The sequence below is a fragment of the Podarcis raffonei genome, chromosome 1, assembly GCF_027172205.1.
Source record: "Podarcis raffonei isolate rPodRaf1 chromosome 1, rPodRaf1.pri, whole genome shotgun sequence".
NCBI classification, from domain to species: domain Eukaryota; kingdom Metazoa; phylum Chordata; class Lepidosauria; order Squamata; family Lacertidae; genus Podarcis; species Podarcis raffonei.
In genome coordinates, this window is record NC_070602.1 from 8,320,510 (window position 1) to 8,548,569 (window position 228,060).

The 228,060-nt window shown below is 46.0% G+C and overlaps 6 protein-coding genes across 20 annotated transcripts in view; 2 read left to right on the forward strand and 4 right to left on the reverse strand.

Annotated features, from left to right (window-relative positions):
* DAAM1 (dishevelled associated activator of morphogenesis 1) overlaps positions 1–3,627 on the forward strand; it is a 174,980-nt gene extending 171,353 nt beyond the window's left edge. For both annotated transcript variants that reach the window (XM_053397548.1, XM_053397589.1), the window contains 2 exons: positions 2,103–2,273; positions 3,085–3,627. In XM_053397548.1, coding sequence (XP_053253523.1) covers positions 2,103–2,273; positions 3,085–3,294 — 381 coding nt within the window. In that variant the 3' untranslated portion in view covers positions 3,295–3,627. The remainder of the gene's footprint in view (positions 1–2,102; positions 2,274–3,084) is intronic.
* An 11,658-nt stretch (positions 3,628–15,285) lies between these two features.
* Positions 15,286–17,859, reverse strand: GPR135 (G protein-coupled receptor 135). The gene has a single exon (XM_053366258.1). The coding sequence runs from the start codon at positions 17,857–17,859 to the stop codon at positions 15,994–15,996; it is 1,866 nt and encodes a 621-aa protein (XP_053222233.1). The 3' UTR covers positions 15,286–15,993.
* Positions 17,860–20,540: 2,681 nt separating this feature from the next.
* Positions 20,541–27,208, reverse strand: L3HYPDH (trans-L-3-hydroxyproline dehydratase). Of its 2 annotated transcripts, none has more exons than XM_053398725.1 (5): positions 26,653–27,208; positions 23,742–23,911; positions 22,428–22,550; positions 21,159–21,296; positions 20,541–20,707 (listed from the first exon to the last, which is right to left on the reverse strand). In XM_053398725.1, exons 1-5 carry the CDS (start codon positions 27,191–27,193, stop codon positions 20,582–20,584), a joined length of 1,098 nt encoding a protein of 365 aa, XP_053254700.1. In that variant the 5' UTR covers positions 27,194–27,208; the 3' UTR covers positions 20,541–20,581. The 2 variants fall into 2 exon arrangements, with proteins under 2 accessions (XP_053254700.1, XP_053254623.1); XM_053398648.1 differs by having other exon boundaries at positions 20,541–20,702; positions 21,154–21,296.
* A 686-nt stretch (positions 27,209–27,894) lies between these two features.
* JKAMP (JNK1/MAPK8 associated membrane protein) lies at positions 27,895–34,357 on the forward strand. 5 transcript variants are annotated; one of them, XM_053398851.1, is made up of 8 exons: positions 28,150–28,172; positions 28,880–28,979; positions 29,193–29,281; positions 29,546–29,700; positions 30,166–30,372; positions 31,421–31,602; positions 32,110–32,186; positions 33,930–34,357. In XM_053398851.1, exons 2-8 carry the CDS (start codon positions 28,970–28,972, stop codon positions 34,146–34,148), a joined length of 939 nt encoding a protein of 312 aa, XP_053254826.1. In that variant the 5' UTR covers positions 28,150–28,172; positions 28,880–28,969; the 3' UTR covers positions 34,149–34,357. The 5 variants fall into 5 exon arrangements, with proteins under 5 accessions (XP_053254909.1, XP_053255080.1, XP_053254826.1 ...); XM_053399014.1 differs by having other exon boundaries at positions 28,152–28,172; positions 29,199–29,281; XM_053398934.1 differs by lacking the exon at positions 28,880–28,979 and having other exon boundaries at positions 27,895–28,172.
* A 100-nt stretch (positions 34,358–34,457) lies between these two features.
* On the reverse strand, positions 34,458–70,460 carry LOC128418451 (coiled-coil domain-containing protein 175-like). Of its 5 annotated transcripts, XM_053398337.1 has the most exons (22): positions 70,321–70,338; positions 65,863–66,034; positions 64,072–64,157; positions 63,388–63,499; positions 62,093–62,228; positions 60,786–61,014; positions 58,053–58,175; positions 55,771–55,880; positions 54,648–54,729; positions 54,050–54,186; positions 51,749–51,859; positions 50,688–50,759; positions 48,996–49,131; positions 46,702–46,833; positions 45,088–45,226; positions 43,060–43,139; positions 41,301–41,453; positions 39,564–39,666; positions 37,869–37,912; positions 36,550–36,711; positions 35,520–35,640; positions 34,458–34,581 (listed from the first exon to the last, which is right to left on the reverse strand). In XM_053398337.1, the coding sequence occupies exons 4-21, from the start codon at positions 63,401–63,403 to the stop codon at positions 35,620–35,622; spliced, it is 1,986 nt and encodes a 661-aa protein (XP_053254312.1). In that variant the 5' UTR covers positions 63,404–63,499; positions 64,072–64,157; positions 65,863–66,034; positions 70,321–70,338; the 3' UTR covers positions 34,458–34,581; positions 35,520–35,619. The 5 variants fall into 5 exon arrangements, with proteins under 5 accessions (XP_053254312.1, XP_053254152.1, XP_053254221.1 ...); XM_053398177.1 differs by lacking the exon at positions 65,863–66,034 and having other exon boundaries at positions 70,321–70,454; XM_053398246.1 differs by lacking the exons at positions 50,688–50,759; positions 65,863–66,034 and having other exon boundaries at positions 70,321–70,460.
* Positions 70,461–74,385: 3,925 nt separating this feature from the next.
* On the reverse strand, positions 74,386–218,208 carry RTN1 (reticulon 1). 5 transcript variants are annotated; one of them, XM_053397871.1, is made up of 10 exons: positions 217,785–218,208; positions 152,510–153,244; positions 147,860–148,660; positions 91,875–92,082; positions 89,513–89,651; positions 86,359–86,428; positions 84,879–84,925; positions 83,728–83,800; positions 77,534–77,592; positions 75,438–75,496 (listed from the first exon to the last, which is right to left on the reverse strand). In XM_053397871.1, the coding sequence occupies exons 1-9, from the start codon at positions 217,963–217,965 to the stop codon at positions 77,582–77,584; spliced, it is 2,265 nt and encodes a 754-aa protein (XP_053253846.1). In that variant the 5' UTR covers positions 217,966–218,208; the 3' UTR covers positions 75,438–75,496; positions 77,534–77,581. The 5 variants fall into 5 exon arrangements, with proteins under 5 accessions (XP_053253771.1, XP_053253690.1, XP_053254025.1 ...); XM_053397796.1 differs by lacking the exon at positions 83,728–83,800 and having other exon boundaries at positions 74,386–75,496; positions 89,513–89,648; XM_053397715.1 differs by lacking the exon at positions 83,728–83,800 and having other exon boundaries at positions 74,386–75,496; positions 217,785–218,207.
* Positions 218,209–228,060: the final 9,852 nt, after the last annotated feature.

Sequence of the window (228,060 nt, forward strand, 5' to 3'; positions counted from 1 at the left end):
ATTTTTTTAGAAAGAGCCATGCCACTACTCTGCGTCCATAGATTCATGTTATGTTGCTACATGTCAGCCTGAGCCTTTAGGTGCTGGCATTCTTGAGGACGCTTTTCATCTCCTCCTCTGACTGTTCCAAGGCTTCTTAAGCAGGACTTGGGGATCCTCAGCGCTGGTTCCAGGAGACCCTGCCTGCTCATTTGCCCCAAGGTCCTCGGCTTGTGGAGTGTCCTCCGAGGACACAGTGCCTGTCACCAACTCAGGCCTAGGCATGGCAGTCTGTGGTTTGGGTCATGGTTGCATATTCCCATTTTACAGCTGGATAACTGAGACTGAGGGAATGTGGCTTGCCTGAGGCAACCCATTGAATGGGTGACTAAACCGGAACCTTGAACTCCCAAGTTCCATCGCAGACCTACAATTCCCAGAGTGGTTTAACAACCAATCCCTCTTCTCAGGGAACTCTGTGAACTGTAGCTGTGTGACAGGGAAAGGGGTCTCCTAGCAACTCTCGGCACCCTTAACAAACTACAGTTCCCAGAATTCGTTTTTTGGATGTCCACAACTAATTCTCTAATTCTTTTTTTAAAACCATCTAAAGCCAGTGACCCTAAAGGACCACCAAGAAGCCCCTTGGGATCTGTTTGTGTTTCTTTATTTCACAAACCCTTGACATTGCTACACACGTCTTGCATGAGCGTTGCTTTGGCTTGCAAATTTTATCTGCTTTGCGCAGTTCTGTAGATAGCACAAATTTCGTGCTTTTGGATGGGCAAAGTTTTGTTTTTGAAAAAAAGGGAGGGGAGGAACACCTCCTTTCCAAAAGATTCAATAACACATTTGGTTCTAATGCTGAAGCATGTGGCAACGATAAATAAAATACAAGCGCAAACCTTCAAAGAGAAGTTGAAAATGCAAGTTTGCCCCTCTCCCTGTTGTGCTTTCGAGTTTTATTATCACCTCTGTTGCAGTGTTGTTCGCCGTTGGTTTTATTGCTCCTGAGTTAATAATACTAATAATGAAAAAAAGAGGAGGTAGAAGATAAAGGGCATTAATTGAAAGCAGAGGTGTGACTTCCTTGATGTCTTCAGAATGGCAGAAGCTGTTCCGACGGGAGGCAGAACAGACCTTTGGAAAGGGAGGTTTGGTGAGGCCTGGGGTCTACCTCTAGCCACCAGAATTCGGATTTGGGGGCAAGGAATGGTGTAATGCGGCAAAGCAGAGCAAGGCCTTGGCTTGTACTCTCCAGATATGTAAGGGATTAAGGACTTGCATCATGAGCTGAACTGGCCAAAGTCTGACCTAACACTGGTTGTTTGGGACCTGGTGAAATTAGGAAACAAATGTGTTTCGATTTTGGAATTATTTGTATTGCATTGCATTGCACCCTGCCCATCTGATTGGGTTACCCCAGCCACTCTGGGCAGCTTCCAGCATATACATTCTTGACATCTGATGGGAGGGCATTTCATAGGGCGGGTGCCACCACTGAGAAGGCCCTCTGCCTGATTCCCTGTAACCTCACTTCTCACAGGGAGGGAACTGACAGAAGGCCCTCAGAGCTGGACCTCAGTGTCAGGGCTGAACAATGGGGGTGGAGACGCTATACTGAAGTTATACTGGGCCAAGGCCATTTAGGGCTTTAAAGGTCAACATCAGCACTTTGAATTGTGCTTGAATGTACTGAGAGCCAATGTAGGTCTTTCAGGACTGGTGTTACGTGCTTCCAGCAGCCTCTCCCAGTCACCTGCCTAGATTAGTTGTAGTTGCCAAATAGTTTTGGCTTCCTTCTTTAGTTATTATATTTTTACACACACCCCAAATTTCCCTCCAAGGAGCTAAAGTCAGCTTGTGTGATTCTTCACAACCTCACCCCCCCACCCAACACAACAACCCTGTGATCCAGGTTAGGCTGAGGGAAGATGATGGGGTTGAGGTCACTCAGTGATCTTCATGGCCAGTTGGAGATCTTCATGGCCAAGAAGAATACAAAACAGGTTGATGCATGCAGAGAAAATCTCCTTCCTGAATCAGCGACTGATTTAGACCAAAGAGGCTCTCTTTGAGTGAGTCCCCACAAAGAAAACAACATGCGTATTTTCTTTCCCTAGTTTGCCAAGGCAGTGAAGCATTTTGGGGAAGACGCTGGCAAAACGCAACCGGACGAGTTCTTCGGGATCTTTGACCAGTTCCTGCAGGCTGTGACCGAAGCCAAACAGGAGAATGAGAACATGAGGAAAAGGAAGGAGGAAGAGGAGCGACGGGCGCGCATGGAAGCCCAGGTGGGGATAATCGTGTAGGGTGGGATTCCATCGCATGTCCTTGACAGCCCATAGCTGAAGGGGGGGCCCAGGTGGCTCAATGCACCTGTGGTTTTGACTCCATTTCAGACAGCTGCTTTGCAAACGACGCAAGCTATGCAAGTCAAGCTGTCGGTGCATCTAGTTGTTGGGGTGTTAAGTTGCCATGTGTCTGTCTTGGGATATAAGGGGTAGAGAAATTGCAAGAAAAATTGTGTGCAAAAATGAAGACCAATAAAAATTATTGGGGGAATGCATAGGTAAAGGTAAAGGGACCCCTGACCGTTAGGTCCAGTTGTGACTCTGGGGTTGTGGCGCTCATCTCGCTTTATTGGCTGAGGGAGCTGGCGTACATGTGGCGAACCAGAGCAGCGCACAGAAACGCCGTTTACCTTCCCGCCGGAGCGGTATCTATTTATCTACTTGTACTTTGACGTGCTTTCAAACTGCTAGGTGGGCAGGAGCTGGGACAGAGCAATGGGAGCTCACCCCGTTGCGGGGATTTGAACCGCTGACCTTCTGATCGGCAAGTCCTAGGTTCTGTGGTTTAACCCACAGCGCCACCCGCCTCCCGTGGGGAATGCATACATTAACACAAATGCACATGGACAAATTTCATGTGGGCTTAAAAATATATCAGAAGGTGATGCAGAAACAGGGCACACTCAGCTCAAGGATGGAGAATCTGTCGGTTTCGGTTTATCGCGTTTGCAGTGTTTTAAGTTATAGCGTGCTGCTCGTAGGGTGTGCCAATTCCCTGCCCATTAACCCTTCCTTTTTCCTTTCCCGTTAGCTCAAAGAGCAGCGAGAGAGGGAGCGCAAGGCGAGGAAGGCGAAAGAAAACAGCGAGGAGGGCGGGGAATTTGACGACCTCGTCTCGGCTTTGCGGTCCGGCGAAGTCTTTGACAAAGACCTGTCCAAACTCAAGCGCAACCGCAAGCGCATCACCAACCAGCTGGCGGATGGCAGCCGCGAGAGGCCGGTCACGAAACTCAACTTCTGAGCGCGCGTGTATATATATACATATATATCTATATATGTGTATATATATTTCAGAAGAAGACTCTAAACCAATCAACAATCGTCTTGGAGGACCCCAGGTCTTTTTACCTTCTGCCTTGCCAGCTCATCAGTGGCCCTCCCTCCCTCATCTCGTCCTGCCTGTGCATGAATGTTTTCAGTGGGAGCATGAGCGCAGGTGTGCTGCGCCCAAAGAGTCTGGTGGTGCGGCTGGGATTCGGAACTGTGTGCATGCGCGAGCGCGGGCGTCAACATGCACAGGCACCGCTGCCTGGATGAGTTCTCCCTTTTCTATCAGAGGCGGGAGGTGGCGTGGTCGCAAAAAGTAGCTTTCATGCTGTCTAAGCACAAGTGTCTGTGATCGAGAGAGTGGGGGGAGGCGAAAACACCCCCCCCCCAACCACGGAAATGAGAGAGCCTGGTGGGCGATACCACTTGGGTCTGTTCTGGGGGGTCCTTTTATTTTAGGGTGGGGGGAAACAGCTTGGAGTTAAGAGGGGGATAGAAGTGCTGCTATTGTGCTACGTTAGCACAAGGGCGTTTTGACATGGACAGGCCAGCCTGGGAAACCTGTTGCCATTGAGGCGGAAGGTGGCGGAAGACGTCCGTTAGAAACAGCTCTTGTTCAGTCTGAACGTAGCATTGTTGGGGGAAAGCCGAGATTATTATTTTTTGTTTCCTGTTTTCACTCAGAACTTGAACATCCCTTGTGGCCGTTGTGCCAGCTCCTTTGTGTTCCGTAACCCCCATTTTTGGGGGGGGGGGAGTCGTGCTTCTGTTTCTTTCGAACGGAATGCACCTCTCTCTTTGGGAGCCTTCAGGGAACCAGCTGAAGGCGACCCAAAGGATTTTCTCATTGCTGTAACGACACCGATGTAGAATTCACTCGTGTGTGGGTTTTTTTTTTTGCCTGAGACCAGTTGGTGGGGTGGGGGTGAGGATTTGGGGGAGGGGACTGGGCCTCTTCTTAACTTTTCGTTTTAACAGAAGAAAGCGTCTGTGTATTCATTATCGTCCGTTTCCCATTCCCCGTCCCGACAGGACAAACTGTATTCTCTGTAAACGTCGCTCAGAATTGGCTCCGTTCAGGCCAGTTTCGCTGTAAGGCACCCGGCCGATGCAGGATAACTCCAGGAGCGCCTTGGGCGTAATGTGCAAACTTTGGCCCCTATCCAGAAAAGCCTTTCCTGTGCATGGCAAAGGTTGGCTAATGAACTCTCAAGTATTCAAAGCTGGGCTTTCCATTATGCAGCCTGCCCCCCTTCTCCTTTCCCCATCAGACAGACTGCCCTCTGTTTACAGAGGCTGCCTCTGTTTACAGATCTGTGCCAGAATGATGAGCATGGATCTTGGAAGGGCAACCATGCTTGCCGGGGGCGTTGCTCCAGGGTTCCCTCGAAAGAGGTTAGTAGGGAGTTTCTGCAAAGAAGGGGTCTGGGAGATGTTAGGGACCTAATGTATAGCGCAAGGGTAGCCGGGAAAAGGCCACGAAAATTCTTGTTTCTTGCAAACGGGCTTTGCTGTTCATAGTGTTTTTCTCCTTGCAGATTTGTAAGAAATTTGTCAAGTTGTCAATCCGAAATCTCCTTAAACCCAGATTGCTCAGGGAGTAATTAATAATTTAAAAAACGAAACAGTAATACAAAATATTTAAAAAATTGGAAAAGTTTAAAAAAAAGGCCAATCTTATAGCGTGGCTTAATATCCTTAAATTATAGAGAATATAGAGGACTGTTACTTTCTTTCTTTTTTGCTTTTATTTATTTGCGGGTTTTTCTCTTAAGTGATTTTTATACCATCCACATCGTGATCCAAAACCGAACGGGGATTTTTGTGTGTTGTTGATGTTGCCGTTGTTGTTGTTGTTTTCACTTCTTTCCTGTGGAGGTTTTGAGTTGTGTTTTTTTCTGTTGCACTAGATAGCTGATGCTGTTTGAAATAGGTTTTTAATTGATTTGTTTTGCTTTGCTATTGTAAAGGATGTTAACTGAAGGGGGGACGGGGGGCCGTTCTCTGCCCCGCCCCTTCCCCCAGTTGTGTACTGTACAGCAAATGTGCGGATTTATATAGAAACGAGTTTGTACAAAATGCAGTTCCTGTTGCCCGGGATCTCCAAATCCCGAAGCAACACGAAAGCTGTGAAGATCACACCAGCGAGAGCTGCGAAAGAGCTCTTTGTGTGTGCGTGAGTATAAGGGTGATCCCTTGCCTCTTTCCCCCTTGTTCTTACGATTTAGTTTTTCTTCATCGCAACTTTTTCGAAGGACACACGTGTACTGATGGCTCTTCAAGTAGCTTGTCAACGGTAAGAATGCAAACGCCGGATACTCTGGAGTTCTGCAGAGTGCGAGGCGTGCAAAGGCAGCACTTTGCTCGAAAAGTAAAATAAAAACCAAGTTGTTCATTACTGTTACTTAAACTAAAGTGCCTCTATTTTATATATATTTTTATTTGTAGCTGGGAGAAAATTTGGTCGGATATGGTATTGTTAGGGAGTTGACTTTCAAAATGGAGGGTGGGAGAGAGTTCAGACTGGTCAAAAGGTTGCGTTAAAATGATTTGAGATTGGGGGGGGGGGAGAAGAGAAAAACAATGCAGCGTGCTTTGGAATAGGAAAGCGCAGAAAGGGTGCCGTCGCTCACGAGGTTCAGTCTGGTCGAGGGATCTGCCCTGCAGCCTAACAGATTTAGAGGGGCATCTAAAAATTCATCAGGTTCTTGATCTGCAGGATAAGTCCTGGGGAAAGGAAGGTGCCTTTTTTGCAGTGGCGTAGCGTGGGTTGCCAGGGCCCGGGGCCACACGGAGGGGTGGGAGGGCAGGAAAAGGATGGAGTGCGCTTGCACATTCAACTGCCCAATGGCATCCGTGTCACCCAGCCACAGAGATAAGAAAAAAAGAGTGGTTCCATTATCTGGAGAGGTCACTTCCTGGTTTGCATGAAGAAGCCGAGCCCTGTGACAAAAGCACACAGTTGTATTGAGGCAGCACCGGGTGTTGAAATTTTGCGCCTGGAGCAACCGCCCACGCTATGCCACTGCTTTTTTTTTAACCTCTAGGACAAAATGATATTTCATTGGAGGAAGCAGGTTGTGTGGAACACCTTTGAGCAACAGCCGTGTGTCCCAGCACAGACCACCATGATGGACTTGAGACATCCTGCAGTTGTTTGTTGCATTATGAGAATCAAGACCCCCAATCTACTATTTCTGATTCTCCCAGTGGGCTCATCCATAAGTGCATCAAATGCTGGAAAACCCAGCATACCCCACTTCTGCCACAGGGGAGGGGGCGCTTTGTGCAGTCTGCACATACATACTGCAAAACGGCTTCCTGTAGCTGAACCTCAAACTTCTGGTTGGAATAAGAATTGCCTCGTGCAAGCTTTCTTTGGGAGGGAGTTCATTTGGGTCCGGCTCAATCGAAAGGAAAGTGCAAGGAAGCAATTTTGCCAAGTGCCTCCACCATTACACAAGCCGTTTCGCCATCCCACTGGAAGCGAGGTCAATGGGGATTTCGCCGCAGGAAAGGGACATGCAAAGTGATTGTTGCGTCCTGAGCCTGTTCAGTCCAGTTGAGAACAAAGTCAGTGCCCTAAAGGAAGCTGTGTCAATCTTGACATTGGTTTTGAAAGCTCGCCCATAGTGGTTGCAGCAGCTAGCACCACGTTCCCATTTAGGCTCAGAGTAGACCTGGGCTCAGTAGTCGAATCCATCACGATGACCTGTTGCAAAGTTGGGACTGTGAAGTCCTCTGGCGTTTATTGCATTAAAAGCCACCCTTTCAGCTGGATCTTGACGGACTCTTGTCTGCGCTGTACAAAACATTGAAAGGTGAGTTTGTGTCTGTTACGCAGCCTGGGTTGCTGGATCTTCCGGGATTTCCAGAGATCCACGCTGCGCTGATTGCAGATCAGGGGAAGCAAGGGCACCGGTGGGAAATCTTTCCTTGTGCTTCCAAAACCATTCTTGCTTTGCAACAAGCCTTGCTTGTTGGGCTACACTTGCCATTTCTTCTCGAGTTCTCATTTCCTAAACCATCTGCGTGCAGATGAAAATTCCATGTGCCATTTGTTGCAAACTTACATGTAGACTGGTGCTGGTGGACATAGCCACTCTTGTGCTCTTGTTTTTCGTTTTATTTCCTCTCTGCGTCTCTCTCCTGGGTGTGTCATTCTAATTTTTTTTTTTTCCAATTCATGCCAAAAAAAGAAAAGAGACAAAAAAGTGATAGTTTGTAAACTGAAGTATACTAATGTAGCTTAGTGGTAGCAAACCGTTTAGTGATTCCTAGGTGCAAGGATGTTTTTTAGCTAGCAGGAAATGCTGTGTATGTTATGAGACTGTACATTTTTCTTAAAAAGAAGAAGAAGACGGCAATATGCAATAAAGAGTGTACATAACAATATGTGCGTGGAGGCTTATTTCTGGAGTGTATGGTTAAAATTTATAATTGTTGTTGTTTAGTCGTGTCCGACTCTTCGTGACCCCCTGGACCAGAGCACGCCAGCACTCCTGTCTTCCACTGCCTCCCGCAGCTTGGTTAAACTTGGGGAATAGATGTTGTTGAACTACAACTCCCAACAGCCCCAGGCGGCCTGGCCAATGGACAGGGGTCATGCGAACATCTGGAGGGCCACAGGCTCTGCCCCTGCCAATCTAGAGAAGAGCGTGTCTGAGAAAATTCCCAGTGGTCAGTGAGAAGTAAGGAGATAAAGCACAATCCCATGATTGATCTGGTGTGGAAAGAAGCATTTGGGACCATTTAGTCCAAGTGTCATGGAATGGACACAGAGGAATGGTGGGAGGAACCAGCTGGGGAACCCCCTAGGGAAGAAGGTTCAGAGCCAGGGAAGTAGTGATGGGACAATGATGAGTGGTCAGAGGGAGAAGAGAGAGAAGACTAGGAAGAGGAGGTGTCAGAAGCTGAAGAGGTAACCGGTCTTAGTGAGCTGGGAGAGTCTGTGGCAGAGAGCAGTCCAGAAGCAGAGGCTAGAAAGGAGAGTGGCAGAGATGAGATAGGCTGGTGAAGAGGCACGAGTGTCTCCACCTCCTGCTGCAACAAGCTCCCTTCCTCTGACTCCCAGTTCCAGAAGAGGCGTGAAAAGAGCGGAGGATAAGTTAACTTCATGCAGGTGCAGTCTCAGATTACGTGGGGAAAGCCTTGAGGAGGAGAGGACTTAGACAGCTGGGGGAAGGCAGGGACCGTCAGTCTCCACAGCTGCTTCATAGGGGCAAGACCTACTGAAGAAGAATGGTGGTTCTCGTGAGGACTGCCACTCCTATGCAGACCCTGCTTCTTCTAATAGAGAGTTAACTCCACTTCATTTGATTTACTGCTGGCTCATTCCCAGCACGTCTTCAGTGCACGTGTGTGACCATCCTTCCCTTACAAAGGTAAAATGCTTGTGGATGGTCATCTGTCATGGATGCTTTGGTTGAGATTCCTGCATTTCAGGGCCTTGGACTCGATCACCTTCAGAGCCCCTTCCAACTCTATGATTGCCAGTCCCACGATGGGTCTCTCTCTCTCTCTCTCTCTCTCTCACACACACACACACACACGCACACACACTCACAAACACATACACACACACACAAATATAAACAGGAGCAGATGATACATCAGTATACCACAGGTGAACTAACAATCATAACTGCCCTCCAACCCAATCTGAATCCATCTGCCCAGCATTTAAACTGAGTCGTCCAACGTTATGCTGAGTAAACTAGCAGCCCACAAATGGCTGGGCAAATTAGTACACAGCGAGTCAGCACTGAAAAGATAATGCATTGCCTCTCGGCCATACCTTGAGGGCGTTCCACAAATGATGCCACCCACCACCAAGTATTTTACACAACGTTGTGTGGAAAAAATAAGTGAGGATGTAAAGTGTGAGTTGCCAACCTTTGAAGAACCAATGGGCAAAGTTGGAGGATTGTGAAAGTACTATGTCTGCCAGTCATGAAAGGGCTACCATGATGGTGTGGCAGGAGGGCCTCCATGTTGGAGAGGCTGTGTCAGTGAAAACAGAAACTAAGCTGGAACAGCAAACAGTCTCTCACGCACTGTGAAATTATGAGGGGATTGTTACCTGATGTCAGGGACCGTGCTGAGGAGGGCTGCACTGAGGAATGGTGGGAGCCTCCCCCGATCCTGATTCTTCCCAGGAGCAGGAGGACAGCATAGATTTTGAACAGTGGTTTGCAGAGGGGCATAGCTCAGAAGGCAGAAGCTGGGAAATACTGGATAGGGAACAGCTAGCAGAAGAAACACTGGAAGAGAGAGAGAGTTAAAAGATTCACAATCTCTGGATAGCATTCACCCCCCTTCTCCGAAGTCACAGAGAGCTCAGAAAGTCTCAGAACAGAAAGCGCAGAAGCTCAGATTACAAGACGTAGGAGTGACGTAGATTAATAGGGACAGGGTGTGTGTGAGCCTTAATTGGGAGCACCGCCATTCTGGGTTGACGCTTTATTTTGCCCTTCACTGTGTTTATTAAAGAAACCAACTGGTAAGAATTCCTTTCATTTGATCTGCTCATTTACGGCCACGGGGGAGGAAACCGATTCCCCGAAGCCTGACACCTGAGACCTTTTCACAGATGCCACAGGAGGTATTGGCGGAGCCACTGGTGCCCACAGATGCCATGTTGGCAACCCATGAAAAATCTGAATGTGCGGCTTGCATCCTTAACCACCTATGCTTGTGTGTGGCCACGTCACGAGGGCTCAACAAAATGATGCATCCAGACCCAGAGGTTCAGCTGCTGCTGAAGATGAATTGCCCATGAAAGAGAACTTGTGTGAAACTGCCCTGCACGTTTTAGGACAGCCACAGATGGTTTCAGGCAGGCGAAACCTGCCTATGATGGGAGCTTTCTAAAGTACTCCTGGAAAGCTTGCAGCAGGCTTAGGTGACGTCTTCTCCCAGCTGCAGCCTGATCAGATTTTATGTCTTCCGCCAGAAGCTGTTTAGTCCTTGCATTGTAAAGCTAACCAGTTTAAGATGTCTTCTTTATTTTCCCTTCCGCCCCTCTGTGACCCTGCACACAGTCACACTGCGAGGGCTGCTAATTTGATTCAGCCCCTGGATCGTCTCACGGGAACCTATATTTGCTGGGGGGGGCAGTGATGTTGCTGGTTTGCAGGACGCGTGATCCCTGCACAAACTGCTGTTGCAAGAGCCAGCTGGGCTGGCTTATTTCATAGGTCAGTTGGCAACCTTCTCCCATGCTTTGGGGCTGCATTTCACTCTGGAGTCCATGTCAATGAGCCAGGAACAATTTCCTCCTTCTTTTGAGTGGGCACACGTGGGCAGATCAAACGACTCGATCCCTGGGAACACAGGAAACTTCCATGCCCTGCCATTGGTCCAGATAACTCACTCTTGTTTGCTGCAGGGCAACTGGATCTGCTTGGAGAGAAAGATCTTCCTCTCACTTGCCCTATGGGCCAAATTTGACAGGTGGGCAAAGCAATCCATCTATCAGCTACGGTGGCATTAGAAGCCGTTGGGCTTGGGAACGGGTTTTATTTTCTCTTTGGCTTTGCAAGCAGCCACGATCTAATCTGTATGGCCATAAATCCATCAAACGTAGCCCCTGCCAAATCTGCATCGCCAAGGCCCTTCCAGGAGAATTATTGTGTTTCTCCCAAGCACAGACTCAGAAGAAGGTGTACATTAAAATAGGAGAGGATTTCTTCCACAACTTCCTTTAATTTCTCGGGAGAATCCTCCGTGTTGGTTGCAGAGCTTGGGAAGATTCCTTGACCACCCGCTTTCTTTTCTTCCTTTCTTTTTAAAAGAGACTAATTTAATCAAGATTGCGCAGAGATTCCTCCTCCTGCATGGAGTGAAAAGCAGCAGCTCCATCTACTGGTTCAAAGTCTCCTTCCTTCGGCACCTTCACCTGTGCTGCTTGCATCTTTCTGGCGGTCGCTACATCAGAGTCCTTTTAATAGTACCGAACAAATAGCTAACAAATCAGTGTGGGTCTCACTTTACAGATTAACATATGCAAAACAACAATACAACACACTGCCTCAAAGTAAATTTAGACAGTGGAGTAAGTGGCAAAGTGGCTGTGGGTGGAAGTAGCATTTTTTGGTTTTCTATGAGTAATGTTGTGGCTCAAATGCTTAGGGCGTCTGCTTTAGGTTTTGCATGCAGACAGCTGCAGGTTCAAACCTTGGCATCTCCAGGTAGAGCTCCTTCCGGAAACCTTGGGCGGTTGCTGCCAGTCAGTGCAGACAAGATTGAGCTAAAAGGCAACTTCTTATGATTCTTGGAAGCAGAGCAAGTTACTCAAAACAGGTTGACTTATCCTAAGGCAGCACTTCTGTAATAGTATGAGAATTACTGTATGGGACAAAAATGGCAAACAGAGGAAAGACCAACAAATTTTAGGCAGCAGGTTATTTTTAAAAAAGTCACTTTAATAGATCCTTGCTGGTCAGGCACCCAAAAACATTTGGGAAACTCCTGCAAAAAATAAAGGAGTAAAAGCTTTGTGTTGTATCCAACACTGTAGGAGCAGTGGCCCAGCTCCGAGGGCCTTCTGGCGGTTCCCTCATTGCAAGAAGTGAAGTTACACAGGCAGAGGGCCTTCTCGGTAGTGGCGCCCTCCCTGTGGAATGCCCTCCCATCACATGTCAAGGAGATAAATAACTATACAACATTCTGAAGCTATCTTAAGGCAGCCCTGTATAGTGGTACCTCTGGTTATGTACTTAATTCGTTCTGGAGGTCCGTTCTTAACCTGAAACTGTTCTTAACCTGAGGTATCACTTTAGCTAATGGGGCCTCCTGCTGCCGCCACGCCGCCGCTGCACAATTTCTGTTCTCATCCTGAAGCAAAGTTCTTAACCCGAGGTACTATTTCTGGGTTAGCGGAGTCTGTAACCTGAAGCGTATGTTAACCCGAGGTACCACTGTATCGGAAAGTTTTTAACGCTTGGTGTTCAGTTGTGTTTTTATATTATATTGGAAGTTGCCCAGAGTGGCTGGGGCAACCCAGTCAGATGGGCAGGGTATAAATAATAAAGTAGCATCATCATCGTAAATGTTTCCTTAATAATGAGCTTCAGGCAGGCATCAGGCATTTAGGTAGGTGCCTGCTTCAAACTCACGTGGGCTTTAATCTGATCTTCCAATTTGTGGTGCATTTTGCATTTGTGTTATGAATACAAATTTGCTGCTTTAATGCTGCTTGCCCATGGTAGCAATGGTGGTACAGATATGTCAACAGTGTGTCGTAGCAGCAAAAAAGAAAAAGAAAAGCTAATGCTATTTTAGGCTGCATCAACTGAAGTCTAGTACCCTGATCAGGGGAAGTAATAGTACCACTATATTCTTGCCTTGGTCAGACCACAAATGGAATACTGTGTCCAGTTCTGGCACCACAGCTTAAGGAAGATATTGACAAGCTAGAACATGTGCAGAGAAGAGCAACCAAGATGATCAAGGGTCTGGAAACCAAGCCTTAGGAGTTAGTTATGTTTAGCATGGAGAAGACGATATCTCTGAGAGGTACCATAGAATTGGACGGGATGCCAAGGGTCATCTAGTCCAGCCCCTGCAATGCAGGAATCTCAGCTAAAGCATCCATGACAGGTGGCCATTCAACCTCTGCTTAAAAACCTCCAAGGAAGGAGAGTCCATCACCTTCCAAGGGAGACCGTTCCACCATCAAAGTTCTTACTGTCAGAAAGTTTTTTTGATATTTAATTGGTATCTCCTTTCTAGTAACTTGAAGGCACTGGTTTGAGTCCTAGCCTCCAGAGCAGGAGGAAAACAAGCATGCTCCCTCCTCCAAGTGACAGCCTTTGAGATATTTGAAGATGGCTCTCATATCTCATCTCAGTCTCCTCTTTTCCTGGCTAAACATACCCAACTCCTTCAAGCGCTCCTCATAAGGCTTAGTTTCCAGGCACTTAATCATCTTGGTTGCCCTCCTCTGCACATGTTCCAGCTTGTCAACATATGAGAGCCATCTTCAAATATCTGAAGAGTTGTCATATGGAGGATGGAGCAAGCTTGTTTTCTGCTGCTCCAGAGGGTAGGACCTGAACCAAAGGCTTCAGATAACAAGGAGATTCCAACTAAATATTAGGAAGAACATTCTGATAGTAAAAGTTTAAAGGTAAAGGTAAAGGACCGCTGGACGGTTAAGTCCAGTCAAAGGCGACTATGGGGTTGCGGTGCTCATCTCACTTCAGACTAAGGGAGCCGGCGTTTGTCCACAGACAGCTTTCCAGGTCATGTGGCCAGCATGACTAAACTGCTTCTGGAACAACGGGACACCGTGACGGAAACCAGAGCGCATGGAAACGCCATTTACCTTCCCGCCACAACAGTACCTAATTATCTACTCACGCTGGAATGCTTTTGAACTGCTAGGTTGGCAGGAGCTGGGACAGAGCAACAGAATCTCACCCCGTCACGGAGATTTGAACCACTGACCAGCAATCCCAAGAGGCTCAGTGGTTTAGACCATGATGCCACCCGCTAGTGTATACTAGCTAGTGTATACTAGCTTATTGCACAAACAAATAATCACATTATGTCACCTACTTTTGCTTCTGATTCCATCGACCACTGGTATATGTGGCCTCCAAAATCTTTTCCAGGGTGGAAAGTGGCCCCCAGGATGGAAAATGTTCCCTATTCCCTGTTGGAAGGAAATACTTTGTGCTCCTTTGCCGGGGGGGGGCGGCAGGACCCCCAAGCACCTGCTTTATTTCTTCTCTCGTGAAATAAGGTAACATCACACTTACAAAAGATGATATATACATAGAGGGTCTTTGTATTTGTAACAATTTCACACAGAGTAGGGCAAACAGTTCAGTTAAGGCCTCTGGGGAACACATGGAAATAACTTCTCCGCCAGCTGTGTCCTTGGCGCCACGGCACTGGCAGAATGGATCATGGGCTTTGGAGTCCCAGCTTTCACCTGAACCACAGCCCCACGCACCTAGGCTCACATGGCCGAAATACAGATCCGCCACCTTCTTTTTAAATCCAACCCCCAAATGTTCAGGGGGTGCAGCTGGGGCTTCTGCTTTTCTCCTAAGTGTGCTGAATATTGTGAGAGCCCTGCTGTTTGAGGCCAAGAGGCCAGCACTTGATTCTTACGGCTGCCAGACGGATGGCCACAGGAAGCTTGCAAGCAAGACCTGATTGCAACAGCACACTGCCCAGCTGCAATTCCCAGCAGCTGGCCTTTAGAGTCATACTGCCTCCAGCGGTGGCATGGGGACATAGAGCCATTGTAGCTAGCAGCCATGGATAGCCCCATCATCCATGGAAGGGGGATGCAAAAGGTTCATGTTTTTTGTAGGGCAGTGGGGGTGATAAGCACTGAAACAGGTCAGCTGTGACGAGAATGGGACATCCTGCAAGTCACAAGTGACAACCTCACCTGCTAATGCAACAAGGACACTAGCAGAAGTGCCTGTCTCCACACCTAGTGCCTCTTGTGATTGCAAAAAAATGAGGGGGGGGTGCAGAGACTGGCACAACAGATCCCTAAGGAGCACCAGAGCAGCCCAAGAGGGAACCAGCCCCTTTGCAATGCTCTTCTTTCTGGTCTTTTTAATGTAAGATGTTTTAATGTGCCAAGTTGGGGGAGGCTGTGCTCAAACCTTCCACGCTTGCTATTCAAACAGCTTGGTGCTCTCGCTCATTGCTGCCGGGGTGGTGGTGTCTAGCCAGGTTTTTTGTCCCTGGTGATACCTCCTGGGGGTCACCCTTGAAGGTCCCCAGCCTATGTGTTTGTGTACACAAATGTGCATGGCGGGGGGGAGTCAAACGGGATCTTTGAACTGGGTGAAATAAAGCCTCGTTTTGCCCCTGCACACAAACACACACCCCCTTTCTCTCTTACCTCTCTTACCTCCATAATTTATTATTTATACCCCACCCAACTGGCTGGGTTTCCCCTGCCACTCTGGGGGGCTTGCAACAGAATAAACATCAAACATTAAAAAATTCCCTAAACACCTTAACAATCATCAAGGACCTGCCTCACCCAGGGAGAAGGACTTCATGAGGTGTCACAGCAAGGTCAGCGAGGGGCATAATTTCCTGAGCTGAGGGCCAGGAGAGTCGCATGTGGCCCTCGGTTCCCTCAAGCAAACTCTGCTCACTTTCTGTTCCTTCAGCTCAGTGCTGGGCTCCTGATGAGGCTCAGCCAGTTTCGTATACACCTTTTAATTCCCATGTCCCAAGGACATGGAAAGAAGCAGCACCCACACCCCCTTTCTTGCAACAGCTGCAGCGATTTTACAGATCTGCCATGGGAATATATGAGCTTGTCCAGACTCCCTCTTCCTGCTGCTTCTCCCACCTGCTTCCAGGGGGGGAAATGCTCTTTAGAGCGAAGTCGGAGCAAATGGCAATTTGGGCTTTCTCCAGATTGATGTTTGCCCAGGCCCATGCCTCGAAATCTGCTCGGACCCATGTTTTCTAGGCACAGGGCAAGATAAAGAGTGGATGAGCCCAGAGACTGATTGGGAAAGTCCTGGGTTTCAAAAAAAGACACAGGATTCACAGTGGCGCCTTTGATTCACAGCACATGCTTCCAGTCTCTGTAACAATGTTCCAGTTGTGATGATGAGGCTTCTGAGCGCTTGGCTTTCCTGGCCTAGCCATTAGGCCAACTCTGGTCCACCCCGACAATGTTTCACAGGCTGGTATCGGCAGCACCCGTTTTTCCTTGCTGCAAGCCACCTTCGGAAGCAGTGTCCGGCCACCCATCCCGGCAGAAGAGCAGCGCCGGGTTCCTGCAGGCCCACACCCCCAATTCCCCTCCGCTGGCCGGGCTGGAGGAGGTGAGGGTGCTCCCCACAGTGCCTCCACTCCCATGGCTGGCGTACCGCTCCGCCCGGCTCTTGCCCTCCAGGCGGCGGCCTTGGGTGGCAGCCAGCGCCACCGCAGCCACGTTGCCCCTCGTCCTGTACCCCCCTTCCCGGTTGCGCCCGAGCAGCATGGCGATGTTGGGGTTCCGGGCGGCGTAGATGAGGGGGTTGATGGCTCCGTTGGCCCAGGCCATCCAGCAGGCCACAGTGTCCACGGCGGGCGAGAAGGAGACATGCCCCGTGGCAGCGGCCAGGCCCAGGACGCAGTAGGGCCCCCAGCAGCAGATGATGGAGACGATCATGATGAGGACCGTGGTGGCTGTCCGCATCTCGCCGTAGTAGCGCAGCAGGTGCCCGTAGGTGGTGAGGGGGCGCACCCTGCTCTCCGAGCGCCGTACTGCGCGGCAGATGTTGTAGTGGCAGAAGCACATGAGGGCGAAGGGCAGCAGGTAGCACAGGACGATCAGTGCGGCGCCGTAGGGGGGCCCCAGGCTCGAGGACCCCCAGGGCAGGGCATACATGCAGTGGTAGGCCTCGGGCCCCGCTTCCTCCTCCTCTTCCTCGTCTTCCCTCCGGCCCAGCAGGTACCAGGGCCCCGAGAAGCCCAGCGCGGCCAGCCAGACGGCGGCCAGGAGCTGCGCGGCCCTCCGACGGCCCATTTTGCGCCTGGGCTGGCGCACGATGGCGCAGTAGCGGTCGAAGGAGAGCAGCGCCATGGTGAGCGTGGCGGCGATGCCCAGGCCGGCGTGCGCTGCGGCGCTGGCCAGGCAGAGGCGCGGCCCGAAGAGCCAAGCCCCGTGGGGGCGCCCGCTGAGCAGGCTGGCCAAGGCGGGCGGCAGGCACAGCGCGGCGCCCAGCAGCTCCGACAGCGACAGCGACAGCACGAAGGCGTTGGTGACCGTGCGCAGAGGCCGGTGCCGCGCGATCACCACCACCACGGCGCCGTTGCCCAGCGCCGACAGCGCGAAGATCAGCAGCAGCAGCAGCGCCTGCGACGCCAGCGACGCCCCGGACCAGCCCCACGCCGCGTCCACCTCCGACGGGGCCTCCGGCACAGGCACCTGGCCGCCGCCGCCGCCGCTCTCGTTGCGCCCCGGCGCCGAGCCGTTGATCAGGAGCAGCAGCGCGGATCCCTCCATGGCCAGGCGCCTTCCCGGCCCCGAGAGGGAGACCGGCGGCTCCGTGAAGCGAGAGAGGCGCGCTCCGGCCGGCCCGAGGTCCCGGGGGTGACTTAAGGCGCACTTGGAGAGCCCCGGGCGCAAAGCTCCATCTGGGGACTCTGCCCTCTGCTCCTCACCGGCGCGTCTGGTCTGGCCACCGGCGCGAAAGACAGCTGGAGGCGCCGGCCTTTGGGATCGTTGCCCGGCCTCCTCGTCGGAGGGGAAGGGGGCGCCTGGCGGGGACGCGGTGGCGGCGGCTCCTTGGGTGGCGCAGCCTCCGCTTGCCGCAGAGGCGCGGGATTGCTTCGGCGCTCGCTGCGCGCCCGGCACATCTCTCGCTCTCTTCCGCGTGGCAGAGAAACCTTCGGGGGCTCGGGGAGTCGCTGACGTCTCCGCAGTCGGTTGCCCCGGGAAACCACGATGGCGCACACGCCGGAGAAGCCGGCAGCCGCGACTACCCCATTCTCTCCCCCGCCCGCCCCAAACGCCCTTCTGGCCCCTTCTTTTCTGCCGCCGTGCGGACGGGTCCATGCATTTCTTCCTGGACGGCTGCTTCCTTCAAGAGCTGCTTCCCAACAGCGCAGCTTCTCACCCGTTGCGGCATCTTTTTGGATTTCTGCGCATCGCGAGGGAGGGGGCGTTTGCTGTGCCAGGCAAGCGCGCAGGGGTCAAGCGTGCAGATCCTTGCGGATGGGCGAGAAAGGAGAAGTTTGCAGCAGGCAGGGCGGAGATTTTAAAGTGCTCCTGCACTGTTTCAAGTTGCCACCTGTTAAGAGGCTCAAGAATAAACAGCCCCCGACACATGGAAAAGGAGGGAAGCCTCGCCATCAGCTTCCCTCTCTGCTAGGAAAAGCATTCGTTCTTGCAGACCTTGGAGAAAGGTGACACACAAGAACTAGATGGAGCAAGGCCATTGCTTCATCCAAGTGCCTTCAATAACCATGTGAGTGAGGGGTCGGGGGGCAGACCAAGGGATGTGATTCCTAACTTTTGTTTGGACTCTAATAGCTTTTGTTTAGTAGGCTAGGCCAAGTCCAGCCACATACATCAAGATTTTCATGCACGCACACTCATTTCTTTGTCCAGGGAAGCAAGAGGCACACTACAACCCAAAAAGAACTTGAGGAGAGTGCAGAGCAGGGCCCACAAGGGGTGCAGTCTGGGGAGAGGCTGGAGGCTGCCAACAGTCCCAATGGCCAGATACATAGGAGTGCAGGGACACATTTTGGCCTCCAGGCCTGGGATTCACCACCGCTGTAGCACAGTCTCCACTCAGCCCTGGGTGACTAAATGCAGTGTTTTGTGAAGAGGCAAGTTAAAGCAGTGCAGCTTTTTTCTTACCGTTGCACAACTGGAACTGCCAGTCTCCATGTGCAGTTTGCCAGGGCCCCCCACTTTTCCCACGCAGACAACAGCTAGAATGATGGGAGCTGCAGTTCAGCAACAGCAGCAGGTTCCCCACTCCTGTTCTAAGCCAAACAGTCCCTCAACTTTTACTTGCCATGGCACACAGCTCAGAAATCCAATGATAGTCATCATAAGGACATGTGGCTGAGCAGGTTTGCTATTAATTAAACAGGGCTCTGAGGTCAATGAAACTATTCCAACACTTTGGGTACAAAGGATTTTCTCAAGCCGAAGACTTCAAAGTGTTCTGAATAATTCATGCAACCCACACTTGGGAAGATGCTATCCTGATGAAGTACCAAACAATGCAATGATAAAGGTGTATGTCTCAGCTGTTCCTTCTTAAACAGGTTTTTTGGGTATTCAGAGAAACCTGCAAAAATCTATTTAACCAGATGTACAGCAGGACACCCTAGGTAAGAATGGGTGCAGCATACTATTTTCAAACCAAACTATTTTTGCCTCCAACGAAGGTCACAACCTAAATCAGTTGCCCTTAACAACTCTTAAGGAGGCAATGTTTAAATTTTTATTATAGATAGAAAGCATAGTGTTGTTGTTGTTTAGTCGTGTCCGACTGTTCGTGACCCCATGGACCAGAGCACGCCAGGCACTCTTGTCTTCCACTGCCTCCCGCAGTTTGGTCAAACTCATGCTGGTAGCTTTGAGAACACTGTCCAACCATCTCGTCCTCTGTCGTCCCCTTCTCCTTGTGCCCTCCATCTTTCCCAACATCAGGGTCTTTTCCAGGGAGTCTTCTCTTCTCATGAGGTGGCCAAAGTATTGGAGCCTCAGCTTCAGGATCTGTCCTTCCAGTGAGCACTCAGGGCTGATTTCCTTAAGAATGGATAGGTTTGATCTTCTTGCAGTCCATGGGACTCTCAAGAGTCTCCTCCAGCACCATAATTCAGAAAGCATAGTATGACAACATAATTCTTTAATTTGTTTTACAAGGTGGGGCTGCAGCATGCTTAGTATTCCACTTAAAAACAAAAAGCCCTAAGTGGTTTTACATAAGACAATACAAAATATTAACTAAAATACTGATAAATTTAAATGTTAAACTAAAGCATACTTTAAATGAAGCTTGTGGTGCGGAAGTCATACCTCCTTCCTCTTTTGAGAATCAGGATTCCAGAGCTTGACTTATTGCTAGAGTCCGTTACAGGAAATTACTTATAACCTGTTCTTTAATCAGGTGCCTGTTGATATCCCAGGAACTTCACACAAAGAAGGGAAATGTTAAAGTATTGCATTCACACATTTGTACCTGCACTGCAGCATTACAGTAAAGGTTAAAGAAGTCTGGCAATGAAAGCAGCATGAAGAGACATAACAGCCATCAAAAAGGTCTAAGAAATGTTACATACAAATTCTGTAGCACTTTTAATACCAAAATGACCAGACCAGGTGAGTGAGCCTGTGGGGTTGGAGAAAGGGGAAGAAACCGCCATCCCTTTCCTGCTTATCAGTCTTGACCAGCCTACTGCTAGTAACAGGAATAAGCATTTATATATGTATATTGGTAATCTTTACAACAACTTTGTAAAGCATGTCAGTATTATCATCTCCCTACTGAAGATGGGGAGGGCGTAGACTTAGTAGGGCCTACCTAAGGCAATCAAATGAACCTGCTACTTCACAGTCTTAAGTCATAGTGCCACACTATCTCCTATTACATTTTATGTACAGAAAAAGGAGCTTCAGAACCACTTTGGTGAAACTGAATGAGAGCCTTAATCACCAGTAAGATAGAGGGTAATGCCAGCAATTAAAAGAAAGCAAAATAAAAAGAAAGCAAAATATCAAAGTAAACAGGGTTATTGGAAGCAGTATAGTAGCACAGTCACTTAAGAAAGAAACCGTATTTCAGTGGGTCCTCCTCCTCAAAAGTGAAGGTTGACATTCCAGTATAAAAGGATTCTCCAGAGACTTCTACAATAACAGCATTGTGGTCGCCACATTTGGTTTCCTGGGTCAAAAGAAAATGCTTCAGATTAATTAGGAAAAATACACTGGTTTACTTACAGCACAAACTTTTGTAGGCAGCATCTGAATACATGTGATGATGCATACATCTAAACTAAAGTGACAATGAAAGAACAGAACAGAATATAAAGCCAGTATTTAAGGCTTAAATTGTTTACATTATGTTTTAAGCAAAAGTGAGACGATTTACTAAAATTAATGAAAACCATTAATCATTTGGTCCTAATTAATATAATGGCATCATGATCTTATAACAAGATCAGTTTTTCTTGGCTTGCTGAGAGCATTTGATCCACAATTGAAGTAACCCTGCTGTGAATGTTGGAAGAATTCAAGCTATCCCACTAAACAAGACCCAGGGCACAGCAAAGCCACCAGTCCATCACATACTTTTTATTTTTCTAAATTACCAAAGATAAATGTTTGGAGCTTGCCTTTATTGCTTTTCCAGTGAACAGGGAACCAGTTGTACTGCTTCTGAAGGTCCTGGTCTGGTTCAGCTGAATGAGTCCTTTATGGTATTGTAGAGCAATGCGAGCTGTCACACCCGACCCGGTAGGACTTCGGTCAACCTAGTTTAGAGAGAAGCAGACGTGTTTTAGCTGCATCATTCAGGAATGCAACAAATGTAATTAACGACTTTTACTTTTTTAAAAGGTGCACGTGCCTGAATTATACTATTCAATATTAAAGAGAGAAAGTGGGCATGTGCACCCAGAAACTTAAAAGCTACCTAGAACAAATTTTCCCAACCTTTTTCTGACTGTGGCCCCCTTCTGACTTTCTTTCCTGTCTCTCCCCATGGGCGTAGCCAAGGGGGGGCAGGGGACAATTGCCCTCCCTCAATAATGAAAAATCAATACAAATCTGAGGTTCTGCCCACCCTAACAAAAACCTGCCCCCCTAACAAAAACCCTGGCTATGCCCATGCCCCCTCCCCGTCCTATTGGTAGAAAGGTAGCTCTTTAAATATTTTGTTTGTACAATTACATAGAATGATAGGAACATAATGAAATATTGTTGAAGCAGAAAAGCATAGAATCATGGAGCTGAAAGGAACCCCAAGGGTCATCTTTCTAGTCCAACCCCCTGCAATGAAAGAAACTCAGCTAAAGCATCCATGACAGGTGGCCATCCAGCCTCTGCTTAGAAACCTCCATGGAAGAGTGCAGAACCTCCTGAGGGAGATCCATCTTCCATGTACTATAAAAAGTAAACAACACCTATTTGACCCATTATTTGACACGGAGGGGAAAACCTACAGATACAGTCCAAAAGGCACATGGGGAGTTCTGTATATATGGGAGAATTTTAAAAAGGACGAGTTCCTCACTGACCTGGTGCAAAAAGTTGGAAGTTGCCTAGCTCCACAACAGAAGCCAAGTCTTTCTTTTTTCCTGGCCAAGATGGTAGATACATTTCCCCATCAAGCATAATCTGGGTCAATTTGTCAGGCCGGGAAACATTTCGTTTCTTTCTTGATTCACTTAATTTGTCAATCAGATCTTGGACTTTGTTACTCAGTTCTACGTTCCTAGCTCTATACAGCTCCTAGAGTCTCTCAGAATGTATACAGCAAGGAATGCAGAATTGAGCATCCTACAGATATGCTGCCTTTTCCTTTTCTCTACTACAAATACAAATTGGGAACCCCTGTGATGAAAAGGGGCAAGGTGGAACTTCTCTTGCACAGTATTCTCTACCTGTGCATCTGCAAACACACATATGTTGCTTGTTGGTTCATCACTAAATGCATCTTTCCCATCTGTCAGGATAGTCCCATAAATGAAAGCCGTGTCTTCAATCTCAGGATGGTGAACTTTGAACTAGAAGAAAACAGAAAATGGCATCAGATAAATGCAACAAAATAGCACTATAATAAGGACCTCACAGACCATGTGCTCATCTAGTATTATTATTAAGAGGATGTGCAGCTCAGGAGAAGGAATTGACAGTCTCTTTGTAGTACTGAAACCATCTAGGTCCCATTGCTCCTAGCTAGCAAAGCCAATGGTCAACAATGATCGTAACTGCAGTCCAAAACATCTAAAGGGTGCCATGTTGGCTACCCCTGGTCCAGGTCCTTACAATATGCCTTGAGGCCAAGTTTGTAGAGTTTTGGGTTTGATATCCCACCTTTCACTCCCTTTAAGGAGTCTCAAAGCGGCTAACATTCTCCTTTCCCTTCCTCCCCCACAACAAACACTCTGTGAGGTGAGTGGGGCTGAGAGACTTCAGAGAAGTGTGACTGTCCCAAGGTCTCCCAGCAGCTGCATGTGGAGGAGCAGGGAATCGAACCCGGTTCCCCAGATTACGAGTCCACCGCTCTTAACCACTACACCACACTGGCTCAGATGTTAGGAGGCTGCTGCACTTATTTTCAGTAACCTCCCAATGAGAAAACAGCAGCTTCCATGGAATTATCATTGAGGATATCACAGTTCAGTTTCTGCTGGAGACTTTTCTTGGATTTCACACACACACACACCACCTTCTCCCTAGCACTGAACACCCCAGTTCCCACTCTCAGCTGCTCCAAAGCATCTCACTATATGAACAGCAAACGACTTTTAGATACTCAAGAGTGGACAAGACTGTATAAATCTGTTTCTAAGACAAAGCTAGTCAAAGTGATTTCTGTCTAACAAAATAATGTATATGTTATATTGACAACATTATGGAAAAAGATTAGCTGCCCACAAAAAAACAGGAGTTTGATATTTTTTAACAATCAATGCATGATTTGTATCAGCTCCATTTGGAAGAGAGAAACCTCATTCACAATATTATGCAGTCTGCAAATCAGGCTTGTAAACAGTAACTTAGTAATATATGGCAAGGAAGACTTGCTTCCAAGTGAACTTGAAGAGGCATAACAACACTGGTTTTCTTTTGTTTTACGTTACAAATAATATAGGCAATATATGAACAAGTAGATTAGTAATTTAAAGACATTTAACTCATAGATTTATTTAAAAATATATTATATTGTACAATACAGAAAAATCTGACTATACCTGAGCCTTTACTGCTTCAGTTACTGCAGATGCTGCATCTACTAGATCCCTAATCCTTGAAGAAGAAAGATCAAGTCCCAATCGATCAGCACTGACAAATGCATAGAAAGTGCCGCCATATCCAACATCCACAACTACTTTTCCATAGCCAGGAACATCAACGGTTAAATCTAATAATAAAAAAAAGGACAAGGCATTACTGCAAATAATTCACGTTTCCCCTCTGTAATCTGTTCTGACATCCGCTCACCCCAAACAACAGTGCCTATCTACCTATTATGGTGACAGTAATATCAGTTAAGAATGCTGAAAAGCAGTCTGGTAACTAAAGACTAAGGGAGCAATGCAAACCCCAGATCTGCTGGGATGAGCGAGGTATCTGGTTCAACCAGCCTATGCTGGCATAAGCACATTCCAGCTCAGCCTGAGAGATGCCAGCATAACTCGCTCAGGACAGCACAGCTGGCTGAGACCTATAGCAGCAAAAACCCTGAAGAAAGGGTGTTCTGGGGGAGTGACCGGACAGGGGGACTTATATCAGGGGGACTGTATCCTAATCTGGCAACCAGCAGAATTTACCCTGGAAAAACGGTGGAATATATCAATCTCTATAAAGGCTCGTCTTTCCTCTACCAGGCTTAGGCCAATTCAGGCAGTTAGTAGCCTTGTTACTGAACAGCTTGGAATAGGAGTGATTTATGCCAGCTTAGTTTAAACCAGTTTAAATTATGGCTTCCTATAGTTAGGTCTGCTCCTTAAGAGTAATTAATTGAGCACCAGTCATCAGAACATTTTTACCATCCTGTAAATTAACATAGACTTCTTTTTCAGGCAGCACAACAGACACAGAAACAATTAGGATCCCCCAGTAACTTAAAGACTATTATTTGAAACAAGTGGAACAACATCGTGCTATTACAATTGTTCTGTCTGTGCAAGCATTGCTTGCTATATGGAATGATCTCCGCTTCCCCCCCACCCCCTGCCGTGTTGTTCTGGGGTTCTCCCTACCCGCAAGAGCTGATGGGGACACAGAGGGCATGCAGAAGATCAGGGGGAAGCCCTGCTGTGCTGGTTTCCAGTAGCACAACTATTTAGTTGAATCTGGCCCAATATATCCTTGCCTCCTACCAGGAGAGCTCCTGTTCAAGGTTCCAGCCAGTTACTCTCTTCTGTAGCAAAGTCCATTTCATTCCTCTCCCTTTTCTTTTCCAACCAATGATAAACACTGCATGACTACAGAGCATGATTTCACTGAGCATGCACTGGGCAAATAGGGGGGTGTTATTTATTTTTAAAAATAAACTGCAAACTTAGTGTCTCAGACAACAAAACGTACAGCTCACTAGAACATTCATGAAAGGAAGTGTCGTGCGGATAGGTGTTCTTTCCAAGATGCAAAGTTAGAGCCTGGGGAATAGCAGAAAAGAAGGTTAGTCATACTTGTCAATTACCTAGCATGCAGGGTCAGAATAATAAAAAGCATATTCCTCCACACCTGACCTGACACCTACTTTTTGTGCAAACCTACACATTTATGAGGCTTGTTATCAGTTAAAATTGAACTACTGTGGTTTCCCAAAAAGGATCCTGGGAATTTTAACTTTAGAGAGGATACCAAGAATTATATTAGAGGTTCCTGCCCACACCCGCCTTCACAGAACTATAGCTTTCAAGATTCCTTGGGGAAACCAAACTTTTATTTGAAGTCTTAAGTGGAGGCAAGTCATTTGCTACTGCGGAACTATACAGACCATGAGAGAATTCATGACTTCATTTAGATTCTCCCCACACCTGGGAACTAAATAAGAAGTTCATTCTAAATTTCTCCTACCAGTTATGGGACTGTGCAGTCAGAATTTAGGAGAAAATGTGGTAAAAAAAAAAAGAGGATCCCATTAAACTAAAGCTAATTGTCATTTTATGTTACAGGTACGTAGCCGTGTTGGGACTTCCGTAGTCGAAACAAAATTAAAAAATTCCTTCTAGTAGCACCTTAGAGACCAACTAAGTTTGTTATTTTATGCATTGTGCAATTAACTTGCTGCTTCCTGCAAGAAGAAAACGATGCTGGATCTCCATCTCCACTCAGTGCGATAAAAAAGTAGTTAAGTGCTTCATACCTTTGGCACAGAGGGTGGGCTATAAATTTAATAAATAAATAAAACAAATAACACTATTTGGTTTGGTTATGTGAAAATGTGGCCAATGCAGATGTACCTAGTAGCCAATAAATATGACAGAACAAATGGCCAAGACATTTGATCGCCCTACAATATATGTTGAATATATGCTATATGGTAATTTATGGACCTAATAGGTATCTAAAACCATTTGCCACTGTTGCTGTATGTAGGTTTTATTTTATGTTTTTTATCTTATATTTTGGAAATGCACATCCAGTTTTTCCCCCTTTAAATTTTTTTGGGGCTCCCAAGAGAGTGGGGCCCTAAGCTGTAGTTTGTTTAGCTTGTAAGTAAATCTGGCACTGCCCCTGGGGGTCCCTTCCAGCTCATAAGATCCTATGATTCTATGTTTCACACACATGCCTTTGGAGAGGATCCCTAATGTTATGTACTGAGTTGAATAGGATCCAGAATGCAGCAGTCTTATTGGTCCACAGGAGCCACCCAATCCAGCTCCGGGTGGAAGGGAATCCGCAACCTGATTGGCCTACAGTAGAATCCCAGAATTAGCCAATCACGTGGGGCCCATTGTGTAAATAATGTATATAAGTCATTCTGGGAGAGCTCCCATTCCTCCTCACCACTATGAGCTGAATAAAGAGCATTAAATCCACTCTCGACTCCGAGTATATTTCACCTAACTTGGCAGAGAGAGATGCCCATACAGGACGCAGCGTTTGACATGGAAAAGACGGGACAGTCCAGGCGGCAGCGCTGCCCCCTACCGGTGGCGGCGGCGAAGGCGGCGACGCTGTGGAAGCGGACTCGGCTGCCGCTGCGCTGGCCGTCCCAGGTGGCGAAGGCGGTGACGGGCCCGCAGGGGCAGTGGATGACGACGGCGGCGGCCTGGTCGGGTCCCGGAGGCGGCGGCGGGCAGAGCCCGTAGTCGAGGGCGAAGCGGGCGAGGCAAAGGACGGCGTGGCCGCACATGGCGCTGCCGCCCTCGTTGTGCACGAAGAGAGCCCCGAAGGCGGCGCCCGGCAGCTCGCTGGGCACCAGCGCCGCCCCGTACATGTCGCGGTGCCCGCGGGGCTCGTGCATCAGCAGCCGCCGGGCCGCGTCCAGCTCCGGGCGCTGCAGGAGGAGGCGGCGGCGGGCAAGCAGGGGAAGGTCCCGGGGGGGCTCCAAGGGGCCCAGGCCGCCCAGAGGAACCACCCGCAGCGGCTCCCCGCCCGCCTGCATCTCCACCGTGAGGAAAACGGGGGAGCCGGGCGCGCGGGGAGGGAGAGGCCGGGAGGCCCCAGCTCGGGCCTCAAGCGACGCCATGGCCGTTGAACGGTTTTTTACCTCACGCTGGTTTGTAACGGACGCCACCCGCCCAGGCCCCGCCCTCCGAGCAGCCATTGGCTGAGGGAGAGAGAGGAAGGGCGGGGAGAGCCGGTCCGTTTATGGGCCCTTGGCTAAGCCTGTCAGAGGTGCACGCCCGGGATTGGTGAGAGAAGGCGACCGTCCCTGCCCAATGCCGCGCACCGAACGGGCATTGGTTGAAGGGTGTGCTCGTTTAAAGCCTATTGCGACGGGCTGTTCAGGTTCGCCTGTCCAGGATTGGTCAGCGGGGCAAAGGCAGCAAAGATGCAGGCGGCGTAAACATAGAGAGATTGTAGAGTCACACACCTCATTGAATTTTTTTGTGGTACTTCCGGGTTCGCTTCCATATGCTTCGCCCATTTTTCTTCTGACGCCGTGGCGTCTATTTAATTTATTTATATGAAAAAAATTATATCTCGTTTTTTAAAAAAACTATTACCACAGCTGGATTCCTTAAACAGCTTATAAATGAAGAATTTAACAAGGATCTAGGACCTGCCTGCTTACTGAGAAATCACGTCTTAAGGCATCCATGCAAAGTAGGCGGCGTTCTCCTCATAGAAATGCTGCGGGAAAGAGCGGCGGCCCCAGTGCGTCTATAGAGTGGCAGCTTCCTTGAAACTCACGCCGTGCGCCGCTCTTCATTTTTCTAGCTCTACTATGAGAAAGCCGAACACAATAGGCCACGCCCCCTCCCCGTTCAGTCTCAGTGCCCAATGAAGAGAGGAACTTAGTCCGAGCCACGCCCCGCTCACCACCCAGAGGAGGTCCCGAACGCGACCGCCACGCCTATCGGGGGCGTGGCTATGTGAAGCCGACAAACCAATCAACGAGGACTGGAGGAACCTGAGAGGAAGTGACGCAAAGCCAGCCGCTGTTGCTGCCCGGTTAGCTGTCAAGAACCCGGATGATTTTGGGGGTGAATAGGTGGAGATGGGTGAGTTTTGGGTGCTGAGTTTATTACCTTTCCCCAGGTGAGAGGGGCTGTTTCTTCCTGCTGGGCAGCTGACCAGGCCGGTTTCTTAGCTGCAAAAGCAAGCAGCCTTCCAATATCCTAAAAGCATAGCTGGATAGGTAGATAATATAAATATAATTCTTTATATAATGTTATAGGGGAGGGGAAGAGATATTTTTTGCATGTCAGCTTTCGTGGGCTAAAGCGAGGAAGCGTTGCCCTCAACAGGGGAGAGATGCTACAATTCCCCTCATCCCTCAGCCCTGGTCCTGCTGGCCAGGGGGACAGAAGTCCCACCAGCATCAGGGGAACCGAGGTTGGGACAGGCTGAGTTCTAAGTTCCTGGAGGGGAACCTGTGGCCTTTTAGATTTAGCATTCCAACTCGTCAGCTGGCACAGCGAATGGCTGTGGATGATGGGAGTTGCAGTTCAGCAACATGGGGGGGGGGCTGCTCTTGCAGCAACAGGAATAGTAATAATTGGCGGCGGTGAGGACGACAACAAATTATAATCCCATAAGAAGCCCATAAGGGTAGGGTATCAAGGCTGTAAAGAAACATCTTTTATGGCCCAGGCTTCTCTCCCCTTTTCCTGTAGATAGACCCCCTCCCAACGATGTCTGAATTTCTGTGTCAGATGACAGCACTTCTAAACATTCCCTTTCTCTGAGCTCTCTGATGTTGAAATAGTTTTAATGTGGAAGCTGTTGCATGTCTGTTTACCTGGTTCTGCGTTCCGTGATTAGGGGGCAAAAGCTAACTGAAAGCTAGTAAAGCAAGATGTTTGAAGGTATTTGTGTGCAAACTGTTATTTTTATTTTTTAAATGTATTTATTATTATTGTTAAAGATAATAATAAATAATAAAACATTATAATTATTAACATTATTAACAGATTTTTGGTTTACAAAAGTATGTGCAATGTCTCTTTTTTCAAGTGTGCAAACTGTTATTAGCTTACAAGTATCTGCCACTCTTTTGGCCTTTCTATCTTTTGTATAAGTTGTAGATATTCAGCCAGATTGCCTTGGGCTTTATTGTGGAAGAACAGCGGAATTTATAAATGGGACTGAAATTCATGGCGATTGTGGGGTAAGTAGAGGATCGTGAAAAGACATGAGTATTTGAAGCTGGCGCAGTATAATGTTTTAGCTGCTATTATCCAACCATTAGTGGGTTTGGCTCGGGAAAGGATGGCCTGAGCACATCTTGGGCTCAACGAAACTGCTTGTCCTTCAAATACAGCACATTATTCAGTCCTGTTCATTTGTCTGCATCCCTTTCCCAAGCCATTTTGTGTGTGTGCAAAACGTTAATAGATATCTTTATAAAACAATATGTGATTAAACTCTCCAGGTGTGTCCAAGAGGGCAAAGGACAGATGCTCACAAAATTTGTCGGCCATGTATGGGATCTCCAGAACGCTACGATTGGCTTTACCTTGGCTTTATGGCAATGCTTCCTCTGATTTTGCATTGGTTCTTCATTGAATGGTATTCAGGGAAAAAGAGGTAAATGTTTCCTAAGCCCTGTTTCAAACAAGAAACCGAATGTAACTTTTGAATCTAAAGGTGCGCTTACCTTGCTATTGAAGGCGCTGGGGGGGGGGAACCAACTACACTGCAAGTTGGAGGACTGCTAACCTGGCTTTGGGAAGGCAGCACAAGGGCTCTAGGATGCTGACAGAGCCCTCACGCCTCCTTCCCTAATCTGGGTGTCTCGCTTACCTGGCTTTGGGAGGGTAGTGAGAGGGCTCTGGGATGCTTCCAGAGCCTTTGTGCTGCCTTCCCAAAGCTGGGTATCCCCATGATCAGAGTTCTGCATGGGTGAGACGGTGGGAATAAGTAAATGGAGTGGGTTTCTTCTGCTCTTCTTTTATTTATTCTCTCCCACCCACTCAAAGCTACAATTGTACAAGTCTAACAAGATACAAATTACCTGTACTGATTTTGATTCCTTCTTTTCCCTCTTTCCAGCTCCAGTGCTCTGTTCCAGCACATCACTGCTTTAATCGAATGCAGCGTGGCAGCCATCGTTACTCTGCTTGTAAGCGACCCCCTGGGCTCCTTGCATATCCGCTCCTGCAAGGTGGTGATGCTTTCTGACTGGTACACCATGCTCTACAACCCGAGTCCTGATTACATTACCACTATTCATTGTACCCACGAAGCAGTCTACCCTCTGTGAGTATCTTTTCTGTGGCCTTGTCTGTGAGATTGCAATTGTTTTGTAAAAATCCCTACCTCTTAGCAGCTGTTCCCAGACAGGTAATCTTGGTGTCTTGATCTATGCATGCTTACTTAGAAGCAAGCCCTATTGATGGGGATTACTCCCACCCTTATATAGTTGCAGTGTCTTTTTTACTACTCTGCCCATATTTGCTAGGTCAAACCATGGCTTAGAATGAACGCATCGGCTCCTGGGGAGGAAATTGAATCTGCTTTGCTCCTCCTTGGTCATTTCAGCTCCATGCTGCAAGTAAGCCAAGGTCCGGGTTAGCATGTCATCTGAATGTGGGATCATGCTCAGAGGAATCATGGAATTGTACAGCTGGAAGGGATCCCAATAATCATCTAGTTCAACCCCCAACTGTTCCCGAAACCCAAGATCAAACCAGAGACCTTTAGAGCTTCAATCTAACGCCATCCCAACTGTGGTTAAGTTCTCCCCTCCATAACCACAACCTGTAGCCAAATTTTGTTCTTGGCTTAGCTGCTGTGCCATGCTGAGCTAAAGGGACCAGGAAAAGAAAAAGCAGGTGTGATCTCCTCTCTGGGAGCAAACACATTTAAGCTGTGCCAGTAAGCCATACTTTGACATGGTGGACATGCCTACGACCAAGAGGAATGGTTAAGCCCTTCCCTCCCTGTCGCTCATGGCTCACATGACTCTCCAGGGCAATGGAAGAAAATGAATGGGAATAAGACACTACTGTGCATTCGTGCTGGAGGGAGAATAAGGATAGGAAATAAGATAAAGAGGAAATTATGCAGATTGCCATGACTTGAGGTACAAGATCTCCAGGGCCTGGATTTGTGGGCCAGGAGGGCGTAAGGAAGTAGGAGACAGTGTTGATGTGAAGAAACAGCATCATAGCAAGGATTTTGCATAATGGGGGGGGGAGGTATAGAACTTGTGGCATATATGTGTCTTGTGTTTATTGACCATATTGAGTGAGGTGTGAAGTTTTTGGCACTACTGTGGTCTGAAATAAACAATTCTCTCTTCCAGCTACACCATTGTATTTATATACTATGCCTTTTGTTTGGTGTTGATGATGATGCTTCGGCCCCTTTTGGTGAAGAAGATTGCTTGTGGGCTAGGGAAGTCTGATCGATTTAAGAGCATTTACGCAGCTCTCTACTTCTTCCCGATCCTAACTGTGCTTCAAGCAGTTGGAGGCGGCTTGCTCTGTAAGTCATCGTGATTTTCCACCCCCTCACTTTCCCCTCTGCACAACTGGTGGAACAAACCAGGTAGTTGCACCTAACATGCAAACCAAGAACTGCGGTTAATGACTTCCAAACAAGCCACAATTGGAAGCTATTTTTCAGTTTAATCTGGCATGTTTGGAAGCTGTTAACCATAGCTCATACCTACCCTGGATTATTAAAGCAGGATTTGAGTGTCTGAGTGTGGCAGCTGCCTAAGGACCATTTCACCCTGTGAGCTGAGCACTGTTCATACCACTCACTTTTGGTTACTACAAGGATACAGAATTTTATTATATCTATTTCTATCCAACCTTTCCCCCCACTCTGGCAGTGGGTAAAGTCAGGCTGATAGAACTCAGTGCGACTTACTTTTGAGTAGGCATGCTCAGGATTGCACCCCATAACAACTATTTATAGCTTCTTGCGTGACTGGCGCGGTAAAACTGTGTTGGTGGGCCAATGTAACGTACAACTGTTTTCTTCCAGACTATGCTTTCCCTTATATCATCATAGTGTTATCTCTCGTCACCCTGGTTGTGTATCTGTCAGCTTCCGAAGTAGATGTAAGTAAAACACTGTTTCATTTTAAAATATATACTTTTTAAAAAGTGACCTACAACTGAAGGGAGAAAATGGAAAACAGAGGAAATGGTCAGCAATAAGTGATTGAAATTCCTTGGGCTATTCCGCCAGGGATTCCACTCTCCCACACCCACCCTAGGTTGGCAAAGAGGTCTATCTTGCCATTCTTTAATTGTTTTATCTTCAAAAGCCTGAGACAGCTAAAGTCTTTGTTCACACGTTCTACACCGGAGAGGGAGATAAGCTCTCTTCTTGTTTAGATTGGGGAGGGGGCTCTGATCAGCATTCTGAACAGTTAGCATATCAGGAGAGGCTTACGAACTAGCTGGTTACCATCTCATACAGTCAGGAGGAAAAGCAGCCGTAGTTATTGCATAAGAATCCTTCCTCGTCAGTATTATTGCCTGGCTTTTCAAAGAACCTGTTCCCTGCCTGATGTCGCCCGACTATTTTAATCTTTAGCCAAGGATTTCTGGGTGGGGTTGCACCAATTATTAAAACAGCAAATGCAAATAAAGAGTGAACGACAAAATAATAATCTTACACATGGTGCCAAAATGAAAAGAGGGTTGCTATCAGGTGGGTCTCTTGAGGAATGAGCCTTCCACCAGCAGGATGCTGCTATGGAAAAGGGCTTAAGCAAAGGCATCTGTAACTGCTGCAGCTGCTTAGTGGCTTCTTTTAAAGGAGAGCAGCAACTGTTAGTGCTAAAGAGGATGGGTTGATATTGGGGAATGTGTGTGCCTGCTTCCCCTCCTTCAGAGAGAATAATGAACAGTGGACCCTCTCCTGCCTTTCCAGTTAGGGGTTTGTTTGTTTCGTAAAATTTGTACACCCCTTGATTGTCAAAAGAAAACCCTCAAAGCAGTTCATGGAAAAGGATAAAATTATCAGTATGAAAACTTAATTAAGATCTAAAACTTTTTAAAAGTTGAAACAGCAGTGGATTAAAACTTGTGCCAACTTTCTAAAGATATGGGAACGCTTGTCTGGACAAAAATATTATTAGGTAAAGGTAAAGGGACCCCTGACCATTAGGTCCAGTCGTGACCGACTCGGGGTTGCGGCGCTCATCTCGCTTTATTGGCCGAGGGAGCCGGCGTACAGCTTCCGGGTCATGTGGCCAGCATGACTAAGCTGCTTCTGGTGAACCAGAGCAGTGCACGGAAACGCTGTTTACCTTCCCACCGGAGCGGTGCCTATTTATCTACTTGCACTTTGACGTGCTTTCGAGCTGCTAGGTTGGCAGGAGCAGGGACCGAGCAACGGGAGCTCACCCTGTTGCGGGGATTCGAAACGCTGACCTTCTGATCAGCAAGTCCTAGGCTCTGTGGTTTAACCCACAGCACCACCCGCGTCCCAAAATTTTTAGCAGGTGCCAAAAGGAGCACAGTGAAGGGGCCTGCCTGATGGCAATGGGCAGGGAGTTCCAAAGTGTAGGTGCTACCACACGAAAAGACCAAATTATTACAAATGCGGAACGGGTATTATGTGGCACCTGCAATTGTGCCATTCCCTTCCTCAGAGCTCTCTCAAAAATATGATAAAGAGAGAAACTAAGAACGGCTTAGTTCAGATAGCTCTCTCCACCGAGAGACAAGATAAAAGGAGAGGCTTCAGAAGGCACCTTGATTTCATTCTGCCCCTTTCTGAAATCTCTGCGTTAGCCTCAGATGACACCTGTGTAAAAACTAACGGCAACATCTTATCTCCTGTTTTACAAGACTTTCAAGGATCTCCTTGTCAGGAAGAAAAGGCTCATTGTTCTGTTCAGCCACTGGCTCCTGCACGCCTACGGGATCATCTCCATCTCCAAGCTGAACAACGTCTACCAAGACTTGCCCCTGCTGGCTTTGGTGCCGGCACCTGCTCTATTTTACTTGCTTACTGCAAAGTACACGGATCCTTCGCGGATACTCTCCGATGGAGCAAACGGACGTTGAGCCAAGAATCCAGCGTTGAAGGCTGAGGTTCTCTGGGGCCCAGCCATCGTTCCCCTCTTATAGGAAGCTGTCAGTTCTCTTATCAGCCAGCTTTCAGGTAAAGTTTCTTTAGGATCAAGGCTTAGTCCCCCCACATCAGCTCGATTCTATCCTCCTAAGCAACATCTGGATGCACCTGTGCATGTGATGCCTTAGAAGTGTTCCATCAGCCACAGTTGCTGTTCATGGTGAAGGATCAAGGCCCGTCCCCTGTAAATATGTTTATTATTTGCCCATGCTGTGCGAACGTGAAACATTTTGTACAGCGTATCTGGAAACTGTGTAACTTTTATTTCTGAGTGCAGTATTTTATCACGTCTTTGAAGAATGATATGTAGAAGAATAAAGCTCAGTGTTCCGACTTCAGTCCACAGCTCTTGCAGTCTCTTCATTTCTAGACAAGAGGTTTGGGAGAACAATGCAGTTGTTATTATTTTTATTAATATCTGTTTGTAACAACACTTTGAGGCAGGGTGGATAAAAATAAATGATTTTTAAAAAATCAGATTTTTAAAATTTTAATCAGATTTTTTTTTATTTCAATCAGATTTTTAAAATGCTTTTGGGGGGGGAAATCTTTCTAAAGATAATCTTCTATTTATGTTACACTATAGTCTAAAGGCTATTCATCAGGAAATAAGGATTTGTTTAAGTTTTTCATGTGTACTAAAACTCAGTCTAAGTTTTTTTTAAAAAAATTGTTTGACCACATCAGTGAACAAACATGGATACATATGCTATAATGTTATTGTTTTAGTTAAATACATTGTTTAAATTGTTAAGGAAATGATTATTTTTCTCCTTCCAATAAAGTACAGCAGAAAAGTTGTCCAAATATAAACAGTTAACTTATCAAACCTCACAATAATTTCATAATTATTGGTCTATGTATTTCTAATAGTATAACCAAATCAGAAATTTTTGATATAACTGTAAAACTACTCTGAAAATTTATTATTCCAAAAATGAAACCTTCATCTGGTTGTAAATGTTAAGATTATACCAGCAAGAATGAGTCTTTCTGTAAAAAAAAAAAGATTTAAATCAAGTCTTACGGACTAGTGATTTAAATCGTGATTAGGAAAATCTCCCAATTCATGTCAGCCAATTTTGCAGAGGAAACATTTTTGTGGGAGAGCATGCTCTTTCAAGCACCTACCAGGTTTTGCACCTTGCTTTCCCAGAATAAATGTTCTACCTTTTGCCGGAGCAAAAGTTCTCTTATAGAGCCACCTATTACCATTTTTAATTAACATTCTGTGTCAAGGTAATCCAAATTTTGCAGTAGGGAAACCTGAAATCTTCAATCCCTGTATTATGTGCTCCCCCTACCTCTGACCATTCGCAAATAGGTACTGTCAATCTTGGGCTTCCTGCTGCAGGAAAGGTAGGCTAAGAAAGAAGGATATATGCGGTCGCAGGGCCTTTGTGATTACTGTTCAGATTCCTGCCCCTAGCAAAAAGAAAGGGAGAAAAAGAAAGAATGAAAAATTAAAGCTCTTTTGGTGTGTTTCCTTTTCCTTTCTAAGCAAGTTTATTAGGGAGTGGGAACAGAGAGAACGGTGTTGGATTGTTGTGGGTATCAGAGTTATCACTCTCCGCTAAGCAGAAATGCTGACTCAGCAGCATAAAGAGATATGGTTGACTCCCCTACGCTGGCTTCTCCCCTGTATGTGTATGTGTGTGCTGATTCCTGGATGTAAGAAGACTGCTTGATGATGATGCAAGACTGCAACCGGAATAAAGCCCTACTGGAAATACAGCTTGACTCCTGAATGTCTCATGTAGGGTTTCTGTAAAGGTAAAGGGACCCCTGACCATTAGGTCCAGTCGTGACCGACTCTGGGGTTGCGGCGCTCATCTCGCTTTATTGGCCAAGGGAGCCAGCGTACAGCTTCCGGGTCATGTGGCCAGCAGGACTAAGCCGCTTCTGGCGAACCAGAGCAGTGCATGGAAACGCCGTTTACCTTCCCACCGTAGTGGTACCTATTTATCTACTTGCACTTTGACGTGCTTTCGAACTGCTAGGTTGGCAGGAGCAGGGACCGAGCAACAGGAGCTCACCCCGCTGCGGGCATTCAAACCGCCAACCTGATCAGCAAGTCCTAGGCTCTGTGGTTTAACCCACAGCGCCACCCACGTCCTGAAAGGGTTTCTGTACGTCACAACAAATGGCACCTGTCTTGAGCTACTGAAAATTGTAAGTGCTGCCAGAATATATTGTTCCAGATCTTCCCCAGCCGCCTTGTGCGTGGTATATTTCTGTTGCCAAGAATCTGTTTCGCGGAATGTAAGTTCTGCTGTTTCAGCCGCTCTTTGTGTAGAACTGAACCAATGCGCCACCACTGCAGAGTGCGCTCACCTCGTCACCCAGGTCTGATCTGCTTTCTAACAGAGACTCCATTGCCATATAGTTTAGCTGCAGCCCGTCGTAAACATAGTCAAGCTTGTCGTTCCTTTTCCTGTGTTTCCTTATATACTCATCCAGAATAATCATGATGTCTTTCTGGTACCTCAAGAAAAACTGCAGCGAAAGAAAGATGGCTCACCTTCAAGTAGGGCTGTTAAAATTTTCTATTTCAAGAGGCTGGTTAGGCTTGCCCCAGCTTATTTTCTTGAATACCCACATTCGGATGTGTAACCCTCGTTTCCATTGAAAATCTGTCCGTAACTTAGGTTTTACACAGATGGCAGCAATAGTGTACAGTTGTACCTTGGAAATCGAATGGACGTTCAGCTTCCAAAAATAGTTCGCAAACCGGAACAGTCACTTCCAGGTTTGCAACGGTCGGGAACTAAGCTGTTTGACTTCCAAGGTATAACTGTGTATAGTTTTGTTATAGTACGATCACATCTAATGTGGGACATTCCAGAGGTTCTGCGTATACACAAAAATCATGTATATCCAAAGCTTTGGAGCTGCTCCTAAGGCTAGCAGGTGAAGGGGAGAGAATAAGAAGTTTGGATTTGATATCCCGCTTTATTACTACCCTAAGGAGTCTCTAACATTCTCCTTTCCCTTCCTCCCCAACAACAAACACTCTGTGAGGTGAGTGAGGCTGAGAGACTTCAGAGAAGTGTGACTAGCCCAAGGTCACCCAGCAGCTGCATGTGGAGGAGCAGGGAATAGAACCCGGTTCACCAGATTACGAGTCCACTGCTCTTAACCACTACACCACGCTGGCTCTCAGGGAGAGGGAGAATCACTTCTCCTCCCAGAGCCCACACATCAAGTAAGCCTTGCCCAGCAAGCAAGGCTGAGAGCGTGAAAAGCTCTTTTCGCACTGGGGAACTCAAGCGGATCTGGCGCAGAAAGAGCTTTTAAGCTCTCCACCTTGCTTGGATTTCTCACGAAATTTCAACCATCCTGCCTTCAATAGTTGAAATTGCGCAAGTTAAATGCATGTAAGATGCAACTGTACTGTATTTGAATCATTTTTTTAAAAGTACAAGTGGGACTGCCGTTTCAAAAGCAGGATACCCGCATGAGCTATTTCAACCAGGGGCTAGGGCAGAAGTAGTCAAAAGCATATTTGTTATGCAACTCAATATATATTTCTTTTTTCCAGCCTGACAGCTAGCCCTGTATAAGCTGTTCTCTCTTTCCAGGGGGATGACACAGGAGAAAACCCCAGGGCATCGTGTCCCAAAAGCTGTTCTTAACCCAATACTGCATCATACCTGTTGAAGCTTGGTGTCCCTTATCCACTTCTTGACATAAAGTCCTAAAATAAATTAAGACATTTTAGAGCGTTTGGGGAAATGTCTGCCAAAAAGCCAAACTTTAAAAATGCTCCATTTAAAAGTGATTTTTATACTATCTATATTAAGAGAAAATCCAGACAGCAACTCAGACCAAATGAAATACTTTTATCAAAAGCGTTGGATACCTGGTGCTTCTAGAGTGCCAGTTAGCTTAATAAAATATCTTTCTGTTATAAACAAAAGCATTAAGAACACAATCTAACCGCTGAAAACCCACAGCTAGGAGGAGGGTTTGGTCCCAGTGGTTGGTGGCAGGGGCAGGTTTAAATCCCACTCCGGTGCAAGTGACCCCTTATTCCTGCAGGGGAAAGGGAAATTACACTGGCGATGTTTCTGTGGAGAAAGCAACCTGCCCTACACCTCTGAACTTGGGTAGCTTACTAATAGGAATCCCACTGTGGTTGCTGGCACTCTCCTCTCTCAATGATGGGAACACTGCAAATGCAAGAACGAAACAAAAAACTGCCCTATGTATTGTACATGGGGTGTCAATCCAGGGAGCAGATTAAGATATATTTTTATCATTCGTACATACCTCTCTGTATGTCTGTGTGTGCATGAATACACACTGATTCCCCCCTTGACTGGCACCTCTGTTTCCACCTGGCCTTTTATGCTGATCTATGGCAGCCCCAAGGAATCCCCCATGGCATGCATTGTCTTCAGCCAAGCTTCCTCAACCTCAGCCCTCCAGATGATTTTGGCCTACAACTACCATGATCCCTAGCTAGCAGGACCAGTGATCAGGGATGATGGGAATTGTAGTCTCAAAACATCTGGAGGGCCGAGGTTGAGGAAGCCTGGTCTTCAGCGATAATGCAGTTTAGAATCATAGAAACGTAGAGTTGGAAAGGACCTTGAGGGTCATCTAGATTTCTGCATTGTGGGGGGGTTGGACTAGATGACCCTTGGGGTCCTTTCCGACTCTACAATTCTGTGAACCTCCTGCAATGCAGGAATAGGAAGCTGCCCTGCAGTCAGAGCACTGGTCCGTCTGGCCCAGTGTTCTCTACACTGACAATGGTTCTCCAGGCTTTCTCCAGTCCTCTCTGCATATGCCATGGGCCAGAGACCTTCTGAGTCAAAAGCAGCTGCTCTGCTCCCCTGGGCTATAGACCTTCCCCAGAATCTCATACTGCAGCAGTGCAAACGTGGGTCTGTGGCTACTCAGTGCAGTGTGTACATTCTGGCTGAGAACCAGCTCGGAGACACAATTCAGAGAAGACAGTTTTGATTGCTCAGCATGGCAGACCAGCCATGAGGAAAGGCAGCCGTAAAGCCACAGACCTAAAAAACTTCTTGGGAAAGCCAGCCACGGCCCATATCGCTGGAGATGTGTGATGGCCAGTTTACTGAAAATTCATTCTGATCTGTCTGTACAGAGGGATGTTACCTCAAGCAATTGTTAACCCCATGCTTTGCGGTGGTTTTTTCTTGGGGTGGGGTAAGTAGGTTTGTTGTGCAAGAGTGCCAAATCCGCTTTAATTGTGCGACCTGAGTCTGCAGGTATGTGATTGATTCCCACCTGCAAAACAGCAGCGGTCTGGAAGGAACCTTCCAATGCGGGGCTTTTGTATTGCAACAATCAACTTCATGCCACACATCACTCACCATGAAGCTCCTTTGTAGCTTTCTGGGTTTCTTGCCTCTCTGACCGAAAGAGTTTTGCCTCACTTTCGATTTCAGAGATATCTTCTTTGAGAAAGGCAATGCCCTGCCGGGGTAAAAACGTTCCCAGAGTGTCAGCATCTGACGTGTCCTTGTTAATAATATACAACAAGCCTATCACTTCTTAAGTCACATCTTGTTTTTCTTGCGGGAGATTGCAGTCAAATACAACTAGCAGTGGTCCTTCACCACTTTGTGCACTAACTAGTCCTATGCCTGCTAGTTGTATTTGACTACAATCTCCCGCAAGAAAAACAGAACTATATTCTGTATTTTCTACACAAGAGTATTTTGCCTATGTTATCCTTGCTGCTGCATGGAACAATGCAGGATTGAGACCTGGAATCTGTAAGTAAATAATTTTAAACTTACTTAACCGTGTGTAGTCTGCTCATTGCACGAGGGGTAAAAACAGGTCAGCTGCTGCGTACAGCTGAAGGGGATTAAAAAGGTATAACAACCTATATTCCTAACGCTTTACTGTGCTGCTTATTTTTGTGAGTTTAATACTCTGCCCTGTGATTTGAGTCCTTGTAAGTACCTGAAAGTACCCTTGCACTCATTAAACCACCCAACGTTTACCCCTTCAATTCTGGTTCTGTTTAGAAATTTCCTGTGACCTAAGAAGGTTCAGATGAAAACATACAAAATTTACAGTGAATATAACATCTCTCCATTCACTTCTATATGCCTCTTTCACACATATCTGCACCTTGTGTACTCTGCCCCAAGGAAACCTGAATTCCACGGCCAGGACTGAATATTTAAAATTTGCATAATTACTGAATTTCCCCAAGCTATCTCGGATAGAACCACACCAGCAAATTCTATGTAAACTTCAAGAGATTTAAGAAGGAAGCCTGGGCTGGGGCAGCTGGTGATGTACAAACTTTTAAGAAAATGGAGGGATGGCAGAGATTTGGGTTGTGGACCACATTTCAGGGGGAAAGGCATAGCAGCTCCCCCCAGGTTCTGTGTGGAAGGGTGATAGTTCTGTGGTTTGTATGCAGAAGGTTCACTCTCTGGCATCTCCAAGAAGGGCTGGGAGAGATCAGGGTCTGAAATCTTGGTGTGCATATGCAGTGAATGGTCATATAGCAGCTGAACAGCAGACAAGTAAGTTTTCATGGGCCAGGAAGCCCATGGTGTCAAATGCACGACAGAGGCTCCTAACAGTACAGAGGTAGAGAAAAAGAGGGGGAATATATATATATATATTACAAAGTGAGGCCAAAGGCAAGAGAGAGCAGCAAATGGGATCAATCACTGTACTGGGAATCCACAACCCAGTCAAATGTGCAACCACAGTGAGCATGACACCCTCCCTGCAGCCAGCAGCTGCCAAACAGGCAGAGCAAGATCACCAGGGTAAAATAACGCCTAAGAATGGCTTTCTGCAGTAGGGCAGCCATTTCTAGGGTTTGCAGAGACCAAACTGCACAATGCCATCTTTTCCCAGTTTGGCAGCTTCCTATTTTGGTGCACCCAGAATACATGCATTCCTCGCTACAACCAAAATATCCAAAAAGCAATAACGAAGTCCAATAAACAACTTTTTCAAAGCTCTTCCTGGTCCTTGTATTGGTTTGTGTGTCACACTATTGCGATATGTTAACTTCCACTTCCTGAGGGTGTGGGCTGTGGTGCTTTATGTGCCAGAGTCAGACTCGGAATACTCACTGCTCTTAATCTGTCGTTTTCTCCGTTCAAAATGTACAGCCTCCTATTAATCTCATAGATGTCTCTCTCAAGGTACTTCAGAGAATGTGTGAAGCTTTGCAGCTGATGCAATGCTTTCTCCCTGTTGGTCCTTATTACATTCTTTGCATAAGACTGTGAGGAAAGAATAGTTAGTTAGTTAGTTAGTTAGTTAGTTAGTTAGTTAGTTAGCACTGACAGTCTAATAGACACTATATAAAAGGGATGGGGAGGAGGCAGGAAAACAAAGTAGGGCACTAATTCTTCCTATGTTCAGGGCTGCTGCTCGTGCTACTCTAGCTGTGACATCCATTGTTTCCATGTGCAAATGTATCACCATGGGGCAGTCGCCCCTGATACAGCTTCCATTCTGCCCAGTGTCAACTCAAAAAGCACCACCCCAGTGCTTGTGCCAACCAAGGCAGAAGGGAAAAACACCCTTTTGCTGCAACAGCTCCCATGCTGGCACCGAGAAGAGGCCTGGATTCTGCCCGCTGTTGTCACATGGTGGCAGCAGGGTCTACACAGGATCCATCAGATCCTACACCAGTCCAGCCCCTTCCTGAAACTCCCACTGGTGGTAGCTTCTCTGCCTGCACACCTTTTGGTCAGGTGCTCTTTGCTAGCAGGACTTCCCCACCAATGCAGGTCACCTAAGGGGGGGCACCTGCACCCCATCAAACGGGTGGGAGTTTGGATTGCTCGGTTATTTATCCAGCAACGCCTTGGGCCTCTCTAATTGGCTCCTGGGATTCTCCCCAGCCACACCCCTCACTGGCCCTCTTTCACATCTTGGGGTGTTTGTGCCCAGCTGGAATGTGTCCTTAAACTCTGATAACCCTTTTCGCCAGCCTGGACAGAAGGCAGAAAGGGATGTGTGAGGGGTTATAGAACAAGCCTACTATACAAAGGTAAAATCCTACAAACTGCATAAATATTTTGTATGTTTTAAATTAGGGTTGTAATCTTTTTACTGGCTTTACAGTTTTATCATTTGTAAATCGCCTTTACTGTAGGTTGTTTCCCCCCTACAATCTAGCAATGTATAAATTTCATGTCAAATTTGTTATTCTGCCCATCACTGATACGCGCACACACAACCCCTGCCTAGAAGTTGGAATGCAGTCTTTTTTTAATAATATTTTTTATTAGTTTTCAATTACAATAAACCAATAATAGCCTCATTACAATTCCTAATACAAATGATTCAAATACCAAATTATACAATTTAGGTTCCCCCCCACCCCCACCCCCACCTGTGTGCTAGAATTGATGGTTTGATAATTTACTTTCTTTCTGGATTTCTATCTTTGGGCCACAAAAGGTTTTCCTCATCTTAGCTAACGGCCACATTCTGCAGTGGAGCCATCCATCCCATAACCCAGGCCTGAGGAAGAGGCCGTTACTGTGTGGCCTCCTTGCGTGACCTATTTGAATAAGCTGCATGCTGGGCGGTGCCCACTTCTCCATGAAACTCACCTTCTCACCTTAAAGTTCCCAAGTGACCAGTTTAATTAACTCCATTAGCAAAATAACGTGGAGATGATGGTCAGCATGTGATGTGTTCGTGTAGTATACTAGCTGTGCTTAAACATTAGGATTAGGTCTGCAGCTGGTCTGCAGCTTCAAGTTGTGTGCATATTTACCTCTGGGGTGCTTGGATAAGGGACCAAGCATCACAGAAGCCGAGCTGCCAGAGATGTGATGCCCCCCAAAGCACAGATCACACCAGAGTGATTACCTTTAGCCTGGTGAGTTTGGCGGTCTCCTTTGTCGACTTGTCTATGCACTTAGTTAGTGTGAGCATCTCTTCCTGGAGTTCTAGAAACAAAACAGGAGGAGGAAAGACTCCATTTTACTTAAGCTAATATAAGCCACAACAGCAGCCAAATAACCTAGTAAGGTAAAGGGACCCCTGACCATCAGGTCCAGTCGTGGCCGACTCTGGGGTTGCAGCGCTCATCTCGCTTTAATGGCCGAGGGAGCCGGCATACAGCTTCCAGGTCATGTGGCCAGCATGACTAAGCCGCTTCTGGTGAACCAGAGCAGCACATGGAAACGCCGTTTACCTTCCCGCCGGAGCGGTACCTATTTATCTACTTGCACTTTGACGTGCTAGGTCCTGCTAGGTTGGCAGGAGCAGGGACCGAGCAACAGGAGCTGACCCCGTTGCGGGGATTCGAACCACCAACCTTTTGATCGGCAAGTCCTAGGCTCTGTGGTTTAACCCACAGCGCCACCCACGTCCCAAATAACCCAGTATGATCTCTCTAACAGAGACCAGAGAGGTGCAGAAGCTTTTCATTACACACAAGTTCAGACCTGCCTGCTCTATCTTAATTCCTGTATCTGGAGAATGGCTCTAGTCCCTAACATTTTCTGCAACTGCCTGTGGCAGGCATAGGCAAACTCGGCCCTCCAGATGTTTGGGGACTACAATTCCCATCATCCCTGACCGCTGGTCCTTTTAGCTAGGGATGATGGGAGTTGTACTCCCAAAACATCTGGAGGGCCGAGTTTGCTTATGCCTGGCCCATGGATTTTCCTCTTCTGAGACAGCAGGGCCCATAGGCAGTCAGGAAGGTAGGGGGTCCAGCCAGCTGTCAGGGCAGGAATCAGGAACAAGGAGGACAGTCCATTATATTGGGAGGCAAGGAGGCAGACAATACAGATCCAGGATTCAAGAGAAGAGGATCAAATGGAAGGCCTGCAGGACCATGGACAGGTAACCGAGTGCTAGAAACGTGCTCCACCCACATGGTTTAAGTTCCTCAAAAGTAGCGGCCTCTTGGCTCTGTGCCTGGCATTCTGACCCTTTCCCCCGACTGGCTGCATTCTCTGTAGTGTTCCAGGCCCTGAACTTCATAAAGTTAATGCAAAGTTTTGAAAGTTAACTGTTTTTACCCAAATCCATCTCAAATCTAGCCAAGGGAGTGGAGAGCTCACTGACCTCTAACTGTGCCTCAGAAGAAAAGATTTAAAACCTGGCCTACTGAACAGTCTTTTGATGGCTAACTTGCTGGTGGATTTCTTTTAATAGATTCGTTCTTAATGGCTGTGTTTTTAAGGTTGTCGGCTGCATTTATAGTTGCTTCTATTGCGTTTTGATGTTACGAGCTGCTCTGATTACCCAGTGGGGTTAAAAAGCAGTAGTTGTGTCTTGTACATAAAATATAAACCCCCGAACATCACCCCACAGGAAGCTGCCTTGAATTGGGGGGTAAACGTATTAGTCCACCTGGTCCAATGCTGTCTGCTAAGATTGGCAGCAGCATTCCAGGTTAGCTAGAGAGGGCAGGGATGGCGCCAGGCACTTCAGCTGAGAAAGCACGGGCTCCATCCCTGACCTATGTCCCCCGACTCCTATCTGCAGAAGAAGAAGAAGAGTTTTGGATTTGATATCCCGCCTTTCACTCCCCTTCAGGAGTCTCAAAGCGGCTAACAATCTCCTTTCCCTTCCTCCCCCACAACAAACACTCTGTGAGGTGAGTGGGGCTGAGAGACTTCAGAGAAGTGTGACTGGCCCAAGGTCACCCAGCAGCTGCATGTGGAGGAGCGGAGACGCGAACCCGGTTCCCCAGATTAGGTGACTACCGCTCTTAACCACTACACCACACTGGCAGAATGCAATATACTAAGAAGGTTTGGGGGAAGAGGAAGCCTCCGCTCCCTTGTGCTCATTATTGCTCTGTGATGTCATGGGATGTACAAAGTTTAGAAACAGGCAGGAGAAAAAGCTGTTGTCCTATGGAAACTACTCAAGGCATACCGTCATACAAGTCCTTCCGGATGGTATATTCAGCATTTAGTTCCTCCAATTCCACTCTCAACTGCTCCGAAAGTGGGATATTAACTTTCAGTTGTTCTTCCTTTTCCTCTGTAAGTTTTGTTACGGTATGATATTCGTTCTTTAGAGAAAATGAATAGCCATACACAAGGAATGAACGAAGAGGCAATGGGCTTCCTAAATGGTCTGATGCATTAAACAGCTGGCTTGTCTAAAGTGTTTGGGATTCTCAAAACAGCACAGTTAAGCCGATGGGTCTCAAACCCTCGGTGAGTTAGGGACGTGAAGACAGGCTGTGGCGGATGGAGCAGATGAGACCAAAAGTGGGTCCAACAGTTAAGAAGGCAGTTTCTGCACATTCTGTAGAGGGAAGTGAGGGGCAAATGGAGCTCCTCTGCAGGGGAAGGTAGCCCATCTAGGAGAAGGAAAGCTCTTATCCTAAACTTTCATGGCCTTGCAAGATATCCTTGGGAGAAGAAGAAAAGGATAAGGAGTAAACCCGACACAAATCCGGAGTTGGGTCCCTAAAGTGGTTGGATGGTGCCTTTTACGCCTCCTTCTGGCAACTCCTGCAGCCAAGGTGGTGCCAGATATACTGCTTTGCTTTCCTTTGGACCTCATCAGTAAAGCCAAGAGGTGGGGTTTGTAGTCTGGGAAGCCCAGGACCTCCATACACACTGTGCCCCGGGGGGGGGTCACTTTGGTGCTGCAAACACAGCAGTCTGACTTCACCCTTGGAGGCACACTCCATTGTCTCTTGAGACAGACAGATGCTAACAAGGCAAGCAATAGTGACATATTAAGATGGGTTGCTGGGCCAAACTTTCCAACTGCTAGATGACCAGAGGTCATGGCTATATATTTTTTGCACCAGCTTTGATGAAGGAAAGAGCTGGTAGGGAAGCCACTCTATCTGTCTATCTATCCATCCATCCATCCCATTGTGACCCAACCTCAGCAGGACATCTGCCCACACAGCCCCTCCCCTCCCTAGGACTGAACACCCCTCCCCTGCATCTCCAGCTGAGCCACCTTCCCACAGACCACTGCTTGCCCTCCATGCCCAGCCAGGCGTCTCCCATCATCTTGATGCTCAGGCATCTTTGCTACAGACCAGAGGTCAATATTCCTTCCTGGCTGCAAGTTTAGCACACTTCTTCTGACCCCCTCACACGTGCAGCAGTAATTTATACAGAATGGGTGGTGTTGAGGCATGCCGTAGCAGAAGGGCCCTTAACCCTACCAAAGCCATGTCCTCAACAGGTCAGTATCTGGTGCCGAGTGTGGTGGAGACTCTATGGGCTACACTTGGAACCTCTAAAGTTGGGAGAATCTCTGCCCTGCAGGCCAACTGGGCCCACTAAACCTCTGAATTTGGCTCAGAAAACACACCCAAGATGTCAGTTATCTGACATCATACTATGTCGGGCACAGAGATCTGTCCTCTCTGATCTCAGCACTAAATCACAGAAAGGGAACATGTTACCCACTAGATGCCATCATCCCAGCCCATGAATATGCTGGTTGGGGATAACGGGAGTTGGAGACTTACATACAATACATTTATGCCACATAACAAAAAGATGGCTCTCTTGCCTCAAGTTTAGTGATTTCCGCTTCCACTTTGGCATCACGTTTTTTGTAGTAACCTTGCCTTTTAAGCAGTTTGCTGGCAAGTTGCTTGGCCATGTCTTGGATCCTCAATAGTTCTACCGTGAGTTCTTCATTCTAGTCACAGGGAATAAAAGCAAGGGCAGGGATCATTTCTGCTATTCTTGGCCCTCAAGAGACTGGGAGGCACAATTTGACCAGACTGAAAAGGAAATCTGGGCTTCTGTATATTCTTGCATTTTCTGTTGGAAGCTGCCCATATGTAAAAAGGATGTGTTTGGGGGGCAGAGGAGAGTCCCATTTAAAAGGCACATGGGAGGGGAACCCCTAACTCACAGATCTGGTGCCATCACATCTAGTCTAGCTCTAAGCATGATGCAGTTTTGACTGGCAATTTCAATCAATTTCCATGGAAGAATTGATGAGAAAGCAGGTTCTGCTCCACAGCTGGGCTGAGAGAGGACTTTGGCTCCTCCCATCCCTAAGCATGCTTGTTTTCTCGAACCAATGGCTTCACGTTACAAGAAAGGAGATTCCAACTAAACATTCGAAAAAACTTTCGACAGTAAGAGCTGTTCAGCAGCAGAGCAGACTCCCACAAGAGGTGGTGGACTCTCCTTCCTTGGCGGTTTTTAAACAGAGGTTGGATGGCCATCTGTCATGGATGCTTTAGCTGAGATTCCTGCATTGCAGGATTCTATGAACTGTTTCCATTCAAGCTGCCCATTGTAAGGACAGTTACAGATAGGTAGCCGTGTTGGTCTGCCATAGTCAAAACAAAAATTTTTTTTCCTTCCAGTAGCACCTTAAAGACCAACTAAGTTAGTTCTTGGTATGAGCTTTCGTGTGCATGCACACTTCTTCAGATACACACAGATACATACAGATGTGTATCTGAAGAAGTGTGCATGCACACGAAAGCTCATACCAAGAACTAACTTAGTTGGTCTTTAAGGTGCTACTGGAAGGAAAAAAATTCATTGTAAGGACAATGTAACTTAAGGACTGGTCCTTGAGTTTATTTCCCTCTTCCTGCCCTATCCCTTTTTCCTTTTGTGCCGTGCCTTTAAGATTGTAAATATTTGAGCATGGGTGGTCCTGTCTTTAATCTGTGTACAGTCTAGGAAGCTGTTGAATACTGAGTCAAACCATTGGTCTGTCTAGCTCAGTATAGTTTGCACTGATTGGTGGTGGCTCTCCAGGGTGACTTTTGCACCATATGCCATACGTACATATGTAGAAAGCACGGACATTCTACACTTAGGATGTTTTGCGGCTAAACTGAACCCACTGACAATGTCGCTAAACTAGACTATTTGAAATGGGTTGAAATAAAGACTCCTGGGAAATACAGCACAGATATACTGCATGTTTCTGTGAGGAATCAATGCACCCCTAATAAATAAAAATAATATAATAAATTTATTATTTGTACCCTGCCCATCTGGCTGGGTTTGCCCAGCCACTCTGGGCAGCTTCCAACAAAGACCAAAAATACACTAAAATAAAATGCTGAGTGGCAGTGATAATTACCATTCCTGTGAAATAGTGGGGTGGGGGACCTGATGGAGAATGTGTGTATTTAAATGTTAACCAGGGAGACCACAAGTTTAGGAGTCTAGGTTATGAAATTCTGCTATATTCCAGGTTTCATTTCACCTGTAGAAAATGCACGTAGCCCTGTGATTTCATTTCAGGCACGTAGTGGGTATCTGACAGGAGCGGGTCAGCAATAAATCAAACCAGGTAAGTGGAGTTAACTCTTTAGCAGAAGGAACAAAGTATGCTCAGGAGTGCCAGGCCTCATGAACACAGCAACTCTTTTTGGTAGATCTTGCCTCTATGAGGCAGTTGTGGAGACTAAATGTCCCCACCTTCCCACTGCTACTTAAGGCTTCTCCTCTCCTGGGAGGAATCTGAGCAATTCACTCAAGCAATCTGAGACTCCACTGGCAAGTCTGTCTTTGCTCCTCCTGCTTCATGCCTCTCCTGGTCCTGGGAAACTTGCATCAGCCTGACTCATCTCTGCCTCTTGGCCTCCCTCCTCCCCTGCTTCAGCTTCTGATCCTGGACTTCTCTCTGCCACAGACTCCTCCTGTTCACCAAGCCCTGTCACCCCTTCAGCTTCAGACACCTCCTCCTCCCAGTCTTCCCTTTCCGACCACTCACTGCAGTTCCAACACCACCCCCTGGGCTCTGAGCCTTTGAACTTTGGGGGTTCCCCAGCTGGTGCCACCCACCATTCCGTTGCATCAAGCCGGTCCAAGACAGTATCATACCTGCTTTATTAAGGTATTAAGATGCATTTTACCAGCATCTGACTTTTCCTTTGAAGTGGTCAGTAACTCTTCCTGATCATTCAAAACTTTCTCATACATGGCTGTGATTTCAGCAAGTTGGTTCTGAAGCGTTTCTCTGGCAGGAAGAGAGCCACACATATTAGCCACCACAGTGTTAAACAGAACAGTCAATTAGAACAGTAATGTTGGGTTCAGTCACCTTTCTTGTACAAAGGATCTCCTGATGCTGATAATGTTTATGGTAACGGTAACAACAACACAGCAGTTGCAAATGTTCAAAGTGCTTCTTCGTACACGGTAACTCGGAGATCAAGAGTTATTTCTTAAAATAAAGCAGCTGAAGAGACAGTTTTGATAGGTATCTCCAATGTTTCATCATTTTTTTAAAAAAAAAAACCGCCACAGTCCCAGAAAAGAACAGGATATTTGGAACAGAGAAAGCTTTCCAGAAAAAGAGAGCACTAATTTAGTCTAATGAATTTACGTGTGCTTAAATATATATACTGCCCTTCCTCCCAAAGGAGCCCAAGGAGGCAAATAACAAGCAATAGTATGCAGGCTGAGAAAGATCTCTATACAGGGGATGCCAAACTTGTTGGACGAGTGGGGACATTCTGAATTTGGGGGGAGTGCTGGGGGCGCTAGTCACAAAATGGCTCCCTGGGAGAGCGTGTGACAGAAAGTTCTTCCTGATGTCAGAATCTCCTTTCTTGTAACTTGAATCCACTGGCTGGAGTCCTACCCTCCGGAGCAGAAGAAAACAAACTTGCTCCATCTTCCATGGGGCAGTCCTTGAGTTATTTGAATATGGCTATCCTATCTCCTTTCAGTCTCCTCTTTTCCAGGCTAAACATCCCCAACTCCCTCAACCATTCATCATAAATCTTGGTTTCCAAGACCACTGATCATCTTGGTTGCCCTCCTCTGCACACCTTCCAGTTTCTCAATATTGCTCTTAAATCAGAACAGTTTTCCAGGTGTGGTCTGACCAAGGCAGAGATTCCCAATCTATATTCTAAGTGTTCTTGCAATTATTAAGCCTTCTGCATAGCCACTGCCTTAAATCAACTGCACTTTTCCATTTCTGACCAAGATTTCCATTTGGCTAATGGAGAATTCTGTGATCCTCAGTGGTTCAAATTCTGCAAGTTGCACAGGGGATTTTGCACCTTGGCAAGGGTGTGCTTGTAGGTTTGGTGGGGCTAAGGCTGATTGGGAGAAAAAGAAAACAAAGCCTGACCCAATAGGCACAGAAAATCTAGCACCTGTACCTGTGTTTACATTACACAATTCTATGAATTGGGAAAGGGTAGTTTGATATCCAGACCTAAATACAGTGGTACCTCCGGTTACAAACTTAATTCATTCCGGAGGTCCATTCTTAACCTGAGGTGCGCTTTTGCTAATGGGGCCTCCCGCATCCACCGCGCTGCTGCCACACGAATTCCACTCGCATCCCGGGGTAAAGTTCGCTACCAGGAGCAACTACGTCCCGGTTAGCGGAGCTCATTACCCGAAGCGTTCGTAAGGAGGACGAGACGTAACCAGAGGTTCCACCCTTACAACATTTATTTGGCAGCATCAAGGGAATTGCACATGTATGTTTATGAATCTGACACAAACGTCCTGAAAGTCTTTAGTGCAATATTTTACTTTCAGATAATATTTTACCTTCTCTCAGCTTCTTTGTTTAATGTTACCTCTAAACCTCCTAGCTCTCTGCTATAGCCGGTCTGTGAGGAACTGAAACAAGAAGTGTGACACTGAATAATCAATTTTTCTATGATTTCCTCCCAAAGCAGAGTAGCATTCTCCAGCTACTACCACCAAGCAGTGATAGTGGCCCTAGGCAGTCAAAATCTCAGGGGTCCCCTCATGTGCGCAATCTAGTGGGATAACATTGAACTAAGGAGGCTCGGTTGTAATTTTCTTCCAAGACTAAAACAATATTATTTTGATCCGTTGTCACATGGCCCTTAAGAGGTGCCTACTCTGCAGTAATCTGGGATGTAGATCAGGCCAAACATCTATTTAGTCCAGCATCCCATTCTCACGGTGGCCAACCACAGAGGCCTAAGTGTGGGCGGGGCCGAGGGCATTACCCTGGGCACATTTTTTAGGGGCCGCCTGGTTGCGCCCCCATGACAGGTTCCTCCTCTAGTCCAGAGCCACAGAGAGAGAAGCCATGCCCAGGCCGGGCCTTTGGGGCTGAGGTAGCAGCTGTGTCTCCTTCTCAAGACCAGGGAAGGGATGTCCTAGCGTGCCCCACCCCCGGGCGCCTCTCCTCCGCTGGGCTCTGGTGCCAAGGAGGTTCCTCGCGCAACAACCCAGCGCCACCCTGCTGGAGCTCCACTCCCGGGTCAGGCCTGAACCAGGGGCAGGCGAGAATGAGAGGCAGTGGCAGAATCTCTATCTCTCTCCTCTGCTGGGCTCTGGCTTGCGAGTAAGTTCCTTGCTTGGCAGCCCAGCACCACTAGGCTGCCCAGTCCACCGGGGGCGCCACACTTACCCCGCCCCGGGCACCAGCACCTGACGCTACACCACTGGCCAACCAGATGCCTGTGGGAAACCCGCAAGCAAGACCTGAATGAGACGGCGCTCCCAGCGCTTGCAAGTCCAAGCAACTGTTATTCGGAGGCGTGATGCCTTCCGCACTAGATGTGGAGCATTTATATCAGGGTCAGCAGCCACTGATGGTCTATGAACAGGTAAGCACTCAGAATGGAACTTACTCATAGAGGTTCTGCAGGCGATCCGTCTCCTCCTCCAGGTCTCTCAACTCCACCAAGCGCTTTGCTACGAGGTCAAGCTTTTCGGTGAGCCTGTTGGACAACTTCTCAAATCTATCAAGGGAAGGGCAAGGGAAGAGCCAGTTACACATCTGGCCATGTGCAATTTATTTTAGAGATTTATTTCTCTTCGTTAAAAGATTACTTTAAAAAAAAAATTGGGGGGGGGCAGTTTTACAACGTATGAAAAGAAGATACAGGACAATCAATATAAAGTTGTGAGCTGGTCAATTCCCAGAATTCCCAAGCCATGATAATAGCATCATAGAATTGTAGAGTTGGAAGGGACTGCAAGGGTCTTGCAGTGCAACCATCTGCAATGCAGGAAACCTTTGCTCAAAATGGGGCTCATATTCTACCAACTGAGCTACCCTAGCTCATAATAATAACCATAATAATATATACTCAGGAGACGGAATCAAGACTAGTTCGTTTACATAAGGATGATGAGAACAAAGGAAGGCCTGAACCGCCATGAGACCTCTGTGTATAGGGCCGTAAATAAATTATAATAACTAATGCTTTCCCCCCAAACACCACTTTTAACCTATGGTGAAATTACAGCACCAGACATGCCACATTGGTGTCCAATGACTTCAAAGGGCATTTCTGCCTAATTCACACGGGATGTTCTGAAGTGCACTTCCCCTTATGGGACTGCAGAGAAGAGGCCAGAAGCAGCCACAAATTCCAGACATGGGTGAGGAACTTTCTTCCAGCTCAAGGAATACACTGACTCACAGGCAGCAGTCTAGGGTCTGCATGCTGGTGGCAAGCAGAGCTGGAGGCAGAAGTGAATGGAGTAGCAATATGACTTTTAAATAGTAGGCCACATTCAAGGCATGCAAAGGTCACAGTTTTTCTAACACATGCCTCTTTCTGCCCAGGCAAGCAGGAGGCATGATCTCAGTTCAGAGACATATTGCAGCCATGCAAAATTACACAACAGGCCTGGGGCAGGAGAAGCGACTGGGGAAAGTTATGGAAGCTGCACTGAAAGGCCTGAGAACCCCAAGTATGAGGCGCCACACCCCTAATTTAGTAGGATCAACCCATTACATATGGTGGTAATGCAATTACTAGATTGGTGGCTGGGAGTGGCCACTAAGACCATATAACACTGATCCTAAAGGATCTACATTGGCTCTCAGTACATTTCCAAACACAATTCAGAGTGTTGGTGCTGACCTTTAAAGCCCTAAACGGCCTCGACCCTGTATATCTGAAGGAGCATCTCCACCCACATCATCCAGCCTGGACACTAAAGTCCAGCTTCAAGGGTTTTCTGGTGGCTCCCTCACTGCGAGAAGTTACAGGGAACCAGGCAGAGGGCCTTCTCGGTAGTGGCACCCGCTCTGTGGAATGCCCTCCCGTCAGATGTCAAGGAAATAAATAACTATCAGATTTTTAGAAGACATCTGAAGGAAGCCCTGTATAGGGATGTTTCTAATCTTTGGTGCTTTCTTGTGTTTTTAATATTCTGTTGGGAGCCGCCCAGAGTGACCGAGGCAACCCAATCAGGTGAGCAGCATTTAAATACTAAAATTTAGTAGTAGTAGTAGTAGTAGTAGTACCTCAGTTCCTGCTTCAGGGGTTTATTGTTGTGGTGGCATGATGGCTCTGTTTTCTGTGACAACCCCATTAGCCAGCCTGGGCTAGCAACCATCAGCACTGAGGAATAGTTAGTTTGAAACTCGCCAGAATTCTGCTTCAGAGAACACATCTCCTGCAAACTCATTCATTTACAAGCAGCCCACCCTGAAAGCTTTATTTGATTTCAGTGGGTTGTATTAAACTATCCCCACTGAAATTAATGCTGACGACTAGCTTCAGGGGGCGAGGTGCTTTACAGAGTACAAGAGAGTACGCCCCTGCTCCAAAATTTGACATAGGGAGAAATGGAGGCAGGGGTAAATACAGAAGCAATATACAGTTGTTTCAATTTCACATGCTTAGGCTTAGTTACATACTCATTAACAGTAGGGCATGGGAATTAGGAGGACATCTCTGCCCAAATCACACAAGACATCCCTATAGTGACTTACAAACTGTATTAAAGGACCACTTTTGAACTTTTAACAATCTCTGCCCTTGCATTTGATTTACACGTTCTTAAGTGAAGTGTAATTCAATGCACTATGGAGAGTTTTCTTCTCCACAGAAGAAATCTCATTCAAAGAGCAGGGTTCCTTATCATGGAGCACTACAATAGAACCTTGTACAAGTCACTAAAAGTCACTGTACTCTTCCGCAAGCTGGTCTCTTAGAGCACAGGCCTGATCTTCCTCTTCAGATAAAATATTAAACTGTGTGCTGAGAGCATCGTTTTCGTTTTTTAGCTTTCTATAGGCTCGCATAATCGTTTCCAGCTTCTCTTCAGCCTAGAAACAAATTGCAGTGCTGGTTAATTTTACTGAACAAAAACCACAGAACATAAAAATAGACCGAAACCTCATCAAGTCTAGTTCTCAATCTGGCCAATCTATGATTTAATTGAATGAAATAATGGGACTGACAGCTATGCCTGGGAGTTAGGAGAAATCCCTTGGCAAACGGGGACCTGCGTGGCAATTCTCTAGCTCAAGTCAGTAGCCGAGGTTTTGTCTACCTGTGAAAGAAGCCGCTATTACGCCACCGCAGTTGCTTCGAGGGTGGAACAAAATCTGGACTTAATCCCGCCCCAGCCCTGCAAATCAATCAGCACAGCTAGAGCCCTTTTAAAAAGGGAAGTGTGCACATGAAGAGTGCACACTGTTGGACTGGGGCCAATAGTCCCCGCTTTATAATATTTCTCGAGTCAGGAGAACAGCTTGTCAAAGGATACATATCCTTGTCTTCATACCTCCTCTATCCGTTGTCGCAGCGCTTCTGCTTCCTGATCGAAGTCTGTACCCATTTTAGCTGCCTCATGTGTAAGATCAGACCTGAAGAATAACGAAGAATAATTAAGACAAGCTATTTCTGCGCAAAGGAAGGAACTGCCATCCATTGGATGTTGCATGCTGCCATTTTAAGAGCACTGCAGTATCAGAATTATTAGCAATACGTAAAAATGAGAGTCAGGTATTGGCCTTGCAGCTGGAAGACTAACAGAGCAATCATACTCGCTGGATCATCACCTTGTCGTGGTGAGTGGGCTTGTGAGCGAAGCCGACTCCTGGGAAACACTGGCCTGGGGGCGCTCCAATTGGAGAACAGCCTTGACCAAAGGTGTCATGGGCTTTGAAGACACTCGAACTCAAGAAGGGAGAAACATGCTAAGAGGAAGGCACATTTGGCAAACCCTCGCCGTGATCAACTTCCGCCAGGAAACCTATGTCCCCACTGTGGAAGGATATGTGGATCCAGAATTGGCCTCCACAGTCACTTATGGACTCACTGTTAAAACTGTGTTCATGGAAAGCAATCTTACTTGGCTACAAGTGATCTCCAGAGAAGAAGAACAGAGCAATCCTATATCTGCTTACTCACTAGAAATAAGTCCTCTTTTTTTTAATGGAGCTTATACCCAGGGCTGCAGCCTAACCTTCCCTCGCTTCCCTATGCAGCATGGTCCTTTGTCTCCCCACTTTGATGTGAATGGTTATTCTTGTTCTTGTTATTGAACCCCACCCACTTGCACAAAAGAGGTGCTGGAGCTCATCAGCAGAATGCAGGCTCAGCTTGAAGGTTCAGCCTCTGGGATTTCCCGTTAAAAAGGAGAAGGGGACATGTCATTAGAAAGGCCTTTCTCCATCTGAAATCCTGGACAGCTGTCACTAGTCAATGCAGAAAGCGCTGACCAGGATGCATGTATAGTCTGATCTGGTATAATAAAGCAGCTTCTGTTATGGATTGGGAAAATAATATATGCAGCATATCTTGTTTCATACCAGAACAATTGTTTGGCCTTTTAAAATAAATAGATAAATTTCACATTTTAAAAAATCGTATAAAAATGTAAGAAATGTAAAAAATTTGCTTACTTTTTTTTGATGAGATCCTCCTTCTCTGCCTTTTTTGCTTCATATGTTTTAATTAGTTGTCTGATGTTCTTGAAGAGTTCTGATAGCTCATCCCTCTGAGAACTGTGGAGCTATCAAATGCAAAAGTAAAATTCAGAACTGCTAACACTCCTATTGAAGCATTGTGTCCTTGCTTTAAGAGAGATGTGCTTCTCTTCAGGCATGAACAGCCTGATTATTTAGATTTGTATTTGGAATTATGGTTGCAATCCAAACAAGCTCAGGGTGGTTTTAGCATTAAATGCAGATTTGGCACACTGGTCCTAGAATCATATAGAATCATATTAACTGTAGAGATTGAAGGGACCCTGAGGTCCAACCCTCTGAGGTCCAACCCTCTGCAATGCAGGAATCTCAACTAAAGCATCCATGACAGATGGCCACCCAACCTCTGCTTTAAAACCTCCAAGGAAGGAGCGTGTACCATGTAGCACTTTCAGAGGGAAACCATTCTACAGTGGTACCTCGCAAGACGAATGCCTCGCAAGACAAAAAACCCACTAGACGAAAGGGTTTTTTGTTTTTTGAGCTGCTTCGCAAGACGATTTTCCCTATGGGCTTGCTTCGCAAGACGGAAACGTCTTGCAAGTTTGTTTCCTTTTTCTTAACACCGTTAATACAGTTGCGACTTGACTTCGAGGAGCAACTCATAGAACGCGGTGTGGTAGCCTTTTTTGAGGTTTTTAAAGACTTTGGTGATTTTTGAAGCTTTTCCAAAGCTTTCCCGACACCGTGCTTCGCAAGACGAAAAAAATTGCAAGACGACAAAACTCGCGGAACGAATTAATTTCGTCTTGCGAGGCACCACTGTACTGTCAAACAGCTCTTAGCATCAGAAAGTTCTTCCTGATCAGGCAAATATTGTAAATTGACTGGCCAACCTTTTCGTTGCTGGCATCTCTCTGTCTCAAGAGACAATGAAGTTTGCCTCTACGGGTGAAGTCAAATCACTGCATTAGCAGCACTGAAGTGACCTTTGCAGGGGGCAAACCTGGGCAGTATGTATGGAGGTCCTGACACACACACCCCCTTCTCAGCCTCGCGGATGTGCTCCAAAGGAAAGCAGAGCACTACGTCTGGCACCAGCATGGCTACAAGAGTTGCCAGAAGGAGGAGTACAAAGTGCCACCCAACCATCGTAGAGACTCCACTCTGGATCACAGTTTTCCTTCTCCTAAACGGGCTCCCTTCCCAGGTTGACAAGCCCCACCTGCCCTTCACTTCCCTCTACAGCACATGTGGAACCCGCTTTCTTGACCTTTGCACCCACTATTGGTCTCGTCCGCTCAATCTGCAGGAGCCTGTCTTCACATGCAGGGAAGTCCCTAATTCAATGAAGGTTTGAGACCCATTGACTACCCTCACCTGGTTTAGCCGGCCAGTCAAAGCCATTTTCTGAGGTGTGGCCACTGTTGCATGCTGACAGCTCCTAGGAGCCATAGGTGAGAGCTGAGTGCAGGATGGGGGCCAAAGGTGGGCAAACTACTCCTCCCTTTACATCCACCTTCTCACAGCTCGATTCCACAACTTCCGAGTACATTGTGTTCAAGCACAGATTGGGAGGCCACCTGAGATCCTGGCCACTGCACAATGCCTTTAAAGCTCAGAGCTCTCTCTGCCCATCCCTTTGCAGCACTGTGATCCACCATCTGTAGTCCTGCTTGCCGCAGCAAGTGAAGCAGATTCTGAACAACAGGGAGGGATCGAGTAGGAAAACATGTGGCTGCTCTGCCTATCACCTTAAGACAAGATTTGAAGGGCTATGTCCGAAACATTGGCGATCCGATGCCAAAGCCCACAACGATATTAGGAGCTCAGTTCCCAATGTACTAGGATGCCAATCCACCAGGCAGTGCTCCTGTGTGCTACCCCAATTCATTCTAAAATCAAGCGCTCACTGGATCATTTCTGCCTGTCCCCCATTCTGTCAAGTACCGTATTTTTTGCTCTATAAGACTCACTTTTTCCCTCCTAAAAAGTAAGGGGAAATGTGTGTGCATCTTATGGAGCAAATGCAGGCTGCGCAGCTATCCCAGAGACCAGAACAGTAAGAGGGATCGCTGTGCAGTGATCCCTCTTGCTGTTCTGGCTTCTGTGATTGAGGTTTTTTTTTTCTTGTTTTCCTCCTCCAAAAACTGGGTGCGTCTTATGGTCTGGTGCGTCTTATAGAGCGAAAAATACGGTGATTAAATTATGCTTCGTTTACCAAATAGCTCATTACCCAAATACATCATTTCTTTTACCTTCTGAAGCTCAGCAATTTCCCTCTGCATATCTCTCCATACATTATACAATTCTACATATTCTTCCTTCTTCTGTGCACCTTCAATCTTCTTGGCCGCAAGCCTACTTTTGATTTCTTCAATCTACAGTCAGAACAACTTTAATATAAGCAGAGCAACTCTCCATGTATTGTTTAGCGCTTGATGGGAAAGGGGTGTATTTCTTTCTAACTGTGTCTACCTATTTGGGGAAGGGGGAGATGCATCTTTCGTATTCTAAATAAAAGCAGACCAGCTTGCTGTTGATTTGTTAACACGCAGAGACGTTATATCATTTGTTGTTGTTAAAAAAAAAAAAGATACAGAATTGTTCATTGCCATAAGGTAATGGCTACTAGATACTTGTTTTTAAAAGTTGGATAAATTTACTAAGGATAGCTATACCAATGACTTCCAGAGGAGTTGTCGTGTTAAGTCTTTTGCATCAGAAATAAAGAAGGCACAAAGTATTCGTGAATTACTGTATATAAGATGACCCCCATTTTGCATTTTGAACCCAAAATTCAGAAATCAATATTTATTGAGTTGTTGAACACTTCTGGGGGAATGTCGCCGCCGCCACCACCAATCATCCGGCCACCCACTAATTTGCCACCCACCGACGAAAAACATTGTCTTATACACAGAAAAATACGTTATAGTCTGCTTCATCAGACACATGAAGTGCTATCCTGAGTTACCTGTATTGTTGTAGTTGTTAGAATTGTAACCCATGAGGTCAGAAAGACTTGAAATGCAGAAAAGAACAGATTGTGATGGCATTTTTAACAGTTGACATTCACATAAAGCAACTGGGTTAATAACACAGTCATCACAGAATCATAGAATTGTAGAATTGGAAGGGATCCCAAGGGTCATCTAGTCTAACCCCCCTGCAATGCAGGAATCTGAACTAAAGCCCATGGAACTGGCCGTCCTGGAACTGGTGAGTCAATTAAAACATGTAGCTTGATAAAAATCCATTCTGATACCAGAACTGTATCTCCATATTCTTCTGAGTAGAGACTGGTCTGAATGACTTATACAGTGGTACCTCTGGTTGCGAACGGGATCCATTCTGGAGGCCCGTTCGCAACATGAAAAGAATGCAATCTGCAGCGGCACATCTGTGCACGTGCAGGTTGCAATTCGCCACTTCTGCGCATGCGGCGAAACCCAGAGGTAACCCTTTCCGATACTTCTGGGTCACTGCGGGACATAACCTGAAATAACGTAACATGAAGCGGACATTACATGAGGTATGACTGTATACATTGGAAGATGAGCAGGTGAATGAACCTGCCATAGTGCTGACATTGGGGCAGAGCTGGTATCTGGGCCTGCTGCGGAACCTGATCCCTGCACCTGTGAACACTTATTGTAGACTTGGCCCTGGTCATGCACACAAGTTTTGTGCAGCATCCAAACAAACTCGTCCTCATCAAAATGCCACTGCATTCTATTTCCCATTTTTAAAATAGAAAATCAAAGTAGTAAATCCCACCCCGCAACCACAGAAATTGTAGAGAGCTGGATTAAAGGCGGGGAGGGGTGGCATTTTGATGAGGGCATCGTGTGAACGTGGGGGGGGGGGGAGGTTGCATGCACGTGTAGCACCAAGTCCACCATAAACTGCTGTGTGGAAATGCTCTGTATCTCTGGTATGTGGCTGTTGTTACTGGTGAGTAGCTGTTTTACGTTGCGGGGACTGTCTGTAAGCTAGTACAGGCCTAACACCTGAGACATGGGAGAGGGAAGCATGGTCTTAACTGGGAGCTGGTACCAAACTGTATGGGAAACAGCTGTAGTAGAAAAGCTAACCAACAAATTGAAACCAGCACGAGGACAAACAAAAGAGGACGCCTTCACCCTGGGGTGGCTTCCTTTTATTACAGCCCAACAAGACAACAACCTAACCCCTCTGACAGCATACAAATCGGTATGGCTAATGAGACCCAACAACCCCTCACGCCCAAAACACACAGACAAAACGCACTGCAAACAACTGAATGCAACCAACCATGCTCTAGACTCTCCAATCTCTTGCACCACCAACAAAAACAAATAGAGAAAGAAAGAACCTATCCACTTGACGCTGACACAAAACTCTGCATATACACTATGCAAAAGAATTAAAAATCATCATTCCCCCCTTTCTCTTTCTCTCTCCCCACTACCTCACAATGCCTATGAGAGCAGCGTCTCACACTGAATGTAACTGACCTGTAAAAAGGACTCTATGACTTGACAACAGAGACGTTATATGTCCCTTTGTTGTCCATGTAAATCTTTCAATAAAAACAATCAATAATAATAATAATAATGATAATGATAATGATAATGATAATAATAAAACTTAAACCCTATTAATGGTTAACCGCCAACCAGGGCAATTTGTTTCTTTATCATTGAGACAGTAGGTAGGGAGATAGGCCAGTAGGTAGGGAGATAGGCCAGTAGGTAGGGAGATAGGCCAGTAGGTAGGGAGATATGGCAAAGGGGCATAAAAACTACATAATGGCCTAACAAAAAGAATCATCCTTAAATTGTAATGTGCTTTCCACAAACTGCCCAAGCATTGCCTGTTTAACGTAACCCAGGTACCTGTTTGATTCTGTGGACAGCTGTGCTAATACTGGACCAGACAGCCCAATGTCTGATACCGTCCGAGCAAGGCAGCGCCTCTTTATGCAACTGCAATTCCAGAAAACATACCTGTGCATATAGCCACTCTTTCTTTGTTTTAAACTCAGAGGCCTCTTGAGCCATTATTTGCTTCAGCTCTTGGATGGCACTTTCTTGCCTGCCAATTTCTTCCTCCTCATATTTTTTCAAATTGTGAAGCTCATTTATCTCAATGTTGACCTTATGTTTCGCTTCCATCGTCTCGTTCAACAATTCAACAGCTTCTTCGTGCTCAGCCCACAACTCCATTTCCTCCTCGCTGTCAAAAGAATGGCATGGGATGTGTTGAGACATCAAGTTTGCTTCATGGTGACAGAGAACAGCAGAAACGTACCATCACTTGCCATCACCTTATTGCAACTTTATCTTATGCTATGCTATCCAGAAAAGGGCAAGAGAGTCTTATTGATTGATCAATTGAGGATAGGGCAGGGCTACAAGGAGCTGTATCCAATGCAGTATACATGCAAGGATGCTTAAGCAAAGAGAATGTGCTACTTCTTCTTTCCCACTGCAGCCCCCTAAGATGCCTCTTCTGAGGGTTAGGAACATCCAGAAAGACAGGCCCTGGGATACATGATAGATCTCTGCGCAAGCAGCTGCCACCTGATTCCCCTCACTTCACCCCTCCACCCAGTGAAACCTCCACCCCTCACCCCAGGCTTTTCCTGGGGGGCCCTTGACCCCCAGGAGTGGCTTTGCAAAGGACACAAGGTGTTGCAGTGGGAAGAGGGAATTGTGTGAGCATCATTGGACACAAGCCAATGGGCTGTAGGCAATGCAGCAATAGAGTGAATGTTCCGTTCACACATTTTTTTAAAAAAATAAATTTCTATACCACCCTTCATCTGAGGATCACAGGATGGTTTGCAATATAAAAACATAAAAGCAAAGTAACAACCAAAACAATACTCCACTGCAAGGATTCTCCTTGAACAATGGAACGTTCTCACCCACCCACACCCAGCATTCATCCTGAAACTGTTCTAGAGGTTTTCCCAACCCTCTGGAGAAGATTTGGGAACAGCACAAGGTACATGAAGGGGGGAGAGAGAGGGGGAAATCCGATTTCTCTAGTGCTAATCCTTGCACAAGCACAACTATTTAGTTGCATACCGCCCAATGTGTGTAAATAAGAGAGCAGCAGTTTTAGGTTAAACATTAAGACAGAGCTTATTAATAGCAGTTTTGTGATGGAACAACGTTATCTAGTCATGTTATAGAATCTCCTTTCTTGAGGGCTTTCAAGACACCTATCGGAGATACTTTCAGCACAGGACAATTTAGGCTGGACAATTTCCCAGTGCTATGATTTTGGTTGAACAAATCATGCCTACCACAGGTGAGCGTTTTGGTCTTTAGAGACAGTCTGCTTTGAATATGCTGATTCTATTGCAGTGGAGATCTCGTTTATGGACGTCTCAGTCTCATTTATCTTGATAAAACGATAGCGATGAGCAGCAGCCACGAGTTCTGGAACAAGAAATGTAAGACAGACTTACAAATACACACACCCATGTACACACACACACACACACACACACACACACACAGAATCATTAAAATTCCCTGAGTGGTGTTTCTGTCTGACTTCCCGGCTTTGTGTAGCCGCTCTGACACTCATCCCATGAGAGCAACATCAGGAAGTCTAAACTGTACACTCCCAAGAGATCAGGTAGCTACCTTTAAAGAGAGGCAATTGATAGGTGCACCTGGGGGAAAGAAGCCAGGGTCAGATGCAGATCCTGAATTCAAGGGCACATTCTAACCAGGCAAAACAGCTCAAAATGCGAAGCAGTGCCAGTGCGATAGAGTGGCCTGGAGGGCCAACTCTGGCTCCCAGACTTATTCTCCGTTAACTTGTCTGCTCCCCTCTTAAAGCCAATACAATGGCTTCTCCCTATGTACACGGGCCTACACATTCCTTTGCCTCTCCAGCATGAGGTTCCTGGGGCACCCCCCCCCCCGGGAGTCATGGTCCACCCCTGCTTTTCAAGGAATCCCACAGGGATTACAGTCCATGCACAGGGAAAACTTTCACAATTGATAAACAACGTACTTTGCATGCTGCCTCTGTGGGCATCCTGCTCTTCTCACAGCGCTAATCCTCCGTAATAATTATGCAACAAATTTCTTTGCGCTTCTTTTAGCCCCCTGAAGCAGTAAGTTTTTAAAACAAGGTGATTCAAAACCTAACGGAAAAAGAACTTTTTGCAACTGACCTCCTGCTGATCTAATATTTCATGTAACCTATTTGCATTCACTGATGGCTATATCAGGGATCCAGAAATGTGCAGAGCTTTAACACTAGAACTCATTATATATATTGGTTTTATCATTTTATTTATGCTATTTCAGTCACTTTATCTATGGGAAGGGAGGGGAAACAGATATATAAGAGAGTGTGTGTACACAGATAATTGCTTTCTTTTTTTATTTAAAGTATTATTATTGTCATGTCCCTGCTCCCTTGAGAAAAACAATATCCCATCTTCTGTGGTCCAAAGTTTAAATTCTGCCACTAAATTAAACTACCTAAGTTCAATCAGTCATGCTTTAAATGAATGGTTATACACACTATAAATAGATTATATCTGCTGCTACATGCTTTTATCCCATGACTCTGAAATACCTTCAAACTCCTTCATTACAAGCTCTGGGAACCCTTTGATTTGGACACGGAGATTGCTGTTTTTGATGGTCTCCTCTTCCCACAGTTCAATAGTATGTTTCCTCTCCTCTTCCTAAAACGGACACATGGCCGAAAAATGAAATTCAGCACGATACGCCTGCACTAATTTAAGTACCACTCCAGTTTTATTTGAGAGCAGACATACAGAAACCAGGATGGCTAGCTCTGGAAAGCACATTCATCATGGCACTGTCCATAGCTGGCAATGTTTCCGTTTTTTAAGGGAAATGCCCTTATTCCAAATAGGATTCCTCGCAAGAAAAGGGAAACGTTGACAGCTATGGTACTGTCCTGTGCGCAATATTATGCCTACTCTAGAGTAATAGAGGTATCCTGGACACAAGGCACTCAATGCCCTGGGTGCAGGATGGAACAGAATATCAGTTTCAAGGTACATGTACGGCTCTTGAAGATTGAAGATCTACCAGCAATGACCCTCTCTGATTGTTAAATTCTAGTAAAGCTGCAGAATGGTCTAGGGAGGCAGCTGACTGCATCCCAAATAACCAGCTGTAAATCCAAGGCAACTCATTTCATCAGGTCCAAGTTTGGTCATCAGAGAAATGCAGAGTTCCCTATTTTTTATGGGTCCCAAAGCTTTGCTTGTTTAAGTTCTGACATTACCAGTTTCTTGATGGATTTAATAGCATCTTCAAAGTGCTGCACAGTTTCCTTGTTGAACACAAGCCCTTCATTCTGAAGCTGTTTTTCTAAAGAAACAATTGGGGAAACAATAAAATCTTAAATTTTCGCAATATGCTGCAGCTTTCAGATTTACTTATTATTATATCCCACCCTTCATCTCATTCATGATCCCAGAGTGGGCAACAAAACATTACTAAATTGAACAATTTGCAAATTAACAGTAAACACAATACAAAATAGCAGCCAGCAATATTATTCAAAGCCTACTTGTCAATATCCAGCAGCAAATGTCAAAACCATCCCCAGCATTACAGCAGCAGCTCCACCCAGCAAAATATCCCCCATCAGTCCCCCCTAAAACTCAAGGAGAATTAAAATGTTTTCAATTGGCTCTTAAAGAGGGCCAAAGATGAAACCAATTGTATTTCAGAACCCTACTGGCCTGGCTTGCATGTCCCACTAATCCAAACTTTGTCATAGTGTGTGTGTGTGTGTGTGTGTGTGTGTGTGTGTGTGTGTGTGTGTTGGCTCCCAGAAAGGAGCTCACAGCTGCTTTACTTTGGCCTTTCCACTTTGCTGGCCCACTGAGCTAAGCTAAGTTTTGGCTGAGTGTCTTGTCCAAGCCTGGGCTCAGCTCTCTCTAAACTAACCCTATCCCTGTGACTTTAATCTGTTTTAACAGTTTTCAATTCTGAATTTTATACTGTTGTAACCCACCTGGGGTACCTGCTGGTAAAGGGCACATAATACATTTTATTAAATTAAAAATAATAACCACCACCAGCTGTAATTTCTCCATGGTTAAGTAATGCCAAAGGGAAGTAAATCTTGACAAACTAAAGGCGTAATGAAAGAATATAAACAAGCTAATGTAATACAAAAAAATGTTAATGTAATATAGTACCAATTAAAAATGAACAATATGGATCTCTAGCTGTATCCAAAGCAAAAAAATTAAAATCCAAACATGAAGAGTATAAATAAACCCAATATTCATAAACAGAACAAATGTGCCTCATTAAATATCACACAGCATGCAAAAAAATCAATAGACTATAAACAGTCAAAATCATAACAAACAAACAAACAAATTTCTTTCCAGTAGCACCTTAAAGACCAACTAAGTTAGTTCTTGGTATGAGCTTTCGTGTGCATGCACACTTCTTCAGATACACTTCTTCAGAAGTGTGCATGCACACGAAAGCTCATACCAAGAACTAACTTAGTTGGTCTTTAAGGTGCTACTGGAAAGAAATTTGTTTGTTTGTTTGTTTTGAGTATGGCAGACCAACACGGCTACCTTTCTGTAGTCAAAATCATGTTGACCTTGGTCTTCCTCAGTGGTCTCATGAACTCTGCTTGGTTAAAAAAGAAACTACAGCACAACAGATAATAAACTAAATGTTATTTGAGTTAATCGCAAAGTAGCATTACCAGTTAGAGCTATAAATGATAATGCTCATCGGGCCTTTGAGTATACCATATAAATGAATGTCACATTGTTCAATCTAGCTGGCACTCAAGGTTCTTCCAACCAAGGCAAGTTTTTTGAAAAAATAATCTGGCTAGTGAGCCTTGAAATTATGCTGCCTCAGACTGTTACCTGGGTCCTCACGTTAATTAAAAATGCTGTTCTAATTTGAAGACAGTGTGGCAATCTAGGATGTAGATTGCAAGACTTATGCATTAGATCAGCTGAAAGGAACAGATTTAGTTTTCTTTTGTCGGCTAAATATTATGTACCAATGAGCGCATCAAAAGGGAACTCACCTGCACTTAAGATTTACAGCTGTCTTGTGATGTTATGTCATCTCCTGCTATACTGACTGCAATAATCTGCTAAAGGTTCAATTCAGCACACTCTTTGATACCTTACATTTCACTGTCAGGGCTGGTGGCCCAGAGGCAAACATTCAAAAGGAAGAAGGCAGTCAATGAGGAGCTGTAAACCAGAATCAGAAGCTTTAAAGGGCCAGATGAAACTCTTAGTGATTCTACACAACAGCAGTTCCCTTATGGAGAGGGAGCTGCAATACCACCTTCTGGCCATTGGTGGTGATGGCGCTGCAGAGCAGCAGAGATCAGAGACATCGTTCTTTCCGTCTGCAATGCAGTGCAGAGAATAAAGGGCCAAAATTAAATTCACATAATTATGCAGCATACAGCCACATATCATTTCCTTAAATAATTGCAAGCATAGGAGAGATTGAGTCTTACTGGGAAGGAAAAGCACAGGGAGAAGAAGGCTTAAGTCTTCAGTTTCCTTATCCTGCCTTCCCATTAAAAACCGGGCTCTTAATTATTTACGGAAAAACCTCACACTGTGTAATTAAGTGAATATATAGTTTGGCCCTTAGATGTCTGGGCTCCACCATCATACTGCCAGTCCAAGAATCCCAGCACCTTATCAAACCTAGAATAGGTGACAAAAGGGCAGCCTTGTTATTCATGTACAAAGTGTTGCAAGCCCTATTTAGCAAGTTCTTTCTATCAGCTTTCCTGAGCCAGCTTCCATTTTTCAGTGATATCATCCTAACAGCGTTCAACATATTTCCAAGCAGTTCTGAATGACAGAAATCTATTTCGTCTCTCTCGTGAGAAGAAAACACAACAAAAACAACCATAAAGATTCACAGCCTCCAACTTTTGAAATGAGCCTTGCAATATATTCCCAGAAAAGTCCAGTCTGGTGAAATCTCCACTAGCTATAATTAAAAGCTACTACAAATTGTTGGCATCTGTTGCACAGAAGCTGCATCATCAACTATCCATTCTTCCTAGAGCAGACCTCTAATCTGGATTTGGTATGCTCCGGACGTGAGATTTGTGTACCCGAAGATGTTTTTGTACAGCTGGCATTACTCTTACTTACTTTGGAGCAATAATGGCAGGGTTTAGCAACAAGATTGTGGTACTTCTTTTAATAGCATTATTATTAATAGCATAGTTATTAATAGCATACTTATTCCGAGGGGGGATAATAATTCCTTAAGGTTTTTAATTATGTTTTTAATACAAATTTGGATTCTCAAAGTTTTCAGCGCTTGTTGTTTTAAATAGTATTACAACCACCTTGTTAATGTGCACAGGGAACCTCAGGACATGTCAAAAATATTCCTTTGCTTGTGATTTTGAATAATTTTGAGGTCAACTGAGCACTTTCCTGTCACTTTCCTTATTGCAAAAGGTCCAATTTTGGAAGGAAGTGAGCTTGTTGTAGCAGACCTCCAAACCAACTTTAGCGATGCAGCTTGAATTCACTGCTATGTGTCTAAGGCAAGCTTTACCTACTACGGAAGTAAAAAATGCAGAAGATTTAGGGCAGTTCCAAATGGTTTCTATTTTGGGGTGGGAGATTCAATCACATTCCAGAAAATTTAGGTTGGGCAATTAAAACAGATTTGGAGAGCTGGCTCATCAAACCCGCTTCCCCAAAGTGAAAAGGAAAAATGAAGCGGGGCAGGGGTGACACTTTATTTATGGAACTTCGTCTAATCTCCCCACTTGCAAACAAATAAAAAAAACCTGGCTCAATAAAAACATGTCAGCTTCACCTAACCTCCCTGCAATGAACGCTCAATAAGCAGGACATGGGAAAGCGCCCTTGATTTAACTTTCTGCATCAAGAGTGCTCTTAAAAACACAGCAGCTAGCAGGACTAATAAGGGCGAAAAGGACAATCAAAAAGGGGCTAAGCTTCTGTATTTTTCTTACACCACAAAGCACAGAGGTTGGGTGGCCATCTGTCAGGGGTGCTTTCATTGAGATTCCTGCGTTGCAGGGGGGTCAGACTAGTAGACTTTCAGGATCCCTTCCAATTTCTATGATTTATGTGGAAATTACTCAATCATGGGCTGCCCTACGTCTGGAATTTCCCAGACATAGCTGGGATTCGGCCATCGGAAACCCTCTAGGCGGGAAATTGCAGAAGTGTTTGCGAAAATCCGGATGTATGGCAACCCGTGTAGATTTCGGCAAATTTTTGTATCTCGATTTTCACTTTTTGAACGTGGCAGCCCTTTTATGACTGGGTACTTCTCGATGTGTGTTGGGCTGGACTAGATGACAGGAACATTTCGTACAAAGATTACCATAATAAAGGACAAAAGTGGTAAGGACCTAACAGAAGCAGAAGACATCAAGAAGAGGTGGCAAGAATACACAGAGGAATTATACCAGAAAGATATGGATGTCTCGTACACCCCAGGTAGTGTGGTTGCTGACCTTGAGCCAGACATCCTGGAAAGTGAAGTCAAATGGGCCTTAGAAAGCACTGCAAATAACAAGGCCAGTGGAAGTGATGGTATTCCAGCTGAACTATTTAAAATTTTAGAAGATGATGCTGTTAAGGTGCTACACTCAATATGCCAGCAAATTTGGAAAACTCAGCAGTGGCCAGAAGATTGGAGAAGATCAGTCTACATCCCAATCCCAAAGAAGGGCAGTGCCAAAGAATGCTCCAACTACCGCACAATTGCACTCATTTCACACGCTAGCAAGGTTATGCTTAAAATTCTACAAGGAAGGCTCAAACAGTATGTGGATCGAGAACTCCCAGAAGTGCAAGCTGGATTTAGAAGAGGCAGAGGAACCAGAGACCAAATTGCAAACATGCGCTGGATTATGGAGAAAGCTAGAGAGTTCCAGAAAGACATCTACTTCTGCTTCATTGACTATGCAAAAGCCTTTGACTGTGTCGACCACAGCAAACTATGGCAAGTTCTTAAAGAAATGGGAGTGCCTGATCACCTCATCTGTCTCCTGAGAAATCTCTATGTGGGACAAGAAGCTACAGTTAGAACTGGATATGGAACAACTGATTGGTTCAAAATTGGGAAAGGCGTACGACAAGGCTGTATTTTGTCTCCCTGCTTATTTAATTTATACGCAGAATACATCATGCGAAAGGCTGGGCTGGATGAATCCCAAACTGGAATTAAGATTGCCGGAAGAAATATCAACAACCTCAGATATGCAGATGACACAACCTTGATGGCAGAAAGTGAGGAGGAATTAAAGAACCTTTTAATGAGGGTGAAAGAGGAGAGCGCAAAATATGGTCTGAGGCTCAACATCAAAAAAACGAAGATCATGGCCACTGGGCCCATCACCTCCTGGCAAATAGAAGGGGAAGAAATGGAGGCAGTGAGAGATTTTACTTTCTTGGGCTCCATGATCACTGCAGATGGTGACAGCAGCCACGAAATTAAAAGACGCCTGCTTCTTGGGAGAAGGGCAATGACAGGCCTAGACAGCATCTTGAGAAGTAGAGACGTCACCTTGCCAACAAAGGTCCGTATAGTTAAAGCCATGGTTTTCCCAGTAGTGATGTATGGAAGTGAGAGCTGGACCATAAAGAAGGCTGATCGCCGAAGAATTGATGCTTTTGAATTATGGTGCTGGAGAAGACTCTTGAGAGTCCCATGGACTGCAAGAAGATCAAACGCATCCATTCTTAATGAAATCAGCCCTGAGTGCTCACTGGAAGGACAGATCGTGAAGCTGAGGCTCCAGTACTTTGGCCACCTCATGAGAAGAGAAGACTCCCTGGAGAAGACACTGATGCTGGGAAAGATGGAGGGCACAAGGAGAAGGGGACGGCAGAGGATGAGATGGTTGGATAGTGTTCTCGAAGCCACAAACATGAGTCTGACCAAACTGCGGGAGGTAGTGGAGGACAGAGGTGCCTGGCGTGCTCTGGTCCATGGGGTCACGAAGAGTCGGACACGACTAAACGACTAAACAACAACAACAGATGACCCTGGAGGGTCCCTGCCAATTCTACACTCCTATTATTCTACTTATGGTTTATGACTACTTGGCTATGTTTCATAATAATAATAATAATAATTATTATTATTATTATTATTATTATTATTATTATTATTATTATTAATACCCCACCCATCTGGCTGGCAAGTCGCCTTGAGCATTGCTCTAACCATAGGAAGGCGGCGTTCAGATTAAATGATGGCGAGATCTAAATTTAATATAGATAGATAGATAGATAGATAGATAGATAGATAGACAGACAGACAGACAGACAGACAGACAGTGGGCTGGACGCGGGGAAGAATAATGTCTCCCCACTCCAGCTCAGAGAGCAGCACCAGCTGTGCGCCAAAATAAGCCAAAATTGGGGGTTCCCCTCATTCTCCCCCCCAAAAAAAACCCTGATCCCTGTGAAGGAAACTGCTCCCGCGGCGCGGAGGAGGGAAAACAGCTCACCCACGCTGCCCAAGTGGCCCAGAGCTATCGCTGCCGCCGTGGACTCGGGTCGGGTGCAGGGCGGAGGCCGCGGATCCATCGCGGCTGAAAGCCAGGCTAGGCCGCGCGGTTGCCACGGCAACGGGGCGAAAGGCGGCCTAGTGCGCGGGCCGCGATCCTGCGCGCGCCTGCCTGGGAGCAAGAACCATGGAAGCCGGTGGGGTTTGCCTCTGAGGAGGCGTGCAGGGAGCTGCGCTGTTTGCAGGGGCCGGGCAGCAACACCGCAGACGCTTCAAATGCGCTGCCCGTGCTTTAAAAACAACGAACAGAACCGCCTCCCCTATTTTTGTTTGTTTGTGGCTTTCATTGATTTTGTTTTAAGAGAGGTGCTTTTAAAATTAATAATAATAGTAGTAATAAAAGTAATAATAATTTATCTATACCCCGCCCATCTGTCTGGGTTTCCCCAGCCACTCTGGGCAGCTCCCAACAGATTATTAAAAACATGATAAAACATTCAGCATTAAAAACTTCCCTAAACAGCGTGTGCACTTGCATGTTCGATAATGAGCCTACCTTCCCTTCCCTGTTTAATGATCACGTCTAACTAATCATTACATCCTAAGTACAATGAATTGATCATTATTAGCGCCCCCCTTTCAGTTCACATGACGACTGACGTAGAAGGGGAAAGAAAATTTAAATTATTTGTTTGTTTCATAAAATGTATACACCGCCAGATTGTAAAAAGGAGAAAAAAGAGAAAGAAAAACAACCACCCTCAAAGCGGTTTGTTTAAAAGCAATATGAAAAGGTCCTGAAACTATGCGTGGCGTTTTACCTGTGCAGGGCAAAACTATTTGATAAAAAAACACTTGTGGTTTATCCTACAGACTCTTCTGGCCCCAAGACAACACTCCTCTCCACAATGTTTTCCTTGCAATATGTGGCTTCCTCCCCCCCCCCCGAGTTTCTTTCTCATCTTTTTAAATATATTTTTTATTAAAGATTTTCTTGAATTACAAAAATACAGTGTAACAACGCAGCATAAGCTGGTGCATGGGGTTCTGTGTGTACAAATGCGAAAATATGTAGCATCCGAGCTGCTAGCTTCTTGAATTATGCTCAAGAACCATGAAAATTGAAATACAACTTTCCGTGATGTATTTCCCCCTCGGAGCTGCTCCAGACTCGAGTTTCACTGCAGGTATATATATTCTGCAGCATCTACTTGATGGTGGAGTTATTCTGCTTTTTTAATTGTTCTGCAGTGCTCTCCCAAGGCTACCACATTATTGCTGTCTGGAGGGACTATAGCACAACAAAGGTGGGGAAACCTCCCCCCCCAAAAAAAAGATCAATTGTGGTTTGAAAAGCTACAGGATTCAGAAAAGAAGTTACAGGATATTCACTGAAACAGCAAGACCACTCTAAAACTTCTGCAGGTGGAAATAGTATTGAAATTGCAGATGGCTACCCTGAAATGTCATGTGCACAAATTATCATGAACAGACAATATAAAGAATGGAGAAGTCAGTAGAGGGACATTTCTGGTTGATTATAAGCATAACAGTTCAAGAGAAGTCACTATGAGTTCTTCATGTGCAGTGCAAATCCAGCTTCATAAATTGCCTTATAGATTTACAGTACATCCCTGCAAGTCAAATGCTGGATCAGCCATCAGCTTTACTCTTCTCTTTATATGTACTAGGTGGGATATCTGCCTTTTCGTTTTTTTAAAGCAGCATGTATACAGTTACTGTATACTCCCATCCTCCTTCCCCATCACAAAACATCTTTTCAAAAAAAGTTTCAGAATTGTTTCAGAGATTAGAAGAGATAGGTGTATGGTGGCATCATTAGCTAGTTGCTAATAAACACTGCCCACAAACACCTCCCCACCCCCTGCTTCTTGATGTAAATTAGCCATCTGGAAAACTTGCAGGATGTGTTTTGTAGAGCTCATCCTGGGGCAGAAAAGAAACATGTTTGCATGTGACACCGTGATTGCATTCATACCCACAACAAAGATATAAAGCACACGGCGTCCCTCAAAAAATTCTGAAGACTGTAATATGTTACGGGTGCTGGGAATTGTAACCATTTTCAAACCACCATTGTCCCAGTCCTAAAAAAAATTCTTATATGTATCTTCAGCATTGAACACATCTGGAGATGGAGAAACTAGGCAGCCAAACAGAGTGATCTTCAGCGAGGCATGCAGAGAATATACCTTTCCCTACTCTTAGCGGGCCAAAATAATCTGTCTCTTTGCTTCCAGGAGTTCAATATACCCAAATTGCTCCCTGCTTGACTGTGTTGGCTGGTTCCCATTGGGACTGGCAAGGCAGAAGACAGGGAAATCAACAGGAGGTGGAGACAGAGCTATTGAGAGCGGAGGCACCTAATTCCAATTCCCCACTGGTACCATTCTCTCCCCTGTTAAATTCTTCAAGGGAAACCCAGCCAAGGCCACCACATGAACTGGATTGTAAATTAAAAGGCAGGAGTACAGAGGCTGGTTGAGGGCAGATTGAGGTTGCTGCAGTGGTGCTCCATTTTTACTAATGGACCAGCCCCCCCCCCCGGTACTTGCCACACTTTCCACACTTTCCATCGGAGCGAGATCCTTACTACAAACTGTACAAACCATTCAGAAACAAACGCTCCTAAAGCGTTGAATCTGGGTGAGATCTTTATTTGGTATGGGGGGAATACATTCAGAGGAGGAAGTAGGTAGATATTCAGTCTTCTGGCAAAGCTCTAGGGATAAATCAGGCCATGTTTGGCATTGGATTTGATACAGGGGAGGAGCCATATAAATGCTCCATTGTGAGAAGAGCCTTAACAAGTGTAAGACTTCCCTCAGAATCTCCTGGTTCCTTCTGCTCCATTTCCAGTCTTCCCTGTACTTAAATGAACCATAAGTTGCCACTTCATTGCAGCCAAAAAACCCTCCAGAACTATTTGGCTATATTGAGCCATGCAGAATGTACAATGTTTCCAGGCAATTTAATGGTAGTGACTGCAGGTACGATCCTGGAGTCCAAGATCGTTTTGAAACAGGCTGTCTTGGGGATTGGAAGCAAAAGCATAGTGAGTTCCTAGGACTCTGGGAGCCTGCACTGATTCTGCCTTGAGTGCTCTCACGGACTGCCTTTGCACATAACACTAAACCATAGTTTAGTGCCGCAAAAGTGAGCCTCCATGAGCAAGCCCTCAGCTTGTGCATTGCCTTCTCCTTGTGCGCAGGACTTCAGCTGAGTTTAGTTTGATTTTAAATAATCTTGACACAGTGTTATGTATTAGTCGGGTGTAACAGTGGTCAGTTGTTAAACATGTCAACTGCAAACCATGGTTTAACTACTGCTTGTTTTAAACCAGGATGCCTGGTTCTACTTCATGCTGAGATTATTTGAAAAGCAGAATTAAACTTGGCAGAAGTCTGTATCTTGACCGCATAGGAGGGGGAGAAATGGAGCACATGAGCCAGAGGTTCAAGCTCATAGAGGCTCATCTCTGGAGCACTAAGCCATAGTTTAACAATTCATGCAAACCAGGCCACTATTTATGGTAGCTGCTGGCACTGTTTATAGTATCCTTACCACCGCTTCCTATACAACAGAAAACTGATTTTTCTGAAAGATATTATCCAGTTCCAGTGCTGCCAAGATGAACTTCTAGCCTGCTGAGGCTATTGAAGAGCCATTTCTCAGAGAGAACCTAAGCAGTGTCAGCAGCAGTGATGTGAAATGGAAGGCAATGCTGCAGAGTCATATTATTATGAGGACCTTTTGCTACATACGCAGTATAAAACTGTACGCAGTATGAAACAGGATGATAGCTGTGATTAAAATGGCAAAGAGGACCTCTTTTTTTTAACATTTAGTAACATTTATTTCTGCATTCGGTATCAAGTACATAAGTGCAAATATTCAGAGTCCATAATTAAGTCCTACAGAGAACGTCATACAAATTTGTGATACATGTTACAAGCCGGAAGTCTTCAATTCCCATACATGTTGATCAGCCTGTTGATCCCTTAAGAACAAAAAAAAAAGTACTGGGTGGGTTGGTTTTGCTTGATTCTTCTTTTTTTTTCCTTTTAGAGAGTTATACAAAACGGCTTATACCATATCATTACCGGTTTCTCTTTCGTTTTTCATTACTTGTGCTGGAAAAAACACAACAACACTTAAGGACGTCTGTCTACGATTCTAGATAAGTTAGTAAAGATAAACTCAACCAGCAAACCCAGTGGACATAGAAGCAAAACCGCATCAGTGCACTAAGCAGGAAAGCCCTAGCGACATGTAACATTAAAAGTTATCGAAGCAATGCCAATAGGAGGAGGAGGAGGAAGAAGAAGAAGTAGTAAGAGAAGCACTAGGAAATAAAAAATAGAAAGTTCAATAGTATTTTTAGGCTCTCACCATCATGCACTTGAGAAGCAACACAAGAACCACACTTAGAACACTTTTTCTCTTTACTATACTTTAGTGCTTGACACACGTGATTGCAAATAGTCTAAGAGAGAAGAGAAACAGCAGGAGAGGAGAAAAAAACAGCTGCTTCGTTGTTTCACATCTCTGAGATCATGGTGTTTGAAAGAGAGAGAGGGGTGAAGGCAGATGTACCATGTTTAGAGCCCTCCGACGGGCACCTCAGCTGCGTTTAGTCCAAACGTCCCTTTCCTTTCCAGGGTCGAGCTCTGGGTGGAATAGAGTTCTGCAATTCTGAAGCGGGAGTTGGCTGTGGACAGTGCCGATTGGCTGGCTCCCTATGACGTCACCCAGACACTCGTCCCTCCCCATCCCCGGAGTACTTCTGCACTTAAAAAACAACAACAACCCAAAAGTGCCTGAAAATTCAAGTGAAGTTCTCGTTTTTATTTTTAAAAAGAAAAAGCTGGACAGCCAACCTGAAGCAACAGGCTGGGGCAGGAGAGACAGACAGCCAATTCACTCGCACTGCAGCTGAGGGACACTCTGTATGCAATCTTTCTATTTTATGTCTGCCTTCACCCAGAGAGAGAGAGAAAGAGAGAGAAAGAGACGAACAATAAATTATAAGTAAAAAGTAAGAACAGAGCTGTTTTCATCCCAGACTCCCTCATCATTCACGCCTGTAGGTGAGGAATTCTTGCTGCTGTTTCTACTCAGCCTTCCTCTTTGCGCCTGGGATTTTTGCTTGGATCCTAGAGATGAAAAGGAGAGATTAAAAAGAGAGAATTAAACACTGATTCAGGCAAGCCGCTCCACAGCGTGTTTCATTTTCTCTGCTAGACAGCGCTCATATGGTACAGCTCCTTTCACTTAGAAACGTTTTCAGCTAGGCTGCGCTCACTGCATGAAAAAGAGGCAGTCTCTTTTTGTATCTTCCTTTCTATTTAACCTAATTTGTACACCGATTAATTGCAGGAACCTCTCAGTGGTTTGCGTAAAACATCAAAGGTGCTTTAAAATGATTAATAAAAGTCAGAAGTTAAAAAGAAGTTGACTGAAAATATTTAAATACAAATAAAGCCAGCAGTTAAAATATCCCCCCCTCCCCCTACACACAGAAATGTGCATGTCAACTTTGCATACTTGGGTAGTCTTGCTTAAACAAAAACACTATTACCAGGTGCCAAAAATAGGACAGTGGTTTGCCTGATTAAATCTCTCAAAGCCCCTCACCGCAGGCCCAGTGAAAAGCTCCACAGAGATTTGGAGAGACCAGATCAGGGCATGAAAAAGCTAAGCAAGTGTGTTTGGCCAGGACTGGAATTCACATTAAAGAGGAGTCTGATTCTGCCTTTTAAAAATCCTGACATGCCCATTTCAAAAAAGCTGCCTTGATAGGCAGGGAAGGAGGCTCCGTGTAGGATTTGCAATGCAGAATCACAGAGGGGAGGAACCCTTTTTTTCCATAGCTGATATAAATAAATTGGTATTGTTAATATTCTTTTGATTTCTTACCCTGACCTTCATCGTAAGGTCCCAGGGCAGGTTACAACAAGATAAAGAAAGGCAATATTAAAATCAGTTAAAACAATTTACACCAGAAGAATTGGGGTTTGTGTTTGTGTGAGAGGTGTCAAATGCCAGGGTAAAGAGATATGTCTTCAGAATAGTGCAAAAGCTGTACAATGAAGGTGCCAGACAGACCACGGCAGGGCGGGATTTCCACAGCTTAGGGCTGGCCTAGCAAATCCCATCTCCCTGGCTGCCTCTCCCAAAATGTCCAAGGGCAGTGGAACTAACAATATGTTCTCTCTGCTGATCTGAACCCTCCATAAGGTTTGTGGGGAAGAAGGCGGTCTCTTGCAATACGAGAATCTTCCCTAACAACAGAAAGGGAGAGGATCAGGCAAGATCAATCCTTTGTAAGATTCTGCAACCTGAAAAATACAGTGGTGCCTTGCAAGACGAACGCCTCGCAAAACGAAAAACTCGCAAGACGAAAGAGTTTTCCGTTTTTGAGTCGTTCCGCAAGACGAATTTCCCTATGGGCTTGCTTCGCAAGAAGAAAGCCCATAGGGAAATCTCCGCCGGCCTTCAGAAGAGGTCCTGGACCTCTTCTGAAGGCCGGCGGGGGGCAAAAGTCTTTGCTCCCCCTGCCTGCCTTCCCGAGACAGCGGAGACTTCTCCGCTGTCCTGGGGCGATCTGAAAATGCTGGCGGGTGGCAGCGAAGGCTTCGCTGCCGCCCGCCAGCATTTTAAAAGCCCCCGGGACAGCGGAGAAGTCTCCGCTGTCCCGGGGGCTTTTAAAATGCTGGCAGTCGGGAGGAAAGCCCTCCTGTCCCCGGAGCTTGCGGGGTGGGAGGTGGGGAGAAGGGCTTTTCTTCCCACCGCCAGCCTTCAGAACAGCCTTCTGAAGGCTGGCAGTGGGAAGAAAAGCCCTTGTCCCCTCCCCCCAGCCTTCAGAAGAGGTCGGGGGACAGACTGTCCCCGGACCTGGTCTGAAGGTGGTTTCCATAGGAACGCATTGATTGATTTTCAGTGCATTCCTATGGGAAACCATGCTTCGCAAGACGAAAAACTCGCAAGAAGAAAAAACTTGCGGAACGAATTAATTTCGTCTTGCGAGGCACCACTGTATATAACTGTGAGGAGTACAATTGGAGAGGCGAGCTGCAGGCTGTTTGTGGACACCCCCAAGGGAAGCTTTGACCCTTCTGCCCTGAACCATCCCTACTGTATAGTTGTCAGTAACTTGACCCACTAGGAAAACATTGCATTAGGAGACTCACTTTGCCACGATGGTATTTATGTGGGTCCTCACAAGCCCCAAGTATTGGTCAATCTGTGCCTGAAAAGAGAGGAGGATGGGGGAGAGAAATCAGTGAGGCATCAACATGTAAGAATCACAGAAGAGTTGGAAGGGACCCTGGGGAATCATCAGGAAGCCCTGTTCAGGGAAGTTTTTAATGTGTGACATTTTAATGTATTTTTAATCTTTGTTGGAAGCCGCCCAGACTGGCTGGGGAAGGCCAGCCAGATGAGCGGGGTACAAATAAAGTATTATCATTATTATTATTATTATTATTATTATTATTTCCAACCCCCTGCATTGCAGGAATCTTTTGCCCAATGTGGGGCTTGAATCCTGGGATTAAGAGAATAATTTATACATTTGACCGAGGTGTTCTCCAGAGCTGATGAAGCTAAATCAGCATCATTTCATTTATACCCCACCCATCTGGCTGGGTTTCCCCAGCCACTCTGGGCGACTTACAGCTCTCAACAAACACGCACTTTGTGTTAAGATATTCCGTTCCACCTTAAAAGGACAGGCATGATTGTTGCGTGTCACAAGCCTGTTTACAGTCCAGCACTGCTTGCTGGGAACTTCCGTTTTGTGTATTGCTTTTGCTTTATGCTGCTTGATTGGACATGAAAGGGAGAAGTCATGTTTTTCCTTTGTCCTGAATAAACAGCTTGTAGATACGCTTTACATATGCCTCTTTTTGCCCTTCTGTTGTGAAGAGTTAATTACTCTGCTGATTAGAGCGTTGTCAGGGAACTGCCATCTGAGACGCAGGAGGTGAAGGGGCTCACGGAGGGTGAGAGAGACCATTCAGCTGAGGAGGGGACCAGCAGGGGGAGAAGTGGAGTTCCAAGGGAAAGTGAGTCGGAGGGAGGGCTCAGAGACACTTCAAGCGAGAACAGTGGGGAGGTTTCAGGACCTCCTAGAGGGACACCCACTCCTCGCCGGAAACTGTCACGCCGAGAGTCCAGAAGACGCGTTTCCGTTAAGGAGCTTTTATGCTGGAAGAAGTTCCGTAAACGCCCACTGTCCGATTCAACGAGCGACTGATGGAGCCATGCTTAAGGAGCTCCGTCACAGACAGAGGTTTGTGGACTTAGCCAAACTCTGAGGGACTAGGATTTTACGCACAAGCAGCTCACCATCCCATCACAGCAATCGGACAGTCCCTGAAAGCAGCTTGTGCAGAGAGGCATCATGAGCAACCCAGCCGGAGCCGGGGGAGCAGGAGGAGCTGGAGAGGGTCCAAGCCTGGAAGAAAGGTACAGGGTGTTGGAAGTCCAGCTAGCACTGCAAACGGCGAGGCTAGAGGAAAGGAGGGCGCAGGATGCAGAAAAGGCAAAAGGCGCTACACTAGCAAGAAAGATGCCAGGTTTGGTGCAGAAGTTTGGGGGGGACCCCAGGAACTACCAAGCCTTTAGGACAGAGATGCAGTATGCTCTCGAACTGCAGTTTAACGACTTTCCCGACGAGGCATCGCGAGTGGCGTTTGTGATTGGCCATCTCGAAGGGGGGGCGAGAGACTGGGTTAGACCCCTGATGGCAGGGAATAGTGAAATGCTGAAGGACACGAGGAAGTTTTTTCGTGCCATGGATTTGATGTTTTCCAGCGAGATTGAACAGGGACTGGTGCGCAGACAATTGATGGCTTGCAAACAGGGTAGCCGATCGGTTCGTGAGTACTGGACTGAGTTTACAATGTTGATACATAAATTAGGGTGGGACCTATCGGCGGAACCCATTCAAATGCTCTTTGAAGAGGGGCTTTCTTCGGCGGTGAAAGACGAACTTTCCCGAGCGCCCAGGGCGGAGTCTATGGACCAGCTGACCAAATCAGCACTGACCATTGGAGCGCGCCAGGAGGCAAGAGCCTTGGAGAAGCGGGAGGGGAAAGGAGAGCGTTGGAGGGATTTCCGCATTCCAGAGATTCCAGAGCCGAGTTTCCCGCCAGGAGAGCCGATGGAAGTTGGAACAGCGCGCGCGCAGTTTCAAATCCCAGTGAAGGGAGGAAGAAGGAGGAATGGAGACCGTGTGCCTTCTTTTCGCGTAAGCTGAACAAATCCGAGAGGAACTACACCATATATGACCGAGAACTACTCGCCATTCACGAAGCGTTCCGGAGATGGAGACATTTACTAACTGGCGCACAGCATAAGGTGCAAGTGTGTACGGACCACAAGAATTTGGAGTATTGGAGAACGGCACGAGTGCTCAACCAACGACAAGTGAGGTGGGCCCAGGAGTTCTCCAAATTCCATTTTGAAATCTGCTATGTGCCAGGTCCAGAAAACATTAGAGCGGACGCTCTCTCACGCAAACCTGAATATTTGGAGGGGGAGGGAGCGCCTGAAGAGAGACATATTATCCCAGAGGACCACTGGGTGTGTGGGGCGGCCTGGGTGGGGCAAAGAGAACTGGTAGAGGGAACGGTAAATGATGAATACGCCCAGGATAAGCTCAGAGGTTTAAGGAGAGAGGGAGAAGACCCCGGAGGTTTTGAAGAAAGAAACGGGGCATTGTATTACAAAGGGGCACTATATATACCCAAAGGGGAATTGAGGGGGAGAGTACTCAAACAGATGCACGACAACCCCACAGCGGGGCATTTTGGGCAGCACAAGACCATGTGGTTGGTGACCAGGGAGTTTTGGTGGCCCAAGGTGAGGGAGGATGTACGGGAGTATGTGAGAAGGTGTGACCAATGCCAGAGAGCCAAAGGAGAAAGGCGGGCGCCAGCGGGGTTATTAGAACCGTTACCCACACCAGAACGACCGTGGGAGGCGGTATCGATAGATTTTATGACTGATCTGCCCAAATCCCAGGGGAAAACCGCCATACTAGTCGTAGTAGACCTGTTAACTAAGATGGGTCACTTTGTAGCTTGCTCACATGCAGTCACGGCGGAAGAGACAGCGAAATTGTTTGTAGAACATATTTTTAGGCTGCATGGCGCCCCCTTGAGGGTGGTCTCCGACAGAGGGAAACAGTTCACGTCCAGATTCTGGAGGAAACTTATGAGCTTGTTGCACGTAGAGGTCAACTTTTCGACTGCCAGGCACCCTGAGACCAATGGGCAGGCGGAGAGGGCAAACGGTATCCTCCAACAATACCTGAGGTGTTATGTCAATGACAGAGAGAACGATTGGGTTGAAAAGTTGGCGCTAGCGGAATTTGCTTACAATAATGCAGAGAATGTGTCCACCGGGATGAGCCCCTTTTTGGCTAATTATGGGTGCCACCCCAGGGCGTTTCCAGGGGGAGGAGGAGAGAGATGGAGTGTCCCGGCCGCTGAACATTTTGTAGAAGAGATGGACGCGATCCATCGTCAACTCCAACTCAACTTAGAAAGGGCCAAAGAAGAATATAAGAGGCAGGCAGACAAGAGCAGAAGGGAAGGTGAAACCATTAGGGTGGGGAGTCAGGTCTGGCTATCAACCCAAGGGTTGCCGTTCAAGGGGGGTTGCAAGAAATTGAGACCCAAAAGATTGGGACCATTTGAGGTCATCCAACAGGTCAACCCAGTGGCTTTCAGACTCCGGTTACCGAACCACATGAAACTGCACCCAGTTTTCCACAGGTCATTACTGTCACCATATAGGGGGGAAGGTGAAGGGGTATCCACACGGGGGCCAGCCATAGAAGAAAGGGAAAGCAGCAACCATGTGGCGGAAATCATCGACTCCAGGTGGAAGGGTAATCAGGTGGAGTATTTGGTCGCGTGGGAAGGGGAGCCGGAGTCGGAAAACACCTGGGTGACGGCAGAGGAGGTCCGTGACGAGATCTTGATCGAAACGTTCCACCAAAGGTTCCCCAGGAAACCTCAGCCAGTAGCGAGGTTCCGGAGGGAGTACTTTGGCACCTCCGACGATGAGGAGGAACTGGAAGGATTCAGGGAATCGGAGTTGGAAGAAGGAACAGACTCCGATGAGGAGGAGTACTTGGAAACCGGAAACAGCAACAGGTGGAGGGAAGTGTTCGAAACTTCGGAAGATGAGGGAGGTTCCTTCAGGGGTTTTGCTCCCTCGCCTCCCGCAGAAGAGGGGAGGGAAGGGGGTGAAGGGGGCCCTGGAGGGGAGGTGGATGTCAGGGAACTGCCATCTGAGACGCAGGAGGTGAAGGGGCTCACGGAGGGTGAGAGAGACCATTCAGCTGAGGAGGGGACCAGCAGGGGGAGAAGTGGAGTTCCAAGGGAAAGTGAGTCGGAGGGAGGGCTCAGAGACACTTCAAGCAAGAACAGTGGGGAGGTTTCAGGACCTCCTAGAGGGACACCCACTCCTCGGCGGAAACTGTCACGCCGAGAGTCCAGAAGACGCGTTTCCGTTAAGGAGCTTTTATGCTGGAAGAAGTTCCGTAAACGCCCACTGTCCGATTCAACGAGCGACTGATGGAGCCATGCTTAAGGAGCTCCGTCACAGACAGAGGTTTGTGGACTTAGCCAAACTCTGAGGGACTAGGATTTTACGCACAAGCAGCTCACCATCCCATCACAAGCGTGCTCCAGCTTCTGAAGAGTTCTGTGGGTCGCTGTTTGATGCTGTTCCAAGTACCAGAGATTGCCTGGCTACCGGCCGGTGGGCTGGAGCCAGCTGGGGGCCTGCAAATGGCCCCCATTTCCTTGTACACATCTCAACACTTTGGTCATAATCCCCAAGTGGAAATTTCTTCCATACTTTATAGTAATATTGCCCATTTGCCCACAGTCCATTTTGTAATAATTTGTGTGCAATTGGGGACAAAATAATTAGTTAAAAAAATAAGGGGAACGGGGGGGGGACACTCCCTCACTGCCAAGAATAACTTCTCCGAGACCTATAGATTGCATTAGGAAAAACAGAGCCAAGTGTGCTAAGTGGGTCTCAGGGTGGGGGGATGCAGTGGGGCCAGGAGAGAGGAGGGAAGGATCTGGTGTTGGAATACTGCAACAAAACTTGTTAAACTGTTTTCCCAAGCTTGAGGAGCGAGGCATTTGGGCTCCACTTCAGACAGCAAAATGTCTTTGGCCTTTATAGATTATGCAAAATAAATAAATAAATAGAAAATCTTTTTTTAAAAAGAAACCCACACCAAATGGCTAGCAGCCAACACTTTCTCCAAACTATCTATGCATTACTCACCAGCGCATCTCATCGCTTCCCTATCTTTGCAAAACAGATTTTTTGTTTTGTAAAAGAAAAAGATCTAGAAAAGCCCCAAGCGTGTATTCAAAATAAAGCATACAGACTGAGAAGTAAGGAGAAATTATCTATCTATATCTATCTACTGTATCTATATCTATCATCTATCATCTATCTATCTATCATCTATCTATCTATCTATCTATCTATCTATCATCTATCTATCTATCTATCTATCATCTATCTATCTATCTATCTATCTATCTATCTATCTATCTATCTATCTATCTACTCTCTATCTGCACAATGGATTCAGAGAGCTGCATGCAACAATCATTAGCCTGAGGCCACTTTGCACATGACAGCCACCATATGGCGACCCTTCTGAATCACTCCACGGAGTGGGTGTTGCTTCATGGTGAGCTATTCATGTCCAGCACGCAAACCATGCAGTTTAACTTTTCTCCATCCCGCCCACCACAAAATACTGGAAAAGGAAAATATGTGAGGGAGAGAACAAAACTTCCTGAACCCCAAGAGTGAGCTCTATCAAGCAAACAGCTTCCACGCATGAATAGCAGCAACGTGGAAGGATTCACTGAATCGACACTCACTTGGTGGCCCCAGACATGTACACTGCCCCATGGTTTCTCTTTGATCAAACCTTCAGCGAGGTACAGAATGCGCCTGATGGCTGCTCAGGCCCCCAACCTTCTACCACAGCCCTGCTGCATATAGCTCCACCAGCAGAGTTGATTAGGATTGCACCCTAAAATGGCAACCCAGGGCTGGATCAAGACCTTTAGAGGCCCTAAACCAGGCATAGGCAAACTTGGCCCTCCAGATGTTTTGGGACTACAACTCCCATCATCCCTAGCTAACAGGACCAGTGGTCAGGGATGATGGGAGTTGTAGTCTCAAAACATCTGGAGGGCCGAGTTTGCCTATGCCTGCCCTAAGCACTTAAAAGATTTCCATAGGATCATAAAATTGTAGAGTCGTAAGGGATTCTTGGGCATCTTCTAGTCCAACCATACGCAGCCGCCCGAAACAGGGATCGAACCTGCAACCTTGGCGTTATCAGTACCATGCTCTAACCAACTGAGCTTTCCATGTTTTGGTGTCCCGATATAGATCTAATTCAAAATATAAACAATAAGAAGCTGTACAATAACTTTTTATTCTTCGCAATGAAATGAAACCTACAGTAAGATGGGAGATAATGTTTATTTTCGTATACTTCTACTTTATTCCATGCTACGAACAAGTAAATTACTAGCTTACAGCTGAATCTTGTGCTTTCATGCTTTAATTAATATAGACACAATTTTGTCTCAGAATTTGTAAACTGAAAAGTGGACTTGCTGATCCATGGCAAATCCGGCAATGGAAAATTTCTGTGGTGCCCCCTTCTCTTGATGCCCAAAAGGTAAAGGTAAAGGACCCCTGACCATTAGGTCCAGTCGTGGCCGACTCTGGGGTTGCGGCGCTCATCTCGCTTTACTGGCCGAGGGAGCCGGCGTACAGCTTCTGGGTCATGTGGCCAGCATGACTAAGCCACTTCTGGTGAACCAGAGCAGCACACGGAAATGCCGTTTACCTTCCCGCCGGAGCGGTACCTATTTAACTACTTGCACTTTGAGCTGCTTTCGAACTGCTAGGTCGGCAGGAGCAGGGACCGAGCAACAGGAGCTGACCCCGTCGCGCGGATTCGAACCGCCGACCTTCTGATTGGCAAGCCCTAGGCTCTGTGGTTTAGACCACAGTGCCACCCACGTCCCTTTTCTTGATGCCCTAAGCATGTGCTTATTTTGCTTAATGGTTAATCCAGCCCTGTGGCAACCCCTCTGGAAATTGTTCCATTCATTTCTTGTCTCTAATCAAATGACTTTTATGGGTGTTTGAGGCACAATAGGAAACTGAAAAACTTGTTTGTCAGCAGATATAGTAGATATGTGCATATTGCTTAATGTGTTTCATCACACCATCAGTTCCCTGAAAAAGATGCTCACCGTAGCTTCCTTCAAGGTGGCTGAAAGGTCTCCAAGAAACTACACAATCTCAACTGTTCATGAACCCCATGGCTGCTGGGGAAAGGACTGCTGCCTTTCAACATTTCTTTAACAACTGCCTGATTCCTCTTTTGGAGGTCAACCTCCCTAACTGGGCTTTATGGATTAAGGAAAACAACTGCAAAATGGGCCTTCTACATACCTGGTACTTGTCGTATACGACAGGTAGAGTAAACATTGAGACCACAGCTAGAGAGAAGGAAAAAGAAAGAGTATTACATTCCCAGAGTTAATAGTCTTTTCCCCTTCTTCTTTTGCAAAACATTTGTATTAAATAAAGTTTTGCAAGCACTGATACATTTCTGAGGGAGACCCTGAAATAGGAACGAAAGTTTAGGAAGGCTCGTCATCTTTGTAGCTGCAAGTCTTTCTCGTGCCTAGAGCTCACTGTGAATTGTGTTCCCGATTGAAAGAAGAGGCAGAAGAAGTGAATAATAAATCTCAATTTGGGGAATGTGAAGAGCAAGAAGAAAGAGAAAGAGTGAGAAAGAGAGAGAGAGAGAGAGAGAGAGAGAGAGAGAGAGAACACGAACAAGAACAAATTTATTCAGGCAATTTGCTTTCTGTGTTAAACCTACATGCAAACAGGAGGAACAGAGATGAGAGTGCTAAGTTCCACCACACCCATCACCCTCCCAGCTTGTGGAGGATGAAGGTCTAAAGCAGGCAGCCTCCTTCACACACTGAAGCTCCTCGCCTGATTTAGAACCCCAGTTACACAGGTTGGGTTTTGTACATGAGCATGCTAGAGGCAAGGGACAAAACGGGTGTGAGCCAGAGGGCCCATGTTCTGTCACTTTCCACAAGCTGCCACTCGGGGTTGACACCCTGGGCTGGTTCTTACAATAACTGATATACTTCATCTCAATAGTTGGAAAAAAGGAACATTGGAAGCTTCCTTATACCAGATCAGACTATATATCTGTATAGCCCAGTCAGGGTGGCATGATGGAGTGGCGGCACTTACCAGACCTCCCAACAGCCGTGCCACTGATGCTTTCTGGGATTAAGAGGGGCGAAGCAGCAGGGAGGTTGGCGTGGTGCAAGCACAGTGGCGTAGTTTTCTGAATGAGAACTTAAATAAGTCTCTATGGGACTACCAGCCAAGAAGTTATAATTGGTCTGGTTCACGAATAACACTAATCTATGGTTTACTGAAGTGTGCTTTAGTAAACCATGGATTAGTGTTATGTGCAAATCCTGCCCAATGGCTAAACTCTGGTTTGTTTACAAATTAAACCATAATTTGAAGTCAATGTTGTTGTTGTCTTACCAACCTTGGTTTAACTATTATGTGTGAACCCAGCTTTGCTTGGCTACCCCCCCCCCAGCTACAATGACACGAGGCCAGAGCACCTTGAAAACAAAACAAGCTTTGGGTAAACAAGCTGTGGTTTGTCTGATCGTCTTTGAGAGAACTTATGGTTAACTCATGGTTTGTTTGTTTTTGAAATGGATTAAAACAAACCACGGCTTAGCATTCTGTGCGAACCAGGCCAGCAGGAAACAATTGACACTGTAAGGAGAACATATTTCAATGGAGTTGATGAAGCTGTTTTGTCCCAAGAGGTACTGCTGCCTAATTTCAAAAAAGATATCTTAAAATAAATGATTGGCCTTACCCATTATCAGAAGAGTTAGCCCATTGAAGAGGGCTCCAACGTAAGTCAATAGCCACATTAGTACTGCAAACTAAATTGGAAAGACAGTAATTACATCTCCCACAAGCACACTATATTGATAACAGAAAAGTGAGAGCAGACCCAACGGACATTTAAAGCACATAACCTACCCAAAGAATCCTGGGAACTGTAGTTTTCCTTTGCATAGCTGTGTTTCCAAGCATCCTTAGTAAACTACAGTTCCCAGGTTTCTTCGGGGGAAGTGATGTACTTTAAATGCACACTTAATGTGCTTTAAATGTATGGTACAGAAAACTCTGGAAAACTTAGCTTTATTATTTCAGTTTCCTGATCATTATCCCCCTAGATTTATTTAGCTAAATCTGGGCTAAAATGTCATATTATAGTATACAACTGAGAGTGAATTGTGCAAAATAAGCAAATATATGACTGTCATTTATTTGTACAGGCTGCAGAACTGAGTTTCCACTTGGCACAGAACTGGGCTTTCTCTTAATGCAAAACATGTCTTTAAAAAAACACAACTTTTATTATAAGAAATGAATAATATTCCTAATAAACATAAGCATAAACACAACTAAACAATATAGACATACATAACAGTGTGCGAAAACATCAAATCCCAAAGGCAGATGTGGAGTAGGATTTCTATGTTCTATGTTTGTGTTTCTTTGACATTTAGGTTATTTTGGGGACTAAAACAAAACCCCCAAAGTGCTGTTACAAATTTGAATGCTTATTTTACGAGTTCTATATCTGCATATCCCTGACTGGGATGTGTGCCTCACCATCTTCCTCAGAACATTAAAAAAACCCCAACCAAACCCCCAGACTGTATGCAGCTGTATCTATACGATCTTTGTTTCAATTAACCGATTTACGGAGGCCCTTTTCCCATGGATTACTTTTAATTCTACACTGCCTTGGAAGAAATCAATAAGTAATTAGCTCACATGGGCACATTCCCAAAATACATTTGTGCAATGCACTCAGGGTTTTTTAAAGCACGCCCTACTCCGCTGTGAACAAGCCTATTCCAGCCCTTAGAGCAGGAACAAGGGAAGGGAGACAGTCTACAATGGCCTCCTCCTTCGGAATTAAAATCTGTGTATTTATCTTAGATCAGGTCTCTAAACCAGGGTTCTTCAGCCCTGAGTCTCCACATCATCTCCCAGGACCTTGACAACTGGCCAAGCTGGCTGGGGATGATGGGAGTTTTAGCCCCACGACACCATCTGTTGCTCAGCAACATGCAGGGTGAGATGTCAGAGGGGGAGAAGAGCCAGCAGAACTTGGGACTGTCCTGCTGCTGGACAGCAAGGGCAACCTCTGACTCCTCTCTACCCCTCTGACTCCATCGTTCTACCCGGACACTCAGGCCCAGCGCCAAGGGCCTTCTGGCGGTTCCCTCCCTGCGAGAAGTCAAGTTACAGGGAACCAGGCAGAAGGCCTTCTCGGTGGTGGCACCCGCCCTGTGGAACACCCTCCCACCAGATATCAAAGAGAACAACAGCTACCAGACTTTTAGAAGACATCTGAAGGCAGCCCTGTTTAGGGAAGCTTTTAATGTTTAATAGATTGTTGTATTTTAATATTGTGTTGGAAGCCGCCCAGAGTGGCTGGGGAAACCCAGCCAGATGGGCGGGGTATAAATAATTATTATTATTATTATTATTATTATTATTATTATTATTATTATTATATCTCTCTCAGTCTGTGCTCACACTGTGACGCCCAGCCTCTAAGCCTGTCCTGGGAAAGCCTCCTTCTCCTGACCCCTTCCCCTTGTTCGCTCAAACCCCCTGCTTCTAGCACCTCCCAGTTCGCCCCTTCTTTAGACTGCTCTTCAGCGTCCCATCACCAGGATCCGGGATCTAAGTCATCTTCTTCTGTGCTCTCCCTGGGGGGGGGGCTCTTGAGTGGGCACCACCCACCACTCTTCCTCATCCAGCCATTCCCCGATATCTGGCTTGGCCAAAGCAGCCTCACGGGCCAGATGGCGAGGCCTGCCTTGCTTCATTACACAAGAGGAGCCCGCTGGATCAACCCAGGGGCCCATCTAGTCCGGCACCTGTTCTCACAGTAGCCAAGGAGGTTCCCACCCCAGAAGCAGTAAATTCCATATGTGAATTATGTCTTGCACAAAGGAGTTATTTTGCCTGCTCTGAACCGATCCACTTCATTGGGTGACCCTGTGTTCTGGTGTCATGAGAGAAGGATGGATGGATGGATGGATAAATAAATAAATAAATAAATAAATTTATTTATATCCCACCCTCCCCAGCTGAAGCCGGGCTCAGAGCGGCTAACAACAGTAAAGTAATACAGCATTCTAAAATCAATTCATTATAAAATCAGTTCAAATCAAATTAATGGCAACCATTGGGCTAGAGTTCTGTGAAGAATTACCAAAGGAGGGGGTCAAGCTGTGCCTTGGCCAAAGGCCTGGTGGAACAGTTCTGTCTTGCAGGCCCTGCGGAAAGATGTCAAGTCCCGCAGGGCCCTAGTCTCTTGTGACAGAACATTCCACCAGATCGGAGCCACAGCCGAAAAAGCCCTGGCTCTGGTTGAGGCCAGCCAAACCTCTCTGTGGCCCGGGACCTCCAAGATGTTTTTGTTTGAAGACCGTAAGGTCTTCCGTGGGACATACCAGGAGAGGCGGTCCTGTAGGTACAAGGGTCCTAGGCCGTATAGGGCTTTAAAGGTTAAAACCAGCACCTTAAACCTGATCCTGTACTCCACTGGGAGCCGGTGCAGCTGGTAGAGCACCGGGTGAATGTGATCCCGCAGCAAGGACCCTGTAAGGAGTCTTGCCGCAGCATTCTGCACCCGCTGGAGTTTCTGGGTCAGTCTCAAGGGCAGCCCCACGTAGAGTGAGTTACAATAATCCAGTCTGGAGGTGACCGTCGCGTGGATCACAGTGGCTAGGTCAGGGTGAGAGAGGTAAGGAGCCAACTGCTTAGCTTGGCGGAGATGAAAAAATGCCGCCTTTGTTATAGCTGCAATCTGCGCTGCTCTCTTCACCCCATTTGTAATAGCAGGACTCTCCCTTTTGAAAGCCTCCCAAGCCACTGATCTGGAAACCCAAGAGTACCCAAGTTTGGCTAGCCTCTAGTTTTTGCCGTCCACGTACTTTTAAGGAATCCACCAGGTCCTGGACCAGGAAAAGCCGCCTGAGTTCTTTGACTGTGCTGTTCACGTACGACTGGAGGCAATCTGTGTATTTCTGAATCTGTTCCTGGGAGAGCGACATTTCCATTTCCAAGTAGCTTCTGTCGAAAAAACGTAACTCAGATCATGAAAACACCAGTGTTAATGCCAAGTCCCCCCACTGGGCTCTTCTCCCCCTCCCGCTTCCTTGCATATCTTTGGACTGCAGACAGAAACATGCAGACTATACGGGGCACGTGCAGACCATAATATGGCTTTCTCCTAGGGGTGGAGAATTCTGTCCATTTCAATTTATTTCAGTTTCTAACTTTTCCAATCTTCAGTTCACCACATTCCCACCTAATTAATTTTCCAACATCTTATTGGGGTTTTCTCCTAAGGTACACAATTTTGCCTAACATGCATGTTTTAAAAAGTTATTGTTTATTTCATTAAATTTATACACCGCTTGATGGGATTTTTTTAAAAAAAAACCTTCAAAGCGGTTTACAAAAAGATTAAACAATAAAATAAAGAAAAAATTACTACCCTGCTTCAAAACATAACATTAACATACTAAATACGTTTGTGCAAGCAGTTTTTCCTAATGGTGAAAATAACAGAAAATGCATTCTAATATATATACATTTGTACACAGACTTTCCCCTAATATATGATTTTTTCACATACATTTCTGGTTGGGGAAATGCACTGCAAAATTTGGATAATGATTTATGAAGGATAACTTGTGTTTTGGTTTGCAAACTGTTTTGAGAACTGCAAATCTGCCACAACCTGAAGTTGCCCCCATGCCCCATCTCCCACTGGACCCAATTCACCGCCTCACTGTTCCTCCAGACCAAAAACCTATTGTCTTGCGTTCTCCAACCGCCAGAACCTACCCACAGCAGGTGGCGCTGTGGTCTAAACCACTGAGCCTCTTGGGTTTGCCGATCGGAATGTCAGCAGTTCGAATCTGCGCAACGGGGTGAGCTCCCATTGCTCTGTCCCAGCTTCTGCCAACCTAGCGGTTCGAAAGCACACCAGTGCAAGTAGATAGTTACTGTTGCAGCAGGAAGGCAAACACTGTTTCCGTGCATTCTGGCACTCATCACGGTGTCCTGTTGCAGCAGAAGCGGTTTAGTCCTGCTGGCCACATGACCTGGAAAGCTGTCTGTGGACAAACGCCGGCTCCCTCGGCCTGAAAGTGAGATGAGCGCTGCAACCCCATAGTTGCCTTTGACTGGACTCCACCGTCCAGGAGTCTTTTACCTTACTTTTATCTTTACCCACAGCCTTTCTATAAACTCTAATGATGCATTTCCTGATCCTTTCATGTCTCTCAGATCCCTGATACACTACCTCATTTGAACACCACCCCTCAGCCCTTCCCTATCTGGAGAATCCTGACCAGCCACTGTTGCTTCCTCGACAGAAGCACCTTGCCCACTTGCCTCCTCAAGAGTTGGCCTTGAGGAACAGGAAGAGGACATTAAGGGGAGGGGAAAGGTGCAGGTAAGAAGGTGGAAATTGGGTCCATGGGGAGTAACAGCCTTGATAATCTGTCCAGTTCTTGCATTGCTTGGTTGTCTGCAAACTTGTGCAGGAGCTACTATGCATTTAGCAGCTTTTCTGCCCTGCTTTTCTGTTAGCGTGCTCAAAGCACAACATATACACCAAGAACCACATGCTCATGAAATGACACAAGGCAAGCAGCCCCACAGATCCAGGAGGCAGGCCTCAGGTGTTCCTTCCCACCAGGCAGGTGGTGTCCAGACACCTGGTTTTAGCAAGCAGGGAGTGGGGAAGTCGCAGTGGCAATTTGTTGTTGTTGTTGTTGTTGTGAATCTGAATACGTGCAGCTACTCACACAGAATCAATTAAGGTTTGGCAGCCAGCCAGAAGGCAATCAGAAGGAGTAAGTCTGCCTGGTGATAACAGAGGCATGGAGACAGCTCCCTAATTGGTCAAGCTCTCTCAAGGGAGTGATAATTAATGGCCTACTAACTGGAATGTGTTAATTCATGAGTTCAGAGGTTCAGAGTTCTGTGTGTCAGTGTAGGAGTTGTGAGTCATGTGAGAGAGAGCTAGCAAAAGATACGTGTTCTGTTCCTGTAAATAGTCCACTGAATATAATAAACACCTAACTACAAGTTCCTGGTTCCTGCTTCGTCTATCCTGTCTGCAGCCAAGTCGCCAATTGCTTCTGTGGATTCTGCGTGTACTCTGCTAGGTCTGGCTAAGGTCCTGCAACTAGTCAGAAAGTTGCGAAACACCAAATAGGTTTTGCCAATAGTTTTGCTGGCAAAATTAAGTGCCCTGGGTAATAATTGCAGAGCACTCACTTGAATGGGTGGCCTTCATCGGTTTTCTGCACAGCCTGTAGGACTGACTTGTAGATTCTGAAGCTGATGGTGGCGGAGAGAGCCGCTAGGGCCAGGTAGGCAATCACGCTGACGACACTGAACTGGGTCAGGGAGAAGAGCAACAGCAGGACACTCCCAAACATGATGCCTGTCTGCTTGATGTCACGCCAGTATAACAGGTCAATAGCTGGGAAGAGAAAGAGCAGGGCAGAGAGGGAAGGCAAATCGTTAAAACCAGACTCTGGAATGGTGACAACATAGCCTGCCACTGCAAATATAAGAGTAATGAGCTCTTTGGCAAAGTTGCAACTGGAGTAAATAATTACAGTTGTGTAAACAGAGCCGAACAGCCCAGCCTAGCAAAGCCAGGCTGGCTAAGTCCATTGAAATTCATTCAGTGAAGTTTACTGGTTGCCAAAATGCCTTTAACCCAAGGGTCGGCAAGGTTTACCTCGCCTGGGCCAGTTCACTCCAGCGGAGATCCCTTCATGGGCTGGACTGAGTGATCGCGCCTGCGATTTCCGGCATCTGTGTCTGCGCAGACACGGTTTTCACCATCTGCGCATGTACAGACATGATTTCCAGCGCCACAGAAGCAAGTCCCCACGCTGTGCTGTGCCAGTTTAGCGCAGTGCGCAGGGACTCGCCAAGTGAGTGGCTCAGTTCAGGGGAGGCTCGTGGGCTGGTTAAAAGACCCCTGTGGGCCGCTTGTGGCCCATGGGCCTTAGGTTGCCTGCCCCTGCTTTAACCCTTTGCCTTTAAGGGCTTAAGGTGCACTTGTTTTGCCGGGGTTAGGTGGTTAGTCTGATGAATTGGAGTGTTTCCAGCCACACTTGCTCTGGACAAGTGTCTCCATAGACAGGTATCACACACACTTACACTCGTTCTGCTCATGCGCAACTGCATATAAGTGCCATGCCAGGAAACAAATAAACAGAATCATCATCAAGGGAACTGGTAAGTCCAAAGAGGACGTCAGTGAGAGCAGAGGAGGCCCTGAAGAGACCAGAGGGGCTTTGTTTAGGCTGCTTAGCCTCCCTGTCTAGCAGCTGATGTGCGAGGTATCATCCAGACTCCAGCCAGACCCAGAGCTTCAACTCTAGATATTTTGGTCTGAATTGAAGAGAGAGCTGGAGAGCAGGGAAAATGTGGCTTTTTTAAAAGGGTGCTCCCCACTTGCCTACACAAACTACTTCTCTCTGCTCAGGGAACAAGCCCTTCTGCAACACAAATTACCAGGGGGAATATAATTCCATCATGCTTGGAGAACTGCTTCTACTATAGCCCTGTTCCTATCCTGTAAGCTTAAGGCAAGTTAAGACTGCTCTTGGATAATATTGGAAACTTTCGCCTGGTAGTTGGCAGCAACAGGTCTTGCTAGGGCTTTGCAGGGCTCATCACAAGCTGAGAATTACAAAGTGCAGCCTTTCCCAGAGTTTTCCCCAAGCTATTAAACACAAAATGGACATGTGAGTATCTGTTGAATGGGCTTTCGATTCCTAACCCCATTTGATCCAAACAGACCCACAAGGTAGCATACGTGAATCTCAGGTAACTGTAAAAGTTTAAAACAAAAATATAAAATATGCCCAAATCTCAACAACTATAAAATGTTGCTGCTGCTGCTTTTTGTAATTTGTATTATTAATTTTAAAATGGAGCAATAAGAGAAAGATTTAAAAGCCCTAGCAATACAAAAGTTTATTGTGAACCAATCTGTTGCAAATTAAATTAGAGCAACCCTTGTGAGTCTCCCCAGTGAATTCCACAATAAGAGAGCCACCACCAAACAGCCCCTGCTCCTTGTAAGCCTCAGGTGGCAATTGAATAATGAGTTTACTTAGGAATTACTACTACTACTACTACTACTACTACTAATTTATATGTTGCCCATGTGACTGGGTTTCTCCAGCCACTCTGGGCGGCTTCCAGAAAATTATAAAACCACAGTAAAACATCACACATTTAAAATTTCCCAATGCAGGGCTGCCTTCAGAGGTCTTCTAAAAGTCAGAGAGTTGTTTGTTTCCTTGACATCTGATAGGAGGTCATTCCACAGGGAGGGCGCCACCACCAAAAAGGCCCTGTGCCTGGTTCCCTGTAACGTCACTGCCAGAAGGCCCTCAGAGCTGGACCTCAGTGTCCAGGCTGAACAATGCAGGTGGAGAAGCTCTTTTGGGTATGGAATGATAGCACTGAAAATGACCTCAAAGGTGAACTAGTTCAGGGGTATGGAAACTTTTCCAGTCTGGAGGCCCCTTCTAACTAACCTCCTAGGGGACCATATGGCTGCGGTGAGTAGGGCCACGGGCAAAAGTGAGCAACAAATGTAAATGTTACTTTTGTACAACTGGCTAGTTTCTACAGGCTTTCACATACCCACACAGAGCAGATTGGTTTCTACATACATAGACAAGCAAGAATCCAAGGGCACATTCCAGACATGCAAAAACATTTGAGGACACTGAGCATTGTGGCTTGGTGAATTCTGAGGACAGATGAAGAGCTGCATTCTTGGTCCAGTGCAGGAAATCTACCACTCAGCTCGCAAAAGCATCTCGAATAGGCCAGCTTTTAAACATCTGCCTACCCAGATGACACAGCAACGCACAGATCTTCCCACCACCCGCTGTCAGAATTCTTGGCTAATTATATAATGATCCGTTAGCATTTATTTTGACTCAGAAGCTCCCGTTTGCCATCTTATCGTTGACACTTCCCCCTTTCTTCTGAAGATGCCTTCCCCTCTTTGAAGCGGGGGGAACATGGCGTGCGTTTGTTTGAAGGAAGAGAAGAAAGGGGTGACTATTAATTCAGGTGCATCAGCACAGATCCGACAAGGACTCAGAACCTGTGGCTGGGAGGTGTATGCACAGGAGACTGGGAAGGAGAAGCTGACATCATCTGTCAGCCAAATGAATGAATAATGAATAGCTTTTGTACGCCTCAAGCATCTATCCCCGTGTAGGACTGAAGAATTTCTTATTGATGCTGGCAATTTCTCCATGTAAGGAGTTTGTTGTCATCTACCTTCTTTAAAAAAATTTTGCCTCTTTTATTTCCTTAGTGTCTCTGACTCAGGGAAGACCAGCGGCGCCTAGAATTCCCCAGGGAAAATTTCCTAGTCTTATTAAAGCTCTTTTCATCTTCCCCTAAAATTCCTCAGAGGTTTGCCCATGGAGGAAATGCCAAATTAGCCAAATTGGGTTTTGCTTTAGGAAAACGTGGCAAAATTCAGTGACAAAATCATGGTGTGCTAGCTGCTGCCACCCATGGAAAACGTGACTGGTCTTAAAACAGTTTCAAAATTTCTCAAATGTTTCACTCTGAATTTGTTTCAGATATGACTTCAGGTAAAACTTCCATGTCTAATCTACTCAGAGTTCTAGCATTGAATCCTTCGAGGGCAGGACTGTGAGGTCTTTACATGCTGATTCTATATTATTATTATTTATTGAATATATGCACTGCCCTATACCTGGGGGTCAGTTCACAGAATAAAAACTCTGTAGAGCTGCAGAATTCAGCCGATTAATTCATAGGAAACATTTTGAGGGAACAAACCCCTAATCAGTTAGCAGAATTTTAAAACGCACACATTTGTAAAAACTGCAGACAGGAAACTTTTTATGTAGCTCCTTCAGAAATATAAGAAGAGGTGGCCTGTAAGGATAAACATGCACAGAGTGGCTGGGGAGACACAGCCAGATGGGTGGGGTATATTATTATTATTATTATTATTATTATTATTATTATTATTATTATTATCATCATCATCATCATCATCTTCATCATCATGTCCCCACCCCGTCAATGCTATTCCTTTCTCCTCCACGCAGCATCCTGATTTTGTAAGCAATCTTTCCTCATTCGCTCATTTGAATTGTGCTGAGCCCTGACCTGGTACCAGACAGTGAGTCTTCCAAGGATGAACGAGACATCCTGCAGGCCGAGGACCATGGAGAGTAGGCAGGGTCCCCAGGAAGCACAGCTGAGGATCTGCTTGAGGGACCCTCTGGAGGGAGACCTGATGAATAACACCTCGAGCTGTATGGGGAAGGAGATGGGGCCACCCCCAGCCCTTGAGAATGCTTGCGCCGAAAGGTCCCAGTCAAAGAGACAGCAGCTTGTGTCTACAGACCTGGAGTCGTCATGCAGCCACTGAGAAATAAACATGCAACCATTGGAAATGCAAAATAGCTGCTCACCGGATAAAGGTAAAGGGACCCCTGACCATTAGGTCCAGTCGTGGCAGACTCTGGGGTTGCAGCGCTCATCTCGCTTTATTGGCCGAGGGAGCCGGCGTACAGCTTCCGGGTCATGTGGCCAGCATGACTAAGCCGCTTCTGGCGAACCAGAGCAGCGCACGGAAACGCCGTTTACCTTCCCATCGGAGTGGTACCTATTTATCTACTTGCACTGGCATGCTTTCAAACTGCTAGGTTGGCAGGAGCAGGGACTGAGCAACGGGAGCTCACCCCATTGCAGGGATTCGAACTGCCGACCTTCTGATCGGCAAGTCCCAGGCTCTGTGGTTTAACCCACAGCACCATCCGCTCACCGGATAGAGCATCTTAATCTAAGGATGTGGGTTTGAGTCCCTCATTGGGCAAAAGATTCCTTTGGGCAAAAGAAGACCCTTGTGGTCCTTTCCAATTCTATGATTCTCTGCTTAAGCTGGAGACTTTTTTTAAAAATCAAAGCTGAAAAGCGTGCTTTTGTGACCAACCTCTGCAGTCCCCAAGAGCTGTCCAGGGTCCTGAATCTGAAGACAGACCTGCTCCCCGTTACTCACTACAACATACTGTTGTTGCCTGCTCTTGGTTGTTTCCTGCTCTGAGCTGGTCCTCCAGATGGTTACCAACACCCTTGCTTAGGAGGAGGTTTGCAGCTCACAGAGAAAACATGTGTCTTGCATGCAAAAGGTCCAAGGCATCACTGTGAGAACAGAATTCTGGATGAGATGGGCCACTGGTCTGATCCAGTGAACTCTTCTTTTGTTCATGTTGAGTATCTGGCATTCCTAAATGCAGCTGGGAAATACTCCTGTCTGAACCCCTAAAGATCTGCTACTTGTCAGGGCAGATGCTTCGGAGCTAGATCAACCACAGCCTGACGTATGCTATATGTTTCTGTTGGCTTTCAACCCAGAAGAGAGGCAGTGGGAAGCCCCATTGCACCAGCTGAAGTCCAGGCATGGCCTTCTAAGGGAAGTGAATCGCAACCACAGTGAGCCACTATGCAAGATCCACAGTGGATTTACGGTTCTTGCTTTTTTTTAAGGCGGGCGGAAATCTCTGCTCGGGAGAAATAAATGAAAGCGCTTACTTATGGAAGTAACTTGATAGGGATTCATTTTTTGACAGCACTACTGGAAAACAAGGGAAAGGGCTGGCTCATTAGGAGATTGATCCTGCACAAACAAGCAGATTCATCACCTGGCAAAAGCTGTAAACCAAGGGGTGGCAGCAGCTCTGAGGCCAAAACGGCTGCAGCTCACTGTTGGAGCGTCTACTTTGCATGCAGAAGGGCCCTGGGTCAAATGCTGGCATCTCCAGGTGGGTCTGGGAATGTCTGCTGTCTGTAAACTTGGAAAGCTGCTGCCAGTCAGTGTAGGCATTACTGAGCTAAATGGCCCAATGGTCTCACTCTATATACAGTGGTACCTCGGGTTACATACGCTTCTGGTTACATACGCTTCAGGTTACAGACTCCACTAACCCAGAAATAGTACCTCGGGTTAAAAACTTTGCTTCAGGATGAGAACAGAAATCGTGCTCCGGCGGAACGGCAGCAGCAGGAGGCCCCATTAGCTAAAGTGGTGCTTCAGGTTAAGAACGGGCCTCCAGAACAAATTAAGCACAGTGGTACCTCGGGTTAAGTACTTAATTCGTTCCGGAGGTCCGTTCTTAACCTGAAACTGTTCTTAACCCGAAGCACCACTTTAGCTAATGGGGCCTCCTGCTGTCGCCGCACGATTTCTGTTCTTATCCTGAAGCAAAGTTCTTAACCTGAAGCACTATTTCTGGGTTAGCGGAGTCTGTAACCGGAAGCGTATGTAACCTGAAGCGTATGTTACCCGAGGTACCACTTTACTTAACCCGAGATACCACTGTAAAGAGATTCCCTGTCTTCCAATGCAACAGTCTCTCGTTGCTCACTGTCATGGCCATTATCCACCAGCAAAAGATGAGGCAACTTGAATTCACATCTGAAAATTGGCACAGATCACATTAAAAATGCCTCTTATCTCACTTCCTTGACGCATACTATATGCCAGGCAGCGTTTCTTTTCTGGAACCTTCTAACAATGTCTACTAACAAGTAAAAAAATAATAATTTGCAAAACAAATAATTTGAAGAGCATATTGCTGACAACACTGAAGCAAAGAATAAATAAAAAATCTTTAAATAGCACCAGTCAAGGGGGTAGATGAAGTGTTAGGGCAGGGAAACTGCAGAGACGCCATATTATTTATATGCATCAGTCTTTGATGCAGGAGATTTTGGAAGGAGAAAACTGCAAGAACCTGGTCCCCCCCCCTTCCCCACTTTCAGGAGGGCATCTGAAGAAAGGGGCCAAAATATTAAGTTCAAAGAGTAATTTACAAATTTCCTACTCGCAAGTCATTGGGTCTGGACAGCATACACCAGAAAGGTTTTTAAGAGCTCAGGTGCGAAATTATTTATTTCTGAACTAGAATATGCAAGTAGTCACTTAAAACATTCTTAAAAAGAGAAACCTAAGAGGAGCCAGCAAATTACACACAGCATTTAAGCTACCTTCTCTTGCAAGGAAATGAGTAGAAAGCGATATTAAAGCTAAAGAACGAACCTCTCTTTTTTGTTAACTTATTTATTGATACTTACAGATATATAAAAATACATACCCAATAAAAAGTATCTTCTTACAATATACTAAGATAAAAGTTTAAAAAAGAACAAAGTGAGAAAGAAAAAATGCAAGAAAATGACAGAACTTAAAAAAGGGAAAGGGAGAGAAAAAGGAAAGAAGGGAAAAGCTAAAGATAGAATTGAGCAAAAGGACTTTCAGCTCTTTGTCCTGCGGCTATATATAATCCTCATCCCTTAAAATCCAACCATTCTATCTTCTATAAACCAGTATTTTTTCCAATCTTCAAATTCCACTATTACAAGTTCATTTTCTCTTTCACACATAGTCCATAATCCTTAACAAATGTCAGTAATGATTTTTCTCTAATTAAACATGTCTCTAATGAAAGAAGAACAAGCCTTGCTGTGAAAGAAGCAGCATGGCTTCTGCAAAGAGAGGTAACACTTCGCCAACTCTTTGGCATTCATTTAGCATGGGGTAATCTGGTAGACATGTGCTTTAAATATATGGTGTGTTCCACAACTAGTTCAACGAGAACATCAATGTTAAGAAGAGACAACTACACAAAGGTCCAATTCTGTGCTATGGCTTGTTAGGGAAGGAACGTACAATAAAACTGCAGGTATCATGTTTGCAACATTATGCATTGCTCTTAGTCACTCAATCTTGAAAACGGGATCATAGAGAAAGTGGTGATCAGGGGATTGGAGAAATTTACCTGTGAGGACAGGCTAAAGCATTTAGGACTTCTGAATTGGATGAAAAGGATGGTGAAGGGAAGGATTATGAGGAAGGTTTATAAAATTATTCAGGGTCTGGAGAAGGTAGATAGAGAGAAGATTTTCTCCCTTTTTTGTAAGAGTAGAAATTGGGATTTATCCAGTGATGTAGACTGGTAGAGTCAGGACATGGCAGAAGACAGCACCTTCCTAATCCAAATGCATAACTGACCTATGAAATTTGCTGCCACAAATTGGGGCAATGGCCACTGTATTACAAGACCTTAAATGAGGATTAGATGGCCCTCAACATAGGACATGTGGAATTTTTCAGCTTTCAAATTCCAAAAATGAGGGGTGCTAAAAAGTTGCAACTTGGCAATTCAAAAGATATTTAAGTTAAATTAATACAATTTAGTTTTGCTTGGTAAATTAAGTGTATATAAAATTGCATAGAAATCCTTAAAAAACGATTGCCAAGTACTTGCAGTTATATTATCATATTTATTATTACTATTAATATTACTATTATTTATCATTTTCAGAAAGTAAAATTAAAAACACTTGGTTTTCTGAAAGCAGCTTCATCAAATGTAGACTTACCAAGCCCAATCACAAAAATAACAGATTTGAATTCTTCACACCCAAAAATGTATTTTAAAGACCCCTCACTGAAGAAATGTGAGGAAATGAAGTTTCCTTTCCCTAAAATGATACCGCATAAGCCACGGGTGGGAATGCTTTTCAGCCCAATAGCTTCACTCCCTTCTGAGCAACCATGTGATGGGCACATGGCAGTGGTGGGCGGGGCCAGAGGCAAGGGACCCTGGAGAGAAGGGGCGTGGCCTTGGAGCATCCCACAAGTCAGACAGAGAGGACCACAGGGCTGCATTTTGCCCCTGACCCTGAGGTCCCCACCTCTGACATAAGCTGTGATTGCTAAATGAACCATGTTAGGAGGCAGTATATATATATATATTTCTCCCTATATGAATATCACCTCCTGTGCTGCCTTCAAGCCCTTTCCTTAACAGCACTCTTGGAAATAAGATTCAGGATCAGACAGACTCTTTGACTCATCCATCAGGATTTTCTGTACATGTGCTTAGCAATAGCAAAAATCCTTGTTTTAGACCAGTGTTGTGGTGCCAGAACTGATTTACTTCACAGGAGACTCTGACACCTGAAAAAAACCAACACTTTTAAGTACCTGTATTGGTACTGACACACAGTCAACACTGTTGTTGTTTCCCCACCCCACCCCCAACCCTCATTGGCAAAATCTACACTGTAAGCTCCATGGGGCAGAGACCTGCCCATTTGCTTTCTGCTATTGATATGTACATTGATGGCACTACATAGCCAAATCACCTTCCTCATCCTGATCTCATCCAGCCTCTTGCAACACATGAGGTGAAGGATCATCATATTACCAGGTACCAGGCGCCATACTATATACTTCGGAAAAAAGTCTAATTTCTACAGTACCCACAATCCTTCACCTAAAATGAGGAATTGTTAATCATTCCGATGAGGAATCGGCAATTTTAAACACATCACAAGCACAAAAAAACCTGGTGCTCTTAGAAAAGGCAATGGGTTGGATCCCAAAGGCTACTACAAAGTGTTTCATATGTTGGAGAAAGAATACAATATACAAACGCTGCCCCTCCCTCCTGGGGAACATTTAGACATCATGCCAAACCATGGTTTCTAAAACCATAGTTTGGAGTTATGCTTGAATCTACATCCACATACAGTGGTACCTCGGTTTAAGAACAGCCCTGTTTACAAACCACAGTGGCACCTCGGGTTACAGACGCTTCAAGTTACAGACACTTCAAGTTACAGACTCCGCTAACCCAGAAATAGTACCTCGGGTTAAGAATTTTGCTTCAGGATGAGAACAGAAATCGTGCTTTGGCGGCGCGGTGGCAGTGGGAGGCCCCATTAGCTAAAGTGGTACCTCAGGTTAAGAACAGTTTCAGGTTAAGAATGGACCTCCAGAACGAATTAAGTTCTTAACCCGAGGTACCACTGTATTCGGTTTACGAACTCTGCAAAACCGGAAGTAGTGTCCCGGTTTGCGAACTTTATCTCGGTCTAAGAACGGAATCCAAATGGTGGAAGGGCACCGGCGGCGGGAGACCTCATTAGGGAAAGCGCGTCGTGGTTTAAGAATGGTTTCAGTTTAAGAACGGACTTCCAGAATGGATTAAGTTCGTAAACCGAGGTACCACTGTATATACACCATGGCTTGGGAGGGCTGCCACCCAAGAAATTAAACCATGGTTTGAAGCTGGTTTTCAAACCCAGTTAAGTGGGATTTGCTGTTATGTCTGAATCCACAAACCACTAGGAAGCCACAGAACTATGGCTTCTCTTCATGAGGCTGTTGTGTCATGGAGATGGGGAACTGTTCTGCCTTAAGAGGCTGCAGTCGCACCATGGAGACAAGGCTGAACTTACGAACCTGAGCGCTGAGCCGAAGGAAAATGATGGCAAACGAACAAAACCCTGTTCTGCCTCATGTACAGCAGGAAGGTCAAACCATTGTGTGGGCTCTTCAACTGTGGTTAACAAAAACCACAGATTGAGGTGGAGCTTGAACTGAGTAGGGGAGTTTTTAATAATGGTCATTTTATCTTTTATAAACAGCTGCCTCCTATTTCTAGAGGGGGGTGAGTTAATACACCTACGTTTGAGCTAGTCTCAACAGGGGAGACCTAGGTTTTTTTTGGGGGGGGTTATTTGTCCTGTCTTCACGCTTTTTATAATGGAGGACCTCTGTAGTCACCCCCAACGACACGTTCTCAAGATGGAGGGTGAGGGAACAGCTGCAGTCGCCTGTGGTTCCTGCGCAATGTTTGCCATCTTGCCAAAGGTTGCAGGCAGCTTTACCTGCAGCAATTGCATGTTGATTGCCCTCTTAAAAGACAAAGTCCAGCAACTGGAGGAACGTGTAGCTACGCTCCAAAGAATTAGAGAGCTGGAGCTCTTCTTGGAAGCAACAGAGCACACCGTCTCCACCAAGGAGGAGACAGGGGACTCCGCTGAGAAGGAGGCTAGTTCACCAATACAGGAGCCAGATATATGGAGAAATGTGACTCAAAGAAGTAGGAGGCCCAGGGTTCGCTCTGATTGTTTAGAAATACACAATCGCTTTGAGGTCCTCTCCCCTAGCATGGAAGACGAAGAGCAGACTCCATTTGAGGATCTCTCCCTCATTACAGTCGATCAGGTATATGAAGACGAGCAGCAAAGTCAGTCCTCAGGGAATGTGCAGGCGACCTTGGAACGGACAGCTCACGTAAGAACCCCGACCAGACCTAAGAGGAGGCATGTAGTGGTGATAGGGGATTCCCTACTGAGGGGAACAGAAGCAGTGATCTGTGGGCCTGATAAGATGTCTCGGGAAGTGTGCTGTCTCCCCGGGGCTAAGATCCAAGATGTAACTGAACGACTGCAAGGAATCATAAAACCCACTGACAAATACCCCTTCCTCTTGGTTCATGTGGGAACCAATGACACTGCAAGCAATAGCCTCCAGAAGATCAAAAAAGATTACGAGGCTCTGGGCAGGAAATTGAAGCAATTAAATGCACAAATTGTCATCTCATCTGTCCTCCCAGTTGAACGACGTGGCCCAGGGAGAGAGGGAAAAATAGTGGAAGTGAACAACTGGCTTCGCAAATGGTGTAAACAGAAACGGTTTGGATTCTTCGATCACGGACTGCAGTTTCTTGAAGATGGACTTCTGGCAAGCAATGGGCTGCACCTCACAACGGTTGGGAGGAATGTTTTTGCCAAAAATCTCAGAAACCTCATCAGGAGGGCTTTAAACTGACTAATGTGGGGGAGGGAGACAGTGCTCCTGAAGGTAGGAGTCTATCAATTGATGAAGATGATCATCCAAATGTCATAGACCAAATGGAGCAAACAGCACACAGACCTAGTGGTGGGAGGAAAAAATCCTTAAATAAGAGACACGGGGGAATGATTAATGGACTTCAATGTCTGTACACTAATGCGCAAAGCATGGAAAATAAACAAGATGAGCTTGAGCTCTTGGTACAGCAAACTAAATATGACATAATAGGCATCACTGAAACCTGATGGGATAAGTCCCACGATTGGAATGTAATAATGGAGGGATACAATCTATTTCAGAGAAACAGACCAGACAAGAAAGGAGGAGGAGTGGCGTTATATGTCAGGGATGTGTATACCTGTGAAGAGATCCAAGATTTAGAACCTCAAAGCCAAAGTGAGAGCATTTGGGTCAAAATTAAGGGAGAGAAGAATAACAGTGACCTCATTGTGGGAGTTTACTATAGATCCCCAAGCCAAACGGAGGACATAGATGATGCCTTCCTGGAACAGATGGCCAAGCATGCAAAAGGAAGGGAGATAGTAGTAATGGGGGACTTCAATTACCCGGATATTTGTTGGATGTCAAACTCAGCCAAGAGCATAAGGTCAAACAGATTCCTCACTGGCCTTGCAGACAACTTCATTGTCCAGAAAGTGGGAGAAGCAACAAGAGGAACAGCCATTTTAGATCTGGTCCTAACCAATGTTGATGACCTGGTTAGTGGGGTAGAAGTGGAAGGATCATTAGGCGCGAGTGATCATGCTCTTCTGAAGTTTACTATACAGCGGAAAGGAGCAGCCAAGCATACTAGGACTCAATTTCTTGACTTTAAGAAAGCTGACTTCATAAAACTTAGGGAAGTGCTGGGTGAGATCCCATGGACAGTAATACTAAAAGGAAAGGGAGTTCATGATGGCTGGGAGTTTGTTAAGAGGGAGATAGTAAAAGCACAACTTCAGGCAATACCAATGAGGCGTAAACATGGAAGGTGCCTAAAGAAGCCAGGGTGGCTATCTAAAGAACTTTTAACTGAGTTAAGATTAAAAAAGGATGTGTACAAAAAATGGATAAGGGGGGAAACCACCAAAGAGGAATTCAAACAAATAGCCAGCACGTGTAGACACAAAGTCAGAAAAGCTGGAGCACAGAATGAACTCAGGCTTGCTAGAGAGGTTAAAAGCAACAAAAAAGGCTTTTATGGGTATGTTCGTAGCAAAAGGAAGAACAAAGAAACAGTGGGGTCACTCAGAGGAGAAGATGGTGAAATGCAAACAGGGGACACAGAAAGGGCTGAACTCCTCAATGCCTTCTTTACCTCAGTCTTCTTCGATAAAGAAAACAATGCCCGACCTGAAGAATTTGGAGCAAATGATTCAGCAGAGGAATCACAGCCCAGAATAACTAAGGAGATAGTACAAGAATACTTGGCTAGTTTAGATGTATTCAAGTCTCCAGGGCCAGATGAACTGCATCCAAGAGTATTAAAAGAACTGGCAGATGTGATCTCAGAACCACTGGCAGTCATCTTTGAGAATTCCTGGAGAACAGGCGAAGTCCTGGCAGACTGGAGGAGGGCAAATGTTGTCCCTATTTTCAAAAAAGGGGAAAAGAGAGGACCCAAATAATTACCGCCCAGTCAGTCTGACATCAATACCAGGGAAGATTCTGGAGCAGATCATTAAGCAAACAGTCTGTGAGCACCTAGAAAGGAATGCTGTGATCACCAATAGTCAGCATGGATTTCTGAAAAATAAGTCATGTCAGACTAACCTGATCTCGTTTTTTGACAGAATTACAAGCCTGGTAGATGAAGGGAACGCAGTGGATGTAGCCTACCTTGATTTCAGCAAGGCATTTGACAAGGTGCCCCATGATATTCTTGTAAAGAAGCTGGTAAAATGCGGTCTTGACTATGCTACCACTCAGTGGATTTGTAACTGGCTGACTGACCGAACCCAAAGGGTGCTCATCAATGGTTCCTCTTCATCCTGGAGAAGAGTGACTAGTGGGGTGCCACAGGGTTCTGTCTTGGGCACGGTCTTATTCAACATCTTTATCAACGACTTGGATGATGGACTCAAGGGCATCCTGATCAAATTTGCAGATGACACCAAACTGGGAGGGGTGGCTAACACCCCAGAGGACAGGATCACACTTCAAAACGACCTTGACAGATTAGAGAACTGGGCCAAAACAAACAAGATGAATTTTAACAGGGAGAAATGTAAAGTATTGCACTTGGGCAAAAAAAATGAGAGGCACAAATACAAGATGGGTGACACCTGGCTTGAGAGCACTACATATGAAAAGGATCTAGGAGTCTTGGTTGACCACAAACTTGACATGAGCCAACAGTGTGACGCGGCAGCTAAAAAAGCCAATGCAATTCTGGGCTGCATCAATAGGAGTATAGCATCTAGATCAAGGGAAGTAATAGTGCCACTGTATTCTGCTCTGGTCAGACCTCACCTGGAGTACTGTGTCCAGTTCTGGGCACCACAGTTCAAGAAGGACACTGACAAACTGGAACGTGTCCAGAGGAGGGCAACCAAAATGCTCAAAGGCCTGGAAACGATGCCTTATGTGGAACGGCTAAGGGAGCTGGGCATGTTTAGCCTGGAGAAGAGGAGGTTAAGGGGTGATATGATAGCCATGTTCAAATATATAAAAGGGTGTCACATAGAGGAGGGAGAAAGGTTGTTTTCTGCTGCTCCAGAGAAGCGGACACGGAGCAATGGATCCAAACTACAAGAAAGAAGATTCCACCTAAACATTAGGAAGAACTTCCTGACAGTAAGAGCTGTTCGACAGTGGAATTTGCTACCAAGGAGTGTGGTGGAGTCTCCTTCTTTGGAGGTCTTTAAGCAGAGGCTTGACAACCATATGTCAGGAGTGCTCTGATGGTGTTTCCTGCTTGGCAGGGGGTTGGACTCGATGGCCCTTGTGGTCTCTTCCAACTCTATGATTCTATGATTCTATGATTTTAACGATCTCTCTCAACAAGCTAGGAAGATGGAACTTAACCCATCTATAGATGGATACCTATAGGAAGGAATGGGGAAAATGGCCGACTTGTCTACTTAGAAACTTCTGGCAACACAGCCCACAAGGCAGAGGAGCAATTGACTAATAATAAGGCAACAAAATGTAAGGTTCTGCACTTAGGCAGGAAGAACCAGCTGCACAAATATAAGATGGGGGACACCTGGCTTGCCAGTAGTACATGTGAACAGAATGTAGGGGTCTTAATAGACCACAAGCTTAACATGAGTCAACAGTGTGATGCAGCAGCAAAAAAAGTAAAAGCTATTCTAGGCTGCATGGTGTCCTGATTTAGGGAAATAATAGTACCGCTCTATTCTGTCGTGGTCAGATCCAACTTGGAATACTGTGTCCAGTTCTTTAAGAAGGCTATTGCCAAACTGGAACATGTGCAGAGGAGGGCGACCAAGATGATCAAGGGTCTGGAAACCAAGCCTTATGAAGAACGGTTGAAGGAGTTGGGTATGGAATTTAGCCAGGAAAAGAGGAGACTGAGAGGAGATAGGATAGCCAACCACAAACTTCAGCTTTTCTCATGGATTCAAGTCACAAGAAAGGAGATTCTGAATAAACACCAGGAAGAGTTTTCTGATGGTAAGAGCTGTTCGACAGTGGAATGGACTCCTTCAGAAGGTGGTGGACTCTACTTCCTTGGAGATTTTTAAGCAGAGGTTGGATGGTCATCTATCATGGATGCTTTAGCTGAGATTCCTGCATTGCTGGGGGTCGGACTAGATGACCCCCGGGCTTCCTTCCAACTCTACGATTCTATGAACAGCAACCATAAACACATTTACCGTATTTACTTGAATGTATTGTGCACCGTTTTTGGCCAAATTACATTGTGAAAATGAGGGTGCGCATTAGATTTGATGGCGCCAGCAAGTACTTTGTTGGTTTCAAGGTGCACATTAGATTCACGTAAATACGGTATTTAGCATTGAATCCTTCTGTAAAAGCTCAATATTTTACACAAATAGTATCATAGAGACAGTGCTTCCAGAGAGATTGTATTTGTTTTCATCATTATTTTTATAATGTATTTTCTATTTTTTATATTGCAATTTTATGTTGTGAACTGCCCTGAGATCTAGGGATGAAAGGCTGTATACAAATGTAATAAATTATTATTATTATTATTATTTTGTTTAGTTGTTTAGTCGTGTCTGACTCTTCGTGACCCCATGGACCAGAGCACGCCAGGCACTCCTGTCTTCCACTGCCTCCCGCAGTTTGGTCAGACTCATGTTTGTAGCTTTGAGAACACTGTCCAACCATCTCGTCCTCTGTCATCCCCTTCTCCTTGTGCCCTCCATCTTTCCCAACATCAGGGTCTTTTCCAGGGAGTCTTCTCTTCTCATGAGGTGGCCAAAGTCTTGGAGCCTCAGCTTCAGGATCTGTCCTTCCAGTGAGCACTCCAGGCTGATTTCCTTCAGAATGGATAGGTTTGATCTTCTTGCAGTCCATGGGACTCTCAAGAGTCGCCTCCAGCACCATAATTCAAAAGCATCAATTCTTTGGCGATCAGCCTTCTTGATGGTCCAGCTCTCACTTCCATACATCACTACTGGGAAAACCATGGCTTTAACTATACGGACCTTTGTTGGCAAGGTGATGTCTCTGCTTTTGAAGATGCTGTCATCTTAATCTATTATTATTATTATTATTATTATTATTATTATTATTATTATTATTATTTCTTCTTTGGCAATCACTCATAGCCAAGTGAGATTGCCTTCCATAAACACGGTTTTAATGGGTTTTGGGTTGGGTTTCTGGAAGACGCCTGTGCGTGAATTTGTTTTACGTGTGTAGATCAGTGCACGGTGACCAACGCACAATATTCGCAGTAGGGCTCTGTTCCAATGGCATGAAGTATTATTATTATTACGGGTGGGATTCAAACACATACCAGCAAACTGAAGTTGTGCAACGGACGCTTATTGCTGGTCTTGTGCAACAAAGTCCCAACATCAGACTTTTCATGACATAAATACCTTTCCGAATTCTCAAAGTTCGAAGAGTCTACTGTGGAAGAAGCCAAGCCTTGTGAGTGCCTGAATGGGGGAGAGCCCTGGGAAGCCATGTAAGCAGCTCTGGACTTGCTAAGGGAACAGAATAGGATGCAAGAATTACCAATGAATAAAATGACCAAAGGCGGGGAGGAATCACCACCATAAGAACAAAAGAAGAAGAGTCCTGCTGCAACAGGCCAACTACTCATCCAGTCCAGTATCCTGTTCTCACAGGGGCCAACCAGGTGCCTTTGGGAAACCAGGGAGCAGGATTCCAGTGCAATAACAACTCTCCCCTCCTGTGGCTTCTAGAAACCGGTGTTCGGAATCATCGCTGCCTCTAACAATGGAAGCAAAGCACAGCCCTTATGGGTAGTAGCCACCAACAGTCTTCTTCTCCATGAAATCAGTCTAATCCTCTTTTAAAGCCGTCCAAGTTGGTGGCCATCACTGCCTGCTGTGGGAGGGAGTGCCACAGTTTAACTATGCGCTATGTTTATGCAAGGGACGCGGGTGGCGCTGTGGGTTAAACCACAGAGCCTAGGGCTTGCCGATCAGAAGGTCGGCGGTTTGAATCCCCGCGACGGGGTGAGCTCCCGTTGCTCAGTCCCTGCTCCTGCCAACCTAGCAGTTTGAAAGCATGTTAAAGTGCAAGTAGATAAATGGGTACTGCTCCGGCAGGAAGGTAAACGGCGTTTCCATGCGCTGCTCTGGTTCGCCAGAAGCGGCTTAGTCCTGCTGGCCACATGACCCAGAACCTGTATGCCGGCTCCCTCGGCCAATAAAGCGAGATGAGCGCCACAACCCCAGAGTTGGTCACGACTGGACCTAATGGTCAGGGGTCCCTTTACCTTTACCTATGTCTATGCAAGACAGGGATGGGGAACACGCGGTCCTCCAGTTGTTGCTGGATTCCCACCAGTAATATTAATACAGGACAGGTGTGAGGAACCTAGTGCCCTCCATCTCTTTCTGAACTGCCGCTCCCTATTGAACATATTTTGTGGTGCTGATGGGAGAGCCAAGAACATCTGGAGGGCGACAGGTAGGGACGAGCGGAGCTGTCACTTTCAGCTTCTCATTTTTCCAACCTTCAGGTCCGTTCTCCACATCAGTTTGCAAATCTTGCTTGAAAAATGCCCTTGTGAAGATCCATCAGCATTTCAATGCGAATTTCTCCTCTGCGCATGTTCGTATGCAAATCTGCCTAACATATACTTTTTTTTGGCACAGCAATTTTCCCTAATATGATGCAGTATTGCATGTTGTTTTTCACAGGTATGTGCGTGTTTACGCACAACCTCCCCTATTACTTGGCTGGAGAACCACACTGCAAAAATTCAGGGCAGAAAAAAGAACCCTGGCTGTGCTTTGTCTCTCGTATTGCTTCAAAAATTGTGAATTAGGTAGGATTGCAAGGGGAATTGACTCTCTCCCCCTTCTATAGCTTCAGGTTCCCCATCCACGCTCCATGCCCACAAACCCACCAGAAGAAATCTGGTTTGCAGAGTGAGGAAAATGAGCATCATAACTTGACAAAGGTAAAAATAAAGCCTCTCTGCACATTACATTTTTTAGGTGAATGTAACTTATGAATTGCTCTGCAAGGTGTTGCAAATCATGTTATTAAACAGGCACATTTGCAAGAAAGCCAGGATTGGGCCCCTGTTGAGGTGTGCTTTTACGGCAAACCACCTTGGCTGTGAGCCCTGGAAGACCTGCTCCCTGACTTACAGGCTTTCCCCCCCTACCTGGCCTGGGAGGGTGGGGTCCGGACTGACTCCAGCTACAAAAGCCAAGGCTGCTGAAGAGGCCAGAGACCATCTTGGCTGCCTCCTAGTGCAGACCCAGGTCACTGAGCCTGAGCTTCCACAGCCGCCATGAGCCGCCATTGGCAGGATGGGCAGCAAAGTTAACAAAGGAAAACAATTATCTTAAGCATTTCGAAAGAAAACATTGCTAAGGTCAAATATAACATGCACATTTAAAACAGAATAATTAACAAGGGAATAAAATATTATCATAAGCACAGAACATATCTATTGCTGTTGCTGCGTTAAATGTGCATTCTGTTGTTGACCTCCTTTGTAACGTTTTGAAATCTTCAAGATAACATTTTCCTGATAATTAAGTTGCTTTATATCTTACTTTCTTGAGGAATGTTTTATTCTGGATCACTTTACTTGATGTTTTAATGTAGGTTGTACACTGCTTTAATGTATTTTTCTTAAAAATATAAATCAGTATAGAAATGAAATGGAAAAGAATAGTAGGTAGAAGAAACTCAGATTTGTTTATGTGGGAATAGGTGAAACAGCCCTCTAATCCCCCCTCAATTTTGAAACTCACTGTAGATTTCTGCCATGGTGTTCTTCAGCCAATTTCAACCACCACATGATGTTTACAAAAAGCATGTGGTAAGGCTGGGCATTCCAAAGCTCGTTTAGCTGATCAGCTTTTGCCTTAAACCTTTGCATATGAAAATGCTGTTATGATTGAGAAACCTAGTTTGCTGGTCATTTTTAAACCCACAATATTTTTCGCTCAGTCCATATATTCATCCACCTCTCAAGGCACCATTCTATTTCCCTTTCAATCTAATCCCCGTATCTGTGACTAATTCCCTCTATGATTTTCGTACATTTCTATTAAATGACCAGAGACAAGGGAAGATGTCTAGACTTTCTTAGGAAATCAAAATTTCTTTTTTCCTCCCCCCAATGATCTATATTCCCCCCTCCAATATAACAACTCACTAATATGGCTTTTAGAGTGTTACACCTGCAGATTACACAGCTTATTCAGAAATAATTTTATCACACTTGCCCTACCTGCAATAAGCAAATACTGAGGATTTGTTCCAGCTCTGTAGATTTCTATTGCAATATGGGCTGTGGCGTTCCAGTCTATTTTAAGCAATATTTGCTATTGATTTCAAAACAGATGAGGTGGAAATAAATGACAACATATGACATCTATGGCGGTAGATTTTTTTTTTAAAAAAAAAAGAGAGGCATGTTTTCTACAAACAACCCACAAATTTGACTTTAAGACTGCAATCCTATACATTTACGTGGGAGTAAACCTCATTGACTTCAACAGGGCTTACTTCTGAGCAGATATGCACAGCATTGTGTCATGTGAAGGTTAATTCAACAGCTTCGCTTAGCAAACACGTCTTTCCCCAAAAAAGTTAGTGGATGGAATCTTCTATCTTACAATTTATCAGAAAATAATAGTAATAATACTGGGGTAATTTCATTCCTGCAAACACATCTGTCTTTTTGAAATCCTAGCCTTCAAATCTTCTTACAAGATCAGATGATACTACAGACCATTTGATAAACGGTAGGATCAATAATTTTACATTCTATATAGAAGCATCGTTTTGAAAATCCCATTTGGAATCTTTGAGCCAGATTCCATTAAGGAATTTCAATTTCAACACACCCTGTTCATATCTCATTCGTCAAAACAACAACATCCCGATTCAACAAAGGACTGTCAAATCACATTTGAGCTAACAAGGCGGTCGGTTTCCTTTTTTTTGCGGTGTTCTGAAATTACATCTGAATAGACACACGTACACACACACACACAGGCCCTTTCAGTTAGACACAGCTTGAATGTAAACCTCACACTCCAGGGGAACACAAACAATGCTGTTTCTACACTGATGGGGAAGAGGTGCCTTGGCAAAACGAAGCAGCATTTGAAAATGGAAAAAGGTGACAAAACAAAAGGTTGGTAAAATGCGTGACAGATCGCTGTGCAGGGAAAAAGACTTGTTTCTCCCACCACAACAAAGCAAGGTTGCAAAGAGCCGCAAAGTCTGCATAAAAATGGCTGAAAAGCAGTGTTAAGGCAAGGAGAAGGTAGGCTGCCACACCCAGTGGGACAGCGTTCAAAATAAATCTCTTGTGACGGAAGGGTAGCACCTTATTCGCTTGCCTTCCTTTCCTCAACAGATGACCACGACCGTGAACTATTTTGGGAATATGATGGGCTTTAAATAAAAACAATAGGTAATGGTTTATTTCAGCGGCACACTGAGATTTCGAAAAGCCCAAGTCCTTGGCTGTGGGAAAAACCAAAGTTAGGTGATAGGAAAAGGCGGTAAGATGGCTTGAGCAAGGGGCTCTCAAGACCAAGTTGAGCTGCCGCCCGAGTTGCAATGGTCTCACCAGAGCTAACACAATGGGTGTGTCCCTTGACAAAAGCAAAACAAAACCAATGCACTAAGCTCTTTCCAAAACACAACCACCACAGAGCAGCCGAAACCAGAGACAGAAACATCCCCCCCCCTCCAGGTTCCTGATCGCCTCTCCCAAGCACTTGGCTGAGCGATCGCGCTAATTTAAGGGCAGCCGTACTCAAAACCCAGCAATAGGCAAGAGGAACCTTCTCAGCGAGAAGGAAAGATGATGTTGCATTTTAATAATAATAATAATAATAATAATAATAATAATAATAATAATAATAGAAACACATGGGAGTGGAGCCTGTTAAAAGACCACCACCAGCCTGGGATGCCTCTCTCGTTTCTGTTCTCAAAACAGCAGTAATGCCAAACAGAAATGTGTAGAAAACATTAAAAGCATGCAAGGGCCCTGGAGATGTTGATGGTAAAGAAGCAGCCGTAGTAATAATAATAATGGGATGCAAAACACACGCGACGAATCTCCCCCATGCAATCTTTTTCAGGCATGCAAGGAGGAAGGAAAAGAACCGGAGCAGAAGAATTGTGTAAAAATATACCCTGGCCTTTCCAATTGCTCCAGAGGCATTCCATCTTCGTAGAATCAGCGCTGGCTTGCATCTTGCTTGGGGAGAGGATGGGAACGGCTGGGTACCTTTCCTTCGGCTCAGAGTCAGGTGCTGCCTTTTCCTACCACTCAAGCATTCCAAGGCAGGAAGAGGTGAGTGGGTTTCGGCACGGCTGCCGCTGCTTCTCTCTCTCTCTCTCTCTCTCTCTCTCTCTCTCTCTCTCTCTCTCTCTCACCCCCCCCCCTTGCACTGGCTACGGAGGGATGCTGTTAAGCAGAACAGAGGAAGATGGGGGGAGGGCACAGTGTAAGCGCTGCAGTCGCCACTGCAGCAAATCAGCAAAAAGGATGCTGCGATTGCCCTGGGGACCAGTCTCTTTTGTAAAAAAAAAGGGGGGGGGGGAGATGCTGCAGTTGCTTTGCAAGTAATAGTAAGGATGGTGCTTTATTTTTATTTTTTATTTTATTTTTTGTAAGAGGAGACGCTTAATGATGTTAAGCCGACGGAACGGTTAACCAAACCTGACAGCGAAGGAACAAAAACAAATTGGGTGTGGATGGGGAAAGGGGGAGAAGAGGGAGAAATGGTGGGGAGGGGGAGAGGGAGAGGGAGAGGGAGAGAGAGGGGGAGAGAGAGAGAGAGAGAGAGAGAGAGAGAGAGAGAATAAGGGTGTGGCTTGCTATGTGTTTGCAGCCAGCAGACACTCGGCGTCTTCCAGAAATTTCTTGATAATTTCAAGAAATCCAGTGTTTTTCTTGGGATTTCTACGGCAAAGGCTGCCGATTCTGCCTCTCCTCTCCAGCCCATCTGGTCTCTCCTAATCCTGCTTTCCCAGATAAATATGCCAACACCGCCACTGAACGGCAGGGTAGGAAGCAGAGATCAAGATCCAGCACTAAATCACAAATTGTGCTTTACTGTGTATGACAAGAGAGCCTTAGGTTACATTTGCCATGCTCACTGGCACCCTTCCAGTATAATCCATACTGGGGATATGTATGTAAAACCAGCAAAATCAGGAAATTGCCACCATCCAACAGACCCCACACAACTAGGCACAGAGGTTAACAGAGATTTGGTTTTCCATGTAAACGTAGCCAATTCGCACTTTTTGAATCAATATGCAAACCAAAGCACAGGGTCATGGTTCGAAATTTGCACTATTCCGAATTTTGCAACACCAAGTAATGTGAGCAAAAATGCACATATTAAAGAAAACAGCGTATAAAATGCATTCCATTAGGGATAATAGCTTGCAAAAAAATCTGTACAGCAGGCAAAACTGCACACAAACGTGCATACAAGGAAAGGTCTGCACTATGGCGCTAAATAATTTTTGGGGACCTTTTCGAATGAAATCACAACCTGATGCAGAAATGTGGAAAGCCAAGCTTCAGAAGGGAAAAGTGAGACACTGACAGAAATCGACAGGATCATCCAGAATCACCCACACAGCCACAGCTCAAATCTGTCTCATGTTAGGAAGCGGTAGTGTGCTCCAGAGGTTAGCTAGACTATTGGGTTTCAGGACCACTTCACAGGCCCTTCTCTGACAAGGAGATTTCTCCCATGCCACCTAATACACGGATGGCAATCTGGGTACCCATAAGTAACATCTGGCTTTCTTCATGCCCTTCTGTGATTGGGTAGAAGAGGAAGGTTCCCCTTCTGAACTAGAGGCTCCTCCAGAGGCATCTTCACTATTAAAAACACGATAAAACATCAAACATTAAAAACTTCCCTAAACAGATGTCTTCTAAAAGTCAGATAGTTATTTATTTCCTTGACATCTGAAGGCAGGGTGTTCCACAGGGCAGGCGCCACCACCAAGAAGGCCCTCTGCCTGGTTCCCTGTAACTTGGCTTCTCGGTGGGAGGGAACTGCCAGAAGGCCCTCGGCGCTGGACCTCTGTGTCCGGGCTGAACGATGGGGGTGGAGACGCTCCTTCAGGTATACTGGGCCGAGGCCATTTAGGGCTTTAAAGGTCAGCACCAACCCTTTGAATTGTGCTCAGAAATGTTCTTTTGGAAACCAGGCACCCAACACGGCTTACACAGCTTCCAATTGGCTGCAGGAGCTTCCTGCAGCCAATTGGAAACAACGCCTTGGTTTCCGAACGTTTTGGAAGTCGAACGGACTTCCGGAACAGATTCTATTCGACTTCCAAGGTGCCGCTGTACATAACAAAAATAAAAACAAGAACAGCTCAATAATTCCCCCACTCCCCAACACATTTTAAAAGGGCATTGGATTTCAATCAGCCAAAAGACCTGGTTGAAGAGGAACATTTTTGTCTGGTGCCTAAAGGTGTATAATGAAGGCGCCAGACGAACCTCCCTAGGGAAAGCATTCCACAAACAGGAAGCCACTGCAGAAAAGGCCCTGCTCTCATGTTGCCTCCCTCTGGACCGCTCATGGAAGAGGCACATGAAGGGCTTCCAAGAATGATCTCAGGGTCTGGGTAGGTTCATATGGAGAGAGGTGGACCTTGAGGTTCTTGGGCTTACTCTCAGGTGAGGTTAGGATCACAGCCTTAGTCCTCATTCCCCACTTTAAGGAAGCTGAGAGTAGATGTAAGGGCATTTGCCCAAAATCTTCTTTCCCCACCCCAACTGCTCTCCTCTCTCACTGTCTGTTTTGGATTGTAATCTCCTTGACAGCAGGGGCCTGTCAGTATGGCACAAAGCACAATGACAGCGTGTGGTGGAAATAACAACAACAACAAAATTAGAAAAAGGCTATCAATGACGTAGGAAGTGAATGCTGCATGCTTTTCGCTCTGTGTACACTTCCAGTTGAGTGTATGGGTGCCTGCAGACTGGCATTCCTTTGCAGGAAAGATTCAAGCACATGGCATAGATTTAGCTTTGTGTAAATTAAAGCACTATTTCCCCCTAGCACAACAAATCCACTTTGAAAAAAGAAACAGGCTTTTGTTCTGGTTAGGAAAGTTGGAGGAAAACGCAGAATAAGCGACTGATGAAGATTTGCAAACATCCCGCAAGCAAATTAGTATGAATGCGGGATGAATGCTTATTGGCATTTACTGTCCCTGCAAACAAACAAAAAAGGCTCGATGAAGACTTTCATCGTTCCAGCCCGATGGGGTTCTTTTTGGTAGGATTTTTCTGTAACTTGCCATTGACGCAACAGTAGTGCACAAATGGTAGATTTTATACTGGACACATCACCCCACTTTATTAGTTGTTTGGCAATGCCTCCCCGATGTTTCTGCATTGCTGCCATCTGGAGGGACACCCTTGTACTATAGTGCAACAAATGTGGGACGACAAAACATACACACACCCTGGAACATTTGTGGTGTAAAAATTTACAGGGTTTCAGCAGGAAACTCTGGGACAAACACTGATTGGAAACAAAGCAGTATGTCTACCCCAGGGGTCAGCAAACTTTTTCAGCAGGGGGCTGGTCTACTGTCCCTCAGACCTCGTGGGGAGCCGGACTATATTTTGAAAAAAAATAATGAACAAATTCCTATGCCCCACAAATAACCCAGAGGTGCATTTTAAATAAAAGCACACATTCAACTCATGTATAAACATGCCAATTCTCGGACCGTCTGCGGATCAGATTTAGAAGGCGATTGGGCCAGATCCAGACCCCGGGCCTTAGTTTGCCTACCCATGGTCTACCCTGAAACTTTCACAGGCAATTGAAAGCAGGATTGTGTCTAACTGCCCCACTATCATCATGAGAACAAATCATCATGGATGCACAATAAAATGGACGCCTGGAAGGACCCTCCAGATAAGCTTTGTGCAAGCAAATGCTCAATAAGCAGGTCGTCTGGAAGAGCCCCAAGTGGAGCAAAACAGCAGCAACAGCAGCAAAATCAGAAGAAACCAACTCATTAATTCCTTCACTCATGTGCCATCGGTAACACACCTCCCCAACTCTGAGATTAATCACAATGTGAAATAAGCAGAACGGCGCCATGCAAAAAATAATAATCAAGAAGTGCAACGGAATGCATAAAAACTACTTTAAACAGGCACTAAGATAAATAGGGCCATTGCAGGGTTTGAAAAGCCCACCTCACCAGGACACAGGGTCTTGTACTAAGCCCTCTGCCAAGTTTGAGGGGCCCTGGGGTCAGGTGATTTCTGGGCCCCGCCAGTCCCTCTCTAGTGGCACCCTCCCAACAAGCCCTGAGATTTGACTTTGTGGCAGACTGGGGATGGGCACGTGACCCGAGGTTCCATCCCTCTGCTTGCTGTGAGATCCAGTACAGCCATACCTCGGGTTACAGCCGCTTCAGGTTGCGTTTTTTCAGGTTACGGACCGCCGAAACTTGGAAGTACCAGAACGAGTTACTTGTGGGTTTTGGCGGTCGCGCATGCGCAGAAGACCAAATCGCGCTTTGCGCATGTGCAGAAGCACCAAATCGCAACTCGCAGGTTGCAAACACTGCAGGTTGCAAACGTGCATCCCGCACGGATCATGTTTGCAACCCGAGCGTCCACTGTATTCTCAAATATAGAATCACAGAATTGCAGAGTTGGAAGGGACCCCAAGGGCCATCTAGTCTAACCCCCTGAAATGCAGGAAATGCATCCTGTCCGGCTCAGGCAAAAAAACATTTTGGGTCTCGAAGCACCTTAGAAAGCCACTTTTTCTCAGGCAGGAATATTCATGCCCATTTCTGCTCCTACGACATGCAGATGGTGGCATGGAATTGAACTAAGGTACAGAATTGGTCCTCGGTGAACCAAGACGATTTGTATCCAGATTTCAAAGCCAACTCAGCCCGCCAACCAGGTATGGAGGCTGCATTTTCACACTGTGGCTTTGGAAGACTCGCCTGCAAAGAGTTTGAGCAAAAGGGTGTGGCTCCCTTGGTTAAAATCTCGAAAGAGACTCTCGTTGTCTAGTGAAAATGGTTATTTGCTAAGAAATAACTGCATTTTTAAAAATGTGAATTCCCCCCCACAGTGGATACTGTCAGGAGCTCGGCCTACACTCGAGTAGGACCCTGGCAGAGACACATGCCCGACTGGAATGTTCTCTCCCTCCTGGTCTTTCGTTCGGGAGCTTCAAAAGCTTTCTTCAGACCGAACATCACAGCGACCGATGCCAACCGACACCGGCACACTTAGGGATCCGCAGAGTTTGCGCAGTTCGCATAACAGACCTCAGCAACTCAGCATTTTGGCTAATCTACTTTATTTACATATAAACACACACGGAGCACTGCAACATGGCTCCCTCTCTCTCTCTCTAGCATCAGGCAGCAAAGAGAAAAAGAACAAAGGACAATAGTCCCACTTCACGGAACAGAGTAAAATAAATATCCTGCCTCTGTCACTTCCCACTCTGTGGGGTCAAAACATATACCGTCATGTGATGGATAAAAATCCCATGGCTGCAATCACGGAGGAGGAATTCTAACAGATACGTCTCCCCATGTTGCTGCAACCCACATTCGCTTGCTGCTTTACTGATGCCTCAAAGCTCCCTATGGGCACCAACACCAGTGTGATTTGCCCTGCCTATGTGGTAGAATTCATTGGTCCACCTAGCTCAATGCAGTCTACTCTGCCTGGCAGTGGCTCTCTAAAAAGGTAAAGGGACCCCTGACTGTTAGGTTCAGTCGTGGCCGACTCTGGGGTTGCGGCGCTCATCTCGCTTTATTGGCCAAGGGAGCCGGCGTACAGCTTCCGGGTCATGTGGCCGGGATGACTAAGCCACTTCTGACGAACCAGAGCAGCGCACGGAAACGCCATTTACCTTCCCGCTGGAGCGGTACCTATTTATCTACTTGCACTTTGAGCTGCTTTCGAACTGCTAGGTTGGCAGGAGCAGGGACCGAGCAACGGGAGCTCACGCGGGGATTCGAACCGCTGACCTTCTGATCAGCAAGTCCTAGGCTCTGTGGTTTAACCCACAGCGCCACCCACGTCCCAGTGGCTCTCTAGGACCGCAGAAAAAAGGGCATCTCTCCTAGATCCACCTGGAGAGGCTGAGCGTTGAAACGGGGACCTTTCGCATGCAAGTCGTGTGCTCTTACCACCGAGCGAAGGCCCTGGGGGGGCCGCATGAATCTGTCCTATACTTAGCGCTGCTAGACATAAAAAGCAGCTCTGGTTGTCAGTTTGTTCTGGGCTCCGCCCAAAGTGCTACAGCCCCCCCAACACATTTAACGGATTAAAATCAGGATACCCTTGTGTATTTGGAAACAGTCCTATCAACACTGAAAGAGCTTTCCGCCAGCGATGACTAAACTCTGAAGGACTTTCTCTTCCAGCTCTGCATTGTAGAATAGAGTAAGATGAGCCCTGTTGGATCAGGCCCACCTGGTCCAGCATCCTGTTCTCACAGGGGCTGACCGGATGCTTGTGGGAAACCCGGAAACCAGACTCAAGCACAAGAGCCCTCTCCCCTGCTGTGAACTGGTATATTATAATAATAATAATAATAATAATAATAATAATAATAATAATAATAATAATAATAATTTTTTTATTTATACCCCGCCCTTCCCGGTTCAGAAAACCGGGCTCAGGGCGGCTAACAACAAATTTAAAACACTTAATGGATGCAACAAAAAAACAGCATAAAATACAGTGTAAACGTGAATAGCAATAAATTCAGAATTCACAAATCAATTTAGGGGGAAATCCATCCAATAAACATTAGATGATCACCAGGGCTAGCTGGCTAAGTTAGTCCTATTTGGGCCAGCGAGGAGACCAGGGGAGAATTAGCTGTGGGATCCCAGGGCGGGTAATCTTCATAAAAAGGGGGAGGGGAGGGAAGGAAGGGGAATAAAAGATCAGGCTAAGTTGAAATTGAAAGCCAGGCGGAATAGCTCTGTCTTACAGGCCCTGCGGAAGGAAGTTAAATCCTGCAGGGCCCTGGTCTCATGGGACAGAGCATTCCACCAGGTCGGAGCCATCACTGAAAAGGCCCTGGCCCTGGTGGAGGATAATCTGACTTCCTTAGGGCCCTTGCTGCTTCTGGCTGTGGAGGTAGAGCATAGCCGTGAGCCGTGAGCAGCCATTGATGGCCCTCTCTGCCACGCATTTGCCTGATCCTCTTTTGAAGCCGCCCACTGTGGCAGTGAGTTCCATAGTCACCACAGATTTGTATAACGGTGTTGTTTTCTCAACAAGTTTTATTTCCAATGCCTTCCTTCTTGATCCACAGCATGGAATTTGCTCTTTTTTTGCAGCTGCTGCACACCCAGTCAATGTTTTCATGGAGCTATCTCCTATGACTCCAAGGTCTCATTCTTGGTCAGTCACCACCGGCTCAGACCCTGTAAGTGTATATGTGAAATTAAGTTGCTTTGCCCCAGCGTGCAAGGAAGTTTTAAAACAGCAACAAATATCTAGGATAGGACAGCCAGAGCTACCACCAACAACATCTGGTTTTGGGAACATTTTCTTGAGCTTGCTTTTTCCTCCTCCCTCCCATTCCCTTTTCCTTCTGTGTCATGTCTTTTTAGATCATCAGCCTGAGGTCATGGACCACCTTAGTACTGATTTTTGTAAGCCTCTCTGAGAGACTTTTTGGCCCAAAGGCAAGGTCTTAAGGCTGTAAATAACAAATCAATAAAATACAAACTATAAGGAATAAGCTATAGAAACAAAACCATCTTTTTCATAGAAAAAGAGGGAACATTTTATCACATGTGGTGGGAATGTAAAAAGGTGAAATGCTTCTGGGAGATGATATATAATGAGTTGAAAAAAAATGTTGAAATATACATTTATAAAGAAACCAGAAGCATTTCTATTGGGCATTGTGGGGAGTGATATAAATACAAAGGAATGTAAGCTCTTCCTATATGCAATAACAGCAGCAAGAATATTATTAGCCCAAAACTAGAAGCAAGAAGAGTTACCGTCGATTGAAGAATGGAGGATGAAGTTAACGGACTATCCAGAACTAGATAAACTAACAGGAAGGATTCGAAACCGGCGAGACCAGAAATTCACGGAAGACTGGAGTAAATTTACGGACTATTTGAAAAGTAATTGTGAAGAACAGACGACGTTTGTAGGGTTGCAAGAAGTTTTGTGAGGAGTATTATTACAAGTATTGTAAAAATGAAGAAGGGGGAGGATGATTTGTTAAGAGATGTAAAGGAAATATAAAGTTAAGAAATGCATAAGAAGTGGTTAAAATGGTGGATATATATATATATATATATATATATATATATATATATATATATATATATATATATAAAGTTCTAAGGCGATTTTATGATTTTGTGTTGTCAAGGGGAAAATGCCGAATCGTAAAACGTGGCGGATGATAATTGGCTAGTGATGAATGAATTCTGAAGACCAGGTTTCCCAAAGCTTGGCTTCCAAAACCAGGACCAGATTTGAAATACATGCACACAGTGTGCGCAATTACAATAATCAAGTCCTACTTTGGCACAGGAACAATGAGCAGATTTCCCCAAACTGCTGATTAATTTAGAGTTTGCTTGCTGCTGTTGTGGCTCTCCTGGTCTGCTTCTCCTCTCCCACTCACAAGACTGACACCCAGAATGAAATGGGACCAAAAGTACAGACTGCAGGCATTTAATCCAAGCGCGTTATCTTTGGCAGACCTCTTTGCCCTGCACATGCATTTATATAAGTTTTTAAAAGAACAAAGAAAGATGTGCTGGGCTGATACAGACAGCTTAGTATCGTGTGTGCATCTGTTCACATTTGTGCATCCTCCTGAGTCAGCTAGGCAGAATAACTGAGAGTCTTTTCAGAGCCAATCCTGAACTTTCTGACAGCTCAATTTCAAGCAGCTGCTTCAGGAAAAATAAATATAGAAAGAGTATGGCTACTGATGCTTGCAAAACTCTGTGCACACAGGGTGATACAACCCCCTCCCTTTGAGCGCAGTCACATCTTTACCTGCCCTACACCTGACAGGCGAAGGGCTGGAGGGCTTGACCAAAATGGCTTTGCAGGCCAAACAACGGGAGCTGGTGGGCCTAATTAATTTGTAATCCGCTTTGATGGTTTTTCTACAGTCAAATTTTATGAACTAACAAATAAGTAAATAAGCCCGCAGGTCAGTGGTTCACCAGTGCTGGTGTAGACTACAAGCCTCTGCTCACACAGAGAACTTACCGTATTTTTCGCTCTATAAGACGAACCAGACCACAAGACACACCTAGTTTTTGAAGGAGGAAAACAAGGAAAAAAAATATTCTGAATCTCAGAAGCCAGAACAGCAAGAGGGATCACTGCGCAGTGAAAGCAGCAATCCCTCTTGCTGTTCTGGCTTCTGCGATAGCTGCACAGCCTGCATTCGCTCCATAAGATGCACACACATTTCCCCTTTTTAGGAGGGAAAAAGTGAGTCTTATAGAGCAAAAAATACGGTATTCACGCATGCACAAGGTCTTCACCTGGAGATAGCCTTATACCTTTCGATGCTCCAAGCCATTGATCCTCCTGATTTGGCTCTCCACTCATTCTCTTGCCCTCTATGCTCCTCCCTTCTGTAGCCAGAAAGGCAACTGTGACAGCCTTTGAAAATGGCTATCATATCTCCTCTCAGTCTCCTCCTTTCCAGGCTAAACATACCCAGCTCCTTCCAGCACTCCTCATAATGCCTAGTTTCCAGACCCTTGATCATCTTGGTTGCCCTCCTCTGCACACGTTCCAGCTTGTCAACATCCTTCTTAAATTGTGGTGCACAGAAATAGTATTCCAAGTGCGGTCTGACTAAGGCACTTGGACACTATACTTCTGCTGATGCAGCCTAGAATAGCATTAGCTTTTTTTGCTGTTGCATCACATGCATCACATGTTGACTCATGTTAAGCTTGTGGTCCACCAAGACCCCTAGAACCTTTTCGCATGTACTGCTAGAAAGCCAGGTGTCCCTCATCTTATATTTATGCATCTGATTCTTCCTGCCTAAGTGCAGAACCGTACATTTGTCCCTGTTGAAATTCACTGTTAGCTTACGCCCAGTTCTCCAATCTGTTAAGGTCATTTTGAATTCTGATTCTGTCTTCAGCGGCATTAGCTACCCCTCCCAGTTTGGTGTCATCTGTGAATTTGATGAACATCCCCTCAATTCCTTAATCCAAGTCATTTATAAAGAAGTTGAACATGCTTTAGTTGAGAATCCTGCATTGCAGACTCTTGGGTTCCCTTCCAATTCTACTATTCTATGATTCCATGAATAACATAATGACAACATAATTTATGGAATAAATGGTGTAAGGTTCATAGAAACCAAAGATGCATAACAGTGGTTTGGGCGGAAATAATAATAACAAAACCTTTATTGTCATTGTACAACCTGTGTACAATGAAATTAAACGAGCCTCCCTCCCCCCCCAAACACTCAATCTCTTATCAAACAACACACCACCTTGCAAGTCAATTTCGCTATCTTATTTTTCATTCAACAGCCTAACAGCCCACGGATAGAAGCTATTTTTTAGCCTGTTGGTACGGCTGATTATACTTCTATATCTCCTGCCTGAGAGTAGAAGGTTAAAGAGGTGATGGCCGGGGTGTGAGTTATCCCTGAGAATTTTTCTCGCTCTCCTAAGGCAACGATCCCTTGCAATGTCATCTAGCGGACTCAAGGGACAGCTCGTGATATCATGAACTGCAGCAGAAAGAAAACAGCAGTGCATGAGACGACTATAGCGCAGGATGGAAAACAATGCCTTCTTACATCCCTAGGCAATGACCACCCCCTCTGTCACTGCGTTGGAAAAGACCTGGCATGAGACAGCACAGAACTGACTCCCAAAACATCCAATTTATTTGCTGCTGACAAACGTCTGGTGTATAGTACCTGACGTATAGTACCTGATAGCTCATCATTTGATTATTCATCAGCTCATGAGCTGTAGCCAAGGTTAGAGGGTAAATTTGACTCAGTTCACATTTACAGGCAAATCTACCTGATTCATGCTTTCTGAAACAATACATGAACCAAAGCACAGCCAGGCTGCAAAATCTGCAGTATGGTTCTCTAGCCCAGTAGCATGCCGCGGCGAGACTCCTTATGGGGTCTTCGCTGCGAGATCATATTCATCCGGTACTATACCAGCTGCACTGGCTCCCGGTGGAGTACAGGATCAGGTTTAAGGTGCTGGTTTTAACCTTTAAAGCCCTATACGGCCTAGGACCCTCGTACCTACGGGACCGCCTCTCCTGGTATGTCCCACAGAGAAATTTACGGTCTGCAAATAAAAACATCCTAAAGATCCCAGGCCACAGAGAGGTTAGGCTGGCCTCAACTAGAGCCAGGGCTTTCTCGGCCGCGGCTCCAATCTGGTGGAACGCTCTGTCACAAGAGACTAGGGCCCTGCGGGACTTGACATCTTCCCGCAGGGCCTGCAAGACAGAGCTGTTCCACCAGGCCTTTGGTCAGGGCACAGCCTGACCCCCTCCTCTGGCAATCTGCACAGAATTTTGCTTGATGGTTGCCATTAATTTGATTTTAATTTGATTTTAATTAATTTTCTAATGAATGTTTTTAGAATGTTGGACTATTTTGATTGTTGTTAGCCGCCCTGAGCCCAGCTTCGGCTGGGGAGGGCGGGATATAAATAAAATTTATTATTATTATTATTATTATTAGCCCAGTAGCACACATTTGCAAATTTAAGATTGGAAAGATGAGAAACTGAGGGAACCAAAATTCGAAGATGCATCCATTCTTATGAACGTGACTTGATAGCTCATCATTTGATTATTCATCAGCTTGTGAGTAGTAGATTCCTCTGCTGATCAGATGCTGTGACTCTGAATCTTGCCTATTCATATCAGGATGGATGCTCAGTAAATAGGTCACCTGGTTTGGGAGCGTATTTGGGAATGGAGTGGGGAGGATTATTAATATTAATATTATGTATTCTACTTCTTACCCGCCCTTCATCATCAGTACTCAGGGCAGGTGACATTAACTTAAAACTCACTATTAAAAACAGTTTAAAACAAATCATAGAAACAGGAATAGGGCCTTCTGTGTGGATGTCTGGCTTTCTGATGTTGCAGAGCAAAAATTATGTAGGCAGGATTGCAAAGAGCTCTAAAAGGACCTCCTCAAACTGGGTGAAGGGGCACTAAAATGGGAAATGCAGTTCCATGTAAATAAAACGTCAATTGGGGGGGGGGTATTTTTCTAACTTCACATTTGAGTTTTGAACTGGCAGTGGCTGACCAGGAAAGAGATCTTGGGATTGTGCTGGATAGATCACTTAAAATATCCACTTAATGTATGGTAACAGTGAAAAGGGCCCATTTCATGTTAGGAATAATCATGAAAGAGATTGGAAAATGAAACTGCTACAATGGTACCTCCGGTTGCGAACAGGATCCGTTCCGGAGGCCCGTTCACAACATGAATAGAACGCAACCCGCAGCAGCGTGTCTGCGCATGTGCGGTTGCGATTTGCCGCTTCTGTGCATGCAGATGACGTCATTTTGTGCGCATGAGCGCACGGCGAAACCCGGAAGTAACCCTTTCTGGTAATTCCGAGTCGCCGCAGGACGTAACCTGAAAAAACATATAATGAAGCAAACATAACATGAGGTATGACTGTAATGTCTTTCGACAAACCTATGGTGCGACCACACACTGGACACTTTGCACGGTTCCAGTTGCTGCACCTCAAGAAGGGTATCGTAGAGTTGGGAAAGTGTAGAAAAAGGCAACCATAGGGACATAGGAAGCTGCTGAGTCACACCATTGGTCCATCTGGGTCAGGATTCCCTCCTCCTCCAAGGAGACTCCAGCACTGCCATCAACCCTGGGGAGTCTTCAGGCCCAGATTTTTACATCACTGCTCCAGAGGCTTCCCATACCAATTACCCAGACACCTTGGACCTTGGAAGAAATTGGCACGCCATCACCAGCACCATGGAAACCGAGGAAATGGCAAGTCTGGAAGAGGAAGAAGCTAGTAGCCTGGGCTTCCATGCTGACCATGCAAGAGCAAGCTGCCTCTCCTCCACACCCAGTCTAAAAACAAAGTAGTAGTAGTAGTAGTAGTAGTAGTAGTAGTAGTAGTAGTAGTAATTTATTATTTATACCCAGCCCATCTGGCTGGGTTTCCCCAGCCACTCTGGGCGGCTTCCAACAAAATATTAAAATAAATAGTCTGTTAAACATTAAAAGCTTCCCTAAACAGGGCTGCCTTCAGATGTCTTCTAGAAGTCTGGTAGTTGTTGTTCTCTTTGACATCTGGTGGGAGGGCCTTCCACAGGGCTGTTGCCACTATCGAGAAGGCCCTCTGTCTGGTTCCCTGTAACCTCGCTTCTCGCAGGGAGGGAACCGCCAGAATGCCCTCGGAGCTGGACCTCAAGTGTCTGGGCAGAATGATAGGGGTGGAGACGCTCCTTCAGGTATACTGGACCGAGGCCATTTAGGGCTTTAAAGGTCAGCACCAACACTTTGAATTGTGCTCGGAAACGTACTGGGAGCCAATGTAGATCTTTCAAGACCGGTGTTATGTGGCCTCGGTGGCCACTCCCAGTCACCAGTCTAGCAGCCACATTCTGGATTAGTTGTATTTTTTGGGTCACCTTCAAAGGTAGCCCCACAAAGAGTGCATTGCAAGCCCCACATAGAGTGCAATCCAAGTGAGAGCATGCACCACTCTGGCGAGACAGTCCGCAGGCAGATAGGGTCTTAGCCAGCATACCAGATACTTACTGACTTGCCTTTTAGCATGATAGTAAAAAAAGAAGCCACCTTTTTTTTGGGGGGCGGCAGGCTACTGACTTTCATGGTCTTATTTACAAGGCTGGTCTGTAACGTAAAAGCAGTCCAGCACTTAGCAAATGGTTTATGACTTTGACCCTGTAAGTGTGTGAGCGGCGCTGAATAATTTACATGAACAAAATCATTTGCAAAGCCTTCCCTCGGTTGTTGTTTTCCCCCCCCATCGCAGTCACCATGTGGAGAAGGTCATTTGCCGAGGGTAAACAACAGCAGAGCCACTGCCCAAGGCCATCCATTAAGTGCACCACTCAAAGGGACAGGCTTTCTTAGGTCTGCATCTGAAAACCCTGTCCACTGCCTTATAAACAGCCCAGTGTAGGATCTGGGGCTGTGTGTGTTTTTAATCTCTGCCACTGAATCTGGATTATGGTAATTAACCATTCTTTTAGGAATGCTCACCCCGAGCAAACAGCTCAGCAAATAGTATCTAGGGGCAATTTTGTTAAGATCAGGATGGGCCGGTTGCTGCTGGGTGGATGGGATTATCTGAAGCAGCACTTGATTTCTTCAGCATTCTAAAGGGAGCCATCAATCTACTTCTTCTTGTAAATCCCTCAAAGAGCCACTTTGCCAAAGATCCTGCATAGAGTCATTGGGCTCTGCAAGGCCAATCTCTTGGGAACAGCAGGCCTAATGCATTGGAAAAAGTCAACTGGGGGGCACATTGAGAGCTACTTAATGTTGGAGACATTTTTCTCGACATTTATTGCTTGCAGGATAATAATAATAATAATAATAATAATAATAATAATAATAGTAAAGTAAGGAAGACGTCCTTGTCATAAACCTAGTCAATAATAATTTTAAGAACAATAGACTGGTTTGCCCTAGCCACTCCGGGCAGCTATTGACTATTTTTCTCTGTGAAACACTTTTGATATTTTAAAAAACTAGGTGCCTAATAGGATGCAATGGCAATAACTCTTCCACAGGTAAAACAGAATTAGGGGTGCAAAGGCAGATTAACACACCCATTCTTGACATAATGAAGTCTACACAAGTGGGGTTACCAGCCTAGTTTTGTTTGTGTACTTGTGTGTTGCAATTGATGGGGATGCCCAACACCAAGGAGAAGAATGATGGCCCCAACAAGGGGAGAGCCAAGGTTCCTGGTTGCACCAGCACCTTGGAGAGAGTCCGTGGTTGAGTTCAGGACCACGGACAGCACTCCTGCGGCCAAAGCAAGACATCCAAGTTCTCTCAGCAAGATCCTGGGCCAACTGCTTGAGTTTCAGAACAGAGCGGTGTAGTCACTGCCACGTTGCCCCTGCCCCTGCCCCCACCCAGCTCTTTGCCACATTGAGGGAGGGGGGGAAGCAGGATCTGCACCTCCTGGATTAATGTCCCAACTAAAATGCGGCTGTTCCTGAGCGTATTGCACGAGCGTGTTGTCACACGTACAACACGCAACTCATGTTGCAGGTCCAGTGCCGGCTCCTCCAGAGCGCTCAGCCTCATGCGTGCAACTCATGATGCACATGACATCACTCACATGCAGCGCGCACCATGCGCGCACACACACACACACCAATCTTGTGGGAACCTGGCACCTCTGCTGGGCACTGGGCACATATTTGTTCCTATTGTTGATTTCTGCTTCTAGATGCTGGATCATGACATCATATAGCCCAACCTCTGCCATGCAAGAATCAGAGCTCAAGCATCCATGACAGATGGCTATCCAACCTCTACTTAAAAACCTCCAAGGAAGGAGAGTCCACCACCTCCCAAGGGAGACCGTTCCACTGCTGAACAGCTCTTAGATAAATTTTAGGTGGGGCAGAAATTTATCAGACGCTGTGACGGCTATTCTGCACCATTTTTCTCAAAGCGCTGACCCTAATACATAGCTTTTTGCCCTCTGCCATCTCCCGTGTTGCAGACTCCTTGACCAGGCAACCAGCAAAAGAATAAAACTCCTTTTCCTAAAAGCAGACAAAATGGGACTCCTAAAGTGCCACTCCTGTAAATGTGGCAGGTTGGGTTGAGCTGAAATAATAATAATAAACTTAGAATGACATTGATGAATTTTAGCAGTGTGTTTCTTTTAAAGCTAAAACACAGTTCTGCTTGGAATAATCAGAAGCCACAGCAGCCAGCCACACAAAAAACAAGCTCAGAACTGCAGCCATCACTTGTCAATTCCCTCTTCTGCTTCCATGGAAACATGGCTAGAAATTAATCAAGAGTTCAGATGGGTGTCATGCGCATCCACTCGGAAGGCGCCCCCCTCTTTTAAGGAGCTTTTCTTTTATTCCAGGCCACAAGTGGAACAAAATGTCTTAGATTCAGAGATCTTGTGCTAGTGGGCCTCTCTGTTTACTTCGCTGCACTGGGCACCCCTCCTTCAGCCTCCCTTGGTTACGAGCGAAGCCATCTCTTCCTTAAAGTGAATAGAGGAGCGGTAACAGCAGGCAGGGAGCCTTCCTATCTGCAGGGAACAAGGAATCCGGTCTAGTGGAGCTCCAGACACATCCCCCCCCCCATGGAAACCTGTACAGTGGTACCTCTGGTTGCGAACAGGATCCGTTCCGGAGCCCCATTCGCAACATGAGCAGAACACAACCCGCGTCTGCATGTCTGCGGGTCATGATTTGCCACTTCTGCGCATGCGTGTGACGTCATTTTGAGTGTCTGTGCATGCGCGAGCAGTGAAACCCAGAAATAACCCTTTCCGGTACTTCTGGGTCACCACGGTACGCAACCTGAAAAGATGTAACCCAAACCAAACTTAACAAGAGGTATGACTGTACTGTTCTTCGCTCCTTCTTTGCTCGAGTGGTGGGGAGGTCCACAGCAGTTTCACAGACTCTTTCTCTTTATTGAATAGAGCAGGGGTGGGGAACCAGGGATGATGGGAGTTGCAGTCCAGCAATATCTGGAAAGCTGCAGGTTCCCATCTCAAGTTCCCATCAAGCACACGTCCGGTGTTGTCAACAAAGAGTTACACACACATAAACACACCCCTTTTGATTTAGCTGCTATGTACAGCTAAGTCACAGATATCCTCTTTTCCCTTTGACCACTCATCATCGTCCCACCACCACTCCCCTGGCTCTGAGCCCTCCTCCCTTTGCGATCCCCCAAGTGGTTTCTCCCACCATTCCCAGCATCCAACCAGTCCCTGACATGGTCACTGGGGAAGGATGTTCTACACAAATACAACATCGCGATTTGGGTCTTTTAGCACGCTTCCACACTGCTGGAATTTTACAGGATGCGATTCAATTACATACTGGCAAATTCAGGCGGAACAATTATAGCCGACTGGGAGGTTTTGAGCTTCCTCAAAAGATCAGAATTTTTGCAACAAGGGCACTTATGGGGAACTGCACTGGAAAGCACTGGGTAACGCTTGTTTTGACCCAACACCATCTAACCTCCCCGTAAACAAACCACGACGAATGCTCATTCACGTTGTTTAATTTCCTTGCAAACTGACCAGGCTGAATGCTCAATAAATAGGTTGTTCTGGAAGCACCCTTAGAATGATTCCATGCCATGATCCAGGCAGAGTATTTTCCAGAGGGCTAGTTCCCTACAAAGAGACAATTTTTACCATTACTGCAACCCACAGCTATTGGCAAGATATGAAGTGGGGAAGGCAATGGTTCAGAGCAGCCTTCCCAAGCTGGTGCGTTTCAGATGCTTTGGACTACAATTACCATCAGTTCTAGTCAGTATGGCCGATGGTCAAGGATTATGGGAATTGTAGACCAGGAACATCAGGGCGGCACCAGGTTGGGGAAAGAAAGAAAATCAAAGCAGCTCAACAGTAGCTGTGTGGCAAAGAGAGAAAAACAATGAGAAGAAAAGGAAGTGGGGGTTCCTAATATTAGATGGTCACGTCTGTTTTTCTTTGAGCTGATGAAATGACCTTGGAGATGACGCCATTATCTAACGGCCCAAGTTGCAGAAGGAAGCATAGGAGGGGGGAAAAATTAATTACAAATGATAGATTAGGCTTATGGTCTGATAAGCAGCTCACGGAATTCAGCGAAGAGAAGTTTTGAAATGAGATTAAGCAGCAGAACCGGCGTTTAAAAGGATGTGTGAAACAGAATGCAAACTAGGGCATAAAAAAAAAAAAAAGATTCAGGGACAAATTGGAGTTACATGTCTAAAGGCATCTATGCACGTATTTTTTTGGGGGGGGGGAGGATGCCATGCTACAGAGTACGTTTCAGATGATTAATAACATTGAAATTTTAGTTAAGTAACTGGGTTATTTTGGTGTGATGACCTGAATCGTTTGGAAGGCTACCATATGGAGTTTTCTAAGTCATCACAATGTGTAGATGTAAGGGCCTAAGATGAGTCAGATAACTGCAGTGGGTGACAAATGAAACTGTAATGCTAAGGCGTGGAAGCCAGAATTTGGTAGGGTGTCAGGGGAGGGGTTGGACCATAAAGAAGGCTGATCGCCAAAGAATTGATGCTTTTGAATTTTGGTGCTGGAGGAGACTCTGGAGAGTCCCATGGACTGCAAGAAGATCAAACGCATCCATTCTTAAGGAAATCAGCCCTGAGTGCTCACTGGAAGGACAGATCATGAAGCTGAGGCTCCAGTACTTTGGCCACCTCATGAGAAGAGAAGACTCCCTGGAGAAGACACTGATGCTGGGAAAGATGGAGGGCACAAGGAGAAGGGGACGACAGAGGACGAGATGGCTGGATAGTGTTTTCGAGGTTACCAGCATGAGTCTGACCAAACTGCGGGAGGTAGTGGAGGACAGAGGTGCCTGGCGTGCTCTGGTCCATGGGGTCACGAAGAGTCGGACACGACTAAACGACTAAACAACAGGGGAGGGGTAGTACCTCTGGTGGGGGACACATGGTGCTCCTTCTGGGGTAATTTGTCCACCTTTGGTCCCCAACCTGCACTCACCTCTCACCTGTAGCTGCTAGAAGCTGCCAGCATGTGACAGCAGCCACACCCCAGGAAACAGCTTCGACCGGCCAGATAAACCAGGTGAGGGTAGCTGATGGATCTCAAAGCCTCAGTTAATTAGGGATTTCCCCTCCATGCAAAGACAGGCTCCGGTGGATTGAGTGGACGAGACCAATAGTGGGTCCAACGGTCAAGAAGGCGGTTTCTGCACATGCTGTGGAGCAGCGGTTCTCAACCTGTGGGTCCCCAGATGTTGTTGGACTACAACTCCCATCATCCCTGAGCTCTGGCCTTGCTAGCTAGGAATGATGGGAGTTGTAGTCCAACAACATCTGGGGACCCACAGGTTGAGAAAGGCTGCAGAGGGAAGTGAGGGGCAGGTGGGGCTCATCCACCTGGGAAGGTAACTCATCTAGACGGAAGGAAGGAAAACTCGATCCTAAACATACACTGCCTTACAGGATATCTTCGGGAGAAGAAAAGGCTAAGGAGTAAACCCTACACAAATCTGGAGAGGAGTCCCTAAGATGGTGAAATGGTGCCTTGTACACCTCCTTCCAGCAACTCCTGCAGCCAAGCTAGGGCCAAGCGTATTGCTCTGCTTTCCTTTGGACCACATCAGCAAGGCTAAGAGGGCAGTCATCTGGGCAGCCCAGAACCTCCATGCATGCTAAGCAGGCTTTCGCCCCAGGGAGATCACTTAGTTAATGCAGCAGTTTGACTTCTCTCCAGAGGTTCCCTCCATTGTCTCTCAAGGCAGACGGATGCTAAGAGCTAGACTTCCAGTACTTAAGGTACTTAAGCTAGTGGTCTTTGACAGTCTTATCGCCCATGAATTTGCCTAAATGCTGAAAAAGGTTGTTCTCCGATTGACAGTGCAGAAGCTATGTGTGTACAGTTGAACAGGTGAATGTTCTGTTTGGACTTTGAAATGAAAACACGGGGATAAAAAGCAACCCCCTGACCCCCCCCCCCAAAATATATTTTTTCCAAATGTTCACTGAACACGAGAGGGCTTTACTTACCTGCAGGTGCAAAAAGCCCCTTTCACTCAATCAGCAAAGGTGTGGAATGGGTGTGGCAGAATCAAATGGCTACGTGACGTTTCTGGAATAAGCTAAAAGCATAAACTGCAAATTGTAAACTGAAAAGCACATATACTATAAGCAAGCATTTAGTGGTGGATATACAAAGTAAATAATACTGAGCCTGTTTGGCCAGGTATCCTGTTAATTAGAAAAAAAGGGAGGCTGGATTGCTTTCAAACCACCTAAAGTAATTGGCTACCAGGATTACTGCATTCGTATTGATTTCCTTCCTTCCTTTCTTTTTACAAGGACTCTGGCAGCCTGTATGAATTTCTCCCAGTCACTCCTCAAAACAATCCAATTAGAGGCAAGTTTGTGGAGATAAGTGGAGGTTTTGAGCGAGGTCTTAAAATGATGTGTCTCCCAGGGTTTCTGCCTTGCCTTTGGGCTGACCTTTCCTCCATGCTCTCTCAAAACCAAGAGCACCGCTTAAAAAGCTAATGGACTCTTAGGATGCATAAACTGAAGCAAAGTGTCCAGGTCACAAGAAAAACAACAGCTCTGTGCAGCACCAACCAGAGGCCACAGCGACAGTAGTGGGTCCAGCTCTGAAGGCCACATTTTAAGAATGACATTGACAAAGCCGACTACAGTGTGTCCAAGAGAGCGTGTTTTAAGGGAAGAGGTTCAAAGTAAGGGTGAGTGTAAGAATTGGCAAATCTGTCCATCCGAGTTTCTCTCAGTTTTCCACTTTTACAGTCTCTGCACTTCCACATCAGTTTGCAATTAAAATATATATATATATAATGAAAATTCATCAGTGTTTCAGTATAAATTTTTGCTAATATACACATTCATATGCATTTCTGCCTAATATACAAATTTTTGCAAAGCAATTTCTCCCAAAACAATGAATTTTACATGTTATTTACTCGAATATATGCAGTTTTTAATGGACACTTCAGCCCAGAATACCCAGTTTCATACCTGTTACTTGGCTGGGAACGTCACTGCAATATTCAAAGACATGTCAATTTAGAAATATGCCTGTCTTTTGGTTTGTGTGTTGTTCCATAAAGTGCAAATTAAGTAGGGCCACCTTTAAATGAAATCTGAATTCGGTTTCTCCCCCTAACCCTTGCTGAGAGGTAAACGGAAGACAGCCATCTCCATGTTTTAGTAGCTTAACCAAGAGATGGAGCACATTCAAATTCATTTCCAGTTCACTAGCTGGTCTTATTTCTATTGTGTCAGCTCAACCAGCAAACTTATTGATCAGCTCACCAGGGTATGAAATGCACTTCTCTCTCCCTCTCTCTACACACACAATATATCGCACAATATGTTTCGCCTCTTTACTGTCTCTGTGGTACAACTTTTCTATCCTAGGCCAAACTTACCATGAGATAGTAAGCAAACTTGGTCGGCGACCCAAAATACTTGTTAATTTATTCACATACTAGCAAAAAAGGGGGGTGAAATTTATGACGTACATCTATCAGTAAGAAACCCCACTAAATGAGGGATGGGGGATTGGTGGACTTCCTCATAAGGCCTTGCTGGCCTCTGTGAATTAGGTGAAGGCACAGAGAAGGTCTCATCTCATGTCCCCATCAACAGAACTTCCAGGTTTGGGTCTGGTCACTACCTGAGTGGGTGACCACCTAGGACAGGCACGGCCAAACCTGGCCCGCCAGCTGTTTTGGGACTACAATTCCCATCATCCCTGACCACTGGTCCTGTTAGCTAGGGATGATGGGAGTTGTAGGCCCAAAACAGCTGGAGGCCCAAATATGGCCATACCTGACCTAGGAAAACAAGTCTGCTGCCTTGGACAGAAGAAGGAAAAGATACAAATGTAAGAAACAAATCAAAACAGCACAGAAACCTTAAAGACTAACAGGTTGATTGTAGCATGACCTTTTTCTTAAACTAGGGCTGGTATGGGGAACCAATTGTTGTCAGATGGGCAAATGGTTATGGATGATGGATTTGTAGTCATAGAATCATATAACTATACAGTTGGATGGGACCACAAAAATAATCTAGTCCAGGGTTTCCAAAACTTGGGTATCCAGCTGTTTTTTGGACTACAGTTCCCATCATCCCCGACCACTGGTCCTGCTAGCTAGGGATGATGGGAAGTGTAGTCCAACAATAGCTGGAAATCAAAGTTTGGGGAACCCTGATCTAGTCCATCGAGCAACATCTTGAGGGCTATTCAAGTTCCCCATCCCTGCTGTAAACTGCAAGTGGTCTCTGCATGCTGCCCAGTGTTTCAAAGATGAAACTAGGGACATCACACACCTAGTCTCGTACCGAAGATCACTCGCTGCCACACAATTAAACATCGCTGAAGGCTCTTTGAGGCTTGCTGCTTTCATTTACTCTCCAATAATCTGTACTGCACTGACTCAAAAGCCAAATAGAAGAAGAAGAAGAAGAAGAAGAAGAAGAAGAAGAAGAAGAAGAAGAAGAGGAGGAGGAGTTTGGATTTGATATCCTGCCTTTCACTCCCTTTAAGGAGTCTCAAAGCGGCTAACATTCTCCTTTCCCTTCCTCCCCCACAACAAACACTCTGTGAGGTGAGTGGGGCTGAGAGACTTCAGAGAAGTGTGAGCAGCCCAAGGTCACCCAGCAGCTGCATGTGGAAGAGCGGGGAAGCGAACCCGGTTCACCAGATTACAAGTTCACTGCTCTGAACCACTACACCACCCTGGCTCACCAGCTGTTACGTAGCAGAAAAACACAACTGTCACACATTACCAACAAATGAAACTTCCATCACCAGATATACACCACACAGTGCCTTAGTGTTCATGCGCATACATTTACACACATATGCACTCAACCCCCCCTATCCCGTTTCTAATAGGGTGTGTATGATGGCAATCATGGCATTAACTGGAGCTATTCATTGTCCCTCTTCTCCTTGGGCTTCCTGGTTGATCTGTATCAGGTGACGTGTCTCTTAATCATGAGAAAGGGGGAGACAGATTGTTTAGGGGCGAAGCTGCAGTAGAAACTGGCAGCCAACATTACTTTCAAAACGAATAAATGAGCTGCCCTTCAACGACATCAGATAAAGCGTGATGCTTTGTCACACATCAGCCTGAATGCCAGCAGGGACAAATGCAAGGCCTCCAGTTTGCAGGATATATTTTAAGTGCAATTGTTCCTTGAAGACACACAGCGATGCAGGAAAAATTACTTCCATCCCTTTTAAGAATGGACTGAAGCGTGTGCTTTGTGGCTAAGGGTTGCTAAACAGGAAAACGATGCCCAGGGAACAAATAAGTTCTTTCAAGAGATATCAGCACCTTCCCCTGTAGCTGAAGCTGGAGACACCTGCCAGGTCAATCCCCAACTGTGGCAAGTGTGACTGTACTGATGTTGTGATAGATGTGGCTCCCTGGACTTCACACCCGACTCCTGCCACCTCCACACTCCAGTCCCAGGTGTGTTGGGTCTGGCTGAGAGGGAAGGCACTCTGCACATGCTCAGAACCACTCTCAACTTGGCTTATGCCACGCTGAGTTGCAGGTTAGAGTGCCAGCATTCAAAACTGACCGTCCACAACCAATAGAGAGACGCGTAGGTTTGGTCCATGTGCAAAGGTCAGGGACCATGCCTTGACCTTGTTCCTGAGCCAATGCGGTGTAGCGTTAGAGACTAAGACCAGAGAGACCAAGGTTCAAATTCCCACCCAGCCATCAAGCTCAATGAGTGACCTTGGACCAGTCACTGCCTCTTAGCCTAACCTACCTCACAGGGTTGTTGTGCTAAAATGAAGAGGAGGAGAGCTAGGCATGCCACATATAGCTCCCTGGAGAAAATGGTGGGGTATCAATGTAATGCAGAGACGTGGGTGGCGCTGTGGGTTAAACCACAGAGCCTAGGACTTGCCGATCAGAAGGTCGGCGGTTCGAATCCCCGCCACAGGGTGAGCTCCCGTTGCTCGGTCCCTGCTCCTGCCAACCTAGCAGTTCGAAAGCATGTCAAAGTGCAAGTAGATAAATAGGTACCGCTCCAGTGGGAAGGTAAAACGGCATTTCCGTGTGCTGCTCTGGTTCGCAAGAAGCGGCTTAGTCATGCTGGCCACATGACCCGGAAGCTGTACGCCGGCTCCCTCAGCCAATAAAGCGAGATGAGCACCACAACCCCAGAGTCGGCCACGACTGGACCTAATGGGCAGAGGTCCCTTTACCTTTACCTTATCAATGTAATTAATCACTGTCAACATCTGGAGAAGGTGGTCCACCAGGGATCCCTTTGCTGAAGGTTCCCTCAAACCTGGAGGGAGGGGGTCAGAGGAGGTGTGTGAGCTGGAGACATAGTCCTGATGGCGAAACTATGACACTGGGATAGGATCCTCTTTCTTCAAGGGGGTGAGATTGAGGACTCCAAGTCAAATCCTTGAAAGAATGAGAGTCCACCACTGACCTATGGGAGACCGTTCCACTGTCGAACAGCTCTTACCATCAGAAAGCTCTTCCTGATGCTTAGTCGGAAATTCCTTTCTTGCCATTTATAGCCATTTGTCTGGATCCTACCCTCCGGAGCAGAAGAAAACATCACCAGCCCTTTAGATATTTGAAGTTGCTATCACATCTCCTCTCCGTCTCCTCTTTCCCAGGTTAAATATACCAAACTCCCTCAACCGTTCCTCATAAGGAACGCTTGGTTTCCAGACCCTTAATCATCTTGGTCGCCCTCCTCTGCACACCTTCCAGCTTGTCAATATCCTTCTTAAACTGTGATGCTCAGAACTGGGCACAGCATTCCAGATGTGGTCTGACAAGGGAAGAAAAGAGAGATACTATGACTTCCCTTGACCTGGACACTAGACTTCTGTTGATGCAGCCTTGAATAACATTAGCCTCTTTTTTTTTTTTTTTGCTACTGTGTCACACCGCTGACTCACGTTAAACTTGAGGTCCATTAAGACCCCCAGATCCTTTTCGCATGTACTACTGGCAGTCCAGGTGTCCAACATCTTATATTTGTGCAGCTGGTTCTTCCTGCCTAAGTACAGAGCCTGACATTTGTCCCTACTGAAATCCATTTTGTTAGTTTAGGGCCAGTTCTCCAATCTGTTACGGTCTTACAGCAGCCTGAGACCTGTGTAAGGCGTCACATCATAGACTTGACTGAGAACTGAGTCATAATATTTTGAGAGGAGTTCCCTACCAGGACAGACTTTGCTTGTGTGCTCAAGACATCGATTCCATAAAACATATTTTGTTGCATTGTGCAAAATATGAGAAAGCCAGAGCTGAACTGATACTACCCTTGCTGGTACCTTTCCCGGGAAAATCAGAGGCTCACTATATCAGGTTCCTACTGGAAGACCAGACAAATGCTAGAACATTAGCAGTGGCAAAGTTTTTATCGGTGGTTGCAAGAACAAATGACCCCTATATTCTGAACAAAATGCTTGTTTAACCTGGAGGTAGACTGTATGAATTGTGTATTGCTTTGCAATGATTTGTTGGGTCTCTGGACCATAATAAAGGCTGGAGATGAGTCAAAATATTTAGCATGGTGACTTTCAAACTGTGATCTGTGGGAGACCCTAACATAATGGCAACTCCGTCCACGAGAAGAACAGTAGAGATTGATATGTTTCCTCTGAGAGCCAGCATGCCCACTACTGCCATTTCCCCCTACAGGGGTACACCTACAGTACTGAGTGGACCCTTTGGTGCATTTGTGGGGCAACAGAGCATGAGGCCTTAGCAAGACAATGTGGGCATTGCTGCTGACCCAACACTCCCCAAATTCTCTGCAATGCACAGGATGAATATGTGAGAAGCCCAGGAGTTCCTCAGCAGCCAGGTTGACCCAGAAATGGTTTCCTTTGAAGGCAAAAGCTTTGCAAAACTGCCTCAAATAAAGAGGGGGTTCCTCTCCGCTATAGTTATTCAAGCGCTATAAAAAGTAAACCAGATGGGGCCAGAATGCAGGAGCGCTGGCAGCAGATGGTTCCGAAATATTAAGCTAAGGATCCCTTCTGCTCTGAGCTCGGTTACAGCTTTGCCGCCGATTACAAAGCCAGCCTACTTAGAAAACACGCAGGCGACGGAATCCAGCCTCAAGTGTTTGCTCAAACATCCTAGCAAAACATCTCATTCTGCACCCACAAATTTTTATTTGTCAGGAGAGATGCTGGTATTGTTCAGGCACGATTGTAGCAAACAAAGCCACTCCTGCGAAAAATGAAATCTCAGACAACCTCTGCAAAACAGGCCGCACCGCGAAGCTTCAAAATTCCGCTTCTCCATGGTAACAGCAGCAACCCCCTAGGTAGGCGAGCTATCTATAAACAGACTTATATACAAGCTTTGCAGCCCTCCTTTTCCAATATCTCTGTTCCGAAGTTATAGGTTCTTAAATGTTTTTAATCTTTTTTTTTTAAATGTTTTGCTCCACTGTTTGCCCTCCTAGGCTCCTTTGGGAGAAAGTGCGGACCAGAAATTTAATAAATAATAACAGCGAGTGGAAAGAAAGGAAATAAGATCTTTGGGGTGGGTTGGCTCTTGAGGGTTTCCCCTGGGGGAAAAGATGCAGGAGCTCATTGTACACCGTTATGAGCAAATAAAAGATAATAATAATAATAATTTTTTATTTATACCCCGCCCTCCCCAGCCAAGGTCGGGCTCAGAGCAGCTTACAAGCAATAATAAAAACAAGAAGAATGATTACAACTTAAAAACAAAAATAAAATACAACATTAAAATAATAGAACATTAAAATATTAAAATGTAAAAAATATAAAAATATAAAAGAAATGGGTAAGAATCACATCTGGATGCTGCAAAGCAAACCAGCTCTTCCCCTCACCTTCCAGACTCAGACCAGAAATCCAAATCATAAAGCTCAGTAAAGCAATAAGTCTGGATTTGGGCAAATTCTCTACATGCCTCCACCCCTTTTTAAGCACCTTCCCAAGTTTCAGAAACACAAGGCAGTTGCTTTTTATCGAGTCGCGTCGCACTTCATACAACTAGATAAGTATTGTCTCTACAATGACTGGCAGCAGATACCCAGGGTTTAAGGAAGGGTTGCCTGATGTTCTTAAGGTTTTGTTTGCGTCAGGGTTGCCATATGTCCTCTTTTTCCAGGACACACCCTCCTTTTCAAGGGTATGTAAAATGAGACTCGTCATAGTGATTCACAGTTAAAAGTAGAAGACGGCAAATGTGTCCTCTTTCATGCCTTTCAAAACATGGCCACCCTAGATCTTTGTTTGCAGTTGCAAGGTACAGTGGTACCTCGGGTTAAGTACTTAATTCGTTCCGGAGGTCCGTTCTTAACCTGAAACTGTTATTAACCTGAAGCACCACTTTAGCTAATGGGGCCTCCAGCTGCCGCCGCACCACCAGAGCCCGATTTCTGTTCTTATCCTGAAGCAAAGTTCCTAACCTGAAGCACTATTTCTGGGTTAGCGGAGTCTGTAACCTGAGGCGTATGTAACCTGAGGCGTATGTAACCTGAGGTATCACTGTATACCTAAAAATTAAGGCGCTGATGTGATCAACAGATGTTTGCATGCAGGTACACTTTTCAGGGAACTGCGACGGACCACACCTCAGTGTGCCTTTGTTTAAAATGGCACTGGAGAAGTGTAGTATTTCAAACTGGTGCCAATGTTTCCTTCAACCCTGAGTTTTTTTTATCTTGTGAAAAGAAGTGGAGTTGTTCCTCTTCTGCCAGAATAACATGGCAATAAACAGAATATCTCTTCTTTCTGAATGTTGTTTTCCCCTTTTTAAACTGCTGTGCTGCCGCCTCTGGTTTTGAATCTTCCTTTTTTTTGCATTTTTTAATTTTTCAATTGTATGTTTTATCTTTTTTGTTTGTGTATTTGTGCCTTCAGGAAAATGCTAGTTAATAATAGAAGGTGCAGGAAAGAAAATTATTTTAAAAGGAATGAGCAATAAGGAGAAATTTCCCAAGCAATAGAACTCGTTGGTCCTTTTACATTTTCCATTTGTGGCAGCTGTTTTTTTGCTTGTTTGTTTGCAGAGGGACTAACAGACCTCAGATGGCAGTCGCCATTGCTCACTTTTGCCTGACAGAGGACCTGTACTTTTAACAGCTCAATGGCAGGCAGATATTCATCAGGAACAGCATTTCCCATTGCATCTCCATCCTGGGGAAACTGCACCAGTTGAATTCCTGCTAAAAAGGCCAGAGTCTCTGTCAAAGAAACAAAGTGGGTACACTAGTGATATTATACTTTACATGGGCTACAGGCACTCTTTACGGGGGGTGGAATAACAAACGTTTTCCCCAAAATAAGTCCAATTTGGTTATTGCAGGCACAGCCAGGGTGTAGCTTAAAGATTAATAATAATAATAATAATAAATAAATAATAATAATAATAATTTATTATTTATATCCCACCCATCTGGCTGGGTTTCCCCAGTCACTTTGGGCGGCTCCCAACAGAATAGTATAATAATAATAGTAATAATTTATTTATATCCCGCCCTCCCCAGCCGAAGCCGGGCTCAGAGCGGCTAACAACAGTAAAATGATACAACACGAGAAAACATCAGCCATTAAAAAACACGAGAAAACATCAGCCATTAAAAACTTCCCTAAAGAGGGCTGCCTTCAGATGTCTTCTAAACATCAGATAGTTGTTTATTTCCTTGACATCTGATGGGAGGGCCTTCCACAGGGCGGGTGCCACCACCAGGAAGGCCCTCTGCCTGGTTCCCTGTAACCTCACTTCTCGCAGTGAGGGAACCGCCAGAAGGCCCTTGGAGCTGGACCTCCGTGTCCGGGCTGAACGATGGAGGTGGAGACGCTCCTTCAGGTATACTGGGCAGAGGCCATTTAGGGCTTTAAAGGTCAGCACCAACACTTTGAATTGTGCTCAGAAACGTACTGATTGAATATAAGAAGCTCTACAAGCAAAGCAGGTTTTCTACCAAAGATGCAAATGCATCATTACTTCACTTGGGGAAACCCCTGCCACTTTGATAGGCAAGGTGTCTGCACTGGGAGAACTTCCTTCTTAGAAAGACCACAAAGGAGTATCCTCAGGAATAAGTTGCTGCATTTCTGCCAGGAGGGCAGAATGAGACATGCAGGGGAGGGAATACAATGTTAAGAATGGCGGCGCACAGGCTTTGCATCCTCTGCAGTGTTGCCCTGAGGGCCGGTGTATACCTGAAGGAGCATCTCCACCCCCATCGTTCAGCCCGGACACTGAGATCCAGCGCCGAGGGCCTTCTGGTGGTTCCCTCATTGCGAGAGGCCAAGTTACAGGGAACCAGGCAGAGGGCCTTCTCGGTAGTGGCACCCGCCCTGTGGAACGCCCTCCCATCAGATGTCAAAGAGATAAACAACTACCTGACATTCAGAAGACATCTTAAGGCATCCCTGTTCAGGGAAGTTTTTAATATTTAACGCTGTACTGTTTTTAACACTTGATTGGGAGCCGCCCAGAATGGCTGGGGAAACTCAGCCAGATGGGTGGGGTATAAATAATAAATTATTATTATTATTATTATTATTATTATTATTATTATTATTATTATTATTATTAGTGTTGTTTTCTCTGGCTGTGGAAGGTAGGACTCGAACTGTTGGCTTCAAGTTACAAGAAAGGAGATTCCGACTACACATCAGGAAGAACTTTCTGAGAGTAAGAGCTGTTCTACAGTGGAACGGTCCCCTTTGGGAGGCGGTAGACAATCCTTCCTTGGAGGTTTTCAAGCAGATGTTGGAGGCCCATCTGTCATGGATGCTTTAGCTGAGACTCCTGCATTGCAGGGGGTTGGACTGGATGACCCTCAGGGTCCCTTCCAACTCTACAATTCTATGATTCTACGAAAGATAGAAGTCTGATAGATGGGCTGGGCCATGAAGGAAGTGTTGGCTATTTGCAGATTTGTTGCACTGCAGAGAGCTTGCTGGGGAGACCACACATTACAAGGAACACAAAATAACTTTAGGTAAAGGTAAAGGGTCCCCCGACCATTAGGTCCACTCGTGACCGACTCTGGGGTTGCGGCGCTCATCTTGCTTTATTAGCCGAGGGAGCCGATGTACAGCTTCTGGGTCATGTGGCCAGCATGACTAAGCCGCTTCTGGCGAACCAGAGCGGCACACGGAAACGCCGTTTACCTTCCCACTGGAGCGGTACCTATTTATCTACTTGCACTTTGACGTCCTTTCGAACTGCTAGGTTGGCAGGAGCAGGGACCGAGCCAAGGTTTTAATAACAAAAACTCCTTTTACATTAAATATATCAACAAGCATGACCCATCCACCAGGGTACTGCTGCTCTTTATATACTATAGGTGCTGCTCTTTATATACTATACCCAATTGCTGACACTCTTTATATACTATACCCAATTACTATACCCATAGGTGCTGCTCTTTATATACTATACCCAATTGCTGACACAGCTTAATTAACACAACTTAACAGCACCTGCTATACTGCTTCACAGTTGTAAAACTGGGTCACGTTATATGCTCTGGCCCTTAAAGACATACACATCTTGTGGAACAATAATGAACCTTCAAATAAAGAGACCATTCAACAGGAAGAAGTCACACACACAAAATTTGCAAAGCCGAGCTATTCTATGTGTCAGCAAAGCTCTTGTCAGCAAGCAGTATATCCACTCATCGTTCTAGGCCGACACAGATCAACCTGTCACAACCCAGACACCAGTACAGATCGGCCAATCACAATGCCCACACTGATCAACCTATCATAATCCAGATCAATCTATCACAATGCTAGCAGCAACACAGACCACATCATGCCACTTTAAACAGTCATGGCTTCCCCAAAGGAATTCTGGGGGCTGTAGTTTCTTAAGGGTACTGCAAAATGTTAGATGAGACCCTGTGTTCCCCTCGCAGAGGTACATCTCTGAAGCAAAATATCAAAGTTCTCCATATTTATTCCCCAGTACTATTTTGTGCCAGAATTTGAAACAAGGGTTCGAACTGGATTGTGAATTAAGGTTTCCACCCTAACTACCATATTCGTTGTGCATTGTACAAAAGAAGCAAGGAAGAGAATTAGAATATGGAAAGGGAGGACTGGGGAGAGTTTAAGTCCTGGAGGCTAAACCATGGTTTGGCTGTGAGATCTGAACCAGTCAAAATTATGCAGGACGTTAGTGCATTGCCTCAGAACAACCACAACCATTTGCCCAGGTAAACATCTACTTCAAGATGCCCTGTTCCAAAGAAACTCATTTTTGAGAATCCAGACTATAGGTTATTATGATAAAGGAATAGCTCTGCTTCTTAACTGACATACGTACACTTCTCTAATACAACATTGGCTGCGAGTCCTGAAAACCTATTCCCTGCCTTGCAGACCTTTTCCCACCTGGTGGGGTTCGGACTGACTCCAGCTACAAAAGCTGAGGCTACTTAAGAGGCCAGATAGCATCTTGGTTGCCTCTTAGCGTAGACTGAGGTCATTGAGCCTGAGCTTCCACAGCCGCCACCTGCCATGAACCACCATTGGCAGCAACAGAAGCAGACATGTTCTATGCTTAAGATAATAAGTTTTTGTCTCTTGCCAATTATGCTGTTTTAAAATGTGCATACTATATTTGACTTCCCCTAGCAATGTTGTATTTTGAAATGTTTAAGATTTTTTTGTTAAAATTGCTGCATTGAATGTGCATTTAATAAGAATGATGATGATATTGATATTGATATTTATACCCCACCCATCTGGCTGGGTTTCCCAGCCACTCTGGGCAACTTACAGCATACATTAAAACATAATCAAACATTAAAAACTTCCTGATATAGGGCTGCCTTCAGATTCTAAAAGTTGCATAGTTCTTTATCTCCTTGACATCTGAAGGGAAGGTGTTCCACAGGGAGGGTGCCACAACCAAGAAGGCCCTCTGCCTGTAGTTGCCTTCATTTGCAGTATTTTATTTTGAAATTTATAAGATGATATTTGAGTTTTGTGTTCATTATGTTGTTTTGAATGTACACTTTATATTTGACTTCCTTCAGGAATGTTTTATTCTGGATTGTTTGGGTTTGATGTTTTAATGCAGGTTGTAAACTCCTTTGAGATTTTTTTCTTTCTTAAAAAATATAAAACAATATACAAAAGATAACAATAATAAAATAAGAATAGAGTTTTAGACAGTATGAGAGTTCAGTTCTGCGCTTTTCATCATTGCCACTGGATGGCAACAAATGATCAAAAGAAAGAACGAGCTCTGCTGCAAATCTCAGATCTGTTTCCATCTCACCATCACGTTTTGGGGCCTGCGGAAGCAAAACTCATAATAAGGTCACACTGCAAAGTGGCCGGGAGGAAAAAAGGAGACGATGAGCAGCAGTCAGAAAAACAGAGGCAGCTTTCAAAGCTCTATGCGATGCAACTTTCCCAAATGAGGACATCAGTGGTGTCATAGCTCACATTCTGTTTTGCACTTGCACATTTTAATCTGGATTTGAGATGGCTTGCTTAGGCCTCAAGAACAGGAGTGCCAACTGATAGGCATTTTAATGCATCTATTTGCCGAATAACAAAACACTCGATAGTAAACAGGCTGATTAAATATCTAAGAGTTGGCAACCCTGTTCTCAAGACTGGAGCAAGCCATATTAAATCCAGATTAAATTTTGAAGATGCGAAACAAGACACAAATACACACAGAGAGAGGGAAAGATAAGCCTCTTGCCTCACCAGGGTTCACCCTCGCCCGTCAGATATTTTTGAAAATAATTAATTGTTAACCTGACTCAAGAATGCCCATATAATCCCGCAAACTGACACCACTGTATTCACTACCATTATGCTGATATCCTTTCTGCCTATGCTGTGGAGGCAACATAAAATGTCATTCATATTATTTGGAGAAAAGTGCAAACTGGCTTGGTTTTGAGCCACTTTGCCATGGCTGCCTTGCCCCCCCAAAATTCTGGGAACTATAGTTTAGTGAGAGTTCCATAAAATCACTCTCCCTACCAGAACTATAGTTCCTAACATGTCCAAGTCCCAAACTTGGCATAAACTCTCCCAGGTGTCCTTGGGCCAGCCACCCTCTCTTACAGCCCATCCTATCTTACAAGGCTGGCATGATAAAATGAGGGAACCCCTGACTGTCCTGTCTTGAGTTCAAAAGAGGAACAGTAGGATTTTAAGAGATGAATAAGGCAGATAGGTAGGTAAGTATTAGTGCTCCTGACTAGTAAATTGGCCAAAGCTGAAATTATCTAACGAAGCTTGAAGCAGTTTACAACAGGAGTGAATTTAGCTCTATTTTTCTCTTTTTATGGGCAAACATAATGGTTTTCATCTTGGCTATGTATCAAGAAAAGCTGACAAATGGTACTGCTGATAACAGGAAAAGCTCCCAGAGTATATTAGGAAATAATGAACAAAAGCTCCAGGGAAATCTAGCGCAGCTGCTGCTTTTATTATTATTATTTTTAAAAATCACTGTTTATGGACCAGCCAACTCTGAACAATTTTCTTTGTGGGTTTGGTACCTTTCATAGCTTTCTATCTAAACAGAAGTCAAGAGAAACAAGATATGCACAGCAGAAATTCAACAGAAGTGCACTTTTGGCCAGGGGGGTCCATGTGGGAAGGAAGTTTTTGCTACCCATCTACATGCATGCTAAGGGACTGTTCTGAGCAAGGAAAGGTTGGATCTTCCCATGCACTGTGCATGAGATGAGCAACAGGCTATCAATGGCTACCAACTACAATGGTTATGTACGATCTCCAGTGTGGCTTAAAGGAATCAGAGGCCAGGAGAGTGCTATGGCACTCTCAACAGACACCTGGTTGGCCACTGATAGAACAAGATGCTGGGTTGGATGGGCCTGATCCCGCAGGGCTGTCTTTCTGTTAATGCAGCAGTTTATGCAACGTGGCAGTTTGTGCATTTAGCTAATACAGTGGTACCTCTAGTTAAGAACTTAATTCATTCCGGAGGTCCGTTCTTAACCTGAAACTGTTCTTGTCTTGAGGTACCACTTTAGCTAATGGGGCCTCCCGCTGCTGCCACACAATTTCTGTTCTCATCCTGAAGCAAGGTTCTTAACCCAAGGTACTATTTCTGGGTTAGCGGAGTCTGTAACCTGAAGCGTCTGTAACCCGAGGTAATATTAATAATATGTAATATACTGTAATATTAAGAGGCGATTTTCTGAAAGGGAACACCATTTGTGGTCAGCATGGGGACGCCTGAAAGTATCTGAGAACGTGTGCAAAGTGGATTGTTTTTATGCTGCAAAAGCAAGTGGCCAAACCAACAACAAAAGGAGCTTGGATACAGGCTACATTGAAGACAACACCCATAGTTCATCTCGGTCGTAAGCAATTCTGTTTAGAACTTCTCCCAGCACATGAATGTACTTACCTTGAAGACAAGGGAAGACAAGACTCCTAATTCCTCCTGTTTCTGCTACACTGGGTAGCTCCAAACTGTCACACCCATGACACACTTCTAACCCAAAAATGCCTTCAGGAACTCATTTCTTAATCTTTTATCATACAATTGCATAATAGTAGTGGTGCTCCTTTTGCAACCCACCTTGGATCAGGCCACAATCCACTAGAGAGGGCCAGTGTACTCAGTAGCGTAGCGTGGGGCAGGGAACACAGGGACAGTTGCCCCAGGTGCAAAATTGTTAGGGGCAAAACATTTTACCACCCTGTGCTGCCTCAATATGGCTGCACACTGCCATTGCTGGGCTCCATTTAAAACAGCTTCTCCACCCAAACCAGGAATTGACCTCTCCAGACAACTTGTCTCCAGACAAGTTTCTTTCCTCATCTCTGTGGCTGCGATCTCCTGGGTGATGCAGACACCATTAGGCAGTTGATTGCGTGTGCATACTCCATCCGTTTCCCTCTCACCCACCCTTTTTGCACAGCCCTGGACACTGGCAAACCATGCTATGCCACGGAGCGTACCAGACAAAGCTAGCTTCCACCAGCCCGGTTCATATTCTGGCCAACGTGCATTCATTTAAAGGATGAACAAACACACATACAAAATTACCTTTCTGCTTATTTAGGAACGGGAGCGGTGGGGAAGGCCAGGGACTCCTTGCCGCCGGGTCTTTGGATGATGGTTTGTTTGCGGCAACGGCTGCTGCCGCCTCGGCCGATTTCTTCTCTGCTACTTTGTCCTTTGTCTCTTCGGCGCCAGCAGCCGAAGCAGGCATTGGGTCAGGGTTCGCTTTGGGCGAGGTGAAGGAGCACTTCAGGTAGGCGGCAGAGTCCGCGAGATTCTCCCTGTTCATCCTGCTCTCCTTCGAGCTGCTTACGTTGTAATTTAAAGCCCTGCTGTTCTCGTTCCTGGAGTGGCTCTCTTCTTGGATGATGTCCATAATGACGGGCTTCATCAGGGGCGAGTCGTGCTCCCGCTTCGGGCTCTCCTCAGAGGCCGACGAGGCGTCGCACGACTCGATGATGAGCTCGCTGTCCAGTTCGGCCTCGCGCTCCTCTCTCAGGATGCTGTACTGTATTGAAGGAGAAGCTGGGGAGGGAGGAGGGCCCCCGGCATGGCTGAAGGTCATGTAATTAGAGTGGAGGACGTCCTCAGCGGCCAGCGGGTCTTCTGAGACCAGCTCTATCTCGGAGTCGCCAGACTCGGCGCTGCTCCCTTCGTTGTCTCCAGGAGGTCCGCCGGCTCCAAATTCCGAAAACTTCTTTTTGGGACCTTGCTTGTCTGGCGCAACAGCTGGAGACCTCTGGCCTTCTGGGTGTTCATGGGAAAAGCCCTTTGCTTCTTTAATGGCACTGATAAGCTCGTCTTCAGACAGGCTTCCCTTACCTTGGGCCTCTGTGCCAGAAGCTTCTGGGGTTTCAAAGGAGATGACCGGGTGGCGGGAGGGATGGGGGGGGGAGTGAAGGAGAGCAAAGAAGCAGGGTGGGGAGAAAACGAGACAGAATAAAAGAGGGAAAGAGAAGGAGAAAACGTTAGCAAAAATTGTATTTTGTCTCTTCAGGAAGCAAAGAGCACCTGATAAATATTATTCAGAAATCTGTGCTGGAGAAGTTTGGGCATTTCCTCAATCTGGTGTTTTGGACTACAGCGCTTATCAGGCCCAGCAAGCACAGCTGTGCTCAAATTATAAAGCAGCTTGTTTTGTGTGTAGATAAGTACGAATGTTCGTTCCAACACTATTCCAAGTAGGAAGCAGGGTTTCAAAATGTATTACGTTTAGAGATGGGGACAGAAGCATTCAAAGAAGGGTGCTTGAATCTGTGGGCACAGCACTCCACAAGCAGGCCGTTTTGCCTCGATTCTTCTCAAACCCTAAAGCTCCTCTTCCTCCACCCCTAAGGCTGCTGGAGCGCCCCCAGGTGAGCTCACTTCTTGACCCAAGGGGTCTTCAGTGATGGGGGTGGCTGCTTGCTTCATTCTAGCCATTTCTGGACCTTCATGGTGTGCCTGCTCAAATCCATGGACAACTCTGCTTGAACAGGCAGAGTTGAAGACAGCAACTTTGAAAACAGCTGACAGGGAGAGCAACCATTTCCCCCACGCTTGCAAAATCTCTCGAGCTTTTGCAAGTACTCAAAGAAAGCACTTAAAAACAACAACTCAAGGATGCCAATTGTTTTTTCAGCTAATGTTCATGCATCCCTAATGACATGTGATACAGATCCCATCTGTACCATATATTTAAAGGTTTTCCCCAAATAATCCTGGGAATTGTAGTTTGTTGAGCATGTGGAGAGTTGTTAGGAGAAACCCCTCGCAGAGCTACTGTGGGTATAGGGCTGTACATAAATTTAATAAATACCGTATTTTTCGTCCCATAGGACGCTCTGTCCCATAGGACGCACCTAGTTTTTTGGGGGGGAAATAAAGGGGGGGAATTCCCTTTATTTCCCCCCAAAAACCAGGTCGGGGAACAGCGGGGTGGCGGCGCTGCGCCTCCCTGCTGTCCCCCAAGCTTGTGGGGCTGGCCGATGTCTGCCCAAATCGCGGGCGCTCTGCTTCAGCGCGCCCTGCGCTCCGTGCAGCAGGCTGCTATCCGCAGCCTAGGGAGCCCTGTGGGAACTCCTGCAGGGCTCCCCACGCTGTGGGTGTCTGCCCGGGGCGCTCTGCTTCAGGGTGCCTTGCGCGCCGAGCGGCAGGCTGCTATCCGCAGCGTGGGGAGCGCTGCGGGAGTTCCCACAGGCTCCCCAGGCTTGCTGATAGCTTCCTGAAGCCTGGAAGCTTCAGCGAAAGCCTATATTCGCCCCATAGGACGCACACAGATTTCACTTTCATTTTTAGAGGGGAAAAAGTGCGTCCTATAGGGTGAAAAATACGGTAATAAAAATCAGTGCTATTTTCTAGAAAGAGAGGTGCTGGAACTCAATATGAACACCTCCTTTGTTCTCTTATGATGGCAGTGGCGCTCACCTGAGAGGTGCCAGAACTCAGTTCCGGTGAGTTCCAGCTGAAAAAAAGTCATGATAATAAAAACAACAACACCACAGTTGTTGTTGTTAGAATTTATATACTGCCCTATACCCACAGGTCTAAGGACGGTTCACAGGATAAAATCAGAATATAAAACCACAAAATACATAATCAAATAACAACAACAACAACAACCCAAGCCCAGTTCCCAGCCCCCTTACATATTACAGTTCCCAAGAATCTTTATAGCACTTCGAATCCCCACGACGGGGTGAGCTCCCGTTGCTCGGTCCCTGCTCCTGCCAACCTAGCAGTTCGAATGTGCAAGTAGATAAATAGGTACCGCTCAGGCAGGAAGGTAAACGGCGTTTCCGTGCGCTGCTCTGGTTCGCCAGAAGTGGCTTAGTCATGCTGGCCACATGACCCGGAAGCTGTATGCCGGCTCCCTCAGCCAATAAAGCAAGATGAGTGCCGCAACCCCAGAGTCGGCCACGACTGGACCTAATGGTCAGGCGTCCATTTACCTTTACCTTTTTATGCCACAACTGTTAAAATGGCTATAAAGGTATGGTACGGATGCAACCAGAGTTTGAGTCTTCCCTGCTTCTGAGCTGTAAGAAGTCCAGAAGAAGAAGAAGAAGAAGAAGAGTTTGGATTTGATATCCCGCCTTTCACTCCCCTTCAGGAGTCTCAAAGCGGCTAACATTCTCCTTTCCCTTCCTCCCCCACAACAAACACTCTGTGAGGTGAGTGGGGCTGAGAGACTTCAAAGAAGTGTGACTGGCCCAAGGTCACCCAGCAGCTGCAGGTGGAGGAGCGGAGACACGAACCCGGTTCCCCAGATTACGAGACTACCGCTCTTAACCACTACACCACACTGGCTCTCAAGTCCAGAGCAATCTTGACACAGGAGAGAGCACTGGACATTCACCTTGCCTTTGTTACAGCTTGCTGATGTACAATTCTACAGCTATTAATGTGTGCGTAGAAGCAAACACCCAGGGAGGCTGTTGTAGTCCCAAAGGAACACCAGGCCCTTGGGAAACAAAATCATCTCTCTGCCCCAAAATCTCTGTTTTGCTTTAACTATTTATTTTGTGCTCTATACTTTTAACAAGAAATTTAACAATGCTGCCAAACCAGGCAGGCTTCAGTCCCGAGTACCAGAAGGTGGCTGTGATTCAAGCCATGCACTCGTTGAGTTTCTTGAGGCTGCCACCTGCCAATTAGTATCCTCCGTCAATGAGAACGCTACACCAAATCTAGGGCGGCACAATATATTGCCCCGAACCAGTGTGAAGTCTGGATCGTGATACCAGGTTCATAATTTTTGATCTGTCAATGTATATTGCGGACCATGATGTGTGTGTGTGTGTGCATGCGCTATGCAAAAATCACACTGTGGGGAAAACCATGAAGCCAGCCAATGCTTCTCTTGATTCCTGCAGCCGCTGTTAATCCTGCCGACTAAGTTCTCCCTTACTTCACGCAGGAAGCAGCGAATCACAAGAGCAGGCGCCAGCAAAAATCACGATGCAGGGAAAACCAGGAAGGCAGCTCCACATAACTCCATCCTTATTTCAGACATTGTGATATGTCATGATGTTTAGCTGGTGATATATTGTGATGTTGAAAACCAGATATCGCCCACCTCTTGCCAAAGCCCAAAGGGAAGGCTAGAAGGGCATTCTCAAGACCCTTTAGTTCTGACACCTGAGTCCTCACAGCCCACTCAGAAGCATCTGTGACGATGCAAATGGCCTTAATTCCATGCAAGCTTCAGCCCCAGAAAAACTCCCACATGGGGATCAGTGCTTAATATATATACCACAGAGCCACATGGACCACAATTGCTTCACACCGTAACAAATAATCCCCACAGAAAAGATGTATTTAGATCCATGCTACGAAGTAAAGGTAAAGGTAAAGGGACCCCTGACCATTAGGTCCAGTCGTGACCGACTCTGGGGTTGTGGCGCTCATCTCGCTTTATTGGCCGAGGGAGCCGGCGTACAGCTTCCGGGTCATGTGGCCAGCATGACTAAGCCGCTTCTGGCGAACCAGAGCAGCGCACGGAAACACCGTTTACCTTCCCGCTGGAGCGGTATCTATTTATCTACTTGCACTTTGACGTGCTTTCGAACTGCTAGGTTGGCAGGAGCAGGGACCGAGCAACAGGAGCTCACCCCGTCGCGGGGATTCAAACCGCCAACCTTCTGATCGGCAAGTCCTAGGCTCAGTGGTTTAACCCACAGCACCACCCGCGTCCCTAGTACAAGCAGTCTTTACCTGTCCCTGAAGAAGGTGGTGTAATAGAGCCTGGGCTATCATCTTCTGGCTCGGACACCGTCACTGTGGGAACCACTTCGTGGCTTGGTTTGAGGCCTGCCTCTTGCTTTTCTGGGGTTTTCTCCTTTGCAGCAGGCCCCTCTAAGGTTTCTATCTCAGTCAGAGTAATCTTGACGGGCGCTGTTACCGTGGGGTGGGGTTGCTGGTCGCCAAACGTCTCAGATGGAAAAGTTGACCCCTCAAATAAGCCTGGCTCTTTGGCCCCAGGTTTCCCCTCAGAAACTGTCCCTTTAGGTCCAGCAATATCCTCCAGGTGTTTATTATTCAAGCTCGGAGGCCCCACATCTCCCAAGCCTGTGTCACACCTCTCTTGACATTTGATCTCTTCCGATCGACTGATGTCCATGTATTTATAAGCGTCCGACTTCATCTGCTCCATGGGATCAGCAAAGGTTTTGGTGACGTCGCTGGATTCTGCCGGGGTCATCTCTATCCCCGAATCGGAGCTAAACAGGCCACGGGACTCGAACACAGTCCCATCCTGGGTGTGAAATCCTTCCATGCTGTCTGAAGTCGTAACCTGGCTTCCTGCTTTGGGCAGGTTGCCGGTGAAGTAAGAGGAATCCTGAGATGCATAGAAGTCATCAGAAATCAGGGAAGTGTAAAAGGAGCCATTGCCCCTTTCTGATGTCTTGGAAGAACTGTAATCATAGAAGTGAGAAGCCGCTATGCCTCCTAAAACAAACACAGAAATAAGGATTAGTGTGTGAGAGAGGGGAACCTGCTATCCTCCCTGTAAAGACTAAACATATATGTGTGTATGTATTCATAATTTTTATTAAATTTTCTGTTTTACAATTTAAAATACTCATTTTACATCCTTAAGATATCAATGACTTCCTTTCTTCTCTTTCCATGCTTCATTTTACATATCATAAATCCCTGCATATTTTACAAAAACTATACTAATTCGCATTCCATTATTGCATCCATCAAAACCTATTCGCACTGTTGAATTTATCTTAATGCTGCCAGCGTTTTCAGCTGTACACAATTATTTCCCATATATTCAATAAACATTTTCCAATCTTCTCTAAATGTATGTTCATCTTGTTTGCTTATTCTATATGTTTAGCCTACAAGTTGTGCATATTCTGTCAACTTAAGTTGCCATTCTTCTTTGGTTTTCCATTTTGGGGCTAACAAAACACGGGCCACAGTTGTAGCATACATAAATAACCTTTTCTGACACCTGGGAATTTCTGTCTGAATTATCCACAACAGAAAGACTCTGGGTTTTGGGGGGAAAGTACCGTATTTTTCGCCCTATAGGACGCACTTTTCCCCTCCAAAAATGAAGGGGAAATGTGTGTGCGTCCTATGGGGCGAATACAGGCTTTCGCTGAAGCCTGGAGAGCGAGAGGGGTCGGTGCGCACCGACCCCTCTCGCTCTCCAGGCTTCAGGAAGCTCTGCGCAACCCTTGGGAGACCGGCGCAAAATCGCAGGTCTCCGCAAGCCTGGGGAGACCGGGGCAACTTCCCGCCGGGCTCCCTAGGCTTGCGGATAGCGGGCTGTTCTTGGGGCTGGGGTCGGGGGGAGCTCGGGCTTCCCCCGCGCCAGCCCCGCGCCTGGGGGGGGAAATATTTTTTTTTTCTTTATTCCCCCCCCAAAAACTAGGTGCATCCTATGGGGTGGTGCATCCTATGGGGCGAAAAATATGGTACTTTTAAACATTTTAAAACATTTTTTTACAATACAAAAAAAGTATGTAAAGACTAACCCTTCACCATCATGTCAATGGATGGGTTTGAACATCATGGTCAGCCAGAGTTGCTGTCTTACCATGATTTACTGAACAGCAGGCTGGTCCACGGTGCATGATGGATTCCCCATCACTCCGCCCCTTGTGCAAGTGGGAGAAACCTCACTTAAGCTTGATTTCCTGTGATGTCCTAAGCCAGGATTCTCATCTGCCATTCCTTAAAATGCCAGGATTCAAAAGCTAACAATAAACCGTGGTTGAAGGCTAGCTAGTGATTCTGGCTTGTTAGGGAGCAGCAGACCAGGATCCCAGGTTCAGACGTAACAGGCAACCGAGCTCAATTGTGGCTTCTTGTTTGTTTCTTCCACTTGCACCAGGGAAGGAGCAAAGCAGGAAGAATCAGGAGGCGTGAACCACCAGCATGCTGATTAATTCCCACGAAACATGTCTGCACGTTCATCATTTCCAATAATCTCCATGCTGGTATATATACACAGGGGAAGGCTATGCCAAAACCAACCAACCAGAAGAGAGCTGATGTTCTCAACAAGGTAGTATCCACTTAGCTCATGGGAGTCTGAGGGTTGAATCTTTGTTCATTGCTCTATGGTGGCCTCCACAACCTGGTGCCTCCACATGTTGAACTACAAATACTTTCTCTCGCTCTCTTTGTGGCAGCATCACTGCCACAAGGCAGAGCTTTTTAGAAAACTCAAGACAGAAAGATCTCCTTTGATAACCCTGCTGAGAACAATGGTAGGGCTGTATAAGGAGTTGGTAGAACTAGGATGCACATGAACAAAGCTCATGCCTACAGGCCAGTGGTGGCCAAATAACCTCTTGCGTGGCTACCAAGTCTTTCTTTCTGAGCCATGCATATTTTGGCTACTGGAGACTGTGCATTCAGACCCCTTGCCTACCCCAGCTGTGCCAGATCTCCCCAAAGTCATTATTACTAGTCTCTAGCAAGCTTTTCAAGAAACAGAAGTCCTATCTTCCATGGCTGGGGCTCCTAGAAGTTCAAAACCTCTAGAGGGTACCAGGCCAATGAATACTGGGTTAGAAAATGCAAGCAATTTATTGGGCTTACGGGTTTAAGAAATCAAATTTACATGCTGCTGTACCCCAGTAGATGGTGCTCTTAGTCTTGGCTCAGTGGTTGGATGGGGGGGGACCCAGTGCAGGTATGCACTATTCATACACCTGCCTGAAATGCTTGCCTCAGCAGAGAGCTCTCTGTTGTAGCAGCCAGGGTACAAACAGGCCCCGATATGTGAAAATGATAACCACGTTGAGATTTTAAATCTGGGAATTGTTCTGAACTGATGAGGCTGAAGGAAGGAGAGTGGGGTGCACGCTTGGGCTTGTTCACACTTCCTTCAGTGCCACATTCCTAGGCACAGATCTGGTGACAGGAGCAAGCCACAACAGGGTGGTCCCCTCACATGCAGGAAAAGAGGAGGAACCCAGAACAATGGCGTGCAAGGCCTTATAGGTCCTAGGTCCCTTCACGGCCTAGGACCCTCGTACCTACGGGACCGTCTTTCACAGTATGCCCCATGGAGAGCCTCAAGGTCCATAAATAGCAACACCCTAGTGGTCCCGGGCCCTAAGGAAGTTAGATTAGCTTCAACCAGAGCCAGGGCCTTTTCAATGCTGGCCCCGGCCTGGTGGAACGCCCTGCCTCGTGAGACCAGGGCCCTGCAGGATCTGATTTCTTTCCGCAGGGCCTGTAAGACAGAGTTGTTCTGCCTGGCCTTTGGCTTGGAGCCAATTTGATTCCCTCCCCCTCTTTCTTTTTTCTTTCTCCTCCTGTGATGAGGTTGTATTTTAATATTTTAATGTTTCAAAATTTTAATGTTGTATTTTAATCTTGTTTTTAAGTTGTATTCATTCAACTTGTTTTTATTATTGCTTGTTAGCCACCCTGAGCCCGGCCTTGGCTGGGGAGGGCGGGGTATAAATAAAAAATATTATTATTATTATTATTATTATTATTATTATTATTATTATTATTATTATATAGACATTTTGAAATTGCCACCCTGTAGATCAAGACCATCCCCAGAAACATAATACATACATCACAGAAGGGGTGTAGCTCAAGACCACCACCCCAGATACATCATACCTATATCACAGAAAAGGCGGTCTAAAACAGAAATTTGAATGTTGCTTATCTCCTGTCTGACAGGTTACTTGATTGGATGCACTGAGCAAGTGGAATTAACTCTTTCTTAGCAAAACCAGGATCTGCACGGGAGTGTCAGGCCTAATCAGCGCAACAACCCATCTCCGGCAGGTCTTGCCCCCATGAAGCAGTTGCTGAGGCTGAAAGTCCTTGCAACCCCACAGCTGCCTAAGTCCCCTCCTCTCCAGGGTCCCCCCCCCCAAGCAAGTGGAAACTGGGTGCCACCAACCTCTCCACCACCCTTCCATGCCTCTCCTGGATCTGGGAGAAAAATAAAATAAAATAAAATAAAATAAAATAAAATAAAATAAAATAAAATAAAATAAAATAAAATAAAATATAATTTATTTATATCCCGCCCATCTGGCTGAGTTTCCCAGGCCACTCTGGGCGGCTCCCAATCGAGTGTTAAAAACAATACAGCATTAAATATTAAAACTTCTCTAAACAGGGCTGCCTTCAGATGTCTTTTAAAGATAGGATAGCTGCTTATTTCCTTCACCTCTGAAGGGAGGGCGTTCTACAGGGTGGGTGCCACTACCAAGAAGGCCCTCTGCCTGGTTCCCTGTAACCTCACTTCTCGCAATGAGGGACCGCCATAAGGCCCTCAGAGCTGGACCTCCGTGTCTGGGCTGAACGATGGGGGTGGAGACGCTCCTTCAGGTATACAGGACCGAGGCCGTTTAGGGCTTTAAAGGTCAGCACCAACACTTTGAATTGTGCTCGGAAACGTACTGGGAAGGGGAGCTCACCACAGCAGGAGGGGAAATCACCACAACTCCTCACCTGTCTGATTCACCTCTGCCTCTTGATCTCTCTCCTCCCACCCTCTTGCTTCAGCTTCTTCCTCTGATTCCGGACTTCTCTCTGCCACAGCCTCTCCCCGCTCACTAAGCCCTGTTAACCTCTTCAGCTTCCAACACCTTCACCTCCTAGTCTTCTCCCTCTGACTACTCATCGTTGTCCCATCACCATTCCTTGGGTTCTGAGCCTTCTTCCCTTGGGGGTTTCCCAGCTGGTTCCCCCCCCACACCTCTCTGCGTCCAACCAAACCAAGACACCAATCCAATACCTTTCACACAAAGCGCCCCACACAGCCAAATAAATTGTTCCAAACCGGGAACCAATGAAGCAGAGCGCTATTTTTAGTGATCCCTGTTTCACTATTTTGCAAATGAAGTGCCCTGTCTTGGAAGCAGCAGCAGCAGCAGCAGCAACAGCATTTTCTGGCTGCACAGTCAGAGCCCGTCCCGATCAAGGACAAAAATAAGGAGCCAGGATTACTGAGCGGAGATTACAGACTGTGATTCAGCAATCACCCCTCGCACACAGCTGGCTCACGGAGCGCCTGCAGGCTTTCTTCTTCAGCAGACAGCCAGGCAGGAGGGGAAGTGGATGTTAGTCCTCAAAGTCAAATGATTGCATAAGTTTCTTCAACCCTTTAAGCTTCTCCCCGTATGCAAGGGCCAAACTAGGTGTGTACATACTGCAAACATATATATGTACATACACAGGTTCTCTGCTTAAGTGCCTCCTTTGCTTTACAGGGCAGGGAGCATCGCTCTGTGGCAAAGGACATGCTGTCTGAGCTGAAGATCCCGCACTAGGTTAGGAATATAGGAAGCTATCCTATGCCAGACCATCTAACTCAATATTGTCTACACTGACTGGCAGCAGCTCTCCAGGATTTCAGGCAGACTCGGCTCTGCATTTCATTTCCTTCTGAACTCAGGTTGCAAGACACACCGTGCATTTAAAGCACAATTAAAGCACCCACTCACCCAGAAACCTGGAGAAATTTTGCTTTAAGGGTCTGGGAATTGCAGCTCTGTTAGGGGGTGAACTACAGCTCCCAAGCTTCTTAGGGGGGGTGCTATGAATTCAATTCAGTTCAATTTATTGTACATAGCCAAAGGCCTTCGCAATGAACATCAGAGGGCAAAAAGCAACACATTCCTCTAAAATCACACAACATGAGTCTATAAAAGTCCGCAGCACAAAATGTTTAAAATTATAATGCATTAAAACAACTAGAGCGAAGCTTCTTAGCTGCCAGAGCAAATTTGGCTACCAGGCGTGTAACTTGTGCATATTTATTGGCTAAGAGGTCAACGATCACTTCCTGGAGCGATTGATCCAAGAACCATTAAAGAATAGGAGATTTTTTAAAATATATAAAGGGCAAATCAACATCAGTGCACGATATCCTCAACCTGATTACGTCCATAAATCCATTTCTGTTCCATAGGAGCTATTCCAAGGTATTTCCCCGCTAAGTACACTGAGGGCATCTGCTGAAACCTACATTCCACAAAGGTCCTATGCAATTACAGAAATGTCAGTGTCTCAAGGAGGCGAGGCCTTGAATGGTTGCCCTTAATCTGAGGGTACCAAAGAGAGTAGGGCAGCAATAATGCATGCTCTGTTTTGCTTGGCCCAATTCCTAAATTCACACGAATTAAGGGACAAATATTCCTCCATTTGAATATTATAATCCCCAAAATTGTCTTGAGAGTTTAGTGGGAGTATGGTCCTCAAAGGCATTTGGTGTAAGCCAGTATGTGGATCAATTCTGGCTGCCGGGTGCTTTAAATGCATGGTGTGTACACAGCCTCATTATTTACAACCCTCCCCAATCATGTATATATGAATCTGCAACTCCAGATAACACTTCGTGTTATTTAAGCTACCGCAAGGCTCCTTTCGCTGCAAGAGATTAACACAGCAGTTCACCCGGAAATTGCTCTCAAATTGCTGATCCCCTCCATGAGAGCTAGAAGCATGAACTGCCAGCAAAGAAAGCACATGCACAAAGTGGCTTTGCAAAAAAAAGCTGTCCCGGAGCCAGCGACAGCAAGTCTCAGCTGTGCTGAGGCAACACTCGGCCCCTAGACTACAGTCACAGCTTGCGGCTGCTGTTTTGAAAGCACGGGTTTAGGTTCCCAGGATGCCACGAGTCATTCTAGCTGCAAACTCAGAAAACAGCTCATCACCTCGATAACAAGGCTCCGGGCTTTATAGGAAAACTGAACCGACACACCTTCTGAATAGGCATGGGGAATAGATAGGCACTGGGTGCGGTGGCAGCAGAGAGGAGGGAGCCAGTGGTTTAGAAAAACAGCATAGCGTAAGATATTTGTCATATGGATAATAACAGCGCTGTCAGCAGCAAGGGCACTGTGTGCCTCGGGGATATTCAGTTATCTCTCTGAAGGTTCTTCATCTCAAAAGAGTGGGTGAGACTCCCTGTCATATTTGCAAGCAGGAACGAGAGTAAATTCGGTGTTTTGCCAGAGCTGCAGGTAAAATCCATCAACCGGCTCACCTTGATTTTTAACACCTATCGGCAACCGTCTGTCTTTATAAGATGACGGATTTACAGCTTTCCTCGGAGCAACAGCAGGGACAAAAGTTGCACCTACACTAATGTTGTTGTTTAGTCGTGTCCGACTCTTCGTTACCCCATGGACCAGAGCACGCCAGGCACTCCTGTCTTCCACTGCCTCCCATAGTTTATTGAAACTCATGCTGGTAGCTTCGAGAACACTATCCAACCATCTCGTCCTCTGTCGTCCCCTTCTCCTTGTGCCCTCCATCTTTCCCAACATCAGGGTCTTTTCCAGGGAGTCTTCTCTTCTCATGAGGTGGCCAAAGTATTGGAGCCTCAGCTTCAGGATCTGTCCTTCCAGTGAGCACTCAGGGCTGATTTCCTTCAGAATGGAGAGGTTGGATCTTCTTGCAGTCCATGGGACTCTCAAGAGTCTCCTCCAGCACCAGAATTCAAAAGCATCAATTCTTCGGCGATCAGCCTTCTTTATGCTCCAGCTCTCACTTCCATACATCACTACTGGGAAAACCATGGCTTTAACTATACAGACCTTTGTGACAAGGTGGTGTCTCTGCTTTTTGAAGATGCTGTCACTCTAGTATCCCTGCCAAGAAAACTCCATGGACAAAGACAACAGGCACCTACACTACGGGCAGCTTAATAGCCACTCAGTACATCCAGGGGCATCCTAGGAATTATAGTTCTGTTAGGAGTGCGGCGAAGGATCTGTAAGAGAAAAAATGTGGACGCCTTTGCCAAACTATGACTCCTAGCATTCGGGGGGGGGGGGAGTGTTTGTGTGTAAGGTGACCATATGGCCAGTTTTACAGAGGACAGTATCCTCTGGAGAAGTCCTCTATTTGAAGGGGCAAGAGGCATTTTCACAGATAAACCTGAGGCTTTTTTATTAGGTATTTTAGGTGCAGAGATACCAAAGGAGCAGAAACGATTATGTATGCAACAACAGCAGCATGGATACTACCGGACCCAGAAATGGAAAGAAGATAAAGCCCCAACTGGAGACAAATGGTTGATGAAGATGACGGACTACGCCGAAATGGCGAAATTTACCAGGAAAATCAGAAACCAGGAAGAGAAGAACTTTAAGAATGAATGGGGAAAATTTACAGTGTATTTAAGAGAACACTGTAAACAACTAAAAACTTTGGCAGGATTTGAGTAATGCTTGTAATGTACTAAAAACTATGGTAAAAATGGGTTGTTATTTTTTAAAATAGAGAAAATAAGTGAAGCAGCTGAAAAGAAGATTGATAATGGTAACCGTGGAAGGGCACAGGGGAGTCGAAGGATTCAGGGAATCCTAAATGATGATGTTGATGTTTAATGTTTGAATTTAAATTTGCAATGTAGAACTCAATTAAAAAAGATTTGACAAAGAAAAAGATCAATTTTCACAGTACTGGGAGATATCTAGGCAAAAACACTTGATTTGCTTCAAGTAAGCAAAAGCTTCCACGAGTTGAACTAAGAGATTAGGTTGTCGGAAGTGTATCAAAGGCAAGCTGATGTCGGAAACTGGTTATGACTTGAAGGCAGACCTCAATGAACAGGAGCAAATTTGGGACTGTCCCCAGCTAAATTGCACAAATAAGGTATCTGGATAGCTTTTACTTCTCAGAAAATGGTAAGAATTAAAGCAGACCAAATTAAGGCTAAATGCAAAGGCCCTTTACAAATGCAGTCTGGCTCATGTGACTGATACCCCCACAGAAGACACACGTCCTAAGAAATCCAGTGATCATATCCTTGCCGTGGCATCCCCTCAACTCATTATCGCAAGGAGCAGACTCATGCTTGACTCACACATGCCGAAGTCAGAGGAGGTATGACTGTTCCCCAGTTTGATTGTCTTATAGTCTGTGTGTGGATTTTGGTGCATCCACGATGCAACCACACAACAAGTCATCTTTCGAGTGACAGCCCTTTGGATATTTGAAGACGGCTATTGTATCAATTCTCTATATTCTCTTCTCCAGGCTAAACATACCCCAGCACCCTCAATGGTTCCTCCTCAGGCTTGGTTTCAGACCCTTGGTGATCTTGGTCCTTTATCAACGTGATGCATCAATCTTTCACACCTTCCAGATTCGTGAGAACCACCCCTGAAGAGTACAACCTCCGGGCATTATGTCTTTGAGGAAGTGCCAGATTTACGTATAAGCGAAACAAGCTATAGCTTAGGGCCCCTCTCTCTTGGGGGCCCCCCAAAAAATGTAAAAAAATAATGGATGCAGATTTCCAAAATATAAGATGAAAAACAAATAAAAAAACCCTACATGCAGCAACAGTGTTTTGTGTTGTGTAGGCTCCTATGATGTAAGTCATGGGCCTCACCTGCTAGCCTGCTCCCTAAAATATCACTGGTTGGCTCATTTCTATATATAGGGTGCCTACTTTCTGCATATGCAAATGGCTTTAGATAACTATTAGGTCCATAAATTATCATATAGCATATAGGTAAAGGTAAAGGGACCCCTGACCATTAGGTCCAGTCGTGGCCGACTCTGGGGTTGCGATATACGATATCTTTATACGATATATGATATCTTTATTGTCATTGTCCCAATGCAGAACAATGAAATTGAAAAACTACATAAAACATTCAAAAACCCCTAAAAATGCTCATCTCTCTTTACTGGCCAAGGGAGCCGGCGTACAGCTTCCGGGTCATGTGGCCAGCATGATTAAGCCGCTTCTGGCGAACCAGAGCAGTGCACGGAAACGCCGTTTATCTTCCTGCCAGAGCAGTACCTATTTATCTACTTGCACTTTGCCATGCTTTCAAACTGCTAGGTTGGCAGGAGATCATATAGCATATATTCATATAGCATATATAGCATATAGCATATAGCATATAGCATATATAGCATATAGCATATATTCAACACACCAAAAAGCGACAATTTGTTGTTGACAAAGGACAGCTGGACATATAAAGGGCCCCATTACCTTCAGTAGCTTAGGGCCTCCTCAAACCTAAATCCGGCCCTGCCTTGAGGGGTGGGTTTTTGGGGGTTTTTTTATAACTTTTCAAACTCTTTACAAACACCTCTCTTCCCCTCCCTCCAGGTCGCCCCTGGAGATGCACAAGGCACACACATTCCTGCTATGCTCGGCTCTCACTCAGCACCGGCCAAAGCGTCCAAAACATTCTTAAGGGCAGCCCCACGCAGAATTTGCATTGCAGAACGTGCCTTTTCTTGGCACAGGATCTGCATTACATGGGCATCAAAACGCAAGTGTTACTGTTTCCTCCTAAAAACACAAGAGCATGCATAGCCATGGTCACAGTCTACTGCGCACCATCAAATACAGAGCGCCTGCGCCAAAACAACAACCAGTCCTCCATGGATCATCTTCGACAGCGTAGCATTTATTCACTAAAGCTTTTCACTGGAGTCTGTAATTTCTAGGAGTTTTTGTTATTAAAATAGGTCAGGGGCAACAGCTTGCCATCACGCCTGAAAAACAAAATAGATTCCTACAGCCGCGCCACATCCTTTACCACGAGCAAAGTGCAGATTTTTAACGGGCTGCTGCAAATAAAAGAAATAAATGGAAGCGGTCATAACATGAGAAGGACCGCCCGTTTTGAAATGGAGGCTTTAACAGGTACATTTCCCCTCAGGAGCGGGAATCTTAAAGCATGACAGAGTCAGCTGAAGAGCGAAGCAGGGAAGCTGCAGTGGCAATATTCATAAAACTTGCTGCGAACCAGGATTCCGGGGTCCGTTATGAGAATTTGCACACATGCATTTCCTTATTCAATGCTGCTTCAAACCCTGAGGTAATCTGCAAGGATTGTTGTGGGTGGAAAGGAAAACAGGGCTGCCTAGGCTGCGGATGTCTTCCTGAAGCCTGGAAGCTCTCCAAGCTTCAGCGACAGCCTGCATTCGTCCCATAGGACGCACCCAGATTTCCCCTTCACAGCAGCAAGAATACTTATCGCAAAGTATTGGAAGACACAAGACCTACCCACCCTGGAAGAATGGCAGATGAAGGTGATGGACTATATGGAATTGGCAGAAATGACTGGCAGAATCCGAGACCAGGGAGAAGAGTCGGTGGAAGAAGATTGGAAGAAATTTAAAGACTATTTACAGAAATATTGCAAAATTAATGAATGTTAGAATGATGTTGGATTAAAAGTTATGTGCTTTTAGCTATAATGCTATAAGGAGTATGAAAAAATGGACTATTAACAAGCAAAAATCTAATGTTACATTATTTTAAGATTAAAGATTAGGATAAGCAAAGAGGGGAAGGATTTGCTGAACTGACAAATTAAACTGGAATACAAAAAGGGAGGTTAGAGGAGGTCCGGGAATTAAGTAAATGAAAGAATGTAATGGAAAGATGGAACTGTTTTTTATTTGTATTTTTCTTTTTTCATTTTGTAAAACTTCAATAAATATTTTATTTAAAAAAAGAGAGAAACTTTGTTGCTTTGACTGCAACAGGCTTACACAGTTAGGCCACTCTTGTGCCCATTTCACAGGTAAGAACCGAGTCTGAGAAAAACTAGCTTGGCCAAGGCTACTGATTACGGAGGCTGAAGCCTCAGTCCAAAACACCAACAATGAATGAGCTTGTAATTATGATGCGAAAGGGGTTGATTTGGTTAAATTCCATGGATAAGGGCAGCTACAAATCAAACACCAAAATCTGCATTTGAGTAGGGAAAGAATATTTTCTGTAGTGGATGAGGCCACCTAAACACACAAGCGACCGCAAGGAGGAATTTGGCACATACGCTATTAGCTGCAACGTTGCAACAATTTGGGCCACTGCAGGTTGTGAGGAGGCAATTAAAATACGAAGCAGTCGGCAAGAGTTTTTGGCCTAGATACTAAATTTGTTGCCACTTGGGGCTCCTATTTTTAGACTGCTCAGCTTAGCACCGTGGCCAGAGAATACAGCTGTCCACACTTCCCCTTTGCACACCAATGTTCTACAAGTAAGCCGAATCGCTACCATGCATATAATCAGCCCCCCCCCCCCAGCCAAAGAGGAGGGACAGGATTGTGTAGAGCTCTCCTTCTTCATATGCCTCTTCCATGAGGGGTCCAGATAGTGGCAACAAGAGAACAGGTCTTTTCTGCAGCGGCTCCCTGTTTGTGGGATGGTCTCCCCAGGGAGGTTCAGCTGGCACCTTCATTATACAACTTTAGGGTGCTAGGCAAAAACATAATAATAAAAATAATAATAACAATTTATTTATTTATACCCCACCCATCTGTCTGGGTTTCCAACAGAATATTAAAATACAATAACCTATTAAACATTAAAAGCTTCCCCTAAACAGGGCTGCCTTCAGATGTCTTCTAAAAGTCTGGTAGTTGTTTTTCTCTTTGACATCTGGTGGGAGGGCATTCCACAGGGCGGGTGCCACCACCGAGAAGGCCCTCTGCCTGGTTTCCTGTAACTTGGCCTCTCGCAGCGAGGGAACCGCCAGAAGGCCCTCAGAGCTGGACCTCAGTGTCTGGGCAGAATGATGGGAGTGGAGACGCTCCTTCAGGTATACTGGACCAAGGCCGTTTAGGGCTTTAAAGGTCAGCACCAACACTTTGAATTGTGCTCGGAAACATACTGGGAGCCAATGTAGGTCTTTCAAGACCCGTGTTATATGGTCTTGGCAGCCGCTCCCAGTCACCAGTCTAGCTGCCGCATCCTGGATTAGTTGTAGTTTCTGGGTCACCTTCAAAGGTGGCCCCACATAGAGCACATTGCAGGAGTCCAAGCGAGAGATAACTAGAGCATGCACCACTCTGGTGATTCCTATTTAACCAGGCTTTTGACTGATTGACATGCTTTTAAAATGTGTTGGGAGGATTATTGGGTTGTGGTTGTGGTTGTTATGCATTTTGTGCTTTTATGTTGTGATTTTATCTTGTGAACTGCACTGAGACCTGTGGGTATAGAGCGGTACAGTCAAACTTCGGTCGTAAAACATAATCCATTGTGGAAGACAGTTCCGACTTCTGAAACGTTTGACAACGGAGGCACAGCTTCCGACTGGTTGCAAGAGCTTCTTGCACTGAAGCGGAAGCCGCGTCGGACGTCCGAATTCCAAAAAACATTCGAAAACACGAACATTTACCTCCAGGTTTTCCACGTTCGAGAGCCGAAACGTTCGAAAACGAAGTCATTTCAGAACCAAGGTTTGACTGTATGCAAATTAATATAAATATAGATATATAGATATGTACCGTAGTTTTCGCTCCATAACACACATTTTTTTCCTCCTAGAAAGTAAGGGGAAATGTCTGTGCGTGTTACACAGCGAATGCTTCCCTCCTCCGTGGTTTCCAGCGGGAGAAGAGCTGCTGAATGGGGAGGAGAGAGGGACAGAGTGCCTGCTTCTTTAAAGGAGCAAAGCGGGAGGGGAGAGAGCGCTTACTCGTGTAAGCGGCTCCTGTCCGGTTGGCTCCTTTAAAGCCAACAGGCTCTCTGTATCACTCTCCTCCCACTTTGCTGGAAATAGCAGGAAAGATTTTCAGCTCGCTAAGCGGGGGGGGGGGGGGGGAGGGAGAGAAGCAGAGCCTGCTCCACACGTACTCCTTGTCCCTTGAGTGCTTTTCCTTCCCATCCCATTTAAAACGTGATTACAAAGCACAGATCCACATGGATCCTCAGGAGTTTTGCACCGGGTCACCCCAAATTCACCATCAGATCACATAGCATGTCCATGGCTACAAGTTTGCACCAAAAAAATCACGCACCCACTGTTGCCTGGGGCCGCAGTGGTGCAAAAACGTGGTTACAAACATGGATTCACATGGATCCTCAGGATTTTTGCATTGGGCTACCTCAAACTCACCGTCAGATCACATGTCTGTGGCCACAGCATGAACCACAAAAATCATACATCCACTGTTTCGTTTAGAATACCGTATTTTTCACCCCATAGGACGCACTTTTTCCCCTCCAAAAATGAAGGGGAAATGTGTGTGCGTCCCATGGGGCGAATGCAGGCTTTCGCTGAAGCCTGGAGAGCGAGAGGCATCGGTGCGCACCGACCCCTCTCGCTCTCCGGGCTTCAGGAAGCTATCCGCAAGCCTTGCAAGCCCAGTGGGAGTTCCCGCGGGCTCACAAGGCTTGCGGGCAGCAGCCTGCAGCCCCGACGAGTGTCTGCAAGCCTTGCGCGCCCGGCGGGAGATCCCGCCGAGCGCGTGAGGCTTGGGGCGGCAGCCTGTCGCCCGAAGCACGGGGAGCCCTCCGGAGGTCTCCCCGTGCTTTGGGCGAGTGTCCGCAAGCCTTGCGCGTGAGGCTTGGGGCGGCAGCCTGCAGCCCGAAGCATGCGGAGCCCTCCGGAGGGTGCCCCGTGCTTCGGGCAGGTGTGCGCAAGGCTTGGGGCGGCAGCCGCGGCTGGGGGGGGAATAATTTTTTTTTATTCATTCCCCCCCCCAAAAAAACAAGGTGCGTCCTATGGGCCGGTGCGCCCTATAGGACGAAAAATACGGTATTTTTTTTCTTGCTTTCCTCCTCTAAAAACTACATGCGTGTTATGGTTGGGTGCGTGTTATCGAGCGAAAAATACAGTATACTGGGATGCCTGACTCAGCTTAGTTTGGAACATGCAATTGCATTTGCAGCATTTGAAGCGGGGTGCAAAGATTTGGGATCAGCAGTACAGCATGAGGGCTGCGGGGGGGGGGCTTGTTGGTGATGGAGCACCTTGATGCATGCGCTATTATCAATCCCAAAGTGTGCTGCATAAGAATAAAAAGTCTACCGAGATAGAAAAACCACACGCGTACACTTAATATAGCACAATTGTGTGAGAATAAGCCACAGGGGGACACACTTAGGCAGATTCATTTATAGCTACGCTGGGGGAAGACTCCAGGGCAATGAGAGCACAGTTTATAATGCCCCGAAGGTGTCGATATAAATGAAGGAAGGGAATTAGTCACCATCTCAGAAGGTGGAAGGCTGCGCTGTCAGGAACGCAGCCAAGGAAAGGAAATTAGGCTAGGGAGGCTGGAAATCAAAATAAGCGAGGAAGGCATCGTCTCTCAGAGATTGGAATGGGAGATTTCACAGGAGAACCCTCCTCCCGAAATTTGGTCCAGAGGGCTGAGAGACCCTTTAGAATAGTTTGGGAGATACTATGGGACCAAAGCTGGTTGAGCATCTGTTTTGCAGGCAGTAGGTTCCAGGTATAAACCCCAGCATTTCCAGGTAATGCTGGGAATTCTCCTGTCTAAACAGCTCAGTCGGTAGAGCATGAGAATCTTAATCTCTGACAGTCAGAGCTGTTTCGACAGTGGCACCGTCTCCCTCAGGAGGTGGTGGTTTCTCTCCCTCTCTAATTTTTATTAAATTAAAATTTTATTAAATTTTCTGTTTTACAATTTAGAATACTCATTTAAACATCCTAAAAATATCAATAACTTCTCTTTCCATGGTTCATTCCGCACATCATAAATCCTTGCATATTTTACATAAATTAAACCATTCAGTATTCCATTATTACATCCATCAAAACTTATTTACACTGTTGAAAAATACGCTGATTCCTGGACCGTCTGTGGGCCAGATTTAGAAGGCGATTGAGCCGGATCCGGCCCCCGGGCCTTAGTTTGCCTACCCATGGTCCAGGGCTCTTTTTATGTATTTATGTCAGAGGACAGCCCCCTGTTTGAAGGTGCTGTCTGTAGCTCTGTGCTGGACTCCCCTCATCTTTCCCTCCCTGTGAGGTCTGGAGTACCAGGAACCTCCTGCAAAAGCGTTAGTTGTGCCCCGTCCTCCTCGCAGCAGACTGCCGTGAGCGGGCGATGCACTCCGATGACACGCCGAGAGCTGCCTCATCTGCTCGCAAACATAGAAGGGAAGGAATGTGTCGAGCTCAGCCATCAGTGACCTAGAAAACAAAGCTCAGGTCCCAGTAGGGAAGCACGGAGGAATCTATGGTGTTTCCTGCCGCTCAGTTGCTTTCTCTAACAAGAACCTGGCTTTGCCCATCATGGGCCAAGTGGGCGACTATTGCAGTAAAATAAAGTAAGTCAGTTCGGTAACAGTTCCGCCAATGAAATAGGGAGAGATGCTCCGACAACAATGAATAAATATAAGTGACCTTGCATCAAGAAATGACCTTCATCCAGAAGAATGCTCAGGGCCAAGGTTGGAGCAGATCCAGTAAAGAATTATAATCTTTTTGTTTTCTTGCTTTTTAAATAAATTTCTATTGCACAGAGGAGGGACGCTCACGGAATATGATGGCTATCAAGACTGCTATTTTGTAAGAATCAACAGTCACTCCCCCTGTGCCGAAGGAAGTATAATATTTCCTGGCTGCATTATTTGTTTTAATTGCTATTTTCAAGGCGTGCTACTCCATTTCATTTATTAACACTCTGCTCTATTGTCATCCTTAATCCTAAACAGATGGGCAGGGGCAATTTGGCTAAAATTCAGAGCAGCAGCAGCAGCAAACTGAAATGTACGGAGGGAGCAGTATTATACTGACACTGGCCCACAGAATCACAGAGCTGCAAAGGGACCATCAGGATTCGTCCAGTCCAGGCATCACCAAACTCGGCCCTCCAGATGTTTTGGGACTACAAGTCCCATTATCCCTGACCACTGGTCCTGTTAGCTAGGGATGATGGGAGTTGTAGTCCCAAAACACCTGGAGGGCTGAGTTTGGGGGTGCCTGGTCTAGTCCAACCCTGCAATGCAGGAATATTTTTGCTCAACACGGGGCTCGAATCCATGGCCCTGAGTCGGACCAATTGGTCCATCTAGCTCAGCACTGTTTGCACTGACTGGCAGTGGCCCTCCAGGGTTATAGATGGTGTGGAGGGGCACACACTGATGGAGGAGCTGAGGAATAAAGCAGCGAACAGTGGGCACCTTCTTTAAAGGGAGATAATCTGTCTTGGGCACCAGAGAGGGGTTGTCAGAGACACCTGTGACCAGAAGAATCTTCCACACAGATGCTGTTTGCATCCACCATCTAATATGGAGGAGGAAGCCTGCAATGGATCAATTCTTTGCTTCCTCTCTCAGAGTGCACTTCAAGTGTCCAGATCTGTTCAGGATCGATTGCAAGCGTCAGAAGAACTCATTAGTCAAATCCGTCTTTGGGGTTTGGTGTCACAGAAAGGGAATGAAACATCATAAAACAGGGGTCAGCAAACTTTTTCAGCAGGGGGCCGGTCCACTGACCCTCAGACCTTGTGGGGGTCCGGACTATATTGGGGGGGGGGGTGAACAAATTCCTATGCCCCACAAAAAACCCAGAGATGCATTTTAAATACAAGCAGACATTCTACTCATGTAAAAACATGCTGATTCCCGGACCGTCTTCGGTTCGGATTTAGAAGGCGATTGTGCTGAATCTGGCCCCCGGGCCTTAGTTTGCCCACCCATGCCCTAAAATGTGAAAACATCTTTCCAGTATTTCAAGCTTCCTGGATGGATAGAGATCGTGAGGCAGTCTTGAGGCAGGACTGATGTAGCTGGCAGGAGAGGGGTCTGGACCTGTGTAACTAACTAGTGTAACAGGAGGTGAGAGAAGTGGCAGCGGCTGTAATTCTCTCTTCCACAGTGCTGCTAAAGGAAGAAGCATTATCTCAACCTTGGCATCTAACCTCATTTTTAGCCAGTCAGGTTTTATTGAGCAGCCGAATCTTTTACAGACACGATCGCTCAAAAAGAACACAGTTGGGGACTGCAACAAAATGTTGTAGACTGTTTCCGTTCCAGCCACCCAAGTCGTCTTCTAAAACACTACAGTCATACCTCGGGTTAAATATGCTTCAGGTTGAGCGTTTTCAGGTTACGCTCCGCGGCGCCCCATAAGTAACACAGCACGTTACTTCCAGGTTTCGCCACTCGCACAGACACTCAAAATGACGTCGTGCGTGGAAGTAGCAAAACACGACCCGCACACGTGCAGTCATGTGTTATGTTCTAATCAGGATGCGAATAGGGCTCCGGAACGGATCCCGTTCGCATCCAGAGGTACCACTATACATTCCATTCCCCCCTCTTGGTTTTCTGTTGTCACCCCACACGCCTCAAGCCTGCTGTTATCTCCCTCCTGTGCACAGGTAGCGCTGTTTCGGCCACGTAAGGATGTGCACGTGGAGAAGTGAGTTTGTTACATGATATTTATTTTATTTATGTATTAATACATAACTTCCTACCGGTTCTGAGAGATCTGCATTGGCTCTCAGTACGTTTCCGAGCACAATTCAAAGTGTTGGTGCTGACCTTTAAAGCCCTAAACGGGCTCGGTCCTGTATACCTGAAGGAGCGTCTCCACCCCCATCATTCAGCCCGGACACTGAGATCCAGCGCCGAGGGCCTTCTGGCAGTTCCCTCATTGCGAGAAGTGAGGTTACAGGGAACCAGAAAGAGGGCCTTCTCGGTAGTGGTGCCCACCCTGTGGAACACCTTCCCTTCAGATGTGAAGGAAATAAGCAGCTATCCTATCTTTAAAAGACATCTGAAGGCAGCCCTGTTCAGGGAAGTTTTTAATATTTGACGCTGTACTGTTTTTAACACTTGATTGGGAGCCACCCAGAGTGGCTGGGGAAACTCAGCCAGATTGGCGGGGTCTAAATAATAAAAAATTATTATTATTATTATTATTATTATTATTATTATTATTATTATTACTACTACTACTACAGCTAAAATCTTATTTCATTCCATTTATCTGTGGAAGGTGTTGTACATGATCCCTTCCCTCACACATTTAATAAATAATAAATTATTTATTATTATTATTATTATTATTATTATTATTATTATTATTATTATCATCATCATCATCCATGCTTTTGTAAAAAAAAACACACACACACACACACACACACACGAACAAAATCAGCAACCAGATGCTGATGGGAAGGCCATACAAAGAACCAGTGTTTGCGCTTAACAGAATTTGCTACCAAAGGTTGTGGTGGCCAGCAGTGGGGCTTTTGGATGGCTTTGAAAGAGGATTGGGCAGATGGAAGGGAGGGCTGGCAATAGTTGTTAGCCATGACACCTGAATGGAACATCCATGTTCAAGAGCAGGATACCTGCATATTGCTGCTTCAGGTGCAGCTTGTGGCTACAACCCTTCCCTCTCCCTCATCCTGCCTGAGGAACACACAGACGCACACACCTCAAATGAAAAGAGGCACAGGATCAAGACCACGGGTCCCAGTTGCAAATAATGCCTGATCTCTCCTCTCCTCCATTTTCTCATTTATTGATTAAACAACATGCTCTTTGAGCTTCAAAGCAAAGGGAGGCAAATATGGCCATGGATTAAGTGTTTTTACCAGCGCGGTGCCAAGGATAAATGAACGTGAACTGAGTGCCCGAGGAGGAGAAGGTACGCAGAGTGTTTGCAAAGAGGCTTCCCAAGCCGTTTTATGATTAATAAAGCAAGAAGCTCAGGGAGGTTCATTTCTAAGTGAAGAGATGCAGCTCCTGCACTGCAGTCAGAAGTCTATCTATCTCTGGGTTTCAAATCATTGCGTGGAACCAAGAGTTTGCCATCCTGCTTCATCTGAAAATGAATGAAGCCTGTCCACTGGCTAATAAATTTCCTTCAGTCAGGAAACAATCCATTTTAGATCATAAGGGTGAGGCTTATCATAATTCCTGGTAGGGATGGGGGCAGAATTTGATTTACTTTTCTATTTAATAAATTTATTATTTATTATTATTGGGCATAATGCAGTTTACAGTGGTAGTTCGGGTTAAGAACTTAATTCGTTCTGGAGCTCTGTTCTTAACCTGAAATTTAGCTAATGGGGCCTCCTGCTGCTGCCGCTGCCCGATTTCTATTCTCATCCTGAAGCAAAGTTCTTAACCCGAGGTAATATTTCTGGGTTAGCAGAGTCTGTAACCTGAGGTACAACTGTATTATCGTGATTTTCTTTGCATTTGAGAAACTATCTAGTTCAGGTTTCTTCTCCACAAACAATATGAATTTCTCTGAAATTTGTAATGATGCAGTTCTCCAAATGACCACTGTATACAAAAATGTCTCAACTGTGCATACAAATACACACATTGCTGAAAATATTTATTCACACACACACCCTTATTTGTGACACTCAAAACCCAATATCCAAGGGCGACAATTCTGTGCCGGGAGGAGATTTGACGCTGCCCAGTTCGGCACAAAGTCAGCTCTTTGTCTTGGCTGTGGGACTGTGCTGAACAGCAGACAGCGCGGCAGGAAACCCTTGGGAAACCAAAAAGTTGCCCTCTCAGCTTCAAAGGCCTCTCCCTCCCTCCTTCCCTCCCTCCCTCCTTCCCTCTCTCTATAATGTATTGCTTGTTAATCTGCATGGAAGCAACTCAGAGGCCAAAGAGTCTCCCTGCCAACAATAATTTTAACAGCACATCTCCCCTCCCCACCCCAGACACATTCTAGTTCCCGCCTCTGTTTCGCCAGGCCTCCCGTTCGGATGGCAACAGCATCCCCACGCAGACGCCGAAAGGAACCTCTCTCCAAACAGCACCCACAGGCAGGAGGAGAGAGTTGCACAGCAAACATCGACTCTGCATTTTCCCTGGCGCTGTAGCGTGCCAAGCTCCCCAACTCATCGCTGGCTTATTTGCAAGCTGCGTCGCTGCAATTCATCTGCACAAAGGAAAGCAGCATTCCAGGGGGCTGGGGTGAAGGAAAAAGCTCCCTGGTCAACCAGCACTGGCAGGGCTGTCCAAAGTGGGCAGGAGGATTTCAAAATAACAAACCAACAGGGCTTTTCACACAACCACTGGTGTTTGGGACAATGAAAGCAGGTTTTGCAAGCCCTTATGGTCCCTAAGAGGGACGCGGGTGGCGCTGTGGGTTAAACCACAGAGCCTAGGACTTGCCGATCAGAAGGTCGGCGGTTCGAATCCCTCCGACGGGGTGAGCTCCCGTTGTTCGGTCCCAGCTCCTACCAACCTAGCAGTTCGAAAGCATGTCAAAGTGCAAGTAGATAAATAGGTACCGCTCTGGCGGGAAGGTCAACAGCGTTTCCGTGCGCTGCTCTGGTTCGCCAGAAGCGGCTTAGTCATGCTGGCCACATGACCCGGAAGCTGTACGCCGGCTCCCTCGGCCAATAAAGCGAGATGAGTGCCACAACCCCGGAGTCGGCCACGACTGGACCTAATGGTCAGGGGTCCCTTTACCCTATGGTCCCTAAGGGGCTTATACTTTTGAGCCTCGAAGGATAATAAACACCAACCATCCATTGTGCATTGGTGGGAGGACCTAACTGCCCCTGCTGCATCGGAACAATTCTCATCTTCCCTGATCCCTGGCCATTCTGGCAGGGGCTGATGGGAGTTTCAGTTCAACAACTTTTGGAGGACATCGCAAGGCTTCCTCCGGAGGGGCTACTAGGCTGTGTGTGGATTTGGGGCTCACGTATGTGTGGGAGAGACCGACCGGTCACAGTTACTGTAAGCCACCTTGAGGATCATCGATTGAAAGGCAGGGTAAAAATCCTCCGAATAAATACACAGCTGCACAAATCATTAGTATTTGAGGAACACAGGCTACGGCGTTAAATTATGGCACATAGAAAAGCGAAAAGCGAAGCAGCTCTTGTAGAAGCTACCTGCCTGGTGGCGACTATTACTCACCGCAGGCGATCATCGCTAGCTGGTTGCAAGATTATATATGGTATATATGGCTCTCAACCAGCTAAAGAAAGCTCAGCTGATTAGAATATTTACCTATTCAGTAAACTTTCACATGAATAAACGTGTTTTTAAATGATGCACGCGTGTGTTGCAGCAGGTGATTGTAGAAAAGGCATTCCGTTCCCTTTGGAGACAATAGAGACTGTTATACAGTTTCCCCGCAACAAAATCAAATGCTTTTTCAAAAGCGTTGGCAACGGTTAAATGTGGCATGAAACCATAAAAAAACAGTTAAGCAAATTAGTCTGTGCACAAGCTTGAGCTCTCCCAATTTGCTCCTCTCTTCCTCCAGCAGGGAAACAAACCCGATTCCCTCAACCGTTCCTCATCAGGCTTGGCTTCCAGGCCCTTGATCATTTTGGTTACCCTCCTCTGCATACTTTCCAGCTTGTTCTGCTACTAACAGGCTTTTGGAAATCATTCTGCAACTTCCTTTTAAACAAAATATGGTACCCTATTAAATGGGGGCATCTTTTTCATCGATCAGTAGTTTTTACCCCTTGCTCTGATGGACGATTGATTAAATGGCAATGCAGCCCCATACACAGAATCAAGTCCCAGTGGGCCTTTATCCCAGGGTAAAAAGGTAAAGGGACCCCTGACCATTAGGTCCAGTCGTGACCAACTCTGGGGTTGCGGCGCTCATCTCGCTTTACTGGCCGAGGGAGCTGATGTACAGCTTCCGGGTCATGTGGCCAGCATGACTAAGCCGCTTCTGGCGAACCAGAGCAGCGCATGGAAACGCCATTTACCTTCCTGCCGGAGCAGTACCTATTTATTTACTTGCACTTTGACGTGCTTTTGAACTGCTAGGTTGGCAGGAGCTGGGACCGAGCAACTGGAGCTCACCCTGTCGCAGGGATTCGAACCACGGACCTTCTGATCGGCAAGTCCTAGGCTCTGTGGTTTAACCCACAGCGCCACCCATTATCCCAGAGTACAGGGTGGCAACAACCTTCATACTGCAGTTCTTTGATAAAATACAGACACACATCCTGGACGCTATTTCTTTCATCTGCAGGAGATCAGTGCACCAGAGCCCCTAGAAGCTGTCTATGTAAACAGATAGCCTGCTGGATGTTTAACAAACCCCGCCATACTTAAGTATCAGATTTGATTGCAAACTTCCGTGCTAAATGATTATTTTCCAAATCGGAATTGTTAACAGCCTCCTGTTAATGCCTGCTGACTCAATCCCATGCTCCTAACTGACTCAATCCCATACTGTTTTAATGAGCTCCTTTTTGCAAGCACTGGGGGCTATTGCTGTGTTGTCAAAAATGTGCCGTGCCGTAACGAGGGCCTGCTGCTCGCCCAGCTTTTGCAAGAGGCGTCTCGGAGGAAGCCAAGAGAAAAGGGAATCCCTTCGTGCTGGCGTGGCTCTGCAATCCGCCACGAGGTTCTGTGCAGGTTCTAGCCTCCCAGGCAAAAACCCACAGAAGAACTGCAAAGCAGTAGAAGGAAAAGGTAATCCCAAACAAAGAACACAGAAGGGATTATTTACATTTGCTCTGCTTGCATCCAGCCAAAAAGGTAGTGGTCTGGGGTCGCAGGAGTCAAAGTCCTGTGACATTTTCCTTAGATGACGCTGGATTTCGGCATGGATGTCAGCCCTTGTGGAAATATAACTGCCCAGGTAGGAAAAGTGATTGACATTTTCCAACTGAAGAATGGCAAGTGAAATACTGGCACAGTCAAACCTCGTTTCTTAAACGGCTCTGTTTTCCAACGTTTCGACTCCCAAACGCCAAAAGCCCGGAAGTAAATGCTCTGGTTTTTGAACGTTTCTCAGAAGCCAAACATCTGACGCGGCTTCTGCTTGAGTGTAAGAAGCTCTTGCAACCAATCGGAAGCCGTGCCTTGGTTGTCGAACGTTTTGGAAGCCAAACGAGCTTCCAGAACAGATTACATTCGACAACCGAGGTTTAACTGTAGACAACAAAAGAGGTTTAAAGACACTCTCAAGGCAAATCTTTAAAAATGTTGTATGAACACCGACAACTGGGAAACACTGGCCTGCTAGCAATTGGAGAACAGCCTTGACCAAAGGTGCCATGGGCTTTGAAGGCACTCAAACTCAGGACAAAAGGGAGAAATGTGCTAAGAGGAAGGCATACTTGGCAAACCCTCACCGTGATCAACTCCCGCCCAGAAACCAATGTCCCCACTATGGAAGGACATTGGTGTTCCCACTTACGGACAGACGGTGTTCATGGAAGACAATCTTACTCACCTACGAGTGATCACCAAAGAATAAAAATAAGATGACCCCTTTCCTCAGCTGAGTTCCCTGTCTCCTGAATCCTAGAGTCACTCCGTGAGCACGAAAGGGGAACTTTTTCGCCACCATAAAAAATAAGCTAAGCATTTAGGAGCACTGAAAACACAAGGTTTCAAGAGAACGATGTGCAAGTTCTTTAACATACAACACAACTTCCTGGGAAACATGACTTAAATCATTCCGAGAGAAGGTACTGGAGCACTCCAAATCAATTGACCATGTATATGCGCCGAAAATAGCAGCTCTAGTTGAAAGGCAGCACATGGGAGATCTGCACTCACGCCTGCAATGGATGCCTAGTTATTATTATTGTATAATCTCAAAGCTTTTTAACACCTGCTGAAAGCATGTCTGTTCTGGCAGGCCTAGGCAGGCAATTAAGAGCACACACGCATCCCACAACAGTCACAATTGAAGAGCGTGCTCTCTCTCTCTGCTTTTAACTTGTTTCTAACTTATTACAATTTTACTGTCTGGTTTTGTGTTCCGTCAGGCACCTCTTGCCCCTGAGCTGGGCCAGCTGGTCATTATAGGAACTGTTTAGAAACTGGTGGCTGAGTTTTGATTCTTCCTCTTCCTTCCCTGCCCGCTTTCCCTCGTGTGCCGTGGCATTTCAGACTGTAAGGAAGAATTGTCTGACAGTAAGAGCTGTTCGGCAGTGGAACAGACTCCCACAGGAGGTGGCGCACTGTCCTTCCTTGGGAGGTTTTTAAGCAGAGGTTGGATGGCCACCTGTCAGGGATGCATGAGGTGAGATAATCTGCATTTTAGAGGGTTGGATTAGATGACCCCTGGGTCCCTTTCCAAGGATTCTATGGTTCCATGAACCCTCTGAAGCAGGCCGCATTGAGACTGCCCCAAGGTCCCCCAGTAATGAACAGGATCTCTCTCAAGTTTGAAATCCACTGCCTTTTGCTGTTAATTGTATTGCACTGTTGTTTCATAACCGGGGGAAGAAGCCATTTCCCCCGTCCCCACCTTTCTCTTCTGCATGGCAAATTTCACCGCCAGCCTGCCTGCCCGCCTCCCAGAAAAGCAAAGGGCTGGCAGAGCAAGCAGCCATTGCCTAATAAAACACACAGCAGTTCGCTGAGCAAACAGACTTCAGCGGAGTCGTCTCTTTTCCCAAATCTCTCTCTCCCCTCCCTCCCCACTATAATTAATCATTTAAGAGCCCACATTGCAAAGAGTGATTATGTAGCTAAAATAGATGTGCAACAAATAATCCCCAGCAAAGGCCTTTGGGCAGCAGTGCTGCTGTTGTTTCAAATGGGCCGTTCTGTGATTTCCCTCATATATATATATATTCCTTTATTTTCTTGCCCGCTCGCTCCACCAGGATCAGGTGCTAATGTTGCAGGAACCAACCCCCCCCCATCATTCAGTTGTACAAACACGACACACACACACACTCACACACGACATACGCGATGCTTCTGTTATACAGTGGTACCTCAGGTTAAGTACTTAATTCATTCTGGAGGTCCGTACTTAACCTGAAACTGTTCTTAACCTGAGGTACCACTTTAGCTAATGGGGCCTCCCGCGCCGCTGGAGCCCGATTTCTGTTCTCATCCTGAAGCAAAGTTCTTAACCTGAAGCACTATTTCTGGGTTAGCGAAGTCTGTAACCTGAAGTGTATGTAACCTGAAGCGTATGTAACCTGAGGTACCACTGTAAATTCATAGAAAATTAGCCGTACATCGGATCTGTACCGTTCCACTTTTATTTTACACTGTGAAGGACGGACTATCAAAGGGGGGAGACTTGACACAATGCAGGAATAATCCACTAAGCGTACAAACAGTCCGCAGCGAGCCCTACCCAGTTGGCATGCCAACCTTGATGGTCCTAGACAGAAGATCATTACACTCACAAAGGACCTGCATATGGAAGTGGATTCAGTACGGACTGAAACAAAGGACAGTGACCAGCCCTTCCCTCTGGAGGCAGGAAACAGTGAACTCCTCTTTGTCCTCAGGAATGTAATCGCGGAGAGGGGGAAAGGAGGAACCGGACAGGTGACAAGACACTCAGGTTACCACCACAACTCCTCCCTGAACCCCTCCTCTTTGTGATGTGTCAATGATGTAGTCATGATGTAGTTATGATGTAGTCTTAGGGGTGTAGCATGGGGGATTAGTAGCTAATAAAAGTTGGGGTCTTCTTTTGTTCAGGGCTTCCATCTTGCTTCATCTTGCAGTGGGTGGGAGTCCTGTCGCGACAGTCTCAATAGAGACCAATCCTACAGGCTACTGTTTTGCTCCAAATTGTCCTGGTTGGTGTCTTTGCTTTTTGTCCAAGGGAGGCCTCGGATTTCTCCGTCAACACTAACAAGACATGGGCATCACGATTCCGAGTGGGAGACAAGTCTTGGTATTCAAACCATAAAGCTTTGGGCACCCCAGCAAAGATGACAGGGGGGTGCAGCGATGAAGAGCTCTCTCCCTACCAGAGTCCATTACATCATAGTTATTTCTCCTTGAACGATGCTTTGAATACCCCCCTTTGCACACATTTCAAACCAGAGGTGGGGACTCCAAGACTGTACCCTGACGCACCATAAACATGCATTTATTTACTGACCAGTGGAAAGTGCCTGGAAATGCTTGGGAATTCTAAGAAACCCGAAAACCGGAGCAGCTTTGGAACCAGTGATTAAAATCATTGCTGTTTTGAAAAGGTTCAGCCCACCTCCTGGATTCAAAATAGCATCCAATTGTATCTGAACACAGAAGAAAACCTGATCCTTCATCTCAGGAGTCATCAAGCAGACTTTGCCTAAGGTATCTTAAAATTTGGTTAAAATCAGGGCGGTTTTGAAAAGTTCAGCCCTCTGCCTTGATTCAAAACAGCAGCCAGCTGTATTCAAACTTGGACACACACAAAAAGCTGCTACCTCGTCTAGGGAACCATCATGCAAATTAAGCAGCGTCTAAATGCAGAGAGGACAGGCAAACCATCAAACTTCCCAAAATATACAGTGGATTATTTATCCTACCAAGTTATAAGCCACAGCTGGAGACAATCAAAGTACAAGATAAAATATAACTCTACCAAAAGTAGTGGACTCTCCTTCGTTGGAGGTTTGTAAACAGAAGTTTGGATGCGATTCCTTAGCTGAGATTCCTGCATTGGACTAGATAACCCTTGGTTGCCTTCCAACTCTACAATTATATTTCATAAATGGCAGAGTCATACTTTAGGGATAAACTTCTTCAGTAGGGAGCCTAATTTCGGCTGGCAATGCATTCCAGGGGGCTGGAGCTGCACTAAAAGCCCAGTTTCGAGTGCAAAGTAAGTACATCACTGGGTATAGAGTACTCTATAAACAATGTCCCGTTTGAGGTCTACTGAAAATGTGGTGGTGTAAATCATTAGCACAAACCATTACAAATGCACAATAAATAATAATAAAATTTTATTTATATCCCGCCCTCCCCAGCCGAAGCCGGGCTCAGAGCGGCTAACAACAATAAAAGTAACACAGCATTCTAAAATCAATTCATTTTAAAATCAGTACAAAATCAAATTAATGGCAACCATTGGGCTAGAGTTCTGTGAGGATTACCGAAGGAAGGGGTCTGGTGGAACAGCTCTGTCTTGCAGGCCCTGCGGAAAGATGTCAAGTCCCACAGGGCCCTAGTCTCTTGTGATAGAGCGTTCCACCAGATCGGAGCCACAGCCGAAAAAGCCCTGGCTCTGGTTGAGGCCAGCCTAACCTCCCTGTGGCCCGGGGCCTCCAAGGTGTTTTTGTTTGAAGCCTGTAAGGTCCTCCGTGGGACATACCAGGAGAGGCGGTCCCGTAGGTACGAGGGTCCTAGGCCGTACAGGGCTTTAAAGGTTAAAACCAGCACCTTAAACCTGATCCTGTACTCCACCGGGAGCCAGTGCAGCTGGTATAGCACTGGGTGAATGTGATCCCGCAGCGAGGACCCCGAGTCAGGATGGCCATCCATCAACATATAGAGTTGGGTGTCATCAGCATACTGATGGCAGCCGAAACCAAGGAAATCCTGGGAGACACGCCCCCCCCCAGTCCCATCTTGCACAGAAACACATTAGGCAGCCGGGGGGGCACACCCTCTCTCAGCTTCATACATAGACCACTCTCTGAGCAACTGAGAGTTGTGCCACGTAAATGCATGCAAGCCTAATTACCAATTTAATGCCCTCCATTCTTCTGCGAAGGCAAGCAAAGGCGGTACGTGCTGAGTGTGAATATATTTGCAAGAATCGAACTGCTCCATCGAGGACCCCCTCCTCTCCCTGCCCCAGAAGGAGAAGGGAAAAGCCTCTCTGTCGCTGCACGCTTGCCGTTCCGCCATTTGAAACCAGCACCCAGGAGCTCAGCGCCTGAAAGCCCTGCCTCCCCCTTAGTGATGAATTTTGGGCTCGTGGTAATTAAGAGGCTCTTTTAAGTATCCTATGGTAGGTGGCTTTCAAGTGACTCAGTTTTATGCTCTGAAAAGAACACATGAGTTTCCAGCCCCTTTGGAGCTATTTATACATCACCTGCCATGCAGAATCCACAGATGAGCACAAGCCAGAGAAATATGCGTTCATGTCTCAAGAATCAAAGAATCGTAGCCAAACCTCCTACAATGCAGGAATCTCAAATAAAGCATCCTTGCCACATAACTCCGGTCTTGAAAGACCTACACTGGCTCCCAGTACGTTTTCGAGCACAATTCAAAGCGTTGGTGCTGACCTTAAGAGCCCTAAACAGCCTTAGTCCAGTATACCTGAAGGAGCGTCTCCACCCCCATCGTTCTGCCCGGACACTGAGGTCCAGCTCCGAGGGCCTTCTGACAGTTCCCTCCCTGCGAGAAGTGAGGTTACAGGGAAGCAGACAGAGGGCCTTCTCGATAGTGGCACCCGCCCTGTGGAACGCCCTCCCACCAGATGTCAAAGAGAAAAAAAACTACCAGACTTTTAGAAGACATCTGAAGGCAGCCCTGTTTAAGGTAAAGGTAAAGGTACCCCTGCCCATACAGGCCAGTCTTGACAGACTCTGGGGTTGTGCGCCCATCTCACTCAAGAGGCCGGGGGCCAGCGCTGTCCGCAGACACTTCCGGGTCACGTGGCCAGCGTGACAAGCTGCATCTGGCGAGCCAGCGCAGCACACGGAAACGCCGTTTTCCTTCCCGCTAGTAAGCGGTCCCTATTTATCTACTTGCACCCGGGGGTGCTTTCGAACTGCTAGTTGGCAGGCGCTGGGACCGAACAACGGGAGCGCACCCCGCCGCGGGGATTCGAACCGCCGACCTTTCGATCAGCAAGTCCTAGGCGCTGAGGCTTTAACCCACAGCGCCACCCGCGTCCCCCAAAAAAAGCCCTGTTTAGGGAAGCTTTTAATGTCTGATGTATTACGGTATTTAAATATTTTGTTGGAAGCTGCCAACATTATAGCATATGTATCCATGTTTGTTAACTGATGTGGTTAAACGTTGTTGTTTTTTTCTAAAAAAAAACTTAGATTAACTTTTAGGACACATGAAAAACTTAAAACAAATCCTTATTTCCAGATGAATAGCCTTTGGACTATAATGTAACCTAAATAGAAAACTATCTTTAGAAAGATATTTCCTCCAAAAGCATTTAAATAAAAAATATCTGATTTAAATTTTTAAAAACCCATTATTTTATTTATTTATTCTTTTAAAAAACACATTGATTTTTATCCACCCTGGTTCCGGTCAATCAATATGAAGCGGCTGCATCCCAGGAGTAGAGCATCTGCTTCGAATGCAGAAGGCTTTGGGTTCAATTCCCGGCATCTCCAGGACAAGACGGGAGAATCCATCGCTTGCAGGCTCCCCCGTCTCTGCCATGGATGCTTATTAGATGGATTTCCCCTAAATTGATTTCTGAACTTTGAATTTTATTGTTATTCATGTTTTTATACTGTATTTTATGCTGCTTTTACAATTAAGTGTTTTGAAATTGTTGTTAGCTGCCCTGAGCCTGGTTTTTGAACAGGAAAGGGCGGGGTGTAAATAAAAATATATTACTATATATGTTATATATATATATGGACTGACTGGATGCAGAGAGAGTAGCGGGAGGCACCGGCTGGGGAACCCCCAAGGGAAGAATTCTCAGAGCCAGGAGTTTGGTGGTGGGATGATGACAAGTGGTCAGAGGGAGAAGAGAGGGCAGACTGGGAAGAGAAGGAAGCAGAAGAAGAGGTGACAGGGTTTAGTGAGCAGGAAGAGGCTGCGGCAGAGAGCAGTCCAGACTCAGAGGCCGGAGCGGGAGCTGGAGAGGGGTGGCCCCAGGAGGCAGAGATGCAGGATGCGGAAGAAGCCAGAGTTTCCCCCCTCCTGCTGCAATCAGCTCCGTCCCCTCCCCTAGACCTGGTGGAACGCTCTGTCACAAGAGACTAGGGCCCTGCGGGACTTGACATCTTTCCGCAGGGCCTGCAAGACAGAGCTGTTCCGCCAGGCCTTTGGCCAGGGCACAGCCTGACTCCCTCCCTCGGCAATCTTCGCGGAGCTCTGGCCCAATGGTGGCCAGTGGCTTGAATTTAATTAATTTTATAATGAATGATTTTAGAGTGTTGTTTGTGTTGTACTTTTGTATTGTTTTATTGTTGTTAGCCGCCCTGAGCCCGACTTCGGCTGGGGAGGGCGGGATATACATAAAATTTATTATTATTATTATTATTATTATTATTATTATTATTATTATTAGAACCAGGGCCATCTTACCCATAGGCACTAGGGGTGTGGGGCACCCAGGCGCCGGGTTCTCAGGGGCACCAGGCCGAAAGTCCAGGGCCCAAGAGTTGAGTCCGGGGAAGAGCCCGCCCGTCGGCCAGAGCGCCACGGCGGGCTCTTAATAATAATAATAATAATAATAATAATAATAATAATATATTTTATTTATATCCCGTCCTCCCCAGCCAAAGCCGGGCTCAGAGCGGCTAACAACAGTAAAATAAAAACCACATTCTAAAATCATTTCATTATAAAATTAATTCAAATCAGATTAATGGCAACCATTGGGCTAGAGTTCTGTGAGGATTGCCAAAGGAGGGGGTCAGGCTGTGTCTTGGCCAAAGCCCGTTGGAACAGCTCTGTCTTGCAGGCCCTGCGGAAAGATGTCAAATCCCACAGGGCCCTAGTCTCTTGTGACAGAGAGTTCCACCAGATCGGGGCCATGGCCGAAAAAGCCCTGGCTCTGGTTGAGGTCAGCCTAACTTGTCTGTGGCCTCCAAAATGCTTTTGTTTGAAGACCGTAAGGTCCTCCATGGGGCATACCAGGAGAGGCAGTCCCGTAGGTACGAAGATCCTAGGCGGCATAGGGCTTTAAAGGTTAAAACCAGCACCTTAAACCCGATCCTGTACTCCACTGGGAGCCAGTGCAGCGGGTGAATGTGATCTCGCAGCGAAGACCCCCTAAGGAGCTCTTCTGCTGCGGATGGCTCTGCGCCGCGAGTTCGGGGGCGACTGGGACTGGGAAACCTGGGGGCGGGGGGCGCCGGGTGGATCTTTGCACCCCAGCACCGCATATGCTTAAGACAGCCCTGCCTAGAACATGCAGAAAAATGCACTCCGTTGTGTCGCGAAACAGGCAGATTCCAACAACAGTATTAAAGAAAAGAAAAAACGCCTTTGCTTAAAACCACCACAACTGGAACCTCAGTAACAGCTAAACCATTCCCACCTCTCTTCAAATAAATTACTTTTTCACACTTTTCTTTAAAACATTTTCTTAAACAGGGTGACCGTCTCAACATTTTATTGACCTTTCTTTCGCTAGTTTGCTGGTTTTCCAGTAGACCAACCTATCTGCTGCTGGCATATAAAAGAGGAATTCCTTCATCTTTTGCAATTACTGGTTTCTTATCCCCAACCCGTAAGAAATATTGGTTCCTAGGTAAAGGTAAAGGTACCCCTGCCCGTACGGGCCAGTCTTGACAGACTCTGGGGTTGTGCGCCCATCTCACTCAAGAGGCCGGGGGCCAGCGCTGTCCGGAGACACTTCCGGGTCACGTGGCCAGCGTGACAAAGCTGCATCTGGCGAGCCAGCGCAGCACATGGAAACGCCGTTTACCTTCCCGCCAGTAAGCGGTCCCTATTTATCTACTTGCACTCGGGGATGCTTTCGAACTGCTAGGTTGGCAGGCGCTGGGACCGAGCAGCGGGAGCGCACCCCGCCACGGGGATTCAAACCGCCGACCTTTCGATCGGCAAGCCCTAGGCGCTGAGGCTTTTACCCACAGCGCCACCCGCGTCCCAATATTGGTTCCTACTCCCAACTTATTTCTCCCTTTTGATGTTAACGAAAAGGTGGCTGAAGAAGAGCACTAGAAAAAGGGAAATGGCAGGTTTCCCCTAACCCACAGATTCTCCCCTACAAATTTCCACCAGAGTAACGTATAACATGTACACACACCCAAAGAGAGACAGATACATAGATTAACAACAAAAAATACATTTCTCAGTGGTGAGGGGAAATCATTTTAATATTAATCTCTAAATCAAATATCCAATATCTATGGAAATACTGATGATGAGTGCTGGAAATGTGAACAGGAAGAGGAGGGATTTAATCATTGCTGGAACACCTGCAACAGCATATATTATTGGAGAAGAAATTCCATTTTGTTTGCATTTTAATAAGGAACTTCCTAATCTGCATTTTTTTTAACCAAAACAGAATTATCCTTGAGAATTCTCATCTCTCTTAATGTTTGCAATGCTGTTCTCAAATCAAAGAGTGTGCAGAAAGTCTGTATTAAAATAGGCATGTATTGGTGAAATTAACACACAAAACTGCATCATGTACGGGAAAATTGCTTGGGGAAAATGTCAAAATTGTATACAAAAATGTATTTATCGGGGGAGGGGGGAAATCACACAAAATTTTCTTGAGGATTTTTCCTTGGTGCAAATTGCTGTGGAAAGGCTGGAGAATTGAATCTAAGGCTGGAAAAGCAACTAACGGAGAAAAACCACATCTGAGAGATCCATTCATTCCTAATAAAACCCTAAAAAGACTAAAATTGGTCTTTGATCCTAAAATTCTACTGCTGACATATGTGAAAGGCGCAGTATAATCTCCTTTCTCTACCTCTGGACTTTCTACATTCCATTTGTCTTGTTCTTCCATCTGTCATGGGTGCTTTAGTTGAGATTCCTGCCTTGCAGGGGGTTGGACTAGATGACCCTTGGGGATCCCTTCCAACTCTACAATTCTATGATTCCTCACTGCTTTAGGCAGCTTTAACCACCGCCACCCCTTCCTGAGCTTGCTTTGACAGGAGCAGGTTTGGGGCATCAAAATGGGGCAAAAAACACACACCCCAAAGTCGATTTCATCCTTGTACATAGGTAAAGGTAAAGGGACCCCTGACCAATCATAGAATCATAGAGTTGGAAAAGACCACAAGGGCCATCGAGTCCAACCCCCTGCCAAGCAGGAAACACCACCAGAGCACTCCTGACATATGGTTGTGAAGCCTCTGCTTAAAGACCTCCAAAGAAGGAGACTCCACCACACTCCTTGGCAGCAAATTCCACTGTCAAACAGCTCTTACTGTCAGGAAGTTCTTCCTAATGTTTAGGTGGAATCTTCTTTCTTGTAGTTTGGAGCCACTGTTCCGTGTCCACTTCTCTGGAGCAGCAGAAAACAACCTTTCTCCCTCCACTATATGACATCCTTTTATATATTTGAACATGGCTATCATATCACCCCTTAACCTCCTCTTCTCCAGGCTAAACATGCCCAGCTCCCTTAGCCGTTCCTCATAAGGCATCGTTTCCAGGCCTTTGACCATTTTGGTTGCCCTCCTCTGGACACGTTCCAGTTTGTCAGTGTCCTTCTTGAACTGTGGTGCCCAGAACTGGACACAGGACTCCAGGTGAGGTCTGACCAGAGCAGAATACAGTGGCACTATTACTTCCCTTGATCTAGATGCTATACTCCTATTGATGCAGCCCAGAATTGCATTGGCTTTTTTAGCTGCCGCGTCACACTGTTGGCTCATGTCAAGTTTGTGGTCAACCAAGACTCCTAGATCCTTTTCACATGTAGTGCTCTCAAGCCAGGTGTCACCCATCTTGTATTTGTGCCTCTCATTTATTTATTTTTTGCCCAAGTGCAATACTTTACATTTCTCCCTGTTAAAATTCATCTTGTTTGTTTTGGCCCAGTTCTCTAATCTGTCAAGGTCGTTTTGAAGTGTGATCCTGTCCTCTGGGGTGTTAGCCACCCCTCCCAGTTTGGTGTCATCTGCAAATTTGATCAGGATGCCCTTGAGTCGATCATCCAAGTCGTTGATAAAGATGTTGAATAAGACCGGGCCCAAGACAGAACCCTGTGGCACCCCACTAGTCACTCTTCTCCAGGATGAAGAGGAACCATTGATGAGCACCCTTTGGGTTCGGTCAGTCAGCCAGTTACAAATCCACTGAGTAGTAGCATAGTCAAGACTGCATTTTACCAACTTCTTTACAAGAATATCACGGGGCACCTTGTCAAATGCCTTGCTGAAATCAAGGTAGGCTACATCCACTGCGTTCCCTTCATCTACCAGGCTTGTAATTCTGTCAAAAAACGAGATCAGGTTAGTCTGACATGACTTATTTTTCAGAAATCCATGCTGACTATTGGTGATCACAGCATTCCTTTCTAGGTGCTCACAGACTGTTTGCTTAATGATCTGCTCCAGAATCTTCCCTGGTATTGATGTCAGACTGACTGGGCAGTAATTATTTGGGTCCTCTCTTTTCCCCTTTTTGAAAATAGGGACAACATTTGCCCTCCTCCAGTCTGCCGGGACTTCGCCTGTTCTCCAGGAATTCTCAAAGATGACTGCCAGTGGTTCTGAGATCACATCTGCCAGTTCTTTTAATACTCTTGGATGCAGTTCATCTGGCCCTGGAGACTTGAATACATCTAGACTAGCCAAGTATTCTTGTACTATCTCCTTAGTTATTCTGGGCTGTGTTTCCTCTGCTGAATCATTTGCTCCAAATTCTTCAGGTCAGGCATTGTTTTCTTTATCGGAGAAGACTGAGGCAAAGAAGGCATTGAGGAGTTCAGCCCTTTCTGTGTCCCCTGTTTGCATTTCACCATCTTCTCCTCTGAGTGACCCCACTGTTTCTTTGTTCTTCCTTTTGCTACGAACATACCCATAAAAGCCTTTTTTGTTGCTTTTAACCTCTCTAGCAAGCCTGAGTTCATTCTGTGCTTCAGCTTTTCTGACTTTGTGTCTACACGTGCTGGCTATTTGTTTGAATTCTTCTTTGGTGGTTTCCCCCCTTTTCCATTTTTTGTACACATCCTTTTTTAATCTTAACTCAGTTAAAAGTTCTTTAGATAGCCACCCTGGTTTCTTTAGGCACCTTCCATGTTTCCGTCTCATTGGTATTGCCTGAAGTTGTGCTTTTACTATCTCCCTCTTAACAAACTCCCAGCCATCATGAACTCCCTTTCCTTTTAGTCTTACTGTCCATGGGATCTCACCCAGCACTTCCCTAAGTTTTATGAAGTCGGCTTTCTTAAAGTCAAGAAATTGAGTCCTAGTATGCTTGGCTGCTCCTTTCCGCTGTATAGTAAACTTCAGAAGAGCATGATCACTCGCGCCTAATGATCCTTCCACTTCTACTCCACTAACCAGGTCATCAACATTGGTTAGGACCAGATCTAAAATGGCTGTTCCTCTTGTTGCTTCTCCCACTTTCTGGACAATGAAGTTGTCTGCAAGGCCAGTGAGGAATCTGTTTGACCTTATGCTCTTGGCTGAGTTTGACATCCAACAAATATCCGGGTAATTGAAGTCCCCCATTACTACTATCTCCCTTCCTTTTGCATGCTTGGCCATCTGTTCCAGGAAGGCATCATCTATGTCCTCCGTTTGGCTTGGAGATCTATAGTAAACTCCCACAATGAGGTCACTGTTATTCTTCTCTCCCTTAATTTTGACCCAAATGCTCTCACTTTGGCTTTGAGGTTCTAAATCTTGGATCTCTTCACAGGTATACACATCCCTGACATATAACGCCACTCCTCCTCCTTTCTTGTCTGGTCTGTTTCTCTGAAATAGATTGTATCCCTCCATTATTACATTCCAATCGTGGGACTTATCCCACCAGGTTTCAGTGATGCCTATTATGTCATATTTAGTTTGTTGTACCAAGAGCTCAAGCTCATCTTGTTTATTTCCCGTGCTTTGCGCATTAGTGTACAGACATTGAAGTCCATTAATCATTCCCCCGTGTCTCTTATTTAAGGATTTTTTCCTCCCACCACTAGGTCTGCGTGCTGTTTGCTCCATTCGGTCTATGACATTTGGATGATCATCTTCATCAATTGATAGACTCCTACCTTCAGGAGCACTGTCTCCCTCCCCCACATTAGTCAGTTTAAAGCCCTCCTGATGAGGTTTCTGAGATTTTTGGCAAAAACATTCCTTCCAACCGTTGTGAGGTGCAGCCCATCGCTTGCCAGAAGTCCATCTTCAAGAAACTGCAGTCCGTGATCGAAGAATCCAAACCGTTCCTGTTTACACCATTTGCTGTTCACTTCCACTATTTTTCCCTCTCTCCCTGGGCCACGTCGTTCAACTGGGAGGACAGATGAGATGACAATTTGTGCATTTAATTGCTTCAATTTCCTGCCCAGAGCCTCATAGTCTCTTTTGATCTTCTGGAGGCTATTGCTTGCAGTGTCATTGGTTCCCACATGAACCAAGAGGAAGGGGTATTTGTCAGTGGGTTTTATGCTTCCTTGCAGTCGTTCAGTTACATCTTGGATCTTAGCCCCAGGGAGACAGCACACTTCCCGAGACATCTTGTCAGGCCCACAGATCACTGCTTCTGTTCCCCTCAGTAGGGAATCCCCTATCACCACTACACGCCTCCTCTTAGGTTTCGTCGGGGTTCTTCCGTGAGCTGTCCGTTCCACGGTCGCCTGCACATTCCCTGAGGACTGACTTTGCTGCTCGTCATTAGGTCCAGTCGTGGCCGACTCTGGGGTTGCGGTGCTCATCTCGCTTTATTGGCCAAGGGAGCCGGCATACAGCTTCTGGGTCGTGTGGCCAGCATGACTAAGCCGCTTCTGGCGAACCAGAGCAGCGCATGGAAACGCCATTTACCTTCCCGCCGGAGCGGTACCTATTTATCTACTTGCACTTTGACGTGCTTTCGAACTGTTAGGTTGGCAGGAGCTGGGACCGAGCAACGGGAGCTCACCCCGTTGTGGGGATTCGAACCGCCGACCTTCTGATCGGCAAGTCCTAGGCTCTGTGGTTAACCCACAGTGCCCCCCCCCGTGTCCCTTATCCTTGTACATATTTGGTCCTAAATCCTTATCAGAAACTGGTTAGCTGCTGGGAGTTGTTGTCCCTTCTCCCCCCCACCAAGATTTTCCTCCTCATTCCTGAGGCCTAGATTCTTGCTGTTTAAAAAGTGTAATAAAAAGTGGGCTTGTTAGACGAAGGCACCCATTTCGACAGCAGAAAGAGCGTGATTCAGGGCTGCGCAGAGAGATTCCCACCGAGCCTCTCCCGTCGCCCTTTTGCAATTCCCCAAGGACGGCTATTTTGTCCTGGTGCATTTAAAAAGGCATATAACTTTGCGCTGAGGTGTCAGCTGTTTTTATCCGGGCAACAATAAGGAAACCTCCAGCTATAAAAGGGAACAGATTGAGAGCCAATATAAAAGAGGAGTATATCTATTCCCACTGACATACGAAAAATGAGAAGAAAACAATAAGAAGCCTTGCCTCTTACAGGAATAGGGGCATAAATATTGCACAAGCTATAACGGCAACTGGCTGGCAAGACCATGTCGTCCCTCCAACTTTCCTTGAGCAGATCGCTCTGTCAAGCTGATCTCTTCTGACGGGTAAATGGAGCCCACACTTCACTGAACCTTCACCTACAGAAAAGTGCTCTCCTGGCAACAGAATGTGCACATTCCGGCCCCCCGCCCCCAGACAGACCAATAAACTTAATTTTCTCCGTTCCTGCAGAACATCCACTCATGCACCAGGCTTTTGTTTTTGCCTTTTTGCTTCCTCTGGTATCTCTTGTGTTCAGACTGGAGAATATGCTTTGAGAAATGCAGGTTCACACCGACGCCGCTCTGGCAAATCTGTCTCTGGAGTATATCGGCTGTGGCAGACCTAATGCGTCTCCTTTAAGCTCGGTTCAGAGCACAGGAGCGAGCCGCAAGACTGCGCGTCCCTTCCCTGCAGTACCTCTTTTCCCTGGAGAGAGTTCGAATTCCCCCACTCTCACCTTAGGGCAGTTAAGGGATGTGTCAGAAACGACACTACCCTTTGGGATGGCTGACCGGCTTCCCAAACTAACCAAATTTTACATCCACAGTTCGGAAGCTGCTTAGGAAACACAGTTTAAGCACAGAGCAGATTGGCAGATTGGGAAGTTTTTAATGTTTGATGTTTTATTGTGTTTTTAATATTCTGTTGGGGGCCACCCAGAATGGCTGGGGAAACCCAGCCAGGTGGGCGGGGTGTTAATAATAATAATAATAATAATAATAATAATAATAATAATAATAATATTGCAGTGCCTCACATCAATGCAGATTATGCTAGGAAAATAGTGGTTTCTGGCTCCTCCTCTCCTCAAAATCTTTCCATTCCAGCTGGCCATTACAAGGACTGTTTAATTAAGGAGCAGTGTGTGAGTTTGTTTCCCTCCAAACCTTTCTTCCTTTTGTGCCATGTCTTTTTGAACTGCACGCCTGGGGGCAGAGACTGTCATACTGCTGGCATCTGAAAGCCTCTTTCGGATACTTTTTTTAAGAGCGGGATTTTACAGAAAAGGGGGTTTAAATAAATGAATAAACTGTGGTTCGGGCAAATAACAAAACAAAAAAAGGCAATTCACTTCAGGAGAAGGTACAACCCCATGAAATGCAGGAATCTCAGCTAAAGCATCCATGACAGACGGCCATCCAATCACTGCTTAAAAACCTGCAAGGAAGGAGAGTCCATCGCCATGCAAGGGAATCCATTCCACTTTGCACATAAGAGATCAGGATCACCCTCCCTGCCCTGAGAAGACGTGCATGCCAAATTTTTGCAGTACATGATTGGTGCTAGCCAATCAACACTTTCCTTAGCTCTGGTCTGCTGCAAGTTTCTGCAAACCTGCCCTTCAGAATGTGGGGAGAGGGGTCTGGATTGATCTGCCATGTTTTGAGATGTTCTTATGTTATAATTGTGTTTTTTAAATGTTCTAAATATTCCCTTAAATTTATTTTTGATTGTATCGTTTAACCAGGAACATACAAATAGAGGGAGCGATCATTTATGTGGAGTGAGGGGCTCTCCAAGGTTTCATAAAAGGGAGTCTTTCCTAGCCCTATCTGGAAATGCCAGGGGTTAGAGTCACAGAACTGTAGAACTGGAGGGGATCCCCAAAGGTCAATTAGTCCAACCCTCTGCAATACAGGAATCGGGGGCCTTCTGAATGCAAAGCAGACACCCTAACACTGAGCTATCTATGGTAGGGCTGCCATACGTCCGGGATTAATTCGTCAGGTGGAATTTCCAAAAACCAGTAACAATGTCCGGGGAAACCCAGGCATATGGCAACCCATGTTGGAAGTGTCAATTTTTTGGTGAATTTCCTTAAAAATAGCTTTAGAACTTCAACTTTCTCTGGATTTTCAGATTTTGAAATATGGCAACCCTATCCTACGTCCCCTCCCAACACCTTGGGTGTTGGTTGCCTTAGGGTCCGTATAGTAAAAGCCATGGTTTTCCCAGTAGTGATGTATGGAAGTGAGAGCTGGAGCATAAAGAAGGCCGATTGCCGAAGAATTGATGCTTTTGAATTCTGGTGCTGGAGGAGACTCTTCAGAGTCCCATGGACTGCAAGAAGATCAAACCCATCCATTCTTAAGGAAATCAGCCCTGAGTGCTCACTGGAAGGACAGATTCTGAAGCTGAGGCTCCAATACTTTGGCCACCTCATGAGAAGAGAAGACTTCCTGGAAAAGACCCTGATGTTGGGAAAGATGGAGGGCGCAAGGAGAAGGGGACGGCAGAGGACGAGATGGTTGGACAGTGTTCTGGAAGCTACCAGCATGAGTTTGACCAAACTGCGGGAGGCAGTGGAAGACAGGAGTGCCTGGTGTGCTCTGGTCCATGGGGTCACGAAGAGTCAGACACGACTAAATGACTAAACAACAACAAACCTACGTCCCCTCCATCCTTGGGTGTTGGTTGCCTTGGGCTCCTTTGGAAGGAAGACGGCTGCTAGGAGTTTTATAAACAAGCAGACAGCTAAAAGGGGTTCATATGTAGAATTGAGCACGGCCATGGTTTCCCCCCGGCTCCTCTCCTCTCCGAGTGCCAGCCTGGTTCCATGCTTTCACCTCCCTTCCCAGCAAGCTAGTGAGATTATTGTGCAGACGGGGGGGGTGGGCTGGCTCTCATCTTATTATTTTTTATTATTTTGTTTCATAATGAAGGGCTGCGTGGAACAGATTCCCAATTTGCAGATTAAAAGAAAGGTCAGATGCAGATTAATCGCCGCGTGTGGCAGGTCAGGGAGGATGGCGGCTGCCAGAACTCTGTGAAATGATATACAGGACGCAGCGAAGCCTGCTCTGCTTGCCGTGCCTTTGAGCCAAATAAAGCACAAAAGAGCTTGTTTTGGTTTTGGTTTTTTTTTTAAGGTTTTGGTCTCTGCTTGAAAAGAGACAGCCAGACAGGGACGCATTCTTCGTCTTCTTTAGCGATCACTCGTAGCCGAGTAAGATTGTCTTCCGTGAACACGGTTTTAACAGTGAGTCCATAAAGTGACTGTGGAGGCCAATTCTGGATCCATACGTCCTTCCATAGAGGGGACATAGGTTTCCGGGCAGAAGTTGATCACGGTGTGGATTTGCCAAGCGTGCCTTCCTCCTAGCACCTTTCTCCCTTACATCCTGAGTTCATGTGTCTTCAAAGTCCATGACACCTTGGTAAAGGCTGTTCTCCAGTTGGAGTGCTCACAGGCCAGTGTTTCCCAGTTGTCAGTGTTTATACTATGTTTTTCAATATTTGCCTTGAGACAGTCTTTAAACCTCTTTTGTTGACCACCAGCATTACGCTTTCCATTTTTAAGATCAGAGTACTTGCTTTGGAAGACGATGATCAGGCATCTGAGCAACATAACCAGTTCAACGAAGTTGATGTTGAAGAACCATTGCTTCAACACTGGTGATCTTAGGATCTTCCAGTACACTGATATTAGAGAAGAAACAGCAGCATGCATATTTGGATATACATGAGAGCCAGTGTGGCACAGTGGTTAGAGTATTGGGCTAGGGATTGGGAGATCAGGGTTCGAATCCCCCCCTCGGCCAAGCAGCTCACTGGGTGGCCTCAGGCCAGTGGCTGCCTCTCAGCCTAACCCTACCTTCACAAGGTTGTTGTTTGTTTTAGGGATTAAATGGGGAGGGGGGAGAACCATGCACACACCCCTTGAGCTCCTTGGATGCAATAAATAAAAAATATGATCGAGCAACAGGTATGGTTGTCTCCCGGCTCCTACCAGAGCCAGCAATGGCCACCAGCTTGGATGCCCTTAGAAGAAAAATAGACCAATTCATAGTTGGGAGGGATCCTGAGAGCCAACCCCTTGCAATGCAGGAATATGAGCCTGCCCAGGGATTGAACCTGCACCCTTGGCATTATCAGCATCACGCTCTAGCAAACTGAGCTATCCAAAGCTACTAGCCTGAGAGCCAGTGTGGTGTAGTGGTTAAGAGCGGTAGTCACGTAATCTGGGGAACCGGGTTCGCGTCTCCGCTCCTCCACATGCAGCTGCTGGGTGACCTTGGGCCAGTCACACTTCTTTGAAGTCTCTCAGCCCCACTCACCTCACAGAGTGTTTGTTGTGGGGGAGGAAGGGAAAGGAGATTGTTAGCCGCTTTGAGACTCCTGAAGGGGAGTGAAAGGCGGGATATCAAATCCAAACTCTTCTTCTTCTTCTTAGTCCTGATGGAGGCTATGCATTGTATCCCCATGTGGAAGCAGGACCCGCCTGAATCCCAGTTGCTGAAACTGGTGACTGGTGACTGGGGGCGGCCGCCGAGACCACATAACACCAGTCCTGAAAGACCTACATTGGCTCCCAGTATGTTTCCAAGCACAATTCAAAGTGTTGGTGCTGACCTTTAAAGCCCTAAACGGCCTCGGCCCAGTATACCTGAAGGAGCGTCTCCACTCCCATCATTCTGCCCGGGTGCTGAGGTCCAGCGCCAAGGGCCTTCTGGCGGTTCCCTCACTGCGAGAAGCCAAGTTACAGGGAACCAGGCAGAGGGCCTTCTCAGTAGTGGCACCCGCCCCGTGGAACGCCCTCCCACCAGATGTCAAAGAGAACAACAACTACCAGACTTTTAGAAGACATCTGAAGGCAGCCTTGTTTAGGGAAGCTTTTAATGTTTAACATACTATTGTATTTTAATATTTTGTTGGAAGCCACCCAAAGTGGCTGGGGAAACCCAGCCAGATGGGCGGGGTATAAATAATAAATTATTATTATTATTATTATTATTATTATTATTATTATTATTATTATGCCAGGGGTCGGCAAACTAAGGCCCGGGGGCCAGATCAGGCCCAATTGCCTTCAGGATCTGGACCGCTGACCGTTCGTGGATCGGCGTGGGGATTCTGTTCGTTCGGGCTGCACCATTTCGCCCCCTGCACCATTCCAATTCCCCCCACACACACACACTGCGGCGGCGGCGCCTCCCTCCCTCCTCCTGGCTTCTCCCTGCCCTGCCTAGAGGAGGAAGGGGGCTGGGCTGAGGTGGCTGAGCGCCATTTTAAGCAGCCCCTCTCCAGAGCCAGCCCTTTCGCGCTGCTCATCTTCCCTCCGCCATCACAGCCCTGGTGCTCCTGTAGGCCAGAGAGCGGAGTGGACGAGCTCCCTCTGCCAACCCACAGTGTAATTGTTAGACTTGACAATCTTTGGACTTGACTATCCTTGGACTTTATGACAATAAAAACATATAGAAGGTTAATAGTAATATGATACATTACTGCCATCAGGAACAGTGCTTTGCAATTTTCTGATATGACAATTAGATTACAGTTTTATTATATATAACGTTATGTTACTTTACAGCCAGTTATGTGTGTGTTGTGGTATTCCGAACATGATTTATGTAATGCGGCAATTGTGGTGTGTGTTACCCACGAGAAGAAGCAGTGGCGGCGGCAGCGGTAGCCCTTGGGAAGGTAAGCACAGCGGCTGGGGCTGAGGGTGGGGAGGAGGACTACTTGTTGTAGCATCCAGTTCTTTGAATGAATGAATGAATAATAATAATAATAAGGTAAAGGTAAATAATAATAATAATAAGGTAAAGGTAAAGGGACCCCTGACCATTAGGTCCAGTCGTGTCCGACTCTGGGGTTGTGGCGCTCATCTCGCTTTATTGGCCGAGGGAGCCGGTGTACAGCTTCCGGGTCATGTGGCCAGCATGACTAAGCCGCTTCTGGCGAACCAGAGCAGTGCACGGAAATGCCGTTTACCTTCCCGCCGGAGCGGTACCTATTTATCTACTTGCACTTTGAGGTGCTTTTGAACTGCTAGGTTGGCAGGAGCAGGGACCGAACAACGGGAGCTCACCCCGTTGCGGGGATTCGAACCGCCAACCTTCCGATCGGCAAGTCCTAGGCTCTGTGGTTTAACCCACAGCACCACCCGCGTCCCTAATAATAATAATAATAATAATAATAATAATAATTTATTATTTGTTGCCCACCCATCTGGCTGGGTTTCCCCAGCCACTCTGGGCGGCTTCCACAGAGACCAAAAATACACTAAAATGTCACACATTAAAAACTTCCCTGAATGAATGAATATTTCACAAAGCAGCTCAGAAACAACAAATGACAACAACATAATAGAACACCACAAATGCAACATAAATCGCGTAGAACCATTAACAAATCATCAGTAAAACCATTGCAAATCAGCGAAACAACGGTATTCCGTGAAACGCTATTAACGGATCGACTGAAATGAAAGAAGCTAAACAGCACAACCACGACAGAAGTCATGTGATAAGATTCACAGGAAACTACAGCACTCATAATCCACAAAACAGAACGGTAGTAGCAACATTAACAAACCAGCAACCCAGAGCAAACTAAGCACTGTTGAATCCACATGCTCACTGTCTCTCTCGCCACCTCATACCTCATAATCTTCCACTCAGTTCATCCAAAGACACATGCAAGCGGCGATGATTTTAAGTGTGTCTGCTTGATATGCACAAACTCTCTCTCATAGCTACAGACCCAGAAGTGGCCTCAAAATGGGGCATCATGCATGGGGCTCATGCGCTCTCCACCGACATGCACAGGGGCCAGGAGCGCGACCCCCACGCATATGGGGAGTTGCCTGTGCACGTGACACCTCTGGCAGCACCTCTGTTCAGAAGGCTCCTAGGGCTGGAAGGCGGGGCGAGGCAGGTGGAAAAAGCCATTGCCTGGTGGCCATCATTAAATCTTGCTTTCATTATGTTCCCATCTACTCCAGTGTCCTATTTGCACAGCAGCCAGCCAGGTGCCTGTGAATGCAACAGTACTGTCTCCACTTAGAGATCCCCAGCAAGCAGTATAGTGGGACATTCAGCCTCTGACGGGGGGGGGGGGAGATAGCCATCATGGCTAGTAGCCTCTCCTCCGCAAATTTGTCCCTGTCGCCACTGCAACTTACGGGAACTGATTCCAAAGCACCATTTATCTCTGGGATTTATTTACTGATGCACTGATTAATCAATTAAATAACCCTTGCACATTCTCGAACACAGCGCTGGCGCTTTTTCAGATAGTCAAGGAGGCGGGAGAGGCAGCCGCTCGGCGGCGGAGGGCATGCTTTGCATGCGAAATGTCCTAAAGTTCGTTCCCTGGCATCTCCCGTTTAAAACATCTCGGGTGGCGAGTAATGCGAACGATTAATCTCTGCCTGAAACCCTGGAGAGAGGCTGTCAGACAGAGCAGACTGTACCGGGATAGCTGAGCAATTAGTCTGAGCTGGCATGAGACAGTTTCCTATGTTTGGGGCATAATAATAGCCTCCACGAAGCGCTGTTGCTAGGGCTGACCAGTGCTGCTTCCCTCCATCCTACTGGGAGAAGAGGAGGCACTGGTGGCAGAGCAAATCTGCTCTTTTAGCCTAGGTTTTTATTTAACAGGGATCTCAGCTGGGGGAGGCAGCAGCGTCAGGCAGAAAAAATGAGAAAGGGGAGTGCTACCTTTCCAAACCGTGCAACTCCTTCACTCCCCTCATAGGAGAATCAAAGAATTGTAGAGTTGGAAGGGATACGGCGATAGGAATATTATGGTCTTAGATATATGGAAATGTTCATAAATGTACCAACCAAGCACATACATAGATCAGCACAGGAAGGCCAACCTGGAACCATTTTGATTCCTAAACTGACCAAATGTTTTCTCTGCAAGGTCAAAGTGGGAAACCTCCCATTGCCTCTTTCCTCACAAATCCTGTCTTAAGGGCGCATTTAAGATATGAATAGGGTGTGAGCCTGTGACCTGATCCAGGAACTAAGTATTGATCACTACAAAAGAATGGCCAGGCTTAAAATTTTCTGTTTCCCAAGGAAGGAGAGAGAGTTCAATGCCTTCCGAGGGAGTCTGTTCCACTGTCAAACAGCTCAGGAAGTTTCCCGATATTTACCGTATTTTTTGCTCTATAAGACTCACTTTTTTCCTCCTAAAAAGTAAGGGGAAATGTGTGTGCATCTTATGGAGCGAATGCAGGCTGCGCAGCTATCCCAGAAGCCAGAACAGCAAGAGGGATTGCTGCTTTCACTGCGCAGTGATCCCTCTTGCTGTTCTGGCTTCTGAGATTCAGAATATTTCCCCCCCTTGTTTTCCTCCTTCAAAAACTAGGTGCGTCTTGTGGTCTGGTGCGTCTTATAGAGCGAAAAATACGGTAGTCAGAATCTCCTTCCTTGTAACTTGAATCCATTGGTTCGAGTCCTGCCCTCCAGAGCAGAAGAAAACAAGCGTGCTCCATTCTTCTGGTGGCAGCTCTTAAGGTATTTGAAGATGTCTATCTCCTCTCAGTCTCCTCTTTTCCTGGCTAAACGCCCCCAACTCCATCAACCGTTCCTCATCAGGCTTGGTTTCCAGACCATTGATCATTCTGGTCGCCCTCTACTGCACACATTCCAGCTTGTCAATAACCTTAAACTGTGGCACCCAGAACTGGACACAGTATTTCATGTGTGGACTGACCAAAGCAGAAGAGAAGGAACCATTCAGAGCACAAGAAGGTAGAAGAAGCCCATAGAAGGATCCTGCAATGATACAGGTTCTGAGAACAAAAGTCCCACCAGGCTACTCCGAAGCAAGGGTGCTCTGGCATTTTGGAGAGGGGTGTTAGAGGAGAGAACACCCCAGTGTGAAACGTAACACTGAAATTTTTATTTTTATTTATACTAGTCAGTATTCCATTCCATTTTATTTATACTAGTCAGTATTCCATTGCCAAGGATCCTGCAAACATCCTCCTTAAACATTTATGTGATTTCCCTATTACAATGCTAAACATTATGTTTTATGTTTTATTTATGATTAATATGGACTCTCCCTCCTCCCCACTTTCGTTCTGCATTCCTCGGGGGACACTGATGCTCAGAAGAATTCTATTTTGAGCAAATAAACAAGGCTGCAGATTATATTTAGTGAAGAGTAAATCAATAGGATTAGCAAGGGGGAAATGTTTCCAAGGACCTATTAAGGACAAAAACAACAATGTCCAGATACAGATATAGATGATATAGATATAGATACGGCTCCCATATATATACACATAAACCTATCAATCAATCTATCTACCTCCCTAGCTAATTCTGGATAGCAATTATATTCCGCCAGAGAGCAATGGAGTATCAGTTTTATTTACCCTGATTGTCCATGATAGGATTTATAAGCCCAACATAACAGACCCTTCCCCACCATTCCACATTATCTCACCCCAACTGTTTAGCATCTTAAAGCTGATTAGTATGAAAACAGCTGGCTATGTTGAGGGACCACAGGGGAGAGAGTTTCGTAATAGCCTACTGGGGCTTACAGACTTTCCAAGGATCTGGGCTGATGTGGGAAAAATTGGTTACCGATGCGATAGCAGTGGCTTCTGCAAAAAAATTTTTTGGAAAAATAGCACTGCCCATATTGCACCTGGTATAAGCGGTCAGGATAGTGTTTTGTTTTTTATTAACATTAATGTTATCAATGTTTTTTATTAACATTAAGATTAATTTGTGCATGTTTTTAATCCCTTGCTTGATTTGCAATGATCCTTTTGTGACAATTATCTCTGGTTGAAACAAATACATTAATTAACAGGCTAACTAATTTTAAAAATATTTCCTGAAGAATTCTGGATAATAGCGACAAACTCTCATTTTATTTACCTATGACATCTACATAGCCTCTTCCCCAATCCCTGACTCTTTCCCAATATTGTGGCCTCCAGATTTTACTAGACTACAACTCCCATCCTCCCTGATAGGCCTGGGTGATATATTGATATATCGCCCAGGGCCGGTATGAGGAGCGATGGTGACCGCGATGGTGGTTTCACTCAGCAGTATATCGCTAGTGAAACCTTCGCTGCTCCTGAGTCCCTGCAGCGCTCAACGTGCCGAGGGAGAAACAAGCTGCAACCAGGTGCTGGAGGCAAAGGGACTCAGAGGAGCCACAGTGGTTTCACCAGCAATATACCGCTGAATGAAACCGCCATCACGGTTGGTCCCTCATACCAGCAAAGAGAGAGAAACAAGCTCTTGTTCCTCCCGCCATGTCTTTAAACTGCTCAGCTGAGGAGAGCGCTGGTGTCTTCCAGACGTCGTCCCATCAGCCTGCCAGCATGACCGATGGTCAGAGATGATTGGAGCTGAAATCCAACATCTGGAGGGAATGGAGGAACGTGACACATGGCGGCCATTGCTGGCGGCAACTTATGATGACAATGATGATTAAAATTTGTACCCACTGCCCTTTACCCGCAGGTCTCAGGGCAGTTCTCAATATAAAATCACAATATGAAAACATAAAACACATAATAAAAATAAAAACAAGTACAACCCAATAACCCCCCTTCCCTCTTGATAAGAATAAATAATAATAATAACTATTAAATAGTAATAATTTTATTATTTATACCCCACCCATCTGGCTGGGGTTTCCCTAGTCACTATGGGTGGCTTCCAGCAGAATATAAAAACATGATAAAACGTCAAACGTTAAAAACTTCCCGATACAGCCGCTGCCTTCAGATGTCTTCTAGAAGTTGTGTAGTTTTTTATCTGATTGACATCTGATCAGAGGGCATTCTACAGGGAGGGCGCCACTACTGAGAAGGCCCTCTGCCTGGTTCCCTGTAACCTCACTTCTTACAGTGAGGGAACCGCCAGAAGACCCTTGGATCTGGACCTCAGTATCCGGGCTAAATGATGGGAGTAGAGAAGCTCCTTCAGGCACACTGGGCCGAAGCCGTTTAGTTCTTCTGCCTAGTAAAAGAGGCAGTACAGACGATCTCAAATGTAAGAATTAATTTATCAAGCTACTCCTTGCAGTTGGGCAATACATGCTTTGCCACACTTATTTCAGAGTAAATAAAAACCTATTAATCTTGGTCCACCAGGGTGTAGATAGAATATGCAGCACTGTACTAGGAATGAATTTTAATGAGGAGATGAAACAGAAACGATCTGAAGAACTAGGGAGGCAGGCTAAGAAGTTAACTCTTTTGGTCACAATTATGGAAAATCACTGTGCTGAAAGATAATTGACTGGGTACATGTTTTTATAGGTACCCCAAAGTATAGATCCTTCAGAAGATGAGGGACCAACAGCACCAACATTCTGAATTGTGCTCGGAAATGTACTGGGAGCCAGTGAAGATCCTTTAGGACCAGTGTAACATGGTCCCAGTGGCCACTCCCAGTCACCAGTATAAGTGCAGCATTCTGGATTAGTTGCAGTTTCCTAATGTGATTTGGAACAAGAAGCTCTGCCCTTTGCCAACCTTGGACTCAATTCTGTTGCCCGTGGACTTGACCTCCCTTGGCTTCTTGGCAGCTGAAGTGAAAATGGCAATACTGAATCGCAGCAGTCAACATCTTGCGAGCATCGGTGCGCACACAGCTCAGATGGGAGCTGCCTCACCAGCGCAGCAACGTGCTGCAACACCAGACACAGAATTGTGATTGACGAGAGCTTCATTGCTTCCCGAGCAACAGCTTTGTCGCCATGCTGAGAGCCCCACAGCAGAGCTGAGAAGGCCTATCGCGTCCGCGAGGCTGCCACCTGAGGAATATCACCTCCAGAGCTTAACATTAGACGTGTGTGTTGGTCGGTTTCTGTCGCAAGAGGAAGGGCGCCAGAGTTCAAGAATGGTTGTAAGTGGTTTCAGAGCACTCTGCCGGGGGTCCAAAAAAACCCACCAAACTCACCCATCAATCATCTCATGTCACTGGGCGATGAGCTGGTGCCACAGTTTTTGAGCAGAGACTTCAATTGTGCTTGGTGCAGCTTTGCCAGAGTGTTCCCGGAAAGGAATCCCTGTGGGTCAACTTTTATAGGTCAAAACTGGCCTGTGGGGTCAGGGTAGGTAAAGATCTGGGCTGCTAGGATGAAATGGTTCCCTATTCCTGCTATAAGGACATAAATGAAACTGCGTACAGAGCCACAACATAGAGGGCACATTGTGAGTGCTCCCCCACTATGACTGCATTATCTATCTATCTATCTATCTATCTATCTATCATCTATATGACAGGATGGCATTCACCTCTTCCACTCCCTGGTAGGTCAGGTGCCAGGCAAAAACTTGCCTCTATAACTAGGCCTTTAACTACCTGTATGTGTGGTGCTTTAGAAGTGGATGAGATGTTCTTCATGAATTAATTTCCCCACCTTGGTTTTAATATAGCTACCGGTATGTGAGGAGTGAGGAGGGAATGGCCTCTTTCTTTCTTTCTTTCTTTCTTTCTTTCTTTCTTTCAAGTTGCTTTGGGTTGTCCTGAGCAAGGTAAAGTAGCTAACAAATTCAATAAATAACAACAGCAGGTTAGCCCGAAGAACAGTCAGGCCAAAGCATTGACCTGGCACATTTCTTATTCTGGAAATACTGGTATAGACACAGTCCTAATCTGGGCCCACACGCATCCCCCAATGCAGTGCTATTTTTCTAGGAAAAGAGGTGCTCACATTGTACACCTCCCTTGTTCTCTTAGAATGGCGCACACCTGAGAGAACTGAGTTCCAGAAAGTTCCAGTTGGGGGGAAAGCCCTGCCCCAGTGTTGAAATAGCCTCCCGCTGCCCTGACAGCGAGGTCAAATTAGTGTCAAAAAACAATGTGCGACATTCTTTTTTATTTTCTTTTTTATTGGGAACTATTCTGTCATGTCTAATGCGCCAAGCACCCGCCATGTTGGAAACACCTCATGGCTCCATTCACTCTGAGTGACCAATGGCAGGAACCTTGCTCAGGAAACGAAACATACAGAGAGAAATCCCATGCCTATGGCAGGGTGTGTGTGTGTGTGTGTGTGTGTGTGTGTGTGTGTGTGTGTGATGCATTGTAAAACAAGGCTCCTCAACCTTGGATAGCAGTACAGAAGAGGCGGTTTGGGCAGGAAAGTCTTAACATACAAATACAGTCGGCTGCCTTATACAGTGGTACCTCGGGTTACATACGCTTCAGGTTACAGACTCCGCTAACCCAGAAATAGTGCTTCAGGTTAAGAACTTTGCTTCAGGATGAGAACAGAAATTGTGCTCCGGTGGCGCAGCAGCAGCAGGAGGTCCCATTAGCTAAAGTGGTTGTTATGTACAGAAGTTCTCACCCTGGGCCAGCAGGGGGACACTGTAGATAGTTTTCACTCAGGTCCACGTCAGTTATTTCAGGTGGGAAACCCTGGGTTGTTGTTGCTACAATGTTGAGCTGGCTGCCTATAAAAGCAGGCCGGCTGAGCTGTTTGCTGTTCAGTTTCTATTCCAGCTTACAAAATAAAGAGCTGCTTTGGAGAAATCGCTGTGTCATCTGCCATGTCTACCCACTTTTTAACAGTGGTGCTTCAGGTTAAGAACAGTTTCAGGTTAAGTACGGACCTCCAGAACGAATTAAGTACTTAACCCGAGGTACCACTGTACAGTCAAACCTCGGTTGTCAAACGTAATCCATTCCGGAAGCCCGTTCGGCTTCCAAAACATTCAACAACCGAGGCACGGCTTCCGATTGGTTGAAAGAGCTTCCTGCAGTCAAACGGAAGCTGCGTCAGACGTTCGGCTTCCAAAAAAATGTTTGAAAACCGGAGCATTTACTTCTGGTTTTTCAGCATTCAGGAGCCGAAACATTAAAAAATGGAGCTGTTCGCGAACCGAGGGTTGACTGTACCAAGCCAGACCATTGATCCATCTAGCTGAGTGTTGTCTGCATGGGGGATAAGGAACCTGTGGCCCTCCAGTCAGACACTGATGGACTACAGTTCCTATTATCCCTGATCACTGGCTGCAATGGCAGGAGCTGATGGGATATGTAAAAAGGTAAAGGGACCCCTGACCATTAGGTCCAGTCATGACCGACTCTGGGGTTGGGGCGCTCATCTCACTTTATTGGCCGAGGGAGCCGGCGTACAGCTTCTGGGTCATGTGGCCAGCATGACTAAGCCGCTTCTGGCAAACCAGAGCAGCGCACGGAAACGCCGTTTACCTTCCCGCCAGAGCGGTACCTATTTATCTACTTGCACTTTGACATGCTTTCAAACTGCTAGGTTGGCAGGAGCAGGGAACGAGCAACAGGAGCTCACCCCATCGCGGGGATTCGAACCGCCAACCTTCTGATCAGCAGGTCCTAGGCTCTGTGGTTTAACCCGCAGCGCCACCCGCGTCCCGATGGGATATGTAGTCTGCAGGAAAACCACAGATTTCCTATCCTCAGGCTAGAAAGACACGTCTGCACTGCTGAAATTACGCAGGTCCTCTTGTGTTCTTATCTGGAGAGTTTTAAGTATTCATGCTACATTTTAAACCACAACAGCAAAGGGATGGTTTATCCCTTTGATGTTGTATGATGCCTAATGGGTTGGTAACAGAGGCAACTTATGTTTTATCTACACGCCTGTCAGTTCATTACTGTACATGGAACAGCACTGTTGGGTAAATATACCTGATCAAATAAAGCAGAGTTATTTACTGGAGCAGATACTGAAAATAACTTCTATGGGGCTGTTAGCTCTAGAAAGGGCGGGGGGGAGAGAGATAATGCTGGATATTATTTCTTAGCATCTCACATTTTCATGAGCTGTTTGGTTTTACAAGCTTGGAAGCAAAACAAGATAACATTAAGTCTCCATTAAAACATTTTAAGGCAATTGGAGAAGTCTGATGAGCTGCGGTGAATCCAATCTCGCACAGAAGGGCGATATGCTCATGGGAGCTCACTGGAGTTTGCATTCCTTTTCTGAGCTGTGGCATACATAAGCGATATTGTATTGCTTTATTTATTTATTAGCTAGATCCGCACGCCAGCTCGTGACACAAAGTCCTCTGAGCAGCTTATAATAAACTGGTATCAACAACAAATTAAAATGCAGAACGGGCCATAAATTCGAAACCCAACCTAAAGACAAGGTAAACAAGAATCACAGCAATCTCAAAGCCTCTCATATTTACAAACTGAGAGGACTGGACTATGTGAGCTATTTAAAAGGTTTGGGTGAAAAGAAAGTCCTTTACCTGGTGCTGAAAAGACCCCAAGGGTCATCTAGTCCAACCCCCTGCAATGCTGATGAATCTCAACAAAAGCATCCATGACAGATGGCCATCCAACCTCTGCTTAGAAACCTCCAAGGAAGGAGAGTCCACAAGCTCCAGAGGGAGGGATACAGTTTTGTGTCCAACTGGTACACACCCCAGAACTTCTTGTTGAAATCCTGCAACTTTCCACGCAACCAATGTTTGGAGGAGGGGATTTGTCCCACTTTTGGTGCACAAGAGTTCCTCTCCAGATGGCAATTGTTATGTACTGAAGTTCTCACCCTGGGCCAGCAGGGGGATACTGTAGATAGTTATGCAAATAAGGGATTGAAAGTGACGTTCAGTGATTGGATAGTTTTATAAAATTGTTACAGTTACGTTGTACTGGAGCTCTATATAAGCAGGCTGACTGAACCCTTCAGTTCAGTTCTGTCCTGGCCTGTGAATAAACAAGAGCTGTTTGAAGAATCGCTGTGTCGTCTGATACGTTCACCCACAACTTAACAGCAATGACGCTGTAAAACTGGAGAAGAATTGCAGAACGACAAATAAAGTGGAATGGTTGTGGATAATCCAGTATAACTCCGCCATTTCTTGTATCAGCAACACGTTGCAGAATGCAACCACACACAGAAAACCACCATGAATCTGGAGCAGCCCATTGGAAACCTATTGTCTTATACTGGGTCAGACTGCCAATGCATCTAGCTCACTACTGCAAGTAAAGGCACAGGAAGCTGGCTATCTTTCCAAGTGCTATTCCACATGTCCCCTGACATTGCTGATCTTCCCCCTGTGTATCAGCTGCCGCCTCTGATGGCTTTTCTCTCCACATGCCTCACGCCCCCCCTCCTCTGCCATCTACTATTGGGCCAGCATGTCAGCTGCTGGGCAGGTGCACAAGTGCACATTGAGAAGAAGCATCCAAGAAACAGCAATTAATGTGGCCATCATTAATATGTCCGTTGGGTCAATAAATCGGAGGATTAAACTTCCTTGCCACAGATCCACTGCAAGGTCAAAGGTGGGGTAGAGGAAGGTTGGGGAAAGGGTGGCAATTCACACAAACCAGCTTGTTGATGTCAGATGTAATGGCAAACCATGGTTTCTATGAAAGCAGAAGCAGCAACGTTAAGTATGGGTGAGTGCAATGTCTGTTGTAAGAGGTAAGAAGTGATAATAGCAGCAAAATAAAGCTTAGTGTAGAGCAGACCCTGGTCTGCAATCCAGGTTTTTGTAGCTCACGCAAACCACAGTTTACTGATTTCAGGGGCAATGGCAAACCACAGTTTCTATGAAAGGAGAATATAACATTAGAGCAGTTAGTGCAAAGAGAGAGGGAAAGACAGAGTGATGACCACAGTGTTCATTCATGTTACACAAAAACAAACCACCCCCCAGTGTTTCATTGATGATGGGCAGATCTATCAAGATGCTAACAATCTACGTGTATTATAATTAGATGGAAAAGCATTCTGTGTACTTAACAGTGGTGCATTTCTGAGGGTGCAGTTTGACATATGTCAGAGCAAAAGGAGGGGAGAAGATGCACCTTTTAAAATTCTGTGCAAATATTAAAAGGTCCACGTATCCCATCCTCCTTTGCTTCCGATTCCTCTACTCAGGAGGTCCGCCTCCCAAACTTGACGGCTACAGCTGCAGGCTGAGGATGCAATTATTCCTCTGTGTGCTTTGACCCCCACAGTGTCTCTTTCCTCCCACCCCTGCACAGAGGCGCTGCAAAGATTATCCTGGCAGATAATCTTGGCAGACAAGGGGACTGGGGCTGCTGACCTGGATAACAGGGAATTGTTAATTCAGCTTCGCAAGGTGCCTGCCGGTCTCCCTACATCTGCCTGTGCATCCTTTGCTGCCGTGAGTAGCAACCCTCCCCACACAAAACCGAAGGCTGGGAGCAATTCCTTCTCTGCTGCGATTGTGCTGCAACTGGATTTGAATTGTGGTCCAAAGATTTGGAGAGCAGCAGGTGGAGTAAGGAAGGCAGAAACCAAACCCATTTCCTTCTGTGTCACCCTCCCTAAAGGAAGACGACTAAACTCATTTGCAGCAACAAGCAAGCAGTATGCCAAAAAACCAAACAGCGTGGCTATGTTTAGTCTGTGGGGTGGAGGGTGGGAATAGATGTTGCTTTCAAGCCTTTAAAAGATGAAAAAAGCTGCTCCTGGAAACGCGTCCTGTTGTCTCCCCTGGTAACTGCTGCATCTCATGCGAACCCTGGAATCAAAACTTGAAATTCTTCACTATTGCTCTCTCCCTCTCCCTGCCCCCTGCACTACCCCCAATGCTATATACCATATTTTTCCGTCTATAAGATGCCCCCATGTATAAGACGCCCCCTATTTTTGGAGACTCAAGATTTAAGAAAATGGGAGGAGATGTATCCGTGTATAAGACGCCCCCTAATTTTTGACATTATTTTTAGGGGGGAAACCTAGTCTTATACACAGAAAAATACGTTAATAATAACATTATAATACTTATTATTATTAGTAGTAGTAGTATTAATTTCTACCCCGCCCACTCTGAGCAGAACATTTCAACGGAACATTAGAAACACGATAAAAATTCAAACATTAAAAACAGGCGTCCCCAAACTTGGCCCTCCAGATGTTCTGGGACTACAACTCCCATCATCCCTAGCTAACAGGACCAGTGGTCAGAGATGATGGGAATTGTAGTCCCAAAACAACTGGAGGGCTGAGTTTTGGGGGTGCCTGATTAAAAACTTCCCTAAACATGATATATTCATATTCACCTTGTATTCAACCCAAACCTACCCGCCCATTGCTAGAATATTGGACACTGCTCAAGTTAGATTAGACCACACAGCATGATGCAAAAGGAAGTTACCAAAAAAAGATAAATAAAGCCTATTATTTCTGCGGTTTAATAGGAAGCCCTTTCGTGGGAGCCCAGGAAACAAGGAATGCCATCACTCCATCTATTTTACTATATACAGTGGTACCTTGGTAGTCAAACGTCTTGGCTCCTGAACAAATCGGCTCCCGAACGCTGCAAACCCGGAAGTGAGTGTTCTGGTTTGTGAATGTTTTTCGATGTGGCTTCCACTTGAGTGCAGGAAGTTCCTGCAGCCAATCGGAAGCTGCGCCTTGGTTTTCGAACGGACTCCCGGAACGGATTAAGTTTGAGAACCAATGTTCCACTGTCTTTTTGTGTCTTTTTAAAAGCTTTTATTTATACTTTCCAAGTTTATACATTTCATTAGTTTTACAATCAATTTAACATTTCAAAGTTTGACTTCCTTCCCCCTATTTCTGCGGTTCCTTAAATTTATTATTTAACATCTCCTGCACATCCAAATTCATTTAATTATTTACTTTAAATATATACTCTTATGAAACTGCAGGTCATTACAATAATCCTGCTAATGTTTTTGTCTGTTTGCAATTTACCTGTAAATATTCAATAAACTATTTCTACTGTTTTATAAAAAGTTTGTTATCTTGATTTCTTATTCTTCCCGTACTTTTTACCATTTCTGCATGTTCCGTAAGTTTTTGTATCCATTCTTCCTTTTGCTGGGACTTCTGCATCTTTCCACTTTGGGGCAAGAAGCATTCTTGCTGCTGTACATAAATACATAAATAAATTTCTATAAAATTACATATTTTGTGCTTTTACCTTGTATTTTTATGAGTGCCAGTGTGGCCTAATGGACAGAGTGTTGGACTACGACCTGGGAGACCAGGGTTCGAATCCCTACTCAGCCACGAAGCTCATCTCTTACCCTAACCTACCTCACAGGGCTGTTTTGAGGATGAACTTGGGAGGAGGAAAATCATGTACAACACCACCTTGAACTTCTTGGTGGAAAAAATGATGAATAACGGATTTTTTGCTCTATAAGACGCACCGGACCACAAGTTTTTGGAGGAGGAAAACAAGAAAAAAAATATTCTGAATCTCAGAAGCCAGAACAGCAAGAGGGATCGCTGCGCAGTGAAAGCAGCGATCCCTCTTGCTGTTCTGGCTTCTGGGATAGCTGCGCAGCCTGCATTCGCTCCATAAGACGCACACACATTTCCCCTTACTTTTTAGGAGGTAAAAAGTGAGTCTTATAGAGCAAAAAATACAGTAAATATATTTTAAAAAATAATTAAATGCTTTGAACTGTCCTGAGCTCTACGGAGAAAGGGGAGGTATACCATTTTAATAAATAATTATCTAGTTCCATAGTGCCAACACCAACTGGGAGAGGGTCTTTAGGGCTTCAGGCCGGAGGATCTTCCAGCGCTGCCTCGCAATGACGGGGTTTGAACCTGGAAATTTCTGCAGAGAAAGTCAATGTTCTACGGCGCCTTCCTTTGCCATACTGAATTTTACAGAGTTGCCGCTGACACAGCAGCTTGCTATTGAGCCAGGATTAAGGAATCTCTGGAGGGGCTGTGGATAATAACGGTATTGTAAAATGATAAATTAAGCCTTCCTACATGGGCCAGGGGTGGGAGGGAACACGAGCTATAGCTTAAGTCCCCATGGAGATTGTCTGCAGCGGTTTGCATGCCCAGAGCATCACTAACACGACAGCCCTGGGCTTTCTAAGGTCCTGCGCATGCCAAGTTGGAAGGAAGCCCCACTGAATTCAGCGGCGCTTACTTCTGAGTAAACATGCTCTGGGTTGCACGGTTGAGCACAGCAAAACCTTCTCATTAAGCTGAGGGGGGCGGACGTTTCGGGTTTTGCATGTTACAACAGGTAAGAAATGGTTAGTTATTCAATTAAGCATTTTATTTCTTTTGGGAATAATTTTTATTTGATTTTACAAGTGAGAATTATAACTAACAATACAAAATACATATCCCCATTTAGAGATTTCTATGAATCTCAAGGCTTCTCACCCTCCCTTCTGTGGGTCCTATTATCAACCTTTTTCATAATCCATATTATATCTCTCTCCATATTGTCCATGGCATTTGCATACTTTACAAGTGTTATTAGAATCCTGCTAATGGTTTCATCTGCCAACAGTGGGCTCCTAGGTAAGTTATTTTAAAAATTCCCATTCTTTATTAAAGTTTTTGTCTTCTTGGTTCCTGAGCTTTCCTTGCCATTTTAAGCTTTGTTGTATTTCTACATCCAGGAGCGGGACTCGTGGGATTTCCTACAACAGCGGTCAAAATTATTATTTTAGTAATATTATTTCTTACGTCTGTAAGTCGCCTTATGGGTGGGAAGTCTCTGAAAGAGAGGCTTAAGTTAAAATGCAACAGATAAGAACGATGAAAACAACATACAGTGGTACCTCTGGTTGCGAACAGGATCCATTCCAGAGGCCCGTTCGCAACATGAAAAGAGCACAACCCGCAGTGGTGCGTCTGCGCACGCGCGGGTTGCGATTCACCGCTCCTGTGCATGCGCATGTACGAGCGGCAAAACCCAGAAGTAACCCTTTCTGGTACTTCCGGGTCGCAGCAGGATGTAACCTGAAAGAACGTAACATGAAGCGGACGTAACATGAGGTATGACGGTACTGTAACATCAAACAGCTAAAATTGTCAACTTGACTGGTTTCTGGCACTATTTATTTATTTAACAGGATTTATATACCGCTCAATAATCAAAATCTCTAAGTGTATAGTATAAAACACTACACTAAAAAGCATAGCGTAAAATACTACGCACATTGTTTTGGAAGCTGGAGGTGGGACCAGGAGCAATGGGGGACATCGCCACAGGTCGAAAGGCTTGTTCATATCGATCCTTACGACTCGCAAGGGTCAGCAAACTTTTTCAGTAGGGGCTGGTCCACTGTCCCTCAGACCTTGTGGGGGGCCGGACTATATGGGGGGGGGGTGAACAAATTCCTATGCCCCCACAAATAACCCAGAGATGCATTTTAAATAAAAGCATGTATCCTACTCATGTAAAAACACCAGGCAGGCCCCACAAATAACCCAGAGATGCATTTTAAATAAAAGCATGTATCCTACTCATGTAAAAACACCAGGCAGGCCCCACAAATAACCCAGAGATGCATTTTAAATAAAAGGACACATTGCACTCTTGTAAAAACATGCTGATTCCTGGACGGTCCGTGGGCAGGATTAAGAAGGCGATTGGGCTGGATCTGGCCCCTGGGCCTTAGGTTCATAGCTGTCAACGTTTCCCTTTTTTAAAGGGAAATTCTCTTATTCCGAATAGGATTCCTCGCTGGAAAAGTTGACAGCTATGCTTAGGTTGCCTACCCATGCCTAAGAGAGACCAGAAATTATTTAGGTATGCAACTACAGCAGCAAGGACTTTATTAGCCCAGAAATGGAAGCAACAGGAATTACCAACAAATGAAGGGCGGCAGACGAAGATGATAGAATATGCAGAGCTGGGAAAATCTGAAACCAGTGTGATCAAGCTTTCCAGAAAGACTGGGGTAAATTTATACAATATCTGAAGGACAATTGTAAACAATTAACAGCGCTAGCAGGACTGACTTAAGACGATGACAACGCTACCTTTTTACATATTCTTTAAAATGCGTAATTGAAAATGGTGTAATCTAATCAGGAAAGAAGGGGAATGCGATGAGAAAATAAAAAAGTAAAGTAACCCTGAGACCGGGGGGGAGGGGGTGTCTAGCTCATAGGAGCAAAAACAAAGTGAAAAAGGAGGAAGTATTTATATATTGTAAAATGAAAACTTAATAAAAAATATTATAAAAAATAATAGAGAGATAACTTTCAAAAAAGGGGGGGGAGAAAGGCTTGTTCATATCATGGGATATGATCCACACTCTCATTGTCACATGGTAGCAAATTAACCGCTGCATATTTAAAATGTGGTTTGGGGGGGTATTGGGTTGCTGTTTTTATTCTGATTATGTATTTTGTGGTTTTATATTTTGAAATTATTCTGTGAACCACCCCAAGAGCTCCAGGTATAGGGCAGTATATAAATTAAATATATTATTATTATCATCATCAACAACAACAACATTTCGCACTGAGGGCCTCCTCTGAGGGCCTTCTGGTGGTTCCCTACCCACAAGAAGTGAAGTCAGGGAACCAGGCAGAGGGCCTTCTCGGTGGTGGCGCCCTCCTTGTGGAACGCCCTCCCACCAGATGTCAAGGAAATAAACAACTACCTGACTTTCAGAAGACATCTGAAGGTAGACCTGTATGGGGAAATTTTTAATGTGTGATGTTTCACTATGTTTTTTATATTTTGCTGGCAGCCGCCCAGAGTGGCTGGACCAGCCCAGTCAGATGGGGGGCATATAAATAAGAAAATAGTTGTGGTTGTTGTTTTGAGGCCATGAACGTGTTCTTTGCTGCCTGTTATAAAAGTTGCCAAACGCTGAATAAAGTTCTGTTGCTGTTCAGAAACCAAGGAGGTTGTGGAAAGCCTTGGATGTGTTAGTCCAGAGCCACTGGAAGTCCTTACGAATTTGCGCCAGGAAATGAATTCCAGGGAACAGCATTAATATTTATGGCAACGTTGTTTTTAACCATCCCTGTATAAAAATAAATAACAGAACCTAGGGTCCAGATGGCATGCTGAGTGGCATGAACACAGAGAACACGCTCCAGCGTCGCTCTTGCTAGTGAATAATCTTCATGAATTTACTGGATCTGCCTCAGACTGCTTCCTATTCTTCGCCTTCCCACCAAACAAAAAAACCATTTCATTATATTATTATTAACCATGATTTTTGGCAAGCCGAACTGCCACTCTCTGTCCATTTAAATTAGACGGCTGTTAGGATGAGATGCACTCTTAACCATTTTTGCAACGGACCATACGGAAGGAACAGGTGTGAACTCTCCAGACTTTTCGCAGCTCAGATTCTTGACTGAAATATTTAAGCGCCTACGCATTAAATCAAATGTTCCCTCTGGTTTGCGATGCAATGCCCATCACAGAGCTCAGGATAGGAGCAGAATAAATGTGCAGGGGGGGAGGGAGGGGGCGAGTCCAACACTGCAGCGCTTGCTGCTCCCCATCCTCACATAAACCCATTTTACTCCTAATGAATTTCAGTAAATACACACCCTGGCAAAACTGAAACAGTGCATATACCGAATTGCATGTGCTGATTTATGCAAATTTAGTATCAGTCGCTGGCTTCCTGCCAGGCTGCACTGGAGGGATGTCAGGATATTTGACAGCGTCCTCTATCTGAAAGGCTGTCTGGTTTAGAAGGTACAGAACCCCAGAGTTAATAAAGTAATGATACAGTGGAATCCTATACATACCTACTCCGAAGCCCCACTGAATTCAATGGGACTCGCTCCCAGGACCGCAACCTTAAAATGTTCTGCCTCGTGACAAGGAAGAGTCTTGTGGTGCCTTAAAGGTAAAGGTAAAGGGACCCCTGACCATTAGGTCCAGTCATGACCGACTCTGGAGTTGCAGCGCTCATCTCGCTTTATTGGCCGAGGGAGCCGGCGTACAGCTTCCGGGTCATGTGGCCAGCATGACTAAGCCGTTTCTGGCGAACCAGAGCAGCGCACGGAAACACCGTTTACCTTCCTGCTGGAGCGGTACCTATTTATCTACTTGCACTTTGATGTGCTTTCGAACTGCTAGGTTGGCAGGAGCAGGGACCAAAAGACCCCGTCACGGGGATTCGAACCGCCGACCTTCTGATCGGCAAGTCCTAGGCTCTGTGGTTTAACCCACAGTGCCTTAAAGACTAACAAATCTATTACAGTGGTACTTCGGGTTACAGATGCTTCAGGTTACAGACTCCGCTAACCCAGAAATAGTACCTTGGGTTAAGAACTTTGCTTCAGGATGAGAACAGGAATTGTGTGGTGGTGGCGGCGGGAGACCCCATTAGCTAAAGTGGTACCTCAGGTTAAGAACAGTTTCAGGTTAAGAACGGACCTCCAGAACGAATTAAGTTCTTAACCCGAGGTACCACTATATTTTGAAGACCACTTAGAAGTCTACTTGGGCATCAAGCAGCATATAAATCGACAAATGAGGCTGAGTGGTACCCAAGTCATGACTAACTTCAGTCCACTGATTTCCACGGGTCTTCTTTTGAATATGACTTACTTAGTTGGATGCAGCCTAATTGCAACGGTGAGCATTTCACAGCAAGAGTTCCTTGACCTCTGTAAGCAGCAAACAACCACACAGAACCACTCGCATAATAATGATGATATTGCATGCCCACAGGGAGTGCTCTTAGATGCTACAGCAGGCATGAAGGAGATCCGGCATCCCAGGGGATGCCAATTTCGGATGCACCCCCATGCAGGTGCACCAGAGGGCTGAATCTTTGATGCTAAGCATTCCACGTACACAGCACACTTTATACCAATGCTAAATATCAGCAGAACAGCCAAAATGAAAGCATGCAAAATATACAGGCAGCACAGTCCATTCTATCTGCTATGTTACACAAAGTTCTTGTGACAGTCAGCTCCGCCGATTCTCTCTCTCTCTCCCTACCCCCCCAGTGAAATAATCTACCGTATTTTTCGCTCTATAACACGCACCTGACCATAACACGCACGTAGTTTTTAGAGGAGGAAAATCCGTAGGCATGCCACCCGTAGGCATTTCCTCCATAACACGCACAGACATTTCCCCTTACTTTTTAGGAGGAAAAAAGTGAGTGTTATGGTGCAAAAAATACGGTATTTTACTAAGGCTGCAACCTTGAACTGGAAAGCAGGCATCGTTGAAGTCTGCGGGGCTTACTTCCCAATAAACATGCTTTGGATGGTGTCTGTGCACGTACACTGCTTGGGGGTTCATTCACACACATGAGTAAGGGACGCAGCAGATCACATCGTGAACAGCAGACCCAGTCCATTTTCAAAGCCCCGAAAGTTCACAATATGATATTACCGGCTGCGTGTGAAACACTAGAATAAAAGGCCATTTATTTCATGGACTAAAGGAAAGGTAAACACAAGCACTTCCTCCAGCGACAGGAAGCAACAGGAGTGCCCATCTGCCAAATCAATAAGAGAGGGGTGGGAGTAGAACAAGACAACACCCTGATTCTAAGGTAGACCTTGCCGGTTTCAGTGGTACTTATTTCCAAGCAAATGGGAAAGATGGAGTGTGTGTTTTCAGATGCAATGATACTGGGTACTGCTGCGTTTGGGGGCGGGGAAATCCCTATCCCCATCTCCCACAAACACCTCCCCCCCCCCCGCTCGTTATCAAATAAGAAACCAACACAACGAACAATCAAGCCATTATGCTTTTGTCAACTCTTTTGAACTCTAGTCCAGCCGCATGAAGGAAGCATCAGAAAATCACCAGCCCTGCCTCTTTCTTCTCAGGCTTCCAGATTTAGCCAGCATAAAAGTAAAGGCGTTGCTTTTCTTTCTTTCAAAAAAAGGGGGGGGGGAGCTTTGGAGAGGATTCCAAAAGAAATGTAAAAGAAATCTCTTTCCAGTGCCCCCTTCCCAGCCTTGTTTAACTACTGATTTCCTGCAATCCTTTTAGAAAGTTTGACTGAGATGGATGAATGCACTCATTTTTAAATTAGGCAATAGATTTTTTTTTATAAAAAAAAACATAGTATAGAAATGGATGGTTGCTTTAGAAAAACTACTCTTCTTTGTTCCTGAGAATGTCTGTCCCTTGAGACTGGCTCAGCTTTCTTGCCACAAGGGACTACGCAGCAGATTTCTTGGGAGTGGGGGGGGTGTATCCCCCTTGAAATTATAACCGTCAGGGAAATCCATCCTTCCCCTTTTGCACTCACACGTGCACCATGTATTCCTCAACATTTGCCTTTCTTTTTCCATGCAAAGCCACTTTTTTTTACCAGTGAAAAGGTCTGAAAGCAGAAACATTATTAATTCTGAATCCATGGCGCACAGAAAAGCAGGTTGGTTTGGCAGCTTGCATTTTGGTTCCAAGCCTACGCAAAAGGCTGAACATTTACCCGTGTCGCCGCAAAGGCATTTAGGTTCTATTTCACAACAAAAGAGCAGACACAGCAAAGTCAGTGTGTGTGGTGGTGGTGGGAACTGTTCAAAAATAATGTGTTGCGCCTGCACCAGACACACACACACACATACAGCACAGCAAGCTGCAAATAACCCTGGACAGTATCCTGCACAGGGCAGCTTGTGCAGGAGGAAACCCAGGAGATCAGAGAGGGAGGAGAGCCCAGCCCAGCCCAGCAACAATGCAGCTGCTCCTGCTACAGACAGTAACTGGGTGTCCTGTTGCATAACTGGGACCCATCTTTCCCCCCATCCACTCCCACTCCCAAACTTGTTCCACACAAGTTTAATACTGCAAGATTGCATAATCGGGACACAGATCTGTTCCTTGGCAGGTGGGAATTAAAAGTAGAGCAGGCAACCGCTTCAGTCGCAGGAGATGAAGGGATGGAAAAATCCTTTCTTTCCAACCTCCACCCGCCCCCAAAACTATTATCTCAAAAGCTGAAGCCTCTTCAGTTCCACAAACAGTGTGGGCACACACAGAGAGAGAGTCCTGAAAATAACTACTATATCCAACCTACCACCCCCCCCCCAAAAAAAGGGAGTGGGGGATTAGCTTCTTGAAAGTGAAAGTACTGGCTGCATCTACTGTAAAAGCAAACCAATGTTTATTTCAATTTGTTAGTTTTCTATCTTGCTCTTCCTCCAAAAGGGGTCCAAGAAAATAGCAACAGTACAACTAAAAAGGAAATGGAAACATGTTTTTAAAAATTAAGAGCATCGAAAAACATTAAGAGCATCAAAGAGCATTTAAAACCAGATGTGCTGCCACCCCAAGGGAGAAGAGTGTGTCCCAAAGGCCCTCTTCAACCAGCCTCAACAGAAAAATTAATCAAGGATGGACACTGGAATTTATTAGAGAGAGACGCTAAGGGGAAGATTATGATGCAAGCTGACCCAAAGGTCTGGGCAATGACTTCTGCCTGGCCAGAGGATTTACATACAGTCGAGGGTGTGTGTGTGAAGGATTGGGGGGGGGGGTTAAGCAAACAAATGCCACCCATTACATTTCCCGGCTGAAATGCTCCCCCACAGCCCCGCACGTAAACTCCACAGAACAGGCCAAAGAGCGCATATAAGGATGAACCCCAAAGAGCCTTGTGGAACTTTGGAAGGAAGCCTGGTCCCTTTTCCATCTCCAACGGCCTTGATTTCCCACCGCCCTTGAAGCCCCCCAGGAATCCGGCCAGGACCACCTCCGGGCGGCCACAGCTGCCGCGAGAGGCGTGCCGCAACGTGGCGAAGGCCCTTTGTGGAGCATCTCCGGGTACCTCGCCTTTCCTTTTTACCTGTGGATGCAGTCGCCATGGAAACGGGCGGGGGTTCCTTGGAGAAGCCGAACGCCGCTGCCCCTGCGCCTTCGCCATCGCCGCGCCTCGCCGGAGCTCCGGCGGCCGCGCTCTCGTCCTCGGCGCCGTCGCCAACCCAGTGCTCCCCGGAGGAGCTGGGGCGACCCGGCGGGGAAGACATCCCAGCTGGGCTCTCTCCGTGGGTCGGAGGATGGGCGAGGAAAGGAGGAGGCGGCGGCGGCAGGAGGGAGAAAGGGCGGCGGCCGCGGGGAGCCTCTCTCGGGGCGGCTGCAGCGCGAGGAGCTCCGCTTGCGCCTCTTACGCAGGTGCAAATGGCTTGTGGAGCTGGAGTCTGCCAGCCTTTGCGTCACCCTGTGGTTGGCATATCACAGGGCGGCTGGAGGGGAGGGAAGCAGCCTGCCTGCCTGGCCCCTTTAACTGCTTCCACTCCCTGAGCAATACCTGCGACGAGTTAAAGGAGGAAAATGGAGGAACAGGAAGGCAAGGAGGAGGCCGGGAAAAAGGCGCACGCACGCACGCGCGCGCGCAATGAAAAAGGGGTGCCTCCAGATCCGGGCAGTGATGGCCACCAAACTTGGGTGTCCTTAAAAGAGGACTGGCAAGTTCCAAGGAGGTGGAAGCGCCCAGTTTATGGTGGCAGCGTGCGCTCTGCCTCCACGGTTGGAAGAGGCAGCAATGGATGCGCGTTTCTGGAAACCACAGTTGGGGAGAGGTGGTCTTGCGCTCCAGTCCTGCTTGCTGGTTTCCCAGTAGGGGCATCTGGGGAAACAGGCTGCTGGACTGCTAGATGGGCCGTTGGCCGGATCCAGCACAGGCTTCTTGGGTGGGTCTTATGCTTGTTTGCTTGGGTGTTCAACAACACTCTCTTGAAGCAATAGTAGCTTGTTAGAGGCAGGTTTATTCCATTTGCACAGGGCAAATTTTTGCATTTTCATGACTTTCCCCCAGCTGTTAAGTTCTGTGTTATACTTAAGCAATGTAAAAACCAATTCCAGAACTGTAGTGGAATACAACGCAAGTTTGGCACTCGTTTCCATCTTTTATGAATGGATTCATCTGCCCCACCTGCAACAAAACATCTCTCTCCCACATCAGTCTCTTCAGCCACAGCAGGTGCTGCAGCCTTCCAACAGTTTGACTTCACCCCCCAAAGGCTCACTCCTCCATTGTCTCCAGAGATAATGGTCAAACCAGACAGAGCATACTTTCCAATTAGTCTTTTCTGGAAATGTTTAAAAGGTATACAGGAACTCCTGCCCAAAAACTGAAAGAAGTGGCCTTATGCTGACCGTTGTTCCATTTAGCTCAATATACTGATTTGGTAGCTATGCAAAATTTTAGACGGGGTCTTTCCTAGCCCTGCCTGGAGGTGCCCAGGATTGAACCTGCGACATTCTGCATGCTAAACATGTGCTCTTCCATTGTGCTATGGTCTAATTCGGATGCTGGTGTTCTGCATCAACTCACTTTCACTGCTGTTTCTTGGGGAACAGCTGAAGAAGGAAGTGGTGCTCTCTGTTGAAGGAAGCTGCCTTACATTGTTGTTGTTGTTGTATTTATACCCCCACCCATTTGGCTGGGTTTCCCCAGCCACTCTGGGCAATTTCCAGCAAAATATAAAACCATAATAAAACATCAAACATTAAAAACTTCCGGATGCAGGGCTGCTGTCAGATGTCTTCTAAAAGTTGTATAGTTCTTAATCACCTTGACATCTGATGGGAGGATGTTCCAGGTGGAGGACGCCACTTCTGATAAGGCCCTCTGCCTGGTTCCCTGTAACTTTACTTCTTGCAGCAAGGGAACATACCCTCCAACATTTCTCAGATAAAAATAGGGACACATTGAGCCAATTGCAACCTCTCTGCTTAACCTACCTCACAGGATTGTTGTAAAGGAAAAAAATGTGTGAGGAAAGGGATCATGTACAACACCTTCCACAGATAAATGGAATGAAATAATATTTTAGCTGTAATCTTCCTTGAGTCCCTGTCAGGGGGGAAAAGGCAGGATATAATCAGAATAAGAATATAATGGAAACTGTGAGAATGATCAGGAACATACCAGAGAATAAATCATATTGAACTCAGCAAGACTTGATTCTGAGTAAAAATGCTTAGGATTGCAGTGTAAGGCTGCCCAGTCTTTACCGAGTTACCTGTGAGTAAGCTCCATTGAATACAATGGGACTTACTTCTGAGTAGACAGTGTCAGGTTCCATTTCCAATAAAGGAATCGACACTCCCCTGGAAGAAATGGCTGGCTGCTCAAGCATTGCAGTCAAAGAATTTAAAGTGGATTGGTGACCTTTTCCTTCAAAATTACAGTGGTACCTCGGGTTACATACGCTTCAGGTTACATACGCTTCAGGTTACAGACTCTGCTAACCCAGAAATAGTGCTTCAGGTTAAGAACTTTGCTTCAGGATAAGAACAGAAATCGGGCTCTGGTGGCGCAGCGGCAGCAGGAGGCCCCATTAGCTAAAGTGGTGCTTCAGGTTAAGAACAGTTTCAGGTTAAGTACGGACCTCCGGAACGAATTAAGTACTTAACCTGAGGTACCACAGTATAGGAAGGGTGCAGAGATTTATTTTCTGTATAAACAGGACTCAGTTTTGGCACCAACACACACACCCCTTAATATTGTGTACCTGGGGACACCCCCACCCCCACACTATGCCCCTGAGATTAAGACCTCCTGCTCGGGATATCTAGAGACTATTGGGGTGGGGTGTTGTTTAGGAGTTTTGTTGGAGTCAAGATTCAGTTTTGAAGATGCATTCTTTTTTGCTATTATTAGGATTATATTTTTGTATTTTTATTATAAGACCTTCTTTTGACTTGCAATGTTTATTACACATTTACTGGGGTGTTTTCATTCATTTGTTGTTCATTGACATTTTGTTATATTTTTGAAAGAGTTAGAGCAAATTGTGTCATTTTGCTGAGCATGTTGAACATGGTTTAACTATGTGAACGCAGCATGCAGATGAAATGATGATGGTGATTTGCTTTTGAAGCAATGCAGATGGAGGGAGACTTTGTGATGCAAAGAGCAGAAGGGGGTGGGGAGGGGTTGGTTGGTGGAAAAGCAATCTGGGCAGCAGCTTATGAAATTTTCCTTTTTTAAAAAAAAAATCAATTCATGTTTGTTCAGATGAGGGAGTTGTTCTCCAGAAAAACAACAACATTGTTGCCTGGATTTTTGCTTTGGCTGCCACATGAATGCCAAGCCTATTGCACACTTGTCTGGTCATTTTGGCTACTGTTCCCCTTATGCAGAATTCACATTCCAAAAAAACAAAGGATGTGAATTGGACCTAGATATGAGATTGTCCGGATACTTCTCCCACTCACAGAACTGGTAGCAAAACCAACATTCTGGCAGTACAATATGGTTTGGCGTCTCAGCCAGCCAAAACAAACGGCAACAAATAATTAAGCCACTTACACCAATCATCCTGATCTCATGTCCTCTCGTTTAGGATTAGATTGCGTATCCTACTGCAAGGGGATGAATGTCCCAGGCTGGAGATCATTTATTTAATAAGAGTTTGGCATTGTGCTATGTTAGCTCCTTCTCAAGTTATTTTAAGAGAACGGGGGGGGGGGGTGGCTGTTTCTATTGCTTCCCGTAAGGTAGGTCGTCAAATAGTTGCTTCAAAGTCACATTGCCCTGTTCTAAAGCAGGTAAGGTCATCTAAGCTGTCTGGATGGCAGAGCAGAGCAAGGCTGCTCCAAATTCCTGAGAGGAACAGCAGGATAGGTATAAGTGCCATCCTTGCGTCACCAACATTGTACTTGTGGGCTCAAGGGGCCCTTGAGAACATCCCCTTGCACATGCGAAGCCTCTGAGCCCACCTCTAGGCTTGCTTGCCCCATTTGTCAAGGGGTGCTGAGGTTGGTTAACTTTTTCACTTCCTTGCAGAGGAGAAGGAGGAAGTTGCGAAAGTGGCACTCTGTCCCAGCTCTGTGTGTTTCTCGAAGCTCAGACTGGGACCCAAGAAGCTGCATGGAAAGTGAGTGACCAAGGACTCAACTATACATCTGCAAATAAAATGCTTTAAATGTGTTGGGAAGTACAATATACAAACATGACACTAGATGGCAACTGTGAGCTATGCCCAATTCAATGTATTTTCCAAAACCCTTTTTTTTTAAAAGCATTTTCACAGCGTTTTTTAATATGTGTGTAGATTCCACCTAAGAGGGCAGAAAGGGAAAGGGAGCTAGGAGGGAATGATGAGCAATCTGGGAGAATCATAGAATCGTAAAATTGTAGAGTTGGAAGGGTCATCTAGTCTGACCCCCTGAAATGCAGGAATCTCAGCCAAAGCATATCCAGGATAGATGGACACCCAACCTCCGCTTTAAAGCCTCCAAGAAAGGAGAGTCCACAACCTCGCAAGTGTGTCCATTCCACTCTCAAACAGTTCTTACTGTCAGAAAGTTCTTCCTGATGCTTAGTCAGAATTTCCTTTCTTGTAACTTGAAGCTATTGTTTCGAATCCTTTTTTTATAATTTTTTATTAATTTTTTCCATAATATCTCCAATCATACAATTTTCACATCACATATTTTGACTTATTGAACCTCCCTCAACTCCTCTGACAATCATCCATAATTAAATTTCTATCTTCACATTCCTTAATTATAGTATCGCCTTTAAATACATTTTTTCTATCCTCTTTTACATTCTTGCAATATTCCTTATTTTCTTCACAAAGCTTCTTTAAAACACACTAGCGTTGTATTTTCCTCACATACAGTTTTCAAATAGTCTCTGAATTTTCCCCAGTCCTCTAGAAACTTATGGTCTCTTTGAAGTCTGATTTTCCCAGTTAATTTGTCCAGTTCTGCATAGTCTGTTAGTTTTGCTCTCCATTCTTCCAGGGTTGGTAGTTCTTCTTGTTTCCATCTTTCGAATCCTAACCTCCAGAGCAGGAGAAGACAACAGCTAGTAGCCATAGCTGTCAACTTTTCCCTTTTCTTGCGAGGAATCCTATTCGGAATAAGGGAATTTCCCTTAAAAAAAGGGATAGCTATGCTAGCAGCTACTGATGGCCTTATCTTTCACGAATTTGACTTTTCTTTTAAATCCATCAAAGTTTTTGACCATCATCTCTTTGCTAGGCAAGTCTCTTCTAGGAAGCCTAATTAGCTGATCAGATATCCTGGCAGCGATCGGAGCATTTTACACAGTGCTTTGGTAGGGCCCTCATAAACAACGTCCTGGCGGAAATCGCTGAAAAAAGCTTAACAAGTTTTGTGTCTGAATTTTTACTTTTTGAAAATTGGCAACCCTAGCTTAGGCTCCGATAAGAAGTGAGAAAATGATGATGAACAAGAGGAGAGCATAGCAAATGGAACTCTTTGGGGATGTGAAAAACTGCTCTGAGAAGTTTCTTTAGCTCAATCAAACTTTTTTTTTTAACCTCTCAAAATTATTTGGCCACCAGCTAAGGTGGCTTTTAAAATGGATTCAACACATTTGTGGAGGATAGGGTTGTCAAGAACTATTAATGATGAGTAGCTACATGGAACATCCATGTACAGAGGCAGTATACCTTTGGATATTAAGGTAAAGGGACCCCTGACCATTAGGTCCAGTCGTGTCCAACTCTGGGGTTGTGGCGCTCATCTCGCTTTATTGGCCAAGGGAGCCGGCGTACAGCTTCCGGGTCATGTGGCCAGCAGGACTAAGCCGCTTCTGGCAAACCAGAGCAGCGCACAGAAACGCCGTTTACCTTCCCACCGGAGTGGTACCTATTTATCTACTTGCACTTTGACGTGCTTTCGAACTGCTAGGTTGGCAGGAGCAGGGACCGAGCAATGGGAGCTCACCCCGTTGCAGGGATTTGAACCGCCGACCTTCTGATCGGCAAGTCCTAGGCTCTGTGGTTTAACCCATAGCGCCACCCACGTCCCTACCTTTGGATATTAGATGTTGCAAATAAATGACAGAGGAATGCCTAGTCTGGTGCTGAAAACAGAATATTTATTTGCGAATGTACTTGGCTATTTTGGCTGTTCAGGAACCACCACATTTGTTTAGAATTACTTAAGGCAGGGCTGGGAAACCTGTGGCCCTCCAGATATTGCTGAACTACAACTCCCATCATCCCTGACCATCAGCCATGCTTGGCAGGGCTATTGAGAGATGGGGTTCAACAACATCTGGAGAGCAACAGGTTCCCTGCCGTGTAACCAGCGTGATAAATCAGAGGGGCACAGAAATCTCTGGATAAATATTCCCAACCCGACTCAAAATGTCGCTCTGGGTAAGATTTCCATTCCAGCTCCTGAACTTCCTATTCCATCTGCCTCCTTCGTTCCCCCACTATGTACCGATTTTGTAGCCCAGCCAAAAAGCAATCAATTCTACAGACCACTCTGCAGCCATCTTGCAGCAACCTTTTACCGTAAACAGTGTTAGTGGATACCATGATAGCAGGAAGAAAGCCGCTCCAAGGGGGCCTGGTTATAGCTGGATCTTTCTTCCCTGCACAGACAAGTCAATTAAGATCCTGTTTCGTCGGAGTAACCTGATTGCAGAGTCCCACAGCAGGCGGCCTCTTCTTGTTTCATCTTCAAAAGAAATCGAGACCTGCCAAAGGGAACTCTGAACAGGGAGGAAATAAGAAGGCCCAAATATTTTCCAAGCCGTGCATTTTTAAGGGAAGCTGCCCTGGCCTCCTTACCTTGACCCTTTTAATTTGTTTAATCAATGTACAGACAAAATTTAAAAAACAAAAACAACTCAAACTCTAAGTGGCTTACAAAGTTACCCGTATTTTTTGCCCTATAGGGCGCACCGGCCCATAGGGCGCACCTAGTTTTTTTGGGGGGAAATCCCCCCCCCCGGCACGAGGCTGGGGCGGGGGAAGCCCAAGCTTCCCCCAACCCCAGCCCCCAGAACAGGCTGCTATCTGCCAGCCTCCAAACCAGGTCAGGGAACAACGGGAAGGCGGCGCTCCGCCTGCCCACTGTCCCCCAAGCTTGTGGGGCTGGCGGTGGGTTGAAGCGCTGCTTTCCCCACCGCCAGCTTCCAAACCAGGTCGGGGAGCAATGGGAAGGCGGTGCTCCACCTCCCCGCTGTCCCCAGAGCTTGTGGGGCTGGCGGGGGGAAAGCAGTGCTTCTCCCCACCGCCAGCCTCCAAACCAGGTCGAGTTTGGAGGCTGCTATCCGCAAGCCTTGGGAGCCCGGCGGAAACTCCCGTGGGCTCCCAAGGCTTGCGGATAGCTTTCTGAAGCCTTGAGAGCGAGAGGGGTCGGTGTGCACCGACCCCTCTCGCTCTCCAAGCTTCAACGAAAGCCTGCATTCACCCCATAGGACGCACACACATTTCCTCTTCATTTTTGGAGGGGAGAAAGTGCGTCCTATAGGGCGAAAAATACGGTAACCTTTTTGCAGCCAGTGCACTGGCTCGCAGGACCTGAATATCTATGTCAAGAAACAGGAGAGTTTGCAGTTTGTTCCTGTGGTCAGCTGTGCAGGGCAAAAAGGGAGTGCATGGGTCACTGAACTGGGTTATTGCAATGCGCTCTGCATGGGGCTGCCCTTGAAGACGACCCAGAAACTTCAACTGGTTCAAAATGCAGTGGTCATTTTGCTTGGGATTGTAGTAAAATTAAAATGTTCTGGGAAATGATATATAACGAGTTAAAGAAAATTTTTCATTTAACATTTGTGGGAAAAGCCCGAAGCTTTCTTATTAGGGATTGTGGGAAAAGACCTGCCAAAGAAATTAAAAAAATATTTTTATGTACGCAACAACAGTGGCAAGACTCTTAATAGCACAAGGATGGAAGAATGAGGAAATCCCGACGAAAGAACTGTGGCAAGAAAAACTGATGGACTATGCGGAATTGGCAAAACTGACTAACAAACTACGTGACAAGGATAACTGTGATTTTAAAGATGAATGGGGACCTTTTACGAAATGCTTAAAGAAGCAACAAAATGAATTGGACTCTTTGGCAGGTTTTGAATAAACATTCACAAACTCTTTATTGGTAGATAATTTGAGGATCTTTACAATTTTACAATATGCAGACAGAAAGATGTGTTGAGAAACCAGAGAAAGGAGCTGAGGGAGGTCCGGGGTTGGGGGGGTTGGGTTTTCTGTTTAGGGGGGGAGGGGGAAAATGGAGGGGGAACAATGTGGATGATGTATTTTTGTTAAAATTACTGTGTTGAAATATCTAATAAAAATTTCAAAAAAAACCAAAATGCAGTGGTCATTTGGGATCAACGTAAGTCTTGTTTTGAAACAGCTGCACTGAAATGGAGACCTAAACTAAATTACGGTGATGAGCTTGCTTCTTCCCAGGACTATTGCAGAGTGGAACTTAATGGATGAAGCATCTTCCATTGATGGAAGCGAGCATTAATAATGTGGCAGGGCTTACTCTCTTCTAAAATGGTCTTACTGCTGTTTTCTTCTGACAGTGTCCACTGTGTTTCTGAGCCCTTATATAACACTGAGCTGTGTTTTAAATTTGTATGCTCTTAACAGCAGGCCAAAGAAGCAAAACCAGTGGCTGATTTGCACCTTGATTTATTTTAAGAGCCCCCTAAAATCTGAGTGACCTTTTCAGTTCGGGCTAATCCGTTGCAGCACTGTTCCCCGAAGTGTGGTGCACGTACCCCCAGGATACATGTAAGGGTTTCAAAGGATATATAGCAGAATTTCTGTCTTTTACTTTATCTTAGGTTTTTTTAGCTGCAGAAAACAATTCGGAGATGAAATAGTACAGTATTAAGAAAACTAACCCCAAATTATCTTTGCCCAATATGGGATGCACCATAGAATCATAGAATTGTATCCTCATTTGGACTTTTTGTGTAAAAAGGAAAACGAATTAATCTATTTGGCCTAACAAAATTATCTATCTATTTGCCTAACAAAAAGAAGAACAGTTGCGTGTCATTCTAGAGCGAATATTTTGAATAATTTATTTTATGCATCTGACAGATGGAAAAATTAGAAATCCCTTTTATTTTTATTTTCTTATTTTCTTCTATTTCCCCCCTTTTGTTTTCTTTTCTGTTTCATTCTCTGTTTTTATTAAGATTGGTCTCTTTTATCATATGGTATTATGAAAAAGTTTTAATAAAATTTCGTTTAAAATAAATTTTAAAAGAATTGTAGCATTGGAAAGGATCCCAAAGGCCATCTAGTCCACCCCCTGAAACGGGTAAGCCAAAACTGTACGGAACATGTTGATTCCCACCATTGTCTCATTCATCTGCACCAACCTTTGCCAACCTGGTGCCCTCCACTTATTTTGGACCTCAACTCCCATCAGCCCCAGGCCAGAACGATGCTAGCACAGCGACGCCCCAAGAATGACCAGGTGCAAAGTGTACAGGCTCCCTATACCTTTAACAGCTGCATAGGAGGGGGAATATTGGCAGGTGTGGCCTCTCATATAGGGAAGAAGAAGAAGAGTTTGGATTTGATATCCCGCCTTTCACTCCCCTTCAGGAGTCTCAAAGCAGCTAACATTCTCCTTTCCCTTCCTCCCCCACAACAAACACTCTGTGAGGTGAGTGGGGCTGAGAGACGTCAGAGAAGTGTGACTAGACCAAAGTCACCCAGCAGCTGCATGTGGAGGAGCGGGGAAGCGAACCCGGTTCACCAGATTACGAGTCTACCGCTTTTAACCACTACACCACGCTGGCACACTAGGGGTGAGGAATGGTGCTCCTGCCCAGGGACAACACCAGCTCCTGGAATCCTGGGCAACTCTGAGGATCTCATTGTCCTCGCAGGCTCTACTGCAGATGCCTGCTTTGGCTGCCATCACTTCACCTTAAAAGCTTGTCTTTTTTCCCTTGCTCAGCACTAGGTGGCTGGATCTTTTAATTACCCACAATGCTCTTGATCAGGGGTCAGCAAACTTTTCCAGCAGTGGGCCGGTCCACTGTCCCTCAGACCTTGTGGGGGGCTGGACTATATTTTTTGGGGGGGAGGGAAATGAACGAATTCCTATGCCCCACAAATAACCCAGAGACGCATTTTAAATAAAAGGACACATTCTACTCATGTAAAAACACACTGATTCCTGGACCATCCGTGGGCCGGATTTAGAAGGCTCTTAAGTTTGCCTACCCATGCTCTTGATCTAGCAGGAGTGCCAACTTGAATAAAATATTGCAGGGGTGGGGGGAGTAAGCACAATTGATCACATGACACGGTGCACACACACTATTTGAATGGCAATGCCCATCAACTTGGGAGGGGGGACAG

Excerpts from the sequence above, each read along its gene's own strand:
- GPR135 (XM_053366258.1), bottom strand. The coding sequence starts at position 17,859 with ATGGACCCGTCCGCACGGCGGCAGAAAAGAAGGGGCCAGAAGGGCGTT.
- L3HYPDH (XM_053398725.1), bottom strand. The coding sequence starts at position 27,193 with ATGGCGTCGCTTGAGGCCCGAGCTGGGGCCTCCCGGCCTCTCCCTCCC. Across the intron at positions 22,551-23,741 it reads CTGAAGCAGTAAAGGCTCAG|TTCAAAGTTCACCATCCTGA; the intron begins GTATAGTCAGAT and ends GTTTTCTTCTAG. Across the intron at positions 21,297-22,427 it reads GTGTGTTTGCAGATGCACAG|GTTGACCGAAGTCCTACCGG; the intron begins GTAGAGAATACT and ends TCTCTAAACTAG.
- JKAMP (XM_053398851.1), top strand. Across the intron at positions 29,282-29,545 it reads AAATTCATGGCGATTGTGGG|GTGTGTCCAAGAGGGCAAAG; the intron begins GTAAGTAGAGGA and ends TAAACTCTCCAG. Across the intron at positions 32,187-33,929 it reads TGTCAGCTTCCGAAGTAGAT|ACTTTCAAGGATCTCCTTGT; the intron begins GTAAGTAAAACA and ends CTGTTTTACAAG.
- LOC128418451 (XM_053398177.1), bottom strand. The coding sequence starts at position 70,399 with ATGGATCCGCGGCCTCCGCCCTGCACCCGACCCGAGTCCACGGCGGCA. Across the intron at positions 45,227-46,701 it reads CGGAAATCACTAAACTTGAG|AACGAATATCATACCGTAAC; the intron begins GCAAGAGAGCCA and ends TTTTCTCTAAAG. Across the intron at positions 41,454-43,059 it reads CCAAACTCACCAGGCTAAAG|TCTTATGCAAAGAATGTAAT; the intron begins GTAATCACTCTG and ends CTTTCCTCACAG.
- RTN1 (XM_053397715.1), bottom strand. The coding sequence starts at position 217,965 with ATGTCTTCCCCGCCGGGTCGCCCCAGCTCCTCCGGGGAGCACTGGGTT. Across the intron at positions 153,245-217,784 it reads CATGGCGACTGCATCCACAG|GAGGCATAGCGGCTTCTCAC; the intron begins GTAAAAAGGAAA and ends TGTTTGTTTTAG. Across the intron at positions 148,661-152,509 it reads ACCACCTTCTTCAGGGACAG|AAGCTTCTGGCACAGAGGCC; the intron begins GTAAAGACTGCT and ends TTGAAACCCCAG.